This window comes from Pantherophis guttatus, chromosome 2 (assembly GCF_059756535.1).
Source record: "Pantherophis guttatus breed Tessera chromosome 2, ASM5975653v1, whole genome shotgun sequence".
NCBI classification, from domain to species: Eukaryota; Metazoa; Chordata; class Lepidosauria; order Squamata; family Colubridae; genus Pantherophis; species Pantherophis guttatus.
The window spans coordinates 212,662,712-212,900,041 of record NC_142064.1 but is presented as its reverse complement, the minus strand read 5'-3'; the positions used below and the strand labels follow the sequence as shown (position 1 = coordinate 212,900,041).

The 237,330-nt window shown below is 38.2% G+C and overlaps 5 protein-coding genes across 9 annotated transcripts; 2 read left to right on the top strand and 3 right to left on the bottom strand.

Moving 5' to 3' along the window:
• Nucleotides 1-3,033: 3,033 nt before the first annotated feature.
• Nucleotides 3,034-6,782, bottom strand: UQCC5 (ubiquinol-cytochrome c reductase complex assembly factor 5). 3 transcript variants are annotated; one of them, XM_034439277.3, is made up of 3 exons: nt 6,648-6,782; nt 4,370-4,558; nt 3,034-3,172 (listed from the first exon to the last, which is right to left on the bottom strand). In XM_034439277.3, exons 2-3 carry the CDS (start codon nt 4,518-4,520, stop codon nt 3,114-3,116), a joined length of 210 nt encoding a protein of 69 aa, XP_034295168.1. In that variant the 5' UTR covers nt 4,521-4,558; nt 6,648-6,782; the 3' UTR covers nt 3,034-3,113. The 3 variants fall into 3 exon arrangements, with proteins under 3 accessions (XP_034295168.1, XP_034295160.1, XP_060544386.1); XM_034439269.3 differs by lacking the exon at nt 6,648-6,782 and adding an exon at nt 5,668-5,808; XM_060688403.2 differs by lacking the exon at nt 6,648-6,782 and adding an exon at nt 5,619-5,755.
• NT5DC2 (5'-nucleotidase domain containing 2) lies at nt 6,159-46,512 on the top strand. The gene is made up of 14 exons (XM_034439312.3): nt 6,159-7,626; nt 18,757-18,941; nt 20,955-21,029; nt 22,482-22,537; nt 24,872-24,965; nt 31,218-31,346; nt 32,025-32,085; nt 33,116-33,218; nt 34,300-34,401; nt 36,693-36,774; nt 39,361-39,447; nt 42,168-42,308; nt 42,743-42,807; nt 43,448-46,512. The coding sequence occupies exons 1-14, from the start codon at nt 7,269-7,271 to the stop codon at nt 43,707-43,709; spliced, it is 1,800 nt and encodes a 599-aa protein (XP_034295203.1). The 5' UTR covers nt 6,159-7,268; the 3' UTR covers nt 43,710-46,512.
• Nucleotides 46,513-46,617: 105 nt separating this feature from the next.
• On the bottom strand, nt 46,618-160,332 carry STAB1 (stabilin 1). Of its 3 annotated transcripts, none has more exons than XM_034439287.3 (69): nt 159,974-160,332; nt 155,622-155,755; nt 147,506-147,621; nt 146,297-146,382; nt 145,077-145,146; nt 141,892-141,987; nt 140,953-141,069; nt 139,594-139,790; nt 138,758-138,891; nt 135,443-135,570; nt 134,456-134,544; nt 132,727-132,846; nt 129,871-130,017; nt 128,731-128,793; nt 127,852-127,965; nt 125,618-125,671; nt 124,577-124,657; nt 123,916-124,068; nt 120,800-120,862; nt 119,137-119,238; nt 117,487-117,573; nt 116,615-116,726; nt 116,040-116,223; nt 114,693-114,786; nt 112,924-113,082; nt 110,941-111,036; nt 109,885-109,980; nt 104,860-104,907; nt 104,046-104,176; nt 102,310-102,421; nt 101,024-101,101; nt 100,666-100,758; nt 99,265-99,372; nt 98,150-98,281; nt 97,621-97,749; nt 96,537-96,593; nt 94,694-94,789; nt 93,349-93,544; nt 91,759-91,854; nt 89,701-89,746; nt 88,800-88,879; nt 87,875-88,000; nt 86,785-86,858; nt 84,367-84,441; nt 82,827-82,943; nt 81,968-82,015; nt 80,663-80,746; nt 78,918-79,064; nt 77,987-78,124; nt 77,243-77,302; nt 75,029-75,205; nt 73,822-73,908; nt 71,024-71,170; nt 68,996-69,055; nt 67,932-68,127; nt 65,772-65,921; nt 63,918-64,022; nt 61,744-61,851; nt 59,181-59,374; nt 57,876-58,020; nt 57,103-57,236; nt 56,382-56,547; nt 54,625-54,731; nt 53,304-53,423; nt 51,684-51,830; nt 51,394-51,504; nt 48,960-49,106; nt 47,862-47,969; nt 46,618-47,387 (listed from the first exon to the last, which is right to left on the bottom strand). In XM_034439287.3, exons 1-69 carry the CDS (start codon nt 160,052-160,054, stop codon nt 47,334-47,336), a joined length of 7,707 nt encoding a protein of 2,568 aa, XP_034295178.1. In that variant the 5' UTR covers nt 160,055-160,332; the 3' UTR covers nt 46,618-47,333. The 3 variants fall into 3 exon arrangements, with proteins under 3 accessions (XP_034295178.1, XP_034295185.1, XP_034295193.1); XM_034439294.3 differs by having other exon boundaries at nt 94,694-94,786; XM_034439302.3 differs by lacking the exon at nt 63,918-64,022.
• A 5,506-nt stretch (nt 160,333-165,838) lies between these two features.
• NISCH (nischarin) lies at nt 165,839-202,975 on the bottom strand. Its single transcript, XM_034439325.2, has 21 exons — nt 202,665-202,975; nt 194,890-194,973; nt 193,989-194,171; nt 192,337-192,385; nt 191,445-191,608; nt 189,668-189,763; nt 187,335-187,430; nt 186,761-186,910; nt 186,353-186,421; nt 183,850-184,035; nt 183,201-183,329; nt 180,626-180,739; nt 178,958-179,066; nt 176,178-176,296; nt 175,652-175,701; nt 173,975-175,288; nt 172,972-173,146; nt 172,209-172,362; nt 171,473-171,601; nt 170,058-170,219; nt 165,839-167,246 (listed from the first exon to the last, which is right to left on the bottom strand). Exons 1-21 carry the CDS (start codon nt 202,749-202,751, stop codon nt 166,618-166,620), a joined length of 4,248 nt encoding a protein of 1,415 aa, XP_034295216.1. The 5' UTR covers nt 202,752-202,975; the 3' UTR covers nt 165,839-166,617.
• A 5,109-nt stretch (nt 202,976-208,084) lies between these two features.
• TNNC1 (troponin C1, slow skeletal and cardiac type) lies at nt 208,085-223,796 on the top strand. The gene is made up of 6 exons (XM_034439357.3): nt 208,085-208,274; nt 215,239-215,269; nt 218,099-218,245; nt 218,386-218,500; nt 221,719-221,855; nt 223,287-223,796. The coding sequence occupies exons 1-6, from the start codon at nt 208,251-208,253 to the stop codon at nt 223,316-223,318; spliced, it is 486 nt and encodes a 161-aa protein (XP_034295248.1). The 5' UTR covers nt 208,085-208,250; the 3' UTR covers nt 223,319-223,796.
• Nucleotides 223,797-237,330: the final 13,534 nt, after the last annotated feature.

Genomic DNA, 237,330 nt, shown 5'->3' with positions numbered 1-237,330 from the left:
CATTACATTTTTACATTTTCTTCTTTGAAATTTAAGTGTAGCCTTTTCTCTTTTGCTATATATTGTGTATATACAGTGACCATATTTTCTTAGAAAAAATAAAGGGCAAAACTGGAAGAGGTGCATAATCAAAACATGTTTAAAACTCTGCTTTACAAAAGAAAATTCAAGGTCAAAACCAATAAAATAAAGGACAGCTGTCTGAAATAAAGATGGTTCTTTATAATAAAGGACAGTCACTGTATGTATATATGATGACAGGTGTGATTAGTATCAACTTTCTATATGTTTAATTTCGAACTAGGAGTTTTTAATAGCTAAAAGAGAATAATTCGTCCATCAATAATAAAATGAATAGTTAAGTTGCTTGCTTCCAACTTTTGGAATAGATTGGACCTGATGGATAGAGTTTCAGCAGGATTATCTGTTACTGTTTTTGTTAAATTCTAGTAAGCTCATGCTTGTTAGTTATCTAGACACTTGTTTTCTATTAACCTTTTCCAACTGCTTTCAGTTTTTTAAGCACCAGGTTCCTCTCACATAACTCTTTGCCTTTGCTTTAAGCATCTAAAACACTGAAGTGTTAGCTTCATTATTAGTACTGGGCCATTTATTCGCAACTATTTTCTCCAAGATCACAATTCAAAGGATTTTTTTTAACTAGCTTTCTGATCAGGCAAGTTCCATCTGAGAAAAACTATAGCTTTTACAATAAATACATTTTATATTATTTATATAATCGGCCATCTAACTTAAATGACTCAGCTAAGATGAAAAAAACCAAGCAAATTCTCATGTCAGATATCTATTTCATAATTATAGTCGCTGTCCCTGTGAATTTTTAACCCTTGGAAATGAAGTTTACTATTACTGTTGCATTTGTTTCATTAGATGGGCATTGTGTGTTGACATCTCAGTGGTTTTTTTTTTTTTAAGAAACAGATTGGCTTTTGCACTCTCATCTCATTTATCAAAAAAATCCTTAAGGTTTCTTTGCTTCAGCCATCTAAGCAATGTCAGTTTATCTAAGGTTTTTGGTGTTTCTCCCAGAAATTTCAATTCTAAATTCTATTTATTTTAATCCAACATTTATCCTGACATTCTGAATACAAATTAAAATAAATACAGTATTGAGGCATAGTAAAGAGGCTTGGCACATTCCTTTCCATTATTTGAGATATTTACTTCTTCCATGTTTCATTCTAACTGTTGTATCCAGGTTGTCATGCAAATTCTTCAGTGGCAAATGAGATGATCTGGTACACCAGTCTTTTCATGAGCTCTTTACAATTTCTTATGACCCGTCTTTGGATATTTTCTCTATTATCCATTTGATGATGTGACCTCAGGTTTCTATTTTCTGAATTCGGCTTGTATATCTTGGCAGTTCTTATACCATGTATTATTGAAGCCTGGATTGCAGAATTTTGGGCATTTTCTTTCTACGATGTAAAATTATTGAGATATCTAAAAGGCCAGGTTGAAGGCATATCATGCTGGAAAAAATGAAGTTGCAAAGAGTTGACTCAAACTCGATAGTAGTTAATAAATCATTTTATGTTAAGTGCAATTGGCAATTTTGAGCATTTGTTTATAGGGTCTTTTGGTATTGCAATATAAAAAGATAGTTTCTTGTCCCCTGGTTACTACTCTTTTCCATGTCTGCAAGAACCTCTTTAATTGCATCAATTTAAATGTTTTTGACCAGTCCTGCAACTCTGTTAACTCCTGCAGCTTTGTTATTTCCTAGGGCCAAATTCACTTTCCAGAATGTTTGGCTATACTTCAATATCAAACTCTTATTCAATCTGTCTGATGACAAAACATAGAAATCTGCCATACAATTTAAGGCCACTGATCAATCTGATTATATAAATGGAAAAGCAGATCTTTAAAGTTTCTGCTATCTGATAGAATTTGGGTCTTTCTCCGTTCAGCAAGCTATAGTATAATTTTTACTAATAAAAACAAGAATGTTACACAAAAAGCAGCATGGAAAATTTGTTACCCTGAATTACAGGAGGACACTGCTGATTCCCTCGTGTATATTTTCTCCAGAGGGTGAAAAGTTCCTCTAACTATTGTGTATTGTAAATTTTTCTGCTATTTACCATGTCAAGTTCCTTTTATTCATACATACTAAGTTCACATATGGTAAGTCATGATTTGCTTGGCCATAGTTTAGGTAATAGCATGTTAAGCCAAAATCAAATCATATTACAGCTTTGAGAAATACATAAATCCTGATGAGACCTACATTATCTGGTGTATTCACATGTCTTCTGTGTGACAACTCTACACATATATCTTCCATAAACAACCAGAACTTGTCAATTGAAGCATGAATCTATATTGTATACATATTATCATAATGATCACTGTGTGAAAGAGAATGAGAATTCTTGTTATAATCTTCTCCCCTAAAACTATGACTTGGATTATGAGAGTGAACTATTGCAAACATTGGGATCAAATGTTCCCCTTTTCGCCTTCCCTTTTTGCACATCCTCAGATCAGCCCAGCAACAGTAAAATAATTCCTTTTACTTTAATAATACATAAACATGTGATTGTGTATATTTACAAAAAATGATAAATCAATAATGAAATGTCACAAAGCAACAGTTCTAAAACAACATTTTCTAAAATGCAACAAGTAACCAATCTTACTGTTATTTAATATATGAGTAGATCTGAGTTATAGTCATGCTGACCATATGACCACAGAAATGTCTTCGCACAATGCTGGCTCCTTCGGCTAAGAAATGGAGATGAGTCCCACCCCTTAGAAACAACTAGACGGGGGAAACTTTTACCTTAAGATCTGAGCACTTCAATTACAGCAGCAGAGTACACCACTGAAAGTCCTGAAGGATCAGGATGGGGACAGATACACTTGGAGATGATTTATGTGGTCACTGAAGTCAATACCAACCTGATGGCACTTGAGTTCACCAAAATACATAATTATTTTTTTTACTCAAAATAAGAAAGATTACAAAAATACATTTCACTGAACAAAATACAGCCGGTATTCATATTTTAGCAAACTTTGAAACTTAGTTTCATTTATTAGTTTAGAATCCATTATGTACAGATGATTCAGTGTGGAATTCACTTTTCTTTCAATTTCTGGTAATATTTCTCGGCCTCTTTTCTACGATAAACATCATCTGCAAAATATTTGTGATAATTTCTATGAACTTTTTGAAAATACTTCATTTAACATTACATAATTCACTTGCAATGTTTCAAGCTTAAAATGATGGGTAATTCATGCAAGATCAAAAGTATAACAAGGAAATTACCACGGGCAACCTTATTTTATCATGAATTCCACAGTGTGGTGGAACAATATTGTCATTCTGACATACTTTTTAGCTAATATCCACTTCTCTTATTTAAGTAAAGTGGGATAGGTTTAATCTCAAACTTAAAAAACTTAAAATTAGGACTAATTTTGTTCTAAAAAATGCAAGATTTTAGAAATTTGTTTTCTGGTTTTTAGAATGGTCAGAACACCTCTATCTGCAACCATTTTGGTAGTTTTACATCTGTCTTCAAAATACAATTGGAAGATTACACAAATATTTTATTAACACTTAAGCTAAAAGTAAAACCATGTTTCTCCAGTGTGATTTGTAGTTTTCTCAGGAACAGTATGCCTGCCAATAGGTTTTAAGATGACACTGAATTTTTACTTTGAAATTTTAAATTAATTCCATTCTACTAATCTTATTAGAGCACTTGAGGCCTTTAATGCCAAGCAGAGTAACAGAATAACAGAGTGGGAAGTGACCTTGGAAGTCTTCTAGTCCAACCCCCTGCTCAGGCAGGAAACCGTGTATCATTTCAGACAAATTTCAGATAAATGGTTTGTCCAATCTCTTCTTAAAATCTTCCAGTGTTGGAGCACCCACAACTTCTGGAGGTAAGTCATTCCACCAATTAATTGTTCTAACTATCAAGAAATTTCTCCTTTGCTCTAGGTTGCATCTCTTGATTAGTTTTCATCCATTGATTTTTGTTCTGCCTGCAAGTGCCCCCTCCTCTTTGTGGCAGCCCCTTAGATATTGAAAGACTGCTATCATGTCACCCTAGTCCTTCTTTTGTTTAAACTAAACACAACCCATTCAAGCAACCATTCTTTATATGTTTTAGCCTCCAGGCCCCCAATCATCTTTGTTGCTCTTCTCTGTATATTTACCCATTGAAAGGTTACATTCTTCTTTTTTTAATAAAAGCTGAATATCAAATAAATTTGAATTTTTCAGTGTAATTATTAGGAAAGATATAGACATTAATATAGCATAATTAAGTCATGCATGCTTAAATATATAGAATTTATTTTAGAGTTTAATGATACTTACAAAAGGTCTGATTGCCGACTGGAACATTAATCATAAACCATTCCATAGCACCACCGAGAATGAAGTAGAAAGGAAGAAATCTGTAGATACCAAATCGTTTCTTTCCAGGTACTTTATTCATTAGATAAATTATTTTACTACTGACAGACATTTTAAGAAGAATTTAAGACTTGTCGTAAGAAGGTGATTCTGAAACACATTGAACAAAATTAATATTTCATGTATAAGGCTCTCCAAAATATGGTTAACCAAATGTATAAAAATATGAAAAGGAATAAAATTCAGTTTTATCTTTATGTATTTCACATCTGATTAAACCTGGACTCAAAGATACAAAACTAAAAAATGCAACATTATTACCTATAATATTAATAATAAATCTATTTAATTTATTGTGAATTAATCCAAAAACACAGATAGCAATAGCACTAAGACTTATATACTGCTTTACAGCCTCTAAGTGGTTTACATTGACAATTTATGAATTCTATCATTTTCACCTCCACTACTAAAATCTGTCCTCAGCATTCTTGGGGAATTAAGAATATGGGGTCCTTTGGTGCTCTGAGCTTAGTTGCTTTTTTGCAGGTATTTCATTACCCAACTTAGCAACATCGTCCTATCAGTATGTGATGGATATAATATAAAGACCTGACTTAAGATCATCCTATCTTGTTCAATGCCAGCTATTGAGGATCAACAACTTGCTAGAACCTAGAACTCTTCTGTAATGTTTGTTTTCGATGACCATTGATTTCAGCATACTGCAATATACAATTTGAAATGCAAAGAACTCTTAACATCAACTAATCTTGCAAGCATCCTAAATACCCAGTTTGCATTAGCAGTCCATCTCTAGATAAACCATGATTGCAGGACCAAGTATCTATTGATAACATTGATACTGCACTCATACATGTTTTGCTTCGTTTACGTTAATCTTTCACATCTTTCAGATACAGTTGTGAATAAGTTAAAACGATGCCATTCAGTTACCAATACCAAGGAAGCACCCAAAGTCAGTTAATGGCTAGTTTTAGGTAAAGGTTTTCCATCAGAGAACGCATTCCCAGGGTCTGAAAACCTTGCAAATTTGGTTTAGTGGTTAAGGCATCATAGAACAGAATAGAATTCTTTATTGGCCAAGTGTGATTGGACACACAAGGAATTTGTCTTGGTGCATACCTCTCGGTGTACATAGAAGATACCAGGCTAGAAAGCAAGAGACCATGAGTTCAAATCCCCTTACCCGTATTTGGGTGACCTTGGGCCAGTCACTCACTCTCAGCCCAACTCACCTCACAGGGTTGTTGTGGTGGGGGAAATAGGAGGAGGAAGATGTGTTGCATATGTTCGCCGCCTTGAGTTATTTGTAAAAATAATAAATGGGATATAAATAAATTCTGATTACTATAATCAAGGACCCGTACTCATACAGCAACGCGCTTTGCAAGGCAATGCTGCTTTCCACTCCCACCACTCTGTGGGATAGTGTCAATCAAAGAGGCTGGCCTCGATTCTAGCGCAGACCCAACACTCCCATTCCCAGCCGTCACCTTTAGGACTGAATAAGGGGTTGGGGGGGCGGAGGACGCGCAGGACAAGAGAGCAGAACGGGAAGAGCGGCCGCCCTCCCACGTGACCGCTACACATCAGCGTCTTCCGAAAGAGACTAGATGCTATTGGTTACGTCTTGTGCGTAGGGGGCGTGGCCCGCCCGTCTTTGAACGGAATGAGCGGAAGGGGTTTCCGCGCTGTGTTGCTGCTACGCCAGCTGCGATTCTCAAACTTTGGGCGCTAACGGCGTTCCTAAAGCCCCAGCAGGGGAAAGGAGGACCTGTAAATTGCTGCTCAGTTCAGTTGCAAAACCGGCCAGGCGAAACAGAATAACAGAGTTGGAAGGGACCTTGGAGGTCTTCTAGTCCAATCGGCTAGAAGCCTCTGACCGCCCCCCCCCCCCACTGTCGGAGCAGAAGTCAAGCAACCCAGCATCTTATTGTCTGCCAACATGTTTTGTAAACTATTGGGCAACTCAGTTCTATGCAGGATCAACTCAGCGAAGTAAGATCAGGTGTCTGTAAGATCACAGGAGCAGGCAGTCTGAATTGGCACAATTTTTAAATAAACCATTTGAAACATTAAAGAGAAAATAGAGCTTTCTATACGTGTTCTTTTTAATTCCTCCCGTTTGTCATTTTGCACCGAGCATTCTTATAAACGAAAACAGGTCCTTTTTTTCCAAAAAAAAAAAGGGGGGGGGGTTGTCTTGAAAACTTACTTTTTTTATACCTCTTATCCGAATAGGCACGGTTCAAAGGAATCGGAATCACGAAAGGAAAACACGCCCGCCCCCAAACATTTTAAATACCCTCGAGCCAAAGAGGACTAAAAGGATCTTGGGAGTCGTAGTTCTTGTCTGTGTCCCAACAATTCTGGGTAGGGGGGGAACCTCACAGGGGTTGGTTGGGGGAGTGGACAACATAAAACAGAGGTCTTCAAACTTGGCAGCTTTAAGACTTGTGGACTTCAACTCCCAGAATTCTCCAGCCAGCTTATGCTGGCTGGAGAATTCTGGGAGTTGAAGTCCACAAGTCTTAAAGCTGCCAAGTTTGAAGACCTCTGACATAAAACGTTGAACAAACTACAAATCCCAAGTGGTCCAGAAGCGGCGGCAGCGGCACTGGTGCTTAGAAGTGCCTCCTCCTCCTTGGCAAGTCTTGGGCTGGAGCCCTGCAACCTTCTCTCATTGACTGCTTGCTGTCAGGCGGGTCGGATGGCCGAAGGAGCCAGTTGTTGTCCAGTCTGGCGGACGGTGCAGTTGAGGAAGGCATGTTGGAGGCTCTGAGATGACGGTCTGGTGAACTCATCTCAAAGGAAGAGCCTCTCCTCCCGTGGGGCCATGGCGGCGGCTGGACTCAAGGCTGCGAGCAGCGGCATATGGAAGAGCGTCGGCATCCTTCAACTGATGGTCCCTGTTTCCAGCCACAGCAGCTGCTGCTGCTATTATACAGGCTCCGACGCTGGGTCGGGGCGGGTGGGATGCAGGCACCAGTGGACCCATCAGCCCCAGTCTGAGGAGCATTGTCTCCCGCCGCGGGGCTCCTCTTCCATCGGCGGCAAAGCAAAGAGGACCGCCGACGTCGGTCCTGCTGTGACAGCTGCTTCCTTAGGCGGCCACCAGCCCAGCTCCATCGAAGGGATCGATACGAAGTCTTATCTCTGGGCCAGATACCACGAGATGAAAAAGCTGGTTTACGGTAAGAAGGGAGGGGAGCAGGGGGTTGGACTAGAACAGTGGTCACCAACTGGTGGTCCGTGGACCACTGGTGGTCCATGAGAAAATTGTGGTGGTCCACAGAAAAATTATTTGCATTTTTTTATATTGCACTAAATACTATTTATCTTTTTTTTTAAATTATATTAGTGGTCTGCGGAACTTAACATTATGAATTTAGTGGCCCTTGAGGTCCGAAAGGTTGGTGACCCCATGACTAGAAGACCTCAAGGTCCCTTCCAACTCTGTTATTCTATTCTAAGGGGGGAGCCTGGCTGTGCGAGTCTGATGCATTTCGTTGAAGACAACGAAATGCTGATGGATTAAAATTCCTCGGTGTACCTCTGGGAACTATTCAAACTCTTGTCCGGTTTGATCCCAAAAAGAAGGGTGAATGTATATCAAGCTGCATTATTTGCACAGCTTCAATTGTATAATTGGGTGGTTGCATCGTTCTGTGGTGGTCCTAAAGTGAAATGTTCAGTGTTTTATATAAGGCTAGTGAGGAAATACTCACATTACAAACCTGTTACCTGTGCATTGCGATGTGCATTGTTAATAGCATCTGCTGCTGCCAAACTAACGTATGCTAACTTATTCTCTTCTATTGGTAACTTATGCTAATTGTTAAGAGTAACTAAGCATGCCAAATTATAAAAGATGCTGCAAATTGGATTCTTCAGATTTTCTCCAAAAACAAGTTTGTGTTTGCTAATGACATACATGGGTACACTGATGGTTACGACTTTGAAATGGGAAACATTTTTAATCAACTCTTCCAATGTAATGTACACATTGCTTATCAGCTTACTAAAATTAGTAAGGTTGTGATCCCTTACATGTTTTGCTTCTGTTTTTTGTTAAAATTTAACTTCCTAAACTCCATGGACTTTTGTGTGTGTGTGTATCTGTTTTAAAATCTCTGTTGTGCATACTTTGTGAATTCTAGGTTGAGGGTTTGAAGTTGGCTATTCAGTTGCTTCCACATTTCAGTTGAGCTGAGTAATGAATATGCCAACATCAGTTGTTGAAAGCATTTAACACACATTTTCAACCATCTTAATTGGTTTAGTTTCTGGATGTAGTTCAAACTAATGTACTGGCATTGTACTTTCAAGGTTGAAAGTGGTTTGAGCTTGCTAACTTATAAGGCTTTCTCTCAGAACTACTTGTATGCTCATATCTCTAGAAAAAGGTGTGTTTCAAGCTGCCTTTCAAACTAAAGCAGGTTATTGTAAGTTGTTGGTTGCAGTGTTATCCTTATGAAACCCTTATATTCCTCTATTGGCTGACTAGCATCTTTCCAAGTCTGAACAAGTGAAATGTTGCTGCTGTATCAAAGGATCACTATCTCAACAATCTCAAAAGGCTCCTTAGCTTTAAAAAAATGGTCAAAAATTGTTTTAAAACTATAATAGATATTGGATGAACTGCTACTATGTTTCTCTCTAATGATAATAGGTCATTTTTATAATTAAAAAAATACATTGCAATTCTAATGTTTTTCTTTCTTTTTTTAATTTTAAAAAACAAACTTTATTCAATATAAAAAGATAAAAGATTATACAAAATGTTCTTGAACTCTAAAAAAGAAAGTACAATTCTAAATTACATATATACTAAAACTAACAAACAGGATTATCTATATTTGAACATATAAATATATATATACATTAACCTTGATTTCTTAATGACCGTGTTAATTTGTTACAATTACAATTCTAATGTTTTTCAAACGTTTGCCAGAATTCACTTGAAGGATTCCATTAATGTGAAATGGAATTTAGTAGATGACTTGAATATTTTTGTATGTTTGTTCCTGAAATGTAAACAAGATAACTTATTGGCAAGATTTTAAGTGGACAGTAGAACCAAATCTTGCCAAGATCTCAATATGAAGGAAATATTCCAATAAAATACATGATTATATGTATTTGCTACATAATTTGATAGGAAAAAACCAATTACTGTTTGATATTTTAACAAAGTCTCTATACCACTACTAGCATAGATAACCAACGGCAAAGAAATTATTTCATTGATACCTTTGCTAGATGGATGCAAGGAGGAAGGGAGAAAATGATTTTATTCTGTTTGTTCTCCTCCTGCTCCCCGATATTAACAGTAGGAAGTAATTATGCAATGTCTATTCCAGATCTGCTATGTCCTTCCTCTCCTGATACATATTTGCTATAAGATACTTGTAATTTAACTGTAACATAAGATGTAGCAATAGGTTGGAAGATTTCATTACCTAATACAGTTTTCCATTTGTGCTCTATTGATAGAAATGTTTTCTGAAGATGAGTAATTCTACTTCGTGGAATTTGTTTTTCATGAGACCACTTCAACTCTGAAACAGAATTACTTTTTAAAAAGTGTATCTTCCTAGTAAAGCCTTTTTGAGTATTCTGAGAAGCATTGTATTAACTCAAAAATTTGACATGTTGTGAAGTATATTTTTTTTCCACTCATCAATGTAGCTTGAAGCTAATTGCATTCACAGTATTTTTCTTTCTGCCCTTGAAAAATCAAGTTGTTCAATAATAATGGGATTTTGAGGTTATATAATAATTGTAGACAGAAACTAATAACATTCTTTGGTGCAATGAAATTTGCAATATAAATACCATCTTCCCAACTCTGACCTCTTAGCTAAGAAATGCAATACTTCTCATCCTCCCATTAGATATGTACTTGTAATAGAAAATGGATGAATGTATAAAGCTTGTAGAAAGCATTTACAAAGTAAGAATGGATGAAGGGATCATATTTTTACTGTACAGTAAACAACTATTACTAACATGTGTTCTTGAATAGTGAATATAACACTAGTCATATACATGGGTGACCTTGGACCAGTTCCCTCTCAGCCCTAGAAAGCAGGCAATGGAAACTGCAGGGATTAGTACAAGCAGTCACCAGGAGTCAACAAGAGAGAGGGAGTGGGGAGAGGGAAAGAGTTTTTTTTCTTTCATAGTGAACTAATCACCCAGTTGCAAAACTCTTGATCTTCACAGTGCAAAAGTGCAAAAATAACCGTTACATAATTCCAGAGTAACCCTGTAGCAAGGAAAATGCTTCCCATTTATTATAAAGCAATTCTAGAATCCTATATGTCAGTATTCAAGTGGCAACAATGAAGAATTCAGTTTACCTGATATTCCTATTCTCTCAAATAGGAAAGGCTAGGCTGTGTCTACATCATAACACACATACCCTTCGTTTAGCTTTGCAGGGTTTTATTTTATTTATTTATTTATTTATTGGTTCGATTTATATGCCGCCCTTTTCTGTAGACTCAGGGCGGCTTACAATGCGTTAAGCAATAGCCTTCATACTTTTGTATATACCTGCTTAGTAGGGCTTTCAGGGGCCCCCAAGCGGTGTTCTTTTTTATACAAAGTCAACTTATTGCCCCCACAATCTGGGTCCTCATTTTACCTACCTCGGAAGGATGGAAGGCTGAGTCAACCTTGAGCCTGGTGAGATTTGAACTTGCAGTAATTGCAGGCAGCTGGTGCTACTTAACAGTGCTTTAGTCTGCTGCGCCAGACTGTAAGTTAACCTGCAAGTTAACCAAACAAACATAAGATTCTAATTCATATAAACAATTTATATGGCTGCCCATCTCAAAACAGTGACTGGTAATTAGAATCTATATATACCTACAGGGGCACAAATATAGTTCACTACATGTAGAACATGCAGTTAGTGATCATAGATTCATAAGGCTGGAAGGGATCTCAGCAGTCTTCTAAACCAAATCCCTGCTCAAGGCAGGAGCCTTATATCATCCCAGTCAAGTGATTGTCCAGTCTATTTTTGAAAATCTTCAGTGATGCAGCACCCACAACCCCAGGAGTCAAGCTATTCCACTGATTAATTGCTTTTACTGTCAGAAAAAAAATTCTACTTACTTCTAGGTTGTATCTCTTTTTGACAAGCTTCCATCCATTACTTCGTGTTCTGCCGTTTGGTACTCTAAGGATAAGGGTAAGGTTCAGGGGTGAAATCCAATTTTTTTCCCTACCAGTTCTGTAGGCGTGGCTTGGTAGGCATGGCAGAGGAAGTGTCAGATGTAAATGCCTTATTCCCTAATGTGTAAATAATGTATATATGGGATATCAGGGGTTAACTTATTCTTTGACTCTTAATGTATTCATAATTCACCACTCCCACTCTTGGCTCCACCCTTTGTATATATAAGGAGCCACCTTCACCATTTTCTTCGCTTCTATCTGTGAATATTCAGTGAATATAGAATGCCTATTATAATTAAAGAGAAATATATTTAAACCTCTAACTCTCATTATTATTATTGAGTCTGATCCTAGAAATATTGCAACAAACTGGTAGCAGAGGATGGTTAATTGACTCAATAAATACCTAAAAATGTCTAAGAAAGATAGGCCCAACACCAGGGCCTACAGCAAAGAAATAGAAACTGAACAAGAAATAATCAACGAATCCACAAACGCGATTTCGAGAGAATCCGAAGAATACACCACTGAAGAAGAAGAATTAATAAATGAAAATGATGGCCAGGAGGAAATCGAAATAGAAAATAACGAACTCAGGTCAGAGATACTGAAGTTATTAAAAAGCCAGAAGAATGATGAAAGCCTCATCGCGAACCTCCAAGAAATGCTGAAGAACAGCGGAGCAGCGAGAGAGAAAAACATCGCTAAAGAGAAACCCAAAGACCAAAAAACTGTGAGTGATATGACTACAGAGAAAGTCGTTATGAAAAAGAAAAAATGTGATCCCGCGCGAAATTTTGAATGGCAGCCATCTTGGTTTCAACAAGCCTCCAAAGTGAGCGAAGCAGAGCCAATCAAAATGCTCAGTTCAAAATTTCTGGCGCGAAAAACGTTATCAGACAATGAAAGTGAAAAGGAGGATTCAAACTCTTCGGAAGAGCCAGAATCAGAAAATGAAGACGACTTAACGAAATCCCAAGTAAAGTCAGCAATGAAGACGCTTTTTGCTGCATTTGGGCCAAAATTAAAAATTTCCAAAGCGCCAACGAAGAAGCAAGCGAACAAGCCGATACTTCAAGACCTGCACGCTCCCATCCTGACTTCGAGAACGACGACGCCCGAGCCCAGAGAGCCATGTCGATTCCGCCCTACACCGCAGACCGAAGCAAGTGCCAACGCACCCAAAAGAAAGAGAAGAAAAGTCGCCGCCATCAGAACTCGTAAGACCGAGCCAGAGACCGACTCGTCTGAAGAGGAGCGGAGCGAGCGAGCTACAATGGAGAGAACCTTCCACGACGACGTCAAAGAAGAAATGAACAACGCGCATGTGCGAAACTACGTAGACGGTCCGAAAAGACTTGAAATGGCCAGAGAACCGCGCAGACTCGTTGCGAGCATCCCCATGCCGTTTTGCAATTTCCTACACTTGCGAGACCACGGACTACCTCAGGTTGTAAGTAATGGACAAAATAATGTGGGTAACTTACCCAGTGACTTCCCAAAACTTAGGGTTGATGGCATTAATTTACAAGAATGGTATCAACAGCTCCAGGTTGTCTTTATGAAAGAAAATTTACTATTTTTTATCACTAGTCCCCCAAGAAGACCTTGGACTTTAAAAATAGATTGTTTACACCATAAGGCATTTTTCTTAATAATATCTAGCGTGTCTCCTGCAATGTATCATAGCATCAAACCAAATCTAACTGTTTCAGAAATAATTCAATGCATGTTTAATTTGTTTCACAGCGATAGTGTAGCTACCACCACAAGAATGTCTAAGGACTTCTTTTCTTCCAGAGTAAAACCAGGGGTTTCCATAAGTGAGCATTTAATATCTTTAAACAAAATAAGAGCTGAGCTGCATTTGAGGGGGGAAGTGATTTCAGATCAAACAATGAAAAGTGTTATTATCAACTCACTTGATTCATCATGGGATAGTTTTATGTCACACTTAGACACCATCAATCTAGGATATTTATCAATAGAAAGTCTGTCTAACAAATTGATAGCAGAAGACAATTCAAGAAAAAATCGTTATAGCAATCACACAGAACACAAATCTTTTAGGAAGGTAGCTTTCCAAGAAAAATATAATGAAACTTTTAAATGCCACAATTGTGGGTCCAGGGAACACAATAGAAGAGATTGTCCCAAAATTTCAAAGGAAAGACATAGGTCAGAATATAGGAATAAATATAATTATAGACAGTCTTCCACAGATAGACATAAATATAGAAGCCCACCAAATTACAGAGAAAGTAGAGGGGGCAGAGAAAATTCAAAAGAGAGAAAATCTGGTTCACTGAATGGACTAAATAAACAAGACAGCACTAAAACGCAACAAAATGAGAACAATAATTGGCTTATTGATTCTGGGGCAACTAATCACACCACTAATAACAAAAATATATTGTCTTCATTTACAGAAGATAAGTTTGTAATAAAGGTAGCTAATCAAGAAAAAGTTCGAGTATTAGGCAGAGGGAATGTGACCTTGCCTGGTCTAGGAAAAATAGAGGGGGTATTGTTAATACCAGAAATACCTCATAACATACTAAGTGCCATAAAACTAAGCAGAGATTCTGACATCAATATAGTTTTCTCAAAGGGAAAAGCAACTTTAGAGAAGAATAAAACAAATGTAGGCACTGTGATGATTAAAGGAGGCCTACCCTATCTGATAACAAAAGAAAGATGGTTACATAACATTGATTCAAATATGGAAGATTGTATTGAGGCAGATGATGAAAATATTAGTAACAGTGACAATGATGAATGTAAAATATCTCATGATCACACAGATACACACAATGAGAAGAAACCAAAAATAGGTAAACCAATTCATGACGAGTGTGCTCATATCTTACATAGGAAGTTAGGACATGCAAGTTTTCCTGTAGTACAAAAAATGACTGAACACGCAGAAGGTGTCAAAATAAAAAATTGTGAAAATTATTTGGAATGCTCAGTATGTAAATCTACTAAATTAAAAACTAGTCCCAGGCCAAAAAAATCCACCAGATCAACTAACAAAATTTTTGACTTAGTACACATGGACTTAGTTGGCCCATTAACTCCATCAATCACTTATAGAAAACGTTACTTCCTAACAATAGTAGACGATTACAGTCGCTATGGTTTTGTTTACACATTGAAACACAAGGATGAAACCTTTCAAAAATTTAAGGAATTTTACAAACGCATAGAAACACAACATAATATCAGAATAAAACAAATTATGACAGATAGGGGATGTGAATTCATGTCTAAAGAATTCTCCCAATGGTTAAAGGATAGAGGAATGCTACATTACACGTCTAGTCCATTTTCTGCGTTCCAGAACGGGATTGCAGAGAGAAAGAATTCCACATTACAAACCATGATTAGGTGCACATTAGAGGATGCTGGTTTAGGCAAACAATTTTGGTCAGAAGCCCTACATTATTCAAATTACACTCAAAATAGAACCTGGTCCAGTATTGTGAATAAGACACCATATGAGGTGATGTATAATAGGAAACCAAAATTAGCACACATGCACATATTTGGGGTCACTGCAGACGTACACATACCCAAACAGTTGAGAAGAAAGGGAGAAAATGTATCCAGAAGACTAAGATTTATGGGATATGAAACTGGCACCAAAGGGTACAGATTCATTGATAATAATAATAAATTTATAGTTTCCAGAACAGCTGTGTTCCATGAACAGGCCAACTGGTCTAAATTACATCTTAATGAAATATTTCCAAATAAATGCAAAGATACCAAATCTCGTGAGGAAGGGACAATAGAAAATCAAAATGTCAACAAAAATAAAAACAAAACCAAAACATGGACAAATAGTCAACACAAAATAAAGACAGACACATTAACAAAAAAGGAAGCAAGATATTTGCATGACTACCATAGCAAACCAGAAAGAGCTATTAGGAACAACAGAAATCAAATACCAAATAAATACAGAGATTACATAATGCATATGGATGGTGAACAAATAACACCTAATACATATGAGGAAGTATTAAAACTACCACGTGAAGAAAAGGAAAAATGGGAACTAGCTATGAAAAAAGAGATGGAAAGTTTGCAAGGATTAAATGTATTCACACCTGCGATTGCACCTAAAGATAAAACAATTATTGGTACCAGGTGGATTTATAAAATTAAGAACCTAGAAGGAGGCAATACCTTATACAAAGCTAGATTGGTTGCACAAGGTTATGCACAAAAATATCCGGAGGACTATACTGACACATACTCCCCCACAGTAAGAACAGAGAGTGTTAAAACAGCTCTAGTAGTAGCATCCGCACTCAATCTTGATGTATTCCAATATGACATACAGACTGCGTACCTACACGCAAAACTAGATAAGGAAATATATGTAAGAGCACCTCACAGTCAATACACTAATAAAAATGAAATTTGGCTATTGAACAAGAGTTTATACGGATTAAAGCAATCTGGCAAAAGATGGTACGATTGCTTGGTAAAAGTACTTAAGACCATGGATTTCAACGCTACCACTGCTGATAACTGTTTCTTTGTCAAAAAGAGTGATGATCACATTGAATTTGTATTGATTTATGTAGATGATATTTTATATATAGGAAAACACAAAGAGAGAAGAGAAATCTTTGTAAACAAGTTAAATGAACATTTCTCGTTGAAATCTCTAGGTAAAGTAAACAAATACCTTGGTGTACAAATTAACAAAACTAGAAGGGGATTCAAACTTACTCAGAAAGATAAGATTATTGAACTTCTAAACAAATGCAATTTAAACAATGCCAAACCCTGTGACACTCCTATGCAAACTGATTTCCTTAGAAATACTGATGAATCTTCCCCTGAATTCAAGGATAATACATTTTATAGATCAGTCATAGGTTCACTTCTTTATATATCTAATTGGACCAGGCCAGATATTGCATTACCACTCAATTTATTATCAAGGCACGTTAGCAAACCAACAATGTATCACTGGGAAGCTGTCAAAAGAATTTTAAGATATCTGAAAAGTACATTAGACTTTTGCCTAGTATTAGAACCTAGTGATAATAAAGAACCAAGACTTACATGTTACGCAGATGCGGATTGGGCTGGAGATATATCATGCAGAAAAAGTACTTCTGGTTATATTTTTCTGTTAAATGACTGTCCAGTTTACTGGTACACTGGTAAACAAGAACTGGTAGCCACTTCAACCACAGAAGCGGAATATGTTTGTTTATCCAAAGCTGCAAATAACCTTGTATGGTTTAATGATTTAATTTCAGATGTTTGGAAAAAACCTGCTTTGCCTTTTGTTATGCATGAAGACAATAAAGCGGCCATTGAAATATCTAGATCCGATGCCATTGGACAAAGATCCAGGCATATAGATATAAAATTTAAGCATGTGAGACAATTGTCTCAAGATGGATTTATCAAAGCAGTGCATTGTGATACCTCTGAACAATTAGCTGACATATTGACGAAGCCTTTACCTTCTAAACAGCACAAATACTTAACCTCCAAATTGTATGTCTTATATTGTCCTGAATCTGAATGTAATTGGTGTTGTATAGCGAACCGGCATTTAGAGGGGGATTTGTCAGATGTAAATGCCTTATTCCCTAATGTGTAAATAATGTATATATGGGATATCAGGGGTTAACTTATTCTTTGACTCTTAATGTATTCATAATTCACCACTCCCACTCTTGGCTCCACCCTTTGTATATATAAGGAGCCACCTTCACCATTTTCTTCGCTTCTATCTGTGAATATTCAGTGAATATAGAATGCCTATTATAATTAAAGAGAAATATATTTAAACCTCTAACTCTCATTATTATTATTGAGTCTGATCCTAAAAATATTGCAACAGGAAGGATATTGCAAAATCTCCATTCCCACCCCACTCCAGGGGAAGGATACTGCAAAATCTCCATTCCCTCCCCCAGGATATTGCAAAATCGCCATTCCCACCACACTCTGGGTCCAGCCAGAGGTGGTATTTGCCGGTTCTCCGAACTACTCAAAATTTCCGCTACCGGTTCTCCAGAACCTGTTAGAACCTGCTGGATTTCACCCCTGGTAAGGATTAAGGAGAATAAAGATTAGATTAACTGGGAATCAGAAGTTTAATGTGAGTGATGTATAAAACAGGCAATATTTTTAAATTATTGTGTCTATAAAGTCTATTTCAAGCTTCAAGTATACCCAGACATGATTTTTCCCCATGCTGAATCTGCTTTCATAATTTTGGAACAAACAAACATTGTGAAAGAGCAAATACATTTGTCTGAATCAGACAGGTTGAGGCATTTAGGCAAATCTTTGGTGAGATTTGGTTTCTTATTGGACAACTAATCCCTATATAGTTATAAGAGTTATCAACTGGCCAGTATAACTCTAACTCGATTTCAAATTCAAAATGCTGTTATTCTTTGTTACTTATATCTCCAATCTATGAGGAGATCCAACTAGAATAGAAAAGTTTCAGTAAATAGAATAGAATAGAAGGAAATGCAATTATTCTTCCCCCACCCCCTATGTAATAATGATAACTGTAAATCCTGTTCCATTCTCAGATGAAATTAAGTACAATGCCTAGATGGTGATTCTGTTCCCCCACAAATCTTCCGCAAAACGTTCTGCCCCCCCCCAATGTTCCCCCAAATGAAGGGTCCCTAGTTCCTCTGAAATACTTCTGAGGAGGCACAGAAGGAAGGAAGGAAGGAAGGAAGGAAGGAAGGAAGGAAGGAAGGAAGGAAGGAAGGAAGGAAGTCTGGTGATAGCAGCAGCAGCCTCTATCACTGAATAAAATTCTGCTCCTGACAGGGGGAAAACAGAATTTGAGCTGGTCCTTTTCGGTTTACAGCAACAATCTTTTGTTTTAGTTATTCTTTTTGATAATGAAATGCTTGAATTAGTTGAAATATTTATTTTTGGACCATCTGTTTTGAAAGAAAATGTCAATAGTCTTGAATACTCAGTTATAATGAAAAAAAAAAGGAAGGAATATTTCACTCCACCCCATGCCCATTCCCCACCCCCTTTTTTACACATGAACAGTATTCCTGTTGTGCATCATCTTGGATCAAAAAAGTTCCTGTATTTTTATTGTCTTGTTCCAGATCTGCTTCCACCAGGAGTTTGCAATCTTCTTAACCCTGCAGCTATCTATGCAAATAATGAGATTAGCTTGGGAGATGTTGAGATCTATGGCTTTGATTATGATTATACGTTGGCACAATATTCAAACTTACTACATTCAATGATATTCAACGCTGCCAGAGATATCCTAATTGAACAGTATAAGGTAAATTTGCATTTTTCATAATCTCTTCTTGTGTGAGGTTTGATCTGTAATAGATTGGGGCAGTATGGTGTGGAAGTGGTTTTAAGATAAGTACTTTTTCTTCCTCTACATTCCATGACTTGTTTGTGTTTCTAGATTCTGACTTTATTTTTTGTTAGCTTCCACATTCTACTGAGATATGGTATTACCATTTATATTGGTGGAAAAGGCTTAAAGCAACAATTTTTTCCCTAATTCTTTTTTTCACCTGTTAATGGAACTACTAGACCCACTTTTCTCTATTCCTTGCTCAGCCTCTACGTGACTTTTTAAATTATTTATTTTAGAGCTTATATGCCTTTCCTTTTTTATTATAATTTTATTGATGTTTAAAATTACAAAGTTAAAAAATAATACAAACCAAGGAAAATATAAACAAAAAAAGTAAACAAAGAGGAAAAGAAGGGATGGGAAAAGGGGAAAAAATATAAAAAAGAAAAGAAAGAAATATGGAAAGAAATAATTTTCCCTTTCATCAAGCACAAACATTTTCAGTAGCTTGATATCTTCTCTAATTTTTAACCAAAAACTATCTTCATCCCATATCACATCTTTTATCTATCGGCAAATAATAAACTCTCATCTTTCAATTTTAATCAGCAAAAGTCCCTTAAGTGATACCAGAAATAAATAAACACACAAACACACGTACATATTGTGTGTGTACATATACACACTTTAAACAAGTAAATCATAATTCTTTCCTTTCATTTACACAATACCTTGTCAGTTTCTCTAAAACTCTTCTTCCCATGGTCTTATACAGTATCTATAAACGGATGTATAAAAACTCATAATTCAAACTTAATCAAGAAAAATTCTATTAAGTGCTACTAGAAAATTGAAAATATTAATATTTAATCCCTTCAAACGATATTTCACAATTAATTTGTTACCTTCTCTTCATTTCTTATTGGGCCAATCCAGCATCCTTATGAAAGGCTCTGATTACGGCTTCAGGAAAGAGGCCTCTCCCAATACCCAGAGTTCTAAAACCTGACAGAAACTGCTACTTTATGGCCCAATCATGGGAAAGGTCTGTAAGGAGCACTCTGGGCAATCCCAAATCCTCTGTTTCTCTGAAAGGAATCCTTCACCAGCTCTATTTTCCACCACAATCCTTGGCTCTGCTAAAACCAAAGCTAAAAGTAGTCTGCCATTACTTCCTGGAAATAGGAGTTTATATGCCATTTCAATGTTCCAATTATGAATGGCTTAAATACCCCATTTTCATAAATAAGATCATGATGTACAATATGTCTGAATATAACATATATATGTTTGTGTCAAACTTAAATAAAATCACCCCTCAGAGGAAAGCTCACATTTCTACCCTTAAACGGGCTGCTGGGGGTTCACAGGGATTTGGGAGAACCTCTAGCTAAGTTTCTGTGCAGTTTGGAGATCCCCCAAATCCCACTCCTGGCTGGCCCTGCCATGCCCACCCCGCCATGCCCCTATGTACCTACGTGGCCTCTTTTGGATGCTGGTAAGTGCAGGGCGTGCGCGGAGGCTTGGGTAGGGCAAAAAATGGGCCTACCGGAAGTTCAGGAAGGGGGCCTCCAGAGCCTGGGGAAGCCGTTTTCACCCTCCCTGAGGTTCAAGGAAAGCCTCTGGAGCCTGGGGAGGACAAAAACACACACACACCTGCCATGGTGCAGGAGGCCGACTAGGCCACACCCACCCAGCCACCAGGCAGAGAGCTCCTTGCTAAAAAATTTTAAGCCCACTCCTGCTCTTAAGGCATGTTAAAAAAAAAAGGACCAGGTTTCTCCATCTTCTCTATACTTTTCCTCACTTCTCCCTCTGCAGTTGTCCAATGATTTTAATGGTTCATTATAAATCTGTTCTAAAACTATATTCTATACAATTTGCTTGTTGTCTAGATTTCTACCAGTTTTTAAATAAGCAAAATATAGCATGTATCCCAGTTTGGAAGAATATATTCATTCTTTCTAATGAAATGTTTTGTAGTACCCAGAAGGACTCAGGAAATACGAATACATTCCTGGTTTTGCCATAAGAGGGCTTCATTATGATGTGCACAAGGTGAGTGAACATGTGAACATGTTTTCAATTGGTCTTTCACAGTATTTCACAGTAACATCATTTGGGTCCATGTGGAAACTGGAAACATTGAAGTATCTGGTTAGTTTGTTAAATTACAGCTATTCTTGGAAAAATGAATTAATAATGGTGTATGTATGCATATGGCTTTACATATTACACATATACACAGAGAAACAGTCATCCTTGAATTATAACAGCAATTTAGGACCAGAATTTCTATCACAATCATGTGACCAGAAGTCACTGCAACGTTATAATTGTGAGTCAGTTACCAACAACCCAAAGCCCAATTATGTGACTACAGGGTCACTGCAGTGGCCACAATTTTGCAGATCGGTCATAAGTTTCCTTTGTTCAGTGCCAACACATAATTGAACAAGTGATCATAATCCTTGGGCTACCTATAAAGGACTTCTTTCTCTGTAGTTACATAGTATGACAATCTAAAAATCAGTTAATAAAGACTGCAGTGGAATATTCTTGCTTATAGTTTAAGATTTTCTAAATTTCACAGCTACATTTAGCATGTAGGGTTTTTTTCCAAAAAGAAAGAGGAACTTGATGCTAATAAGGCCCAAAGTGGCTTGGAGAATATGGGAAGGATGTTAGGAAAGCCTTTTTTCAGCATTTTGCAGGCACAATTGCAATCTCTGTAAAAAATGTTAAGGTACTTTATCATCTTATTTTGTCCTTCCGCCAGCATTATTTTTGTCTCCAGTAGGGAATAATTACAACACTAACAAATCCTTAATCTTTGCTAACTGTACAGCATTAAAAAAAAAAACATTTTCCTGAAAGTTAGAAGCAGGATAGGATGTGGTGTGCTAAAAATTTAAGCACTGCAACTGATCTTAGAAAAAGACATTGTCACAACAGTTGATGGTAAATGAATAAAATGCTCTCATCTGGCAACTCTTCAGACGATAAATAGAGATCAGATAAAATAGTAGGAGTTACCAAAAATAACATCAGAGCATTACCATGAAAAAAAAAGGATCTTTCCTTCTTAGATAATTTAAAATAGAAGATGTCAGTATGACAGCTGCGAGAATCCCAATTTGTCTTACTGAAGAAATAAAACTGATCCCTGAAATTATGCAACGTTGCCTATTGATGGGCTAGAGAGGTACATCTCTCTGCAAAAATAATAAGAGTGTGGTGCTTCTATTTGAACAAAAATCCTTCTGTCCTTTTCTTTCTTCAGTGGAAGTAGAAATAGTGTATACAATAACACTCTGCACAGACATAAACAACAAAAACAACAACAACCAAGGGGTTTCCAACATCATATACATCATATTTATATCTGCCAATATAGCTTTAAATACATTACCTTGTGAAGAATAGTTTTGTTCGTTCTTCTTGTAACATTAAATTCTTCCAGGTAAAAGTATGAAATATTTACCCAATAAATATCTACCTTTCTTTTAGAGCCTTCTGATGAAGATTGATGCTTTCCACTATGTTCAATTGGGCACTGCCTATCAGTGAGTTTAGCAAAATTGCATGCACTTTCTGGAGCTGTTGACCTTCATAGAAGCAGCTGTTCTTTATGCAACATTTAGCATAGAAATCAGAAGCAAATATGGGTCATGGGTGATGACACAGGACTGTTTACTTGCTCCAGGGAAATGTCTTGAGTTGCTAAAGTCTGAGTGTCCTGGCAAGTCTTTCTGAAATCAGCTTCAGAGGAAACCATACTGTGCCAAATTAAAGGATCAATGACTACAATGTTGGACATATCAGAACAAATTTCGCTACAAATATTAGGAGATTAATTGCTATCATATTACAACTCAGTTTGCATGGGAAAAAAACATTGTTTTTGTTATGATTCTTTGAGTCAAACATGACTCCTGGTGATGACAAGTATAAGCTGTGCAATTTTCTTGGCAACGTTTTTTCAGAAGTAGTTTCTCACTACCTTCTTTAAGATTCAGTTTGATTTGCTAGTCTAGGGCTAAGACTGGCCTGGAATTATGCAGCAATTTCCATGGTTAAGGAAGGGCTAGAACTTGGGTCTCCCTGTTCCTATTCCGGTGCCTCTACTTAAAGCACTGCAACAACTTGGCTCTCTTAAAAAATCAAGAGTTCTATCAAAAGTATAGATGTTTTCGTGATGGCGAACCTATGGCATGTGTGCCACAGGTGGCACATGGAGCCATATCTGTGGGCATCCGAGCATTGCCCTAGCTCAGCTCCAGTGTGCATGTGAGCGCCGGCCAGCTGATTTTCAGGCCTTCTGGGCCCATCGGAAGTCGGGAAACTGGTTGTTTCCAGCCTCTGGAGGGCCTCTGAGGGGGTGGGGAAGGCTGTTTTCGCCCTCCCCAGGCTCCTAGAAAGCCTCTGGAGCCTGGGGAGGGTGGAAAAATGGGCCTTCCAGTCCCACCGGAAGTTGGGAAAAGGGCTGTTTCTGGCCTCCGGAGGGCCTCTGGAGGGCCTCTGGGGTGGGGTGGGGAAGGCTGTTTTCTCCCTCCCCGGGCTCCTATAAAACCTCTGGAGCCTGGGGTGGGTGAAAAACGGATCAACCGGGCCCACCGGGCCATTGCGTGCCAAAAGCAGGGAGAGCGCAGGGGGGAAGTCATGCGTGCATGCGTGGGAGGCAGGGCACATTAAATTATGGTTGTGGGCACGCGCATGCGTGACCCACCCCGCGTGACCCTCGCTTTTGGCACGTGACGGCAAAAAGGTTAGCCATCATTGGTATAGACCATTGAGCTTCAAAGTAAATGTTACTTTGTTTTTAAAATGTTGCTGCGGGATGCGGAAGAATTTGCAAAATTAAATCAGCTTACAGCATTGCAATCCATGTTAGTTTTTATTTTGGAAATGCAATGAAAAGCGGAAAATTGATAAAGTCTAGATCAGAGTTTCTTAAAATGTGGTCGTAGGACCCTTGGGGCTGTGTCAATACTCTCCAAGAAGTCCGTGAAATCAAAATTATTTTCCAGCCTATATTAAAAAATAATACAATATTGAAATCCCTTCAAACAATCATGAGAAGCAGCATGGCAGGAAAATGAGTCCATCTTAATTTTTAATCTTTAAATATTGATTATATAAATAAAACCTCTTTTGGGATCCACTATGTTGTTTAAAAAATGGGAAGAGAAAAAAGTTTAAGAAACACTAATTAGACTAACTTTGAACAAAGAAGAAATAAAAATTCATGTTTTAAGGAAGCAGTATTTGCTAATGAAGCTGCATTTGAGTAATACTCTTCTACTTCTTCAACTAAATGTTGCCCTATTAATCTGCTTTTCTGCTTTGGTTAAAAATTAACTCAGTGTAGAAAAATTAAATCCCCTTTTCTTTTACAACCTTATCTTATGTAGTTCTTTGCATATTCTGGAGACATTTTCTCTATAGGCAACTTTTCTTATAATCATGGAATATTTAAATTTCTGGCTCTCTTATATTGGCTGTTTCATTTTCTTCAGAAACTTGAGTTCAAGTAACATTAATAATATTCAAAAGTCACTTAGGTCAGTAGAACAGCAATGAATGTTAAACAAAATGTTTGCCACTAGTCTTCATTAATATCTTGATAAGAGCCAAATTATGTCAATTCACTTGCACAACTTCTCTTCAGATTCATTGCCCATAAAGATAAATTTTTCTCGGAATCAATTCTTCTCAGCATTTTGAGATTTTGTGAACCTGCATGTTTTCTTGGCAATGCCTTCTTTTGAGATGCTTTTGAGTAGGATAATACAACTCTCTTAAAAAGCAACCCCCTTAAAGATTTTAGGATAATATGAGCTTAGGTGTCTACTAAATTTTAATATTTTCTTGACTGAATTATTGTAATTTGTTTTTAGGGGGCTAAACCCAGTGCCTGATGAAGAAGTTATTGAAATGTATGGTGGAACCCAACATATCCCATTATATCAGATGAGTGATTTTTATGGCAAGGTAAAGTAAATTCACTTTACTAAAAATGTATTGGATTTAAATGAATTAAATGCTGAAAATCCAATCAGATCATCTTACCAGACCAGAAATTCAATAGGAAAAATGTTAATGATATCTTCGTCATATTGCGAAAGGCAGTACCAACAGTAGTAGTTACAAACACATTTAACTAATTTTTTTAAAAAAATCCACCAAGTCAATGTTTTGAAGTTCTATCTGTTGATTTCTTTCTAGAGTAAACAATGGTTATTAGTTCCCCACAGTTTGTACAAAGGTACACCAATAACGGTCATGTATTGTTTACAGTGAGTATTTTGTATTTTGTAACAGAGACCTCAGTAAAGTGTTTTTTTTTCCCTTAAATAATCCAGGCTCACAAAAGATAATTTAATTGTTGCTTCATTGTAAATATGAAAAATCTGACCTAAAAGCCCATGTTTTTGTGTTTTATTTATTCCTTTTGAAAATGATCGTGATCATAAAACAGCCACATAAATGCTGTGTTGCCATCAAGCATTTAATCTTTAATCTAATTGTTTAGTTTCATTAGCATAATGAGTGGTAGCACTACTCGATAATGGAAATAAAGTAATAGTAACGGTTTTATTTATCTGCCTCATTCTATTGTAGGTCGAAAAAGTAGTTGGGAAGCCAACAAACTATGTAGAATTTATTGTCAATGGCAAAGTAACATGGTTATCTCCTCTATCTGGACTATCTTTTTTTCCTTTTCATATAATGTCAGTTTTAATTTAATATAATATAGGAAATTTTTATTTTTATAACAAATACATCCAAAATAAATCAGTTAACTCTTTCACTGGCTCATTGTTTTTTTGTTTTTAGTTCAAATGTGTAAAGTTGGACTAACGAGTTACTTTTTAGTTTCTTGCTGTTAATAAAATAACACATACTCCTGTTGTCCTTGGACTATCTTTAGGCATATGTGATCATTTGGTCTATGAACCTGAACTTGGTAATCACTCAGTATCATCAGAATTTCTCTGTATTTTAACTGGATCCACCCTTTATAAATAGCATTCTGTCTTGCCAAGTTTTGGGTTGCACTGTGTATGTGATATTCTGTATACACAAAGAGAAGTCCATAGTTTAAAGAGCCATGGCTTTTCTTGTTTAATGCAAAATAAATGGTTCTGGACAGAGAGCTTATGAAGTTATAAAATATATTGTACAGCCTTCCTTCTCCCCCCTCCCTTCCTCCTTCCTGGGCTAGATAAAATAGACGTAATCCTCCTTCTATAATCACAATCGAGTCAAAATTTCTGTTGCTAAGTAAGACAATTGTTAAGTGAATTTTACCCCATTTTCAATTAATCAGAATAGAGCTGGAAGGGTCCTTGGAGGTCTTCTAGTCCAACCCTCTGCTCAAGCAGAGACCCTATACCATTTCAGACAGGTGGCTGTCCATTCTTTTCTTAAAAACCTCCAGTGATGAAGCACCTACAACTTCTGAAGGCCAGCGGTTTCGCTGATTAAATGTCCTCACTGTTAGGAAGTTTCTCCTTAATTCCAGGTTGCTTGTCTCCTTCATTAGTTTCCATCCATTATTTCTTCTCTTGCCTTCTGGTGCTTTGGAAAATAAGTTGACTCCCTCTTCTTTGTGGCAGCCCCTCAAATACTGGAATACTGCTGTCATGTCAACCCTAGCCCTTCTTTTCTCTAGACTGGTCATACCCAATTCCTGCAACTGTTATTCATATGTTTTTGTCTCCACGCTCTTAATCATCTTAGTTGTTCTTCTCTGCATTTTTTCCAAAGTCTAAACATCTTTTTTAATGTGACTAAAACTGGATGCAGTATTCCACGTGTGGTCTTGCTAAAGATTTATAAAGCGATACTAATACTTCATGTGATTTTGATTCTATGCCTCTGTTTATACAAGGATTGTATTAGCTTTTTCGGCTGCTGCCACACACTGCTGGCTCATGTTTAAGTGATTGACCACTAGGATTCCAAGGTCCCTCACAATTACTGTTTTTGAGCCAGGTTATACCTAATCTGTACTTGTACCTTTGTTTTTTTTTCCTGCATAGGTGTAAAACCTTGCTTTTATCCACATTAAATTTCATGTTGTTGGATAGGACCCATTGTTCAAGTCTGTCAAGATCTTTTTGGATACTGAGCTTGTCTTCTGGGGTGTTAGCTCTTATGGTCCACTCAGTGTCATCTGCAAATTTGATGAGTTCCCCCTCTATTTCCCCATCTAGGTCATTTATTGAAGAATACTAGGCCTAAGACAGAACCTTGTCGTACCCCACTGTTTACTTCCCTCTATGGAGATGTAGTACCATTAAGGACTACTCGTTGAGTACAGTTTGTCAGCCAGTTACAAATCCATCTGGTGGTGATGCTGCCTATCCCCCATTTTTTTAGTTTATCAAGTATTTCATGACAATTTTAGCCATAGTTGTTAAGGGAATCACTGCAGTTAAGTTAGTAACACAGTTCTTAAATAAATCTCACTTCTCCATTGGACTTTGATTATGAGAAGGTTGCAAAAGTGATCACATAATTCCAAGACACTGCAACCATCATACATAAATGCCAGTTGCCAAGCATCCAAATTTTGATCATATCACTATAGGATGCTGCGACGGTCGTTAAGTGTGAAAAAAGGCCATAAGTCACTTTTCAGTGGTGGTATAACTTCAGACAGTCATTAAATGAATGGTTGTATGTTGAGGACTATGTATAGTAAAAAAAATATGGAAATGTCCAAATGCAAGACAATAATCTGAAGTGCTCTTGTAAAACCCCATGAAAAAGGCAAGCTGATTACATGACAAAAGCTTTGTCAAAAAATATTTTTAATGTTTGCTTGCTCAAATATTTTATCATTACAGAATGTTAAATTGTGTGTTATAAAAGTATATAAATCATAGGACAGTATGATATTTTATACTGATGCACTTTGTGAAAAGAATAATGGCTGGGATGTAACATTTTGTTGATTAATTTGTTTTTGCATTAAGCTGCATGAAGCACACAGATTTCTTATCTCCCTGTTTTTCTTTGGCCAGCCTCTTTGATAAGTTCAGGGATTTGCAGACAATCATAATATTTGAACAGAAAAAGCCAAGCCAGGCTTTGATAGCTATCAGCAAAATGGATATACGGCTGCCAATGTAACTAACATTTGGCTTTCAATACAAGTGGGAAAACATGGATTTTATTTATTTATTAAATTTATATGCTGAATCTCACTGTCAAGTGACTCTGGGTGGCTCCCAGCATCGCATAAACAATAGTTAGAAACATTAAAACATTTAATATTAAAATTAAATGTTTCATGAATTCATTTATTCATTTTTATTCAATTATTAAATGAATTAAATGAATCAGGTAGACATCGGCCACCTAAATAAAAGGCAAAAAGCAGTCATGCACAAAGCTCAGGAACAAAGTCACAAACCTTTCAAAATCCAGCAAACCAAGTGACTGGTGATTGTAAAAATGTCCATATACCTCCTTCCCCCCAAAGTTCAACTAACTAAGCAAATCACTGTATTAGTAATTTGAGCATTTATGCACTTTCAATATGAGTGATCCTATAGCTGGACTGATGAGGCTAGAAAAAGTATGGGGGAGGGGGGAGAGAAAAACAACCTAGTAAAAAGTCATAAAACAAGAAACTGACATTTTTGAAAATGCCAAGTTTATTCTGAGTTCAGAAAGTTTACTGTCTCAAGATTAAAATTATAGGAATGTGGCTGGATGACTGGTATGTTTATTTCTCAATTAGCAGCGCCTTTTGGCTTGGGAAAAAATATAACAGTGATGGCATTAGTTCTTTTGTCTTGTTAATGTGCTGACTGAATGTGGGAATGAAGTAGAGAATTAGAGTTTCCCAAAGCAAGCATATTGGTTATATCAGCAGCTCAGCCTGAGAAACATAAAGCAGGATATGTGTTAAGCAGGGGAAAGGCAGGGAAAAGAAGCATGGGATTTAAATCACAGAGGACATAAGAAGAAACTTGCTCTCAGTTGACTGAACAATCATCTAGTTTCATTCTAGTACAGTGATGGCTAACTTTTTTGCCATCGCATGCCAAAAGTAGGGGTCACGCGGGGGGCTCGCATGCGCATGTGCCCACACCCATAATTCAATGCCCCCCACACCCTCACGCATGCGGCATGACCTCCCTGCGCTTCCTCCGCTTTTGGCACACAACAGCAAAAAGGTTACCAGTGGGCCCGCAAGGCCCATTTTTTGCCCTCTCCAGGCTCCAGAGGTTTTCTTGGAGCCTGGGGAGGGTGAAAACGGCCTTCCCCACCCCCCACAGAGGCTCTCCGGAGGCCGGAAATGGCCCGTTTCCCAACTTCCAGTGGGCCCAGAAGGCCCAAAAATCAGTTAGCCGGTGCATGTGTGCGCGCTAGAGTTGAGCTAGGGCAATGCTCGCATGCCCACAGATATGACTCCCACAGGTGGCACGCGTGCCATAGGTTTGCCATCACGGTCCTAGTATATACCAAAAATTCTTATCTAGCTGTGTTCTGGCATTTGTCTGGTAGTTTCTCTCAGTCAGCTAAAGAGCAACTCAGGTTTATTTAAACAATTGAACAGACTCTCTTGAAAATCCAGATAATTCTGGATTCTTATATCATTTCTAACTTTCTAACTAGTTGCTGTTTCAAATGCTTTATATTCTAATTTATATTTTACCATTTGGATTTTAAAATGCTTTATATTTTAATGTTTAAAAATATATTTTTTTTAAATCCATTGGTCAATTTTTCTGTTAGTTGAACGGCTGATAGAAATCAGAAGGAACTGATTACCTCACCTATTCTTGTCCTTGGAAGGTGAAAAGTAAAATGCAAGGTGTTGTTTTGTTTTGCTTTTTCAAATTCTCACTCTTTTCTCTGGCCAGAACTCAAAATGTTTTAAGTTTTGTTCCACTAAAACATGGAAAAGTTGAGCTATTTTTTGGTCCATTGGAAAATAGCCAGCAGGAAAAGTTGGTGGAATATTTTGAAGGAGCTGATTTTTTCTTGCATTCCAATCTAAACGTGTTTTTCATTTCTTGCACAATGCTAGTTCTAAGATCATTTAAAATTATTTTCAATAGCAAAAGGAAAAAATCCTGGGAAGATGCTTTTTTGTAGTATAATTATTTTAAGCTTTCAACCCTGAATAAGGAGGTTAGGAACTAACATTGTAGGCATTTCAACGTTTTCTACAATTTAGTAAATAATTCCCTCAACACTGTCAAACTAGTTATTAAGTCTGCATTACTATTAATCTTCTCATCATTCCTATCACCCATCTCCCACTTATGACTGTATGACTGTAACCTTGTTGCTGGTATCCTTATGATTTATATTGACTGTTTCCCTATGACTATCATTAAGTGTTGTACCTTATAAATTCTTGACGAATGTATCTTTTCTTTTATGTACACCGAGAGCATATGCACCAAGACAAATTCCTTGTGTGTCCAATCACACTTGGCCAATAAAGAATTCTATTCTATTCTAAAGAGTTTTCTGGATATGTATAATATTATAATGTTTCATAGTTATTGGTTAATTTACTTCAGAAAGGGCTATAATGCATTAGACATGCATATTATGGCATTAAAATTATTTATTGCTGGAACATATGCAAAAAGCAGTGCAAATAACCCTAATAGCCAAAATTTGCTGGATCCAAAATTAGCTTTGGAGTTTGGAGTTAAATGACAGGGAACATAGTTTAATCTTCTAGACCTTTAATGAATGAGCTTTCTGGGCAATTAATTTATGGAATTTGTAATAGTTTCTTCTTTATGCTATTCATGTATGCAGTTGGCTATTTCTAATTATTCCCAAATATAAAAAGATGAACTAACAGTTTAAAGCAGACAGAAATCACATATTCTTTAGATCAGCCCTTAGTTTTGCTGGAAGAAAAAATAGCTTTGAAAGTATTTTATATTTCTAATAGAAAAATGTGTGTCAAGTTTCCAGTATAGTATAATCAAAAACATCTCATTCTTGTGTTATCTAACTGGATGAGTCTTTCATAAGCATGGCTTATTTAAATTCTTATTTATGAATGGAATGCTGCAGGGGCTGATTCTACATGAATAACAAAGCCAAGAATATCTTTTGCTCTGCTGTAAAAAAACAATGTGGTATTTATACATTAATTTTACAAGGGAGAGCATTTATCTTTAATACCATCACATTTTGTTGTCTACAATTCAACATCTTTTTTAAATAATAATAATATTTTGTTTTTCTGAGTAGGGTCCATCGATTAAACAATTTATGGACATTTTCTCTCTTCCTGAAATGACCCTACTTTCATCAGTGACTGACTATTTCATGACTCATAATATTGAGTATGACCAAGTTCATCTTTTCAAGGACATAAGTGTAAGTATAATTCTTCTAGAACAGGGGTGTCAAACTCAAGGCATTTTTGGCATTTTTGCTGGCTGAGGGTTTCAGGAGGCCATTGCAGCTGAAAACGGAGCTCGGGAGCCCGTTTCGCTGACAGAGTGCTTGGTCTGCCACAGGTGCCCCCCGACACAAGTGCCATTGAGCTGGCCACACCCACCCCAGCTCCCCAAGGTCAAACTCAATCCTGATGCGGCCCTCAATGAGATTGAGTTTGACACCCCTGTTCTAATACATAACAGATGAAAAAATAATGAATTAATATTGTTTGTTCAAATACATGTCAGAAGCATCAAGGTGCTTCTGGACTGAAAGGATTAGCTGGTGACTTCACCGTTGCCTGGGGGATGCCCTATTGGGGACCCCTTTCATGTCCCCATTAAGGTGCCCACTTAAGTGGTGCCTACCTTTGTGGTTCAATGTTTTCAAACTGCTGGTCAGCAGGAGCTGGAGTGAATGACGAGATCTAACCCCATCACACAGTAGAACTCGGGTGTCAAACATGGACTTGCTGATCATGAACCCAGCATCCTAACTACATGAGCCCCCGCGGTCGCTAATAAATATTGTTTAGACTGGTCTTTTTGGTAGCTTTATAACAACGCATAACAGCAGGTTTTACAACTAGCACCTAATTTCTCTTTCCAATTTTAGGATGCCATAAAAGATGTCCATGTGAAAGGAATGATGTACAAATGGATTGAAAAGGATATGGGTCAGTGAAGGCCAATCGTTTAATTGTGAATAATAATGAGTACCACATGTAATGGTTTTAGATCAGGGTAGTGAAACTTTATGCAGATTATCTTGCAGCTAATAAGCCAAATCTGTTTTCCACCAAGAGGTAGAACCAAAACAACAAACTTTTTTTCTGCACCTTGTGTATATTTATTAGCATTCATAGTTGTGATCACAAAGATGTTTCTATGTAACTGTTTGATTTGTTAATGTCTTTACAGAAAGAGTTAGGTAAGCGAGAGAAGGAAGAGGTTTCTTTTCTCCCTAACCGAACTACTGTAACACTGCAATCTATGTATAAAAAATCTTCATCCAATAACTATGTGGGTAATATTTTTAACCATAGTTGGTTTAGACATTGAAGATTAGAAAGGCCCTGCACCAGTGGTGGGTTTCAACCGGTGTTACCACCAGTTCGCTTCGTGCATGCACTTTCCATGTGCAAACTTGCACTCTGCGCAAGCACATTGCATTTCAGAACAGCTGAGGTGCAGCAATCCACTCTGCAGCACCTATTAGCTGGGCGGGAGGGCCCATCTGACAGTCAGAACACCTCACCATCGTGGCAACCGGCTCACCCAAACCGGGGCTAACCGGTAGCAACCCACCACTGCCCTGCACCCAATGGGTCCCTTCCTGTGCTTCAGTACAGATGTGAGCAATCAAATCTAGTTCAAGAGATGGATTGCCTGATCCCACATGCAATAATTTAGCATCTGAGTTATGTCCGTTACTGAAATTTCATTCTTACACTGCCCACAATTATTTTACATCACCTAATTGTCACTTTCTGCTTGGCAAAAGAAATGTGAGTTGAGAACAGAGATTTAGAGAAAGGAAGAACTCTTGGGCCTGTCATTCTTTCCTTCTTTGGAGAACTCCCATACTTTCTGTAGATGGATTACCAGTATTTCATTATCACCAGGTGAAATGTAACTAAATTGTATCTTTTACCATTATAATATTCAAATGCTTATAGTATGCTTAGCTTCACCTGTTTCTTGCAGAGAAATATATTCTTCATGGAGATGAAATATACGCTGTCTTAAATAGACTGGTTAACAACAACAAAAAACTCTTTCTCATCACAAACAGTCCTTTTAGTTTTGTGTAAGTATTAACCTGCATGATTCATCTTGATGAAATGATCAGTCATGCACAGACATAAAGAGAGAAATATGAGGACTGAAAATGTTCAGTGAAGATAGCTTATCTTAATAGCATCATACGATTCAGTGACCATTAATACTTTTATACTTTCTCATACAAGCCTGTCTTAAAATCTAATTCCCACAATTGTAAAGATGTACTTTTAAAAATGGTAAAGTTGAATCCTTTACTTTTCAAACATTCAACATTATAGCACACTAAGGCCAGTGTGCTATAATGTTAGAAGGTCTCTATATGTTTTTCATATCTCAGCCTTCCCTCTCTCTAATTAAAGTTTCATATTAAAAAAAAAAAAAATCTGGGGAGAGCTAGTAGTGTTCTAGGAAATTTTTAGGTCTCTAATATTCTGTAATACCTAAAATCCTACTTCTCATAAAATGATATGGTCTCACATTCTTAGAGGTTTTGGAACAATTGTAAAAAAATGAGAAATATAAAACATTAATGTTGTTCTTAGTAAATGTTATCGGAGTGTTTAGAGACATAAAAACCATTCTTTACAACTCCAAACAACTCCAAACATGCCTCAAATCAAAGGCGGTATTTGTTCAGTGCCTGCACTCCTTAGTTGTCTATAATCCTACAAATTGGTTCCTTAAGTAATCCCTATAAGAGTCTCAGTGTTGTTGATGGCCATTATATACATAATGTTTCTAACAGTGGGATTGATAGCAAATCCTGGCTGCATTGGCCAAATCCACTCATTTTCTAATCCTAGAAAAAGAAGAAGGCTTTGAACTTTGCCTAAGAAACTTCTGGGAACAAGGCTTGCTTTTTCCAAATGCTTATAAAGTTAAGCATTACCCGGGAGCCAAGATGCCATTCTCTGCTAATCCCCAAATTGATGAAAAGCCACATATTCTTACCAGCTAACAAAGCTAGTTAGGAACTGTGCTGCTTGCTTTGTGTACTAAATGACACATAATCAGAAATACTGCATGAAGGAACTCTGAGAGTAGCTGTTTTGCTTAAGAAAGTGAACAGTGAAGTTACTTACATTTCCCCCCTGTTTTGCCTATAGCGATAAAGGGATGAAGTACATGGTTGGCAAAAATTGGCAGGACCTTTTTGACATGGTCATTGTGCAAGCAGATAAGCCCAGTTTCTTTACCGATAAGCGAAAGTAAGTATATTGGTTGTATTACTTTTTCTGCCATTAATAATTAGCTGCCTCTAAAGCAGAACTGGTCCCAAAATGTACCATATCATGATGCCATACCGTGGATATTATCCTAGCATCTTGTGGCAGGGAGGAATTAATTTTGCAAGTGATAGGATTTTAAGGAATAGATGCCAAGTTATTCTGTACAATTAAAGTCTTGCCAGGTCAGCTCACACTTTTAAAACTATCTTCCAGATTATGTGTAAACATATTAAATTGTTTCCCAGTCTCATGAGAAGAATGTTGAGGCCTTTTTTTTTCTTTTTGTGATGCTTTAATCCTTAGTTTTGGGGTGAAGTCAGGGCGACTGAGTGGAGCTGAACATTTACTGACCATATGTCTTTCCTGATGCCTACTCAGAGTTCACAGCAGATATTTTCTCTTTGCACCCTGATAGAGAAACATCTACTGCTGCCTAGGATTGAACTCTCAACCTTCTGAGTGGGAGGCACATATCTTCAACTCTAGGCCACTGTGCAACTGATGTTGAGGCTTTATTACCCTGTATAATGATAGACACTGAACAGAAAAATTTATCTACAGAAAATTCAAGCTATTCTGGTTTTCATTTGTGTGTCTGCTTATTCTTTCTTTTGGGCTGGATGGGTGTGTGTGAATGTGAGTGTGCATGCATGCGTGTAGTGTAGTGTCAAGTACAGTATGTAGTGTCTGAAGTGTGAAATTTTACAAAATATTGCTTTGAGTGTGGAACTGCTATTTTGAGCACAAGTAAGCCGTTTGCTCCAGAGGGAAAGTGTTTCAAGCCTCAAAGAAAACAGTTCTGAGGTCAAGATTATATTGTTTGGAGCTTGATCTATTTCCAAAATGTTTAAAGCACCTTGTTTTATACTTGGTTCTCAAAATTCCATTTTGTGAAATTTCATGTTTGAAACAAAGTATTATGACATTAATTAAACTAGGAGAAGACTGTCTTTTGGTGTCCCAGGACCATATATAATCACTTGCAAAACTGGAAGGTTGCAGCAATGGGATGAAAACATACATTGGATACAACTCTTTATTATATCATCAGAGCTGGTATTCTTAGGTTTCTTTGGGGTTATTTATGTTTGTTTGTTTTTTCTGAGTTCTGGGTGGTAAAGTTGTTTCTTCTTCTGGGTAACAATTTAGGTTTAGGCTTACCCTGTTTGTGGGTTTCCTGTTTCAAAATAGTTGGAAATCAACCTTCACAGTGCAAGTTAGGGCAGTGTTTCTCAATCTCATCAGCTGTAAAATGAAATCTGAAAGTTGAAGGCCACACATCCTAAAGTCTCTGTGAAATATTGGTTTGGGACAAGCTCCAGAAGTTAGAATATGGGGGAATAAGATAAGTATAACAATATATGCAAGAGCCTCAGCTTTTGCTTTAATTAACACATTTTTCAGTAAATTTGGTTTACGTGATAATAATCTCAGTGCGGGTAGTCCTCAAATTACGACCAAAATTGAGCCCAAAATTTGTTAAGTGGGTTTGCCCCACTTGATGACTTTTCTTGCCAGAGTTGTTAAGTGAATCACTGCAGTTGTTAAGTTAGTAACATGGTTGTTAAGTGAATCTGGATTCCCCATTGACTTTGCTTGTCAGAAGGTCGCAAAAGCTGATCACATGACTGTGGGACACTGCAACACTCATAAATATGAACCACTTGCCAAGCATCTGAATTTTGATTATGTGACCATGGGGATGCTACAGCGGTCGTAAGTGTGAAAAACGGTCATACGTCACATTTTTCAGTGCTGTTGTAACTTTAAAAGGTCACTAAATGAACTGTTGTAAATTGAGAACTGCCTGTACAAGCTTTTCCATTTTATTTCATCTATGTATTACTTTTTTTTTTTTACTTTAATTTATATGCCGCCCTTCTCTAGAGACTCAGGGCGGCTTACAATGTGTTAAGCAATAGCCTTCATACTTTTGTATATTTATACAAAGTCAGTTTATTGCCCCCACAATCTGGGTCCTCATTTCACCTACCTTTGAAAGGATGGAAGGCTGAGTCAACCTTGAGCCTGGTGAGATTTGAACTTGCAGTAATTGCAAGCAGCAGATGTTAATAACAGTGTGCTTTAGTTCACTGTACTACAGGCTCTTTTTTTATGTATTAATTTTTTATGTAATACATTTTTATTTATGTATTAATTTTAGTAGCTAAAGTAATGCACTTGAAATTCTTTTCATTTGCAGTTTAAAAGGTTTTCTTGTAGCATTTTTGTAATGAAGCCTATAACTTCAATGTTTTGACTTTTTGAAGACCTTTCAGAAAAATAGATGAAGAAGGTTCTCTTCACTGGGACAAAATAAACAAACTGGAAAAGGGGAAAATCTATAAACAGGTAAATTACTTAGTTATTTGTCTTTACTTCATGGGGTATTTAATAAATGTTAACTTTCTGGAGTTCACTTCAAATATGAGGATAACATGAAAAATAATCTTTGTTACTTTCCTTTCTAATAGCTTAATTTTCTATTCTATTCATGTATTCTTTCTTTTAAATTGCTAGCATCTCCCGATGTTGAAATTGAACATCTGAGATAATTATATGACAAAAGTTAAATAATGTGTAGTCTGTGCTGGACAATTAACTGTTCTTCTAATTCATGTCCACACTCTTTATTTTAAGATTATTCAGTCTCCATTGTTTTCCCTCAAAAACAATGTTTTTTAATGTTTTCTTTGTAGGCTTAATAGTCAGTTTCCTATTTTCTTTCCTCCAGGAATTAGTATAATCCTCAGAAGGGGGTGAGAAGATTGTTATTACTTGGAAGATGATAATGAAAATTTGCTAGTAATAGACTTTCAGAACTTCAGGACTTATTTTGAACTAGAACCAGGGGTGCTATTCAGCAGGTTCTGACAGGTTCTGGAGAACTGGTAGCGGAAATCTTGAGTAATTCGGAGAACCGGCAAATACTACCTCTGGCTGGCCCCAGAGTGGGTGGGAATGGGGATTTTGCAGTATCCTTCCCCTGCCACGCTCACCAAGCCACGCCCACAGAACCAGTAGTAAAAAAAAATTGAATTCCACCACTGACTAGAACACTAATTTAAACCAAACCCTGGGAACATTTTATTGCTGAAGCAATATAATTTGGGGCATTGTGATTTCATGCTAATTGAACAAGGGTTTGAATCTTGATTTTATTCAGCCAGCAAGAGTCACTCGCATTAATAGAGACATGCTCAGAATTTTCCATCAACAGGAGCTCTGTCCAAACTTCCATTATAGACCTCTATTTGATTGTTGTAGAGAGTCATCAGTCCTGAAGTCGGTTTGCACAGCATGGGATTCAAGGAGGGTTAATTAAAAAGTTGCCTTCTTTGCCTTCTGTTAGTGGAATCTCATTGAATCAGAAGCCTTCCATGGCTGGAAGAAGACCTCCTTTCCATGGGAATCTTGTATGGGATCCAGGCCAATGACTGAAGCATTATCCAGATATATAATGAAGGCAAAATATGACAAAATGACGTATTTGCAAATGGGAACCCTCTGGGAATGAGGCTGGGAAACTAGAAACTACTTTATGAATTCATACCATATGTGATCTTATACATGAGTAGAAGATTTTCAGTTTGGAAATTATTTTGGCCTGCAGCTTTATAAGAGACTGTGATGTGGAAGTCAACAAATTAGCATTTTCAGATCACTGGGACAGTGGGTAAATGATAGTTACGTCTGGTTAACATTTCCACTGAAATTGGCATAATTGGTTCTCTGTTTTGTATCAAGCATTAAAATGTCTTTTGATTAGTGTTAAACAGAGACAGAGAGCTTCAAAGCATGACCATGATAGTTTCAGGCCTATGTTGAATGTGATGAATGTGTTATGTCAATAATAATAAAAGAGACAGCTTGACTTGGTCTCCCATTTTTAATACCTAGTAGAGGGAGATTCTAAAGAGGGATGCGGTGGCTCAGTGGCTAAGATGCTGAACTTGTCGATCGAAAGGTCGGCAGTTCAGCTGTTCGAATCCCTAGTGCCGCGTAACAGGGTGAGCTCCCATTACTTGTCCCAGCTTCTGCCAACCTAGCAGTTTGAAAGCACATTAAAAATGCAAGTAGAAAAATAGGGACCACCTTTGGTGGGAAGGTAACAGTGTTCTGTGCACCTTTGGCGTTTAGTCATGCCGGCCACATGACCAGAGAGACGTCTTCTGGCAGGGCTGGCTCTTCAGCTTTGAAACTGAGATGAGCACCACCTACTAGAGTCGGGAACAACTAGCACATATGTGCAAGGGGAACCTTTACCTTTACTTTTACTAGAAGGAGACTATATTGTTCACAGAAAGGTTGAACTATGAAATAATGGATCTGCAGCAATCCTTATAAAAAAAAATGTGTATCTTGCTTTGAAAATCCTTGCTTTGAGGTATGAAATATTACAACAGGACCTAGATTTGGTATATCAAGTTTAAAATAATATTTCAGCACAAATTCGGTAGGTAACAAACTATCACAGTTGTTCAGTTTACTTAGTGAAGCAGTGGCTTAATTTACTGCCACTAGATGTCTAAAACAATTTATTGCGGCTATAATGGGAAAAGTTTTCCCATTATAGCCGCAATAAATTGTTTTAGACATCTAGTAGTGTGCGTTTGCGTGTATGTGTAAGAAAAAAAAAATACAGCAAGCTAATCATTAAAAGAAATGATAGGATTATAAACTTGGTTTTAAGGAATTCCCATTTTCTTTAATTTGATTCAAGTTCCCGTGAGAACTCCTTAAGCCTCTGTCTCTAGCCGTTTTTAAATAAGCAGCTCATGATGAAGAAATATTTTTCCTTTGCTCTGTAGAAAAATCAAAGTGCTAAGAGATGTATTTTCTTGACCTTTTCAAGCCGAGCATGCAATGTTTTCCTTTGCTATAAAGGAACGGGATATTTGGTTTATTCTCACTTTCTTTCTTTTTTCTACATTTCAGGGCAATCTGTTTGATTTTCTGCGGCTAACAGGCTGGCGTGGCTCCAAGGTCCTTTATTTTGGTGACCATTTGTACAGTGACCTTGCAGTAAGTGCCGCAAAACTTTTTTTTTTTGCATCAGCCGACGTCAGTGTCACTTAATGTTCTGTGTCTGCTATGGAGACACAAAGGGTTTGTTTTGTGCTCATTGAATTAATCAGTGTTGTTTATCAAGATATAGAATGGAAAATATCCAGATCTTAGAGCTTGTGATTTTGAAGTATTCATAACCCGTTAAATTATATTACACGGTTCCTTTTTTAACCAAGTTTAAAAAAGCAATATAGAGTTTAAAAGATTCATTTCTCTCGGTTGTATTCTTTTGAATACCTTTTCCATCCTAAACACATATGTACAGGAACATCTTTTTTAAAAATAATAATTCCTTTTTTTCCTTAACTTGTATGTAACAACTTTCTTATTTTAAAATCAAAATTGTGTTGTCTGTCTATCATCTATCTACATCTATATATTTCTCTCTCTCTCTCTCTCTCTCTCTCTCTCTCTCTCTCTCTATCTATCTATCTATCTATCTCATCTATCTCATCTATCCATTTATCTATCTATCATCTCTATCTATCTATCTATCTATCTATCTCATCTATCTCATCTATCCATTTATCTATCTATCATCTCTATCTATCTATCTATCTATCTATCTATCTATCTATCTATCTATCTATCTATCTATCTATCTATCTATCATCTAATCTATCCTCCATTTTATCTGAGAAGACAAACATTTCTGCCCCAATTTTTTTTTTAAATTTGATTTATATGCCGCCCTTCTCCGAAGACTCAGGGCGGCTTACAATGTGCTCAGCAATAGCCTTCATCCTTTTGTATATTTATACAAAGTCAGCTTATTGCCCCCACAAACTGGGTCCTCATTTCACCTACCTTAGAAAGGATGGAAGGCTGAGTCAACCTTGAGCCTTGGCGAGATTCGAACCCTGCAATAATTGCAGGCAGCTGGTCTTAATAACCAGCTTAATAACAGGGTGCCTTAAACCCCTGTACTACCAAGGCTCTTAATCCTCTACCAGGATTCATCCTCATATGTAAATGGAATGTTGATTTATAGACATTTCAGCACACAATGTAGAAATGAAATATTTTGTTGTGATGTCCAACTCTCGTCTCTTATGACAGCAATGCTACATCATTCCTTATTGTCATATTTAGTTTGGGGAGGTAGGGTGGGGGCATGAAAATGAAGGATGCTGCAGCTAAAAAAGAAAAATGGAAGAAGCCATATGCATCAGCAGTTCACCATGAATTTTGAAACTAAAGGTTCACAGTTTTGAAGATACAGTATCTTTTCAAACTGAGGGGAGTGTGGATCTGTGCTGCAGGGATTGCTTGTTATGTGATGCCTGTAGCTGGGCTTGTTCAATCAGAAATGAGTTCCACTGGATTCAGTGAGTCTTGATCTTTTGTAAACTTGCACCTCGCTGAACCATACAGAACCACGATTACTGGACCATACACACAGATCTGAAGGGTTCCAGCCTCTGCTTGACATTTCAGGTTGCTGTGTTTATGTCCTGTGGGTGGCTTCCATAGCTATCTGCACACCCTTCTTGGGACTTATGCCACTATTATGAAATCTCTTCAGAGTCCTGCTTTATTTAATTTTTATTCAATGATAACATTGGCTTCTTTGTTAGAGTATCTGGTGTCATAATTTTAGACGTGTATTGTGTTTTATGGAAACCACCTTGATATTTCATTTGGATATTTTTTCTAATCACATAAGAAAGAAAACAGGCCTTGGGATGTCACCCACTTGAAATATTGGGCTAGACAAGATCTGTTTGAGTGCAGGCAACTTTTCTGCAAATGTGTGTCATAATTGTGCCTGGTTAATTAATTTTCTTTTGATGCTGTTTTATAAATAGTATACCAATATCAGGCATTTTTACAGAACATTCTGTTAATACTATTAAGCTAAAACCACCCTTCAGCCATTTTTTTTTTTTACTGTTAAGTATCCCAAAGGTGCTTTTTTCTTCAGGAGGCAATTGGACTTTCTGGTTTTTCTTTGAAGACATTTCACTTCTCATCCAAGAAGCTTCTTCAGCTTCTCATCCAAGAAGCGAAATGTCCTCAAAGAAAAACCAGAAAGTCCAGTTGAAGTCTTGAAGAAAAAAGCACCTTTAGGACAACCCTGACCTGGATGACTGAGAATCTCCATAGACATTTGCTGTTAAGTATTCAAATTCTCAAAGGAGTTCTCAAGAAATAGTGGTTTTTAAACATTCTGCATTATTAGGGGTTTTTCTCTTTATGAAAATGTAAGGGAAAGAAAAGATTAAATGAAAAATGGGGAGGCATCTCATTTTTGCAATTCTTGAGGAACAGATTAATTGTTTTGGGGATTATTTTTTAGTATCAGGGCCAATGCATTCCTATCCTGGAGGGTCATTCCAAGTTCAAAATCCAAAACTGCCATATGATTATCATACTTAATGAGGCTAGTAACTTAGACAAAAACCCATAGATTTATAAGATGTATAGATTTATAAATAGTTATCTTTCTGATTGCGTTGGACAAAGAAAGAAATGCCCCAAATAAGCAGGCAGGGCTATTTTTGTAAACTGGATGAAAAATGTGTCTTTTCCCCCCCTCCCTTTATGATCTTGATGTGCCTCATTCTGCAAGAAAAGTGATGTAAGTGAACTATTGAAGGCTTTTTCTGTAAGGCTGAATCACAGGATCCTAAGTCAGTAAGTCACTCCACTGCCTTTCTCACCTTCTGTTTAAGGACCTCATGCTACGTCACGGTTGGAGGACAGGTGCCATAGTTCCAGAATTAGAAACAGAAATACGAATCATCAATACAGAACAATATATGCACTCTTTGACCTGGCAGCAAGCTCTTACAGGACTTCTGGAGAGAATGCAGGTAAAATAGACTGGGCTAGAGTAAGTAGTACTTGGGCACAGGGGTGGGTTCTACTTACCTTTACTACCGGTTTGTAATGGGGCCAGCCGCACGCACACGCTTTGCTCGCTCGCTCTTCTGCGCATGCCCAGAAGCATTTTGATGACATCAGGTTCTGTGGGCGGAGCCTCCTGCCGGTTTTACTACTGGTTCTATAGAACCGGTGCGAACCGGGGGCAACTCACCACTGCTTGGGCATCACTCTGTAGTTGTCATTTCCTTCAACTAGATTAAGCACAGTTCTTGGATAGGCGTTCTTGATTGTGTTGTATTCTGAAATGTTTTCTGCAAATATTGGAATATGTGGGGTTTTTTTCCTTGTAGAAAGCTCATCTTTAGAAACAGCATTGTTCAGTCATTGGTCTTTTGCTTTAATTTCCTCCTTTTAATTTTAGATGTATCAAGATGCAGAATCGAAGCAAGTGCTTTTAGAGTGGATGAAAGAGCGACAGGAGATTAGGTGAGCTATCTTGTTTATGATGTGTTCTTTTATTCTAGGAATGATTTAAAATGTACACTTTACAAATTGCAAACACAATGTTCTGTTTTAAGTAACATACTACTACAGCTTCTTAATTGGTGCCCTGTAAAATATTTTTATGTTGTGAAAATTTTTATGTTGTAGAAAGATAAAGAATTGGCCAGGTTTGGAACTTCTGGATTTCTCATTTTTGGCCTTGATGAAAATTTATTTTTTTATTTCTTTGATTTTACTTTCCCTCATGGTTGACTTTAGTTTGTTTTCTTTTTCTGGAATCATGTTTTCTCTCAAATTGTTTTGAATTTCTTTAGGCTTCACTTTTTAAAAGCTCATATCTCCTGACTATTGTCCTGTCTTTTTCGTTCCTTGTGCTCTAAATAAGAAACAAACCATTTTCTAAGATAGTCGGAAAGGGGAAAAAAATGAAATTGGGATGGAATTAGCAGATTGTCCAACCAAAACTAGAAACCAACATTTATGATACACATTCCTTGTCTTCTGGGGATAGCAGCAGGATAAGGTGGATCATTGTGTAATATTAGTACATTTTCTATATTCTTTTCTCTTCCTCTCCCAGGTTCTCTATCTAATTTGATTATACCAACTTCTTTCCTTTCAGGTCACTTGCAAAGAATCTGTTTAACCCCCAGTTCGGTAGCATTTTTCGAACCTTCCACAACCCAACCTACTTTTCTCGAAGACTGATTCGTTTTTCTGATATTTACATGGCGTCCATCAGTTGCCTACTAAACTATGATGTGAATTTTACATTTTATCCTCGCCGAACGCCTCTACAGCATGAAGCTCCTCTTTGGATGGATCAACTCTGCACAGGTTGCATGAAGACTCCATTCTTAGAAGAAATGGTGCACATTCGATAAAAGGGATTATGACATGTGTAGTAGAATCTTAGGTTCCTTTTAGGGGACTGCTGCTACCATATGATCACTGTTGTACTTCTGTTCTGAGCACTTCCTAATAGAAAATGAATGGAAAGGTGGCACAAATTTTACATCTGAAATCCTGGTGGTAAAATATATTAACCATGCTTGATTAAGCTCTAAGAATACGTTTTAAATTTGGCATCTGTAATTTAGTCACAGCTGTCTTTGTGTGCTCAGAAAGGTTCTACATGTTGGTCGGGTTATAGTGATTCTGGCAGAGAGATTATAAATCTATTTCTTCTTTAGAACAACATATTCAAAATGTAACTTCCGCACGAATCCTTGCTACATCACCTATACAATATATGAAATAATAGAAATTGAAATAGTTCCTATTCAGCTCACCAATCAGTTCACATTCAGTTACAAATTTGAAGATACTAACTGGTGTATTTCTAAAGAATGGCGTATAGTACATGTCTATATAAACCAGATATGCCATTAGAGACCACACTCATTCATTCATGTGTGACGTGACATCACTCAGATTCACAATTTGATAACATCAGTTAATGTGATATTAAGTATGTAATGGCTCATTTACAAATTCAAGCCATCACTTGATCCTGAATTTATCAGATGATGTATATTTATATATTAAAGCCACCCCTATTTAACATACAAAAAAACAGTTTTTCATAACAGTAGGTGAATAAATTATCTTTAGTTGAATAGCCTATTTCATAAAATGCTAATTTATGTACTGAATTTATAAGAATTTTTAGACATCAAAGCACAAATATACAGATTAAGCTGACCTCTAGACATTGTATGCATGGCTAGAATAATAAAAGATTAAAATAGTGGTTGCTAGAGCCATTACCCAACTATAATGGAAAGGATTTTTCTTCTATCACTAACAGCTAAAAAAAATCATCAGAAAACAAATCATAAGTTTATCTAGTATAAAAATAATGGTCTTTTAGGAATGGTGAATCATCAAAACTAAATTGTTTTGTGTTTCAGAATTTGTGCGGACTTACCATGAACTTTTAAACTTAGTTCAGAGATGCTGGTTTTTTTTAATCCACAAAAGGCTTATGTCTTAGATTAGATATAAGTGTTGTGGGACTCTATTTTTTCTGCACTTGATCATGAACTATTGCCAGTCAGGACCATCGCTGTATCAGAGTCAGATATAAGAAATACATATTAAGAATGGAATGTTCTTGAATTGGAAGCTCTTATTTAAGGCTGGACTTAGGAAGCTGTTTATATTAAGGTTACACTGTTGTGTGTTGGGTTTTACCCGTTAGATTCTCTAATGCTGCTATAATTCAAGTTATATCTATAAATGAAATAATGATTGACTGAGGCTACTTAGATTGTTAGAACTATTCAGATTCTCACTAGAGATGGTTTTCAAGGCATTGGCTTTCAAGGAACGGAAGAATGCTTGAATATCCCAAGATGAACCAAAGAAATCTTTGAGTAGTTACTAAGTTGGTAGTTTGTGATTTCATGTTAGCGATGCGATTTCAACCCATCACATTGGGTTGTCTCCTAGATGCTAGATGCAAGATGATTACAAATTGGAAATTGGATGTTGTATACTATACTCCTTCACAGATTTTAAGCTTTTCAAAAAGTGCCTACTTTTCAAAGTTTTGAAGCATTATCAAATAAGTTATCTCTTACCCAATTTTTTAAAAAAAACACTGTGATAATTAAGATTGTAGTATGTTACAGCATCTTCTGCCAACCTAGCAGTTCGAAAGCACGTAAAAAATGCAAGTAGAAAAATAGGGACCACCTTTGGTGGGAAGGTAACAGCATTCCGTGCGCCTTTGGCGTTTAGTCATGGCGGCCACATGACCACAGAGATGCCTTTGGACAGCGCTGGCTCTTCGGCTTTGAAATGGAAATGAACACCGCCCCCTAGAGTCAGGAACGACTAGGACATTTGTGCGAGGGGAACCTTTACCTATGTTATAGCATACGGATCATGTTAAGACTGACAGATTGCTAAGAATGCTGTTGGTTATTTGATATCTCTTTTCTATCCATCCCTCAAACCAACTTGAAGATTTGGGGAAAATTAACCCCCGACCCAAGTGAGGACTTCTGCACTTTGAACTGCCACTTCAGGGGAAAGACGCACTGTGTGCACAAGCTAACTTGCCATAGTTATGTATGGAAAATAGGAATGTATATGATGATTCTCTACAAGTGTCTGTTCTATAGAAAATTGTTATATTAGGAAAGATCATGGATGTTGCCATCTCTAGGGTTGCATTTCTGGAGCTTTTCTCTGGAGATTCATGTCTCTTCTTTCTTTTGCTGAGACAGTGCCTTTGCTTTGCCAATCCATGGGAACTGTTTCATTGATGAACCACTTTTCACCCATATTTTGCCCCTAAAAGGGCATTGAGAGCAAAAGGTAAAGCTGCATCATGAAAGAGGCATCAGGATAGATGAAAGAAGTAGGAATACCACAATGGTGCAGTATTGGAGGTAGGCATTTCTCTGAAAAATAGCTGCCATTTAAAATACCAATGAGGCCTAGTTAGTTTATCTTCTTAAATGTGAAATTAACTTCCTAAACTCTGCTCGGTAAAGACGATGAGACAGTGTCTGCTACTTTTAAAGGTAGGCTGATCAGCAAAAGCTAGATCGTTTAGAAATAGGAGATTAAAAACTTGGATAATAATTTGATATTTTTCCAAAATTGGGTACAATGGTTAATTCTGATTCCTGAGTCTGTCCACAAAATAAAATATTGTGTTTATCTTTTCCAGAATTGTGTGTGTAAGAATAATTTCCAATACTTGGTCTAAATGGAATGTTCAAATACATGATATTGGAATGACAATATTTGTTGTTGCAAGGGTGAGATATCGATACGTTTGGTTATTAGGCATAACACCATTTATTTTTTACAAAAATAATACATTGTTTCATTATGGAATAGTCCTACAATTAATATATTTCAGTTTTCTTCATGGGAAGAGAGAAAGAAACAATACTAATTATAAGGCAAAGAGAGATAATTGGCATCTTTACTGGTAGCATGTTGATGTACTCATGCTTACCTAGTATTAAAAAATGTTAAGAATTGCATTACAGTGCATTAAAATTCAGAATGCTTACAAATATGTGCTGTCTGCAGTTTACCAGTAAGCTCAGTAGTGCAGTTTCAAAGTAAATTTATCCATTCATTAAATCTGAACTGAAATTTCATTGGTCCATTCAGGGTTCTCACAGTATCCATTTGCCAGACACATTCATGAGTCATTCATAAGTAGATGATTGAAGGTTTATGGACAGGATCCAAAGGATTCTGTGCATGCTACATATGTCTTCAAGTTCTTTCCATTCATATTAGAGTTACACTCAGAACTTATTCCTGAAGATCTCTAAAAAGAGGCAATACAACATGAGGGAATGAATTCTAAACAAAAAATTGGAAATTGTTTATGGGATTGTAAATACCGATAGCTCTTTCGATCATAATTCCTTCCCATAAACTTTAAAAGGAATAGAATTGAGGTATATGGAATGTTTCTTCAAAATATCAAAATTTCTGGAATTTTTGTATCCTGGTTGTATTACAGTATATTATTATTGTCCAAGAATGTCTTCAGCATCGACAAAATCTTCTCTGTGGAGAGACTCCTGAAACAAAGATACAAAAATGGTCAGTTAATCTGTAACATTTAGATAGGTGGCATATAAATTTAATAAATAAATAATCTAACTTCATATTGGTATTCCCGACAGCTAAAACCAATAACAGAATCTGACCAGTTCCTCCAGTTGTATTGGACTTCATAGGTGCATTCAAAAAATAACACATTTTATATGTTCTGTTTACATTCAGAGAAACTAAAGTGGAATGGCATGTTCAAATACATTTTTTCCCATCTGCAGCAACCATCTAAAATAGGCGACTCCCACTCAGTATGCTGAAAGTGGAGCCCATGGATTTGGCTCCTCAAAGGGATCATTCAAAAGCAGCCATTTTATGCACAAAGTATGCCATGTATAGAAACAATTTGGCTATCCCTAGCTTTGGTTGCAATGTAGATAACAATTGCATTATGGGTTGGTATCTGAAAATATTCAGCACTAATGTTTCAGTTGTCTTACCTCAAATGGCTCATAGATTGAGATATCTGCTCCATAAATAGGATTTGGAATGGATACTAAGTGTGGGCTCCTTTCCTGCCACGAAGGTTCATCATCATCTAGTTCAGCCTATAAGTAAACATATTAAGCATGACTTTGTTCTGCAAACTATTCAGTAAAAATGAATCAGCATGCTTCAGCAAACCTGAATAGACAGCTGAGACAAAGTGATTTAGCCAAGGAAATTTAAAGCTAATCTGAGATTTTGTATGTATGTATATGTATGTAAAGTATGTACCGTGTTTCCCCAAAAATAAGACTCCCCCCCAAAATATGCCCTCCCCTGAAAATAAGCCCTCCCCCGAAAATATTTAAACGCATGCACAGCCAGTCCCTGCCATTTCCTCTGGTTAGGGTTAGGAAAACAGAGCTGGAAATCAGGTAAAGTGGCAAGAGAGCCCCATCTTGCACCATGCGCCCCAAAATAATAAGACCGCCCAGAAAATAAGGCGCTTATTTCAAGGTTCAAAAAAATATAAGACAGTCTTATTTTCGGGGGAACATGGTATGTATGTATGTATGTATGGATGGATGGATGGATGGAAGAAACAAAACACAATTTATATAGCTTCCCAAGTCACCCAACCTAGTGATTTCAGGCAATTTACAACATTATTTTTTTTAGCTGGAAAAGTCCAAAAAAAAATGATCACTACATTATTAAATAAAATCTCCTGCAAGCCAAGTTTGACTCCTAGGAATGGCATAGACACAAAAATATAATTTCTTTGGCAACAATATGGAGACGGTTTGTTCTTGCTTTCCTTTTTCTCAACTTTTCTGGCCAGCTTACATTTGGTGACTCCCATCCAAGTTCTAACTAGGTTTGAACCTGGTTAACTTTCTGAGAATAGCTCCATTAAGATTATTTATACTGTGTTAATTATTAATTAAAAATTAAATTGAGATGTTTGATTTGGATGTGGTTCTACAACCACTAATGAAATTATAACAAAAATTACAGAATTCTTTCTACCCAAGTTCTATTGAAAGAATACAAAAAAAAAAATTTTTTTTTTTTTTTGGTTACAAGCAAAGCTGAGGCTTGGATTTACCTACCCTAAAATAGCGAAAGTTGATCAGTTGATTTCTCCTTTTGAGGCAGAAATAGGACAATCCAGCAATAGTTGCACAGAGCAGAACTACAGCAAAAACGGTGCTTATGCCAATGGTCATAGCAGTAGATGGTTTTACAGTACTCGAAACCTGTAAAAAAGTAATGCTATTTTCAAGTCGTATCTTAATGATAAATTATTACTCTTACATGACATTTTTGGACCCCCCAAATTAAATTCCAATGTAGTTCAGAATAGCAAAACATCTGCAAGGAAAAACCTGATATTAAAAAGAGGACTCTGCTTCTTTTGTTAGGAAGCTAGGCTTCTTGTGACATTTGCATACTTTGCGCTTTGCTTTTATGTATAACTGTATTTTAAAAGATATACATAAATTAAAGTAGTCTGAATGACTGATAACAATCTTCACTCTTTATTGTTTTGTTTACTCTGCTAATGTTTCACACTGGCTAGAATGAAAAAGCAACCTGAAAGATTCATCTGGCTTTGGAGAAAATTGTATGCAATTTCATTTGTAGATCTTCCTTAAATTAGTCTGATAATAGCGTTTCTGAAGGATTGTGTCATTATGTCTAGTTGTGTGCTAATGCTGTAAGGAAACATGTGCTTTGAGAACGTAATTCAGTTCCAGGACGCTAAATTATAGAGGCACTGCACTATTTTCTAAAGTGCGACATTGTATTTTTATACAGACCATATCCTAGGGATGATGAATGCTTCGATGCTTAGTGACAGGCTGCCTCTTTGTCCTTGGAAAAGGGCAAAAAATGAAATAGTGGGGACTTTTAAGAAAAACAATAAAATCAGCAGAACAAATTGAGTGGGAACAGCAGCAATGAAGAGCAAATAGGGCTATTTCATCCTCTTACAAAGATCAGCTTAGCACCCACTGCCCTAAAGTACAGTAATAACCAGAGGCTATAGAAATTAACAACAAAACTATTTTAAAATGGTAGATCTCACAAGATCTGACCATTTTAATTCTATTTTTTTGTCAAACCCCATGTAATCTTGGGAAAGTTCACAAGATTTGGTAACATCATGCAATTTAACCATGTCTCTGATGCCCAAAGAAATGGACTCTCTTCTACCACTGCCTCCATTTCTGCAACCTCTCTCACTTTTCACTGATCACTGCCGACATTCATAATTATGTTGCATCTCGAAGAGTCTTATGAACTAATAAGGAACTCGGGAAAACGAATTCTTTCTCCTATCCTGTTACCTTTGCTCAAAAAATGTATTTCATTAGTTAGTATTTAGAAGTAGAAAATTATTTCTACTTGAGAAATAATGTAATGTAATGTAATGGTGCATAAGCGCATCAGCGTGCCTACCATCCGTGTCCTACTGTTTCCATTTATTCGTACTCGTTTCTTATGTTTATACTTATACCTGTTTATACTTATATGTTTATATGTTATGTTTATACTTATGCTTATTTTCTCATACATGCTTGACAAATAAAGAAAAAAGGAAAAAGGAAAAAAAAGTACCATCATCATGCATGCCATTTTAGATAATCTATGATCACTACCATCCCGGGGAATTTTGAAGTGGGAAGGAAGAATTGGAAAGCTCTGTGTCTAAACGATTTGTGTTCAATGATACAGACTGAGAACACTAATTTTGTATTTTTAAAAAAGTAATCTGGACCAGTGGTGAAATCCAATTTTTTTTACTACCGGTTCTGTGGGCGTGGCTTGGTGGGCGTGGCAGGGGAAGGAGATTACAAAATCTCCATTCCCACCCCACTCCAGGGGAAGGATACTGCAAAATCTCCATTCTCACCCTACTCTGGGGCCAACCAGAAGTGGCATTTGCCGGTTCTCCGAACTGCTCAAAATTTCCGCTACCGGTTCTCTAGAACCTGTCAGAACCTGTTGGATTTCACCCCGATCTGGACTCACATTTGCAATGCTCAGTGCAATTTATATTGATGCCCAAAGAGTCCATTGTTAGAGACATGGTTAAATTGCAGGATATTACCAAATCTTGTGAAGTTTCCCAAGACTGCATGGAGTTTGATGAAAAGGAGGATGGAAATGCTCAAATCTTGTGAGAGCTACCATTTTAAAATAGTTTTGTTTGTTCTAGTGGTTAAGACAAGAGACTTAACCACTAGAGTTCAAGCCCTGCCTTAGCCATGTAAAGCCAGCTGGGTGATTTTGGGCCGGTCATTCGCTCTCAGCCCATCCCACTTCACAGCGTGGTTGTTGTGGGGAAAACAGGAGAAGGAAAATGTGTCAGATATGTTCACCGCTTTGGGTTGTTTCTAAAAAAATTAAAATAAAGGTGGGATATAAATAAATACATAAACTTGTGGAATACTACTCAGATCTTAATTTATAAAACAGGGAAGGAAGGAATGCAAAACTGATCATTTCTCAAGAAAAGATACTTGAGAAATAACTAACCTGTTTATTCTGCAGAGGTACCTTCAAAGGACTCTGAATAGCATGGATGATCCCATTGGAGGCCAGAATATCCCAGTCAACAATCACTGTATTGTTAATCGGTTCAGAAACCTGGTGCAATAAAAGTGAACCAAAGAGCTTTAGTTTATCATTCATGGCAAATGAGCTGTAATTCAAAAAGTTCAAGACTTAAAGAATGCTACAAATCCACTACTGTTTCAACATCATCCAAAAAGATAAGGCATAGAAGTTCATGGCTAAGAGGCTGCGTAAAGAGAATTGATACTTACAATGAGAAAAGTATGACTCAATGACACTGCAATGGAAAGATTGTATCCTGCTTGGGATGGTATTATCGTACCAGCTGTGAGATTGAAGCTTAAGAGGATAACGTCACGCAGTGATGCATGAAGTTTTACATCCTTCAGTGATAAAGACTAAGAAAACAAACAAAAGATATAGCTCAAACTAAAGTTATTTTACTGTTGAGAAGAAAGCCAATTGCATGTATATACAATATTGTACAGCACTGTATTATTTGTATGTCACCTACCTGAATGTGACAAAGGTCCTTTTTCAAGAGTCAACTGGACTTTCTTGTTTTTGAATGCATGTAGCCTTTATTCAGTCCTCTATATCTTAACAGTGATTTCATCGTACTTTTGTATGTTGTAACATACAAAACGTTTAATGTTGTAACATCCTGAGTTCTGTATTGTCTTGAGCAGATGAACAACTCAGGATGTTACAACACTAAAGCCTAGGATGTCACAACACAGCCAACTATGCAGGATGTTGCAACGCAGGACTCAGGATGTCACAACACTAGAGCTCATGATGCTACCACACAACCCATTATCCAGGTCGTTAAAACACAAAAGAACAATGGGCACACAGCTAGGACCTCGACTACACAGGATGTTACAAAACAGCTGACTAATTTGCAAACATCAACTCCATCAACTAATCAAGATGTAACAACACAGCCAACCAACCAGCCTACAGCAACAGAGCCAGCACTCCACACCTCCCCACCAGTATTTGTAGAGAGACGGCATCTCCAATCACCCTTTGCTCGCACAGGCACGAAGTCGAAGACACCAGCCTGAAGATGACGAGTGGGACCTCATCGAAATGTCGCCAAGATACTCTCAATCTTACATGGGAAAAGACCCGATTACACCAAGACTTGCATACCTGTACCCGTGAAAATCTACAAATATATATATATATATATATATATATATATATATATATATATATATATATATGTATGTATGTATGTATGTATGTATGTATGTATGTATGTATGTATGTATATGTATATGTATATATATATATGTGGAGCTGAGAAAAACCTTGGTTATGTAGGGAAAACCTGGCTAGAAGAAAAACATGTGTGTGTGTGTGTGTGTGTGTGTGTGTGTGTGTGTGTGTGTGTGTTTTTCCTCTAGCCAGGTTTTTCCTACGTAACCAAGGTTTTTCTGCAGCCCTAGCTCAGTGGAATCACATCCACTCGATTCTGGGCTTTTTTCCTTTCTGGCAGCCAGCAATATATATACATATATATATATATGCATTATTGTTCTAGCCAGGGTTTTTCTTACATGAATCAAGATGTTTATATAGCCATAGTATAATATATATACACACATTAACTTCTTCTGCAGTTGCTTTAAAAGAATCTGAATTTCCTGCCATGCTACAACTAATAGCTTTACTAGAAATTAAGGGCCAATCAAAGGCAGATAATTTATCTGTATGTAATTCATATAGGTTATACATCAAAGATATTAGTTTGACTCAATTTATTTTTGATGCTTTGTTTTGTTGTTGTTTTTGAGATGGCACAAAATTATTCCCCCTTCCAACTAAGACTGCACCACCAAGGTCCATTTTGTGATCCTTACTGTATTATCTCCAAAGCCAGAGTTCAAGGGCACAAAAAGAGTTTTATAAGCGAGGTCCTCAGAGAGGAAATTTAAAAAATCTACTCCTTCCTGAGTGGTATTAGCAAAATCCAGAATTATCTGAAAAAGAGGAAGGAAAACATGATTAACCAGGAGTATTATTACTATTACTATGTTCAACTCAAATGTATCAAAGGGACCATTTCTAAGCAGCACCTACAGGGAATAGCAAATTTGAATTTCCCTCCCCTCCTAAACTGAGGAGCATTTGCAAAACAATACCCTGTCCCTGGGTAAAAAGTAGGTGGATAACAGCAGTTTGACAGATCAAAATTTAAATCTCCCATTTGCTTTTCAATGTACCTTATTTTTTCACTTCAAAGAAATAAAAGACAGATGCTGGATCCTTTAAGGAATAGTTGAATATAGTTTCATTAATTCTGCTATTTGATCTGAATAATGAGACTGTTGTGGAGCATTCAGAAAGTGCATAAATTAGCTTTATTAAAAACAAGTTATGTTTATCCCACCCTTAAAAAAACACCATACATTACAAGTTTTCTCTACAAAAAATGCAAGTGTGGTATAGATCAGTCTAAAGCAAATTGGAGGAAGTAGGAATAGCAATAGCACTTTACTTATATACCACTTTACAGTGCTTTACAGCCCTCTCTAAATGGTTTACAGAGTGAGCATATTGCCCCCAACAATCTGGCTCCTCATTTTATGGATCCCAAAAGAATGGAAGGCTGAATCAACCTTGAGCCTGGTGAGAATCGAACTGCCAAACTGCTGGCAGACAGCAGTCAGCAGAAGTAGGCTGCAGTACTGCATTCTAACCACTGCATCACCAGGGCAACAAAGCAACACAGAAACTTTAAGCTGCAGTTAACATACATTTTAAAATCAATATGTAGCAAGAACATCTAAGTCTAGAAATAACATATTGAATGTTATAAGAAGAATCCAAAGCCGAACCCAGATTTTAGGCTGTGAAAACTACATTTGAATTTTTTAATTCAAATTCAAAAAGTTTTGAAAAGCAGTCAACACTGAGCGAACATTAACTTACATGTTGGTAATTTTTGATAATCTTTGGTATGAATAAATATTTTTCTAAATTTAGAGCATTTATTTGGCATAATAGTATGTGACATATAGATGTATCTGGACCAGGTTTGAAGGAAGGAATAATTATCACTAGTGATTTTTTTTTTTTTAGATACCATCATCTTCATAATTACCGCTTGTGTTTCACTGGTCATTCACAAATATATCCATAGCAACAAGGCTACAGTATGAAGGTACTACTAAAACTTACTGAATAGAAGACTGAAAAGTTTGCCTGTTGAGCCAGCACATCCAAAAGGCTGCCTGTGCAAGAATAGCCATTTCCTATGTACCCATCCTTACAGTTACACTGTACATCTGAAAAAGAAACAACATTTGGTGGTATTTGCATTGGAGACAAAATTTAAGATTTTGTAAAAGTCTGCCCTAGACGAGTTCAAATCACCACAACTGGATGGATTGCACCCCAAGGTTATGAAGGAACTAGCAGAAAAGATCCCAGAACCACTGAACTATATCTTTCAAAGATCCTGGAGCACCAGGAAACTGCCAGAGGCCTGGAAAAGAGCTGATATAGTTCCCATCTTCAAAAAAGGAAAAAAATAGATCCAGGAAACTACAGCCCTATCAGCCTGACCTCAATACCAGGAAAGATTCTGGAAAAGATAATTAAACAATGAATCACCGAACACCTAGAAGCAAACCAAGTCATAACCAAAAGCCAACATGGGTTTGTCAAAAACAGATCATGCCAGACTAATCTTATTGCATTCTTTGACAAAGTGACAATATTAGTGGACCAGAGGAATACTGTTGATATAATTTACTTGGACTTCAATAAAGCATTTGATAAAATAGACCATAACCTACTACTAGATAAAGTAGAAAAATGTGGGTTAGACAGCATCACCACCAGATGGATTCGTAACTGGCTGACCAACCACACTCAATGTGTAGTCCTCAATGGAACTACATCTACATGGAGGGAAGTATGCAATCGAGTACCCCAAGGCTCTGTTTTAGGCCCAGTACTCTTCAGCATCTTCATCAATGACTTGGACGAGGAGATAGATGGGGAACTCATCAAATTTGCAGATGACAACACTCCAGAAGATAGGCTTAAGATACAGAAGAATCTTGACAGACTTGAACATTGGGTGCTATCTAACAAAACAAAATTCAATGGTGAAAAAGTAAGGTTCTACATTTAGGGAAGAAAAACAAAATGCACAGGTACAGTATATGTGGTACCTCACTCAATAGTAGTAACTGTGAGAGGGATCTTGGAGTCCTAGTGGACAGCCATTTAAATATGAGCCAGCAGTGTGCAGCAGCTGCCAAAAAAGCCAGCACAGTTTTAGGCTGCGTAAACAGAAGGATAGAATCAAGATCACGTGAAGTGTTAATATCACTTTATAATGCCTTGGTAAGGCCACACTTGGAATATTGCATTCAGTTTTGGTCACCACAATGTAAAAAAGATGTGGAGACTCTAGAAAGAGTGCAGAGAAGAGCAACAAAGATGATTAGGGGACTGGAGGCTAAAACATATGAAGAACGGTTGCAGGAACTGGGTATGTCTAGTTTAATGAAAAAAAGGACCAGGGGAGACATGATAACAGTGTTCCAATATCTCAGGGGCTGCCACAAAGAAGGGGGAGTCAAGCTATTCTCCAAAGCACCTGAGGGTAGGACAAGAAGCAATGGGAGAAAACTAATCAAGGAGAGAAGCAACTTAGAACTAAGGAGAAATTTCCTGACAGTTGGAACAATTAATCAGTGGAATAAGTTGCCTCCAGAAGTTGCAAATGCTCCAACACTGGAAGTTTTTAAGAAGATGTTGGATAACCATTTGTCTGAAGTAGTGTAGGGTTTCCTGCCTAGGTAAGGGGTTGGACTAGAAGACCTCCAAGGTCCCTTCCAACTCTGTTATTCTATTTTATTCTATTCTTATGCAGGGGAAAGGCATAAACGGGATGACACTTATGACCTCATTTATTTTCTCACCTTGAATTCGATAGCAGTAGGCATCCCACTTTTCACTGATGTTGTTTCGATAGCCATAGTTTACAATGCCCACATGATGAGTACCACAGTTCTGACTTGGGTATACCGTTGGGTAACCGGCTGTATGGTTAAAAAGCCAACCTACTATACAGAGGTGGAGCCCCATCTAGAAAAACAGAAAGTCAGGCTTTTCAAAACATTTGAAACATTATTTCAATACTCATATATATTTCAACAAATATTTCTGACTATTCATACCTTGACAAGATTGCCTTGTACAATAATAAGCTTAAACTTCGTAAAACAATAAGATGAAGCTTTCTTAATGTGGCACTCAATGGGCTATGCGCTGTCTAACTTGAAAGAGGCAGCTTTTCATTTCCTCTGCATGCCATTTTTCTAGTGCCCATGGGCCAAATGTGGCTGCCAGCATCTCATGGTATGAAAACAAATACACTCACATTGAGACATTCACTTTTTTGTTTAAAGAAAGAATTGGATGATATCCCTTGAAGGATTACTTTTTGAATTTGTTTTAATTTGGAATCTCAATGTGAAGTTGATGAAAAAGTGAGGATTCAGTGGGATCCAGCAGGAGTTGTAGAGCTTCTTCAGACAAAGGAGACAAATTTCAACCAGGAAAGCACATTTAGTGTGACTCTCAGCACAGACCAAAACCTGAGACACTAAATGAATTGATATCAGTGTGTTGCTTTGTTACCTGCTGAGCAGCAGACAGCTGTTGAAGAGTGGCCAAGGTAGCTCCCTCAGCTGCACACGAGGCTTCAGCCTCTTCATAGGTAAAATTATACTTTCCTGTAGGAGACTGCAGGTGGAACACACCAACTGTCTTGTCTAGAGAACAATCACAGAATATTACGTCTACTAAGCTTTGTTGAGATACGGGTCAGGTTTAGAAAAAGGCACTTTGAAATGTTAGAAGAGATGTTCAATATTTTTATTCTAAATGCCTGGATTTTAACAGATAGCTAAACAAAGTATAAGCAAGGATTATGGCAAAAATAGGAGTGATATTAGAAAAGGAAGTTAATTAAATGCATGTTCAAAAAAATGAGGATATTCCAAGACTAAACCCAAGACTATTGGATAAAAGTGCATCCCAAGAATAAGAAAAATCACATTGGATCAGACATTGGTTTCCCTAGTCTATATGGGCACAGCAGCATCCCATCCATTCCTTTTCCTCCAGAGAAAAGAGAGGTAAACCACAAGGAGAAAAAAAAATGGGGAGGAATTGAGAAGCAAATTAATAAATTTAGATTATTCTAAAGTTAGAGACAAAAAAAAAATCTGATTTGGACTTGACCAATTATGTGCCTTTACAGATCACAAAGGGCATCTTTAACTATGCCAGTGTAAGAGGTTAGAGTCTCATCTCCAAAAGTGAGACACCCCCCCACCCAAGTAATAATAGAAAGTAGAAAAAATGACAAGATCATCCAAGGGACCACAGAACAGGGGGAAAAAATCTACCCTCGAAATGCAGGTCAGTACAAATAGCCTCCACGTGGCATTGCCCGTTCTCTTCCAAGCAACGGTCTGTGGGGGGAATGACTTCCTCGAAGCACTGCATTCCATTTCCAACGTAACCTGCCTTGCATTCGCACCTCCGGGTATTCTGCAAGGCAAGGAAGCCAGGCGTTACTGCACTCTTAACAGCCAGAGAGGACAATCAAGCCAAAAGTAGACAGCAAAGAGCATGGAATACAAAAAGAACTCAGCAGCAAGTCAAATGAAACAGTAAAAATCAGTTAAGTCTCCTTTCCACAGTTAGTAAAGGGTTTACTTCCTAGATTGTAGCATTAGTTTTTACTGCACTTCCAATAAAAGGAAAAATATTGCTATGTAACTAGGGATCTGGGCTTTGAGGTGTCACTCCCTAAAGTGGCGCTTCCTTGAGCCCTGGTGGCACAGTGGTTAGAATGTTTTCTAGAATGTAGGCAAATTTTGCCCACAACCTGGAGTTTGATCCTGATGGGGCTCGAGGTTGACTCAGCTTTCCATCCTTCCAAGATCAGTAAAATGAGAATCCAGATTTTTGGGGGCCTTATGTTAACTTTGTAAATTATCCAGAGAGTGCTGTGAAACACTATGAGGTGGTATATAGGTCTAAGTGCTATTGCTATTGCTATTCCTTGTGGTGCAGCTGTGGTGGCGCAGTGGCTAGAATGCAGTACTGCAGGCTAACTCACTACTCACTCTGTTGAGAAGTTCGATTCTCAACAGGCTCAAGGTTGACTCAGCCTTCCATCCTTCCAAGGTTGGTAAAATGATCTGAACTGTTGGGGGCAATATTATGCTGAGTCTATAAATCACTTAGAGAGGGCTATGAAGCGGTATATAAGTCTAAGTGCTACTGCTATTTTTTTCCCTCAAAAGTAAAGTCTATTGTTGATCTGAAAGTTACTTTTGCTTTTCAAAAATGGACTGCCAACTAGTGAAATACAGTAGTTTCTAATTCTCTAGAGTGTGAAATTTTACAATAAGAAAGGAAGAAACCTCCTATGTGATAGGAATGTATGAAGCTACTATAAGTTACACAAACAATAGTGTTTAATATGTGGAGTGAATATTTGATACTTGGAGAAGAAAAGGAAATCCACTGTGCACCATTGTCCTTCTTTTCCAGCCAATTGGGTGAAATCTCTCTGAAAGGAAGTAACCACACAGACATTTGCCATGAGGCTGTTAAGAAGTCCCAAATGTCTATAAACAATTTCTCAAAAATCTTCATGATCTCATTTCAGAAAGACTGTTAGAAATATATCTGATACTTACTGGACCTGTGCTAATACAAGTTGCATGCTCACTACATTGTCCATTTCTCCCATCTGCACATCTGTCAATAGGATTGCAGATGTAGCCATCACCCTGGTAGTCCATTAAGCAGGTACAGGAGACATCTGTTCCATTCTGTGTGCACTTAGCATGGTTGCTGCAGCCACCGTTGTTGTTTCCACACTGGTCAATCACTACATCAGAAAGTGCCATTCAGTAATGCATAACTTTTGCCTATTGCTTACGGAGTAAAGTTAGGCTGAGCAGATTCCCTCAATTCCATTCTATAATTGTTCTAAAATTCCATTTTGGTACTGCTTGGGTTGACTTCCAGTCAATTTCGTAACATTAGAATAAAGCTTGTATATGCAGTCAAAATAGGATTTTTTTAAAACAACAACAACCCAACGTTTAAAATGTTCTAGGTTCCGGTTCCTCCTAACCCTGACCCTAACTCTAACCCAGTTTCTCAATCATTTAAATGTTATATTGCTTTATATTTTTATTTTATTTATTTTATTTATTTATTATTAGATTTATATCCCGCCCTACTCCCAAGGGACTCAGGGCAGTGAACAGCCAAAAAGATAACACACACAGAATTACAAAATTTAAAAACAGTATAAAAACCTAATTAAATAAATTTGGCCAAGAACAGATTAAAAACCCCTAAAATTTTAGACAAATGTAAAATTTACAATTAAAAAGGGAGGTTAGGCCAGGCCAGCCTGTTGGAATAAAAAGGTCTTGAGGGTGCGGCGGAAGGTGCATAAATCCGGGATCCTCCGTATCTCCGGGGGGAGCTCATTCCAGATAGCAGGTGCCCCCACAGAGAAGGCTCTTCCCCTGGGGGCTGCCAGTCGACACTGTTTGGCTGATGGCACCCTGAGGAGCCCCTCTCTATGAGAGCGTACTGGCCGGTGAGAGGCTACTGGTGGCAGTTATAAACAAAACTCATGCTGTGGTTGTGCAGTGGTTAGAATGCAGTACTGCAGGCTACTTCTGCTGACTGCTGGCTGCCTGCAATTTGGCAGTTCAAATCTCACCACGCTCAAGGTTGACTCAGCCTTCCATCCTTCCCAGGTGGGTAAAACAAGGACCCAGATTGTTGGGGGCAATATGCTGATTTGATAAACCGCTTAGAGAGGGCTGTAAAGCACTATGAAGCGGTATATAAGTCTAAGTGCTATTGCTATTTTTAGCAAGTTTTTAATGCAAGTGAGCATCACTTAGTTTGAGTAAATTCAAAAATGTATCTCACCAACAAGGAGGGATGCTAGCATTCTAATGCTATTCTTGAGAATTTATTGCTATAATAGGTACTTTTCTGCACACTTCAGAAGGTATTTGGAGGGATGAAACAATCTTAAAATACTTCTGAAACTATTTAAGTTGTACAGTAAAATAAGTTACTTATTTTGACATTCTTCTTTATCTCCAACAGTAACATTTTTGAATTGTAAACCACCCAGATTTATTGATTGAGATGGGCAGCTATAGAAATTGAATGAATAAATGAATAAATTAAATTGATAAGCCAGATTTTGTACATAAAAATAATCACCGCTACAACACCACATAAGTTTTTATTTTCAGAAAAATGATGCTTGAAATTGAAAATTCTGATCGATGCCCAACTTAATTTTTAAAAAGGAGACAAAAAAGGAAATGGGAAATTCAGGCAAGATGATATCTTCAGGAATCATTCCAGGAGGTTTTCTACAGTGGTTTGGTATCTATAAATCTAGAATCATGATTCTTCTCTATTTTGGAATTATCAATTAATTCTTTACATTGTAAACTGACTTTCTCAGAGGAAGATTTTTTAGGATTCTAATAACTGTAAAGGAGGTGTATCAAACTCAATTTCATTGAGGGCCACATCAGCATTGTGTTTGACCTTGGGGAGCTGGGGTGAGTGTGGCTAGTGTGGACGTGACCAGTTCAATGTCACTCATGTCGGGGTGCCTATGGTGGCCTGACCACTCTGCCTGTGAAAATGAGCTCCTGAGCTCCGTTTTCAGCTGCAACAGACTCTTGCAACCCTCTGCCAGCAAAAATGGAGGGCCCTCCCAAGCTCTGTTTTCACTGGCAGAGGCACCCTAGGCCGGTCCTTCACTGTTTCCAGGGTGGCCCCGCAGGCCAGAGCTAAGCACCCTGTGGACCGGGTCCAGCCCGCAGGCCTTGAGTTTGACACCCCTGCTCTAAACAGATGATGATGATGATGATGATGATGATGATGATGATGATGATGACGACGACAATTGTCAGCATTGAAACTCCATACAGGCCTTGGAAGGGACAGTATGAAAGATATGATTCTGGTTGTAATAATAGGCCTTGCAAGATCTTGCATGATGCCACATACATGAAAAACCAGACATACTTTTACTGGAGGGTTTGTGTGAAAATGAAAGCAATTAAAGCAATGCAACAGAAAAGCATCCAATGTGATTGTGAAGGATATAGTCTTATGTCCTGAAATTATGCTAACATTTTCAAAATAGGATGGAGCAAGCACTACTTGCAAATGTTTAGATTTACCGTTTGCTTGCAACCATACCTGTGCATCTGTTTCCATCTCCCTCGTAATAGAGGTTACATTCACAGATATTATTAGCTCGGCAGACAGCATTTGGATGGCAGGCTGGGGAGCACTGAGGCACTGCAGCTAAATATATATGTAAACAAAGCAGACAAATCAATAAATTCACTTCAGAATTAGACACATAGCTTGATTAATGTTATGCATTACTGCATCTACCAATTCTGCTAATGTTAACCCTGAAGCTGACCTGGCCGAAGCCATCTTGGAGCTTCAGTGTTGCCACATTGGAGTGATGGATAGGGAAAGGGGATTAGAGATAGCTAGGGTTGTGTAGTCAAAATAAAAATGCTTTTCCCTGGGAACCAAGAACATTCTTACACCTGGCCGGAAGGAGGTGGAATGATGTCACCAGACCTGCAGATAGTGCCTTGATTGGGCCATGCGGCTGATTGTTTGGGTTGAGGGGGAAAACTTTTACTTTTAATTAGGTGAAAACCAAGGGGCCTCCCAGAGTTGGTTTTCACCAGATATGTGCCAATTTGAGATTTCCAATAAAGCTATTCTTTGAGGAATCTACCTGCTTCTAAGTTCTTGTTTGCAATGGATCTATTATTTGGAACCCTGACAGCTAGATTTTACTAGCTACTACTAATGGGAAGTCCTCATTACAGAAAAATCTTTTACCCACTTTGGAAAAGACAGCCTCTCTAGGAGTCTCTGGAGGCTGGGGACAGCAAAAAACATCAGTTCATGTCCCACCGGGAGTTGGGAAATGGGCCCTTTCAGGCCTTCGGAGGGCCTCCGAGGGAGTGGAAAAGGCTGTTTTTGCCCTCCCCAGATGCATAGAGAGGATCTAGAGCCAGGTGAGGGAAAAAAACAGGCCTCCCCCCCCCAGGCCCTCTGGAAGCAGGAAACAGCCTGTTTCCCTACTTCTGGTGGGCCCAGAAGGCCCGAAAATCAGCTGGCCAACGCATGCATGCGTGCCTGAGCTGAGGTGGCGTGCCCACTGATATAGCTACATGTGCCACCTGTGGCACGCATGCCATAGGTTCGCCATCACGGCCTTATATAATAGTTCATAAAATAGGTGAGCCTCAGTCTGGTGCCAAAACCTTAAGAAGACTGGCAGCAAGTAACCTCTGTGTTCAGGATTGTGGGGAGGGGAGCCATCATTGCTATTTTTATTATTTTAAAAAACCAAGTACAGTGGTGGCCAAGGGCTGTTGGGACACAAAGAAAAAACCTCATGCAATGACAGTAATGGGCAAGACTCATGGTTGGGTTTTTTTGCTGGTAAATTCCTTTGCTCTTTAAAACTATGTTAAACTAATTTTACAGTGAATGGCTATTTGCCTGGGACAAGAGGGAAAAGGTTACTTAGGGACATTTTCATCAGTGCTGCCAAATTTCATGATGTTTACAGCTTATCATTCAGGTCTCACATTCCCCTTATTATAACTATTTGCCAGTCTGACTTTGTTTATTGTTTAAATCTTTTGATCATTAAAAAAAAGTCACGTTACCAATGTAGTGCTGGGGAATCAAGGTCGGGTTTCTTGCTTGACTTTAGAGAAAAACTAGATGAGCATTTGAGCAGGATAAAACTCCCTGAATTGATATCAATTCTGAGTCAATGTGATTAAGGGAGAGAACAGGATTCTTCCAATACATATAGGAACTCCCAAAATCCTGCAATTTCAAAATTATATTAGCCTGCATGCTGATGGTGGCATTTTGAAATTCAACATTACATTTTGTACAAAAAAGAAAAAAGCAATTCCTTCAATCAAACACTAAAGCACTAAGGATGATGTGTTGAATTGTTTTTTTTCCCTCTGCTTCTCTAGTGCTTCCCAAGATGTTATACATGCTTGAAATACCATATAAGCTTATAAAATCCAGAAACAAAGAAATCAGAGGAATGATGGCAAAAAAAGAAAAAAAGAAAAAGCATTACTACTTTTTTGAGAAATGAAGGCATTTCATAAAGGCCTTCCTCTAGGGCAGTGTTTTCCAACTATGGCCAGTTCCAGATGTGTGGACTTTAAATCCCAGAATTCCACAGCCAACAGGGCCATTGAAACGAATTCTGGGAGTTGAAGTCTGCATACTTTGAAAGTCACCAAGGTTGGGAAATGCTGCTTTACAAATGGCATTGTACTTTGTGCCAACCCTGAAATTTGCTTTACCTAGTTTGGTTTCGCAGTGCTCGCCTGTCCATCCCACAGAGCAGAAGCAGAAGCCATCTCCGAGCAGCCCTTCATTGCATATCCCATTTCCTGAACAATTGCACTCTGCAATGAAAAGGAAATCACAATCGTAGTCTTTGACTAAGAAAAGGAGTACACAGTGGTGTGGTGTGGTGTGGTGTGGTGTGGTGTATGGTGCTGTTCCAAGCTCCTTTTTTACCTGATCATTCCTCCTCATTTTTATTTTTTTTTACCAAGGGATAAAACATCTAAGTGATGTCCTGATATGTAGTAATTTACTAGGTCATCCAATGGATGTTTGAGTGTTTTATCTTTTGTTGTAAATCCTCCTCTTTGGCAATCTGTAACCTCCCTGTCTTCCTACACTTGAATAAATGCAATGACAGGGAAATCACAGAGTGATGGAAAGAAGATTATTAGCAGGAGGGTGGGAGGACACACCACTCCTCTACCCTGCAAGGAGAACATGGAAAAAACTGTTAAAGCATTCAGAGTATGAGGCAGAAAATGAGAAACACAAAATGTTGAGTATATCCGAAGAACAATTTTGGTATTAACATTAAAGGCAGAGCCAGCTCTAGGCTAAGGCCAAGCAGGTACCAGCCTACGGGTGCCAAATTTTAGAGGATGCCAAAATTGAAAAGATTTCCAGAAAACAAAATAAAAAAGCAAAAAGCAGTAATGGCTTACTCTGTGAGCCAGTGCACCTGCTTGGGGGTTAAATATAACTTTCTGGTGTAAATAGAATGAAAAACTCCAAGAATTTTTTTAAAAAATTCTGGGCTTGAAAATCCTAAACGTAAAGTTCAAAAACTCAAAGAAAAAAAAAAGAAACAAAAGGCACCTAATTGAAATTGCTAACAAAATCAGAAGAGGAGCCAAAATATAACTGTCTAAAGCAGGGCTGTCAAACTGCCAGATGCATCACATGCTGGCCACGCCCATGCCCCATTTCGTGAAGGGGGAAAAAGTCCTGATACATCACGTGATACCACCATGAAGATGTGAGTTGGTCTAGAGCACCAACACGCGTGCCCTTATTTTAAAAATATTAATTTTCATCACCCTATTGTCCTATAGGCACAACTGTACAATTCAATCACAACTGCAGGAATCTTACAAGGTGTGGCTCATTAAAAAATGAAAATGATGTTTAGAATTGAGGGTAACACATGAAGAAGGCAACAGTCCATAAGGACAGTGTTGCCAAACCCTACCTATATCAGTCAATCACTCAAAACATTCAAGACAGTATCATGCAGATATCTCATAACAACCATCCTTTTCTCCACTAAACATAGAGTGTGTGGAAGAGAGAAAAATCGCTACTATAATCTTCAAATATTCCTGGACATCTGATGCAGAAGCAGGGGTGAAATCCAGCAGGTTCTGATAGGTTCTGGAGAAAGTAGCGGAAATTTTGAGCAGTTCAAGAACCGGTAGCAGAAATTTTGAGTAGTTCGGAGAACCGGCAAATACCATCTCTGGCTGGCCCCAGAGTGGGGTGGGAATGGAGATTTTGCAGTATCCTTCCCCTGGAGTGGGGTGGGAATGGAGATTTTGCAGCATCCTTTCCTTGCCACACCCACCAAGCCACACCATGCACACCAAGCCACGCCCACAGAACTGATAGTAAAATAATTTGGATCAATTACAAAGACAATGCAAAGGATACCATCAAGGAAAATTAGAATAGAATAGAATAGAATAGAATAGAATAGAATAGAATAGAATAGAATAGAATAGAATAGAATAGAATAGAATAGAATTCTTTATTGGCCAAGTGTGATTGGACACACAAGGATAGTGAAGAAGCACTAATTACAAGCTTACCTTTGCAGTCTGGCCCATAATACCCTGGAGAACAGAGTTCACAAGCCACTCCAACAAAAGCTGCACTACAATTGCACTGTCCTGAGCCTTTGTGCCCATCATCACATGTACCACGGTTTTGGCAGGGTGCTTCGTGCCCTCCGGGACACACTGAAAAAGGCAGAACCGACACATGTTTTTCAACCAAATACATCACTTGAGAAATAAAGAATAAATGAAGTCATAGTGGCTTTCCAAGAAGACCCCAGTCTATTCGGTCATATAGTTTTATCCATTTCCCAGAAAACAACTGTGTTATAAGCTACAGATAATATCTTCCTCCATCTTAGAAACTTTATGTGTTGGGTGTAACCATAACCCTTCATTTTTCTTCAGTGCTTTGCAGTTAAGTTTAGGTTATTGCACACATCTAAAATTATCTTTAGAGATAACTTCCTTCAAGATTGTAGTGTATACACAAACTGTTAAAAAATAAACCTAGGAAGATGAAGAATAACATTCTGTTTAATATTTCAGTTTTTAAAAATCACCCAGGGTAATTTCTCCTGGTTACCTTTCTATAATTCTAAAAGAAAGGATCCATATGATGCTATAAGGGTGTTCTGCTTCTTACTACCATTGTCTGCCTGCCGGTTACTCACACCTTTTAATGTACCCTGCCTTGCATACATTTGCCCATGTATAGTAATGGTTTTTATTTATGCTGAATGGCAATCATTGGTCAGGGAGATCTACTCTTTACAAAGTAATCCTGACAGCCTATTTGCTAGTTCATTTGGTTTCGAATCTGCACGCTTACCTACGGTACCTACCATGGGCGGGGAAGTGGGGGCAAACTAGCTTGCACTATTATAGTAATAGTTATGATCATTCATTTCATGGACATTTAGGTTTCATGTGTTCTGGTGTTTAGCCGGGCTTTAGAGCGATCTGACTTTAGAACAACCAAGAATGCCCTTTATATAGTAACCACCTTATTTTGGCCAATAAGCAAACCATGGAATTAATGACTGCCCGAATAGTGAGATTTCAGATCTATAATCCTAAACCCACCACTATAATCCAGTGGTGGGTTTCAAAATTTTTTACCACTGGCTCTGTGGGTGTGGCTTGGTGGGCATGACATGGCTTGGTGGGCGTGGCAGGGGAAGGAAACTGTAAAATCTCCATTCCCACCTCACTCCAGGGGAAGGTTACTGCAAAATCCCAATTTCCTCTCGATCAGCTGGGACTTGGGAGGCAGAGAGTAGATGGGGGTGGGGCCAGTCAGAATTTTTACTACCAGTTCAAAATTTCCACTACTGGTTCACCAGAACTGGTCAGAACCTGCTGAAACCCACCTCAGAATAAGGGAACCTGACTAATCTGAAGCTCTAATTCTAAGCAAAGTTTGTAGGGAGTGAGTCACATTGTATTCACTGGAATTTAGGTCCAAGATTGAAGATAAATGGCAAATTCATCCTTAAATAAAGGTCATTTTCATGAAGTCGTTTTCCTTTGTTTTCTTTAGGAGTTTTTTTTTTTTTTTAAGTCTATATGTCTGGCATTTTAGGGATTTTGCATTTACATCCCAACCATGTTTTCAAGTTTAGTTAGTTGCAGGATCTGCTGCAGTGCACTTAGAATTGTGTGGCATAGAAAATGCACAGGTATTCCAGTACATACAACGACTTCTATGGAAATCAGGAAAAGTGATTTGCTTATCGATTGGGTCCAGCATTGGTTGCAATTCAGTATTTAAGCACTGCTATGAGACAACAGGAAAATCCATGAAGTGTTATTTTATTTCTTACCATTCAATGGAATATTTATTACACGTAAGAAGATAAATGATATTTTTGGCAAGGAGGAGGAAAAGTGAAAGTCATTCTCGATACAAAAGAAATTATTAAGTGTATGAATATTAAGATATGTTCTGATATTGATGAACAGCAGTGCATGGAAAAATAAGCATCTATATCAAATTCAAAGGAACATTAGAAATAATTATATATTTCAGTTAGAGGATCTAGAACCTTAGACGTGAGACCTAACAAGGACATTTCACCCCCATAGCTTCGTTGCATTATATTTAGCAACTGCTGTTCCCATTATTATAATTATCAAGTACAGAACGAAAAACATATTATTTTGTCTGGAATTTTAATAAATATTCCTTACCATGGCAGTTCTTTCCATAGTGGTTTGCACAACACCGGGGTACCCACTTGGCGGTAAGGCATGTTCTCTTGCATCCCTTAGTGAAACGTTTTCTCAGCGGGCTTTGAGGTAATGTCACTCGAAAATATCTCCGCCAATAGTGCCTCCTTGGAAGGTCAAAGGAGTCATGTGCATAATTGCAAGTTTGGATTTCCCCCTATTGGAAAAAGACAACTGTTTTTGCCTTTTGTTGGAAATTTGACTCTTAGGATGAATCTATACATTCAACTTGCAAGGTATGTGGGAACTTACTCCTATTAATCCTACGTGTTAAGTAATTAAAAATATAAATCTTTTTGAGGCCTGGAGAGTGATGGCAGCAGTGCCTTAGATAGAAAGTCCATACAGAGAGTGGTAAGGGCAGCTGAGAAGAATATAGGAAGCTCGCTTCCCGTTATTCAGGATACTACTTATAAGCGCTATATGCTTAGAGCTCAAAGCATTGTTAGAGACCCCACATGCCAACTTTATGGTCTGTTTCTGTCGCTCCCTTCTGGGAGGAGGTTTCGAAGTATTTCTAGCAGGACTATTGGATTCTGTAACAGCATTTTTCCCTATGCCATCCGTCTGGTAAACTTGCAAAATTCGTTTTTCTCACCATATACATATATACATATGGAATAGACTGTGTTGTTTCTTGGGTCATATAATATATGTGGATATATGCATAATTTTGTATTTATTTATTCTGTCATGTTTATGTAGTGTATATTGGAGGTGGTGATCCTTTGAGAGCTGTATGCAATGAAATTTCATTTTAATGTATGCCGATTAGTGTATATTCAAAGTGACAATAAAGTTATTTTATCTATCTTATCTTGGTCTTATCAAATACAGTACCAGGCATTTTAACAAGGGTGTGAAGACTTTCTATATCCACTATATGTATCCTTTAACTTGGGATTAGGGACATGTGTTGTGCCTGTCAAACACTTGATTATAAAATGTCTTGTAATTCACCATGGAATTGCTTATTATTCACATCATGTCAACTGTGAATCCATCATTTCTCTGGAGATGCTTACCCTTTCTATTGATCCAAAAGGACAGGGTCTCTCATAGCCGCAAGCACTACATAGAGCATTCTGGGAAGACATTATAGGGAAGCAGGAAAAATAGACAAGTATGTAAGAAGCCATTTTAACTTTCATATGACAACCTGTTAGATTTTCTTTTCTCACAAAGGCTGTTGTGACTCCCCTTATTTTAGGGAAAACAGACTACCCTGTTTCCCCTAAAATAAGACATCCCCTGATAATAAGCCCAATCGAGCTTTTAAGTGCATGCACTAAAATAAGCCCCCCCTGAAAATAAGCCCTCCCCGAAAATATTTAAATGTATGCGCAGCCGATCCCCGCCATTTCCTCTGGTTTCCTTCATGCGCCCCAAAATAATAAGACCTCCCTGAAAATAAGGCCAACCGCTTATTTCGGGGTTCAAAAAAATATAAGACAGGGTCTTATTTTCGGGAAAACACGGTAGCAGACAGAGCTGGGCAACATTTTTGGCCACAGAACTTCTCTTTGAGTACTAAAATCAGGATGACAGTGTCCTGGTTAACAGAGCTGGCATTTTGGGCCCTGTCCCCAATGCTGAGATGCTTTGGAGTGTTTTTATTATGTATTCATTTGCGTTTTAGAATTTAAAACTTGAAAAACAAGTAGAATACATATAGATTATACCATCTCACCTAAAATTAAATTGCCATGATGGTAAGAGGGATTTTTTTTTAAAAAAAGTAGTTTAATAGAAACAGAAGTGTTTTTGAAGACTTTTTAAAGAACAACTCTCATATTGTTATTATTAAATTTACATGCTGCTCATATCCCTGAGAAGGCGATTTATAATTGGAAAGTAATTTCCACAAACATGAAAATAGCATGGAGAAACTGCTGGTTGCCACTGTCAACATTAGTATAAGAAAGTTAACTAAAAGTCTTCTTTTTATCCAGAGCAGCAGACCCAACCTTTTGGGTACCAAGGACCAATTCTGTGGAGAAAGGTTTTTCCATGGACTGAAGGGGGCGTGGTTTTGCATGCTGGTTGCATCCCATGGATGGGGCTTCACTTGTTGGTGTGGACCAGTTGCTGGCATGTCGCAGAATGGTACCGGGCCACAGATCAAGGGTTGGGGACTCCTGGTCTAGAGAATGCTTTAATGTTATTAAATCAACCAAATGAAGATACCTAATATAATGTACCCAATATAAACCCTACCCCAAAAATAAGCCCTAGAGAAGGGGGTGACCGTGGCCAGCATAAGAGGTGGCGACTGAGTGTGGGCTGATGGTGTCTAGCAGCAACTGGAGCCCACACAGCACAGGTGAGTTGATTACCTGTGCAAGCAGCAGGCAGAAGCAGTGTCATGTAATCCAGATGTGCCATGCGGGCCATGGGAAAGCTGAGTGTTGCTAGGCTAGAGTTGTGGGTGGCTGTGGGAGGCTCATCTTCGTGTGGTGACACTGGCAGCAGATAGAGGCAGAGGTGCCGGGGGGGGAGGCAGGCAATCCACATGTGCCGCATGGGCCGTGAGAAAGGCACGCATCGGTGGGCTAGAGCAGCAGGCGACTGCGGGAGGCTCATCTGTGCATCTCTCGGCATGTCTGCAGCCTGTGTGGCACATTGGGATTACCTGGCTTCCACTCCATGCCTTCCATTCTGGGCAGCCCCAGAATGCGCTGACCCAGGGCCCAGTACACTTAACTGCTGCTAGATACCGTCAGTGCCCACATGCTTGCCAGGGGTGGGTTCTACTTACCTTTACTACCGATTTGCAATGGGAGGGCGCGGGTGCACTTCTGCGCATGCACAGAAGCTTCTGCGCATGCGCAGATCATCATTTATGATGTTCAGGTGGGTGGGCGGACCCTCCCACTGCTTTTACTACTGGTTCTAAAGAACTGGACAGAACCGGGAGCAATGGTTGATGGTTGTTGCCTTTTGTGCGAAAGCCTGGGGGTGGTCATTACCCTGAAAGTTCCAGGTCTTATTTTCTGGGAAACTGGTAATTATCTAAATCAGTAAACATTGATAATTAAAATTCAAGTACTCACTGAAATCTCAACAGTTTGAAACTCATCACAACGGGATCCCAAATCTGGAGGTTCAAGAAGGTGATCAATTCCATAAGCAATGCCCACATCGAATTCCATATACCGCTGGACAATCCTTGCATTGCCATTGTCTATCACAATATCCCCCTGCAAACCAAAAAAACAGTAAAAGGGAATCAGAAGACAGAAGACAAATATTGGCGGCTTTTGGTTTCGACTAATATGCAAAATTCAACCCTATCACCTGTTGCTTCCTAAACATGTTTAACTCTTTTTTTGCCCCAGATCAGAAGCATTCAAGGTTATGAAGAAAAAAAAATCCTTTAACAACAAGGTATAAAATCTATACGCCATAAATCTAAGAAGACAGGATCTTTTAAAAAAGCAATCATGTAAGATTCTGTCGGTTCCTACACTCTATCTACTGATTGCATTGTATTTTCCATGTATTTTACTAGGATAGAGAGATCAGGCTGCCTCAAACAGTTATCCCCCTCCTAAGAATAACCAAGCTATCCAAATCCATTGGCAATGTCCATTTTGCTCTCCGAATTTATGGTGACCTAACCCTACCCCTAAATGAAATTTCCCGCAATTGGATTTTCCCCTGTATTTTACCAGGAAATGTAGATAAGGCAGGCTCAAACAATCTGCACCCTCCTAAATATGCCCAGGCACTCCGAGTGCATTGGCAATGTCAAATTTGATCTTTGAATTTATAGTGACCTAACCCTAAGTTTTAGTTCCCACAAATCAGGGGTGAAATCCAGCAGGTTCTGGAGAACCGGTAGTGGAAATTTTGAGCAGTTCTGAGAATCAGCAAATATCACCTCTGGCTGGCCCCAGAAAGAGGTGGGAATGCAGATTTTGCAATATCCTTCCCCTGGAGTGGGGTGGGAATGGAGATTTTGCAATATCCTTCCCCTGCCATGCCCACCAAGCCACGCCCACAGAACCAGTAGTAAAAAAAATTTGGATTTCACCACTGCCACAAATGGATTTCCTCATGTATTTTACCAGGAAACGTAGATAAGGCAGGGTCAAACAGTGAGGAGCCTTCTAACCATAACCAAGTATTCCGAATCTCTTGGCAATGCCCATTTTTCTCTCCGAATTAATGGTGACTTAATCCTAACCCTAAATGGAATTTTCTGCAATTGGATTTCCCCATGTATTTTACCAGGAAACGTAGATAAGGCTGGCTCATAGAGTCAGTACCTTCCTAAGCATAACTGAGCACTCTGAATTCAATGGCAATGTCCATTTTGCTCCCTGAATTTATAGTGACCTAACCCTAAGTGGAATTTCCAGCAATGGGATTTTCCCATGTATTTTACCATGAAACATAGATAAGGCAGGCTCAAACAGTCTTCACCATCCTAAGTATGCCCAGGCACTCTGAGTCCATTGGCAATATCGAATTTTATCTTTGAATTTATAATGATCTAACCCTAACCCTAAATTTAATTTCCCACAATCGGATTTTCCCATGCATTTTACCAGGAAACGTATATAAGGCAGGCTCAAAGAATTAGTACCCTCCTAAACATAACCAAAGTCTCCAAATCCTTTGGAAATGTCCATTTGGCTATTCAAATTCATGGTGGCCACCTAACCCTAACCCTAAGTGGAATTTCCCACAATGGGATTTTTCCATTTATTTTACCAGGAAATGTAGATGAGGGTTAAATGGCCAGCACACTCCTAAATATACCCTGGCACTCCAAGCGATCTACATTTTGCTCTCTGAATTTATGGTGACCAAACTCTAACCCTTTGTGAAATTCCCCGCAATGGGATTTTCTCTTGTATTTTTCGAGGAAATGTAGATAAGGCAGACTCAAACAGTCAGGACCTTCCCAGAAATCCTACACAATCCTATATATTCACTTCAATGAATGCACTTCAAGTTGCATTCAAAAAGTTGCTGTGATGTTTATTCACATTCTACTTTTTTTGTTCTCTGTCTCACAGATACTGTTTCTTGTTCAATTTCCCTAGCTTGTTCCATCGTCTCCTAAAATAATGGAGTCCTCAGTCTCCTTTTGTTCCTAACTCCATTTTTTCATTTGCTACCACCCATGACCTTTAATATTGGCAGCTGCTGTATTCTGTACCTACTCCTTAGCCTAACTTACAAACCTACTTAGGACATTATTATCAAAACTGATGCCGTGGTGGCACAGTGGTTAGAATGCAGTATTGCACACAAACTTTGCCCATTGCTAGGAGTTCGATCCTGAAATCATGTGACAACTGTGCTTATGATTTTCCTTTGCTTTACAGCACCAGAAGGATATGGCTCCAAACAATTGTGTGAGCCAAAACGTAGGAGGAAAATTTCTGGAATTAGACTCATCTTATAGTCCTATTTCCCCATTCTTTCATTGCTTGGAATGTTCACCCAGGGTTGGGATAATTAGCAAGAAGTGAATTAATGTTTGTATATGCATTAAATGGAGAGGAAGGGATTATAAGAGAGTAAACAGATACCCAATAGGGTATATACATTGAAAATAATGCACCAGCACCAGCTGTTTGCATAACAAGTTTGCATAAGAGGCAGAGAAAAGCCTTATTGAAGCCATTTCTTTTCTCTGTTAGAGGAGGGGGGAAAAACAAGTCAGGTATAAGAGAACACATACTAACTGACTGTTACTTTTTCATCACCTTCGTAATTGCAAACAGTGCTGCCCAAGCAAGTCACTAAGTGAAGACTACCTGTACATTTTGAAAGGGATAGTGCTGTACATGGGTTTATTCTCTTGTGGCTTCAGTTTAAAGGAGTGCTTACTTACAGTATTTGTTTTGCTGCAACTAAATGAAATCGTTGAGCCGTGCAAAGTCCTCAAAGACGACAATTCTGTCAGTTTGGAAGCCAAGACCTAGAACCACAGAAGAGTAAATCATGATTGATTTGCCACAGATTCAAGCTGGCCAAAATAGACAGGAATTGGGGAAGGCTTCATTTTTATCAAAAGAAAGAAAACTCATTTCCTCATATGCCTTTCTTCTCTGTGTTCTCTTATTATAAACTATGTTTCTGACAATAAATGTTTCTGGCAGCGAATCAGTTAGGTAGTTAAATGTTCAAGAAGGTTAAATAGGAATGGGACTCACTTAAGGCTGCCAAAGGCTGCCACTGATCTTGCAGTAAATTTCCTTCTGGATCCATGGTATGATAAATGCATGATTGTATGAAACACCAGGAGAGAATCAGCATTTGGATAAAGAATCTCATACCACTTTGAGTACTACCTCATCTATCTTGCACTGGTTAAAAAAAAAGGGGGGGGGAATCCCAATCCTTGCTTAGCATCCTGACTACTCTTCTAAGTTCTTTTTAAAGTTAAACATCAGAGAAAAAAAAAAGTTGAGATAGACATTTTGCTCCTTAACAAATTTACCATGGCCTTTATCCATATTTTTTAAAATACGTGAAGTCACGCTTAACAGATATGCATGTGTCCTCTTGAAATACATCTTCTGTTTTACAGAACTAAAATGCATCTTAAATTACCCAAGTTATTTAAAAGAAGGAATGAGCTGCCACTTGTAGATTTCCGAGCAATGATGATGACCGATCATTTTCATTTTAACATTGTAAAACACCCAGAGTTGTCTATTTGAGATGGGCAGCCATCTAAATCTAAAAATCTATAAAATAACGTTATAATTTAGTAATTCATTCTTTTTTTTTTTTTTTTAAAAAGGCATTTTCAATGTAATTGTATACCATTTGCTCTAAGATTTCCTCTTTTTTAATTTTCCTCATTGCAATTCCTCAGCTTTGGCACTTCTCCAATGACTAAGGAAGCTAAGGCCAGTAGCAACTTCCCTCTCACAGATTTTATCAAATAAAATGTTGGTTAAGCAGTTTATTTATTAAATCAAAACCAATTTCTGGTCAGGTTTAAATGACATGAAAAGAGGGTGTCTTTTCTGTCAAGCTGAGTCCAGCAGGGCTTCTTTAAAAAGCATCTGTTGTTTCAATCTTGGGTTTACCTTTATGTCCCGGATCATGTGCCCTTTGAGATAAGCAGACAGTTTGCTCCTGTGGTCTTTATGATATAGCCATTTCTGCATTTCAGCAGGAAGAGAATTAAAGGCTGCATCAGTTGGCCACAGCATGGTAAATGGCTGATGAAGGGTATCATTGACCATATTAAGAAGTCCTGCTTCCTGCAGAGAGACACAGAACAGTAAAAATAGCATGATATCCCTAATCTAAGAGAATTCACAATTTACTGTCAGCTGGTCAACCCTCCCCCCACCCTTCCCAAGCACCAGTCTTGAAGAAATAGGGGAGCTGCATCAAAAGCTACCAAGTTTGTATGGAAAGAACCTCCATGCTGTCAACCGGAATGTAATCCACAAGTCTGGGAGTTGGGTTAATTATTTTTGGAGGGTTTTAGGGAAGGGTGGGATGAGCGATAAGTGGCTAAACAGATGCCTGATGACTCAAGCATTTTAGGCTTTACAAAATTACCTACTTTCCTCAAAGCAGGCTCCCTTTGTGTCCTAACCCTGTCTAGTTTTGAAATGTGGATTTTGATATGCTATGCAATGCTCAGCCTAGGGGGAGGGAGATGGAAGTGATACAGGGCACCTATGGTGGCTGAAATAAAAAAAAATATGGTAGCATTTTTTCAGGCTAGCAAAGTTTTTGTGCATCTGATGAAATGAACTGCAACTCACAGTATCTGCCATTTAATAAATAACAACGTTAATGTGTAAAAAAAAAAAAGCTACCATGCTCCACCTCTATGTTGATTGCATCAATTCCTGTTATGATTATTTTATGACTGTTTCTACCTTATGGGATGTTAATTGTCAGCAACTTTGAAGGCTGACTATAGAATGAATGAGTGAGAATAAATGCATAAATAGTCTACGATCCTGTAAATACTTATAGGTGAAAGGAGCGTTTGAAGAAAATTACACACATCTATACCCATTTGATTCAGAAATTTCAAAAAAATGGTTGTTTCTCATGAGAACATTTTTTTTTTGCTTTTGCTATGGTTAAAACATTGGGATTTGGGAGCCTTTCTAATCTACTGCAAATCATCTAAATATCTACCCATAGATTCCAGCCTACTGAGTCTTGAAAGATTTCTGGAGGAACATTATCAGCTATGAAGCCTTCAGAGTTCCATGTTTCAATAATGGATCTAAAAAAAGTTCTGCAAGGAACAAATACTTGTTGGGAGATTTGAATTAATCAAGGAGACCTTGTGAGAGGTTGTACTCCTGAATAAGAGCAGAGTGTTGAAAGAATTCTAAGGAAATAATAGAATGTCACATTAATATAAAATGCTCATGATATAGTTGTCTGGGATGTAGAGCATGGAACTAGCCCAGCTGTTAATGAATGCTAATATACATTGCCAATAATTACTAAGAAATACATGAAGGTAGAAAAATCTCCCTTCTGTCTAAGTTACATTTTGAGAAGAAAAAAGTACAAGAGAAAAGGGACAACTTTTTTTCTGTTAAATTTACAGACTCTCTTAACTAACAATAGGCCAAATGAGAAACAGATCCAGGACACCATGTGAAAAGTCTTCCTTATATCTATTTATTTGCCTAAGTTTGCCTAAGTAGTCAAATAGGCTGAGATTATACTATCTCCAATAGTCCATATGTCTGTAGTCAGTGAGGGAAGTAGATAATATTTTCTTTCTTCAGAGCTGAATTCTATTAAAAGTTAAACCATTATCCAATTAATCAGTATTCAAATCCCACTTCTGAAATGTATATTGAACCAAACTTTAAAATGATATTATTTTGTATTTTTGATATATGGGTTTTAATATGAACCTGACTCGATGGCAGAACATAGCCAACATTGACTAATCTTAAAAAAGCTAAGTGAGTGATGGTTAAGATTTGGATGTGTGAGACTATTTGGAAACTGCATGGCTCTGAGGTAGATTTGAGAAATAATAATAATAATAATAATAATAATAATAATAATAATAATAATAATAATAATAATAATAATAATAAGAAGAAGAAGAAGAAGAAGAAGAAGAAGAAGAAGAAGAAGAAGAAGAAGAAGAAGAAGAAGAAGAAGAAGAAGAAGAAGAAGAAGAAGAAGAAAAACAGCAAGCCACTTCCATATCCATGAAATTATCAGTAGTCAAGTTCAACTCAAGAACTACTTACTTATGTTTCATTTTATGGATTGAAACTGAAAGAGAACAGATCAATTACCTTTAGAAGCCAGCTGTATGTTTTGTATCCATGAGCCTCTGAAACCTCTATAATAGTTTTCTGGAAAGCAATCAAACAGCAAAGTTGCCAATAAAATCCCAGTTCCAGAGACTGATCAGAAAAGGTGTGTGGAAGAGATGTGGCCTAATTTTTACATCTAGCATTGGAACAATCTGCCTCTTTCCCTATTTCTGGCAATCTAGAATGTGCATGTGCAGTTGTAATACACAGAGGTGACAAGTACATCTTATATCATGTGTATCCTATTTAAAACACAAGGATAAGATGCCTTGCAATAGCCCTGAACCCAGGCTAATGACATGATCCTTCACATAGCAATTCTGAAATAAATTCAGCGGCAGATAACAGTGTGCGACGCTGTAGTCCTAACAGATTTTGCTTCAGTTACGCAGCTTGTAGAGAAAAGTCACAAAATATAGATCAGAGGCGGATCATTCTACCTCTGAAAATAATCCAAACTGTATGTGCAGCCAGGCATGGACACTCAAACAAAACAGAAATACGTTACAATCAAGTAAGATGGATCTACGGCTCACAGTGCCCTAATAAGGGGATAGTTGGGTTTAAAACATCTAACTCAGAACCGAGTGTAGTATAAGAAACAATGAGCCATGAAAAGCCATGATTATTTTCAATAACATCTAGTTTTACAGTAGCTTCAAGACTAGCAAACTGATTAGGACTTCTTTCACCTCTTCTGGCGTATCTTAATGTTAGACATACCTGGGATAGGTTGCATGAAATGTTGTGGTGCTGCAGATCATATGGGACTAAGATCCCATCAATAAAATGTATGACTCCATTCTCTCGAGTAATGTCACTTTCAATTATCTTTACTTCATCATTTAAATACAGACTGTCCTGGGAAGGTAAAAAGAGGGAATACATTTCCAGCACCTTTAAAAACAGTCTTGTTATACATCAAACAAAAATGTAAGAAATATTATTCTATAATAATAACTGAAACCGGGCCATGGCCTGTTCGAAATCGAGCTGTGGGAGAAATGGGTAAGGATGCACGCATGGAGCTTTGCATGTGAGCACAAGTGCCCTCCTCTCAAGCACCCCTCCACGTGCACGAGTGGAGTTTCATGCTTGAGCGCAAGTGGTGAGTCGAGCTTTGTGCACAAACACAAGCACTCTCTGCTCATGCATGAAGTTTCATTCACGTAAGAGGAGGGCACATGCACACACCACTCACACAAATGGAGCTGTGCATGCGCATGTGCGCCAGAGTGGTATTCACTTACCTTCACTACCAGTTCGCAAATGTGAGCGTGCGTGCCTCCTCTACGCATGCACAGAGCTTTCTGCGCATGTGCAGAGGGTCAAAAACGGGACGTGATGACGTCCAGGTGGGTGGGCGGAGCCTCCCGCCGCTGGCGCTACCGGATCGTGCGATCCAGATAGAGCCGGCTGAATTTCACCACTGGTATGCACCTGCCACTCAGATACCCCCTCCGCCAGGTCGCCAAGCTGGAAAGGTTGGGGACCGCTGTTCTAGAGGGATCATCATTGGCCCTAAAAAATAACCCAGTTCCATGAAAAATAAAGAATTGATAGGATACAATGACATTAGGTTTCTGTTAGCAGTGCAGCAAAGTGAATTATGACTAAGATGGAAATGGAACAAGACTGCAACAATGACACACACCTCTTTCATGGAAACTCTGATTTTGTGACCAGATAAAGCTGTTACAGAATCCTGTGATTCCAAGTCATCTGATAGGAGCGTCTGACAGATGACTGTGTGATAGCGAAGCAGATCTTTGATGCAGCCAGCTTTTTCCCATTCTGAAAACTAAAGAAAATATAGTTCTACAAGGCAAGCACAGGTTAAGCCCTTCTTGTTCGGGGATTTGAAATGAAGCTGCTCTCAGTGATATAATAGTAATACATCATGAAAGCTATCTATCGCATCTATTTCTATGATCTAACACAATAGAAAATAGCTAAAACTTGGTTCTCATTTGTCTTCTAAAGATGTAGAACTGTTGGGCATTGGCATAAACATATCAACCAATTACATCATACCCATCAGTACAGATGGGGAAAACTGAGCTACAACCAAAATTCAGTTCAATTGAAAACAATTATTTATTTATTAACTTAAAAGATATCTTTGGCCACCCATCTTAGAGCACATTCTTGGAGGATGGCGACAATAATGCAATTATAAGGCAGAAAGCCAAATACTAAATCAAAAAACCTGCAGCCTTTATTGTCTTCTTAGGATGCCCCAACAACCTATAAAGTAAATTCCTCTCTCTCTCTCTACTTCTTTATCATTAAGTATTGTACCTTATGATTCTTGATGAACTTATCTTTTCTTTTATGTACACCGAGAGTGTATGCACCAAGACAAATTCCTTGTGTGTCCAATCACACTTGGCCAATAAAGAATTCTATTCTATTCTATTCTATTCTATTCTATTCTATTCTATTCTATTCTATTCTATTCTATTCTATTCTATTCTATTCTATTCTATTCTCAGTGCCAGTCACAATGGCCTTTTTCAAAGATAGACCTGCTGGATTGCTGTGTGTGTGTGTGTGTGTGTGTGTGTGTGTGTGTGTGTGTGTGTGTGTTCCATGAGGTAGGGGCAGCTATGGAAAAGGCACACTTTCCAAGTCTGTTTAGATGGCAGCAGGGAAGGATGCTGGAGTGTGTCTACCCTCTTTGATCTTGTGGGATGGGCAGATATTCTCAGGGAGAGGTGGTCCCTCAAATAAACTGATCCTGTGCCATTTAGGGCTTTAAAGGTGATAACCAGCATCTTGAGTTGCCCCCAGTAGTAAACTGGAAACGAGTGCAGTTCACATTATAAGGGTGTAATGTGAGTAAACCTAGAGACTCCAAACATTGTATGTGCTGCTGGATTCTGAACTAGTTGTAACTTTCATTCCAGATGGTCTTCAAGGACAGCCTCATGTAAAGCACATTGCAATCGTCCAAAGAGAAAGTGGCTAAGTGGCTTCCTGGTTCAGGAGAGGGTGCAATTGGATCTGAATCTGTGCAAAGCCCTCCCCGCCAGCCATGACTGCCACTTGCTCCCCAAGCAGGAGCCATACGTCCAGGAGGACCCTCCAAATTGTGTGCCAGCTCAATAGATATGGCATATTGATGGCACTGTTCCCCAATCTGTCCAATGGACCTCACCCAAGTGTTTGAATGAAAGTGTTAAAGAAGGAAGATCAAATTTAGTTGAAGATGTTTATGTTTGGAAGCAAAATCAGAAAAACATACTGTATATGTTTAACTGAAACAAGAATTTGCCTAGAATTGATACTTCTCTTAAGATTCTCTTAATGAATTCCTGATTTACATTAAACAAATTTCAGTGCAATGAATAAAGCCACCGCTTGGTTTTCAAATGCCACCTTTCACAGGCTGCTTACTGTGGTCCTTTTCTGTAGATAATCAGCATGTGGGACAAAAACGGTGTATGGTCCTTTCCCCACCATCTCCGTAACTCTATGAACCTATAGCACAGGGAGAAGTCCAGGGATTAGTATAAATACCAAACAAAAGTTACAATCTACAAAAAAAGTATTGACATTTGGATTCAGAGAAATCCCAGTTTTCTTGGCAGCGCTCTGCAGGTTCTGTAAGATTTATTTATTATTTATTTATTTATTAAATTTATATGCCGCCCCTCTCCGGAGATTCAGAGCGGCTAAGATGTAATGTAATCTTGGGCTTTTCAACAGAATTGCAATATCAGGTTCATAGGAAATGATAGCTCTATGCTGCACCAGTACCACTGTCCTTGGGATAGGATGCTGGCTTTCATTGCAAGCTGAGGAATTGAAAAATTACAAAGAACAGCAAGAGAGGAAAAATCTTGGGAGATAAATCTGATTAAGAATGGTTTAAGAAACTGGGTCTATTTAGGCTAAGAGAAGACTAAGGAAAGACAGTCTTCTAAATATTAGAAAATCTTCTAATATTCCCTGGACTATCACAGGGAAGAGGGTGTAGGTTTATTTTCCACAACTTCCAAGAACCATAAATGAAAACTTTATAGAAAGGATTTAAATTTGACATAAGAGGCGATTTCCTCACTGAGACCTATGAAATATTGGAACAACTTGGTTTTTGAAATTATAGGTGCTCCATTTTTTGTGATTTTTTTAAATAAAATAATGGCTGACATTTGTCTGGGTTTATATTCCTGCTCTGGGAAGTGGGTTAGACATGAAAACCTTCAGGATTCCTTTCAAACTGATGATTATATGAACTCGGCACCCATCATAGAAAATTTCCTCATTCTTTTTTTGTTGCAACACCATTCTCTTCATTGGGTATTTTCTTTTACTGATTACATTAAATTCCACCCCTTTTTTCCACTGAGTCTTCAAGACAATTAACAATATTAAGCAAGAAATAAAAAATATAAAATAAGATACAAAAGCCAAAGATATATGTTCACACATAAAAGTCCTGGCTAAAAACATGGATCTAAATTCCACTGTATGCAGAAATAAAAACCAAGCTCAAAAAACAAACACACACCAGAAAAAAAAACATTTCATCAATTGAGGGACTCTCTAGAATGGCATAGGTCAGCCTTCCCATTCTGATGCCTTCCAGATGTTCTGGTTTATAGCTCTAATTTGATTGCACAGTTGCAGGAATGGTGCAAGGAACTTTCTGGATCTCACTCTAGTGTTTTACCACATAGAAATCCTTCTCATACCTACCCGGCTGTAACGAAGAAATTCAGAGGCATCTTGTCTTCTAATAAGTTCCTGAGGAAGAAAGGGAGGGAGGGGGAGAGTGTGTGAGAAAGAGAGAGAGAAAGAGAGAAGGGGGGATTAAACATGTTCATAATAACAAGTTTCTTCAAAATCTTAGGAAATATGTAAATAAAAACATTTACAGTAATAGGCTTCTAATACTGCAATTGCAAATATGGAAATTCCTTATGAAAATTCTCCCACTGAAAAATTATAATAGTGAAAAGCAGATTTGATGCATGTCAGGCTGTTTGAGCCCTACATTCTGGCTGGAATCTTCATTTGTACTTGAACTGGTTGGCCAGAGGATTAATGGAGGCATGGAAACAGTGACCTCTGGCAACCAAATGCAGAGGCTAGATTGATCTTCCTTTGATTTTGACTCAAGTCTTCCATGAGCCCCATGCGGCTTGGAAGCCATCACTCTTCATATATGTGAAAGTTAATTATTAATTTTGAATTATTAATTATAACCATAATCATATTTGAACCATTCAATATAGGAATTATGCCCTTACCAATGAATCCCCAGATAGCATACACACACACACAAAAGCTTTGTTTTGTTTACATTTTCTTTCAAATGACAGTTCAACTGATTTAAGATCTAATCTTTTACAATTTTTTAATTCATGGGATCATTTGCAACTATTTTTTTTTTTTGGCAACATTTTCCAACCATGTTACTGACTATGTCACATGTTGCTTTTTCAGTACTACTCTCAGCACAAATTTTGGGGATGTTAAGAAGGAAGACTGCTCTTCCAGCATTTGGGAAGGGATGCTCACAAATTTAGCAAGTTTTAAGTAAAATATGTCTTACCTGCCATACAGTTCTACGGCATGTGAAGCCATCACCAATCCCCAATATACAAAGGCATGTTCGATTCCCATTTTCTGTTCTAAGGCACAGTGCCTGTGGATCGCAGCCACCGTTATTCTGATCAAGAAAAGAAAAGCTAATAAGCTGGAGCCATGGTCAGGGGTTATCAATCCTTCCTTTAGGCATGACTTGTCTAGATGACTCTTCTTCTTAGCTGCCAAGGGAGCAAGTCCCTCTACTTTTCACACAAGTGAGCGAGCTATCAACAGCTTTGAAGACGGGGAAAGTAGCCATCTCAGTGAAGACAACTGTGTTCAGAAAATTCAATGCCATGCCCTAAAGTTTTCCATGAACCTCTCAGTCATTCAAAGTCTTTAAAAGAGAAAGGTACCCTAATATACCTTTCACCTTCTCTTTTAAGGAATTTGAAGCACATGAAATTTAAATTACTTATTTAATGGATATAACTTTCTTGTTTGTGAAAAACATTTTTATTATTTCTTATTACTAGTGATTTATATGAAGAATTTCCTTATGTTATTCTGTTCCCACCTAAGGTTACTGGGCTTAATAACAAGCCCCATAATCTCCATCATGAAATTAATTGTCTCTAAATTGAAAGCCATAGGATTGCTAGATTACCTTAATTCAGTAAGTGTTTACATCAATCAGTGATAATGGTTTATTGACTAACACACAATTAGTTCAGTCCACTAAATACACTAAGTTATAAGCTATGGTTTATAAACTATGATGGTTGAATTAAAACAATAAACCAAATCCAAACAAAGCATGGTGTGATTTAGTGAAATGGTTGCTTTTTCTTCCCTTGTGAAATTTATTACTGGAAACTTTTAAGGATTACCAAATAAAACCGGGCTGGGAAATGTGATACCTATGGTACCATACAGTGGTGAAATCCAATTTTTTTTTACTACCGGTTCTGTGGGCATGGCTTGGTGGGTGTGGCAGGGGAAGGACACTGCAAAATCCCCATTTCCTCCCCACTCCTGGGGGGGAAGGATATTGCAAAATCTCCATTCCCACCCCACTCCAGGCAAAGGATACTGCAAAATCCCCATTGCCTCCCCATTCTGGGATCAGCCAGAGGTGGTATTTGCCGGTTCTCCAAACTACCCAATTTTTCTGCTACCGGTTCTCCAGAACCTGTCAGAACCTGCTGGATTTCACCCCTGGTACCATGGCATACATAAACCTTTTAAACAGGTAGATGCATGACCTTAAAATTAAATAAAAAATAAAAAAAAATACACATGGCAGAAATATCACAAGAGTGCCACTCAAAATCTTGTGAGATTTGGGTAACAATGCCAGATGACTTCAGCAAACTCCTGATATTTTGGTTGTTTTTTAAAAAAAGAGTTAATTTTTTATGTTTATGTTATGCTGCACCTGGATTACCTTTGTAATGAGTGGAATTACATCATTATCAACTCTCTGTGGGGTTAGTATTGTTTGCTTTTTTAAAATGTAAAAACTAGCATTCAGGAGACCTTACAAAGAAAGGGCATCGACAAACCTCTGAGCAAGGATCAGTATATTCACACTTATTAATCCCATCACCAGTGAACCTGGGAAGACAGGCACAGGCAACCTGAGAGAAATAAAAACGCCATCACATATTTCATATTCAGAACTACAAACAGAGGGACACAAACTGCCAGACATCTTTTGCAGCAACAATAAAGATGCATGTAGCTGTCACTTTCCTGCTCAGTCTCTTTCTGCTATTGTAAAATAGAAGAAGTGTGTCCTACATATGCAGGCTTTGCAGCTGCTGTGAGTGCCAAAAGTTGCGAGAGCATAATCAGTTAATAGTCACATTGCAAATGAGCAAGCCCTGTGTGTTTTAAGCCATTGAATGTTCCCACTGGGGAAGCAGAACAGTGAGTACACACTTGCCACACTTCAGAGTGAGTATGTAAAGGACAGACTACAGGAAGTCTACCTCCAGACTGCCTCTCCCTTGGTAGCACCAGCCATAGAACCTATAGCTACGTTGGGTTCTTTCAATCCTGGACACATGAATGGTACCTTTTCCTCTCATTCATGGGGTGGAAATCCCAGCCATTGTTGCAGATGTTAGACCTTAAATTACTTTGATCCACCTCTCCATGCATGATAAGGAAGGAGATGAAGCAGATGGCAAGGAAGATATGCAGCTTACAGCAGTGGTGAAATTCAATTTTTTTTTTACTACCGGTTCTGTGGGCGTGGCTTAGTGGGCGTGGTGTGGTGAGTATGGCTTGGTGGGCGTGACAGGAGAAGGATACTGCAAAATCCCCATTTCCTCCCCACTCTTGGATCAACCAGAGGTGGTATTTGCCGGTTCTCTGAACTACTCAAAATTTCCACTACTGGTTCTCCAGAACCTGTCAGAACCTGCTGGATTTCACCCCTGGCTTACAGGATATAATAGAAATGCTACTGCTTCCTTATCAGTGACCATTTATGCTGATAATTCAGCTGCCTCCCCAGATTAAAAAAAGCAAGGCACAAATAACCAAACCATACTTTGAATTTACTTTGAGAGGCCAACTCTATAACAGAAACCCTAGTACCACATGGAGCTTTACAACTATGTGCAGGGATGTAATGAGATTATCTGTTGGGGGGCAGGGGGCTGTGATACACTTTTTTAAAAAGGCCAGGGCTTTAATCACATACTTGAAACTACCATCTTGACTTTTTTGTCTCTCTCTGCAGACACCCTAACTGTGTGATTAAGAACAAGCAATAGAATCTTTCCCCTACTTCATTATAAATAAGCCCCACTTAATTCATTGCCAAACATAATAGAGTGTTCCGAGACTTATCCCTGCAATCTTGGGACTGTCAAAAAATACAAAAGCAATAGACAGAGGAAGAAGCATAGGAAAATGAATTGTTTGTGCATGCCTTAATATATACGTCTGGACAATTTTAGAGATTTTACAGTGTCGAAATCCTAGCACAATTTAATAAAAGTTGAAGTACTGTATTTCCTGCAGCTTTTTATACAGATGGAGAATGAAAGAGAAATTCAGATTATGTTGTTCGTATTGTTGCTTTTTTCATATGAAGGTTTAGAATTTATTACAAGTCTCTTAAGTATGCATTCACAGTTTTTACCTACCATAGCATCCAACAGTAAGAGTAATATATACAATATATGCTAAGTATGTTATAGTAAGCTTACATTATGTAGTAAATATAAAAATGATTGAAATCGGGACTTAATAAAGAAACCATCATTTTATTTGGCTGATCACAGAGGAATCAAGGAAAGGCTTGAGCAAACAGGAAGATTTACCTGTGCCACAGAAACAGGAAACAGAAAAACTCGTCCCAAGTAGAAGAAACGAAGTGCACTGCTCAACAACTTTATTTACCTAAGGCTCTAAAGGAAACAAGGGTGTCCAACATTGGATATTATGAAAATAAAGCTACAATGATATGGGGTAAGATAGGAAACAAACGTGAATATTTCAGTATTAAGTGATATGGTCTCAGCTGTTTTTCACTTATAAGCAGTGGTGGGATTCAAATAATTTAACAACCGGTTCCCTGCCCTAATGACCAGCTGGATAGGCATGGCTCAGTGGTCATGTGACTGTGTGGGCATGGCCAACACAACATCACTCATGTTGATGGGCGCTTCGCCTTAGCTGTTACAATGTAATAAGGGTTAACCAGAGAGGCAGTTTCTGTAAGCAGAGCAATAAAGTTTAGGCTAGAAACAGCACCAGAATGTTTCCTTCCTGCCTTCCTTACAGGATTAGCCCTGTAAAGTGGAAAAAAACAAAAATAAGATTTCTTCCAACAACCAGTTCTCCGAACTGCTTAGAAAATTAACAACTGGTTCTCCCGAATAGGTGCGAACTGGCTGAATTACACCACTAATTATAAGTATATTATTAGTAAACTTCAAAATAGGATAAGATAAAAATTTGCTTACCAAACCTGGCCCTGTTTTAATACATGTTGCATTTTGGTGGCATCCTCCATTGTTTTCTAAGCACCGATCCAGTTCTACACATAGAAGAAATACACATTATATCAGATTGCTTCCACTGTAAAATATGACTATGTCACAAATCAAGGTCTCAGAAGATACGAATCAAAGAATAGCCTGTTAACTGTGCAATAATAAGTGCAAGGATGAGCAAGGATAAGCCAGGACACATTTTTTATTTTTCTAAATACCCCAAATGTTCCTCGTAAAAATTCATCATTGATTAGGGAAAAACAATATCATATGAAAGGACAGTATGGAAGAAAACGTTCAAGCAGTTTTTACCTTCCCAAGTGGAACATTCATATAGTCTCTGTTACAAAGTCTATCCCACCTACATATGAAGCAAACAATGGCATTCATTCTAACGGTAAACCTTGTAAGCTGTCCCCATCGCTGGTGAAGAATCTTCTTCTCCATTCCTCAGCGATCATGTCCACATTATTTTGCCATCTGCCTCGCTTAAAGTGAAGTAGCCAGCTATATGTCCATGTATATTTTAAGAAAGCACTGACTGCCTGGGTTGATGTAAAAGGCTGCCAGAGTCGCCTTATCAGGGAGATGAGTGGCATATAAATTTAATAAATAAATAAAAGGCAACTTCTCTGCAAGAGAAATAATACCATCCTCTTTATCATGCTTTAAATATTTCATCTTTTAAACTCATTTATCTGAGTAATGGTCTATCCCAATATTTAGTTATTAATCCCACTTATATGGTTGCCAATTTCATGAAAGTGACTCTGGGCAGAAAAAAAAAATTTTTTTTTTAAAGCCAAATCAGCCATCCTTTCATCTGCTTTGAACTGTATGATGCTTATCCCAAAAGTGCTTTTTCAAAAGGCAACTGGATTTTCTGGTTTTTCTTTGAAGACGTTTCGCTTCTCATCTAAGAAGCTTCTTCAGCTCTTGAATGAGAAGCGAAACATCTTCAAAGAAAAACCAGAAAGTCCAGTTGCCTCTTGAAAAAGCACCTCTGGGACAACCATGACCTGGATGACTGAAAATCTCTATAGACATGTATGATGCTTACCTCTGCATAAAGTTCCATCTCCTGAATAACCTTCTTTGCAACTGCAGATGTTTTTTCCTGGTGCTATTTTGGTACAGTTGGCATATATGGAACAGCCACCATTATCTTCAGCACAGGGGTTTATTTCTGAATTCCAAAGAAAAAGAGGTTGGGCCAAAATAGAAAACAGTCTCGCACCGGTATGACAAGTACATTTGCAAACACCCTGGGGACCTTGTCCAAACTGTGATTTTAATCTTTGCTTTCCTCTAGTGCACCCCTGTTTATGAAGCAGGATGTTTGTGCTGTCCTTCTACAACCCTGCAAATCTGCTCCTGGGTTTACAGGAACGGTATGGTGAAACTACAGTGAAATATGGTAGGGAGGGCTCATGTGGGATATAGAAAATTATATTTCAGAAGAATGGTTTGGATAATTTTTTCTGCTCCTTGACCTGAATGGAAGAGCAGGCAAGGATTTCAAGCCTTTGTTTTGCCCAGTTGTGGTTTACCTCAAGCCAGTTGCCAGAGAATACGCATAAGGGTTTCAGGCCCATTTTCTTTGACATGGACCTATGTCTTGCCATGGATGCAGACAAAAAGGAGTTTCGTAAGATTACATAAGTTTATTCTTCAGTGTAAATGTTTCTCTTCAAAAATGCTCATTTCTCTTCACCCAGCAACTAGCTATTGAAAGTCTGAGCACAGCACATAGAAAGGCATTGAATGCTACATTTTAAATGATATGAACTTTATTTTGGTAATGTTTTACTTGTTGTAATGTTGAAATGGTGGACATGTGTATGTCAGCAATGCTTGTGCATGTGATTAGTGAAACATATGGTCATTTTTAGTTATTATAGATCTATCTCTATGTACTTCAGGTCTTACCCCGGTGTTATTTTATCAAGCATGAACTATGAATTGAAAGCATTTGCCAGCAATACCTGTACAAGAGGTTCCATTTCCAGAATAACCAGCAGAACAGGAGCAAGTCGGTTGAGAAGTAGTAGAGTCATTCATGCAACTGAAACAGAATAAAAAGGGATTGAGAATTATATATACAGATATGTTTATGATAGTGTGTGTTAATTGTATTGTGCTTGTTTGCCTGGGTCACATTGCTCCCCTTCTCTCATTTCTCTAAAGGTGTAGTTACAAAACAGAGATACACTGCAGGAAGCTCAAGTTTCTGATATATGTTACTTTCACATGCTCAAAGTGGAATTTGAGCAAAATTGAGTGAAAACAATTACAAAGTAAATCCTTCTGAGGCAGGAATTAGTGATTATGGTTATTAATAGGCCCAATTAATAGCTATATGAAAATCACTTAGTGGCGATAATTCATCTTACTTATTTGGATAAGAAAATTATTAAATCATGGGAAATGATTTACTACTTGTAAATGATTGCCTACTTTTGTTCAGAATGGGAAGAGTAGTTTGAGAGATATTTATATTTAAATTAAGCAAGATCTTGATGAACAGAATCTATACTTTCACAGGTTTTATTTGTAAATAATCTCCTCTAATGTATTAATTGCACATTAGAGAATGTAATAATCACCAGATCACTTTTAAAAAATTAAAGAATGTATAATAGAGAGGTTTAATTAAAAATTCAGCTTCTTAGAAATACTGCTTAATTTATTGATTAGATTTTTATCCCATCTATATTAATATACAAGTAACCCAAGGTGATAAACATAGATGATACTCCTCCCTCCTTCTCTTATCACGACAACCCTGTGGAGAAAAAGAGGGAAAATATCCCTATGGGAGTTGTTACTGAAAACAATCACATAGTTTCAATTATGTTTTAAATTGCGCCCTATAATTGTACTTACTTTGCATTCACATCACATGTACCATTGCAGAAATCAGTTTCAATCTCTGCAAGAGAACATTTTGTTAGAATATTTTCCAATCTCCAAGCAAAAATAATTCTCTCAAATAGTCATGTACTTTGTAATATGGGAATGATCTTGGGAGGCATAAGAAAGAGCTGCAGGCTGGACAACTAGCTTATAAAAGATATCCTGAGCTTCAAAAGCAGAGGTGATCTGGGAAGCATTTCAGAAAGGACCCTGCCTAGTTTCCTGGAGAATAAAGGGAAGGGAGGGGAAAAATTCTCACAAGATTCTGTTAATGTAACCTTACAATACAAAAGCATTATTGGAGTCAGCTGGTGTCAGCTGGAGAGTTGACAGCTGAGTTTGAGACTTGAGCTCCGCACAATGGGGTGAGTTCCCGTTATTTACTTCAGCTCGTGCCCACCTAGAAGTTCAAAAGCATGCAAATGCAAATAGATAGCACTTTAATGGGAAGATAACAGCATACCATGTGCCTTTGGCATATAGCCATGCTGACCACATGACTATGGAAATTGTCTTCTGACAATGCTGGCTACCTTGGCCAAGAAACGGAGATGAGTAGCGTGGCCTAGAGTCAGACACAACTGACAGGAAAACCTTTACATTTACCTTACTCATGGTACACTTTTTGTTTGGATTACCTCAAAGGACTAACATCAGCCTTGGAAGGCTTCTACTCTCTTTCTAAGAGAGGCAGAAAAATCCCACTTGGAGTTTTACAACTGGCCTTCAATCCACTGGGACACCTCTATCTGCCAAGCATCTAGCTACAGCATTGCTGCAAATGAGCAGCAAGGGGATGTACAAGTAGCCAATTTACAGAATGCCATGATACAACTAACACAACAGCTGCAACAGAATGTGCCTTAAACTGCGGCAGCACAGCAACATGAAGCTCAGCCAATGCTCCTGCATTCTTACTTTGGTGTATCAGAAAAATTCAGAGGGGGCCAGGATCAGTTCTGGACCTTCACAGCTCAATGTGAAATGTTTATGGCGGGCAGACCAGTGGAGTTTCCCAAATGTTATTACAGTACATTGGCCTAGATTCTAAGCTCTTACTTTTTTAAAAAAAATATTTATTTAATGTTAAGGAAATGAATAAAATTTTAGAACCTTGTGAATGCAATGGTATTCTCAAATCAATCTCTACTTTCAGCAAGGACTCTGGGTCTAAAATAGGGCTTAGAAAATAAAAGGCAGGTGCTTGCTATCCAATTGTTTGTTTGCTTTTTTGCCTTCTGATATATGGGTGTTTTAGGATTGGTTACACTACAGCATGGCCACTTTTTGGTGAGAAAGCCCACTGCATGTTCTCACATTTCAAATGTGCCCACTAACCCCAAAAGACTGGGCTCTGGAGTATGTCACACTACTGATTCATAATATTACTATTTTTTTCATTCTACTTGATGAACGTAATTAAAGCAGGAATAGCTTATAAACTACCTCATTAATTGATTAAATGTCCAAAATATTTCACAACTTTTATTTTTTATGGTGTCCCTTTTTCAATATAGAGCCGAGGTTGCGCAGTGGTTAGGGTGCAGTACTGCAGCTACTTTAGCTGACTGCTAGTTCAGCAGATCAGCGGATCAAATCTCACCGGCTCAAGGTTGACTCAGCCTTCCATTCTTCCGAGGTGGGTAAAATGAGGACCCAGATTGTTAGGTGGCAACATGCTATTTAGTATACTGTCTTTGGTGTAAGAAACCCAGAGTCCTCGGAGAGTGGGTGGCATAGAAATATGAATAATAAAAAATAAAAAAAAAATAAAATAGCAATAGTAGTTCTGGTACATTTGATTATCCCTTATGTATGCAATATATTTGTATTCATCCCATAGATTTGTCCTGAGAACCAGGCATCTTCTGCAGATTTGACCACAGGAAAAGAAAAGGGATACATTAATAGTACAACAAAACCACAGTTCTGAGATTTTGAAAGTAGCCCTTTCTCATTTCTTTTAAATTTGATTTTTTAAATCAATAGGTTCATAGCTAGAATGATACACCTTGTTTCCCAACTTACCTTGGTCACAATTAACTCCTTTAAATCCCGAGTTGCATGTGCACTTTCCATCACCTAACAACCCATCGTTGCACTGCCCTTTATTACAATTGCACTCTAAGAAAAAACATAAGTCTTTGTCAGGTACAAATTAATACATCCAAAGTTACCTATGCTGGGTTTTTTTGCACCATCATGGCCAATGGAAAATTAATTGTAAGTATATGCAGCCTTTGCCACTATCAGTAACTGTACAGGGTCCTAGAAATGAAATGTGAGTGGAAGTATTTGAAAAATTCATACAATATTTGTAGAATAACGTTCTAAAAGTTTACAACTTATCTAGCATTAGAATATCACAAGAGGTTTGAGTATCTTGCAGGTGGTCCTAGTCTAAAGCACTGGATGAATCCAGAACATCTCCATTTAAGCAAAGTTAAATAGGATAATTCTTTGGCCATCTGTTTGATGACTTGTTGTTTGGGCTACATTAAAAATCGGAGGATGGCATCAAGTTTCAGAAAACCCTGGAGACTGCATGCAAGTCTTTTTGTGAGCATCACTGTTTTAGGCCAAAAACTTATCCTATGCAGCAGCATAGATGCTATTCTGATATTCCAGATGCTATTCTGATGGCATAGGTGGCATAGAAGTTTGATCATAAAAGTGTAAAAAATCCAAACACTGTTTTCCTAATTATTTATACAGGTGGCCTTCATCTTACAACCATTGTTTGCAGACTGTTTGAAGTTACAAAAGCACTAAAAAAAAAAAGTGACTTAAAACTGGTCCTTGCACTTACAAATGTTGTAGCCTCCTCACAGTCATGTGATTAAAATTCAAGCATTTGGCAACTGGCATGTATTTACTGTGGTTGCAGTATCCTCTGTGTGTGTGTGTGTGTGTGTGTGTGTGTGTGTGTGTGTGTGTGTGAGATGACTGCCTTCTGTGAACTTCCCAGCCAGCTTGCAACAAGCAAAGTCAATGGGGGAAGCTGGATTCGCTTAACAACTGTCTGACTCATTGAACAATTGCAGTGATTTCCTTAACAACCATGGCAAAAAAGTTGTAAAGATTTGGCATGACTCACTTAACAACCACCTTGCTTAGCGATGGAAATTTTGATCCCAGTTGTGGTCTCAAGTCAAGGACTCCCTGAACAGGTAGTCCTTGACTTACAACCATTCTTTTAGTGACTGTTTGAAGTTACAGCGGCACTGAAAAAAAGTGATTTATGACCATTTTCACACTTACGACCGTTGCAGCATCCCCATGGTCAAAATTTGGATGCTGGGCAATTGGTATGTATTTATGATGGTCATGTGATCCCCTTTGGTGACCCTCTGAGAAGCAAAGTCAATGGGGAAGCCAGATTCACTTAACAACCGTGTTACTAATTTAACTACTGTAACTGCAATGATTCATTTAACAACTGTGGCAAGAAAGGTCATAAAAACTCAACAAATGCCTTGCTTAGCAATGTCAATTTTGGGTTCAGTTGTGGTCATAAGCTGAGGACCACCTGTACAGTATTTTGAAAGAAATAAGTAGCCCCAATTAAGAAAATTAGGTGCAGATGTCACAATAAGGATGAATAACAGTCATAATCACCTGATTGACACTTGGGTCCATATCTTCCTGCCTGACACATTTCACAGGCTGTGCCATGGAAACCTTCTTGGCACTGGCAATCTCCATTGCCTTCAATGCCATCTTGACATACCCCATTGCCGGAGCACCAGTTGCCTGCTTTCCCAGGACACATCTCACACATCGCACCATAGTAGCCTGGACAGCAGACAGAGACCTCAGAAAACAGACAGATTGATAGTCAGAGCAGGAAAAAATAGACATTTTGTACACATGTAAGGATTACTGCTGAGTGTCTCTTTATTTTGATTCTTCCTTGTAAGCCATCCAGTGTCATAACATTTGAGTTGAACAGAGACATAGACTCAAAATCACATGAAGTATTAGTATTGCTTTATAAATCCTTAGGGAGATTGAATACTGTATCCGGTTTTTGGTCACCACATTACAAAAAAGATGTTGAGACTTTGGAAAAGAAAAAAGAAGAGCAACTGACTGAGGACCTGGAGACAACAATATATGAAGAACGGTTACAGGATCGGGTATGGCCAGTCTAGTGAAAAGAAGGGCTTTGATAGCAGCATTCCAATTTTTGAGGGGCTGCACAAAGAAGAGGGGTCAACTTATTTTCTAAAGCACCAGAAGACTAGAGAAGAAACAATGGATGGAAACTACTTAAGGAGAAGCAACCGGAAATTAAGGAGAAACTTCCTAACAGGTAACTAGTGGAACCACTTGCCTTCAGAAGTTGTGGGTGCTTTATCACTGGAGGTCTTTAAGGAAAGACTGGACAGCCACCTGTCTGAAATTATATAGGGTCTCCTGCTTGAGCAAGGGGTTGGACTAGAAGACCTCCAGGATTCCTTCCAGCTCTATTCTGACTGATTGATTAGATGGCCACATAAAATCTTCAAAGAAATTGATGTCATGTTCAAAAGTTTATATTGCTTAGGGCTTGAAATATCATAATAGCATCTTCTTCAGGGGTAGGTTCTATGTACCTTTACTACTGGTTTGCAGCGGGGCCGCGTGCAAGCACTGAAGCATTTTGATGATGTTGGGGTCGATGGGTGGAGTCTCCCACCAGTTTTACTACCGGTTCTATAGAACCGGTGTGAACCGGGGGGCAACGCACCACTGATCTTCTTGCTTATCATTTCTGATATGGTACCAGTAATATTAATATACTTCTATGCATCAGCAGGGTAGTCAGTTATGTATTCGCTCAGATTATGAGTGAGAAACTGATCTCGGTCTCTTAATAAAGAAATAAACACTTCTGGGCCAGCCGGAAGAAAATAATTACATGGGGAATAGCTGCATATTTGACATATGTAGAGATACCTAATCAATAGAGATGACTTACTAGGGAAACTTTGACACAGGTAAAGTAGCAGCCAACTAATTTCATGTCTCCAGATTTAAATACACAGTGAGGAAGGTTCCCTTTGCCTGGATTCTGCTGTCAGTTAAAAAGGGGGAAAAAATGTAAAAAAGTTAAGATATGCAGTATATTCCAAACATACAGCATCTTAGGTATGATGAAGAAAGAACTCTCATTTTAACTTTTACTTTTTTTTAATTCAATACGATTTTATTAGTTTATAATATAGCATGCAAAGCAAATAAAAAATAAATAGTACAGAAATTAGGAGAAGGAAATGGGAAATGAATAGTGGGGGAAAGAAAAAAAAGCATTGACTTCCGACTCCCTTTGTTGCAGCAGAATAAGGCATTAACAAAAAGGTGGTATTCAGTCAGTTCATACTGGTTCGTGCAAACTGGTAGTGGAGATCGTGAGTGGGCCTGCCCCCCTGCCCCCCCTCCCCGGCGCTATGCCATCCTATTTAATCACATTTTTGAGGCCAGGTGCATACGCAGAAGGCCGGGCGCATGCACGGAAGGAGTGTGTGTGAGCGAAGCGTGTGTATGCGCACAGGGCGAACCAATGGTAGAAATAAGTGAAATCCACCGCTGATTAACATCTAACCTCAACTTTTTACTTTTACATAATAAGTATAAACAAGCCATTTCTATAACAACAGATCTATCTAATTGGTAAAACCCAAAATTAAAGTTTTATTTTTTTCCACCTCAAGCACAAAGCCCAGAAGTGGTTTCCAAGTAGAAAGAAAGGTATTTGTATTTTTTTCTTTAATCAAAACAGTCAAGTTAGCCATCTCTGCTAATTCCATCAGTTTTAGCAGCCATTCATCCATCATGAGGATCGAGGTGACCTTCCATTTCTGTCCATAAATTAATCTTGCTGCCGTCAACATATATAACATCAGAGTTCCAAATTTTTTCCCGAGTCTTTTTCCATTAAAACCAAAAGAAAAATCTCTGGGTTTTTTTCTATATTCACTTTAAGAGTTTTCTGTATTAAGATATGAATCCTACTCCAATATTTCTTTGCTTTATCACATATCCACCATAAATGATTAAAAGTCCCTTCTTCATATTCACATTTCCAACATTCATTTGAGATGCCTTTATACATTCTTGACAACTTGTACGGAGTTAAATACCAGCAATTTACATAATAGTTTAAGGTAAATTTTAAACCTTTATTCCACATATTCCTCCACTGCTCAAGCATTACATTATATCCAAAATTCCTTGTCCACTGAATCATACAATGTTTTACTTGTTCATTTTCCAGATTTAAAATCAATATACTTTATAGAGTTTAGCAAAATATGTTCATCACTACGACACAGTAAAGTGTCCAATTCATTTTTAACAAAATTTAAACCCAGGATTCTTTTTATCTAATTTAAATCTTTCTTTCAATTGAAGAAAGGTAAACCAATGGCAGACATGATCTTTTGATTCTAGCTCCTTCTTAGATTTGAGAGTAGAGTCACCCAAGTTAAAAGATATTATTTTACCATAAGTCCACCAGTTTGGCCTTGCCACCATTTCTTTTCTAAAAAAAAGCTTCCTGTAGGGAAGCCCAAAAAGGCACCTTCATGGAAAACCTTGTTTTATATTTATTCCAGACTCTCAAAATAGCACGTGTGACAAAATGATTGTTGAAGTCAACATTTACTTTAATTTATCCTACTTTATTTTAACTCTTTCTACCTTCTCACAATAAACATTATTAGCTCCAAAATTCTGCATAAGGGCTGCTCTTTCTACAAAGCTTTCGGGTGACACGCTTGATAGAAAAAAAAAATTATCAAATGAAACAAAGCAATACTTACTGCAAGCACTGATCCTGCTGGGCACTTGATCCTTTTGTTGCATTTAGCACATCTTGACTGGCATACAGGAGAAGAAGGATAATTAATAGATATTTCAGAGCATGGAAAAATATTAGCATCAGCTGCAGAAGGGTAACAAATCACAACACAACGAAAGCCCACATTAATCATTACCTGGTTTTATTTTTCATATTTTGTGATAGTAGAAATATTAGCATTGTTAATATATTTATTTATTAGCTTTTTATCCTGCCATTATTACTTTATAAGGAACTCAAGACAGCATAATATTCTTTCCTCCTTCTATTTTCCCCACAACAGCCCTGTGAGGTGGATTGGGCTGAGAGAGAAAGTGCTTGGCTCAAAGTCATTCAGCTGGCTTCGAAGCCCAAGTTTGGCATTAGAACACACACACTTCTGGTTTCATTTTAACCACTACACTTGGTTGGCTCTCTATCTATCCTTATCTGAACCTGTTGTTATTCCCACATCAAGATTTATTCATCTTTTTTTTTATGTTAATAAACCAATCACGCTTTACTGAGGTTTTAAAATCTATGTTTGGGGTCTGAACCTGCCAGGATGCATTAGGTCCATAAAATCATGACCATATTCGATTGTTTTTGTTAGGATAACAGCTGCTGTAAATGCTAACAAAATGCTAACATTGAATTGCGTCATTTTTACTATATTGATAAAACCCTCACCAGAGTCATGTATACATTTTTATTTTTTTAATTTTAAATTATTCAGGTTTTAATGTTTTATTATATTGAGTACATTGTACATGACTCAGAGTCCTTTTGTGAGGGAGATGGCTGGTTAAGAAGTTTGTTTGTTTGTTTAATAAACAAATAAACAAATAAGCAAATAAACAAACAATGACATCAAATGCTGTTGAGGAAACCTACTGATGCCAGTTTAGTTGTTCCTGAAAGTTGCAAGATTTCAAATTTTAAGAAGAAAAAGAGCGCGCATATACTGGGTGGAAGGCTCAGGCAATCAGTTTATCCACAAGTGTCAAATAAGATAGTAGAAAACAACTAGTACTCATAATGAAGAAAGACAGTCTCTAATACTTTACCTTTTGTACAGTGGTGGTATTGGTAGTGCAACGGTTTTTGTGAATCTGTAGAACTTGAGAAACCCCAATCAACATTCCATTTCTTGTTTCAACAAATGGACCATCCAAAAGAACTCTGTTTACATATGTCTGCAATTTTAAAAAAGGGATGCGAAATAAAGTATGGTTCAAAGCACAATTATCCAGACAGTATTATAAAACCTCCTTCAGCCAATACAGCATCCTCAGTGGAGACTAACCAAAACCAATGAATTTAACTGTTGGTTTTTAATCTGTGTATGTCAATTTTGGCAACATTTGGGATCTTTCAATTTATGTTACAGAGGTCACTGAATAAATTTCAAATATACAATAAATAAAATATTTAAAACAAATACATAAAACATTTTAGGATTGCAGCCATAATATGCACCCAAATTTATTATTTGAAAAGTATAGTATTTGATATTTTAGATGTTCCTTGTTAAACCACACACTGTAGAAGTAAAGTAGCTCAAGTTACAAGTAGTAACTTGTACCTCATTCTCACCTTATTGAGTCTATTAGAAAACATGAGCCAATTGGAGAATCCTAACATTGTGCTTCTGTGCACTCCATTCTTCAGGTCTTTCAGAAACAGCTTATCACCAATTACAACATGATACTGCATGGTGTCATTATCCTGGAATCCACACAAAACCAAATACTCAAAGACAAGTATTAGAATCAACAAGGTAACAGCAAGTGGAATAGAAACTTAAAGAGAAGATGCATAGTAATAAGCAATTCCTCTTCAATTTATCCCTCCAAATATCTTGGTCACAATTTTCAGAAGACTCATTTTCTTTACATCTCTAATGACTGAACTGCAGGTTGGCTTTTAACAAGGCTGTTGCTTTGCCATACTCAACCACATCAAGTTCATCTTGATTAGCAGAAGAAAAATATTGCCATTGCAACCCTCAGAGATAATAACATTCTTATGTGAAGAGTTGTAGAACCTAGAAAAAAGTTCAGCATGTTGCCAAAGCCACTTGATAAACTCATGAAGTAGAAATGCTACTTTAGTTTCATTATTATACCTGGTACATACTGATACCCAAAGGACACCAACCTAAAACCAAGTCGTTAAACGATATATAAGAACTATATTTTATTAAATGATGGTGAATAATGTATTCATTTATAGTTATATCATTATTAAATTAACACAGATTTTCAATTATGTTTACATTATATGGTTATAACCATTTTTCAGTGGAAAGCAACTGGAGATATATCAGAGTTGCCAGCATTTCTGTGCATATGACAATTCAGAGTTAACCTGTGAATTGACTGTCAGTCTCTTATATGAGTCTTCTTGGGAACATGGCAGTTGTTGGCTATCATCTGTGATGAGGTAGAAACCCCTCTTTTAAAATTAATTAAATGCCCTCCTCTAGGAGCTTTGTGGTTCATGAAGCAGCCAACAATAGTTAATTCCAAATGTGTTATCTCAAGATAGAATCCAAATTCTTATTTATTGATATGTTGTTTCCCACAAATAAACAAAGAACTGTGCAATCATGTACATGTTGGATGAAAAATTAAGTCTCATTGAGTTAGGGAAGCTTACCTCTACATGAGTGCAATTAGGATTATTTCTTTAAAGAAGTAAACTCTTACCAGTTGTGTAATATTTGATGCTTGGCAATAGTTCTCAATTGAATTATTCCCTGGAACAAAAATAGTATATTTTTCCGATGACTCAATTTCGTTCAGCAACTGATATCTCTGAAAGTTTAAAAAACACAATCAGCAAGCCAATCAACTTAATGAGAATTGCAGTTGATAGCTAAAAGAAAAAAAAACATGTTAAGATTGTTTTTAAATATAAAAATTTGCCAATTCCATACCTAGAAAACAGCAACAACGAAAAATTATTATTAGGAATTCAGACTGAAAAAAATCCATTGCGTGTTTGTATCAGCAACAAACCTTTTGTTGCTTTGGGATAGCAAGCTATTTTGGATAGTAAGATAGTTTGGATAGCAAGAGGGGCAGCATATAAATTTAATAATAAATGATTTAATTTCTCCAATTGTTTGATTCAGGGCTGAATCCTTTGCACCCAGCTATTACAGTGTGTGAATCAATGTATAAACTTAGTTTCTGTCTTCTGTTATATCACCTATTAAGATGATCTTCCTCTAGCCCAGAGCTGTCAAACTCCCGGCTGGTGGGCTGGATGCGTCATGCACTGGCCATGCCCATGACCGGTTTAGTAAAGGGGGGAAAAAGTCCTGATATGTCACGTGGTGCCACTGTGACAACGTGAGTTTGACACCCCTGCTCTAGCCCATTGTAAAAGAATTATTTAAGAGATATGGAGCAGTGGTGGGTTTCAAAATTTTTTACTACCGGTTCTGGCTTGGTGAGCATGGCATGGCTTGGTGGGCGTGGCAGGGGAAGGATACTGTAAAATCTCCATTCCCTCTACAATCCAGGGGAAGGTTACTGCAAAATCCCCATTTCCTCCCAATCAGCTGGGGCTTGGAAGGCAGAGAATAGATGGGCGTGGGGTCAGTCAGAATTTTTTCTACTGGTTCTTCAAATTACTCAAAATTTCCACTACCGGTTCTCCAGAACTGATCAGAACCTGCTGAAACCCACCTCTGATATGGGGCAATATCTTTCTGCTGTAAGGTAAAGAGCCATGGAATGATACATGCTTGACATTACAAGAAAAGAAAAAAGACCTGCACAAACAAAAGTATACAATATAATCAAGAGAGTAAAAAAAATTGCAGTGGAAATAAGTTTGTCACATAACAAGAAGAACTGATGGCAGGTGGACCAATGCAGTCACAGAATGGATCCCACTTGACCAAAAGCAGAAAAGGTCCACAAAAGAGAACTAAAACAAGTTGAATCATGAACATCAGCAAGTATTGCGGGCCCAACTGGCAAAAGAAAGCTCAGAACTGTATTGGTTGGAAACATACAGAAGAGGACCTTCATCCTACAATGGATAGACAATGGCTAAAATGATGATGAAGATGATGGTCTTTCCGCTGAGGACTTTACCTCCAATAGCTCTTTGAACCTCCAGAAGGAGGGCACAGTGTTCAGTTGCTCCTGCAGACCAGGTGGGATCTTGACAGATGTTGGTAACAGAACCTGATCAAAAGAAAAGTGAAAAGAGGAAGACCAATTACCTGACTTTTTTCATCTCATAGTTATAAATAATAGTGTAAATAGAGTGCCATAGGGAGGAGAAAAATTAAATTTTAGAAGCTTCATCTCAATACCTTGGTGATATTGTTGCTTCTGTTTAATGAAAGACCAATAAATGAGATATGCTTAACTCATATCTCATAAATCCCACTTCCCCCACTCAAACAATAAAAAAAGACGAAGATCCAGGCCAATCTAATCAACCTACCTTACTGATGATATAAATAGTGCTATTAATAGCAGGAATATCACCCAACACAATGCTGGCATTCTGAATAGTTATTCCCTGAAAATGAAATATATGCAGATATTAATTCTGAATTATTGCTATTTTTTATTTAAGAAAATTTATATGGCCATCCAACTCACTCACAGTGACTGGGCAGCTTACAACATTGTAAAATCAATAGAAAAATAATAAAACAATACCATCACCACCCCAGTGACAACAATCAAACAAGCCATTTGATGGGCTCCACCCACTCTGGAGTCGCCAGGCTCATTGGTAAAACCAGGTCTTCAGGGCCTTGCAAAAGAGTGTCAAAGTTGGGGCCAAACCTACCTCTAGGGGATGATGTTCCACAGGGAGAGAACTACCATGAAGAAGGCTCTTCTTCTTAGTCCCCCTAGATCAGGGGTGTCAAACTCGCAGTGTCATGTTGTCGTCACATGATGTATTGTGACTTTTTCCCCCTTCGCTAAACTGGGGGTGGGGGTGGCTGGCACATGACACATCTGGCACACAGCCCACGAATTTGACACCTCTGCCCTAGATGGACCTCCTTAGGAAAGGAGATTCTAGCATTCCCTGCCCCACCACTCTGGTGGGTCAAGTAGATGTGTTCAGGACAAGATGATCCTTCAAATTCATCCCATTAGAATTAAAATATAACCATTCCTATTACATTTACATCAAAACACTTTTGTGGTCTAATTGGGGTATAGGGCTGATTGGAAAACCTTAATTTAGGATCACTTCTTAGGATTGAATATATCTTTTCTAATTTGTCAAGCTGCAGTGGCTCTAATTATGGGCTATGCATTCCAGCACACCTGGAGAAAAACAGGATGGGAAAGGCTTATCAAAATGTTCCATTGTAATCTTGAGAGTCGCAACATGCCTTTGTACACACACTATGATCAACATTTCTCAAATAAAAAATGTGAGCCTACAGATTCACATTAGTTCTACATTCCTTGGGGCACAATTTCTTTAGTTTAAAAGTGGCATCAGCACATTTCAATAATATCTCTCTAATTTTGCTATTGGAAATAATGTGTTTTTTTTTGAAAATTTTAGTTTATAAACAAACAAACATACAATACATAATCAATCATTCGTTCAGTGCTTCATCTGAGTATATCTTTTGTGTCGTCTTCTTGTTTTCCAATGTTAATCATTTCATAATATCATCATTTCATTTATTTAATATTTCTCCCACATTTCTTACTTTGCTATTAATAGGAAATAATGTTTTTAACCTACAAGCTTACCCCATTATCGCTCTTTATTTCCCACTTGGCCTCTGGATTGAGAGTGGGAAGTTCTTGGCCAACATACTTCTTGAGTTGCTGAGTTGTGAAGGAACCCTGGAGGATATGAGACCTACGGTAGGATAAAAATATTAACAAAACTACAATTGGCTGGTTAACAGCCAAGAGAACACCTTCAGTTAGGAAAAAAAAAGCATTGTATTTTTTAAATGTGTCAGGAGAGTCTTCATCAGCCATCTTATCTATGGAAATTCTCAGTCATCCAGGTCAGCAGTTCAACCTTCTAATAGCAGGAGCAGAAGTGAATGAACTTCCTGCCTTCTTTTATGTCTGCTTAGCACAGCCAGTCATCTTTGTAGCAGTTAAAGTTACAGAACATAATTTTCTATATATTACCTACCCAACCGTAGGATAAGCATCCAATAGTTGTCTCAAAGACAACCAAAAGCAATCAAATATGCTTTTCAAAAGGCAACTGGACTTCCTTTGTTTTTCCTTGAAAACATTTTGCTCTGATAGTGTGATCAAAATTGTTTTAAAGGGCTTTTTTTCCTCACAAAAATAGGCAAAGCTTTGATCAACCTTGCCTTTTTTAACCACACTTTGCAGGCAGCCTTGTTGGTGTGAGATTAGTCCAAAATTTAGAATTTATATATTAGCACATGGTATCAATGCCTGCTAATAGCTGTGCTGTGTATAATTTATTTTTTGGAATAGTTTTCATTTTTTTTAAAAAAAAAATTACGTTCTCACTAAAGGAGAAATAAAATTTCTTTCTGCCTTCAAATCAACTTGCTCTCACAATTTTTCTTCAGTATGGACATTTAGTAATGTCCAATCAGAAAATCAGAACATTCTAAAGATAAGGAAGTTAAACTGATATTCTTATGCCTTGAGATGTATGTTTGCATTCCTATGCATTGGTAAGTATGTTTGCACATTGGTAACTATCTTTCTTTTTTAAAAAAGATATAGATGGCATGCATATGGGTATACACATCTGGGTCAAGAAAAATGATATGCAGAATCATGATTAAGGAAGATATCTGAAAAGAGAGGCACATAATCTGTATTTCATGTACGTGCTATAAGCACAAGACAAATAAATGAAATCACATTTTTCTAGGTGAAGTGCAGAGTTGCCCTAAGAGTTTTGTGTTCATGTGAAAGGAAACTATTTCATATTGGAAGAGTCCATCTTCTTGCATTGTCTCCTCTGGAAAGACAAGTGTTTCAAATTGCAGAAATGTCTAATTCTACTAAGTTTACCTACCTCTTTAATAGGGGTTTAATTCTACTTACCTTTACTACTGGTTCGCAACGGGGCTGCTTGAGCTCTTCTGCGCATGCGCAGAAGCGTTCTGATGACGTCGGGGTCAGTGGGCAGAGCCTCCATCTGGTTTTACTCTCGGTTCTATAGAACCGGGCCAAACCGGAGGCAACCCACCACTGCTCTTTAGATTATCACAGGTACCCCACTAAACAATGTCTTTTAGCCATCATTGAACACTCATTCTTGGAAGCTGAAAAACTGGTATTCTATAAACCTAAGTGAATGTACTGAAAACTGTGCTGCACAGCCCATGGTAAAACCTTTGAAGTAACCCCATCATACGCCAAACCTGTCACCTGGCCTCTGGCACAGATCAAACCTGAACAGATTTCACTAATCAAGAGAAAAAGCAGGTTTACTTATTTATACCAATTTTGATTCTGACATACATGGACAACAGTACCTGATAAGAGATGGTAGCATGTTGGACTCCAGCCAGAACTCTTTTTCATCCTTGCTCAAATTGTGGACAGCTTCTTTCAGTGGCACCAGAACAGTCACATTAGCTCCTCTGGGCATGCTGAAGAGGGATTTCTTTTGAGCAAAACAAGACAACATGCATAGGCATTAATGCTAATTACTTCTGTGTTTAGTTTAAAAGGCATAGAATTCAATATGCAGATCCACCACCAGCCTCTTCAATGAAATCTCTCAAACCAGTGGAATCTGATACCTCCGAGTCCCAGCGTTTTGTATTATGAAACTATTTTACTTTACAAATCATAGTATGTAGAGACAATAAAGCGGTTTTAGCATCTTTTCTGATCCAAAGGCTCATCTGCATGATCATCAAAAGACAGTTAACCTTTCTAGAGCAAGCTCATTTTTCTCAAGCAAAGGCCTCATTAAAATATGTGTATCTTCTGATCACCAACAAACTCAAAATAAAAAAAATGCAAAAGTAGTTTTAAAATTACCCAACAGATTGAATCATTAATGTTTTGATTCTCTAAGCAACTGCCCTAATTACATAGGCTGAAATTCTTTATTTATAAATCAGTTGCAATGAGCTCCAGCTTTTGAACAGATTTATATGAAGTTCTGCTTAGAAAGCCTTTTTGTCAAAAACCTTAAAAGGCCATTTTTAACATAAAATTCTTATTTTAAAATGTAAATATATTTATTATTTCTACTGATGGAACAATATGCTTAAACCGTTTCAATTTTGTCTTGTTTCAGAAATATTAAAATAGCACTCAACAACAGAAAATCCTTACCTTAATCCACCCATAAAAAGTTGAAAAGTGGTAATTCCTTACCAGCTCCTTCAAAAAGAAAAACAACAACAAATTTGTAAAGCATTATTCTAGGGATCTTAAAGAAAAAAGAAGGATTTATGCAGTATGCTAAACAAGTTTAATTTAACCATGGTTTGCTTATAAACTAAGGCAATGTGCTAATACAAGGCTAAACAGACCACATTACAATTTTAATCATACATGTAATCTAGGTAGAAGTTGGCTAGATGCTTGGGAACTTGCCTATCAATCAATCCAAAAGAGAATTCTGATATTTTCCTAGCATAACAGCAGAAGCTACTGTTATTCATATAAGCCAACCAGAGGCAATTGATAATAATATGATTGGCATATAGACTTAATAAACAAATACATTTAATTGTCTTTATTTTAAATATTTATGCTGTATTTACATTTTATATCAGGGTGTCAAATTTTATCCATTTTAACACTTTCAACTCCCCATGGCTGACTGGGGAATTCTAGCTGGGGAATTCTGGGAGTTGAAGTCCACAAGTCTTAAAGTTGCCAAGTTGGACACCCCTTCTTTATATTTTTCTTATTGGCATACAGTATCTCTAAAAACACTGTTTATAAAAGAACAAAATAAACAGAGGGGGATCCATCCATCCATCCATCCATCCATCCATCCATCCATCCATCCATCCAAAGAGCTGGATAACATTCCACTTCCAATAGTGCCAAGTCAGAAGAAAATCCTTTCCACAGAAAGGCAGCCATAGGCTTTACTGGACTTTTTAAGGCTGCTGGAAATATGACAAATTGGTCAATTCACTCCTTCATTCACGTTTGCTTACATGACTTCATTTTATTTCTGGTTTTGTATTTTTATCATTATTAAGGACAGAGAAAATATCTCTATAGGGTTGCTAAGAGTTGACATCAATTTAATGGCACATAATTGATCAAACGTTTTACCATTACTTATAGAATGTTTTTATCAAGGAAAAAACAACAATATAAAACAATAGCTGTCTTTTCCCTTCTGGTGCAAGCATAAACTCCTCTGAACATAGAAAGAACATTAAGCTCTCAGGGCAGGGGGGAGGAGGCACCTAGATAAAGGAACTGGGGACATTGTCTTATGGCAAAGCAACTATAGAAAACAATAGTTTGGTTCCACTTTGTGGTCCAAACCAGCACTGTTTGCCTGGATCTCTGCTTAGAACTAGCATCTCTCTCAATGGTTTAATGTCTGGCCTAATTTTCTCCCTCTTTTATAGAAGATTTGTAATTTTTAAATATCTTTTAGTATTTTATATATTCAATTTTAAAATTGGTTTTAAATAGTTTGGGGTTTTAAATTTGTCGGGGCCAAAATTATTTAATTTGATTTTATTCTACTTTTAAATTTTGTATGTATGTGTTTTATTGTTTGGCTGTGCACCGCCCTGAGTCCTTTGGGAGTAGGGCGGTATAGAAATCAAATCAAATCAAATCAAATAAATAAATAAATGAATGAATGAATGAATAAATAAATAAATGTCTAATTTAAGAAAAGAAGGACTGAGGGACATGATAGGAGTTTTCCAATATTTAAGTGGCTGCCACAAAGAAGAGGGGGTCAACCTTTGGAGAAAAGCACTTGAAGGCAAAACAAGACACAATGGATGGAAATCGAGGAGAGAACGAACCTAGAAATAAGGAGAAATTTCCTGTCAGAGAGAACAATTAGTCAGTGGAATGACTTGCTTCCAGAAGATGTGGGTGCTCCAACCAACACTGGAGGTTTTTAAGACAAGATTAGACAATCATTTGTCTGTAATGTTATAGGGTCTCCTGCTTCAGCAGGGGGGTGGACTAGTAGGTCCCTTCTAACTCTATTATTCTGCTTGCACTTAATCTGATTTTATTCTGCAGATATGGTTTGGATACATTTTTAAAGCATTATATTGACACAAAATAAGAAATCATTCTTGCAGAGTGAGTGGACAGGGATGACCTCCCTTTCTTTGCTGGTCTTGTGGAGGCCCTCTCCCTTTTTCTTCCAAGATTTGTCTTACTTCTAGTCTGGTATAATCAGAGGTGGGTTTCAGCAGGTTCTGACCAGTTCTGGAGAACTGGTAGCGGAAATTTTGAGTAGTTTGGAGAACCAGTAAATACCACCTCTGACTGGCCTGCCCCCATCTATTCTCTACCTCCCGAGTCCCAACTGATCTGGAGGAAATGGGATTTTTGCAGTATCCTTCCCCTGGAGTGGGGAGGGAATGGAGATTTTACAGTATCCTCCCCCTGTCACACCCACCATCTCACGCCCACCAAGCCACACCCACAAACCGGAAGTTAAAAATTTTGAAACCCGCCACTGGGTATAATGGACAAGAGGTTGGACTAGAAGGAGGAAATTCAGATTCCAATCCCCTCTTCAGCCATCATATTTCAATTTCATAATATTTGCGTCAATAATAATTTTAATTAGCAATTTTATGATGTTTGTGTGTCTATATTTTTCTTGACTGTACACCGCCTTGAGTCCTACGGGAGAAAGGCGGTATAGAAATATAATAAATAAATAAATAAATAAATAAAATAATGGCGAATAGATTGAAGACGTTGTTAAATGAATTTGTACATGCAGACCAAAATGATTTTTTACCAAAGAGGCAAATTAGAGATAATATGAGAATGATCTTGAATGTTTTAGAATATTATGAGGCACATCCAGAAAAACAAATGGCATTGATGTTTCTAGATGCACAAAAAGCTTTTGATAATGTGAATTGGAAATTTATGATGAAACAACTACAGATTATGGAGTTTGGGGGAAGATTCATAAAGATGATTGAGACAATTTATAGTAACTAATTTGGAAAGGTAATAATAAATGGAGATATGACAGAGAAAGTTAATATTATGAAAGGAACAAGACAAGGATGTCCTCTATCCCCATTGTTATTTGTGTTGACCCTAGAGGTGTTAACTAGAAATATAAGACAAAATAGAGAGATAAGGGGGACACAAATTAAAAAAAGAAGAGTATAAATTACAAGCATTTGCGGACGATTTAGTGTTTATATTAGAGGAACCATTAGAAGTAGGTCCTAAATTAATAGAACAAATAGAGAGATATGGAGAAGTGGAAGGATTGAAAATTAATAAAGATAAAACAAAGATATTGGTGAAAAATATTACAGAGAAACAGAAAAGAGAATTAATGGAGAAACTAGATATCCAGATTACTAAAAAAGTAAGGTATTTGAGAATACAATTAACTGCAAAGTGTGCAACGATTAAGGAAGATAATTATTATAAATTGAAAAATCAGATAGAAACAGACTTGGGGATAACTGAAATTATCACTAATGGGAAGAATAACAGTAATTAAGATGAATATATTACCTAGGCTGCTGTTCTTATTTCAGACAATACCAATGAAAGTGGAAAAGAAATACTTTGAAAATTTGAATAAAATGATATTGAAATTTATATGGCAGGGGGGAAAAGCGAGGATTAGCATGAAAATGTTACAGGATGCAAGATTAAGAGGGGTTTTTGGATTACCAAATTGGGAATTATATTATCAAGCAGCAGCATTAACTTGGATAAAGAAATGGATTGTGTTGAGAAATATAAGATTATTAACTTTAGAGGAACATGATTTACAACTGGGTTGGCACGCTTTTTTATTGTATGGGAAGAACAAAATGCATAGTTATTTCCAAAGACATTATGTGAGGAATGCATTATTATTAGTGTGGGAAAGAATTAGAGAGAAACATTATTTGAAAATACCAATATGGCTTTCAACAATGGAAGCATTTGTATACCCAAACCTTATGAATATGAGAAATATTATAAGATATAAAGATATCTTATCAGCAACAGGGGAACTGAAAACAAAACAAGAATTAGAGGAACTAGGGATTGAAATGGAGTGGTATACTCAGTTGCAAATACAAGCGAGATATGGGAAAGATGCAAAATTATATGGTTTTTATTTGGAAATGACAACATTGGATGAGATACTCACAGGAACTGAGGAAAAAATGATCAGAAGACTGTATAGTTACTTATTGGAAGTGAAGTTGGAAGAAGAACAAGTGAAAGGAACAATGATAGCATGGGAAAAAAATTTGGGCTATATGATTGAGCTAGATAAATGGCAACAACTATGGGAAAGAAATTATAAATTAACAATGGCCACAGCATACAAATAGAATTTGTATAAAATGTTTTATAGACACATGTCACCAGAGAGATTGGCAAAAATGTTCAAAGATAAATCAGCTAAATGTTGGAAATGTCATCAGATACCGGGATCATATTATCATATGTGGTGCACATGTCCAGAAGTGAGAAAATATTGGGCAAGACTTAGAATATGGCTAGAGAAGATGACACAGCAACAGATTGATTTAAAACCAGAATTGTTTCTGTTGGGTATTTTTTCAGAAAAGTATAGTAAAGAACATATATATTTAATAAGATATATCATAACGGCGGCAAGAATGATATTTGCACAAAAAAAATATTTCAATTTCATAAAATAATATATTCAAACTATGAATTAATTTTAGGCTCCTGTCACTGCACTGCAGTGAGAAAAATCATTGTCTCTCACAAAGCTAGTCATTGTGGTTTCCGGATTAGAATGGGAAATCTAGAAAGTGCTGATTTTTTTCTTTTAAATAAGGAAGCTAAAACAGAACAGTGCTTTTTTTTTTATTTTTATCTTAAGAGAAATATTCCTTGGCATATTTTATGCCTATACTTGCTCTTTTGTTAATGGGAATGATAAGCAAAAAGCTGAGTTTGAGAAGCGAGATGCTGTTCTGTGCATAATCAGAAAAGTCACTTGAGGTTTATGTTGGTCCAGAATATTTGCATTGTCTGAAAGATACTCCCTCAAAGTGATCTTTCCTAGACATATCAAATATGGCAGACAGAGCAAAGCCACTGTCATTGAGTTTTGATCCTTGCCTGATATAAATGCTATCACTTTACTGCCCCCACTTGAAAGAGAATGGAAATGCATCTTTTTACCTTCATCACATCACCGTAACATTGAATTCCATCTCCCATATATCCATCAGGGCAACGGCAAACTTTTTCCCCAGTATTGAGAATCTGGCATTCAGCCTGATGAGTTAAAAAAAAAAAAAGATAATTCTCAGCAATAAGAAAGTAAAGTAAAGAAAATAGGCGGAACTCAATATCACCTAGATAGGATTCTAAAGACCTAATGCTGTATATCTGGTTCAGAGTGGTATGAGCTCTGCATTGGGGATGGCATGACGTGGCCCCTAGAGAATATCCAAAATTTGCTACTACATTGCAAATTTTAATGGGACTGATGACAATTATTCAGGACATGACTAGAGAATAATCACATAACTGCATTTCATTTTAATGAATGTAAATGAATGTAAAATGTAAATGAAACAAAATCAAAGTGCATTTTTTGCCCTAGCTTCAAGACTCTGCTTTGAGAAACACAATTCCTCACAGCATCCAAAGCCAGTTGTGGCCCTCAGTCCACGTCATGGGCTAGGCCTTTAAAATAAAACACACATTTTTTTTCTTCTGGGTTTCTGTGCTAAAGCAACCCATTTTTTTTCTTCTTGGAGGCTAAACTGCTTCATATTGCTTTGTAAGAGCAGAAAATTCAAACAGTTATGAATGAATGCATCCATAGTTGCTTTTGATCTCCCCCCCCCATCTTAACTCTATTCTTCAAACTGTTTTTTTTTTAAAAGCACATTTTGTGTTTCTTCTAATATAAGAATTTTTGCATGCAACTGTGCCAAATATGTACTATTTTGTAGTTGCTTTTCCTATAGTGTGTATATTTTATTATTAATATAGGGAGCTTATGCTTACTTTACTAAATGCATTGTCTTTTGGAGAACTTTCCACCATTCTGGAAAGATTACTCTACAGGTTTAAGTTTCAAACTAGGTTCAAATTCTGTGCCTTTTGTATTGTTGAATGATTTGTGTCACCCCACTTATTGTGGCTGTTATCCGGGGGAGCTAGAGGACAACTCATCTGAAAGGTATTAAACCGGGAAGGCTGCCCTAGATTATTTCCATGTCTTACCAGTTCATGACAGCCCCCACTGTCCATCATACAAGGGTCAAATTTATCACAGACGTAACCATCACCCTCATAGCCTTTCTTGCACATACAGCTGCTCTGAAAATTGAAACAGCAGGGACATTAGTTCCTATCCAATAGTATAAGTTTTCTAAGAAAAAGATTTTTTTTTCTTTTTAACCTTTGGTTAACAACTTCTGGAAATGAAGGAAAAAAATTAAAGTCTATAACTAATATATTTGTAACTTGAGATTTGAAATTTTATTTATTTTATTTTTATTTTATTTTTGGATTTATATACTACCCTACTCCCGAAGGACTCAGGGTGGTGAACAGCCAAAAAGATAAAACACACAAACTACAAAATTTAAAAGACAATATAAAACCCATTAAATAATTTGGCCCAAAACAAATTAAAACACCCCTAATGTTTTAAAACAAAATTTAAAAATTTACAATTAAAAGGAAAGTTAGGCCAGGCCAGCCTGTTGAAATAAAAAGGTCTTGAAGGCACGGTGGAAGGTGCGTAAATCTGGGATCCTCCGTATCTCCGGGGAGGAGCTCATTCCAGATGGCAGGTGCCCCCACAGAGAAGGCTCTCCCCCTGGGGGCCACCTGGGGGCCGCCAGTCGACACTGTTTGGCTGACAGCACCCTGAGGAGCCCCTCTCTATGTGAGCATACTGGCCGGTGAGAGGCTACTGGTGGCAGAAGGCGGTCCCGTAATCAGCTTAAAGAAATCAGCCTAAATAGAAGTATTCTGGATTTTTCATGTGCAAAATTAGATAATGGTTGGAAGCCAGCAGTCCTCCATCTCTTCTGAATTACAACTTCCAACATCCTTTCCTATGGATGTCAATATTAACAATAATTCTATCTGAGGACAATCCTCCTCAAGACAGAAGTGAACTTTACGATCACAGAGTCATCTGCATTCATTGAGACCAGCACAACTTTTGTTCAGAATCAGTCCCTGAAGCCTTGGACCCTCTCCCAGGACTCCGATTTAGATTCTCCAGTGCAATCATCTACCCAGGCAAACTCTGGTGACAGCAGTAGCATCAGATGGAATATTGGAAAGCTATGAGAACTAACATGCTTCCCTTGTAATCAAGTTTACTTTAGAATCTACACAAATATGGCCCTACATGCCAGGATAACTTTCCAGCTGAGTCAGGCATAATAAGCACCACATGAGTTAAAACAACATAGTATTCCTTGATTGTCTTGCAGTTGCATCAGATTTAACCAGAACCAGTATGTGTCATACTCTGGTATTAAACTCTCTAATTGAAACTAGCCCCTTGGCAGAAACAGTGTTTGCTTCTCATGAGCTTATGCAGTTGATCATTCCCATAACTTCAATCCAGACAGACTTGAGTACTGTATTGTCTCTGGGCTGCCTACTTGTAGGGTGTGTCAAATTTTTCAACTTTCAATTTCCAAACATTAGAGGTGCTCAGAAGTTGTGAGTGACATGCCTTGTGAATTGTAAAGATATTTTGGTTACTTTAATATACCATAATTTAGATGTGCTTGCTAAGTAACTACATAAATATCATAACTGTTTAACATTTTGTTTGTTTCACTAGGCTTTGCCCTCTTCTGTTTGCTTTTTTGGAATCTTAACTTAGATTTTCATGATTGTAGTTTTTAATTTCTAGAGTGACTTGTACTTCTACATTTGTTGTGGCCATGAGTAATCCTTTGGGGGAATTAGACCAAAAAAATATTTTCCTGGAATTGTCCAATAGAGGACAATCATGTGATCCTGGGAAAAGGCAAGGCTTCTTAAAGGAGTTACAAATTCTCACTTTTATTGTTCCATTCAATGCAATTCAATAGAGGTTGAAAATGTTAAACTCTGTGGCCTGCAGCCACTTTAAATATCTGATGCTATCATATAAAAAGCACAAGTCATTATTTAACAAACCCAAGAGCCACAGATCCTTTTTAGCAAGACAGCAATGGAATAACAATACTGTACCTGTCCAGGGCCAATGTAATTACAATCAGCATTGATGTGACAGCCTCCTCTGGTCTCTGTTACACAATTGTCTATGACAACACAAGCTTTTCCATCCCCAGTCCAACCCTGGATACACTGACAGCTGACTGTGCCAGGGCCGGTACTGGTACATGTAGCCTGGCAAAAAAAAAATTGGAAAAACAAGGTAAGAATGAGAGAAGGGCATTTCTGCACTTTCTTTTTAAGCTATTCTTGTTCGTGCCATCTTGATTCTAAGCCATTTTAAGAAAACCCTGTGCAGGCTGAGACATGTTGGCAATAACTAGTAAGTTATTTGTTTTGCTATCACATCCTCTCATTGGATAATTCTCTGTTGTTTCAGGAAAGCACTTTCATAACTATGGGCAGGTGTTTGGGGATAATTCTATGTGTATGAGTGTGTATGTGTGTGTGCACAGACACTCTAATTCATATCTCACTTGCACAAAGTTAAATTTTATATATGTATGGACTTGCAGATACAAGGTAAAAATATCAACATACAGATACAAAACTAGCTCAAACACATTTCTCTTGTGCCACAATACACTCTACTAGGTTGTAAACCTCCATTTACCAACAGCGCTGAACTGGCAGAATGGTTAAGATTTTTGCTTAGCACAATAAAAGGTTGCAGTCTGATTCTTGGTAGAAATGGGAGGGTTTTTTTTTTTTAGCACATATCTTTTCTTGATTAGATTGTTTTTCTATTTCAGCTTTTTAAAACAATAAGTCTGGGGCTTCCTGTTTTAGCAATTTTCCAGTCACTTGGCATAGAGGAGTTTCACTTCCAGCTCTCAGATAACCCAAACTCCTCCTCCTCCTTCTTTTTTAGCACAAAAGAATTGGATTGCAGCCTCCAGTTTGGGTGAAAATTAGAATTATTCTGATATGCAGTTCTAATTACTGGGGGTTTATACTAAAGTTTATACTAAAGACACCTAAAGGATCTCACAAAAAAGGTACCAGGCTTTTAAGTACCATGCCACTAATCATGAATAGAATTTGCACCTCAGAACTCTGTTACAGTTACGTCGAGAGGCATCTGCCAGGACTCTCTATATAAATGGGGCCTAGTATCCTCCCCTCAGTGTGATTGTCCCAATTCCACGCCAAACTGTAGATCACATTGTGACTGGCTATAAACTGAGGGCATATATCAGTCCAGTATCCATTTTTAAAAAATATAAGTGATGCTGTGCTTCAGTGGTTAGATGCCCTAGATATTGATATTACAACATAGATCTTTTTAATATTTACCGTGTTTCCCCGAAAATAAGACATCCTGTGATAATAAGCTCAATCGGGCTTTTGAGCGCATATGCTAAAATAAACCCCCTGAAAATAAGCCCTCCCTGAAAAAAAGCCGTCCCTGAAAATATTTACCCGCATGTGCAGCTGGTCCCTGCCATTTCCTCTGGTTAGTGTTAGGGAGACAGAGCTAGAAATCAGGTAAGATGGCAAGAGGAGCCCCATCTTGCTCCACGCGCCCCAAAATAATAAGATCTCCCCGAAAATAAGGTCAAGCGCTTATTTTGGGGTTCAGAAAAATATAAGACAGGGTCTTATTTTTGGGGAAACATGGCATATTTTATTGTGTTTTAGATGAAATGTTAATATATATTACTAGTCCATGTAGGCTATGTCATACGCTAAACAAACAAACAAATAATACTAAGGTAACTTTTATCTGGATTAATCCAAAAGAAGATCTAGGTTAGTAAACAAGAAAATATTGACCCACTTACATTTTCTGAACATCCTCCCCTTCCTGGCTTACTACAGGTATCAATGGGCTTGCAGGAAAATCCATCCCCTTCATATCCATCAAGACAGACACAGCTAGAAGACAGGCAGAGAGCAGCTAATGAAATCTGAGGTGCCTATGAATCGCATACTCATTCAGGTTAAAGTAATGCTAATTTATGACACTTAAGCCATGACATCCATCATACAAATAGTGTCATTTGCAACATATTGTATCATTTGCATATTACATTACATTTCCATAATGATATTGTTGTGCAAATGCCACATATTGTAGCAGAATTTGGTCAATTGCATGCAGATATTCAGTGAATTGAAGTTTCACCATAGTTTCTATCCTGTCTGGAATCATTCAGACTACAGGTAGTCCTCAACGTACAACCACAATTGAGCCCAACATTTCTATTGCTATGTGAGACAGTTGTTAAGTGAGTTTTGCCCCATGTTATGACTTTCTTGCCACAGTTGCTAAGTGAATCACTGCCGTTGTTAAATTAGTAACACAGTTGTTAAGTGAATCTGACTTCCGCATTAACTTTGCTTGTCAGAAAGTCACAAAAGGTGATTATGTAACCCCGGGACATTGCAACCGTCATAAATATGAGTGAGTTGCCAAGTGTGAATTTTGATCCCATGACTATGGGTATGCTGCAACAGTTGTAAGTGTGAAAAACAGTCATAAGTCCCTTTTTTTCATTGCCATTGTAACTTTGAATGGACATTAAGTGAACTGTTGCAAGTCAAGGACTACCTGTATCTGTATCTTTCAAATATTATGACTGATTCACGCATTGCACTATGCACTAAACTATGTTTTGCTTGATCACTGTTTATTAAATCACAACTAGCTGGGTTCACATGATATTCTAAAATAAAAGCAATAAAGGATACTAAGATGGGGGTATCAAGACAATAGCTATATTTCTTTTGATCCAAGCAACAGTGTCTTCTCTTTCTCTTATCTAAAAGCCATTCACAAAATCGTTTTTATGTCAAGGGAGAAATGTAATAAAGTTGGACAATCCTAAGCATTTCTACTATAGAGGAAATCCTATTGAATTCACAGTATCGTGCTCCAAAGTAGGATGTTTAGCAACATCCAAATAGAATTAATACCCTGTTCTGTTGTATTCCCCATTTTTACTGAGGTTGCTTCTCAAAAGAGAGGATGGATAATGTTACATTTTCATGCCTTTCAGTTTTCATAAACTTCTCTTAGTCAATCAGAAGTAAGATATGAATGTAAGGTATTTCAGGGGTGATTTATGCCTTTCCCCAATCGAACTGAGTAAGGAATCTGATCCCAGATGCCCCCTTCAAGGACTTACTGCGCAGTGTCATTCACAGTACAGGTTGCATGGACATGGCAATTCAGAGTGGCACCAGTAGATTCACAACTGTGAGAGCGTATGTCACAGAATTCCCCGGTGTAGCCATCCGCACACGTCCCTGTCTGGCACACACCCTTGCTTCCTGGTCTGTTGTCACAAATTCCATGGATGCAGCCGCAATCTTCCATTGTGAATAGAGAAGAAAGATCAAACTTAATTGTTTAAATTATCATTGCGGGATTTTTTGAATACCTTTAATGACATTTAATGCATATGATGGCTTGGAGTTCCCTTCCCGTTTTGTTGTGCTGGCCGTAAAAGACAGAGGATTAGTGCAGGCTAAGATATTGTATAAAAATAGATCACTTCTCATCATTAGGGGTGGGGGCTACTTCCAGGCAAGGGAAGCTTGTGGCATCTTTTCCTTTTCTCTCAAGCACCGGGATAAATTCACCAGGCTTGGGTATTATGCACCTGGAGGTAGAAAGGAGGATGCTATTTCTAGGTCTGGTTCAGGCAGCCAGATATCTCCACTTGTCTCAGTGCCTTCCTGCCTGATTTGTGTCTCAGACCTTCAGTGCAGTTGTCTCCGTGCTTGTTTGGGTTTGAGCAGATGTGGCAGGCAATTCCTTTGAAGCCATCGTAGCAGTTGCAATGACCGTTTCCGTGAATCCCATCGTTACACTGAGGAAAAAACAAATTCTAATGTGATGTTACAGGAGATAATTTGCTGTTTCTCTCAGCTTACTACAAGACCATACTCCTGACCTAGTGAAGTCTCACTTATAAATGACTATGTACCCTTAATGTAGCCCTATACTGTATATACGTATTAAATTCTTTTGGGGTTGCAGTAATGACATTTGTTTTCAGTCAATTCTTTTCTTCCCTGATCTTAGTCCAACAGCATGTATCCACAAGTTTCTTGCAGCCATTTCCGTAACATTGTTACTTAAGTGGCTAAGAATTCTGTGCCACTTTACTGAGTTTTAGGCTGCTGGGCAAGATCAAGGAAGCAAAATAGCAATAGCACTTAGACTTATATACCACTTCACAGTGCTTTACAGCTCTCTCTAAGCAGAATCACCCTATTGATCCCAACAATCTGGGTCCTCATTTTACCAACCTCGGAAGGATGGAAGGCTGAGTCAAGAAGCTACACGGTTTTCGGAAAAGCATCTTTAAGGCTTGTCTGCGATAAATATAGTCTCTTGGAATAAGAAACCAATATGAATGTAATAAGAATTTCTTAGCCCTGTTTATAGTGAATTCATTAGGATGGAATCTCCTGGAACGCTTTACAATGCTTCTTTCAGATTTTTTGTCAGCTGGTAAAGTGCTATGAGATAAACTATTAACTGACTCATCCATTACTCTCTCTTGATTGTTTATATCTATGCTGTCATTTATTCTTTTCCCCGCCTCCCATCTCTCATACACTTACACTTCCTTTGTCATAGCATGGATTGCTATATCCACCAGGACATGGGGCGCAGGAAGGACCGAAAAACCCTTTGCAGCATCCAGGTTTCTTTTAAATAAATACACAACAGCAAAAAAAAAAAAAAAAAAAAAAGCGTTCAATGTACCATTCTTCTTTCATTATCAAAGTATAGCTACACCCTCTCCCCACCCCCTCACCCAAGAAACCAACTCAAGGGAAGTCCCAAAGTTGCCTTTTCAACAGGCAACTGGGCTTTCTCTGTTTTTCCTTGAAGATGTTTCACTTCTCATCCAAGAAGCTTCATCAGTTGTGGCAGGATGGTTTTGCGGATGGAAGGATTAGATCCTAGGAATCCTAGGAAGGATTAGATGGGTGGGTGGAATGGAAGAGTTAAATTTCTTTGCAGTTATCTCGTCATTAGCACTCTCTCTGAGAGTCATTGAGGCCACTTGGTTTATCTGTTCCCTCAGAGTCACCTGAATCCGAGTGTGGAACCTTCTTGGGGACTGTTGAAAGGACTGCGTTGTAGACAGGAGATAGGTGGTGCCTTATCCCATGAATAAGAAATATGATCCTTCCATCCCCCACCATCCTGTCAGAACCAATCCTTCCATCCCCCCTCCCAACCTCCTGCCAAAATGGTTGAAGATTTTTGGATGAGTAGTGATACATCTTCAAGGAAAAACAAAGAAAGTCAGTTGCCTTTTGAAAAAGCACCTTTGAGATAACCACGACCTGAATGACTGAGAATCTTCATAGACATTCAACTCAAGGGAAGACAAATATTGGTTTTGCCTTTTTAAAATTTTTCATTAATAAAATCAAGGTTGTTTATGTAACAAAGGGATCTTTTTTTCTGGGCAGAGAGGAAAGTATGTGAGTATTGACCCCAGTATCAGCCTCTGGTACTCTTTAAATCTTTGAACTAACCTCTGGAAAAATGTAAGGCAGCTATCCCAAATTCTTTGACAATACCTCATACCAGGGGTGGGTTCTACTTACCTTTACTACCGGATCACAACGGGGCTGCGTGCATGCGCAGAAGCTTCTGCACATGTGCAAAAACATTTTGATGATGTTGGGGTCGGTGGGCGGAGCCTCCCGCTGGTTTTACTACTGGTTCTATAGAACCGGTGTAAACCGGGGGCAGCCCACCACTGCCTCATATGCACCATATGGTACCATCACCAGGTTGTGATGGTACAACTGAAACTCTGCCCTTTTTCACCATGCAATGCATACCCTCGGACACCCCTGATCTCTGGAGGTAAGGAGGGAGGAACTTCCTTTTGCTATTTCTTGTATGAATATATGTGATGTGTGTGAGAGAGAGGAAGTGTGAGTGCATGTGCATTTATGTGGACACTTGAATCTCTTTATATATCCAAAGTAGCTTTAGTCACACAAAATAGGAAGAGGTGAACAGACCTGGGGGAGTCTTAACCTTTGTATAAGTATTTAAAAATACTTAATACTTATAATGCACCATACATTATATAATACATATAATTACCATTTATTTACCATTATTTACAAATGGTAAATAAGAAAGCATCCGAGTTTAAACAAGGAATCTACTGAATAAATTTTGGAATGAGGGAAACATGGTGTTTCATAATAAATGTTCCCTTCTGAATACCTTACACTTACCGCTTCATTCAGAATGCAATATCTCTGGCAGCCCTTCTTCAGAACATTCAAACCAAGCGGATCATGTGTATAAACGCACTCTATTGGAAAAGCCTTGTCTTCCTTTGGAAGCAAAATAAATTACAATTAAAAAAAGCATGGTTCATATATGTTCCACGTTTTTACATATGTTCCATGACCTTTTGCCAGCCAATGAATGTTCAAAGAGAGGCAAAATTATAAGGAGAGCTATAAACAGGAAAAGCAGTTTCCTCTTTGACGGAAATCATGCTTTTCAAGATAGCACTCTAGTTCACCTCACAAAGAGACAGAACAAGGAAGACATAACAGAAATCCTGCTGCAAGCAAGTTTTTTTTTTGTTTTGTTTTTTTTGATTAGGAGCCAACACATCACAAGGCAGTCATCTATTCAGGATAGAGATGGGGAAGAAGGCAATTTTAGAGAACTTCAGAGAATTCCATTGTAAATTCACTTATTTCAGCAGAACAATATTATAGAACAACAAGAGGTTTCAACATAATTTTGTATTCTGCTTTTTAAATACACAATTTCAGAAAACCATATGAAAACTCTGTCTTTTTTTCTTTTTAAGTAAGGAACACTTCAAGGAATAACCAGGGCTTGTTCTAAAGAATTAAAATATCTAGAATGCAAGCAGCAATCAATTCACTGTTAACAGTGTTCCACAAAACAGTATTTTGCAGATGCAATGGCTCTAAGAAATATGCATTTGCAGTTTCCACAGCCTACAAGCTTGCTCAGTTGTTCTAATGTAAATCATCTTTGATACTGTTTTTTTTAAAAATTTGATTTATATGCCGCCCTTCTCCAGAGACTCAGAGTGGCTTACAATGCATTAAGCAATAGCCTTCATACTTTTGTATATTTATACAAAGTCAGCTTATTGCCCCCACAAACTGGGTCCTCAATTTACCTACCTTAGAAAGGATGGAAGGCTGAGTCAACCTTGAGCCTGGTGAGATTCGAACTTACACTAATTGCAGACAGCTGGTGTTAATCACAATACTATCAGTCTGCTGAGCCACCAGGCCCTTCCTGTTGTTGAAGTACAATCAGCATTATAACATGGTTGTACATTTTGAAGTCCTTGGAAATCACTATTGTCTCAACTGCTGTAACCAACCCGCTGTTCCAGAACCAACAGAAAAGCTAGAACAGCAGTTGCAAGAGGACTGAAATGTAACAGCTAAGCATGAAGAAACAAAAGGCAGTTCAAATAATTGGAGTCCTTCCAGCTGACGTCAGCCGAAGCGGACCATTTCAAGCCTGTATTAATTTGACCTCAAAGATGCCAATGCAGGTCGAGGCACTGATTCTGTCCTGTACTGATTTTGATCAACTTTTTATTTCCTTCCTGGTTTATTTATACAATGCTGGGTATTCGCTGAGCATATGTCTGCTATCTAAAATTACATTTGAAAGGTAGAGGGTTGACTTCATCAAAGGTATCAGAATCTGGAAGGTTTGAAAGGTTGTAAATAGGAACCATGACAGCTAATATTCATGCTATTCATTAACATTGCATATTCATGCTTTTTATTAGCATTATTATTATTAGCATTGTTTCCCGTGAATGGGTCACAAAACACAGCTGCCCATGCACAGCACAATCTCCATAGAGAAAAAATCAGGGCCAGTTACCATAATTTGGCTCCCAGGAGGACAAATGCTGCTATTAAGGAGCTCACAATCCACACAAGAACCCTGTAATAAAAGCCAAAGATAAGAAGTAATTAATTGATTAACAGACTTTTTAAAAATGTTGCGTTGCTAAACTTATAGCTGCCCTCAATGCTGCCAGATTGAAGAAAGATAGTCTGCAGATTATACATGGGAAAAATTGATTTAAAACAGAATTACATGACCATCTATTCTCTTCCCATGCTGAACATAAAGATAATGTAGACTGATATGTTATTTCATGGACACCTTCATTGTTCTGCTCAGTGATAAATCCATGAAAAATCCTCCATGATCACACAGAAAACATGCATCTAAGAAGAAGTATGGTGCACTCAGGAATTTTATTGAGTTCTTGTGGTCTATGATCTGTACATCAGTGGTTGGTTGCCCACGGTTCAGTCTGCTTCTTGCAAACCGGTAGTAAAACCGGGGGGAGGCTCCGCCCACCCAATCAGAAGTTGTCATAGACGATCTGCGCATGTGCAGAAGCTTTTGCACATGTGTAGAAGCTCGGCGCGCGTGCACGATCCCGTTGCAAACCAGTAGTAAAGATAAGTAGAACCCACCCCTGCTGTAAATGCTTTCTTACAAGGCTATGTTACACCATCAGTGTTAGTCTGGTAATAAAACATCTGCAGGAAAACAACCTACAAAATACACCAAGAACTCAACAGGTTAACCTCAGGTCAACAGGTTAACCTCAGCTACATAGATTCTCTAGTATTGGAAGGAATTTTATTTCTGATATTTATCAGCTGTTTTAATTGACTTTTTAATTAAATTAAATTAAATTAATTAATTTAATTTAAATTTAATTTAGTTTAATTTTAAACTAATACTGATTGCTGAGGGATGAGAAATATGAATATCAATTCATTACCTACTTTGCTGGATAAATTGAATGCATTGTAGCCTTAGAAGATATAAGAGGGCAACTCAGTAGATCAGCAACTCAGTAACACCTAGCACTTAATTCTGGCTCCTAAGGAGCTTGCAACAAGAAAACTTGAACATTTTATTCCTCAGATCAGCCTGTTCTCTTTGACAATTTAGGGGAAAACTGATCAACCCTCTTTCCTCAGGGCTACGATTATGAGGAAAAGTATATCTGCCAAATGTTTCCTTGCTCTGAGCTAAAGATTGCTCATGAATTCTTTGAGGGTAACATACATTCTCTCTGTTTATCCCCATTTTGCTATCTTCTATTTTCTCTCTGGGCAGAATACAATCAAGATCAAGTGAGGTACTAATACCACTCTATAAAGCCTTAGTAAGACAACATTTAGAATAGTGCATCCAGTTTTAGTCACCACATTATAAAAAGGAGGTTAAGACTCTAGAAAGAGTGCAGAGAACAACCGTGATGATTAGGGGACTGAAGGCTAAAACATATGAAGAACGGTTGCAGGAACTGAGCATGGCTAATCTAGTGAAGAGAAGAACCAGGGGAGACATGATAGCAGTGTTCCAATATTTGAGGGGCTGCCACAGAGAGGAAGGGATCAAGCTATTTTCCAAAGCACCTGAAGGCTAGACAAGGAACAATGGATGGAAACTGATCAAGGAGAGATTCTACCTAGAAATTAAGAGAAATTTTCTGATAGTGAGAGCAATCAACCAATGGAACAGCTTGCCTTCAGAAGTTGTGGAAGCTTCATCACTGGAAGCTTTCAAGAAGAGACTGGACTGCCATCTGTCAGAAATGGTGTGGGGACTCCTGCTTGGGGTGGGGTTGAACTAGATGACCTACAAGGTCCTTTCTAACTCTGTTAATCTGTTAAATCCTGCAATGCTTAATGAGTGGCTTAGTAGTAAGTTGTACTGTGCAAAAATTTATCTTCTGGGTTGCTGAAAGATTTCTCCCTGTACAATTTTTTTTCTTCTAATACCTCATTCCCCAGGAATTTTAAAATTTATTTTGAGATATTGGGTTCAAAAGGGCAGATGGTGGTGCCACTGTGGTGTTTTTTAATACCCTCCTCTCCATTGCTCTGCAGTTATCACTGCTTCCAGATTTAGGGGTGGGTGGGGAGCTCTTCCTTTTGAGCTCTTCCTCTGTGATTTTATTTGAAACTTGGGAAGCCTGGGAGTCTCCATATCACTGGAGAAATGATATTTTGGTTTCAATTGCATTGATTTTTCTTTTTCTCACTCTCACTTTTTGTTATTTTAAAACATTTTTCTTTTTTTCTCTCTGTACTATTAAAGAAAGAAAGAAAGCAAAAATCCAGTTCAAAACAGCCCTAAAACCAGTGGAAAGCCCTTGCTCTATCCCACTTCATCCATCAGAATTTCACTAAATGTTTTCCTTCATGGAAAAGGGAAATTAGACTCTTCAAACAGGATGAATGTCTGACAAATGCAGAGGAAATATTCAGCACGACATTACAGAAGCCGCTTATTTTCTACTATGCTTACAGTATCCTAATGCAATTTTGCTATATTTCTTTCTGCTGCTTAAAATTGTACTAACCATCTTTTAAAGATTGTACTCTCCTTTTATAGCTTGTAGGTAACACAGATGAAAAGTGGTTCAATATTTTTTTAAAAAAATTAATACATCTGTCCTGTAATATCCACAGGAGCAACAGCAACAGGCACTACATAAGGTCAGTGCCTAGAAGCCTGACTGCTTCTCTGTATCAGCAACAGGAAGCAGATGTTTTCAGAAAGGTGCTGAATGTTCATCAGGCTAACTTGCAGAGGCTGAGTCAACAGGAAAGGCTAATTCTCACAGGAAATGCAATATGGTGGCCTCTGAAGAGACAAATTGCTATTGAGGTTAAAAATAGTCTAGGAATATTGTGTATATAGACAAACATTCATTATCTTTTAGACTTGGAGTAAAGGGAGGAAATTCATGGAAAAAGAGCTGAATTTGCAGAAAACATACATGGGGAAAATGGCTCCTGGAATTGGACTGGTGGGTCTACAAGTCAGTATCTCACACCCAATGAACAAACTGGGTTTGTCTTTAGAGAATGTAGCCTTTTCCCATCACCCCAGATCTTTCCATCTAATGCATAGGGAAAACTTATACAAGAGAAAGAGGAGATTGGGCATCCTTGGTTTACCTCCACAACTTTAGAATGTACTTCATTACACTTCTTCGGCAGAATTGGGAGTATTGATGAAGGAATCAAGATACCATCTAAAGTATGAATAATACCATTTGAGGCCACAATATCCCTTTTGTTTATCACAGAATTATCCAACAGGATCCTTCCCTGGAATAAAAAAAATAAAAAGGATTTGCTCACTGCATTGCTAGAAGCCTTTGAAATACATGTGTGCAAGATAGACCCTGTCAAACAGTGGTAGAATTTAAATTTTTTACTACCGGTTCTGAGGGCATGGCATGGTGGGTGTGGTGTAGCTTGGTGGGCATGGCAGGGGAAGGATACTGCAAAATCTCTATTCCCACCTGACTCTGGGGCCAGTCAGAGGTGGTATTTGCCAGTTCTACAAACTACTCAAAATTTCCACTACTAGTTCTCCAGAACTTGTCAGAACCTGCTGAATAGCACCTCTGCTGTCAAGGTGTTGGGATAACTGCTTTTGCAGTGGAAAAGTGGAAAATATTTCAATAGTGGAGAGAGCTCTACATAAAAAGGATTGGAACATAAACCTACTAGCTACTGCCCATGGAATGTAGTCAGAATCATGGGAAACTTCTCCAGTCTCCCATCAGGCAGGATATTAATATTCTAGGAATTTCAGTGTAATTGTACTTACATCCTTACTGATCTCAACTGTCAGCAATTGGTTTGCCATGGTCAGAATATGTGGCATCATTATTAGTCTTTCTATAGAGACCTGGAAAAGATTTAATTCATTCAGATATTTATTTGATTTATATAGCCGCCCATCTCACATACAATTAACATTCTTAGGAGTTCAGGCCTTGGACCAATATGTTCAGCTCATGAGCCACTTTCATTAGAACCAGGGAAATGCTTGGGTTGCTGGCTGCTTTCTCACTGGAGGTTCATCTGGATGAAGTTTTTCTGGTGGAGTCACAACCCTTTTCTTAACTCCATTGGTCTTGATCCAAACAGGTCACCCATGGTCACTTAGACGTTGACTGAAATTACGTCCCATTGGCAACAATGCAATTATTTGAGAATACATATGGAGAAGGTCCAATTATAATTTTGAACTGAAAATTACAAGATACAGGAGACAATTTCAGGAGACAATCCAGTAAAGATTTTGTCCATCTAAGGCCCATTAAATGGTCTGAGAACATCTAATGTCATAACCTAGTTTACAAATGGACATGAGAAGTTTCTGCCTGGGAGAACGTTTTAAGATTAAGATCATCATCATCATCCTAGCCATTGTCTAGCCATTGCAGGATGAAGGCCTCTTCTGCATGTTTCCAACTTCTTCTGCGTGAAGAGGCCATGCAGAAGATTAAGATGCATATTTAAAACTAAACAATGGAGTCACAAACAAGGGTTTCTTACAGGGCAAAATGAAGACTGTGCCTGTTTGTTTTAATTAGTTTTAAAGAAATAGGTTTAGTTTAACAATGACAAATTACTACCTCTTTTGAAAAGACTTGTAATAACATGGCAGAAACTGCATGCTTGTTCCTACTGTTCTATTTTTATTGTGCTAGTTCCCTAAAGAAAGGGAACTAGTCTCAAATGATACATAGGCCTTTAGGAAATGTCCATCTGCATTTCCTCTTCACCAGTTCAAGAGCCTTGGCAAGGAGCAAATTATATGTGAAAGTGATGAAATGAACTTGGAAAGCAAAAACAACCTTACCGCTGCTGTGGGATAGATATGATGTTTCACCAGTTCCTGAAGCTTATTTATGCCCTAGTACAGGGGGAAAAAAACAATCACAGACTGTCCTTAGATTTAATGACTGATGATTGCACAAGAGATCGTGAATAATACCCTCTTGTCCATGTAAATTATATTTCAAAATCAGTTTCTTCCTGAAGGACAGCATGATTTGTATGAATATACCAAATTAATTTTCACTCTAAAAAGTTTGAATTTAACAAGAAGAGATTTTTGCATTGGCCTATGCAAAAGGACCAGAGTAAAAAAACGAAAATTAAAAGCTGCAGAAGGTTAATTCTTCCCTCCATACTTACTATCAATCATTCTTTTTCTACTCTGCAGTTAGATTCTGACTTTCCCATTCCAATTTAAACAAAACCCCACACCTCTAAATTGCTGTGTTCTAAATCAAATCTTACATTAGCAGGTGTCTGAGGTAAAAACAGTTTTACTATTTACTAAGCTGGGAAAAGCATGTTTATTGTATTTAAAATTATGCTTGCCATTCTGCTCAATGTTACTGAAGAATGCATACAGACTGACTTTCAATTTACCTAATTAAGAACCTATCTCTTTTAATAAAATGTGCTTGTTGTAAACACTGTGGCCAAATACCAGATGTTTTGCTGTAATAGACAGCTGACATACAACATCATCTTTGCAATTTATTCTGCTGATATCAGCCAAATAGTTAATCTTGTTGCAGAAAAAGCAGCAGAGACAGAGACTTCAAAGACTGCTGAAAGCAAGATTACCCTGAAGGATGTCAAAATTGTTTTGCCTTTCCTCCAAATTAGAGAGATCCATGGGTTTCCTCCTTTCATTAGATCAGTGTTTCTCAGTCTCAGCACCTTGAAGATGGCTGGACTTCAACTCCAAGAATTTCCCAGCCAAGAGGAAGTCTACCCATCTTCAAAGAGCTTTGCATTAGATTAAAAGAAATCGATCTAATCCTAACTCTAAACATCTACCTGACTATTGGGTTAATACCCCAGAGTTTTGAAGATGAGTATATTCAAATTGTGAAACATTCCTACCTCCAGATAATTTGGTTGAATTTCTCTCTCTCCCTCCCTCTCCTCTCCTCTCTACTTTTCCCCCTCTCTCTTCTATCAATTATCAACAGAGAAGGTAATTTACCTCCCTCTCCAAACTCGTGTTTATTTTAGTTTTTGTAATTTTAATCCATTTTATATTTATAACTGTTATCATATGTTGTTTTATTTTGATGTAAGCCTCTCAGAGTTGCCTGAACTATGAGATAGGTGGTAAATGAACTTGATAAATAAAATAAATAAATATGGTTTATATGGCTGTCCATCACAAATTCCTGACACTGGATGGCTAAAAGCGTTAAAAAATATAAACACATAAAAAAGAGAAAAACAAAAACCATACAATAAAACAGCAGCCAAGGTAAAAACAAGCCTATCAGCCCCAAAATAACATAACAAATGCACAGGTTCAGCCCCTTCCAGACCCTCAGCCCCAGTGACACAAACAAATATCAACTTCCAGTCACTATCTGAGCTGTTGAGTCTAACTCCCAAAATACTAAATTGCTTAGGGCTGAGTCATTTGATGGACTACATATGAATCTATCCATGTATTATGATTGGCACAAGAAGCCCTCTTAAAGATAGCCATACTTTTCTTCAGCATATGGGAGATGCTGATACTTCCTGTGATACCCTCAAACTAGAGAAGTCTCCTTTGGAAGTTGCAATTAGCTTTAGCAAAACTTTGGATTAAAATGATCAATAGGCATAATTATTCTCCAATGTAGCAATTCCCACATCTCTATGTATGTGCATTTATGTTGTTCAGATATGTATATAATAAGCATATACTATATGCATATAGAAGATTTAGTAACATTAAAATCTATCTCTCTATATAAAACTTCCATTAGATACTTCCTATTAGAATATTTAAATTCTGTAACAAACAGCAACATTCTGCAGAAGAACAGATATAGGACAAAATAAAAACCCATATTTACAATTTTGGACAAGCTATAAGTTAGACATTTTATAGAATGTTGCCCTTAAGAAGGCATACTGAACCAATTCTTATGGTTGTCCTAATTTACCCATGTTTCCCATATTGGGAAGATAAAACAATTGGCTAAATGAAATATCTAAGAGCGTGATTGGAATGAAAACTCATATCTTTTTAATCCTCAGACTAATTAGCAAAAATAGTCTCACCTCTGTGAAGAGATAAATTAGCCTTCCATCTCTTAATTTATCTATCGCTTCATTACTTGGGACAAACACAGTAAAAGGTCCAGGACCACCCAAAATTGATGGAAGACCACAATTCTGCAAAATATTAAGCACCATGGCCATTGTAAAATGATTAATTAACAAAATCAACATTTCTGGGGCTGAATTATGCTAAGCAGTTAAATCATTCGAATCAATTATTCTCAGCATTCTTGATAAAGTTCCAGTTCAAAGTTCTAAACTACAGTCCTACTGAAATAGTCAAATGCTTTCTGTAGCTCACTAAGGATTACTGAACAAGATTTGGTACAAAGAACTTTAGTTGAAAATGATCCAATGACAGATCAATTCAGAAGTTTCTGAGTAAAGTTTTGCACATAGACCAGTGTTTCTCAACCTTAGCAGATTTAAGATGTACAGACTTCAAATCCCAGGATTCCCCAGCCAGCCATGTTGGATGGGGAATTCTGGGAATTATAGTCTACACATCTTAAAGTTGCCAAGATTGAGAAACACTGATATAGACAATGGATAGGAGGAACATTTGAAGGAAAGAATTCCTGATCCTGTTTCTTGTGTAGAAGTAAGGACGAATTTCTTACTGCCCCAAAGCAACATTATGGAAATGAATAAATTCTTCATATGTTTTACTAACATTTTAATGATCTTTATCATCTATTATTGTTAATCCTCTGTTTGATCTCTTAAAAGGGAACCCTGGTTCTGTATTCTATTGTGGGTCATGAAAATAAATGTTCAAAAAGCAAAACCTGCATTTTTTTTCTGACAAAAAAAAAAAAAGAAGAAGCTGCATTATCAGCTTTCATTTTATTCCCTCCTGAATATAGGAGAGATACTCACTTCTAATATAGTTTCAAACCGGCTGGCAATATCCATAGAAGCAAGAATTTCTGCAATTGTTTTCTGCAAAAACAGAAGGATTAGAATGAGAAGTGGTGGCATACACAGAAACTCATTTCAGTTTTAAACAGTGTAGTTATGAAATATATAAGCGCACACAAATAATGACACATTTATCTCCTCTATCTACTCTGTGCCATAACTAATGTGCAGAAAACCTCCGAGTTGTACTCCAATGTTTTCCCTCCCATTGAGTTCAGTACAACTTGCTCCTTAGCAACTATGATGATAGCACAATCTAAGTTACTAAATATACATGTCTACCTATCTATCTATATATATCTATGAGCCAGTGGTTAGAGTGCAGTACTGCAGGCTACTTCTGCTGACTGCCGGCTGACTACAATTTGGCAGTTCAAATCTCACCAGGCTCAAGGTTGACTTAGCCTTCCATCCTTCTGAGATGAGTAAAATGAGGACCCAAATTTGGGGGGCAATATGCTGACTCTGTAAACTGCTTAGAGAGGGCTGTAAAGCACTGTAAAGCAGTATTATTACTATTGCTAGGTATGTGAAGCATTTGCCTTTTGCATTCCGAATATCCTAAATTTGGATGGCTTTCAAGATATGAACCAACACAGACAATCTGAATCATAGTGCATCACAGGAGAAAAATCCACAATAAATCATGGAGGTAAAATAAATGTGCTTTAATAGCCTGTTGTATGTATTCAGTTTCCTGTTTTGCCAATGTCTTGTAGAAAGATAAATAATAATAATTGAAAAAACCGGATACAAAACTGATTGTTATTTGCAAATATTGTACATTTAGGCTTCATGACAATTTTCTGGAAATCTTTAGAGGAATTGATCCAGCAAAAAGTAACATAATATTGCTCTATCTCTGCATGCCCAAGGGTTTTGTTTTGTTTTTTAAAGGTGAGTTAAAACAGATGTAAAGACATATTGAATAAAACTTGGTTCTTGGTAATTATAGAGACATGTCCATGAGGTATTCTTAGCAACAACGCAAAATGATTTTCTATCATTTTTTCTATCATTTTTAAAAACTTCCCAGTAGAGTTATCCCCATACACTGCCTATGACTGTTTTTATAAGGAAAAAGAATATTCATCATACCTGAGCATTATCAGAGTTGTCCGTGACATTTATTTTCTTTATAGAGCCAACAATATGTATAATACCATTAGACGCTGGACTATCGGAGTCTTTCATGTAATAGATGGATTTTGGAGAATCTGAGTAACTGTACCTCATTGAGGGGGTCTGGAGAGCAACACAAGGTTTTCCTATGGTAAATATTTCTTTACCATTAAGTTTTATTATTGCTTTGATATTTTATTGCAATTGTTAATACTTGTAAATACAATTATTGTTCTTGAATTGTAGAGTGTAATTGGGCTTTAGACCAGGGTTTAGGTTGGAGAGGGCATTCATCATTTGTACTGATGTTGGGTCAAGCATGGTGCATCCAATCTTGTATTGCTTGAGCTCTCAGTACCTTTGCATACTGTCAACCATGTTATCCTTTTGGACTAGCTTCATTGAAGATGGGAGACACTATTTTACGCAGGTTCTCCTCCTTTCTCTGTGCCTGGTTTCAATCAGTTATAGAATAGAATAGAATAGAATAGAATAGAATAGAATAGAATAGAATAGAATAGAATAGAATAACAGAATTGAAAGGGACCTTGGAGGTCTTCTAGTCCAACCCCCTGCTTAGTCAGGAAACCCTATACCATTTCAGTCAAATGGTTATTCAATCTCTTCTTAAAAACTTCCAGTGTTGGAGCATTTACAACTTCTGGAGGCAAGTTGTTCCACTGAGTAATTGTTCTAACTGTCAGGAAATTTATTCTTCTCTCTTTGATTAGTTTCCATTGCTTCTTGTCCTGCCTTCAGGTGCTTTGGAGAATACCATGTTTCCCTGAAAATAAGACCCTGTCTTATGTTTTTTTGAACCACCAAATAAGCACTTGGTCTTATTTTCGGGGAGGTCTTATTATTTTGGGGCGCGTAGAGCAAGATGGCCGTTTTACTTGATTTCCAGCTCTGCATTTAAATATTTTCATGGAGGGCTTATTTTCAGGGGAAGGCTTATTTTAATGCATGTGCTCAAAAGCCCGACTGGGCTTAGTATCAGGGGATGTCTTACTTTCGGGGAAACAGGGTAGCTCTTCTTTGTGGCAACCCCTGAGATATTGGAACACTGTTATCATGTCACCCCTAATCCTTCTTTTCATCAAAAACAACATACTCAATTCCAGCAACCATTCTTTATATGTTTTAGCCTCCTGTCACCTAATCACCTTTGTTGCTCTTCTCTGGACTCTTTCCAGAGTCTCAACATCTTTTTTACCTCGTGGCGACCAAAACTGGATGCAGTATTCCAAGTGTGGCCTTACCAAGGCAAACCTATGACGGGTAGGAAGAGATTGTACCCAGGGCCCCTCACTTGGGGTTGCTGCAGAGTTGAGTTCTCTCTACCCTTTTGTTTAACACTTACGTGAGACTGCTGGGATTGTGGTCAGAATCATCAATATATAGATGATACCCAGTTGTACATTTCAGTTCCTGGCTAGCCAGGCTATGTCCTAACCTAGGCTTGGAATGGGTACGGGTTGGAATGGGAAGAAACAGGCTTTGTCTGTTTGCCCATCCTTCTCCCAAATCTGGAGGTATTCTATTATTGACTCTTACGTGAGACTTCTGTACAATCTAGGGGGCCATCTTGGACTCTCAGCTCCTGCTCACAAAGCAGATAGAAGCAGTGGGCTTTCCAGAGGCATGTCTTGTATATCACTGGACCAGGGGGCCATTCATACAGTATTTCATGTCCTAATCACTACACTTTTGGGCTCTGGATATTCTGGGATAGGTCCATCCAAGCCCGCTCAGACCCTAATCATAGAGAAGACAGATTGAACTAAGCAATGGAGTCAAGTTGCTCAAAGAGGCTAGTAGAACAACAACAATCCAAACTGATCCCTAGAACCCAATATAATGAACGGAATCTGGTGACCTATGGAACAATGCTCTTGAAAACCACAAGAGATTTCCAGATGATGATCATTAGATCCTCCACCTCTGTCCTGGGATTTTAGCTGATGCCACATCTGAAACCCACCTGGAATATCTCTTAAAGGGGTACGCCTGAATGGGCTCCCAGGAATAACATAATGTTTGAATTAACAATGAATTTAATTCATTGAATTAAATCAATGAAATATAATTGTGCTACTGAGTATAATAATTGTAAAGGAAAACATTCCTGAGCGTTCAGGAATGAAGGCAGGCAGGCAGGCAGGCAGGCAGTGTTGTGACCCAGGCCCAAGTAGTTAGTATTAAATGCAAACAGTTCTAAAACAAACAGACTTTATTAGAACAGCTGAGAATTAACTCATTCATTCTCAGCGTACTCCAAACTAAATTAAAGCAAATTCTTCAAAACACCATTCCACAATTTATCACCTGACCTTGGGATAATTAGGCAAACTGCCAAAGGCTTTTCTTGGCAAAAGTTCAGAAGCAGAGGATGCTGAGCAAGATAAGAACCAAGTTTATCAACATTGTTTTCCAGCAAACAGGCCAAGAGCCGTTGCTGGTCTTTTAAGCCTTATGGGAGAGGCCAATCATCTCTTGGCCCTACTCCCAAGTCATCCTCTCTGCTTTATCTGCTCTTGCCTTCTGGCAGCTCTTCTCATACGTGCACTACGAACAGGCTCCTCCTGTTCCTCTGCCTCTCTACTGTCAGCCTCTGGAGACCCCAGAGTCCGCACATCACTCCCCAATGTCCCTGGCCCCATCTCTGCCTCCGACACAGAGCCCTCATCTGGGCCTTCCCCAGCCTCCAGTCCAACTCGGCTGCCAGCTCCACAGGCTGCTGGCAGACCACATCAGGCAGGAAGGAAGGAAGGAAGGAAGGAAAGGGCAAACTTGTATTTTTAGAATCTCAGGTCTGTAAAAAATATTTACCTTTTCAACTACCACTTTATGTCCAGATAATGTCCAAAAACCCTGAGTGTCAAGTATATCTTTTAGCAAGTGCTGCCCAGCTACTATATGCTTCCTGCAGAATTCCTGTGCATATGAGACCTTCATAGAGAGGAGATATCAAAATCAAAAAGAATTACTCTGTATGCAGCATGTCTAGTATAACATTTTTAATTTCACTGTACCCAAAAGTACTAATATGTTCCATATCAGTTTTTATAAAGTTTTTATCAAGCACTATAACTAAAATTAGACCAAATAATTTATGATGACACATAATGGATTATTTCTCTATTTTTTATTCTCCTTTAATTCATTATTTTATTTCTTTTTCAAAACTTTTTCAAAACACTTAGATGATACATTATCTGACAACAGCACTTCCGTTTTTTTATGGTACTATCCTTCTTTTCTTTAGACAGGTTTTGCGGTCACTTTTTAAAATAATAAAATATAATCACCATGAATCTGTGGCATGTACAAAATGCTATTGAAAGAGTGATCCTATACATTTCTGAAAGTGTTATGGTCCCTGGCAGGGCAGTGTCACAAGACATTGTATGGAGATTCACCTTACAAATGAAGGGAAATATACGTGTGCCAGGATAATAATGCAAGATTGAATCTGGGTCAGTCACTAGGACTAGAGATTTACTTTTCTGAGCTTTCAGAATCATGCTGAAATCCATCCTCAGGGAACTTCACTTTATTGGAATACATGCTTTGGGCTATTTTGTGAGTTATGTTTATGTGGTGCCTTCCTATTGGCTGATTGGTGTGTTGATGGCTGGTGATTGGCTGTTGTTTCCTTGTTCTGCCAAGCACTTCAGTACTAACTAGTAAGTCCTAAGCTGGTGGTAAATTATCACTCCTGTTAACTGACAAGGGGCCCATTTCCTAGCTTTAATCATTTCCCAGGCTATTTTTGTAATAGCATGACCAATGATCTTAGTTGCTGCGAAATTAAATGTGTGTCCTTGTTCATTGCAATATGAGTTCGGGTCTCCTCGTCTGACCGCTTGCTTGTGGTCTTGAAATCTGATGGTTAGCTTCCTCCCCACTTGTCCTACATAGCCACAGGGGCAATCCATGCAGAGGATCTGGTAGATTACGTTGAAAGTATCTCCCACTTTCAAGTGATCTTTAGAATGCATAATTTGTCCTCATATGGTAGCCTCTGGGCAGTGTGTGATGCCCACTTGCAGATTTTGGAAGCTGCATTCTACTGCTTCCGAAATGTTTTTGAGGTATGGCAGAGTGTGCCACATAGAGTTAGGGTTAGGGTTCATTACCTTCTTTCTTTTCTCTCCTTTGCATTTTGTGCAGGCATCTTGTAATAACTGTTTGTGGGTACCCATTATGCTTGAATTGTTGTTGTTTAGCTTGCTGGGTGCTACAGTGGGTTCTCACTCTGCCAGATAGAGCTCTGTCATAGCTCTTTTTGCGTGACAGGGGGTGGTTATTGTTAAAACTAAGAATGTGTGGAGTGTTGGTGGCCTTACGATAAACCGTGGTTTCTAGACTTCACCTTCTTTGCTAGTCCTGCAAATAATTATCCCTCTACTCTCCCTTCCCCTTGTAATTTTCTCTGAAAAACAAATGCAGTGAGTAAAAATACCAAATGATAATCTTGCTCAAGAAGGACAGTGGTAGCCTTACTTCAAACACAAATACTAGGAGTAACAAATTAATAAGAGAGAAGAGTACTTACACTGAAGTTAAATGGAGGAGAGATATGTCCAGTAGGCACAAAAACTGTGAAAGGCCCATAGTTCTCCAGGGTTAATGAACAACCCATAGCTGTTAAAAGATTCCATACCACATATTCATTAAAAAAAACCTGAATATCATAAATAATCATACATATGACTCGAAGCATTTTCCTTAACAGAATATATACGTGAGCCAAGGCGGCATAGTGCTTAGAATGCAGTATTGCAGCCTACTTCAGCTGACTGCTAACTGCCAGCAGTTTGGCAGTTCAGCTCTCACTGGCTCAAGGTTGACTCAGCCTTCCATCCTTCCGAGATGGGTAAAATGAGGACCCAGATTGTTTGGGGCAATATGCTGATTCGGTAAACCGCTTAGAGAGGGCTGTAAAGCACTGTGAAGAGGCATATAAATCTTTTGCTCTATATCTTAAATGCACAGATTGAAGGTTTTATGAAGACATCTTCATTATATTTCTGTTTCTACCCCCTACTTGGGCAACCCTGAATTGGACTGAGAGGTTGAGGGAGACATTTAACTCTTCCTCAACACCCTGCAGCATTTCTCCAATCAACACTGTCCATCTAGCTGCTACTTGCCAGACCAGGAAACATATGCAAGTATTTATCTATTTTCTACCAAAAGGGAAGCAAATATAACATATACTTAATTTCCCAGGTTAATATGTATGTTTACTTTGTTTAGTGATTAATGGTTAGAAAACTATTTTAGGTATATTTGGGATAGTTTTGAATTTAGTTTATTAATATAATATTAAATTATCTTTAGCATTTACATCCATCCCAAAAGGAAAGAAAAACCCACTAAAAGTTTTCAGCATCCTTGAATATCAAGGCCTCTTTTTAAAGACTTTTTATAGCAACAATATGTATTCAAAGAAATCAACATGAAACAATTAGAATATTTTAATGATTTTCTACACAATTGCAGATATGTATAGTTAAATTCATTCAGAAAACAAAGTTACCGAACAATTTCAGTGAATCAGTCAATTTATTGAAAAATTTTCCTCCTCTATTTTGCTTAAAGATTTCAGACAGGATAGTTTTGTAACAGGAACGTCCAATTTCAATTTCTCCCTCTGGGCAGATGCAGCTGAACAAAAGAGGGTAATATAAGATGAGGTTTGGGCAACTGTCTAATTATTAAGTGTTTTGCAACCAATTCACATTAATTAAGCAGCTTTTAGCAGTTGCAGTTTTTTAAAAATATGTTTTATTTATATATTTTTCTTATACAAACATACGTGCTTTGTGAACAATGTGTTGTCTGAGTTTATCTGCTTATACATAATATTTTTCCAATTTCTAATTTCTACCTCTATTTTCTAGTCATAGATAAAACAAACCCCATATTAAAAATATTCTGTATCTTTCTCTTTTATTTTTAATGTCAACCTATTCCTTTCTGCACAATCTAGTATTTTTTTATTATTATTATACTTTCCTCTGTGGGTATTTCCTCATTTTTCCAATGCTGTGCAAATACAATTCTTGCTACTATCAGGATATGCAATATTAAGTATATAGTCCCTTTATCATATTTTTCTGGTATTATGCCTAGCAAAAATATTTCTGTTTTATAATCTAGGTGCTGTTTTACCATCTTTTCTATCCATGTATGTATTTTTGTCCATTTTTTTTTTTTTTGCTTTTGCGCATGTCCACCACATATGATAATATATGCCTAATGTCTGATTGCATTTCCAACATTTGGTGGACATGTTTTCAAACATCTTTGCCAGCCTTGCAGGTGGCTAGCAGCTGCAGTTTTACTCGTTAGTAAGGGGGAACATCAGAAAATATAGGCTTATTCAAATATTTATATCCAGGTATCCAGATCTGTCACTTCAATTAATATAGGGGTGATTTAAAAAGAAATAGAAGGAAGCAAAATTCTCAGTCGCAAATGACATCAATAATATCAAGATCATTCTGGGCATGTACAGGTAGTCCTCAATTTACAACCATTCACTTAGTGACAGTTCAAAGTTACAACAGCACTGAAAAAATTGTCTTATAGTTATTTTTCATACTTATGACTATTACTGCAGCATTCCCATGGTCGTGTGATCAAAATTCATATGTTTGGCAACTGGTTCCTATTTATGATGGCTACAGGGTCCCAGGGTCATGTGATCACCTTCTGTAACCTTCTGAGAAGCCCAGTCAATGGGAAAGCCTGACTGACTTAACAATGTGTTACTAACTTAACAACTGCAGTGATTCATTTAATAACTGTGGCAAGAAAGATCGTAAAATAGGGAAAATCTCATTTAACAACTGCTTCGCTTAGCAATATAAATGTGGGGCTCAATTGTGGTCATAAGAGTTGTGGTCTGCCAACAGCCTGCGGAGTTGGCAGCGGAGTCGGACAGTGATGAGGCTGAGGAAGAACATGGGCCAGTCCTGGAGGCTGGGGAAGGCACGGATGAGGGCTCTGCGTCGAAAGCAGAGATGGGGCCAGGGACATTGGGGAGTGATGTACGGACTTCGGAGCCTCCAGAGGCTTATAGTAGAGAGCAGAGTAACAGGAGGAGCCTGTTCCTAGGGCACATATGAGAAGAGCTGCCAGAAGGCAGGAGCAGTTAAAGCAGAGAGGATGACTCAGGAGTAGGGCCAAGAGATGATTGATCCTTCCCACAGGGCTTAAAAGACCAGCAACAGCTCTTGGCCTCTTTGCCAGAAAACAACGTTGAGAGAATTGCTTCTTGTTTCACTATATTTATTTCTTCTTATTTCTTCTGCTTCTGAACTTTTGCCAAGAAAATCTGTTGGCAGTTTGCCTAATAATATCAAGTTGGTGATAAACTGAGAAATGGTGTTTTGAAGAATTTGATTTAATTTACTTTGGAGTACGCTGAGAATGAGTTAATTCTCAGCTGTTCTAATAAAGTCTGTTTGTTTTCAAACTGTTTGCATTTAATACTTGGGCCTGGGTCACAACAATAAGTCAAGGACCATCTGTAGTGACAAAAGGCATAGAAAATGCCGGTGTCAACCTTCCTCAGTGGTGCCATCCTGATCATGTTAAGCTTCAAACCCAGTGTCGTCTGATTATTGCAGGTATAGAAGTCCGACATATCTAAGGAGTATCATATTGGGGAAGGCTGCCCTAGTTCATATCTGAATTTGTCAAAGTGAACCAGTCTTCCTTGTCTTTTTCACATCTACATTTGTAATATGGGATGTTAATAATATTGGCATTCCGTGCTTGGAAAGATGTCATCACTAAACATTTGAAAAAGTCTATTTTATGCCAAATGTAATTTTTGTAAAACCTGGAAGAACAGAGTGGAGCTTCATTGGTATCTAAAAACTCAGGTTAGAAGGAGGCTGATACAATGACCAAGATGGCTGACTGTCACAAGATTTGCATATAATTCCAAGGAAAGCATATGATTTTTAAAACATTTCCAAGACAATGATTATTGGATGCTAGTGAGACTCACAACTAGAGAAAGACATAATTGAGCTAGGAATTCAAAAGAAAAGTATCATTCTTCTCTTGCAGCCTAGTGGATCTCAACGAAGCTAGAACAAAGTAACCACTCCTATGCAGGTGAACAATTTTGCTCTGCATGATGATCATAGAAAGGCCAAACCAGAAAAACACCTTCTCAAGGAAAAAGATTACAGGCTGCCTTGCAGGTATTGGCCTCTAATATTGGAAATTAAGACTTGTTTTATTTCATATTTTCATTGATAGAGCATAACAACTTTCCAATAAGAAGATACCATACTCTTGCTGCTTTCAATAAATAATATATAAATTTTAGGGATGTTGATGTATTTGTAGCTTTTGTCATAATGTATCAAGCAGATAATTTGAGTAACTTTATAGTGGGGATTCTCAAGTCTAAAATACCTGCCATCAATATTCAGGAAAGAGGTTTTCGGAATGACGAATATATGACTGGGTCTACAAATATCTGGGTTCAAAAAATACCCCCTGCTATTTTTGGATATTATTCTACCTACCTACTTGTTTGATCTGAGCTTTTTAGGAGACAAATGGGATAAAATACTTAACAAAAAATCAATGCATGTATCAACAAGTACATTTCACTGGGAACTAGTTCTTCATCTCTCTCTCTCTCCTCTCTGTCTGTCTGTCTGTCTGTCTGTCTGTCTGTCTCTCTCTCTCTCTCTCTCTCTCTCTTCCCATCCTAAGATACATAGAAAACATGTAAACCAGACTTCTGAATTTAGTATTACAGCAAACGATAGAAATTCAGAATAGCTTCTATATTGAATTCATGCTGGGCTTCTGAAGTACTTACTTGACAAACCCATCAGGGGTCATTTCACACCTTTCTACATTGTTGTCACAAGCAAATGGTAAGCATTCACTGCTGGGTATGCAATCGTTTGTCCCTTCTCTTCTTTTCATTCCTGGTTTACATAGGCAATGTGGCTATGGAAATAGAAAGAAGACTAGTCACAATGCCTTAGGCTCCTTGCAAGGCTTTAAAGCAGAGGTCTGCAAACTTGGCAGCTTTAAGACTTGTGGATGTCAACTCCCAGAATTCTCCAGCCAGCTATGCTGGCTGAAGAATTCTGGGAGTTGACGTCCACAGCAGGGGTGGGTTCTACTTACCTTTACTACCGGTTCACAATGGGGCCACGCGCATGCTCTTCTGTGCATGCGCAGAAGCATTCCGATGATGTCAGTGTCGGTGGGCGGAGCCTCCCACTGGTTTTACTACCAGTTCTATAGAACCAGTGCGAACTGGGGCAACCTACCACTGGTCCACAGGTCTTAAAGCTGCCAAATTTGAAGACCTCTGCTTTAAAGGTAATAACTAACACTTCAAATAATGACATTAAAATCACTACCAACCAAAATCAAGATGGGACCTAGACCCAATATGCAAACTTAAACAAAAATATCATGAAATAATACGAAATGTTTTTACCATTCATTAAATGAATGAACAAGCAGCAGGTATCATGATTCTGATACATAACATTATTAAACAAAGGGATCTAGAGTGCATCACCTCTGTTGGCATGAGCCTTTTAGACAAAAACCATAGGAGTTAGGAGAGCCCTCAAGTAACTGTCTGCTTTCATATATGGCTGCTACAATCAAAGTACATTGCAAGGCACCATTTACCATTCCCAGAACGTGGATAATACACTTGGTAGTATTTATAGGGCAGCCTCCATTATTGACAACACAGGGTTGGATGACTTGGCACACTCTCCCATTTCCTTGGTATCCTTCAGCACAAGTGCACTGATATTTGGTTTCCTCAACAGTCTTGCAAACAGCATATTGGGAACATGGAGAGGACTTACAGGGATCCTGGGCTGAAAAGAAAGTAAATAAAAATATTCAGAGCTATAATAATGCAAAATCAATTTTCAATGGCAATAGGTTCTGTATCTGAAGAATCAAGCCCTTGCCAACTAGAGTAATTAATTATATTTTAAGCTGTAAGCAATTCCCCAACTCTGACTACGTGATTCTCCAAAACACACAAACAGTATAGTGCTCAAACATGGAAGCAAAGCCTGTAATATCCAATAAATTTTCTCCATCATGTAGGATTTACTTTACTTTTTTTTTTAAACACTGGGAGCTTGGATTAGGTCTGCAATATGTCCACTCGCCCCAGAGAAGATACAGAAGGTAAAACAGAAGATTAAAATAAAATTATAAAATAAAATAAAATGTAAAGCATTTTTCTGGTCCTCTTAATTGCTGTGGTTGCAGTCTGCAGGCTGAAGCAGGCTGTGTGGCAGAGAGCCAGTTTCCCCAGTGACAAAATAAATATGAAAAACAAAGCCCCATCTCTGATGGTTTTATGAGGAGGTGGTGTCAAGTGGTAGAGAGAGAGTGTGTGATCCATTTGTGATAGTCTTTATAAACTGCATTAATGATTTACTGTTGCAGCAATGGCAGGGAAATTCTATAAATCACTGCTCTAGAAGACTAGCCTCCCATATGAAATACCCCTTTTCTATTTTCAAAAATTAGAGGTGTTTGAAGTGTTATTTAATCCAGAACAATACCACCTGAACAAGGAGGAGCATCAACAGGCTGAGGCAAAGCCCAAGTTTCATAGAAACACACACACACACAAAAAACTTTTCAGAAGGAACCACTTAGTGGCTGTGGAATGCTGAATGTTGTTGGCAGGAGAAATGAACAATCAGTTGGCAATGAGAATGATATAGAACAATTTATCCAGCCTGGTTTCTTCCAGGTGTCTTGAGCTGCACGTTCCATCATGCCTTAGCATGTTGATTGACAATGAGTGAAATGTAGCTCAACACTGTTAGGAAAGACTGGAATAGAATGCTCTGGAAGGAGCATTGGTTGATGGCTGGACCCATTGAAGAATGTTTTCTATTACTTCTTGTAGATCTCATTGTATGAATTCTGCTTACAAGAGTTATAAAGAAGACACGTGTGGAGTACTTTGAAATGCTTTAACGTGCTACATAAAGGTTCAAGGTTTCATCTCACCTAGACAATGAGTCCCAATTTTCTGGTAGCCTGGAATACATTCACACTCAGCCTTCCCATTCCTTACCACACAAAGGGAGTTGTCTTCACAGATTACACCACCACAATTGGGAACTTCTGGAATCACAAAAGAGGATTATTTGAAATTAGAGCCTCTAAAGAACATGAAACTATCTTTTACCTCCATAGCTACAGGTATCTGAAAGTTGCATCTCGATTATGCAGAGGGATTTATGAGGAATTACTCACAGGATTCCAATCACTTAGATGTGCCTTCATCAGAAAACGAACTATATTTTGTGTTCCATTTTGATTGTCTCTTTATAGTTTGTCTATTTTAAAACAGACTCCCCAGGGTTAGAAATTTAATTAAAAGCACTACATATTTACACACAATCAGAATAGCATGTAATAAATCTTCCACTCTACTGCTTTAATTTGCTCTTCCACTGTAGAACTAATCCGTCTACCCATAGGCAGCAAGCAGAAATCTCTCTCTCTCTCTCTCCCTCTCTCCCTCTCTGCGTGTTCTATGAGAGTGTACAGGGTAAACAACAAGGGTCAGTATTTTTTTTTTATCTCTTTTCCTCTCCTATTTATTATCAACCCAGAAACTAAATACTGTATGGGGCTCAGACTGTCCTGAATACCTGTTAAAGGTTTATTCCTAAATGAGCTAAAGAAGCTTCTTGGATGAGAAGAAAAACATCTGCAAAGAAAAACAAAGAAAGTCTAGTTGCCTCTTGAAAAAGCACCTTTGAGACAACCATGACCTGGATGATCGAGAATCTCCATAGATGTTTATTCCTAAACTTTAACATGTTATTTATTATCTAGGAAAAAAAATATTGTCCAAGCTAAGCTAGTTATTTCTAAAATAACCTGATGGTGAGATCTGAAGACAAAAGGAATGTAAAAGGTAAACTCTTCTGCACTCACCTTGGTCACACTTGGGGCCACTGTAGCCAGCATAGCAGGTACACTTTCCATCTCCAGAGGGACCATGGTTACAAATTCCATGTTGACACTCACATACTAAGCAAGAAAAGAGGATTAAATAATTCATACTTAAGAGTCTTATCAAAAATGTTCCAATCATTAATGTGGCCCTTAAAATGTGCTGAGAGCAGGGAAGCTTTACCATGAAGCTCATTGGCTACCTTTGAGCCAATCACTGTTGTTTGGAAGATTTGCCAATCTTCTTCAAGGAGTTACGCTTGAAGAGATAAAATTAGCATTGTGATCCTATAGGATAGAATAGAATAGAATAGAATAGAATAGAATAGAATAGAATAGAATAGAATAGAATAGAATAGAATAGAATAGAATAGAATAGAATTCTTTATTGGCTAAGTGTGATTGGACACACAAGGAATTTGTCTTGGTGCATACGCTCTCGGAGTACATAAAAGAAAAGATACATTTGTCAAGAATCATGAGGTAAAACACTTAATGATAATCATAGGGAAACAGTCAATATAAATCTTAAGGATACCAGCAACAAGGTTACAGTCATACAGTCATAAGTGGGAGGAGATGGGTGATAGAGCTCCCAAAGTAAAGTAAAGGCAAGCTGCTAAAGTAAAGGTATATGAAAAGCAAAACAACAAAACTAATAGAATTAAAGTTAAAGTAAGTCATTAATATAGTTAAAGTGAAAATCTTTGTAAATACAGGAAGAATGAGAGCTAAACATACCTATGAGTGCAGTTCATAGCCTTTTGTCAGCCTTTTGCCAGTATTTTTAAAAGGGTCTTTGCTGATCATCTATATAACTGTGCAACTTAATAGCAGAAAAGATGGCCTGGCTAATATTTAGGCCTTGTAGCATTTAGATCTTCAAAGGTCAAAATTATCTTGTAAACTATACCTAATAGGCAACCCAGCGTGGATCTTTCACTACAAGCATCATGTTAACTCAGTGGTGGGATTCAGCCAGTTCCCACCAGTTCAGGCAAACCGGTTGTTAAATTACACCCACACCCACACACCCACTATCAAAGTGGATCCTGGGCACTGCAGTGGAGAAATGGGCAATGGAGCAGTCAGCACGAGGGAAAGAGAAAGCTGCTTTCCCTCTTTCTTTTCCCTGCTCTTCCTCCTTCCCTTGTGACGGTTGCTTTGTTTCCCATTTCTCCATTACAGCGCGGTGCCCAGGATCCACTTGGATAGCCAGGGGTGGTGGTGGAGTTAATTTAACAACTGATTTGCCCAAGGTCAGGTTGGCCATTGTGGGAGGCTCATCCCACATGTGTGGTGGAGTTGGAGAACAGGGATGGGCCATGCCTCCCACGACAGCCAACCTGACTCTGGTTGAACTGGTTATTAAGTTATTTGAATCCCAGCACTGTGTTAACTGGATATTTTGTCCCAATCAGCAGCCACCTGACCTCACATCACTTACAATTTCCATGCTGTTTGCAAGTTTAAGAGTTTTGAACTGAACCATGGACAATTGCCACTATATGACTGTTTTAGAAAGGATTGAAAATTGATATATTGGTCTTAAAAGAACAAACATCCTTGTTATCCAGCCAGCCTCTGAAAGCCAGTGATGATTGGAGATGCAGGAGCACTTTAATCTTCATGGAGAAGGACAAGCAGAAAAAAACTTGATCTTATTTGAGAGTTACTGTAATAGTCAAAAATGCAAAGGATCTGCAAGCTCGTTTGGTATAGACTAGCATTTGATAAAGCTAACACAAAGGCCTTGTAAAAGATATTTAACTGCTATGTCTATATCTACAAAGACCAGAATCATGCAAACCAAGATATGCCCTGGAATGGAAGCAAAAGTTAGACTTTAAAGAAGCAGGATAGCAACAGTATTGACACTTTTGAACTATGGTGTGGGGGAAAACTCCTAGGAATACTGTGGACAGCCAAGAAGACAAACAAATGAAACATCAAACAAACAACCCAAAGTTCTCACTCAAGGCACAAATGACAAGGCTGAAATTATTGTATTCTGCACACGTTCTGTGATGACGTAGCTTTCTTTAAAAATCTACAATGCTGGGAAAAGCAGAAGAAAACAGAAAAAGAGGAATAGCAAGACAGGGAGCAAGATGAATGGACTCAATTACATTGGTGATGGGGGCATCACTAAAAGACCTGAAAGATCAGATTAGGGACGGATTGTAATGGAAAACGTCTATCTATGTCAGGGCTGTCAAACTCTGCCCGCAAGTTAGATGAATCAGGTGCTGGCCACACCCATGCCCAGTTTAGCGAAGGGGGGGGAAAGTCTTGACAGTCACGTGATGCCACAGTGACGACATGACTTTGACACCCCTGATCTATGTGATTGCTAAGAGTCAACAACAATTTTCTGGTACATAATCAAGAGTTCAACCTTTTCTTTACTAATAGCACCTCTGCCTTGCTTGGAATTAATTTAAGCCTGTTCTATCCAATATTGATACTAGGTAGTGTTTGAGAATATTCATAGCTTCCTTGAAGATTGAGGTCTAGAGTGGTGCAGCTGGGTGCCCGAATCTTCTACCAATCTACTTCATTATAGCAATAGCACTAGTAATAGCACTTAGACTTATATACTGCTTCATAGTGCTTTTGCAGCCCTCTCTAAGCGGTTTACAGAATCAGCATATTGCCCCCAACAACCTGGGTCCTCATTTTACCCACCTTGGAAGGATGGAAGGCTGAGTCAACCTTGAGTCTGGTGAGATTTGAACTGCTGATCTGCAGCTAGCAGTCAGCTGAAGTAGCCTGCAGTACTGCACTCTAACCACTGTGCCACCTCGGCCACCTATCCTCAATTGCTTCATAAACCAGGGTTCTGATAAGGCTCTGCTGGTGAGAAGGCACTTAGGAGCTATAGTGTCAGCTATTCTGAGTCATCACTGTATTCTGCAGATCAGGGATATCAGAAATAATGTAGACAATACAAGAAATTTCCAAATGTACTAAAAAATCCATCCATCCATCAAAATACCTGGCCGAGAACATTTTAACTGATTGTACATTCTACAATGATTTATAATGCCCATTACTATTATCATGTGCCTATGATTTGCCCATCAGCTCATTCAAATTCTTCTCTAGTTGCCCACCAGCCATTAGCTTGATTCTTTTCAGTGAGATCCTGGGCTTGAGATGCTTACCAGATTGACAATCAGGGCCAAAATGATTCTCATCCTTGCAATGTTGACATGCAATGCCACCATAATTTGCCTAAAGAAATTAAAGAGATCAACATTTTACAATGGCATTTTTATGTCCCATAAAAGGAAGGAAGAAAAGGAAGGAAGGAGGGAGGGAGGGAGGAGGGAGGGAGGGAGGGAGGGAGGGAGGGAGGGAGAAAGAAAGAAAGAAAGAAAGAAAGAAAGAAAGAAAGAAAGAAAGAAAGAAAGGAAGGAAGGAAGGAAGGAAGGAAGGAAGATTGATCTTGGGCTTCCTAACAATAAGCCTGATGAAATTGTAGTCCTCCAAGGTCTGCAGAACTACAACTCCCTGCAGATCTTTCACTGATGTTAACAAACGTTGCTGGAAGGTGTGTTTCAGTAACACCTGGGAGACCACTAATGGTTTATTTCTGTGGGATAATGCACAGTATACAAAGAATTTATCTACACATATTATTATCAATTTGCAGCCTTGGTAATGTTAAAATTAAATCTCCTTCTTTGTTCTTTCAAGAAGTCACTACTGTATAAACAATAGGTTTTTTTAAAAAAAGGAACAGACTGTATTTAGAAGGAAGGCGGATCAATTACTTAAGGCAACGCAGTTCATAAAATGAACAGTCAATGTAATATAAATGTTTCATTTAATCATTATTCCAGAATAGGGTGCACACGTAAAGAGAGATGGAACTGAATCAACTTTCTTCTAAGCCCTCGCATGCTCCATCCACAATTCCTCTTTCCATTTGTAATCAAGAGTATCCAGGAGAGAAGCTGGCTGAATTAGAATCCTCTCTGTTCAATAAAGGAAACTTAGCAATGTAATAGATTATCCTATTTGGAATAGGATAATAAGCAGTAGTTGCCCCTTGCATCCAGTTGCCAAATAATGCAAATGTTTTGGTGAAAAGAACAAAATATTACAAAAATAATTATTTAAAAAATGGGGGGAACTAAAAGCAGTCAGCTCTAGTCAGAGATGAAGAAGCTTTTTGGAGGAGAAGCAAAACGTTTACAAAAAAGAAAAAAACAAGAAAGCCCAGTTGCCTCTTGAAAAAAAAGCACCTTTGGGAAAACAACCATGGCCTGGATGACTGACAATCTCCATAGACATGATGCACCAGAAGAATGCTCTTGGCTATAAACTGTCTAGTCTACTGCTAATAATACATTCTTGGAGAAAGTAAACCCAGTCTTACATTACAAATGCAAGTTCCATTATTCGCAATGCCATCCAAGCAGGTTCCATGTTGGTTGCATATGTTTTCAGGTCCACCAGGACATTCTATAAAAGGAAGAGAGTTACCCATGCTTAGATTGTTTTAAAAACTGTGTCTTAAAAACTGTGTTTTAAAAACTCATACTATTTTGATTCAATGAGCCACAGTGGCACAGTGGTTAGAGTGCAGTACTGCAGGCTACTTCTGCTGCCTGCCGGCTGCCTGCAATTTGACAGTTCAAATCTCACTGGGCTCAAGGTTGACTCAGCCTTCCAGCCTTTTGAGTAAAATGGGTAAAATGAGGACCCAGATTGTTGGGGGCAATGTGCTGACTATATGTAAACTGCTTAGAGAGTACTGTAAAAGCACTGTAAAGTAGTATATAAGTCTAAGTGTTATTGCTATTGCTAAATCAGGTGCATCCTTATTGCAAGGCATTATAAACAATGTATGCCCATTTATTCTTTGTTCAATGGTCTTGTGGAGAAAGCTCTATTCATATAAACCCCAGAGTCTAATTTTGTTTCTTTGGGCCATCTAAGATAATAGGGAGCCTTCCTGAAATCTGGTTCCTTCAGAATAACAGAAACTTGAAAATCTAAAAGTACATCTCTTCCCCTCATCTTCACAGCTCAAGAAAATAAGGAATCCCTTTTGACATTTGCCATGCCCCCTGCCTTCCTTCTGCAGGCTCAGCTGCCTCTTATCTGTTGTCTACTCTGTGGCTCTTCTTCCTGTCTCCCAAGGTCAGTCCTAGATGCCATTACAATTGGGGACCCTTCTTTGCATATTGACTTGACTGGAATTGACTGTTGCATGTCAAATATGCAATTGTTGTGTTAGGTCTGCACCATGGTTTTTTAAATTTTTGTTCTCCTTTTGCTATTGTATTTCAAAGTTGTACATTGCATGTACAATATGTGGCAACTGGGGGTGTTTGTAAATGGATTAAATCAATTATTGCAAAAGAAGAAAAGGTAATTTTTTTTCACGTATACAGCATGCTGATGCTGCCTGTTTCTGTATGGCCCAGTGTTTAAATCCTTACTCCTTACTGGATTTCAAGAGCTCAATGGCTTCAGGACATACAAACTCCAAAAGTTTGTCAAGCAAAACATGCTTCCCAAACCATCCTATAAACTTCTATTCCCTGTCTATGTGATATGTGTTCTACAATCAAAAACTTACCATAGCATTCAGCACCCCAGTGTCCAGGGCAGCACTGTTTGTCTTCCTCATGATTCATGCATGTATACGTGCACCCCAAGTTAGATATGGTGTTCTCACCCAGTTTTACTGTATATCTGAAATAGGAAAACACACATATGCCCAGACACAAAGACTAGTAGGGAACTACTGGTGGCACAGTGGTTAGAATGCAGTACTGCAGGCTACTTCTGCTGACTGCCGGCTGCCAGCAGTTCAGCAGTTCAATTCTCACTGGCTCAAGGTTGATTCAGCCTTCCATCTTTCTGAGATCAATAAAATAAAATAAGGACCCAGATTGTTGCTGGGCAAGTTGGGGCAAGTTGTTGACTTGGTAAACTGCTAAGGGCTGTAAAGCACTATGAAGCTGTATATAAGTCTAAGTGCTATTGCTATTGCTACTGCATAAGGTAATATAGTCAAACAATACCTATAGCACAGAAAAGCCTAAATCTGATCTGGAAATACTTTCTATCACTATCATCAGCCTTGAAGGTAAAACTAGAAATGGCAGTGCCATTTTTCTAACCCAAATTTGGCTGCCCAGAATCAATGATCCAGCCGCCGTGAGAGGGGGGCTGGGTCACCCTCTGCCAGATCGAAACAGCATTTTACTCCCGCCATTGCCGTGAGAGGGCAATGAGGTCCTACGTGTTCCATTGGAATTCTATCGAAGTCTGGCATTTCACTCCTTCTGACTGTGATAACATCAAATTGTCCCCTGGCTATTGGCCATGGGTTATTACCTCCCCTTGATGTCCAGATGTACTCAGTGAATGAACTTTGTGCCCTGCGAGACTCCCCCCTCTCGCAGGTTTGGCCCTCTTCGTTATCGAGGGCCTATCTTGATGACAGGCGTTGGAGCCCCGAGAGATGGCATGCGGCAAAGAAGAGTTTGAAGGGTTTTTTAAGTGGGTTTCTTAGTGGGTTTTTAACAAAAATTTTAAGGGGTTCGGGGGGGATCAGGGTGGGTTCTGGGGGAAATCCACCGGGTTCAAGACCAGCCTTAGCAAAGGGCTGCGACACTAGGGACGTAGAACCAGAGGTCGGGGAGGGGGTTGGAGTTCAATTTAAAGAGGGCTGTTCCATCAGTATAGTGAGTGGGAGGGGCAGATATGGCGGAAGCTGGGGACCACATCATGTTCGGGGAATGCGCACTCGTTATCTTAGAGTGATTGCGCACTCCGGTCCCCAATGCTTTTCTCGTTCCCCAGGCTGTCCAGATTCTCAGGGCCAGAGCCTTCGACTGATGTTATGCAATGCCAGGTCCGTTGTTAATAAAGCCCCCCTCATTCACGATCTTATTCAGGAGGGGGAGGCGAACCTGGTGGGCATTACGGAGACCTGGTTGGGCCAGGAGGGGGGAGTTCCCCTTGTGGATATATGCCCACCAGGCTTCCGTGTATTTCATCAGCCGAGGGCTCAGGGCAGGGGCGGGGGGGTGGCGGTTATTATAAAGGAAGGTCTGGATCCAAGGGAGACCACTGTTCCACAGATAGCTGGATGTGAGTCCTTCTTTGTGAAGTGGGGTTGTGGAGTACAGATGGGCTTGTTGGTCACGTACCTGGCTCCCTGCCACGTGGCAACGGCCCTGCCCGAGCTGCTTAATGTTATAGCCGAGGTGGCAGTGGACACTCCCAGACTTGTTATCATGGGGGATTTTAACCTGCCATCTATTGGTGAAACGTCTGAGGTGGCTCGAGAGTTCATGGCTTCCATGATGGCCATGGACCTTACTCAGTTAATTCATGACTCCACTCACACAGGGGGACTCTGGACTTAGTTTTTGTCTCTGGTCAGTGGTTGAGTGGCCTTGATATAGGGGATATAGCCATCGAACCCTTGTCATGGTCTGACCACTCGCTCCTTCGACTGGATTTTCTAACCGCTGCACCCCACCGCAGGGAGGCGGGACCGACCAGGTGGTTCCGCCCCAGGCGCCTGATGGACCCTGATAGGTTCCAGATGGAGCTTGGGCCATTTCCTGAGACTCTGGCTCATGACTCGGCTGAAGACCTGGTGGCCGCCTGGGATAGTGCAGCTGCCAGGGCCTTGGACCGTGTCGTGCCTTTGCGGCCTCTGACCCAGCACCGAACTCACCTAGCTCCTTGGTTCTCTGAGGAGCTCAGGGAGATGAAGCGCCGGAAAAGACACCTGGAGAGTAGTTGGAGGACCAGCCGCTCCGAATCCGACCGAACACTGTTGAGGTCTCATATTAAGACCTACCTAGTGGCGATAAAAGCAGTGAAATCTAGCTATTTTGCCGCTCTTATCACGTCATCAGATAATCGCTCGGCCACCCTGTTTAGGGTGACCCGCTCCCTCCTCCACCTGGAAGCGCGGGATGACCCCATGCAGGGCCGAGCTGAGGATTTTGTGCAGTATCTGTATGACAAAATCGCTCAGATTCGGGAAGGGCTGGCCTCTGACTGGGTATGTCTGGACGGGATGACTGAGGCAGGTCTTGAGAGTGTTATCTGGGGGGAGTTCGATCCTGTGGCTCCCGAGGACATGGACAGGGTCCTGGGATGGCTGAACGCGACCACATGTTTATTGGACCCGTGTCCCTCCTGGTTGGTACTGGCTTCCCAGGAGGTGACACGAGGCTGGCTCCAGAAGATTGTTAATGCTTCTTTGAGTGAGGGGGTCCTGCCGGCCGCTTTGAAAGAAGCGGTTGTGAGGCCCCTCCTCAAGAAGCCCTCTCTGGATCCGGCTGTTTTGGCTAACTATTGTCCAGTCTCCAACCTTCGCTTCGTTGTGAAGGTTGTTGAGAGTGTGGTAGCGCAACAGCTTCCCCGGTACCTGGATGAAGCTGTCTATCTAGACCCGCTCCAGTCCGGCTTCCGGCCTGGGCACAGCATGGAAACGGCATTGGTCGCGTTGATGGATGATCTCTGGAGGGCTCGGGATAGGGGCTGCTCCTCTATCCTGGTCCTGTTAGACCTCTCAGCGGCTTTTGATACCATCGACCATGGTATCATGTTGCACCGGTTGGCGGGGGGGCACCGTTCTGCGGTGGTTCTCCTCCTACCTCTCTGACCGGTCGCAATCTGTGTTGACAGGGAGGCAGTGGTCGATCCCGAGGCACCTTGCTTGTGGGGTGCCACAAGGGTCAGTCCTCTCGCCCCTTCTGTTCAACATTTATGTAAAGCCGCTGGGTGAGATCATCCGTGGCTTCGGGGTGGAGTTCCATCAGTACGCTGATGACACCCAGCTGTACATCTCCACCCCAGGCCACCCCAACGATGCCCTTGAAGTGATGTCCCGGTGCCTGGAGGCCGTGCGGGCCTGGATGGGGAGAAACAGGCTCTGACTCAACCCCTCCAAGACCGAGTGGCTGTGGCTTCCGGCGTCCTGATATAGCCAGCTGATGCCATTGCTGGCTATTGGGGGAGAATCACTCGCCCCCATGGAGAGGGCTCGTAACTTGGGCATCCTACTGGATGCACGGCTGTCTTTAGAAGATCATTTGACAGCCGTGGCCAGGGGGGCTTTTTATCAGGTTCGCCTGATACGCCAGTTGCGCCCCTTTCTAGATCGGGACTCCCTACGCACAGTCACTCAGGCACTCGTCACTTCCTGCCTGGACTACTGCAATGCTCTCTACATGGGGCTCCCCCTGGGGTGCACCCGGAGGCTCTAGCTGGTCCAGAACGCAGCCGTGTGGGGGATTATGGGGGCGACGAGGCGCTCCCATGTGACACCTCTCCTGAGCGAGCTGCACTGGCTCCCGGTGGTCTTCCGGGTGCACTTCAAGGTGTTGGTGACCACCTTTAAAGCGCTCCATGGCTTAGGGCCGGGGTACCTACGAGACCGCCTTCTGCCACCAATAGCCTCCCACCGGCCAGTACGCTCGCACAGAGTGGGCCTCCTCAGGGTGCCGTCCGCCAGACAATGTCGGCTGGCGACCCCCAGGGGGAAAGCCTTCTCTGTGGCGGCGCCCACCCTCTGGAACAACCTCCCCCCAGAGATACGTACAATAACAGACCTCCAGATTTTTCGTCGGGCCCTGAAAACCTATTTATTTCAACTAGCTGGGCTGGCTTGAGTTAAATTTTAAATTGATTTTAAATTGGGTTGTTTTAATTTACGGCCAAAATATTTAATTATTTTAAACTGTTTTTAAATTTTGTATGTCCTGTTTTTTACTTTGGCTGTTCACCGCCCTGAGTCCTATATTGGAGAAGGGCGGTATAGAAATTGAAACAAACAAACAAACAAATAAATAAATTGTTCACCTTACTTCCATTACTCTTGGTTCTCAATTGTGTGTATAGATATGTGTATGTGTGTGTATAGGTATGTACCAGGGGTGAAATCCAGCAGATTCTGACAGGTTCTGGAGAACCGGTAGCAGAAATTTTCAGTAGTTCAGAGAACCTGCAAATACCACCTCTGGCTGGTCCCAGAGTGGGGTGGGAGATTTTGCAGTATTCTTCCCCTGCTACGCCCACCAAGCCATACCACACCACACCCACCAAGCCATGCCCACAGAACCAGTAGTAAAAAAAATTGAATTTCACCACTGGTATGTACTCATAAACATATGTACATAAACACATAAGTAGGTATAAGAAGAACTTATAAGAAGTACTTTCAAAAACCTAAAAGGATATCACTTTAAAGAAAAGCAAAAACATTTTTACTCCAGAACACAGGAACAGAGTAAGAAGAATAGTAGATTTAAAAAGGCAAATTCTAATTAAATAAAAAAAATAAAATTAAAATAAAATTAATTTAATTTCTAATTAAATAAAAAAACAAGTAGTTAATGAATAAATCAGTACAATAGTGGAATAAATTGCTCATGAAAAGTGTGGCTAAAGAATTGGAGGTGTTCAAGCAGGAGGTGAACACGGAGCAGCCATCTATCTAAGATGCTTTAATTTGTAGTCCTGTACTGAATTGTTAGTTAGGCCCAATGTCCAAAATGACTCCTTCCAATTCTGTAATTTTATCTATACACCTCAGTTTGGTTTAACAATAGATGAGGTGCCTTGTTGTGTCAATATTATTTACATTCAACATTAAGCCTTTGTATAGGTTAGCATAGCAAACGCAACTGCTTGCTGCTACTGGTTCACTCCTATGGCTGCACCATTCAGGGCTTAAAAAAGAAGCCAGCAGACATGAACACACCATAGTAGGGCATATTCGCCATTCAGTCATATTAAGCAGTGTGAAACATACCCAATAGAAGATGCCTACATTGGCAACTAAGCTGCATGCATAGGATGATCTTTCTGTTCTGCCAAGAAAGCCTTCCTCTATTCATAGAGTAAACCTTTAAGATCCCTCAGTTTTTCGACTACATATTACTAATGGCTATCAATTTACCAATTTCTTAGCAGTATGACAGTGTTCTCCAACCTGAGTTCCTTCTAGATGTGTGAATTTCAGCTTCAGGATTCTCAAAAATTGCCCTGCTGGCTGGGAAATTCTGAATGCCTCTCCAGATTAGGAAAAGCTAACTTAGAAAGTTAACATGTCACCATCCAAGTTACAACTGAAAAGATTTAATCCGCATACCAGAAGCTCAATTTAAAAAGACTTTGAGAATTATTGAAAATCATAAAGGAAATTAAATTAATTCCACCACATATACTAAAAGTACAAAAATAATTTAAGCCCTGGAACTTCAGCCCTGTTTCTGTAAATCAAGCTATAGCAACTTCAATATCAATGAAAAGCTGTGCAGCTGTGGTTTTCAAAAGCTAAATAAGTTAGGTACGTTTGACTGCAAATGGGTTGGCATCAAAATATTAAGAATTTAAAATATTCTGGAATTTAATTTCAAAATGTAGAATGAGGATTAGGACATAATAGAACATAACTATTATTTTAGGAAATCATCATCCAATAAAAAAACATAGGTTAATTTGCAATTTGAGTAATACTAGACTAAAAATTAAAAAGTTATGAGAAAATGATCTACTCTAAATTCAAAAATAAGAGGAAACATATTTGCTAGTAGATAGATAAATAATAAATGAACAGATGGGTTGAATTTTATTATGGTCACAGATTAAAATAAAAACATTATTATTTTTTTGTACTATACAATGACAAGCAGTACCAAATATATTATTGATATAAGGAAAGGAAAAGATATGTAAAGGCTGCTTTGGTATCTATTGAAAAAAAACTGTGTATATCATAGTTTCCAAGAATTTTTGGCATCTTTTATAGTGATTATTGGCATTCAGATGCTTATTAGATTTTTGAATTAACATTAAATTGTCTTATGTCTGCAGTTATTTTAATATACTTGTAGAACCTACCATTGCAGTACTTGCGCTGTGAGCAGTGGTGGGTTGCCCCTGGTTCGCACCAGTTCTATAGAACTGGTAGTAAAACCGGCGGGAGGCTCCGTCCACCGACCCTGAAGTCATCGAAATGCTTCTGCGCAGAACAACGCATGCGCAGCCCCATTGCGAACCGGTAGTAAAGGTAAGTAGAACCCACCCCTGGCTGTGAGCAAGGGCTACCCAAAAGCAAAGATTGGTACAGTAAATAAATAAAGATTGCCTGAATTAAAGGAGCCTGGATAGCTCAACAGACAGAGCACTGTAATTTAACGCCAGTTGTCTGAAATTAAAGTAAGATCGAATCTCGCCAGGCTCAAGGTTGACTCAGCCTTCCATCCTTTCTAAGGTAGGTAAATTGAGGACCCAGTTTGTGGGGGCAATAAGCTGGCTTTGTATAAATATACAAAAGTATGAAGGCTATTGCTTAACGCACTGTAAGCCGCCCTGAGTCTCCGGAGAAGGGCGGCATATAAATCAATTTTTTTAAAAAAATGATTTGTACCTCATAGCCATAGGAAATCCTGATTACCATTCTAAACCAGAGAGGTATCTTAAACAGCTCAGTCTCACTCTCCCTAAATACCACAAAATATTTTGCACACACCTGAATTAACATTTTTTTCTTCAGTGGCACTGAAAGTCTAGGTTCCACTCTACAGCTATGTAAATTAAGATTCATTTTACTGCAGATATTAAGATGTGTTGCTCATAGTGACTTCTATTATAAATATTATTGTTAAAAATGGGTGCCACTTAAAAAAATGGGTGATTTATCTGTCTACAAAATGTGTGATTTATCTGTCTACCTCTCCATTATCAGCTACCTCCCTGCCTGCCTACTTATTGGTTGGTTACCACCTTTAAAGCGCTCCATGGCATAGGACCCGGGTACCTTCGAGACCGTCTTCTGCCACCAATAGCCTCCCACCGACCAGTCCGCTCCCACAGAGAGGGTCTCCTCAGGGTGCCATCAGCTAAGTTATGTCGGCTGGCGACACCCAGGGGGAGGGCCTTTTCTGTGGGAGCCCCAGCCCTGTGGAATGAACTGCCCCCGGAAATACGCAAGATCTCCGACCTCCGAGTGTTTCGTTGCGCACTGAAGACCCTGTTGTTCCGCCAGGCAGGGCTATCAACTTAATAATTTTAATTGGGGTATTTTAAATGTTTGGGGTTTTAAATCGGCCAAATCTATGTAATTATTTTAATTTTTAATTATTGTTGTGTGTTGTGTTTTTAAATTGGCTGTACACCACCCTGAGTCCTTCGGGAGAAGGGCGGTATAGAAATAAAATTATTTATTTATTTATTTATTTATTTATGAAAACAAATATGTTTATTCTTGTTTCAATTACAAAATAATATGATTAAAGTTTGCTGCAGGCCGTAATCTGACATTCTTTCTTTACTCCACTCTAATTATCTCAAAATGAAAAGTAGTAACATCATTCAGATGTGGTTACACATCAGATGTGGTTACATAAATCAGCTCTGTCACAGAATGAAATATATTATTTACATAGAAACCTCCAAGCCTTTGTTATCAGGATTGTTACGTATCTGATGTGGCATCACAAACCAGGCTCAAATTCTGCATGCACAGAAAGTAAAATCTTGACAGATGTTGTGTCCTATTAACTAGGACTGGCCATGGGGTTTTTCTTCTTTATTTTTCCTCATAGGTGTAAACCATCCCTATGGCTTTACTATTAAGCAAAGTGCCCTTTGATTCATTGGTAATCCCTGTTCTAAAATACATTATACACACTGAGATAGAAAAGAGCACCTTTTACCTGCATTGCTCTGGCTTGTTATTTTTCGTCCATCCCCATGGGCATCTGATCATCCTCCAAAGATCAGGAACACAAATAGTGCAAGGAGTATTCTTCCTATATGTGAACTTCCGGTCACATCGCATTGATTTTAACTGGAGAAAGGGAAGATGATAATTCTTGTACGAAATGCACAATTCCATAACTCATTTAAAAGATAATAAGCAGCATCAACAGGTTTTCAAACCTGTTGCATTTCTTATCTCCAGCAATAAAGCCAAGTGGCAGGCATTTGGAAATAGTTCTGATCAATCCATATCTAATGCATGCCAGCCTTCCTTGATCAAACATTGTCTGATGGTTTGGACTGCCCAGCCCCATCATCACAGCATGGCAGCTGAGAAATATGGGAGATATAGTGCAACACATCCCAGAGACTCTGAAACAAATTGACCCACATTAATGAATTATTGATTTTGGCTTTTCTGCATCATGCACAGAAAATATGCCCCCATGCCAACACTTTAACCTTGGTCAGCAGCACGTCCCCAACAATGTTGTAACGAAACCCAGGCAACCTTTCATTTCCCCATTCTTCAGCCCAGATGGTTCTGCTTTATGAGCCCCATGACAGTAAGGCCATAACTAACGTATTTTGGGACCCTGATACGTTCAACTGCAAAAACAGGGTGCACCCACTGTCCACAGAGATCTGCTTTCACTCAGATAACTACACCAACATTGGGGAAATTTTGGTTTAGTTCAAAAGTAGATAAGAGAGCCCTGAAACACATTAGAAGAAAAGTTGGGGGGGGATCATGCCTGGGGAATTTGGAGGAAGGAAGCAGTGAGCGAGCAGATAAGAGGCTGGAGCAAGGTATTTATCTTTTCTGGTTCTCTGCTGTTTCTTTGATGAAAAATAGATTGGATCTCCCTTCTACATATCTTACTTCTACATATTTGACCATAGTAGTAAGGTCTCTATTCTTAATCTAGAGACAAATGTAACTCTGTGAAGGAGTGACTCCTCTGAATGTGACCAGCATAAACCGATGAGCCAACAGTATGCAACGGCAGCCAAAAAAGCCAATGCACTTTTAAGTTGCATTAACAGAGGGATTCAATCAAGATCAGGTGAGGTACTAATACATCTCTATAAAGCCTTAATAAGATCACACCTTGAATACTGCATCCAGTTTCAGTCACCACATTATTAAAAAGTTGTTGAGGCTCTAGAAAGAGTGCAGAGAAGAGCAACAAAGATGATTAGGGGACTGGAGGCTAAAACATATAAAGAACGGTTGCAGGAACTGGGCAAGGCTAGTCTAGTGAAGAGATGGACCGGAGAGACATGATAGCAGTGTTCCAATATTTGAGGGGCTGTCTCAGAGAGGAGGGGGGTCAAGCTATTTTCCAAAGCTCCTAAAGGCCAGACAAGGAATAATGGATGGAAACTGATCAAGGGGAGATTCAACCTGGAAATAAAGATAAATTTTCTGACAATGAGAACAATCAACTAATGGAACAGCTTGTCTTCAGAAGTTGTGGGAGCTTCATCACTGCAAGCTTTCAGGAAGAGATTGGACTGCCATCTGTCAGAAATGGTGTAGAGTCTCTTGCTTGGGTGGGGGGTTGGACTAGATGACCTACAAGGTACCTTCCAACTCTGTTATTCAGTTCTGTTAAGTCTCTCCATTTCAGCAGTTGATGTAACTGAGCTTTCTCTGGGAAATGGATGCCCACTCCATTCCTATTGCTATACTGCACTTTTCAATAAGTGCAAGGTTTTATTCCACTTGTTATGAAAACACTCTAAATAAACACAAACACTTGAACCCATTAAAATGGGTTAAACAAAAGTTAGTTTTAAAAAGTTAAAACCAAATTATACACACAAATCATTACTGGATTAGATTAAGTTTTGGCTCAATGTTCTAATTCAGAAGGTAATCCCATTCAGTGAATGGTAACATTTAAGTAATCTGCTCCCTGTTGTTTATTCATCACTGCAGGCAATAAATGACAACACCAGAGTTTTGGATGTAATTCTTCAGACTCTTAGCCCAGTGTCAGTACACCCAGCCCTCTTTGAACCCACTACACCATTATTGTTGACACATTCCTAACATTTTGAGTATATTGTGTGGTAAAATAATTTATTTGTTTAAGCACTAGAAAGTAATGTGACTCCCTTTCTCTTTTTGTGGTTTTTGTACTTAGCAACAGAACATTTGTAAAAAAAAAAAGTCTTTAGCCACATAATACTATTATTTGTATTATTATAAAGCCATGTTTAGGAACATATAATGAATGAAGTTTCCATTTTATCTTCCTGTTCTGTATATTTATATGAGTACAGTATCATTCTACAGATTTTTTTGGGGGGGTGGAATTCATCCTATTCGAAGTTCTTTAAATTTGTATAAGCTCAGTTTCAACATAGCTCTTTAAATGCTCTCAAAACTCCAGATTCACCAGGGAAAAGATGATTCGGATTATACACATGCTCACAGAGCACCCAAAGGTATATACTTTGCAGCTGTGTGATCCCAAGAAAAGATAAAGATCCCTGTTTTAAGACAAAGGATAACAAATGTTTTGTACATATCCAGATTTCTCCAAATCATCTTTTCCTGTTGAAACTGGATTGCTGCATAGCCCTAGTTTCTTTCTCAGAAGGGACAAATACATTTTCCTACATAATTCTCTCCCACCTCTGATGTCTTCTACAGATTTATTTATTTATTTTTAAATAAATAACTCAAGGTGGCAAACATATTTAATACTCCTTCCTCCTCCTATTTTCTCCACAACAGAGTGAGGTGGGTTGGAATGGGAACAATTGACTGGCCTGAAGACATACATTCATAACTGTTTTATATCTAAAAATACTTATGCTATTAGGATCTTTATCAATAATTAAATTACTTTTTGATCCATTCTATGTTCATAAATTGTTTGTTCAAGATGTGATTTTTTAAAAAAAAAAAACAGATCTTGAGTATACAGCAATAGATTGGCAAGAAGATCTGATTCTGAGTTGTTTACAACCAGAAATACAATTATTTTTCTTTCCTAAAATTATGTAGCTGAAATTATAATTCTTGGTTCATTATGGAAAATTATATGTGGAAGGACTGAGAGTTCAAAATAATTTCTTGGAATGTGATGATGATGAAGAGAAGGAGGAAGAGAAAGATGAAGAATCTGGCAGACCGTGTAACCAACCATAATAAAAATAATACATCATCTGCCTATCCCAGATTCTTGGGAGGATTAATAAATGAATAAAATTGCAAAATCCAGTCTAAACATCTAGCTTTATTGTTTAAACAACTTATTGTTTAAAATTTATTAAAATTTTATTCAAAATGTATATGCCATCCAACTTCCAGTGATCTTTTATACCAGGCTCTGGCGGATCATCAGAATTTCCAAAATATTGGGGGAAGGGGGAGAAATCTTGCAAAGTTGAATGAAATAAAAACATGGGTGGAATAAGAAAGAGAAAATGTATAAATATGGATTACTGATGCGAAGATGTTGAAAACAAGAAGATGTAAATATCTGTTTTTGTTTTTCAAAAAAATGTTTAATAAAAATATTTTAAAAATAAAATAAAATAAAAACATGGGTGGAAAGGTTCACCAGGATCAAAGACTTGTGCAGAATTTTCACAACCTGCCAAGTTCCCACAACAAAGGTGGGTAGGGCCAGGGTCCATTTGGTGGGTCAAGGAATGGTGAAATGGTGTCTTAAGTATGTGCAAGCCATAAGGCATGCATTTTTCCTCCTTAGCTTCCCTAAAACCCACAAATGGGGAAAAAAAATAGGGAGACCAAATTTTTACTCTTTTTACTCTGGGAGGCTCCAAGGAATGTTAGGGGGGTTGCCCTAATCCTGAATTAGACCATACATTTATCAATGTTTAAATAAGAATAATTGAAAAGAGGGAATTATTCAGCTTTTACAAATATTTACACTAAAAATTAAAAATAGTTAGGTTATGCTAAAGGAATTGCCAAATCACTTGACCTAACTTTCTAATTCTAATGGAAAGTTCTCAATTGTTTAATTCATTAAAATGCATCAACTTTGCAATCTTATACATGTATTTTCCTAAACCATACATTTAGTGCAAGGACAGACACAGGTCTAAGGTCTAGTTAAGTGGGAAGCTGAATGTTTTCTCCACTTGAAGTAATATTTATTCTTTCAACTCATCGTCCTTTCAAACATCCTGCTGCCCCTTTAAGTGCTGAAGGATTCTACAACTTTGCAAGCTAATTTTCCCAAATTCACCAGAGTTTATTTCCAAGTTAAAATGTCAGAGTAAACTGCAGCTTTCACCCCTCAGAGAACAGAAAACTCACCTCATTTTTCTGCCCTTTGGCTGGAAAAGTTGCACATGTTGCTAGGATGAACAAGACTAATCCAAGAATTTTCCTTGGCATGTTTTTGCAGAAGAAATCTCTTTGCTCAAAGCGGGAAGAGAAGTGTTCAGTTTGATAAAATAACACCGCCTACTAAAAATGGGACCCAAAAAACTGTGAAGTTAAATGAGAACAGAGCGAAAGCCTTTGCATGATGTAAATCTCTTAGTCCTAACTCTTCAGAAGGAGCAGCATTTTGACTAAGCCTCAACTGTCAGCAGATTTAAAAGGAAAAAGCAGGGAGGCATACTAAGTATGAAAATGATCCCGAGAAAGGAAAACAATGGATTACTCAAAACAGGAACATTAACAAGTTTCCTCTCTTCTATCAGTTACGACAGACAGAAGGAAATCCTTTCTTTTTTTTTCATTGGAATGGAAGTTTGATTGTGTATTTAACAATGAGGTAAAGCTGCCCAGTGATTTTATTAACAACCCAAATGGTAAATTTATACGATATCAGGGTAACTTTAATTCATCGGCAATATTTCAACAAATCAATAAAAAGATGAAATGTAAGATAGCAATGTAGAGAAAATGCTTCTTATAAGCATAGTGGTTTTTTCTTGCTATGAAGAACAATTCCTATGAAATTCTCATTAAGCCTACTTTCTTTGAAGTGTTTGATTTTCAAAGCATACTTCTGATGATTGATTAGATTTTTCCTCTAATATTTCTTCCTTTCTTCTTCCTTCATTCACTTTCTCCTTCTCTACCTTCAATTATCTGGACCAATAGCAGTTGTAGTTTCAGTCCTTCAAGTCATCCTCAAGTTCTCTCTAAACTTTTGATATCTGATATTAACACAGAATATTTGCTCTATCATCTGTCACAATATTGCTACTCTGAATAAAGGATTGCTTGATTGTGAAGTTAGAAATGAACAATTGCTGTATCAAATGGAGAATGTACTGCAATCTAAACCGTGTAGTCAGGAATATGGTGAATCTCACAAAGATCCAAATATCCAAAATATTTCTATTCAGTAAATTATCATCTCAGGACAGTTTATATTCTGATAACAGCTGTAGAGCTCTGCCATTAGATACTAACTTTTTAAGCAGTTAACAGTATGTCTTTTTATGAGCAATAAAAAATATCCAATTAGTTATTAGATAAAGCCCATGTGTATTTGTATTGTAATAAATATTCTGATGTGAGCTTTGTATTCATATAAATTAAAGAATGTGGATGACTAAAGAAGAATCTAAAAAGTTAAGATGGCTTTTTAAACAAAAATAATAATAAATTAAGCTAAAACTGTGTGATTGAAGCCACTTTTAAGATATATAGCAATACATGTGCAACATACATAAAAATAGGGTGGGGCTTTGTACAGTTGTGGCTAGCATTTTAACTTTTAGACATGCAGGGGGCTACATGCGCATGTGGGGGTGCATGTGGGGGGCTGCATGCACATGCATGGCAGTGGGGCGCATGCATGGGGGTGGGCACACATTGCATTTTTGGGGTTCAGACATGCACACGCATTCGCACATGCACACATTTGCGCTTTGAGCAGTCGGTCCAGAAAAGCCCTGGTAGCGCAGAAGACTAAAGCACTGTTATTAACATCAGCTGCCTGCAATTACTGCAAGTTCAAATCTCACCAGGCTCAAGGTTGACTCAGCCTTCCATCCTTTCTAAGATAGGTAAAATGAGGACCCAGATTGTGGGGGCAATAAGCTGACTTTGTATAAAATATACAAAAGTATGAAGGCTATTACTTAATGCATTGTAAGCCGCCCTGAGTCTCCGGAGAAGAGCGGCATATAAATCAATTTTTTTTAAAAAAAAGTTAGCCATCACTGCTCTAGCAGAACATATGAGCCTGTTTGCCAAGTCTGTTGCATTAGAAGTGGAAGGAGGGGGGAAAAAAGGATAAAAAAACACCAAACTTCTTCATACAGCAGACTATGGAATGATTCCATGTGACTTTCTCAGCTAGTGATTCATTCAGGGGTCAGCACATCTCTAATTTGTTTATGATCGCAAGATAACTGGTTGGTTTTTTTTAACCTGAGAACATGTTATTTCATAGTAATCTTTTCCAGATCAGCTGCTCTTCTATATTTTTATGTGATAGGAAGGCACTGATCTTTTCAATTAACTGTTGAGGTACTGTAAGTGTAACAACACTTAGAAAATGGGTATTATAAAATGCCCTCACTCGTAATGTTCTCCTACATTCACTGTATTTTTTTAAAAATTCATCTTATTTCAGCCTTATCTCAAAGCTTAGTATCTGCGAGGCTGAGGTAAATAAAGATTTTCTTAAGATTATCTTCTACCAAGTATCTTAAAAGTAGAGACATCTTTGAACTGAATTTGACTTCTGATGACAATGTTCTCAGCTTGCTTAGCAGCATTAATGGGGGGCCCACCAATGACTGTTCCACCTTGAATCTACATCTTCTTCTCCTCTGAAATCTGAGTTTGGAATACTTGCTTGGTTTTCAAGCAGTTAGCAAAAAAAAAAAAAATGAAGGCTCAACTTTACTGTGCAAGCAATTTCAAAGTTGAGGGCCCTGGGGCAGCTAAATCTGATAAATTTAAGTTGCCAAAGTTCATGATTTTTGTTTTATTTAAAACAGCAACTGGTTACTTCATAAAAATATTGAATTAGGATGCCCAGTGTCTCCTTTGATTTCTGGTGTATTAGGATGTGCTTGTCTCATAAGATCCTAATATCTGTGAAGGGGTCTTTGGCATATTTCGTTGGACTGTATGGTACATTGGTATTATATGCTAATTATTACTGTTTATTTCTCAATATCGTACTCCAGTTTCAGCTCAGATGTATTTGATTAACAAGTTTGGCTGAACAGCAGGATACTTTTAATTAGTGTTGAAGCCAATAGGCAAATATCTATAAGCACCCAAATTACATTTTTATATAAATAATGAATTTATTCATTATTTATGTATCCTCATTCTGTGGGATATTTTTCAAATAAATACATTAAATATGATTAATATATACAAAGAAGGATGACAATAGACGAGAGAGCCTTTAGGCCATATCCTTGCATAGGTAAAAAAATCTCAGAATGGGTATAATATCCCATATACCTATTGGGAATTTTTTTAAAAAAAAAATCAGTACAGATAGTCCTCAACTTATGACAACAATTGAGCCCAAAATTTCTCTTGCTCACTGAGACATTTGATAAATGAATTTTGCCCAATTGTTCAACCTTTTTTGCCACATTTGTCAAGTCAGATTTATGAATCACTGCAGTTGTTAAGTTAGTAACAGGTTGCTAAATTAATCTGGCATCCCCATTGCCTTCGCTTGTCAGAAGGTTGCAAAAGGTGGGACACTGCAACCATTATAAAAATGAGTCAGTTGGCAAGCGTCTGAATCAGGGGTGGGTTCTACTTACCTTTACTACTGGTTTGCAATGGGGCTGCACGAGCGAGCAAAGCGAGCGCGCATGTGCGCTCTTCTGCACATGCGCAGAAGCATTCTGATGACATCAGGGTTGATGGGCAGAGCTTCCCACCAGTTTTACTACCAGTTCTATAGAACCGGTGCGAACCGGGGGCAACCCACCACTGGTCTGAATTTTGATCACGTGACAGCAATGGCACGTGACAGGTTATAAATTACTTTTTTCAGTGCTGTTATAACTTTGATCACTATGACAACTGTTGTCATTCGAGGACTACCTGTGCAAGGTAAATTTACATGTAGTTTTTCGATTTCAAGCTATTGTTGTAAAAAATATGTTAGTCATTTGAAGAAGAGATGTTTGGCTTCCCTAATCTTCAGTTATACCACTATGCATACAATTTGACAGCTATCAAACTCTGGGGAGCTTCATTTAAGGAATACTTTAGGAATACTCACACATAGCACCTTTAATTAATCAGACTGTTTGGGGTTCAAAATATAATAAGTCTATCTTCTTTCACTGTTCCACCAATTTGAAAATTGTAGCATAGTGTTTCTGGAATTGTCATTTGGATCCTTTTTCTCATGCCAGATTGATATTATGGGATATTCGAAACCTTGGAATTGATAAAAGCCAGCCAACTCCACAAGGAAGTTTTCAATGGATGTTGAGACTTTTACTTTGGATGCAATATTTACCATTTTCTATGTAAATAATAATTATCCACTGCCACCTACTGGCAATATTTACAACTACAATTATTGATACTTCAATTCTGACCACTATATTCAGCCTCAAAGACAGCTAAATTATACAAATAACAAAACAGCAAAGTTTAAGAATTATTTTCCTGTTTCATTTGTTAAAAGCAACTATTTAAGATAAGGATATGGAGGTGGAGGCATTACTTTTTCATTCTGTTGTCAGTCCCCAATTATATGTGGATGATTATAATGAAATCTGGTAATCTTTTACTAAAACTTCAGGTAAAACCTTTACATATATCAACATGTATGAGAAGCCCTTGTGCATTTCTTTGTTCTAGTTTGCTTTTTCTGTTGGTTAATTAAGGGAAAAATCTAAAATGAAAAATACAATAAAGCAGCAACTATTTTTGACTCTTCTGCTGGAATTTATAAACCCTCTGAATTGGAAATTATTCTTTTTTCTAACTTGATGAATAGTTTTCCCCATGTGCCAGACTACTGGATGAAAATGCTTATTTGGGTCTTAGAGAAAAAGGAAGTTCTGAATCAGAAGCCAGTCCCTCCCCTCTAGAGATGGAACATTTATTTAAATTTCAATTCCCAAATATTCAGAATGAGGCTTTTTTGCACAAATCAATTGAGCTGCAGCAGCATATTTACTCCTGACAAATGTATTGGCCTGTTAGATACATATGCCCCCATTTAACTTATTGAAAGTAAGTTCCACTATACTCTTAAGTACAGGTAGTCCTCGACCTATGACAATTGAGCCTAAAATTTCTGTTGTTAAGTGAGACATTTGTTAAGTGAATTTTGCCCCATTTTACGACCTTTCTTGCCTCAGTTGTTAAGTAAGTCACTGCAGTTGGTAAATTAGTAACCTGGTTGTTAAATGAATCTTGCTTCCCTGTTGACTTTGCTTGTCAGGTGGCGGCAAAAGGTGATCACATGACCTTGGGTCGCAACAATGGTCATAAATATGACCCAATTGCCAAACATCTGAATTTTGATCACATGATCACGGGGATGGCTGGAAAGTTCGTAATTTGTGAAAAACGGTCATAAGACATTTTTTTCAGTGCCGTTATAACTCTGAACAGTCACTAAACGAACTGTTGTAAGTCGAGGACTACCTGTATCTAGCTGCAGCCTAACAAAGTTTAAAATAGTTCTTTTGCAGTTGTTCCTAATGATGTTTTCAACTTATATTCTGAATTTCGATCCAGAGGGCACGGAACTATTTAAATCAACTACAACTCTAACCCATTTACGTCCTTCTCTTACCTTTCCGCTTCTTATTTTGAAATCTCCCAATTTCAGTTCAGAACAGAGGCTTTACCTGGTCCACGGGAGACAACAGCCACCTAGAAATAGCCCCATCTTCTCCAACAAGTACTACTTACGAGAAAGCTTTTTTCTTGAAAAATGAGATGTAGTTCACTAAGATTTTAAGTTTGAATGAAAGCAAATGGACGAAAACCAAGCTATTTGCAGGTTAATGGGATAGAAGGAAGAGAAGATGGTAAGTGTTCTTTTATACACCTTTTATCCAAATGTATTCTGGAATATTTTGCACAGGATTTGGATCAATTCTTTCACAGTCTCTTTTGTCTTTTCATTTATTTCATCACCTTCTGACCTGTACTGTAATCAAATTAATAAGAATCTGATTATATCCTAAAAATTTGAGTAAACAACAGTTGTGTCAAAATTCAATTTATTATTTTTGAGAAATTTGGCAACAGAAACAAGGTGCTCCTAACAACAAATATTTGTTGGCATCAAATAATTATTACCATTCCTGACAATCATTCTGTCTGCGGTATTGAAATCAAGCCAGTAACTTTGTTCGATCTTGTCAAAATTTAAATCACATGTAAAATCAACATTCAATTAGGTGAATTCTATCATGTTCACAATTAGCTGACAAAATTAAAAAATTGATACATCATAAAAAGACAAAATGTAAAAATTATAAGAAATATCATTAAATAATTATTAGCAGTATAAGCAATGTACATCTTGTACAAAGAACATTGCACCTTAACGTAGCACAAGCAACTTGATACATATACATATACGTGTGTGTGTGTGTGTGTGTGTGTGTGTGTGTGTAGAATAGCATTGTACAAAAAACACAGTGGAAACATTAACAGCCCTAAATGGAAGTATGAAAGCTGACTCCTTTTATTCCATACAGTTGCCTAGAATGCTTAATTAGGAATCTGGAACATGTTACTTGCTACATAAAAATAGAGTTTAGAAAATCCCAGGACAATCATTTAGCAGCTTAAGTTGTATAGTAAACCCCACCCCCACTGCACAAGAAATACCAATGGCAAAGCGTAGGGAAAAAACCCCCCAATATAATGTGACATTGCTGTGAAGACAATGCTGATCCAGGGTTAATTCAGTCAGTACTGTGCTTTAATTCATAATTGGTAGACCTGATGAGCTGAAATATTTAAATCCAACAAGATTATCCGGTGAGCTCCAAAGGCAACTCCCTACCACATAGTATCTCCCACTGCCTAGCAAGTAGTGAGATCAATTTTTCACGGCTATCGGGACTTGGGATAAAGACACACCAGAGCACCTCTTGGCTTACATTATCCTCTTGGGCAGATTGTCCTTTAGGAAAACTGAAGACATTGCCAAAGTGATCCAAGGTCAGGTTCTGCATGAGATCATGATTCTGAATGTCATCAAAAACAAATGTGAGTGCCTGAGGATAGGCCTGGTAGCCCATGAGCACCCGATCTAGGTCACGGATTCTTCTTCCATCTGCAAGCTGATACTTGTCTCTCTTTGGGGGTTCCTTTGCAAACTCAGGCCGTGGGTAGCTGATGTAGTCCTCGTTGAAAAGAAACAAATCTGAGCTAGTTAGGATCAGTGTTTTAGGCTGGAGGGAACTGTAGGCCTGAGCAATCCCCTCTGTAATATTGACCTGAAATGCCAACACATAAAGGAGTAGATTCAGGGACGGGGATTTCATGACACTGTCCATCTTCTCAGCAACCAAAAAAGCAAGGTCCCCAATTTCTTCTTCATTGGGATATATGAATCTCACTCTGCTAGAGTGAATCAGTTCATAGTTTTCCATTTTTCCTGAAATAATAAAGAATGTTATATATTTTGAATAATTAAATTTAGAACTAATTCAGAGCACTTTTTCCTGAAAAAAAAAGTTCTCAAATTAAACTGTGAAATGATTAAAAACACACTATAAAGAACGAAAAAGACAAATACCAGATCACACCCAAAGAAACTGAGTTATGAATCAGAAAATTCACCTGTGCTACATGTACTCATGAGGTAAATTATTTCCATTTAATTTTAGACTTCCATATACTGTAAGACATCAATAACAGATGTACATTATTTTGATATTTGCTAAAATAATTTGTATGAAGCAACCTGAGCAATCCAATATAAACAGATTTTTCAGTGTACTTTTAATTAATGTCCTTTCTTCAAACTGCTTAGGATGGTATGTTCTTCCTATTTATTTTTATGAAGATCCCAGACAGCCAGACAAGCAGAGGTTTATGCCCTGACAAGATAGGTTAGGGTAGTGGGAATACATGGCAGGCTTTTCTGAGGCCATATGTGCTTATGATAAGACTGATCATATCTTTGTTCTATTTTTGGGCAGAGGCAATTATACTATTTGTTCAGATTTTTAACACTCTTGAACAGTTAAGAGTGGTGTAGTGGCTGTGACAGGCACCATCAAGTTCACTTGAAGCTCAGTGATGCGACCTTAAGCTGCTCACTCTCTTTGAGCCAATCTATTTCATAGGATCGTTGTTACAGAAAAAGGCAAGCAGGGAGTCCCGTGTATGCTGCTGCTGAACAAAAAGACAAGCTATAAATCTAATAAGCAAAACCACACCTACATATTCATCATGAAATACTTACATGAAAGAAACTTAAGCTTGCGAAGTAAGTTTTATTGAAACTTTGTGGGGAGATTTCTCTTATTGTTTGAAGTGGTTTTGTTTGAAGTGGTTTGTATGTGCTTTTACAAAACAACTATTGTAAGATACATTATGGCTGAGAGATAGCAATTGGTGCAAAGCTATGCAGCTGAATAGACACGTGAAGCAAAGACATACAATATCAGACATAGAAATACCCATACCACGCTGATTCATGCTAAGCTTTAATGCATTGAAACTGCTCTATTTTCTGATTACTATCACTGTTTTAGTTGGCCACACTAAAACATGCCTTTGTCCACACCATTTCATCTGTGACTGGTGCTTCAACATGGTATACTTTCTATTTACAATTTTACCTTTTTCTTAGGGCTAGTCTACTTTTCTTAAGAATTATATAATACAGAATACATTGTATTATGGGAATACAATCATTCAGATGCAGTTTAGGACTAAAAAGAATGGCACAAATACTGAAGAAATGACAAAACGCAATAAAATTGTGTTAAAGAGCTAGGCCAGATGTTGCAATCTTATTACTTTTGCATGTGAAGGAAGTATCCTTTCAAAATATGGGGCGAGAAGTAGAGTAGCGTCTGCATCCAGTAACTAAATGATTCTATCCTCCTTTCCTATTTTAACTCTTTAGACCAGACCCAAGAAGATCAGCACATTTTCTTCTGATTCTTTTAAAGAAAAGATTAACTAGAAATGTTGCTTAAAACCAATTTAAATCTCAGGTGTGGCTCAATCACCAAATGCATGGTGTGCACAGGTCACAGGGAATGCCCTCTAATGGTGTAATGTAACATTCTGACTGCTGTTTTCAATTATTAGTAATTTAAAACCATGCAAAAGAAAAGTGTCCAAGGAACATGTGCACTTCCACATTGAGAGCCATGAGTGGTTCACTGACTCTACAATGTATGTGAATCACAGCTGATTTTTTATCATTGGTTATTTATGAAGACATGTGGGCAGATTATCCAATGAGAATATGTAGCTGAGTTTGCTGTTGATAACAATGAATATATTTTCAAGGCCTGAATGTGTTCATTAGTGAAATTGGATTTCCAAAGTCAGAATATATATTCAGTTTAATTTTAAGTTCTCAAAGCTTGCATGAGTAAGAACAAATTGAAAATGAATTACATGGAAGTGGAAAACTCTTTGTCACAATGCTGGTATGTGGGTGTGACAAAAATTTCCTGACTTTGCTAACCAGGTTATGTCAATTCTAAAAATTTCATTTTTACTGAGGAGTATCCAGTAATTTTTTTTCGCCATCAGACTCAGTGCCTGGGAAAAAGCAATAGACAAGCATGAGAAAGTATGTGGAATAATAAATGTCTTCTCCAGGGAAGAGAGACTCCAATTTACATTAACTTTTTTTCCTGCATTAGCAGGCACCAAGTACCTACCAATCCAGTAACAAATTGAACAATTCGTATGTCCTCAATTTCCTTCCTTCTTTCCCTCTCTTCCTTTTTTTCCTCTTTTCTCTTGTTATTTCGTTCTGTTCACTCAGGCAACCCAATTGTCATTCTCTAAGCTGCACATTCAAGATGCTGTGTCTTTACTTCAACTGGAGTTGCCTACTTTAGTTTTAGCAAAAGATATGCAAATGACAGTCAGTTTTCTCTAGTGGTTAAAGCAACATGTTAGAAACCAGGAGAGTTCTGGTTCCACCTTAGGCATGAAAGCTGACTGGGTAACTTTGGCCCAGTCACTCCATCTCAGCCCACAACGTCAGCTCAAGTGAGAAGCTGCTTGCTCAATTCCTATCGAGATTTTAAAAAAGCAAACTTGCAGGAAAATGTTAGGAAGAAAAAATAAGTATCATTCCAAATGCAAAATGCCATTCTTGATGATTTGCTATCAAAAGGTAAAATCTTAGCAAATCAAATGAACATTATCCTAGAGAGGTGTGATGAAATATATAAATTTAGCCTACTAAAATATTTCTAAATCACTTTACCTGTATTTTTCTTCCCAAATTCAGAGTAGAAGTCCTTATCCACTGGTTCTGGTGATGGCGTCCTTGCAAGGAGTGAGAGCACTGCCATGAGGTGCTGGATAAAAGCGTGAGTACTATAACTGTCTCTGGTTAGGCAGGTTAATATATGTTCCGCTGAATGTCCTGAAAAGGACACAAAACTAAGATTCTTTCTAATACTATTACAAAATTAGGGTAGCTTTTAAACACATGCATACTGTGGAACTTTTATATAAATTTCACATACTACTTAATTAAAAATATCAAGTGAAACAATTATAACGATTTCCAAATATTATCATTTCTTCATTCAATACCAAGAGCCTTGGTACTACAGTGGTCTAAAGCACCCTGTTATTAAGACCAGCTGCCTGCAATTACTGCAAGTTCGAATCTTGCCAGGCTCAAAGTTGACTCAGCCTTCCATCCTTTCTAAGGTAGGTAAATTGAGGACCCAGTTGTGGGGGCAATAAGCTGACTTTATATAAATATACAAAAGGATGAAGGCTATTGCTTAGCACATTGTAAGCCGCCCTGAGTCTCCGGAGAAGGGCGGCATATAAATCAAATTAAAAAAAAAAAATTGGCACACACTGTTCTATAAAACACTGCCATTTTTTTGCCAAGCTCCATTTTTGCTGGCAGAGGGTTGCAGGAGGCCGTTGCAGCTGAAAACGGAGTTTGGGAGCCCATTTTCCCTGGCAGAGCACTTGGGCCACCACAGGCGCCCCCGACATGAGTAATATCAAGCTGGCCATGCCCACCATGCCCACGGCCCCCCTGGCCCCCCGTGGTCAAACACAACTCTGATGTGGCCCTCAATGAAATTGAGTTTGACATCTCTGCTTTAAATCATTGACAGTTTAACAACTGTATCTTTTAAACTCTTTTTCCAGTGAATATTTGCTTATTACTATTTAAAAATTTACTATTTAATGAATAAGTGCCATAGCCTTAGCCACAGCCACAGCCACAATCATAGCCAAGGCTGGATTTATTTACCACTTCTGAGATTGGTTTATTTAATAAAGGAAGAACTGATTCTGCTGTCACATATTTCAGTTTCAATGTTATACATTCAGGAAGTGGTGCTATAGAATTTATTTCATTTCCCCCCGTCATTTATTCCTTTTAGTCTTCTAGAAAATAACATGTGGTGTGGGAATACCATCTCTCCTACACACTAGTGCTAGGGAGAACGACATCAGTTGAACCATTCCTTATACAACCCATAGAAAGGAATTTTGCTAATGACATATTATTTCAAATGCTCACAAAGAACCACGATAAAGTGTGTCCTGTACTAGGAATAATGAATGGATTCACCTCTAATCAACAGTTTGCTGATAAAAAAAAATGCAGGAATGAAGAAGGAAAGATATCTCAATGCAACTTACCAGTAAGTCGAAAATACTGATCAAAAAGTCCAATGTTCACTGAATACAGATCGTTTAATTTTAGAACTAAGCAAGGAGTGAGATGGAAAGAGCTGAATTCATAATCCAAGACATCAGTGCCCCAAAAACCTAGTGGATGATAAATGTACAGTAGTCAATACCTAATTGCCTTAAAAATAATTAGTTTCAGGTATCAGGAGAATTAATATTCATAATTGCATCTGGCATCTTTATCTGAAATAAGCCATTATCGAAGGTGCAGCTATGTATTACTCTGACAAATAGGTTTTTAAATCTGAATCATGTACATAACACGAACCAGTACCAGATGGGTGCACTGACACCGATAATAATATAGTTTGCTCCTTACCCATATAATTCTGCCTTGAAACAACACTTGTACCACCCCCTACTTTCTGAGTTACCAAATAAAAATATTGTGGAAAGTGTTAACAGAAAATTTAATGGATAATCAGAATTAAAAAACCCTGTTCCTTTCTGAAAAGTTTTCCTTGAAAACACCTCCTCATAATTCTGTTAAAGCTATATAAGGGAAGCCTGTCACTCCCAAACATGCCACCAACTATGAGGCTTCCTCAAACTTTTGCTTTACAAATTTTGGGATAACATAGGTTCAAAGCAAGAGTTTTAAATTATGGCACCTTTGTATAGATCTTAGTGTGATTAAAAATCTGCAAATGTTTTGAAAGCCAGGAACCAGCCTGTTCTACCATACCTAAATGGTGATCATTAGAATGTGTCACAGAATCATCCAACAAGAAGTAAATAGCTTTAGTTGAAAGTAGTACACACGCTGTCACTTCCATATCCGGAGCTTTATAAAACAGAACAGATGACCACATGAGGTGTCTTAGTTCTTCATTTTCAACCTATAATATTGACAATGCAGTTAATCTTTTAGTTCAAGTATAATTTTGGATGTATTTTCTTTGACTTGACTAAGAAAGACTCACATTTTATTATTACTTTGCATATCAAATGTAAATTCCACTATGAAAATAAATTATCTCGTCTTCCTTCCCCTTTATCTCGCTTAAAGTTATCAATATAACATCTGAGTTTTGTTAAATGTTTGTAGTGATTCTTCAGCATCGTCATCATTTGTGTGTCAACTCTTTCAATTCAAGGATGCACCTTGATATTTGTGGTACCTCATCAATGACCCAATTATATCCCCATTATTTTACGCATTTAAGTACAAAGTGCATCGTTTTAAAAAATTCAGATTGTAATATATACTTATTGAACACTGATTTTTAGGGATTGCAGCTTAGTTTGCCCTTTTCATTATAGGTCAATTAAAGAAATCTACATTACTGCAGTTATAAAGTGGCAATTTTAGCAATATGAACTCTATATTCCCATCTGTACCATCCCAACAAACGCTATGACTGGATGAAAAAATTGATGTTCAAATGCCATTAAAACAGACTAGCACAGCTTCTCTCCTGGAATCTCTTATCTTTGTGTACTAATACCTCAGCAATGCTGTTATGGAAAAATTCCATAATGTATTTTTCTTTTAGCTCAGCTACATATTGAAGAGATGGAGAGACGGAAAGGTGCAGAGGTATCTGATTCTCATCAGTAATTCTTTGCATCAGAAATTCAGATGGGTACAAAGATGAGAATGGCAAACGAGGCTTGCAAAAGCTGGAAAACAAATTAGTGATACTATCAGAGAGAAATACAAATAAAACTCTAGGTGCTTTATATAAATAAACATCTTATTACTCTTTCATAGAATAGTATGGCTTTCAAAATATCAGTTTATTTTGCATAGAGCAGTTTTCATAAACTTTATAGATATTAGAACTCTTTACCAAAGCTATTTTTAAAATATCTAACAACCTTTTTTTTTTTTTAGTTTGATTTATATGCCGCCCTTCTCCGAAGACTCAGGGCGGCTTACAATGTGCTCAGCAATAGCCTTCATCCTTTTGTATATTTATACAAAGTCAGCTTATTGCCCCCACAAACTGGGTCCTCATTTCACCTACCTTAGAAAGGATGGAAGGCTGAGTCAACCTTGAGCCTTGGCGAGATTCGAACCCTGCAGTAATTGCAGGCAGCTGGTCTTAATAAGCTTAATAACAAGGTGCCTTAAACCCCTGTACACTTAATGTAAGTGACAAGAATCATATTCAAAATATATATCCTACCTACTGTTTTGACTCAAATAACTGAAAACTCTCATTGTTCCTCTATGTTTTGAATATTTATACCTTCAAGTCAGGCTTGACTCCTGGCAGCAGCCTGGAGAAGTTCCTGCAGTTTTCTTGACATTTTTTGCAAGCATTTTGCCACTGCCCTATTCCTAGGGCTGAAAGAAAACAAATGACCCAAAGACACTCAATTGGCTTTGAACGTAAGGCAGGACTAAAATTCAGAGTTTTGTGGTTTCCAATCTAATACCTTTAACCGCTACATCTGACTCACTCTCAGGTTTTGAATAGTTAATTTAAAAATACATATACTTACCTTGTAGTTGGACCATGCCTTAAACAGTCCGTCAAAGAATTTCTGACTGATTCTACATGATTAGCATCTTTAAAAATAATTATGGTTTTGATGTCTTGCAAGAGAGTCCTCAGAAAACTATAGATTCTCAGGAAATGGAATTTCTCATGAGGTAGGACAAATATTGCTGTGACAAATCTGTAGCCAATTATCAATTCCAGGATGTATCCGTCTGAAAATGAACCTTCTTGCTGAACTGAATAACACACGGGATGCAAAAGAACAGAAGCCAGTGGAATTCTGTTGAGTTTGAAAATGTTCCTGGCATTCTCTGAGTCCATGAATTTACCTGGCAGTATATTAAAATCAACTTTAACTATGTGAAGGTGATGAGGTGTAAGAAATATCCAACAAGGATGCAGCATACAATGGCTCTCTCCGGCTGATTTATGAATTGCAGAGTAAAATGCAGAGCAACCACAATGCTTAGAACAGGTTTTACCATCATTGCCCTGTTCTGGCAGACATAGTTCCTTTTGACCATCAGCTTTATGATGACAGAAGAGATAAACTGGGAAACAACCTTTTATCTCCGTGTTTTCAGATGAAATATGATAAAACCCCATCAGCTGGTAGACAAACTCTTGCAAACTAGCTTTGCCACAATACAGTACAGAACCCGTTAAAGCAGGCTTATAGTGCCGAGCGCGAAACTGGTGTAAACAGGAATAGAAATCTTGCAGATTCTGAGTGTCTGACACAACAAACAAGCAGGTATCTCCATTGTTTATGTTGAGCATCAAACATATTTCTGGTATTAAAAAACCAAATTCACTGAGGTCAGAGTATGGAAAGCAAAGTACAACTTTCAAGGCAGAAAGTATATGCTGGCAATTTCCTTTCGAATCTTGAACAATTTCAAATACAGCTATCACATTACTGGCCAAAACAAAACAGGAAGCAAACTGCCTGTGTCCTTTGTGAACCTGAATGCAAAAACTCCAGAGGATTTTGATTATATTATCCTGTTTTGCTTGGGTCGTCTGCACACCACTTGAGGTGGGAGCCACTTTAGAGATCTGATATCCTTCATGAAGTCCCATTTCAAAGTAGCCATCTTCAGTTTCTGTAACTCCAGAATCACTCAAAAGATCTCCCATGTTCTCATTTTCCACTGAAAAGAGGGGCACATGTCCCACGGCCTCTGCAATCAAGGTAGAGAGATGTTGCACAAAGTCCTGATTTGTGGTAGCGTATGACATACAAGTGAAAGGCAGAGTAATAGTATTAAGGGAGTCAGGCAAGGAATCGGGTCCTTCTTCTGGATATCCCAAGCTTTAAAAAGAAAGAAAGACAGAAAGAAAGGAGGAAACTATAGTAACCTAATTTAAAATATTGACTTCAAAAAGTTTCAAAATCTAGTTTTGTTTCTCAACAACTGAATCATATGGCAAAGATCTAATGTAACTGAAAGCATAAAGCTCATTCACCCAGAAGCCTTATGGAGTTGCCCGGGCTTCTTTAGTAATGCAAAAAAGGGGAAAGCAAGGAGGACAGCTATGCCTCGGTAAGATATTTCATGAACTTTTGCTATTGTTTTTTTTTTATTCTTCAAAGAATCAGGCTGCAAAAGGCATTTTATATTATGTCAGAGTTCATCAGATAGAAGAGAATATCAAACTGAAACTGCACTCTCACCACATGCGATGTGTGCTTTTATCAGAAAAGTCCAAATCTGGAGCAGATACCTTCAAAGAAAAGGGGAAAAAAAGAGAAGATAACTGATCTTTCTGTTCCCTTCTGGGTTTATTTTCTTAAACATCGTTATTCTTCTGTCTTGTGCTATACATATATATTTTCTTACTGTTCTTTGTTTTAAATGCTTTAATGATTGTAAGCCATCCAGAATTGTTGGCAGTCAGGCAGCACATACATTTTATGAATAATTATTATGAGCACAGTTGCTTCACAACTGAGTTGCCATCCCAATTGTGGTCTCAATCAAAACTATCTGTATTTTTAACCAAGATACAAAATGGTCATAAATTCGGTGTATAGAAAGTCTATGCTATGTAAAGAAAATTATCTCCTCTACTCAGAAGTTACTTTACAGAATCCTTTCATTGATCTTTTGTTTGACAAGACCAAGGAAAATCAGTTCAAGAAACTTAAACCCATCTTAAAAGGTATGAAGTATTTTTCAACTGAACATGCCATTCATTACCTGACTTGCACTATGTGAATCTGGTGTTTCAGGGCATCTTTGGGTAACTGTATGGCTTTTAGGAGTCAAACTACTTGATGAGAAGCTGCTGGCTAGGGCTGTTTTCTTGTGTGTTATTTCTACAAAACAGAAACAGTTAATGTTAAACAAATATACAAACATTCATACACAGAAAATATACCAAACTATATTCTATTTCACAGAAGTGTGTTTACTTATTAACAATAGAATATTTTATTTATAAATGTACTTTTTGATTCATCCTATATGTTAAATTACCCCAATGGTAAAGACTACAGAGAATTCTGTCTAACAGATAATATGCACTTTGTCTGGTGGCAGAGTTAACATTCCAACTTAATTTACCCTGTAACCAATCTATTTAAACACATGAAATTTTTGGCATCTTTTCTCCACCCAAACTGCTTTATTTATTTGTACAACAATAAATATGATCAATCTGTGTATATAGATTTACACCTTCCTCAGAAACAATTTAAGCAACTTAAATTTGAAAGTAACTTTATATTTGAAAGTCTTTCATATAACTTGGATTATGTTAACTGTGGAAGCATGTATTATTCCATACTCAAGTCATTTGGAGAATATCCTGTAATATGTTATCAAATGAGGGAGGCATCTAATTTTTTGCTGATGACTTCCCATTCCCATCACTGAGTGGACTGGAGAAAAAGCAATGTGGAAACTGTTCATGGCAGAAGTGTGTATACTTTGCAGCATGCGTAAAAGGCTGTCAAAATACTCCTACAAGAGCATGCATAAGTGATGAGAAAGGAAGGAAGACTGTGCTAGAGAAAGTGTAACTTTTTAAACCATAACTATTGACCAAGATGGTGGGGCAGTATCTCACCTTTTTAACACATGCTTATTTCATTTAATGAGAAGTAATTATTATGCCAGCTCTGAGATTGGGACAGAGTTTTTTTTACATTTTTTCTAGGTAAATTTTGTAAGAAAAAAGAGACTTTAAGATCCTGTGAATCACAGGCTGATCCCCACTATTTTAGGCTTCATCCAGAGAGAATGCTGCCATCCAGAGAAGATTCAGCTTATATGCAGAATATGTATTTAATTAAAAAACCTATATGGCCACCCATTTATCTAGAATAACTCGTGCGGGACTCACAACACAGAATATAAATGTACACAATAAATTAATGTATCTTCTAGCACTAGAGAGATCCTCCCAGATCCTGTAAAAATGCAACATAATAAAAATGCAGCAGTTCTATTTTTAGTGTATTTCTTTGCAATATTCTTGCCATCCATGACCTGAGATCTGCTCAGAATAGCAGCATAATTCTGTGGCTATTAATTAGGAAGTTAGTATTTTTGTTTAGGAGAGAGTATTCCTAGTATGACAAAAATATAAATATATTAATACAAATAGATTATATTTGTTATCTCTTATTATTCATATATATATATATATATATATATATATATATATATATATATATATATATATATATATATATATATATAACCAAATATATATATAATTTGGTTATATATAATATAACCAAAGACCCCCCCACACACACACACGAATTTATGTATGAATATATTAGCATTTTAGTTATTAATAGGAAGTTTGTGTGATTTGTATATCTGCCTCTTTATTAATATACAATATATACATACAATATCTTAAGAAGTTGAAAATGTATTGGTTTATTATCGTATTACATACTATGTTATTTATGTATTATAATTTATTCCACAGGAAACATTTGAAGCTCTGAGATATTCGTTAAAAAGAAAAATAATCTATTATAGTTTTGCAAAAACTGAAGATAACAGGAAGTTAAAGTATTATTTGTACTATTTTCTGTTTCCTGTAAAAATATTTAAATCTTGGATCATCATTTTTTTTTAAAAAAAAACCCTCAATGACCACTAATATGATTAGTGGAAACAGATGGTGTCATAAAAATTCTTGTATTCAATTATGAAATAAAACTGAACTGAATGACCCCTATTCAGTGCTCTTTTTACAATTTATCCCAACAAATCAGCAGGTTTCGAAGCTTCTAATCCAGATTAGAGAGTCAGAAATCAGGAACCCAAACATACACTGCATGGGTTCTTAGTACCATAGCTCATTGTCTCCAAGAATATATAGTCTTAGAAATGTATATTCATGTGTTCATTAACATACTACTGAATTCTGCTCATTCTGACACTTGGAAAACCATCTGAGCTTTGGGAGAAATGATATCTTATTGGTATTTTACAGAAAATAAAGACTGAAACTATAAAAATGGCAAGGAACAGTAGTCAGCCTTATATTCTGGGATCAATAGAGTACTATCATAACAATACTGCCCTGAAAGAAGTTACTATTGAAAAAACTTGGCAGATTTGGCAGCTGAAATGCAATCTTATGTACTTTCCCAATAAAGATTCTGGATATTTCCAATTTGAAAATATTTTATCTACTAGTAGTACCCATTGTACAAATAGAGTAATACATAATAATGTTGCGGTTAGCTCGACTTAAAGTATTTTGTGGGGTGGGAAAGCAGAGAATGCTTTAGAGATGGTCATATATGTTACTTGGAAGTACACGCCCTACAGATGTTTCCTAATTATAAAACTATTTTTCAAATAAGAATAATAATGAAGAATGCTTCAGAGCAAGCAAAATTTTCTACTGTGGCTGCCATTTCTATATAGATAAATTCATGTATATCAATGCAGCCTACAAAGGCAGAACCAAGAGGCCCAGCCTAGCAGCATGATACATACATGATTACCTTGACTGGAGCTGACAGGACGTGGCAGAGAAGGAGAGGCAGGATGAGCAGAAAGAAAAGAACAGTTTGATTTTGAACTGGTGGCAGAAAGCTTGGAATCTTCAGGGATCTAAGAAAAAACAACAACAGAAGGGCTAGGAACAAAGGTTACAAAGCTGCCCTACCAAGTAAAAACAAGGGCTGACATACAAGCAAATAATATTATTATTATTGTGGGCAATATCCTGACATTGTAAACCACCCAGACAATGCTGTAAAGCACTATGGGGCAGTTTATAAGTCTAAGTGCTATTGCTATTGCCATGGATAGAGTATTTTGGAGTGATTTAACACATGCAGTTTTCATTTAACGACTGTCCTGTTTAGTAACTATTCAAAGTTACCATGGTGCTAACTTTATGACTGGTCCTCACACTCAGAAGCATGACAGCATCCTCACACTCTTGTGATTAAGATTTGGGTGTGTGGGGTGTTTATGATTGTTGCAGCATCCCACTGTCATCTAATTGTCATTTGCACGTTTCACAGCCAGCTTCCAATAGTGTGATGACCCGGGGCATGGCACAGAGGGAACATAGTCAGCTAACAGTTCAAACCGCCCCTTTATTACTCCAAATGTTTCCCAAATGCTCCCATGTTTCTGGCAAGTCCCAGAGCAAAGTGATCACGCCCACCCACCCACCCACCCACCCACCCACTCTTCGAGCAGCCTCTGGCTGCAAGTAGTCCAGCCCAAACTGTGAGCACAACAGCTGCAAAACAAGAAATCCAGCAGGGCAAGTGAATAAGTCAATTAGTCCAGCAAGGCAATTAATTGAGGGAGCAAGAAATAAAGCAAGAAGTCCAGGAAACGTCCAACGTCCGCAACGGCACACAAACCTCCATGAATTCAGCATTTGTTCCCGACAAATGCCCCTCCCCACAGCATCTCCTTAAGTCTCAGTCCCCAGGTGTGCCTTGTGGAGAGGAGCGGGGCACTCTCCTCTCGAGTGGTCAGGTCAGCCTGCGCTGTCAATAACAAACAGCGCAGGCTGTTTTATTGACAAACAGTCAATAAAAAAGCTGGCAGTGAAATTGCAAGTCACAGTCATGTGATTCCTTATTTAAGGCCACAATGAATCATTTAACAACATCATAGGAAGTGATATTGTAAGTCTTTCACAGTCATATGATATCTTGCTTAATGACTGCATCGTCCAACAATGGACTTGCTGCTCCCAACTGTGGCCATTAAACAAGGACTACTTCTATTATATTATATATTTTTTAAATTGATGAGATGGGTGGTACATAAATTTAATAAACAAACATTATTAATACTATTACCTAAAGTTAAATTACTATATGATATAATGAGACTAAAACTTGGTTGCCTCATATCTCATCTGCCTATTTTACTTTACCTGGGAGGAACTCAGAAATTTTTATTTCATTTCTGTATTATAGTTTAGCGACCTAATCCGGCATGGCCAAACTATGAATAATCTTAATTACAGTTTAGAGTTTATTCAAATGACATATTAAAGTATAGTTAATTTCTTCCTTGGGAGTGCAGTAGGCTAATAAAATCTCAGTTTGGGGGAAAGATGCTAGCCTCAAAAATTGTAAATATGTTTTAGTGTTATATTTTAGAGATGACAGTTAAAATGGTCTATTCATATGTCTTACCTTCTTATCAGAATTACTCATTTTGTATTTCACATCTTTTGCTTTTTGTATAGCCTTCAACACTTCAACAGTGTCAAGTTCTTTTTCAGTGGTTATGGTATTATCCAAACAAACCTGAAGGATATCAAGAAGCCAAATTAATCCTCAACTAAAGAAATAAATTGAATTAGATCAACCAGAAAAAATGGTATTTGTCCAGCATGAAAATTGTAATAGAAATTAATGAGATCTTCCATTTTTAAAAATAGGTTTAATGATAGAAAAAAAGATACAAGATTCATAAAATACAAAAAGGAAAAGGAAATAAATAACCCAAACTGTTTTTGTCACAACCCAGGTTTAACAGATTGAAAGATCTTCATAAATAACATAAATTTCAAACTTTAGGCGTGAATGAAATTGAATTAGTGGCTTAAGTTTTAAACTAACTTTATTTAATGTACTTAAAATTAATTTAATTTTAATTTAATCACTGAGACCATCAATATCTCTGAGCCAAATCTAGAATATAGCAAATGTTTTAATTGATTATACAGTATATTGTCATTTATCATTTTTTGGTAGGCTATATTCCTTTTGGAGCTTATAAAATGTCTTGAAGATACATTTAACAATAAGTTGGCCTGTTATTATCCCCATGTTCAGCCCATATTTCATTAAAAAAATTCTTTACCTAACTTTTTAAAATAAGTATTATTCAAGAGAGTTAATTTTTCATGTGAGAAAAACTCAAGTTTGAATTTCTTATTTAAGAATATCCAAACTTAGCTATATTTTCTTATTCAGAGCGTGATCCCTAAAACAGTAAAAACCAAATGCAGGTAATCCTCGACTTATGCCCACAATTGAGCCCAAAATTAATGTTGTTAAATGAGACATTTGTAAAGTGAGTTTTGCCACAGTTGTTAAGTGAATCTGGTTTTTCCATTGATTTTGCTTGTCAGGTCTCAAAAGGTGATCATATGACCCCGGGATATTATAACCTTCATTAATATATGCCAGTTGCCAAGCATCTTAATTTTCATCATGAGACCATGGAGATGTTGCAATGTTTGTAAGTGTGAAAAAAGGTCATAAGTAATTTTTTTCAGTGTCATTCTATCTTTGAACGGTCACTAAATGAACTGTTGTAAGTCAAGGACTACCTGTACTTGCTAAAATGTTATGGTTGCAAACAGTTTTTTCACAGTGGTATATTTTTAATCTCATTTCATTCCAACAGCGAAAAGAAATACACACAGATATTCAACTGAATGTCTACAAAAATTAGCCTTCAGTTAAAATGCAAATGGGAATCACAGTTTAGAAAGTAGACCTAGGAATGTGATCAGGGCACAGAAATTTAATCATTAAATTATCAATTTGTCTAAAGCATCTAAGTGGAATAAGCATAGGCATCTTTCCCAAAGGATATACCAATCATGAAGAATATTGATTTTGACAATTCATTCTTCATTGATGATGCAACGGGGATCTTGCCAAGTATTTTCTTTTACATTTAATTGGAATAGAAATCTCTGGCTTGTTTTATCAGATAAAATAGAGACATTCGAAGTATAAAAGTATCTGCGATTCAACACAAGTTGTCATTTTATGCAGATGGTACTTTAGGATTCATTAGGAATTATAAAAGCTTTTTACTTAAGTTCATAATATGCGCAACAACATAGCAGGTTTATTGGATACAAAGTAATTTGGGTAGATCTAATATACTGCCTATTGATTAGGTTTCTGTGATTTTTGAAAATAGAAATATGTAAAAGGGATTTATTGTCCAGATCCTTTTAAATATTTGGGAATAATGATTTAAAATAAAACACGGTTAGTAGATACAAATACTGTTTAGCATAGATCGGTGATGGCTAACCTTTTTGCCGTCGTGTGCCAAAAGCGGGGGAGTGCGGGGGGGGGGGTCACGCGTGTACGTGCCCACACCCATAATTCAATGCATCCCACTACCCCTGGCGCATGACCCCCCCCTCCGCTCTCTCCCCGCTTTTGGCACTTGATGGCACGATGGGCCCAGTAGGCCCGTTTTTCACCCTCTCCAGGCTCCAGAGGCTTTCTTGGAGCCTGGGGAGGCCGAAAACAGCCTGTTTTCCAACTTCCAGTGGGCCCAGAAGGCCTGAAAACCATGTGTGCCGGAGCTGAGCTAGGGCAATGCTCACGTGCCCACTGATATGGCTCTGCATGCCACCTGTGGCACGCGTGCCATAGGTTCGCCATCACGGGCATAGATGAACAGCTGTATTATTTATTAGATGGATGAAAATATGCACTGGTGTAAGAGGAAAAAAATAACAGTCTTTCCAAATGGATTCTAAATTCAGCTTTGACTACATTAATCTAATTTAAACTGTCAAAGCATCAGTTTTGATGTTTTTAATGAAGATAAGCTTCATTACACAAATTCAGAAGAAAAGTATGTGTGCTGCCAAAAACCTAAGGCATTTCTCAACACTGTAAACCCTCCCATTTTATAAATTACATTGCTGCTCCTAGGCAATGCTGTTTACACGTCACACATCATATTCAAGTCAAAAGTTAGAAGATGAAAAACTCTTTGAAGATTTACCTCTGAGGCTCTGTCACCAAACTGAGCTAGAACTTTGGTCCTATAATCAGGAATAATACTCAAGGGATTGTTGGATAACACAAGCTTTTCCAAGCATGGAAGGCCTCCTATATTCCTTATTTCATCAATCTGAAAAAATAGAGGCATCTATTTCAAGCATCCATAAACATGGTCAAATATTTTGATATTACAACTGAAATCTACATTATTTAATCTGATTTCTTTCTGCTATATTTCTTTCATATTTTTCTTTTCTTAATGTGATGGCTCTAAGAATTAACTTCTCTTCTGAAGTTAATAAATGATTGAAAAGGAGACCAAACACACTGTTGAGATTTTAAGCAAAGATTTAATGAAAAAAATTATTTCTGCTACTTAGAAAGAGTTAAAACATTTCCTTTTAAAAAAGAGAAGTCAAAATGGTCTTCTAAAATATCGGAAACCAGATAAAATGATGCAATAGAAGTCAATTCTAACATGTACATTTCAAACAGACTTCTAAGTATATTAATTGAAAGTATAATTAACTAAGAATATTACCGTAGCTGAAGTGTAATTATTCCCTTAGCAGATTGAAGCTTGGAATCTTAGGCACACTGAGTATAGCATGACTAGTTCTGAGTAAACAAATACATGATTCCCACAGTACCTGGTCCACTTTATTGTTACTAAGATCCAGGTTAACTAAAGAATAGAGTTTGTTGAGTCCAGAAAGTCTTTCCAGATGATTCCCTGCTAAATTCAGTGTTTTGATATTTCCAATTTTTGTATGAATTCCTTCTAACGTTGAAAGTTTATTGTAGGACAGGTCCAGGTGAATAAGATTGTAGAGATGCTACAAGTGAATACATAAACAGATTATGCTACATATTACACAGATTTGAAGTATTAATTCAACAACAGTTGCGCCTATTCAGAAGAAATAGATAAACTCAGCTAATCACTTAAACATGTGGTATGCAAAATGCATCAGAGGTTCACATAATTCTGTTTTACAACATCTCCCTTCTAGCTTCTGTGCTTTTCAGTTCCATGACATTGGTTTATGTCAATACTGAAAATGTATATTGTGAACTTTCATGATTGCAAACACCTGGTACTATGAAGTTTGAAGGATACTTATTTTCCCATCAATTAGAGATTAACCTGAAGAACTCCCCATTTCTATGTTTAAACAAACATTTTACCAATAGGAACTCCAGGTGAATGTCTTTTGAGATATCTGGGCTGCTGACACTAGACTGCATGTTTAATTTTCTTTTAGTTTCCCACTATGACCTAAAGTGACTTAAATGTTAACAATTTATTTATATAACAAAACATGAATACAGTATTTACATAAGACTTGTTTGTTTAGAATGGGTTTTCCATTTTCATCTTTCCACATCTAATAAAAATATTTAAACTCAACAAATCACATATTAATATCTATTCCATGTACTTTACTAACTAGCTAAGGCTTTGCAAGATTGGGCTTTTTACATAGTAGTTAAGCCTTGAGCATTTCTAATATAAAACATGTCATCCTACTACTGTAGAGCAGTGTTCTCAACCTTGGCAACTTTAAAATGTGTGGACTTCAACTCCCAATGATCTTAAAGCCACCAAGTTTGAGAAACACTGTATTAGATCCTTAAGTTGAGCTCAGATGAAATTTTGGTCCCAAATTCCAAAAATTACTTTTAGGTTGAGAGTGATACACTGTAAACCTGTATGCTTCAAATGACCCACCAGCGTCCCCAGATCACCCTGACATAATTTGGCAGGTGTCATAATTGTAAACTATTTTAGGAGAGTTGTGAAAGCAAATTCAGGGTGGGGAAAAGGCTTCTCACTTTTTTTCTACCCAAAATCAGCCTAAAAATAGCACTACCTTTTGGTAACATAACAGCATCACATGATCCAAATTGTGGCCTCAACCTCTCCTAAACACTAATTTCCCTACTTTGGGTCATATCCAATTATCACTGGGAAATGTAATTCTAGTTCTAGTTCCAAAGTGTCATTTTTATATGCTTTAAAGGTATAAAAAATTCTCCAGAACAGATTAATGGAACAGAGAGAGTAAAAATACAAGAATGGAGGGGAAAAATTGGCTGGAGTCATTACATGTCTTATATGAAGAATACATATTTCTACAAAAAATAACTACCAAATAGAAACTCCAAGGAATGTTGATTGTAACATTTTTAATGTAGTTTTATATATTTATATAATATTATATATATATATATTTCTTTTATATAGTTCCCTGAATTAAACACACTATAGTCAAAAGTTCTGCTGAATCATCAGCAATACTTCCCATTTACTCAAAAATGATGCTGAGGACTTCAAATGCTAAACTAAAACATGGATTACGCTGAAAATCTCCACGAGCTAACAGACATGAGACAGGCTGCACTTCATAGTCAAATAGATTTTTCAGTTATTGTTGGTGGCAATATGCTGACATTACAAACTGTGCAGAGAGTATGTAAGTCTAAGTGCTATTGCTATCTGAGGTGTAGCAGTTAGTGATATCTTGGTACTCAACAGCTTTGAAACTCATCAAATTTGGTACTCAATGCATTTTGACATGAATTTTTGTCCAGGTACTCATTATTTGTTTTGTACCCAATGCACAAGCTAGAACCTGTTAATGTCAGCTGACTTGTGACTAATTATACTATTCTTTATAAGAATAAATCATTTGGTGCTCATTGTTTTTGGTACTCATCACACCTCCCAGAACCAATTAATGACGAATACTGAGGTATCACTGTATTACTAAAGAAAAGGCAGGCAATCTGGTTCAAATTACCCTCCAATATTGTTTAATAGATTGCATGCAATAAAAACAGTAGTCTCAAAGAGCTGAAATGGAAAAAAATTAAGATAATGCAAGCCATTGGCAAAGGTATACATTATACTGCAAAGGTATATACTATATACAAGTACCGGTATACAAAATACAAAGGTACATACTATATTATACTATGCTATAATCAATTAATTAGTTCAACTAATACTAATGACAACAATCTGGAAATCCTAGCAAATAGGCATTGTTATGAGAAATAAAAGCAAGGAGTATCCAGCTAGATTCAGAATAGAATTTTAAAAAAACCACATACAAACACATCATCATTAAGACACATTTTTAAGCAAACCTGTAAATTCTCCACTAGTGGTACATCGTTGTGACTTAAATCCAGAAATTCAATCTTCGGCATTAATTTCTAAAATAAAGGAATAGTAAGGCTTCAGTTCAATTAGAAGATATCAATCATGATCCCAAACAATTAATCCCTGATGTCAGCCCTTAAGAATTTTAGAACTATTTTTTTCAAGCAATGGCCCAAAAGTTACAAGCAGAAGAAATTTCAAGGGATTTTGTACAAGAGCGGACTTTTTACGGTTAAAAACGGTCACCATTCTGTAACATTCAGTGTAATCATCCAATCTTCTGTAAGCCACAACAAGTATTAAAAGTACTGATTATATCATTATGAGTGGAAGAGATATCTTCTGGGCCCCTTTTGAAATTGTTCTGAAGTATTTTTGCTATGAACTCTTACCACTGAATTGTCAATTTGAGCTATGCTATTATGACTCATATCTAAAGTTGTTAATGTTCTCCAAGTTGGAATAACTGCTGTCACAGGATTTGAAGATGCACCTTCTGGCTCCCACTGATCAAATTCATAGGCCTCAGGTACTAGGACCTCCTGTTCAAACCACATTAAAAATGAATATTTAATATAAGGGCAAGAGAATAGAGATTTCTGATTAGTAAGTCATTATTTGATAAAAACTGTTAGCTTCTAAACAAGTTTAAAACATGGATAATCCTTTCCACACATACTCTTATTAAACTAAATGAATTTAGGCACGTGTATCTGTGTATGTGTGTATATTCTTAGAATTTAGCATTATTCTAAATAAGACATATCCATAAAATAACTTTACTAAAAATTTTAAATATTAATATCAGTAGATAAAAGAATATTATTTAAATGTATACAGTAAAACATCAATTATACAAAAACTGAGCTGAATAAGCAAAGAATATTTTTTATGATTTAAATACAACTTTTAACAAATTATAATCATAATACAGCATACTACAAATGGTACACATTTGACTCTTACCATCATGGATGTTGCTGAGAATTGTACACTTAGTGTTGCTAGAGTGTGCTTTGAAGATGTCAGCCCATTAATAAGTTTTGCACCACAGTGATTTATCTATTTTGAAAAAGCAATAGTAAGGAAAATGAAACAGCAATATAAGAAAACATGAAACTGTTTCATATGAAATTTTACTTATTGTACTCTTATCTCCCAATTTTTATTAAAAAATTAATAAAGTTTTTGTAATATTTTATTAAAAAGTCTCCTTCAGGGGAATACTGTAAATGCAATAAAAGTCAAGAAAGCCAATTATAGTTCCCAAAATTGATTCAAATAAAAGAAAATCAAATATTACTACTACTGAAATCAGCTTCTGGAGGAGTGATAAATACAGCAATCTGAATGCAGCTATGCACAACCACAAACAGAACAACTATTTCTCCTTACAAAAACATAAAACAACCTTTATGAAAAACATTTTAGTGCTTGGGGGGATCCTCAAAGAATTGCTTTATGCAGGGATTCAAGAATTAAGAAAAACAGGCAAAATGGCCTCCACAGAGTCTTTGCTGTAAACATACTCGGAGTTAGCATGCGTTATGCTATGCTACCTTAAAAACCATGTGATGGGTTCTAAAGTACAATCACGGAATATGCACACAATACTCCACCTCTGACATCCCTAATTACAAGAATCCCTGGAAATTGAGATGAGAAACACCAAAGGGTCTAAGAAGCAACTCTCAGTCACAATAAGCAATGGTGGGTTAAAAACAGCAAATCTATGACAAGATTAAACAGTTTTTTTTAAAATTAATTTATACATTATCTTTCCATTCAAAATGAACTCTCAAAACAAGTTTAAGTCAATCTAAAAATGCAAAAAAAAAAAAAAAAATCCCAAGTAGCTGAAAACATAATAATCAAACCATTGGGGTTTAAAGGCCTGACTAGAGAAGAATGTTTTTACAAAGATAATGGGTGCCAAATGCTAAATAAATCATGCAAAGGGATGATACATGCTTAGGCTCCCCCTCATGCTGAATATACATGCCTCTGAAAGCAGGGCCTCCCTACAGATTTTAATGACCAGTTTTATCAAGAGAAAAGCAGTCCTGCACAAGGCCAGTTTGCTTTGATGGTAACCCTGTGGAAATGACTTCTATGGAGGCATGAACATGCTCAGATAACAGGGAACGGAGCTTGGAGTTGTGCTGGCCTTTGAAAGGGCAGAAACCTCAATGCTTCTAGCTGCAGGTTTCACAATGTTCCCCTCCAAATGGTTGCATAACTCTATGAAGCTGTTTAGGGCTTTAAATGTTTAACACCAGCTCTTTAAATTCTGATAAGAAAACATTTAACTGACAATTCACATTCTGGTATTATTTGGCAGTTAAGCTGTTGCATTTTGTCCCAACTGGAATTTCTGGATTCTTCTCAAACATAGCCATGCTAGTGTATTGTAATATTCGAAACATAAAATGAAATGTGAACTGCTATTGTCAAACCTGACAGTCACAGTTAGCAGTAATGCAACAAATGTCTTCCCTGCCACAACTATTAGCTAAAGATCAGGGTACATTCCAAGGATGTATACCTTCTCTTTCAAGGAAAGTGCTGAGCACATTGTAAGCCGCCCTGAGTCTTCGGAGAAGGGTGGCATATAAATCAAATTAAAAAAAAAAAAAAGTGCAACTCCATCCAGAATAGGCTAAATTTCAATCCCTGTGACTAATCTCTTACTGATGAAGAACATGCACATCTGCCTAGATTTAACTTCAATTTCTTCCTCATTACTCTGCTTGTCATTAAATTTAGACTGCTTACTAGTATTCAGGAGCAAAGAGCAGCAGAGCTGGCTGTCATCTATTGATAATCTACTCCAAAAACAGAAGCGGTTTCCTCAGCTGTTTCATGTAATTATTTACCATCCCAGAGGCAAGGCAGAATATTTTCCAACGTTAAAGGTCAGTGGCCTTTTAAGCTTTCAAGAACTGGCTTATTTCCCTGGGCCTTCGGGCTCTGAACTATTGAATCCCCAGTTGCATGATGGTGTCATTTCTATTTGGATTGCCATTTTATTATTGCTTATTGATTTATGTACCTCTGTTCCGTATTCTTTTTGTCAAGTTCTGTTAAATTTTGTATAAGTTGCTTATAGTAACTTTGGTTGATTTCGGAAGCCCTACAATTTCCTTGTCCTTCAGTATCACTTTCTGAACAGAAGCATCAGTACTACTATAAGACTCAAGGTGCCAATCAATCTAGAGGAATGCAAAATCTTTAAGAGTATACATGAGAGCAAGTTCTAGTAAGTACTCCACAAGCAAAACTCTTTTTTCAGAATTTACCTGAATCTGATGAAGAGATTTAAATATTGATAGGTCAAAAGGCAAAAGATGTTCCTGAATATTACTGCTTCCGACAGGTCCACCTGTGCCAGTTATCTGGGGAAAAATACATATGTACATATACATGTATTAATATGATTTACAGAATAATAAACAGTGCAGAGCAATAATAAACATGCAGAGACATGTTTTCGTGTAGGAAACTGAGTATCTTGTTAAATTATATTCCAGAGTTTTATAAATATATACTGCAAAATTTTAATATTTATGTAATTAAATTTAGTGAAATATTAAGCATGGCACATCGCTCAGTGTCAAGACACTGCACACATTAGGAGGTAAGTTCACCATCTTGTTCCTTCTTACAAAATAGTAACAAAATATAAAGATTTAAACTTCTTTTTGGGAATCTGATTTTGATATACTTTCTATTGTATTAATCTATTTTATTTCTATTTTTCATTTCATTAAAAATCTTTTAAAATCTTTAAAAATGTTCTGAAAATGCTGAGGCTCATAGCTAAGAAAAAATAGTATAAAATTAAGAAGTTCTTATTGAACAATTTATCACTTTAGCAATTAAACAAAGATTCAAATATTGCGAACACTCTGAGGGACAACTTCACATCAAATTACCTCTGGGATAGTGAGAGATTTCAAGCATACACCCATTTACTCACTTAAGTATTAACACTTAAATGGGAAATATCTGAATTAATTTTTAATTTCAATGAAGCACTAAGTAAATTTATAAATATCAACCCAAAGTACATTCTATAATACTATTGTATTTCTTATCATTCAAATATAAGAGCAAAAATATTATGGGCTTATTCAAAGAAAGTAAGTGTAACTTTGGAAAAACAGGATATGAAAAAATATTATAGTGAGATACAATTCTATATAAAAGCAGAAATGATACTTATTCAGATGCAAGTAGAACTGAAGCAAAAAAGGAACTTAGGGAAATAATTAGCTAGAACAATATATAAAGAAGATCTTACTAAAAACATATTAAAGTATTTCAATCTTACCGTTCTAATTTAAACAAAACGTCTTAATGCAGCTTTTAAAGCTCAATATATTTTTCCAAGAGTCTATGTTAGAGGCAATTATTTCTTTCTTCATGGAATTATCTCCATCTTTATATGGTGGTCCAGACAAATATCTGGACCATCATATATTTCTTTGGCATTCTTGTTCTTTCTTCAATGCCAATACTATTGGGAGCATGTGACCTTTAGCTTACAATAAGATATATACTAGTTTTTAAAATAAGAAAGATCTGAATTGCTAATTTAAATATGCAGGTCATGGAAGGTATTTGTTTTTGTTTGAAACTCACCATTTTTTTTTTTAATTTGATTTATATGCTGCCCTTCTCCGGAGACTCAGGGCGGCTTACAATGTGCTCAGCAATAGCCTTCATCCTTTTGTATATTTATACAAAGTCAGCTTATTGCCCCCCCAACTGGGTCCTCAATTTACCTACCTTAGAAAGGATGGAAGGCTGAGTCAACCTTGAGCCTTGGCGAGATTCGAACCTGCAGTAATTGCAGGCAGCTGGTCTTAATAACCAGCTTAATAACAGGGTGCCTTAGACCACTGTACTACCAAGGCTCTTGGTCTTTCAGGAAGAACAGAAGGTCTTAACAGAAGACCTCAACAGTGCTACCGTATTTTCTTCCAATTTCTTCTACCAAGGCAGAAAACACTTCCTATAAAGCATAGTCTCTATAGACAACCCAAATGAGCAACTGAAATTAGAATCTGTTACCTTTAAATATTTGAGTCTGCATGTGAAATCCAGAATGTGACCAAGATCAGTTCTGGCATCACCATTTGCACATGTTGGTTTCCCCTGACGCAGCTGTTGAGTAACAGCATAAAGCTGCAAAGGTTTAATATTAAAAACTTCACCAGCTATAAGTAATTGCTCTCCTAGAAAACAAGATGTAAATATTTATGAATAATACCTAGAGAACAATATTGTAAAAAAGAAATGATATGATAGTGGCGGAAATCTGAAACAAGGATACACAGTCTTTTCTGTTTCAAAGGACATTTTATCTTGTGTGGTATCCAGAAAGTACAGGTACACAAGTACACTCAATCCACAAGCATTCATTCAATGACTGTTCAAAGTTACAATGGCACTGAACAAATAATGGCTATGATTGGTTCTTGGAGTTCCAGCTGTCCCAGCACTTCACAGTCATATGATCTGATCTGGGTACTCAGTAATTAGTTTGCTCTTAACAACCTTTTGTGGTGAACCACAATCAAATGATCAACATTTGCAATCTTCTCTGTTGGCTTTCCCAGAAAGTCAATGTAAGTCTTAAGTCTTCCTCACCCATGCACCTCTGCATTTGTGCTGCACTGGCCATTCACATATCCCCTTCCCCTCAGGCAGTCTCTCACACACACCCATGTCTTTCAGGGCAGAGGTGACTGCAAAAAGTTAGGTCGTAGTAATAGATCCTGTATGCATTTTACAATCTATCCAAAGGTAAACATCACATAGTTTGGTGGGATTCATTATCCTCTTTTCTTTCTGTATACTGTAGAAAACAAGATTTTTAAACAAAATATAGATGTAATGTGTATGATTCTATTTCAGGGATAACATACTATAAATAAATGTTAAGAATTCTGATGTTTTATACCTTTATGAAAAAGTTCTTCAGCCAATGCAGCTGTGATTCCAATGATTTCCTGAAAAAAATAAGAAATAAAAAGATAAAATCAAAATATTATTTAAATCTATTAGTTCATAAAACATTTGTGCACATGATTTTATATCTTAAGCAATAATGCTTTACTTTTTTTGAAAATTATGCAGGAAGTAGAATGCTTAGATGCTAAATTCTACGTTTAATTTCTATATGGAAACATCTAGTGCTCTTGTGCCGGTTTGGTCATTCTTCCTAGCTATTCCAAATAATTCTTGAGAGATGTTTTCAGAAGACCCCATTCATATCATGCAGTCTGATCTAAAGTATATAAACCCAACTCAGTCTATGACACTTACATTGCCTCTCCCTGAAAGTAATATGAATGATTTATAAAATAGTGTAAGCACAATTCATGATGTAGTAATAATAGTTTTACTGGCCAAAATTCTGGGATCAGTTATAGTCATAATTTGAGGACCACCTGTACAAGAAACTATTGTTGTCAAAAAAAAAAACCCCAAAAAAGCACATTTATTATTTATTATATTTCTATGCCACCATCTTCCCTACAAGGTAATTCTTGGCTGTTTTTATCATTTCAATTTTGACTATGTAACAACTACCTCTCCTTTTTACTGATATTACCATTAATAGTGTTGTCATGGCCAAATGACAAATAAATTGCTAGTAAATACATCAGGAATAAATACAATGTATAAAAGATGCTCCAACATTCAATTTCTGTATGGAAAAAGAGGAAAAAATTGACAAAATTATATGTTTATTTCTTCATGGAACATTTTCATCTGAGTCACTATTTTCAACTCAATGCAGTAAAATCATTAAACAACAAGGCAATTTAAATAAGAAAAGGCTTAGTCTTGTAGCATTTTGAATAAAAGTATCCTTCCTTCATTTCTCTGCCTAAGTTCCATGGTAGCCATATTTTATGCTCAATACACAGCATGGAAGTACACTGAACAAATGAAGAAAGGAAGACAGTAATAGGGCGTCCTGGAATTGCCATTGCTAAGTATGAGGTCACATGACATCACGCCTTATGACCACATTGCTTGGTGATGGAAATTCCAGTGCCAATTGTGACCAAGAACTACCTATACTTTTGTTGCTTATTTATTTATATCTACCCTTCCTGTAGGATATATTGATAACATTTACTCATGCATTTGTCACCTCCTAAATGGGCTACTTTAATATGGTTTCGTAGGACTGCCCCAGGTAATGACTTGGAAACTGCATCTGATACAAAATGCAATTATCCATGTAAGGGAAACACCTTGATACTATCACATAACATCAGTACTTCAAGAACTGCAACGGTTACTAGTTTGTTCAATTCCAAGTGCTAGGAATATCCATTTATCCTTCTATGTATCTATCTATCCATCCATCTGTTTTGTCTATCAAGCTTTGTTTCTTATGGGAACCTGCTTAGAATAGTATTGACTAAAGTGACTTAAAAGCATTTTTAAATAAATAAAGCCAATATAATGACAGGCCATTTGACTGCTCAACTAACAGAAACTGTTCAGTAAATAACAATGCTCTTATGTTTAAAACAAATGCAATGAACTGAAAAGATAAGTGCAAAATTTATTAAAATGTGGTAGGAAAGAACTTACGTATAAATGAAAATGTAAGAATTGTGATAGTACTTTGGGTGCTGCCAATGGAAATATAGCAAGAAGGGTTTGTAAGTATACTTCCAACTCTTTTTGTCTTTTTTCCACCAAGCTCTTGGAATTTTTACCAATAATCTTTTTGGGAGGCAATATATTCTTGTCTATCTTCTTCTCTAAAACAAGCTATAAAAGACACAAATTAGGTTGGTCTCTAAATGAATCAGTGATTTAAGAATTATAACATTAAATAATACTAATAAGACATAGTTCTCATAAAATACATATAATAATTGATAATAAATCTGATTTATATACATTTTTTTAAAAAAATGACTAATTTCTAACCACAGCTGCTTGAGATATAACCTCAATTTGTCTGTCAATTTTGAAGGCTATTTCCTAATTACCACTCTATAACTTAATTGGGTAAGCAGATAACATAATTATCTTTCTCTTAAAACAGGGGTTCCCAACCCCCAGTCCCTGGACCGGCACCAGTGCACAGTATGCCAGAAACCAGGCCATGTAAAGAAGCAAAGCCCCATCCCCAGGATCCCAGCAGCATGTGAAGCCATGCCCCTCTGGTTCATGGAAAAATCTCTCTCCATGGAACTGGTTTCTGGTGCTCAAAAGATTGGGGGACTCTGTCTTAAACAACAGCTGTTTTTAAGTGAATTTTAACCTCTGAAGGGCATCTTTAGAAAAAGAACTTACCTTCCATTCTTCAGTCCTTTTTTCCATTAAGTGAAGCTAAAACAAGATCCTGGGACAGTACCCCACTACAACTTAATAAGCCAGTATTCCTTTTCAAAAAGCATACAAGCATGTCAGAACATTTTCTAAGTGACTGATGTCAAAGATTAAGCCAACTATTTTAGGGATGCAATTTCAGAATAATTACCTTTTCATGAAGATCATGGAAGTCACTATATCGATGTTTTACTATCCACTCATGGGTTCCAACAATCACTTGAATGATATATACCTAAAAGAAAAACAGCCTTTAATCAACAAAAAATAGTCATACACATTCACATAAAAATATACAATATACAATAAATGCAATGCTGCATTTATTTTAAATCCTATAAAGATTTTTGAGCTACCATTCATGTACAACTCTTCACTTCAAATGGTGATATGAACACAGTGTAACCAAAAAATTACAACAAAGTTGAAGTCACTTTCTATTTATACTAGATTATTATTTTGTTACTGTTTGAGGTAAACGGAATACCATTTGAAAATGCTGAAACTACTTTCTGGAAAAGAAAATATTACTCAGTGTGTACAAATCTAAAGATTATTTATTTATCAAATTTATATAGCTGCCTATCATTACTCTGGGCGCTATACAACAATAAAATAAAATCACAATATATAAACAATTATTTTAAAAATCATTATGAAATACAGAAAATCAATATTAAAAAATACTGTAACATGCTAACATTAAAAAGGTACAGAAGTTCTTATGAAATGTATTAATACTTAGTGGTCTCGAAAATGTTGTATGTATAAAATCCCTATATCCTTCCCAAATGTACACTAGAATTAATAGCTCACAACCAGCTATTTATTGTTATTTGAGCATGAAATTAACAGATGTCAGCACAGACATATCCAGAAATGTTATTACACTGTACAAATAATGACTATTGAAAAACTAACAATGGCTACCTTTCCTTTTGATCATAAAGCTTCCTTAAAATGCCCCAAATTTTAGACTGCAAGAACAAAAACAAGTTTTCAGAGAGAACATGGCTTAAAGATTTGATCTCCCCTATGTCACTTGGAGGATATTGAATAGGCTGAGGGTGGGAGTACCTAAGTGTAAAACTAATATGCTCAAATGGGAATTGCTGATGGATAACAACACACTATCTGTTGGTCTGTCAATTACTACCAGTAGAATGCATTGAAAGTGATTTGTTTCTGGCTAATAATAAAGCCAAAAATCAGCAGCCTCATTTTGGCAGTTTAAGGTTTGATCCTGACACAAAATAAATAAAATCAAAAGATAAACAGCAGCTAATCTGAAGCAACATCACAAAAATTCATAGGATTTGGTTGGAGATGCAATTATTTTATAGATGGCTCAATTCAGAGATGGTGAAAATTTCATTTAAGCTGTGTGAATCCCACTGGTTAAAGTAGAGAGACGAGAAGATTTCAGTGACTTATGCTCTATTTTCAGTGTCTAAATAAATAGGCAGCTATTTTTTTCAATGGAGACATTCATGGGCTTATTCTGCTATCAAAGCTCCTCTCACATATACATTTTTGTCCATCTCATACAATAAGAGTTAGCTACAGTTTTTTCTTCAGCAATATTTGCAATTAATTAACAAAGCTTAGCTAAAAATGAATAAATCAATGGTAAGCATTGGTATAGAACTGGAAGGCTTTTCATAATGCAACAACAAGAGTAGATATACCCACAAAGCATTAGCATGACTTTTATTCATTTACAGAATGAAAACACAAGAATAAGAAGAGGGAAATACAATGTATTAAAATGTACAAAAATTTAAAAATTAGAGTGCCTGTTCTTTAGAACAATGGAAATCAACTTCAGTGAAGTAGCAAGCAAACAAGCAAATTGAATTTGTCCCTATTCAACCAAAATGAAAGTATCACAACAGCTCATTTTCTTTTTCAATAGTATTGATTTGTAAATTATATTCTTAAATTATACTTTTCAACGCTAATTCTACAGAACTATGTGATGTCATATAGTAATCACATTATTAATGTAAATCTCAATTGGCTAAGAATGCTGACAGGATACATTTTACCTTAAGACATTTTCTTGTAAATATAACTAGATGCCATGATTTGGTCCTAATGTCTTATGAATATATGGACAACTTCTTGCCATCTCAATTGTCACTCTTTCAAGGATATTCCAGCATTCTCCTGAACACTGACCATCTATCATATCTGTTTTCTTCTTCAATGTTTCTGAATCTTAGTAAACACTTTTTTCTAGACCATCACAGATTCACATCACATGCCAAAAATATAGAAGTATTGTTGTTCATTGTTATAAGGAAGTGGCTCATCTTTATTCAATCTAGAATCTAATTGGTTCTTCTTAAATGTCAGTGCTCCAATTAGCCATTAGTAATACATCCTTTCTATATTCTGCATGTAGTGCTTCTTACAATGTTATAAATTTTTTTTCTTCCGTCACTGATTTTGAAATAGATGCTCATATTTGTGTAACACTGATGTTCACTAGATATTGAGTAATTCTAATAGATAGGAATTTATAATTTATTGAATTACAGCTGAGATTATTTTCAGTGTTAATGATACTTCATTCCTTTGTATGGTCTTTATCATATATTCATCTGATTTGAAAAGGCTCATTTTGGTAACTAAATTAACTTAGAACTAAAATATCCAATTTGCATGGTTCATTTCCACTTTGATAATTCCAAGTCCTCCTTGGTTTAAAGTTCTCTCATTCCACATTCCAACTGTCCTTTTAATCAAGAAACTCTTCTTCCAAATTTGAAATTAGTCACTGAATTTTCTCAACAACCAGATTTCTTTATGGTTTTGTCCAAGTATATGACTTTCAGATTATCTTCCCAGTAATTAGCAATTTTATTTTAATCCTAACCAGTGAGCATTATCTGGCATGAAAACATGTGTCAGGTCTATCTACATGATTTTCTTGACAATAATACAGAAATGATTTGCCTTTACTTTTTAACATATTTGATTTTTGGAAAATTTCTGTTTAACTAAGATGGATTTCCTCATACATGAAGATACCACCCACCCTCTCCACCTGATTATAGATTACAGGTAGTCCTCATTTATTGACTTCAATTGATTCTCTTGATTCAATAGTTAAGCAAAACTGCTGTTAACTGAACATCACATGAGAATGATTATGTTTATGATTTAACTTCACTTTTCCTGTTTTACAGCATCAGAAGGATATGAATCCAAATCGCAGGGAAGTTTTCCAGAACTTGACTCTCGAGAAAATCAGGTTAAAAAAGCACATCTTATAACCCCTTTTCTTTACTCGCCAATCTTTGGAACATTCACCATGGCTAGAATGGAACTGAATTGTATTTACATTCATTGGAGAGTAAGGGATTACAAGAGAATAAGCAGAAACATATTGGGAATACATATTCAAAGGAATGCTGTTTGCAGAGGATAAGAGCTGCTTAGGAGGCAAACAAAAGCCTTTCAGTAAAACTGATTAAGGTCTGGTCAGTGTCATGCAGCAGGAGTAGCCTGTAGAAAGGTTCAACTAATTAAGGTTATAGAGCAAAACTTATTAACATGTGGTTAAGCACCTTTTGGGAAAGGCTGTACTGCAAAGAAAAACAGCTCAGGAAGACACCTGTTTAAGCAATCTCTCCATTCTGTAAAGAGGGGGGAAAAAGAGGGGGGGCAAAATGGATCAGGCACACACAACTGTGATGGAATGTGCAGCTGAAGGAATGGAGGGGGAGAATGTCAGAAGTAGGACTGTGGCTTCCCAGGCAGATGGCAGCAAATTCCAGAGAGGAGTCAAAGGCAAGAGACTGTGCAATCCTGTACTGGATGAGAGAGGGATAAAAGATCCAGGGTAGCCACATCCTAGAATCTCCCAGGGTGTATCTATTAGGCTATAGGTTTAGTCTGTCTATTAAGCATAAGAAAATAAAGAACTAGATTCAATTGGATCTTGCTATATCATGGGCTTAGGCCTGACACTGGCTATAATGGTAAATACATAACAGAGAAAAACTGCAAGGATCATAAATGCATGGATTGGTTGCAAAGTCACTTTTTCTTTATTGTCGTTAAGTGCCAATGGTCACTGTCTAAGGCAGTTGTTAAATGAGAACTACTTGTATATTCGTAGCTTCATCTCTTCCCTTCCATTCCAATTTTCCTGTACGATAGCTCATGCTCTGCTGGCTTCAATTTCAGGATCAGTGAAGCTACCAAGCCTTTCTATTATACCAAGATGATAATCCCTTGGGAAGATTACAAATTCAATACAAAAAGTGTGTGTGTGTCCGTGTCCATGTGTGTCCTATTTAGAAAGCTAAGTTATGAGCACCGTCATACACAATCTGGTTCTGACTATCTTTTTAACTGACTGGGTTAATGGGGAGAGGGTTAGCCAAGCCAAACATTCACAGAGAGGAAGACGAATCAGCGTATTCTCCAAAGCACCTTTGGGCAAGACAAGAAATAACAGATGGAAGCTTAACAAAGAGAGATCCAACCTAGAATTAAGGAGAAAATTCCTGTTAATGAGAAAAAATTAATCAATATAATGGCTTTTCCCCAGAAGTTGTGAGTGCTCCATCACTGGAGCACTTTTTAAGAAGAGATTGGAAATCCATTTGTTCAGAATGGTAAAGGGTTTCCTGTTTGAGCAGGGAGTTGGACTACAAGACCTCCAAAGTTCCTTCAAACTCTGTTGTTCTAAGTACCTCCATTTCAATCACTCATTAAAACATTAGAATATACAATGTGCTAGTTCTAATAAATAATGTAGTTGAAATACCACCAGCAACCTTGTTATACGCCGTTATGCAACCTACTGAAGCTACATATGCATGAATTTAAAGGAGGATCTTGCACACCACTGGAGTTTTCTTTGAAGTTTTCACTGCAGCAGCTCTGACTATTGAGGGAACTAGCTGCTTTGCAAACTGAACAGTAGAAATACAAGATGCTGCAGCAAAAAATTCAAAGAAAATTCAGTTTGCATCTTCAGCTTTTCCAGCATATACTCTCCTCCAAATTATGCATCTAGAATAAACACAACAATCTGTACATCAATGAACACGCATAGGAAATACAAGGATTTTGTTTTACAGTTAAAGTGATAAACTATATATACTCGGTAATTGCCATTTTTTTAGCTCTAGATTTAAATATTTAATGTTACAAAGAATCACAATTATCCAGATAGGGAAGCCCTGCATTTAGTGCTTGCAGATTTCATCACAGAAATAATCTAAAAGGGTAGTGAATACATAAAGACAGATTAATAAGTACAAAATCCCCTTTATCCATAGGCATACATGAAATTTCATATTGGACCTTATGAAAGAGGATAAGGTTATTAGCAGCATAGTATTCTTCTAGAACAGGCCTGTCAAACTGGCGGCCCACAGGCCGGATACGTCATGCGCAGGTCATCCCCACCCCCGGCTCTGCAAAGGCAAAAAATGTCATGATACGTCATGATCCGGCCCCTGATGCAATCGAGTTTGACACCCGTGTTCCAGAAGATGTGAGCCATAATTGTGTTCAATGCTAAGTCAGAATTCCAGAAAATCGTGAACTGCTATTAGTTTAAGGGTGCTGCTGAATCCAGCCCATTCTTTTTATTCTTCTAATCAACAGCAGATAAAGCTACAGATTTGAAAGTGTATTTTTTTATTGTAACAGGTTCTGCCTTGTAGCTCACTTTTTCCAAATGTTGAACACTTGTTGGTGAAGAGAAAACAAACAAGTGGGAAGAAGGATAACATCCTTTCTACAATACTTACAAGGATGTATAGGATTCTGACTGAGACTAATGCAGCCAGTCACTAAACAGCCCTTCTTCAATCCGGTGCCCTTGGGGTGCATTGTGTCTTTTTCTTTCACAATTCTCACCAAAATGGGAAAGAGCAAATCATACTAACTGGGAATTCTTGAGGTGGCAGATCCAACCCTTTAATCTAGTATTAGGTCAGAACAGGCTAAACTTCATAGCACAGTTAATGGAAGGTTTTTAACCTGTCACCCTACAAAAATGGGAGATTACTATTCCAACTTCTTGCTATGTCCTAAATAGCAAGATTTTATATATCAGATTTTTATCACATATCAAGTTGCACAACTATACCTTTATTTTATTCTTGACACTCTAATGACACTGTGCAATAAGTTCTCTACCCATTTCTTTCTACTACAGTGCCTGGAATTGAAAATATTGCTGCTCAATAACAAACCAAACAGATCCAGAACATTACTTTCAACATGAAAAACTTAACCACATACTTTTACTCACTTCTGCTGAAAACATATTTTTATCAATTTTAGCTAGCCCATGGATTATGTCTTAGAAATTGTGCAAATAAGCAAACATTAAATTTGGAACTACGGCATTAAACTTTATCTTGTTTTTAATAAAACCTGAATGATCTTCACTGATCTCAATTTTTTTAGAAAGGTTGAACTCATTAGTACTTGCATGGGAAATAACCAAGAAATCCCAGGTCTACAAATCAGATTGAGAAATCATAAACCATCTCAAAAGACACTGGCAAACACTTATGTATTTTAATGGAAGAAAGCTACAGTATATAAATGTATCAGTATAGTCCCTGGGAACTGAACTCATCTCAAAGATCTCAACTGTTCATTTTCTTCTGATTACCCCGTTTTCCCCAAAATAAGACTTCCCCTGATAATAAGCCCAATCGGGGGTTTTGAGTGCATGGCAATAAGGCCAAGCGCTTATTACAGGGTTCAAAAAATATAAGACAGGGTCTTATTTTCAGGGAAACACGGTAAATAAAAATGTCCCCCAATATAAACTTGAATATTTTTGCAAAGCATGTCAATAAAAACTCTGATTCTTGATATTTTGGATGCAAGCTCCAATGAAATAAGGCCTATTCATAGCATATTATCAGTTCATTAAAAAGATTACTAAAACAGTATGCTCCATAAAGAAAATCCATAGATAAAAATTATTTAACTACCATAGATGAAAAATTAGCAGATGAGCCCATTTTGGTTATATAACAAAACAACTAAAGTATATTATATATTAAATATATTAAAGCTGTTTGCAATGTTAGCTCTTAAAACAGTGAGTCACAAAACAATATATATTTATTACAGAGACATAACCGTGTATAAAAGGACAACTGTAATAATAATGTGATTGGAAAAACATTACACAAATAATTTTCCTTTCCTCCACAGCAGAATTCAAAAATGTTAACTAATAAGATTTCTATCAACAGTTTCATAAATTGGATTCAGATGCAAGAATCTCTGAAGCTGAGTGACTTAGATTCTTTCCACATTTTACATTAAAGCCACCTATTATAGTCTTAGCTCCTTCTCCAAGGGATGCTGCATGCCTATTCAGAAGAAAGAGAGCAAATTTTCCTTTCTCAACCAAACCCCTTCAAGGTAAGTTAGACACAGCTCATTCCTTGTTGCCAGCGCTTTGGTGATACCGGCAGGGAATGATGGGAACTAGAGTCCCACCTATCTGGAAGGCGCCAACTTCGGAAAACGGACGATGTGCCATCTCAACCCGGAATAAGACAACACCTTAAGCTACCAGAGCTGTTGCTGAGACATCAATTTCCTTCCTCCTCTAGGGATGCTGTTTTCTTTTGTTTTTCCACTCAGGAACTGAAGAACTCCGTGAAAGTCTAAAACGCGGAAAGCAGCGGCCAAGACAGTTTGGCCCCGAGCATCCATGCCAATGAATCCGTGCGCTTGTCCTTCTTCCCCCGTCAGAAAAAAGCGTGCAAGTTCCCCGTGGCGCCCAGGGATGCCCGAAAACGCTCCGGGACAAGGAGCCTCTCTCTCGCCTGTACCGACGGCGTTTTTCATGGGACCCCGGGGAAGCCGACGCCTCTGACACGCCAAACCCACCCGCCTCCACAACCCCTTCGCACCCCGCCTCACCGTGTAGGTCTCCACCAGCTCCGATCCAAGAATGCGGATGCTTTTGGGAGGCTCCTCGCCCTCTTCGCCGGTCCTCAGCGCCTCCATGTCCCGAGTCGGGAGCGCAGAGGTTCGGGACTCGACGGGCTACTGCGCTCGTTCCGCCGCTCGTAGAGGAAGGCGAGCTCCGGGGGCGGCGAGTGTCGTGGCAGCTACTGCGCCGCTTCCCTCCGCGCTGGCCGTGACCAGCTCGACTACAGTCGTCACGGGCGCCATGTTTGCTCTCGTGCCGCCTCCCGCCCCTATCCCCGTGACGGAGGCCAGGCCCGGATAACGTCACTCAAGGCTTCGGGAAAACAAAGGGGGCGTGCCCTTGGACTAGGGGGCGGAGCCTACGCGGTCTCGGCTTTAAGAGCTGGGTTGCGAGGCTTCGGTCGGCCGCGAGGCGGCAAGCAGAGCGGGTGGGGTTTGTTTACCACCAAGCGATGCCCCGATGTCTGCGCCCTACAGGGTGCTTTTATTTGCACTGAAAGATGTAAGGGTTTTCGACCTCCTTTTCCCACCTTGTTTGCGTCGTAAAAGCGACAATGTGAGAGAGGTGGTAGAGAAACCCCCGAAAGTGTCGAACCCATCATGAGGCAGACAAAAATATAATAGAAGTGGTGGACTACCGTTCCCATCGCTGCTTTTAAGCTAGCATGGCCAGTGAAATAAAGCTGGATTGGGGAGCAGCCTCTCGGCGGCGTAAGGCAGGACCCTAACGTATTTTTCTAAAATAGAATAGAATTTTTTATTGGCCAAGTGTGATTGGACACACAAGGAATTTGTCTTGGTGGCAGTGTACATAAAAGAAAAGATACGTTCATCAAGAATCATAAGGTACAACCCTTAATGATAGTCATAGGGGTACAAATAAGCAATCAGGAAACAATATCAATATAAATCATAAGGATACAAGCAACAAAGTTACAGTCATACAGTCATAAGTGGGAGGAGATGGGTGGTGGGAACGATGAGATTAATAGTGCAGATTTAGTAACTAGTTTGACAGTGTTGAGGGAATTATTTGTTTAGCAGAGTGATGGCGTTTGGGAAAAAACTTCTTGTGTCTAGTTGTTCTGATATGCAGTGCTCTATAGCGTCGTTCTGAGGGTAGGAGCTGAAACAGTTTATGTTCAGGATGCGAGGGGTCTGTAAATATTTTTACAGCCCTCTTTTTGACTCGTGCAGTGTACAGGTCCTCAATGGAAGGCAGGTTGGTAGCAATTGTTTTTTCTGCAGTTCTAATTTTCCTCTGAAGTCTGTGTCTGTCTTGTTGAGTTGCAGAGCCAAACCAGACAGTTATAGAGGTGCAGATGACAGACTCAATAATTCCTCTGTAGAACTGGATCAGCAGCTCCTTGGGCAGTTTGAGCCTTCTGAGTTGGCGCAGAAAGAACATTCTTTTCACTTATTTAGCATGAATAATGCTTGTGTTGATCACTCCTGCTTAATGATAACTAAAAGTTGTGCTATTCCAATATTGCCTTATAGTCCAGTCACTGTTCTCTTAAGAATAAGGCTTACTAAAGTGAAATAGAATTTCTCAAGACATTCCCATGCCATGAATTTAGGAAATGTAAGGTTTCCATATAAATTGAGATATGAAAGAAAAACACGTATGTTATGAGAATATTTATTTATTTATTTAGCATTTAGAGTTGTTAACCTAATCTTGCATACTTCTTCTCTGGTAATATTGTTCTACTAACTAGAGCATACAAAACATTTGCTAGACCAATTCTTGAATACAGCTCGTCTATCTGGAACCCGCACTGCATATCAGACATTAATACAATTGAGAGAGTCCAGAGATATTTCACGATAAGAGTCCTACCGTCCCTGTCCTAATGTCCCTTTTTACTTGTATCCTTTTCATGTATTCAAATCATGTTTATACTTTTATCTGTTATCTTATTGACAGATAAATAAATAAATAAACAAACAAACAAATAAATAAATAAATACTTTTCATACTGCATGTAACACAAGTTATAGCACCAAGGCAAATCTTTTACAACATGATTCTATATTTACTGAGAAAGATGAGAAACATTGACTCTGAAAGCAGATGGAAAAACAGCTGTTTATATTCCTGATGTTAATTATTTGCAAAGAGTTGAGCATTAAATCCTGGTGCCTCAGATTGAACCTCAAACTTTGCTGGTGGGAGATTGTTTTAGTGTACATAATCCGCTATTTTGTTCCTAAGCCTTTGCCTAGGAGCAGAAAAAAAATTAAAAATTGGTGCTTATAAAAATTCAAAAGAAAGGGTGAATACAAATGTCACATTTGGAGCACTTTTTAATTCAAATTAAATTTTTACTACAGGAATTGTGCCCCAAAATATTTAAAATGAATTAGAAAAAATGTTTGGGAAAAATAAGAGGAAAAACTAAGTAATATCTTGATGACAGAAGAGCAGCCCTGTTAACTTGGCTTCATTCACTTTTTGCATTGTTTATTCTGCACTATCCAGTACAAGTCTGTATTCATCCATGGCTATGACCAGTTAGTAGTTGATATGGATATGATAGTTAGCTAAAAGCAGTTGTGTTGGTAAGTGGCAGACTTACCAACAAATTGGTAAATTGGAGTGCTGGAGTGACTCCAAACTCAGGTGGTCCTTCTGAGCATAGTTGGGCATATATGAAGGAAAGGGAGAATGGCAAAGCATGATGGATGGGGTTTAGTGCACCCTGTAATTAACACAGCTGCCTGCAATTTCTGCTGGTTCGAATCTCTCCAAGGCTCAAGGTTGACTCAGCCTTCCATCCTTTCTAAGGTAGGTGAAATGAGGACCCAGTTTGTGGGGGCAATAAGCTGACTTTGTATAAAACATACAAAAGAATGAAGGCTATTGCTTAACGCATTGTAAGCCGCCCTGAGTCTCCGGAGAAGGGCGGCATATAAATCAAATTTAAAAATTTTTTAAATTTTTTTAAAAAAAAATGGATAGAGAAGCCTCTACTGATAGGTCTCAGAGAATGTCTTGTTTGCTATGGGTAACAATACCTGCTTGCCCACATTCTGTTTTTCTCTTTTCCTATTTCTTTTCTTTTCTTGTGGTATTAAGCATTTTGCTGCCACTTAGAGAACAAGCATATAACAATATTTCAAAGCTGTATAAAGCTCTAGGGTTCACTGTGTAATCTCCAAGCCACTTCTTTGAAGATCACACTGTCGTCTTCAATTAGCACCAATTTGATTTCATTTTATAGAGAGAATAGACAAGCATGAATCATCACTCCTAATATATATATATATATATATATATATATATATATATATATATATATATATATATATATATATATATATATATATAGTTATAGTTATAGTTATAGTTATAGTTATAGTTATAGTTATAGTTATAGTTATAGTTAGTTATAGTTATAGTTATAGTTATAGTTATAGTTATAAAAACAAAGGAAAGCAATAACAATGGTCTGGGTAGGGAAGCAGAGAACCTTGGTTCTCCAACATTGTATGTAATATGATTTCTACCTACTGTAGCCATTGTTTTCCAAAAGTAGGCTTGCTGGCCACTGACCAAAAGATTGTCAAATCCTGCATTATTCCTTTTGATTATTCCAAGCTGTGGTCCCACTGCCACTCTCACTTAATGTTTTTTTTTCCTTTTGTTTTTTTCAAGAATTTGGCAAGTAATATGCAGCATGCTAATTTTCTCCATTAACAATATTTGGACTGGTGTTCCTATGATCAGGAAGGTTGAGAAGCTTAGGTCAAGTTTAGGAACAGATTCATAAAGTACTGTACCTTCATTAATGGACAATGATGTTATTAACAACACAAACAGATCGAGTTTCCTTACCAGGTTTAGTTAACATCAACTATATGTTGCAATATAAAGTAACAGTTGCTTTGCCATCTATCCCTGTTAATACATAGAATCACCCAAAGCATAAAATACACTGTGTTGTACAAGTACTGCTTGCTTGCAAAAGTCTTGTAGGTAAAGCTCCAACATTACAAGGAAAATATTAATGATGTTTTATAGGGCAGGATTGGACCTAATGGTGCTTCCCTTGTGGACTCTTCCTCCCACATCTTTTCTTTGAGCTGAATATGTTTCAAAACATATTGGATCACAGGTGGGTGTATCAGATCAATTTTTATACTTTCTGCTGAGTGATGTTTCACCTGTGAAACTACATTGTGATGTAGTTCTGTCTGACATGGAGCTTTTTTGCCAGAGGGAAAGAATGGGTAGTTGGAATTTTTAAAAAAATCTTGATGCTTTTTGAAATGGGATTGGAGTAGAAAGACAAGAAAAAGTAAAAAAGATACTAAAGAAAATGACCGAGGATTTATAGCAGCTCTCCACCCTTGGATGCCTTTCAGATCTATTGTGCCTGCATTTCTTACAGGGTTCTTAAACTGTATGATCACATGTATGAAGAATATATGTACATGATGGGATTAAAATAAATTGAAGTTTTGTAATTGTGAAGAAACATGTAACATCTCCAAATTACAATGAAGAAATAAAAAAAACTTCTACAACTAGAAAAATGGTGTGTCTTAATGATAATGTTACATTTAAGTAATCTTGATTATTGATCATGTATATTCACTAATAATGGGTGGCCTTATTAATTTTTGTCAGCTTTACCTAGATGCGTGCAATATAGTTAGACAGAGGGGGGAGCTCTCAATCAGTGGACAGAGAGATTTTTTTATAGCACATAAATTCTCTTCATACCAGTGCCTCACTGAACAATCTATATGAATGGCTGAGTAAGTTGTTTTGCTTAAAGGGAGGAATTTGCCCAGCTTGCACAGATGTTTGCAGCAAACAAAATAAAAGAGTCAGTACAAACAGTCAGATCATCAGGTGATACAATAATGCTGCTGAGGAAGCCTTGTGGGAAAGGGCCACCAGGCTCTTAAACATTCTGTCTGAGGAATCAGGGATGTTGATGGAGTGCATTTTAAAAAAAGCAATCCCCTCAAAACAATCTGAGGTGGTTTCATTCCACATACATAAACATGTATGTGGAAAGAAGCACTTGATATTTGTTGCCTTTGCCTAGAATGCATGTCTATGAAGCCCATCCTTTGTTCTGTAATACACATACAACATTTGGGAAAGAGGTCTTTTAAAAGGATAATTATTTTAGAGGGTCACTATTGTTCTGCCAGGGGGATGGGGACTTCACAAGCATTTTGATTTTTGCCATAATCCCTATTAACCACATGGAATCAGAATGCCTAACATGAGAGCCGTAAGGCCCAATATGTGGTATAGGAGCCATCTGATTCCTAACAGGAAAAAAAGCATCAACAGAATTGGATTAGAATTTAGAAATGTCAGCTGTAACAAACTTTGCATACCTCCCTGAAGACAGGGTGAAGAGTCAGACTTGGAATGAATAGCAAGGCCATTCACAGATGTCTGTATACTGGGCTGTGTAGTTCTTGACTGACACGTTTAGGACTGACAGCCTACTATAAAAGGAGTGCTTCAAAGGACAGAAAGCTGGCAGAGGGTTGATATTTGTCTCTGTACCATTTTACATCTCCATCTACCCACAATAACTAACCATGGATGATATTTACAAGGCAGCAGTAAGTAAAACTTTCAGACTTGTATTAAATCTCAGGCAGATTCTGAATTACATTTAGGATTGTAAGGAAAATGTTTTAATAAAGTACAAGTCCTAATATTCAATCAGATCCTATAAATGTTTTACATATTATGATATTCATTAATGCTAAAACTAATAAATTAGAATGTACTTTTTAAATTTGGTGCAGGGCATTATTATATATCCTAAGTTCCTTAGGTATCGCAAGATGGTTTCGATGAAGTCCTAACTCCTCATATTTTCTGTGGAAATTCAAAAATCTGTTGAAGCCCAATTCTAACTAGAGCTAAAAATAATGTAAAGCTCATGGCTTTTACTGATTTTAACATAATTGTTTGCTGCATAGGTTTGGACTGTTAATATAACTCCAAAACTTTTTATTTTTACACCCAAAGTGTTTTGCAGAAAATGGCATAGCTTCCTGTCATTTTGTCTTTTCTATGAAAGTACATTTTTCCAGATTTCTATCTGACAAACTCAAAAATTAGTTACATGTGAAGATATATTTTACAAATTCTAGCGGTGTATATGCATGTATAAATGTGCTTAATGAAAAATGGGTCACCAGAATCCATGGCTGCTTAAAACTCTTCAGGAGATTTAGACCACTTAAGAGTTTAAGTAACATTTATACTTGTAAGTAAAAGAAATCATTGGATAATGTAATGACCATAATAGAAATATCCTCAGTAATTCCACTTTAAGTGCAGATAGAAGAACAGTTCTTGCTATATCTGTGGAGTAACTGGATAGACACACTTCTTAAGAAACACTAATAAGACAGATGGGAGAAGGGCAGTTCCTGCCTTGAGCTCATCCTGATGAGTACTCAGCTCCCCAGAGTAGCTTTAAACAGCTGCCGGTGCTGTAAATAATTCTCCACAGCAAAAGAATAGTTCAGGATTGGACACATTTCAGTTTAAAATAAAGATTCCTTTTTATTATTTATTTTTTAAATATACAAAACCCTATCTTATAGCTTGTCACTATCTTCTTGATTCTGAATGCTTTACCTATACTGAAAAAAGAGCTGGAATTTACAAATCACTAAGAGTCAGCTTGAAGTTATTAAATTATTGTGTCCATCTTTCAAGAACATGTCAGCTCAAAAATTTGAGGAAATGTATTATTAGTAATACCCATTGCAATTTTTAAATGTTTTCTATAATGAAGTACTTTGTTATTTCTTACTTCTAAAATTTTTGGCATTCTTATATAATAAAATAAGAATATTTTCCTGTTTTTTAGCAGTGTTTTCAGAAGCTAACTTCTTTATTTCCCAATTTTGGACTCCTGAGGAGCAAAAACTTTCCTTAGCTTGGCTCTAGAGTGAAGTTGCCTTGAATTATTTATTATGTATCAGTGGTATCCCACTTACTTATACTCATTTGATTTTCACAATTATGAAGATTAATCAAAGTTGAGAGATGTGATTTGTCAAAAATCCACCTGGCATGCCTTACAACTATGTACAAATGTGAACCCAGTATCTTTTGACTGAGTCTCTTGTCATGATGCCACATGAAGTGTGTCGTATCTGAAAGGGTGACCCAGAAATGAAAAAACAAGATGTTCTTCCTGCATTTATTGCAAATTTGGTGATAACTTTAAATGTGTTTTTAATGATCATTTGAAAAAACTACCACTGATATGGATCTCTGAAATTCAATGGATTTATCACTTTCTCACTCATCTCTTATGCAGAGATAAGTTTAGAATGGCTTCCAGATGCTTCTAAACCATACAACTTTGCCAGAGACATGTTACGTCTCCTGTGATAAATGCCAATGTCAGTCACTTCTGGGAACAATCAGAAGTGTTATCTGTCTTCTTAGCACCTAAGCCACTAAAGCATAAAAATAGCCAGCTTGCCAAAATAGTCCAACTATGTGGGCTGCACAACAGAGAGGCATTTGCTGTCTTTAGACTTTTCAGCTATCCTGGGCTGTTGAGGGGAGGGAGGGGTTTGGCCATTACAATGAAGGAACAATCACAGCTGCTCCAGTTCCATCACAGTGGCTTAAATAAATGGGTTCAGTTTTCACTATGAAATTTTGAAGAGGGATCGTTTTGCTTTTGTTATCTCAGCAGAGTAGGCTATACTCTGCCTGCTGGTGCTGCCACTCCTCTTCCATCATTCATTTTGTCAGATTTCCCCTTTAAACCAATTAGGTGTTTCAGGTAAAAGCAGGTGGCAATGGATTGGTGCATAAATGAAAACAATCTTAGAGAACTTATTCTTCATGAGAGCCTTAAAGAAGACGGAACTACATAAAAGGAAGGAACCAGTTTCATGCCCAGAATGCTCTATCAGTATTTGAAACAAAGACCTCTCTGGAACGTTTCTGTAATCATTTACGAGGAAAATGGTTGACTACTCCATTTTTCATATATCTAGGTCTGTGTAGGTTAAAATTAGCATACTGACTTATATTGAGGAATGAGTATCTAGTACAGGTGATATCAAAAGCTCTGAACTCTATTCCCATAAAACCTGTAGTGTAGTATCATGAATTAATGGACATTTCTAAGTAAGCTTCTCAGACCTCCATTAGGACAGTAGTGGCCAAAATTGTGGAAACCTTTAGGGAAAAGTGTATTTTTGAGGTTTAATGGCTAATAACAAAACTTCCTTTTGGAGTAGTACCATAAAATTACATATCAATGGAAAGATAATTTAATCAAGAATGTAATGCAACAAAGTTTGTTCAATTATCTATATTCTATGAAAAGTTATAGCCAAATAACCAGAAAAAGGTTGCTTAGGTTGATAGCTTTCCTTCATCTGATTGTAGCCAATGACCATGAGTGTCATCTTGTTTTGGCAATGAGCCAATCAGATCACTGTAGGATTCAGTTATTGATGTCATGTATTGAAGCTGAGAGGAGGACATTTGTCAGTGTGTTATGTGATCACTATCAAGTTGGTTGGGGTTTTTTGTGTTCTTTCATTTAGTGAGCTTGTAAAACATAATAAAACTAAAGTAATGGTGCAAAGAGTTGACTGGTCGCCCAGAAAGCGATGTAAAATAGTATTATTAAGTGACCAAGGCTACAGTTATAAAGAAATGAGAAGAAAAATTGGTGGAAACTTAACCAAAGGTAGCATTTCTAAGTTTTTGAAGAGTTATAAGGAGACTAGGTCAATACAAAACCACACTGGTAAAGGCAGGAAAAGATGCACAACAGCAAGTGATGATAGAAGAATTAAAAGACTGTGCCTATGTGACAGAAGAAAATCATCTGGGTGTATACAAGATGAAATGGTGCAATGCAATGTGAAGTTGAGTTCACAGCCTGCACCAAAGGATGTTTGGTGCAGGCTGCAGGAATTTGGCTTAAAATCTAGAATTCTACAAAAAAGCCACTTTTATCTCTCAAACAAAGGTTGAAAAGAATTACATTCTTGATTGAATTATCTTTCCATTGATATATAATTTTATAGTAGTACTCCAAAAAAAAGTGGTGTTATTAGCCATCAAACCTCAAAAATACACTTTTCCAAAAAGGTTTCCACAATTTTGGCCACTACTGTACAGTAATCAAAAGAAGTGAACAAGGCACAGCTATGATCTGTCAACTAGGGCTGGGTTTGTATCAGGTTGAAGCTTTGGAGGAAATCAGCTCCTTCACACACCAGCCAAAATGCTATTAATCATATAATCTTTTGTCTTGTACAGTTTGTTTCTAACATCAAGTGGTCTATCTCTCACTTTGTCCAGGTTTTTATAGAGAGAACAAAATAATTAGGTATCTGAATTCAAAATTTGGACAACTTCTACAACTCATTTGAAGTAGATGGTAAAAACAAAGGCTGCCCACGCACACTTTGAAAATTATTTGGAAGTTCTTCAGTTCTTGTGCCAGCATGACCAGGGCAACTGCCAGCTATTCATTAAATCATACATACTTTTTATTTTTATAGGCTTATATAGAGACCTAGCAAAAGAAATACCCTCTGTAAGAGTCAAATTAAAGACACATTTTAATGATTTAACTCAGTGAAACAGGAGCAGAATCTTTTTTCATGGTTTGGCAAGATCTGAAGCACTTCTTCCAAATCATCTTCAAAGCATGAAGAGCCTGGTTTAAAATATTGGGAACAGGATAATAACTAGACAAGTCCCAGATACCAAAACTAATGGATTAAATAAAAGCCTCAGCATCTTCTTTTTTTAAAAAAAATGTATTTCCAGGAAGACTGCAGGCCTCACAAAATAGTGTTTCTAATGCTCAACTCAAAAAGATCTTGTAACTTATAGTTGTTACCATGTTTCCCCGAAAATAAGAACCTGTCTTATATTTTTTGAACCCTGAAATAAGCGCTTGGCCTTATTGCTATGTGCGCAAAAGCCCGATTGGGCTTGTTATCAGGGGATGTCTTATTTTGCGGGAAACAGGGTAGTAAGAATCTCTTTGAAGGCAACAGTATCAACAATAATACTTTCCAAATAGGAATTGATAATCATATCCGTTCTAGCCCAGTGGTCAAATGAGACCAAAATGGGTTTAGAAAATCGATAATATCTTGGCAAACTTGGCATAACCATCCATGTCAACAATATCTTGCCCCAGTTTGGTTAGTAAGAAGGTGGGAGATCTTTCACTCTGTATAACAATGGTTTTCATCACATGATGAAACATATGGACTCTCAGAATTATACTCTAGTACAGGGATGTCAAACTTGCAGCGTCACATTGTCACGTGATGTATCATAACTTTTTTCCCCTTCCCTAAACCAAGGTGGGCATGGTCCATGGGCTGCGAGTTTGACACCTCTACTCTAGTATAATAAGAATTCTAATTTAATTTAAGAATTAGAAGAGTAATAGGAATTCTGCATATACATGCAGAAAATGTGTATACATTTCTAGACTTGACCTTTTACTATTCCTTCCTTCCACCTTCCAGGATTTGATTCACCCTGCCAGATAATATGCTGAATATCTGATTTGTAGCTCTGTCAATTTTACAGACAAGATTTTCAGAACCGAGTGCTTCAGCATTTTTGCTCAAGAGATAAAATAGTTATCCATCTATTAATACCTAATTTTGAGCTGGAGATAACTAGCCAGGTTGGATGGAATCTTTCTAAGTTGTTACCCTTTCAGTCAACTTTTGCTTCCTTGGACAGATCTCCTATACTGTGATTAAAAGGAAATTCCTGCCTATTTTAGCTGGCTGATTTAGTAGTTGAAAACAGCCATTTTGTATTTGTTCATGTAATTTCATGTAATATTATTTCTTAGGAACACACTTCTCCTATCTCCTGGTATTGTTAACTAATTGTTTAGTTAAAAATAAACTTGTATGATCAGACCTGGGTAGATTCTGAACTAATCTCCTTTGGTGTTGTTGCCCTTGAGCACCAACAATTTGAAGACTAATTTATCTGTTAAAATGTTTGTGTGTGTATATGTTATTGGTTCAAGGCAACTGAGTAGACATAAAGCACACATTTGCAAAGTAGTGAGTTGGTATGCCAGACAGAGCTTTTCTCTCCATCATTGGGCTGCAGTCCTATATACCTTCCTACCTGGATTAAATTCCACTAAACTCAATGGCACATAGCAAGCGCTGCACTGGAAGCATCTCATCTACTGTGTTGATTCAGAAGTTATGTCTCTATTATGTGAATGCCATCCCATAATAAAGCTGGACAACTAAACTTGATTGCGGAGAGAAGGGATGTGCACAACAGTTTTATATTTGCAGTATAATTTGTTGTTTTAGAATAATTGAATGATGGTACCGGTATCTGTATATTTTCACACCCTTTTAATTTTGTATATGTGTTTAAGGATAAATGAATGTTTAATCCATTATAAACAGCTGGACAAATTGCAGCTATCCATTTGTTGACTGGTTCGGTCTCTAAGTTGTTCTAGATGGGACCTCATTTACAAAATTTTATGGAGTGTCCATGTGACATTGTTTGCCATTTGGAACCCTTGAACACTATCCCACCTTTTCCTCCCTCCCACTTTGTTTCCTCACCAAAGACATTTCACTTGGAGAAGGAAGAGATAAAAGCCTTTCCATGTCTTTTAATAGGCAGTGTTAGGAGCGATGTCTCTGGAAGCAGCTGGGGAAACTAATAAGGGATATTGCCTAAATTAGGCCAGAGATTCCAACTAAGATTTGTCAAGGTAGCTGCAACTTTGCTCTGTCAGACATATTCTGACACTGTTCAGGATTTGCTTGAGATAACATCACAGGACATATACCCCAGTATGGCAATTATGTATTTCTGAGATGAAGTTAATTGGTGTCTTACAACAATGAAACTCAAGGACTTTAAAATAGCAAATAACAGCTAGGATTATATACTAATATTATAAGGACAGGAAAATGAGTTGACATGAAATTTTTACTTTGCTCTAAAGACAAAACAAATTATTAATTTGAAATAATATAAATGAGTTACAAAAAATTAAAATAATAAAATGCAGCCTTCTAAAGCCCAGATTTACTTCAATTTTTTAAATGAGCACAGCTACTTCTGATAGAGTTTATAGATAGAAACTACCATTTGAAATTCAATTTTAGCTGTATTTCACTCTAAAAGTAAGCCTTTCAGCCATCTGGAAGATGGTTGTCTGCAATTTTTTATTACATAATCACTTCATCAAAAGTCAATGATTTGGGTACATTCAATTGGATTTACAATTTGATGAGCACTAGCTTTCCTACTTTCAATACTAACTGAATCAAGACGTTGTGGTAATTTAACACACTTAAGAAGATTGGTTCAGAGTTCCAAATTCTACCAAAAAACATCCACCCTACTGAATTTAATGTTTAATAAATATATTATGATTCATAATTTAATTTCATGAAAGATGTTCATCAAATCCATATTTAGAATTTGATATAGTTCATCAGTATGAAAATTGCTAAATATGTAAACAAACATTCATCAATGGAATCTTCATTTTAATAGGTTGAGCAGTTGACAGATGAACAAAAAAATGGTAAGTATATAAACTTCATTATTCCAATTACCTCACAAAGGGTCTATCTTTAATTGGAATGCAAATCTTGGGAATCATTAAAAGAAAGCCATCACCAATGAAAATCAGCTTTAAGAATGATTGTGCTTATTTTAAGAAATAGATTCTGATTTTTTTTAAAAAAAAATACAGAGTAATACAAGATAGCTTCCACAAAAGTTCATAAAATATATAAAACCCAATAGAAACAATTCATTTTACTGTTATTTATCAGGTCAAATCACTTAAATCTATTTCAATATATTATTCAATACCATGAATAAACTATGAAAAGGGAAGAAAATGCTTTATGTGATATTAAATGTCAGCTTGGCAACTGAACTGAAGCTTAAAACAAAGCTGATATAGTAGTTTTAAAAGACTGAGAGACCTAAGAACAGCACTCAGCTGTCCCCTTGCCTCCAAGTCATTTATTCCTATTGCATCATAATCTAAAGTTCTCTCCTTTTTTCCATGTAAAAATGAATGGCCTAATAAATATAAAAGGGTAGGGACAAGTGGTGGGTTGTTCCCGGTTCGGTCTGGTTCCTGCGAACCAGTAGTAATGGCGATGGGAGGCTCCGCCCACCCACCCCGACATCATCACTGATGATCTGCGCATGTGCAGAAGCTTCTGTGCATGCTCCCATTGCGAACCTTAGAATAAAAATGATCAATTAATTTTCAACATATCCATACAGTATGTTTTGTTACTAAGTTTAATAGATCTTGTTGATTAGTAAATTCCATTAGACCTCCATGACTATGAAAATTCTCAGCCATCCAGGTCATGGTTTCCCAAAGGTGCTTTTTCAAGAGGCAACTGGACTTTCTGGTTTTTCTTTGAAGACATTTCAGACCTGAAGAAGCTTCTTGGATGAGAAACATCTTCAAAGAAAAACCAGAAAGTCCAGTTGCCTCTTGAAAAAGCACCTTTGGAGACATTAGACCTCCAGTTTAGCTGATCCCATTTATGCCTGAGAGAGAACTGGTATTATATGAGACAAAGATTAGAATCCTACTGAGTTGGGCCCTTCCCCATTTGTATATCATTTGTACCAGGGGTGAAATCTAAAATTTGTTACTACCGGTTCTGTGGGCGTGGCTTGGGGGGGATAATGTGACTGGGTGGGCGTGGCCAACTTTTTTTTTTTTACTTTTAAAAGCATTTTTTCTACAACCTTAAGAAGCTGCAGAAAAAAATGCTTTTAGAAGCCTCTGACGATCAAGCAACTCAGCTGGGATTGCCAAAGGCTTTTAAAGGCATTTTTTTTCTACAACCTCTTTGGCTGAAGAGGTTGTAGAAAAAATGCTTTTAAAAGCTTCACGATCATCAGAGGCTTTTTTTTTTTTACTTTTGAAAGCATTTTTTCGGCCGAAGAGGTTGTAGAAAAAATGCTTTTAAAAGTAAAAAAAAACAGCCTCTGATGATCACGCGGCTCAGCTGGGCATGGGGGGGGGAGTGCAGGGATTTTTGCTACTGGTTCTCCGAACCACCTACCGCCATCGCTACCGGATCGGGCGATCCGGTCCGAACTGGGAGCATTTCACCCCTGATTTGTACCCATCATAGCACAAACATGTAGACTACATCCTTTTCTGCTGTTCCTCAACTCATCCCTAGCCTGTGGGTGAAATAGCCTTAAATCAGCTGTACTTGGGATAATCTAATGATTTACCCCTTAAACCAGGGCATCTAACAATGGCTGCAAAGAACGTACAATCTGACATGCTTTCCCACTTATTCAACTGGTGGTGAAGTCAGATGCTCAAGCGCTTGTTGGCCATTTCAGGCTGATGCAAGCATATTCCCCTTTCCCAAGAAAACAAGCAAGCTCAGAGAGCACCAAGGACCCCTTTCTCTGGTTCCCAAGCCATAGCCTCTGCCTCCACTGTTTTTCTTTCCAAAAATCTAGGCACAATTTGACCTGTAAAACATCTACAAGCAACTGGGTGGAAGGGCTGCTTTTCCATTTTGGCATGCTATTATTATACTGGTGTGTGTGTGTGTCGGGGTGGGTTTCACTTACCTTTGCTACTGGTTTGCTTATTCACGCTCGCTTCGCTTGCCCATGTGCCACTTCTGCGCATGCGCAGATCGTATTTGATGATGTCTGGGCGGAGCTTCCCGCCGCCACTACCAGTTCACCCGAACTGGGACGAACCGGTAGTAACCCACCGTGTGTGTGTGTGTGTGTGTGTGTGTGTGTGTGTGTGCGCAAAGGATTATACTTCAATAGGAACCTCTGCTGCTTGTGAAATGCTGGCATGGGACCACCATTGTGGACAACAGATTTGCTTTGTTTCTGGTACACCAGTACCAGAGAAGCACTTTCTGGCTTTGCTGCATTTATTTATCTGATTTCTAAGACTGCCCAGTTGCAAAATGTTTCCAGACTCCAACCTGAAGGAAATTAGTCTTTACAAAAAAAAATTATATGTCAATGTAACTGTGGGTTTGTGGGTGTGGGTGAGAGTGAGAGTGATTTCACTTCTTCTTCCCATTCATTTCCCAGCTTTAAATCGGGAAAGAGCACTGAAGCTCACGATTACCAGTCCTCTCTCCTTTTTTGCATCTCTGTCATGATGTCTGGATGTTTTCCCATTGGCTGGTGACATTTGAAAGTTAAACAAGGCTGGAGAAATCAATCAGTTGCTTTGCTTAGCAAGCCTTGCAGGTGCATAGTCATCGTGCCCCAATTTAGTAAAGGGTCAGAATAGATACATTCAAGGCACAATAGGAATCAACAATGCTCACGATTTGGTCTTGAGGTATCACACTCTTAATTAGTTTTGCTTCTGTTTCTCCAGAATTTAAAGCTGCGTTTGATATATTTGTCCTGGGTGCAGAGGATGGATGTATCAGCACAAAGGAGCTGGGGAAGGTAATGCGCATGCTGGGACAGAATCCTACCCCTGAGGAGTTACAGGAGATGATTGATGAAGTAGATGAAGATGGTGAGCAATTTCTGCTTGGTGTTTATACAGTATAAGGCTGTAAATTTAGATTTGCTGTATTGTGTTTTGAAATCTAACCTAATATGAGAAATAGTTCAAACAGAGAGGAAGTTAACTTGGTGCTCTTTTTTCCTTGACAGGCAGTGGTACAGTAGATTTTGATGAATTCTTAGTTATGATGGTCCGGTGTATGAAAGATGACAGCAAAGGAAAATCAGAAGAGGAACTTTCAGATCTCTTCAGAATGTTTGATAAGTAAGTGGCTCTATTAGCATAAGCCAGAGTCCAAGAGAATACAATAAACAAGTTGAGTCTCCATGAGTTTCATACTGATAACACAAATAAGATTGAAAACCTTACTGTCATGGCTGAATTCCATATGTAGATACTTCTTGTTTAGCAATCACAGTTGGGACTGGAAATTTAGTCATTAAGTGAAGCTGTCACTACATGAAACCTTGATTGTGCTTATGATATAACTTCAGCTTTCCTTGCTTTACAGGCCTACTAAAGTTTTAAATAAAAGGATTGGTCATAAAATCACTCTTTCATCACCATCATAACTAAACAGTTGCTAAGTTAAGACTATTGTGTTGAATTTCTGATATAAAATTAAAGCTATTTAACAGAGATGTTTATTAGTAATCATAAAATCAGCATGAACTTTACATAGAAAAGAATTCTTTTGTAATATAATGCTTCTTGACTTCATTGTTCCATTTTTTTCCATTTATAATTATTCAAGGATGGATAACGATTTTAATAATGTTAACAATAAAAAATAAAATTTATTCCTGAAGGCTAAATGCCGATGGTGGAAATCAGGATGGAAATGCACTATGGACAGGATTTGTTTCAGAAGCGGGTAAACCATTCATTCTGTCTCCTCCCCCTTTTTTCCCTGCACCCTTTCTTTCTAGAATAGTTCTTCCAGATGTACGTTATGACAAACAGCCTTTCACACAACAACCAGGCAGGAGGCCTGATACCAGAAAACCTACCTGACTGGAGGACAATACAATCTGCAATTTTCTTTGCCTTCTTGAAATCTATTTCAATGAAGCATGGATGAACAATTCATGTGCAGAAGTGGCTAATTCCTACCAAGCCATGAAAAAGAAAGACATGTTATTAGATTGTGATTCTTTTCATAGATGAATGAATATAAACTTCTTCAGTCTGGGTTCAGACCAGTTCTTGAAATAGAATAATCCTTTGGCTTACTAAATGTTCACCAGTGACAGAAAGGCAGACGGGCATGTTTGTGTTGATTTTGCTTGATCTCCCAACAATCTTCAATACTTTCAACCCTGATATTCTCCTGTAGTTACATTAATTTCAGGGACACGGTGGCTCAGTGGCTAAGATGCTGAACTTGTCGATCGAAAGGTCAGCAGTTCAGCTGTTCGAATCCCTAGTGCCGCGTAACGGGGTGAGCTCCCATTACTTGTCCCAGCTTCTGCCAACCTAGCAGTTCGAAACCACATAAAAAATGCAAGTAGGAAAATAGGGACCACCTTTGGTGGGAAGGGAACTGCCTTTAATCATGCCGACCACATGACTATGGAGACATCTTCGGACAGTGCTGGCTCTTTGGCTTTGAAACGGAGATGAGCACCACCCCCTAGAGTCGGGAACGACCAGCACATATGTGCGAGGGGAACCTTTACCTTTACCTTACATTAATTTCACTGCTGTTTTCAAGGACAGTCTCAGAGAGCAAATTGGGTGACTCTGCCTCTGACAGCTGTTCTGTGAGACCGCTGTGCTGTGGAGTGTCATAAAGCCCCTTTTTGCCTCTGGAGCCATTTAATATTTATAAGATCTGCTTTGGAACGGGCATTAGCAGATTGGAAATAAAGTACCATCACCAAACGAATCAGATCAATTTTTCCATATCTGATTCAGAGGAGAAAAGGCATGTTCTGAAACCAGCGATGGAGTGTTTAGGCCAATAAGCTGTGACTGGATTTTGAGAAGAGGCAGAAGGAGATCTAACAGACAAGTTTGTTCCTGGAAACAGAAATCAGAGAATCTTCCCAAGCTAAATGGGACTATATTCCCTTAGAAAGACTGTGTTTGTGGGTTCTCCTAAAATCACAACTGCTTTTGAAGACTCAAGTAACCTCTATGGCCAGGATTGGCAGTTCAGTTGATATACCAACTTTGTTCTTTCCTAATTGTTTATGTATATAGCTATTTATGTGCTGGTAACCACATACTATAATCTCCCCTGTGGTCAGTCTGGAAAATCCAACTAGTTCAGAATTATAGTAGCCAAGTTGCTGAGTCAAGCATATATTTCACATCTGTTCAAGTAGCTGCAGAGGCTGCCAGGCATCACTCAATCTTGTTGTAGTTTCATTTTTTAACATCTAAGGCACTGAATAATTTGGGGCAGGTTAACTGACAGATTGTTTTTATCTTTATAGAACTGGTTGACACTAGAAGTTCCTGCGACATATGCAGTATTTTTTTTTCTTCCTCATGGAGTAGGCCTGCTCCATATGAACAACTACATTCTAGAACTCTCTGTGTCCCTGTCAGTCTTCAGAGGAAGTCCTGACAGGAACCACATCCAAATAAACTCATTCTATTTTGTTGTAAGGTTACATTAACAGAATCTTACCATTCTGAAAATACATTTCTCCCCGCTCACCTTTACAATCCAAAAAACTAGGGAAGGTTCTTTCTAAAACATTTGCCACACCCACATGCCTTCTGCAGGTTAAACTGCCTCTTATCTGATCATTACTCTGACTGCATTTCTTTCCCCTGTCTCCCAAGGTCATTCCCACATAACCTTACACTCCCTTGAAATTTGTGAGGCATCTACTACAAGATTTTTGTAAACATTATTCTTTCACTGTTCTATTCTGACTTCCGTGGTGCAAATTTTAATGATGAGAAGTCTGTTTGTTTGCCATCTCAGTATCTCTGGGAAGAGCTTTTGACAATTTGGATGTCATTACCAAGAAGATTGTATTCCCCAAAATATAATTCCATAGATTATCAAACAAAAAGAAACGAAGACTGTTACAGTGATCTCACAGTATTTGAATGGGAAGAATTCGCACAAATATTAAATGTGGTGGAACTTGAATTCCATTAGGCATGACATCTGGGATGGACATTCTGCAGGTTGCAGCTCCATTATATCAGGAAAGCTGGAAAAGCTGTTTTAGGAATGTAGTGATATGTCTATGAAATACACATTTTAATAGTTCCAGTTAATTGGTCACTTGGAGTTTTTTGCCATTCCTTTCTTTGTAAAGCTCAGAAGTCACACAAATCCCCAGGTGAATCTCTTACAAATCTCACAAATCTCTTGAAATGAAAAGACAAATGGTGACTGGGTCTTTGTTAAGTATGCAAGATGTGTAAAGGAACTGCAGACACCTTTGTAAAAAAATGTGAAAAGTAACATTTGTAAAAGAGCTTCTTCTTTTTTTAGCTTATACTTTTTTTCACAGAAACTTAGATGGATACATAGATCTGGATGAACTAAAGCTCATGTTACAGGCTACAGGAGAAACCATCACTGAAGATGACATTGAGGAGCTAATGAAGGATGGCGATAAAAATAATGATGGCAAGATTGACTATGATGGTTAGTTATGCTTATACACTGTATAATAGTACAGCCAGAAATGCAGTACTATAAAAACGAACTGAGGACAGGAATCATTTCAAAATTTGAGCCACATCTTAATCAGTAAAAGAATACCTGCTGGTTAAATGAACAGTAAAATTCTCAAAAGTGCTGCCACCTGCCCAAAATAAAAACACATGTTTATGTCCTCCTTTCTCCTGCTTGTCACTCCCCAATGGTCTACGGTTAGTTTATGGGTAAGCTTTTCAATATATGGAATTTGTTTTTTGATGATTATTCCAAAAAGAACCCAACTTGGATATGTCAACAGACTTGAGGATCTCATGGAAATGGGAATTTAATCGTGTAACATCTAGTGCTCTAGTCCTTTGATATTTTATAATGTAATATTAATGTTTGAATTGTAGAGTGGTTTTCATAATTACTGTTTTTATTATTTATTGTATTCCTCTTAGACTCACATTTTGTGAGATGGGTGGCATATAAATAAATACATTCACACATACATAAAGAGTTTACCTTTTGCCAGTTCATTGGAATCCATGGCCATACATCTTAAATATTTTTTTCTTTGAAAATTTGGCTTGAGAAATAATAAACACAATTTTTGCCTAAAAAAAATTATGTAAGTCAGAACAAAAGCACCATCCCTACTGTATGAATGGGATGAGCTTTGGCATAAACAAACCCACCAATCATTGTTGAAAGAGACCCAGGTCCACATTCAGGCATAGAAGGTCTCTGAATGACTTGGATCAAGACCAGTCTTTGAGCCCAAGGGTTATGGAGAAAAATTGGAGACCAAAAACTGCAATAAAAAACCTTAATGCCACCAGACTCCAAATTTTGGGCTTAGACAACTTAGAACTATGCCGACTTCAGTCTGATCTAAGCATAGTACATAAAATTATCTGCCACAATGTCCTTCCTGTCAATGACTACTTCAGCTTCAATCACAACAATACATGAGCAAATAATAGATACAAACTCAAGGTAAACCGTTCCAAACTCGATTGCAGAAAATATGACTTCAGTAACAGAGTGGTCAATGCCTGGAATGCACTACCTGACTCTGTAGTTTCTTCCCCAAACCCCCAAAACTTTAACCTTAACCTGTCTACTGTTAACCTCACCCCATTTCCTAAGAGGTCTGTAAGGGGCGTGCATAAGTGCACCAGGGTGCCTACTGTCCCTGTCCTAATATTTCTTGTTACTTACTCTTTTCATGTATTCAAATTATGTTTATACTTTTACCTGTTATCTTATATATGCTTGACAAATAAACTTATGAAACTTATGAAAGTACTGTATTTCTCACTGTGCAGGAAATAGCACAACGAAAGAAAGGGCTGAAAGGAACAATGTGGCAAAGGTTAGGAACGTTGCCTCATTTTATGAATACAATCTTTGTTTTTTCTCCTTTTGCAGAATTCCTGGAGTTTATGAAAGGCGTTGAGTAAACATGAGAATTTTGAAGGCAGTGTCTTTATTTGAACATCTTTGCTGTTGTCTTTTGACATTTCATCAGATCTGCTTCTCTTATTACTTTCATGAAGTTATGTTGAACATAGTGAAAATCAGGAAAACATGACCCAACTCTTTTTAAGTGCCTCAAATGGTCAATGGACATTGACTGAGCCAGATTATTATGCAGTGTAATAATGCCATATACCATGGCTTCATCAAACCTAAAAATGTTCCTTAATTGATGACAATGTTCTGCTGGTTACAGTGAAAAATCACACTTTAGTAACTATTGAGACATTTAAGTTATTATCAAACATTTTCATTTAACATTAGGATGTGCTTTTTCCTTTCTGTACCTCTTTGCTTGCCAAGTTAAAGTATGTAAAAAAACATTGTATGTACAAAAAAGTTTTATTTCCAAAATGCTAATAAAAACAATTACAAATCAGAGTGCTTGATTTGCAGAACTTCCCGAGTGTGGAATGCTGTCTTGCATGCCTATGAGGAAAAAAAAGAAGCACTTGTTGTTAAGATTTAGGTTTATATCGGAAACTGTCATATTCAATATACCAGACATTCCAAAGTCTCCATTTAAAGTGTGATACTTTCTGCAACTTTCTCTTAACCTGGTGCCTTGAAATGTATTGATATTAGCTCCATAATTCTCAGGTAAACATCCTTTAATGTCATCTCACCTGAAGAGCATCAAGGTTGAAGGAAGTTGAACTAGCAAATGCAATAATTCTCAAAATGTCCAATAGCCTCTGACTGATAGGGAACTATTTTTAGGAAATCAGTATTTATTTGTTTATATCAGTAAATATATTCACCCATTTTGTAAGCATGATTCTGGATGATTAACAGAATTAATCAGCAAATCAATCATCAGCAAAACAAAATGATGAAATAAAAACAGCTGTAATCAAAACAAAAGCAATTAATCGACTGAATACATTGAGGGCTCACCTAGTGTCCTGATCCTATGCCCCAGGGGTTAATAATTTTTGGAAAAACTCAATTTGGTCAACTTAATTTTGGGTGGTTTCATGTTCCAAAGGGCAAGTGCTGTGATGATGATGATGATGATGATGATGATGATGATGATGATGATGATAATAATAATAATAATAATAATAATAATAATAATAATAATAATAATAATAATAATAATTTTATTTCTATACCGCCCTTCTCCCGAAGGACTCAGGGCGGTGTACAGCCTATTAAAAGCACAGACAAACATCAATTAAAATTATTTAAAATTATTAAATAATTCGGCTCAATTTAAAACCCCAGAAATTTAAAACACCCAATTTAAAATTATTATGTTGATAGCCCGGCCTGGTGGAACAACGGTCTTGAGTGCACAGCGAAATACCCGGAGGTCGGAGATCTTACGCATTTCCGGGGGCAGTTCATTCCACAGGGCTGGGGCTCCCACAGAGAAGGCCCTCCCCCTGGGTGTCGCCAGCCGACATAACTTGGCCGATGGCCCCCTGAGGAGACCCTCTCTGTGAGAGCAAACTGGCCGGTGGGAGGCTATTGGTGGCAGAAGTTGGTCTCGAAGGTACCCGGGTCCTATGCCATGGAGCGCTTTAAAGGTGGTGACCAACACCTTGAAAGGTGGTGACCAACCACACTCGGAAGACCACTGGGAGCCAGTGCAGTTTGCGCAGGAGGGGTGTCACGTGGGCACAATGAGTTGCGCCCATAACCACCCGCGCGGCCGCATTCTGGACCAGTTGGAGCCTCCGAGTGCTCTTCAAGGGGAGCCCCATGTAGAGAGCATTACAATAGTCCAGCCGGGAGGTGACAAGGGCATGAGTGACCGTGTGCAAGGCGTCCTGGTCCAGAAAGGGCTGCAACTGGCGAATCAGGCGAACCTGATAAAAGGCCCCCCTGGCCACGGCCGTCATATGCTCTTCTAAAGACAGCCGTGCGTCCAGGAGGACACACAGATTGCGAGCCCTCTCTGTGGGGGGCAAAGATTCACCCCAACTAGTCAGCGATGGCACCTGCTGACTATATCGGGATGCTGGAAGCCACAGCCACTCGGTCTTGGAAGGGTTGAGTTTGAGCCTGTTCCTCCCTATCCAGACCCACACGGCCTCCAGGCAGCGAGACATCACATCAAGGGCATCGTTGGGGTGGTCTGGCATGGAGATGTATAGCTAAGTATCATCAGCGTACAGATGACACCTCACCCCAAAACCATGGATGATCTCACCCAGCGGCTTCACATAAATGTTGAACAGAAGGGGCGAGAGGACCGACCCTTGTGGCATTCCCCATGCGAGGCGCCTCGAGGTCGACCTCTGCCCCCCTGCCAACACAAACTGCGAGCGGTCGGAGAGGAAGGAGGAGAACCACCGCAGAATGGTGCCCCATATTCCTAACCCCCTCAACCGCTGCAGCATGATACCATGGTCGATGGTATCAAAAGTCGCTGAGAGATCTAATAGGACTAGGACAGAGGAGCAATCCCCGTCCCGAGCCCTCCAAAGATCATCCACCAACACAACCAATGCCGTTTCTGTGCTGTACCCCTGTCTGAAGCCCGACTGGTACAGGTCCAGATAGATAGCTTCATCCAGGTGCTGGGGAAGCTGTCGTGCCACCACACTCTCAACAACTTTCGCTACAAAACGAAGGTTGGAGACCGGATGGTAGTTGGCTAATTCAGCTGGGTCCAGGGAGGGCTTCTTGAGGAGGGGCCTCACTACCGCCTCTTTCAAAGCATAGAAAAGGCATACTTCTTGAGTCCCTCAAAATGACATTGTCTAAATGATGGAACTTGGAACATGTCTTTTCTGCTGTTCCTGATGGGACAGGAGAGACCATTGCAGAGACAGGCAATCCTTCAAATAATATAACTCTATGACATGAAGGGCTTTATTAGTGAGCACATATTGGATGCCAATGCAGCTCACAAAGCAGAAGTGTAATATAGATATCATAATGCTTACATAGGCCGCTGCTGTCAAGCACAGGAAATCGGGAATTTAGGCAGTTCAAATGAGTATAGGTTTATTGTATGCTAATGCTCTCTACAAGAATCTGAACTACTAATGGTGAAAGCAAATTGGTGGTAGATAAGAGTCAACTGGATTCAAGCTGAGCTGGATTTAGATCTCTTGTGGGTTCGAAAGGACTTGAGTTTGATGACGCATTTGACCCCCCTCTCCTTCAAGCTCAGACTGGTCATCTACAATAGCTTTACGGACAAATGCAGCTTCCAGATATACTTCAAAGACACCACCTTGTAAAACACATTGCAGTGCTGTACTGTAATCCATTCAGGAGGTGACCAAAACATGAGTGACCATACATAATGCCTCCTGGTCTAGGAAGAGACACGTCAACCCAGCTAGGCAGACCAGACCAGGGAATCGATTCCACAGGAAGACCAGAACTATTTTTTATTGAGAGCAGCTATAATAATAGAATCTTACAAGGGATGCTGCCGGCAATATTATCATGTTTCCCAGGACTTAAAGAATGTTTCAGCCCTCTTCGCCTACTCTCTTCAGTTAAGGACATAGGTTTAGAAGATAAGTTGCTTTGATTGAGGACACTTAAGTGTCCTTACTGATTATAAAAATCAGCTTCCACAGAATCTAATCATCTCCCTCTCCCTCCCTCTCTCTCTCTCCACATCTAATGTGCACCTGCTCATTACAAAGTTTAATTCTTCAGCTTCTTTCTCTCATCCTTTCATCAAAACAGATTGCTTGCAGCTCGTTCCTCAGACTGAGCTGCTGATGGCGTCTGCACTGTTTTTATATATAATAGACTTGCCTGGTCCAAGGCTACTTGTTCCCTGTCTTACCAGCTCCTGTTTCCAAATCCTTTCTGTTATGTCCTTATAAGGACATCCGCCCTGATTGGCTGCCAGCCATCGGGCGGGAGATTTGAATCCCTGTCAAGGGGCGGTGCGTCTGCCGGGAGCGAATATAAGGAGAGCTCCGGCAGCGCGCCAGCAGTCTTGACTCGTTACTTGTAATGAATAAAAGTTGCTTAATGTATCGAGCTGGTCCAGTCTTCTTTCCCTGCGCCGGATCTAACACTGGCGACGAAGGACTAGAGAGAAGAACCTTCACAAGACTCTTGGCACGATCGCCCACCGAACAAAATCACCACACCACAGCGACCTTCCAGAATGGCTACCCCGCAAGCCCCGATGACCGCGCTGAACCCATTCGACCCATCCCGGGAGAAGTGGAGGTCATACATGGTCCGATTCCGGCAGTTCCTGCGAGGCAATGGATACCAGAACCTCGATGAGGAGAGAAAAAGAGCCCTTTTCCTGGCTCATTGCGGATCGGACGTTCTGGAGATGGCGATTGACCTCGTGGCACCCAGGGACATCGAGGAGATGTCCTGGAACGACCTGCAGGAAGTCCTACAGGAGCACTATGCACCTACAGGCACCCCCATCGCAAACAGGTTCACCTTCCAGCAAAGAAACCAGCGGGAAGGTGAATCCATCAAGGAATTCGTGGCAGCGCTTCGCCAAATCGCTGCCAACTGCGAGTTCGACAATGTGGACAATGCCATCCGGGACCGCATTGTGTTTGGAATGCGAGATGTGGGGCTGCAGAAGAAGTTCCTCAGCCGGAAGAAGATTCCGCTCAAAGATGTCCTCGACGAGGCAACGGCGGCTGAAACGTCTGAGCAAGCAGCCGCCGCGATGGTAAAAGCAAGGGGGATCCATAAGATCCACAAGTCGGGCCCGACCTCATCAGACGAGGCAACCACTCAATCCGAGTCTGATGAGGAAATGGCCGTCCACAAGGTGTCCCGCCCCCCCAGGCGGGAAAACCCGCAGCATGGCGACCGGGGAGAGCGATGCGGCAGCTGCAGAGGCGACCACCCCAGGGCAAACTGCAGATGGAGGGACGCGACCTGCCGCCGATGCCTGAAGAGGGGCCACATCGCAGAGGCCTGCAGAGCCACAGATCCAGCCCCGGAACCACCCAGACCGCGATTCAGGGAAAATCGCAAAGATAACCAGAGGACATCCAAACGGTCCTCAAACCAGTCCCGGCGCGGGGAGGAGGAATATCCCCGCAACAGAACGGTGCACCAGACCACCACCATTGCTCACACAAGCGACGAGGGAACCACCAAGTTCCACGTGACGCTGCTAGCAGAGGGGTCTCCGTGCAAGATGGAGGTAGACTCCGGATCCGCCTACTCCATCATGGACTGGCAGCACCTACAGCAGCTGAACCCGGCATACAAAAGGACCCAGCTGAAAACCCCGAAGGCGAGACTTGTGGACTTCAACGGGAACCCCATTGAAATCCTAGGCAGAGCCACAATCCGAGTGAAATACAACGACTTCAACGGAAAGCTACCCATCACCATTGTGCAGCACAGCCGACCGAACCTGTTGGGCGTGGAGTGGTTCAAGCCGCTGGGACTTTCACTTCAGGGCATCCACGAGATCCGCAGGGACGAACTCGACTCCATCATCGAAGAGTTCAAAGAAGTCTTCGATGGTAAGCTGGGGAAATTTGTGGGGAGGCCAATCTCCTTTAATCTGGACAAGGGAATCACCCCAATCAGGCTCAAGCCCCGCCGAGTTCCATTTGCCCTGCGGCCTAAAGTAGATGAGCAGCTGGATAAGCTGATCGCCCAGGGCGTCCTGGAACCGATCGATCATGCCTCATGGGAGACCCCCATTGTGACCCCACTGAAGCATGATGGGTCTGTGCGCATCTGTGCTGACTACCGTTGTACCATCAACAAGGCGTTGGCACAGAGCGCATACCCAGTCCCAGTGGTGCAACATCTGCTGCATTCCCTGGGATCTGGATCAATTTTCGCGAAACTGGACCTGGCCCAGGCTTACCAGCAACTGCCAGTGGATGACAAAACGGCGGAGGCTCAAACAATTGTCACGCACAGAGGGGCATTTAAATGCAACCGCCTCCAATTTGGAGTCAGCGCTGCCCCTGGCATCTTCCAATCCATGATGGAACGCCTTCTCCAAGGCGTTCCAGGGGTGGTGCCTTACTTCGATGATGTGCTCATCTCCGGTGACTCAAGAACCCAACTCCTTGAAAGGCTCAGGCTTGTCCTGCAGCGGTTCAAGGCCAAGGGTTTGAGGGTCAGGCGGGACAAGTGCATCATAGGGGTACAGGAAGTCGAGTTCCTGGGCTTCCTCATTGATAGCACAGGCATCCACCCCACCAAATCAAAAGTGGAAGCAATCCATGAAGCTCCAAGCCCAAAAAACAAAACGGAGCTTCAGGCTTTCCTTGGGTTGCTCAACTTTTACGCCATTTTCTTAAAACAGAAAGCCACAGTTGCTGAGCCACTCCACCGCCTGCTGGGAAAATCGGCTTCCTGGAAGTGGGGCCAGGAAGAGGAAGCGGCATTCCGGGCCATCAAAGGACTATTGACGTCCAAAAGCGTCCTCATTCAGTACAGCGAGACGCTCCCCATCAGACTGACCTGCGACGCGTCGCCTTACGGGGTGGGGGCAGTCCTCAGCCACGAACTGCCCAATGGCTCGGAAGCCCCAATCGCGTACTTCTCAAAGACTATGTCCGGCGCAGAACGGAACTATAGCCAGCTGGACAAAGAAGCCCTGGCCATCGTGGCTGGAGTGAAGCGCTTCCACGAATACCTCTACGGAAGAAGCTTCACCATAGTCACAGACCACAAGCCTCTCCTGGGACTCCTCGCAGGCGACCAACCAACCCCGACCTTCATGTCCCCAAGAATGACGAGATGGGCAATCTTCCTAGCGGGCTACTCCTATAGGCTCGTGCACCAGCCAGGCACAGCCATAGGAAACGCCGACGCCCTCAGCAGATGCCCGTCGAAGAAGCCGGTCGAAGACCCAGCCCCCACACTCCACCTACTGCACATTGATGACGACGCCAGCTGCCCGGTGTCATCCGCAGATGTGGCCGTCCACACCCAAAAGGACCCCACACTCCGCAAAGTGAAATCCTGGATCCTCAGAGGGTGGCCGTCGGGAAAGCCAGAGGAAAGATTCAGCCCGTTCGCCAGGAAACAGGAGGAGCTGTCCACCATGAAGGGCTGTCTGCTATGGGGAGACAGGGTGCTGATTCCAAGCACTCTGCAACGGCGAACGTTGGAGACCTTGCACAAGGGGCACCCGGGCATCGTCCGCATGAAGGCACTGGCACGGAGTTATGTCTGGTGGCCCTCCATGGACAAAGACATTGAACAATGGGTCTCCAGATGTGACCCGTGCCAAGAAGTTCGCCCAGCACCGCCGCAATCCGAGGTCGCGAAGTGGGAGACCCCCGGCAACCCCTGGTCGAGGGTCCACATTGACTTCGCGGGTCCGATGCAGGGGCGACACCTCCTCATCGTGGTAGATGCCTTCTCCAAATGGCTCGAGGTGGTGCCCATGGCATCTACCACAACGGACGCGACGATCCGAGCCCTGCGCCGTCTCTTCGCCACTCATGGTCTACCGGATGTGCTGGTCTCAGACAACGGCCCCCAGCTCACATCCTTGGCCATGGAATCCTTCCTGGCGGGACTGGGCATCCGCCACGCCCTGTCCGCCCCTTACAGGCCGGCCGGAAACGGACAAGCGGAACGCATGGTCCGACTGACCAAAGAGGCCCTCACCAAGATGGGCCCGGGGGACTGGCAAGAGCGCATAGACAATTTCCTCCTCACCCAGCACATCACGCCACACGCCACCACCCACAAGAGCCCGGCCGAACTGTTGATGGGCAGAAGGTTGAGGTCACCCTTGGACCGGCTGCACCCCCAATACAGCCCGGAAGTGACCGCAACCGCCAGCCGCCCGCTTCGCGCCTTCAGCAACGGAGATTCAATTTTCGCGCTGAAGTTCAGCGGCTCTCCTAAGTGGCTGAAGGGGAAGATTGCCAGCACAACCGGCCCCAAATCATACATCGTCGAGTTGGAAGATGGACAGTTCGCGAGACGTCACATCGACCAACTCCGAAAAAGGTGGGGGGGAGCGCAGGAAAACCAGCCTGACGAGGGAGGCCTACAACACCCCGATGAGGTAGGCCTCCAACACCCCAGCGAGGTAGGCCTACCACACCCAGACCCGGTAGGCCTACAACAACCCGGCGAGGTAGGCCTACGACACCCCGACGAGGTAGGCCTACCACACCCCTGCGAGGCAGAGCAGCACCACCCCGTCAAGGTCGGCCCAGCCCACTACCAGATGCTGTCACGCCGGCAGCCCAGCGAGGTAGACCGGGGCCAACCGCACGGAGGATGGCAACAACAACCCAGCCAGGTGGGCACCGGGCACAGCAAGGCCAGGGACCACCAACCCAGCCCGCAGGTAGACCGGGACCTGCCCAGAGGAGGAGCAACGCACCCCACCAGTGACAGCAGCCCATGCCAGCCCAGCCAGGGAGACTGCAGTTCAAGGCGAGTAGACCGGGACCCAGCCAAGACGGGCAACCCACGACCCACGGGCGAGGGTGGCACACTACTCACCGACGTGGGGGACCCCCGCCCATCACAAGAGACAGCCAAGAAACGACACCCCGACCAGGATGGCCCCAGGCACCAACCAACGGTAGACCAGGGACTAGGGGGAAGGGGAAGTCGACAACAACCCGGCCAGGGAGACCTGCACCACCCCGGCAGGGGAGACCTCCGCCGCCCCGCGGGGGTAGCACCGCAACAACACCCCGACCAGGTCGACCACCGCCAGCCAGACAAGGTAGACCGACGCCAGCCCAACCGAGGGGACCAACGCCACCCCTGCGAGGTCGGACGGCACAACAACAACAGCGAGAGCCAGCACCACCCGAACCGAGCGGAACCGCCACCCGAGCGGCAGCAAGCCGGACCGAGACCGAACTACAGCGCCCGGGAGACCAGGGAAGAGCAAGGAATGGACTTACCGAGACTCAGACGCTCTTCCCGGGTCGGAACCGAGCAGCCGAGGCGAGGCGAGAGATCCACAGGACAGGAGGAAGACCACCAGGACCAGCGATCCAAGGTCTGCGGTCCGGCCGGAGGCGCTGGGGGTGGCCCCGCTCACTCGACAGCCGAACCGAGCCCGGTTCCGGAGAGGGAACCAGGAGACGAAAGAGCCCCGTCCTTCCAGGCCGGAGACGGAGGAGAAGTGGGGCTGCGCAGGTCAGCTAGGGTGCCGAGGCGTCCGGCGTACCTGCGCGACTACGTAACGTTTGTGAATGAGATTGACATTTCGGACTAAGGGGGGAGGAGTGTTATGTCCTTATAAGGACATCCGCCCTGATTGGCTGCCAGCCATCGGGCGGGAGATTTGAATCCCTGTCAAGGGGCGGTGCGTCTGCCGGGAGCGAATATAAGGAGAGCTCCGGCAGCGCGCCAGCAGTCTTGACTCGTTACTTGTAATGAATAAAAGTTGCTTAATGTATCGAGCTGGTCCAGTCTTCTTTCCCTGCGCCGGATCTAACACTTTCGTTGTCTGCACAGCCTCATTTTACGAATACTAAGCCTTCACCAAGAAGCACATTTATTCAACTGTACCAGAAAAGAAAATTAGTCTCCATTGCTGCTACTCTGTAAAAAAGGATGAGTAACAAGGAACCCATTTCTATATTAAGAGCAAGTTTGTCTTTCTAATCATTACCTGAAGGGCTTTCAAAGTGCTACATTCCTCTGCACCAAAAATAAAAAAGGATATCCATGAAAGTGAGATCTCTTTGTAGTATTCATTGAGGCAAGCAGTCCCTTCTCTGAGATACCATAAAATTATGAGATATATTTTCCTCTCTCAACAGATCTTGGGGAAAAACGGAAATGATCTATTACTCTAATTTTTATTTCCAAACAAAATTCTTTGGACCCAATGTAACATTTGATTTTATTACATGTTGCATCAGGCCTTTGAAAAGAAATACAAGTTTAGATTAAACTTTAGTTATAATAACTTTTATTTGCGGTCACAGACCAAAATACAAATATAATTGCAAAAGAACGTGGGGAAAGTAACATCATAAACAGTTGGCTACCAAAAGCCTTGGCTGAGAGGAATTACAGCGTTCTCCTCTAATAGTTACAGCTCTTAAAAAAAATTTAGAAACCTGAAAAGTAATATGTGAGGAGCCATCCCCTAAACAATATAAGGTCAAATTACTAGCATTGGATCCAGAGAGATCTGTTTCTAGGAGAGACAGTAATTTAGTCCTGCCTGCATTATACATAGGGCAGTATAAAAGAACATGCTGCACAGTTTCAACCTTAGCTCTATCACAAGGGCATAACTGCTCACTTATCGGGAGCCTCTTAAATCGTCCGTCCAGCAATGCTGAGGCAAGATGTTGAAACGAGCAAGGGAGAAGACTCTTCTATACTTAGGGATGGTTAAAGTATAAAAATATGAGGCCATCCTCAGTCCATAATTGTTAAATTGGCTGAAGATCAAAGGGGAGCAGGTTTTATTAGCTCTAGCTCTTAGATATTGCAAGTCTACGTCCACAAGCAGTTGGACTACCCTAGATTGGGCGTCCTTAAGGCCATAGTCTCCCAAGGCATCCCCCGAAAAACCTAGCAGGTGGAGTTTCTTCGTCAGCTCCCTCTCCCATTGAGAAGTATAGGAGTCAGCTAACACCAGGGAGAGGTAGCTACCAGGGACTCCCCAAAAGAGCGGCCAAAACCACCATTTAAAGGTGTTAATCCATGCCATGCATTTGACTGATAGAATGCCTAATTCCAGGTACATCGAAGTAAAGCCAACACAGGGAGGAAGACCCAAAAGTTTCCTTAAAAAAACAGTCTGAGTTCTTTCAATACACTCCTTGAAGCCCTGTATCCATATAGGAATTCCGTAAAGAGTTAGGGCCAGGGTTTTGGCTTTGTAAATACGCAGAGCAGAAGGAATAAACTGGCCTCCTTGGGCATAGAAAAATCTTAGAATCTGCTGATGGCTGCAGGAGGCTGAATTCAGCACCTGAGTTCGATGTCTAGTCCAAGCACCGGTGTTCTGAAAATGGATACCTAAATACTTAAAATGGAAAACCTGCTTAACAGCATTACCCTTAATGGCCCAGTTGCATAGCTTCCGGGCTCTAGAGAACACCAATACTTTTGATTTGTCATAGTTAATGGACAAGTGGTTGTCAGTGCAGTAGGACCCAAATGCAGAAAGTAGCCTTTTCAGACCAAGCCTTGACAGTGAAAGGAAGACGCATCGTCAGCATAAAGGAGAAGCGGAATCTTCGTAGTTGACAACTTTGGGGCGTGGATTCAGTACGTCCAATGTAAGAGGCCAAGTCAGATAAGAATAAGTTAAACAGAAGAGGAGCCAGGGCACAGCCCTGCCTTACTCCGCTCTTTATCAGGATAGGATTTGAGACTTCTCCCTGCAAACCGCACCTGACCTGACTAAAAGTCTGATTATGTAGGGATCTAACTAAGAACAGAAGACGTCTATCAATGGAACTTTTGAGCAGTTTTGACCACAACAATTCCCTTGGGATTGAATCAAACTCTGCCTTTAGATCAATAAAAGCAGTAAAAAGTTTACCACCTGGTATGGTGGCGTATTTATCAACCAAGTGCGCTAGGACAAAGCAGTGGTCCAATGTGGCACAACCCGCTTTAAACCCAATCTGTTCAGCACCAATGATGTTAGATTCCTCGACCCAGGAGAGGAGTCTGCATTGGAGATATTTAGCATACAGTTTTCCAATGGTGGAGAGCAGACTTATAGGACGATAATCGGCTGGGTTGTTCCTATTTCCTAGTTTAAAAATAGGAACAATGATTGCTAGACTCCAGGAGGTAGGGATCCTGCCAGAAGTATTAATATGGGAGAAGAGTGTTGCTAAAAGATGAATCTACAACTCAGGATTAGATTTTAGCAAGTCAGGGGGTGGATTAAACTTAAATTCAAGAGATTGAGTGATGATTCTTGGTATCCACCAAAGTATTTATCATTGTTAATGGAAGTTCCATTTCATGCACGATTATGCCATCAATAGCTCAATTCACATAATATATTAATCATTGTGGCTGAATCAAGCTATTCTAATTTATAATGAAGCATGCTGTGTGAACTCAACTATTTGGAAGTTATTCTATAAATCATGGTTGAGACATGTTTATGTGCACTTTATACTACATATGCAACACTTTTGTATTGTATGTATGAACAAAAATTTATTTAACCACTGACTGCCCCCAGTTATAGTGAAAAAAATCAAGGCATTCAACCAGACTAAAATAATTTCTCAATTTTCTATTTAAAAATATTTTTTTAAATATCTTGAGTGTTCACATTTCAGTTGTATCATTGAGGAATTCACATAATTTTTGAAAATATATGGATTTAATGCAAATGGAAAAGTACTACATTTGCCTGCTAGGAAGACGACCCTGAATGTGAGAAAATTACCCCAAAGAAGTTAAGAAAAAGCATCATCTATATCGATTACCATATTCTCAGTGAATCTAAATTCTTTCCACATTTTAAGAATAAATTATTTGGGAAATAAACTCGCCTTCCTTTCAAATAAATGTAGAAACACAGTACTTTAGCAACATTACTAAAGCAATTACTCAACATCATTAGATATTAAACAAGGTGTCATGTCTGGAAATTGATATCTGAATCCCATGTTCACATATTTCCAGGAAATTTTGTATCAAAGCATCAGCTATTTTGGAATGAGTAGCCACGCTTGTGTTAAAAAATAATCACAAAGATAAGAGCAGCTGGAAGCTGAAATCTATAGCCAACATTCTTGTTTATTTATAAGCTATATGACTTGCTTTTCATTATTACAAATCATTCTAAGCTAGGGCTATGAAATGACATTGAAAAGGGAAATTATATAATATTACAAAACCAACTATCTCCAAGATAGTTTTGTTGGGTCTGAGACTAGTTTAAACCTATAGTATTATCTTGTTATGGCATGAGAAGGAAAAGAGGAGTGAGTTTACTCCTGAGTAAAGTATCTAAAAAGTAAGATTCATCTCAGCCTAAATTAGTTAGCTCTTTAGTTAGTAAGTAAATAAATGAATACTCCTGCCCAGAAACTGACACTCACCTCTTACCAGAGGTGGGTTTCAGCAGGTTCTGACCAGTTCTGGAGAACCGGTAGTGGAAATTTTGAGTAGTTCGGAGAACCGGTAGTAAAAATTCTGACTGGCCCCACTCCCATCTATTCTCTGCCTCTCAAGTCCCAGCTGATTGGGAGGAAATGGGGATTTTGCAGTAACCTTCCCCTGGATTGGGGACGGAATGGAGATTTTACAGTATCCTTCCCCTGCCATGCCCACCAAGCCACACCCACCAAGCCATGCCACACCCATCAAGCCACACCCACAGAACCAGTTGTAAAATTTTTTGAAACCCACCACTTCTTCTTACCCCAGGCTAGCTGGTTTCATTCATGAAATGGCTTCAAGACATTTTTTTCACCTTTCACCTTTCACTTAGATAAAATTGTACCAGTTCACATTGCTCCTTCATTTGATCCCTTTTAGCAGGTGGCTTCACACAAATCATACTTCTCAGCCATAGTTGGGCGGGCGATTATGGGAGTGACGGGGCGCTCCAATGTGACACCTCTCCTACGCGAGCTGCCTGGCTTCCTGTGGTCTTCAGGGTGCGCTTCAAGGTGTTGGTGACCACCTTTAAAGCGCTCCATGGCTTAGGGCCGGGGTATTTACAAGACCGCCTTCTGCCGCCAATAGCCTCCCACCGGCCAGTACGCTCCCACAGAGAGGGACTCCTCAGGGTGCCGTAGGCCAGACAATGTCGGCTGGTGACCCCCAGGGGGAGAGCCTTCTCTGTGGTGGCACCTGCCCTCTGGAACAACCTACCCCCAGAGATACGTACGATATCAGACCTCTGGACTTTTCGTCGGGCCCTGAAAACACATCTTTTTCATCTAGCTGGGCTGGCTTGATCCCATCCCTTCGATTTTAATTTGTAATTGGTTTTAACCCGGGTTGTTTTAAATGGATAGCCAAAATTATTTAATGTTTTTTAAATTGCTTTTAAATTTTGTATGTTATGTTTTAC

Bases quoted from the DNA above. Each gene is read 5' to 3' on its own strand.
- UQCC5 (XM_034439277.3), bottom strand. From the start codon at position 4,520: ATGTCTGTCAGTAGTAAAATAATTTATCTAATGAATAAAGTACCTGGA. The intron at 3,173-4,369 runs GTAAGTATCATT...AATATTTTGCAG, and splicing joins AGTCGGCAATCAGACCTTTT to ATGATGTTTATCGTAGAAAA.
- NT5DC2 (XM_034439312.3), top strand. From the start codon at position 7,269: ATGGCGGCGGCTGGACTCAAGGCTGCGAGCAGCGGCATATGGAAGAGC. The intron at 24,966-31,217 runs GTAAAGTAAATT...TTTTCTGAGTAG, and splicing joins TGAGTGATTTTTATGGCAAG to GGTCCATCGATTAAACAATT. The intron at 32,086-33,115 runs GTCAGTGAAGGC...TGTTTCTTGCAG, and splicing joins ATGGATTGAAAAGGATATGG to AGAAATATATTCTTCATGGA.
- STAB1 (XM_034439287.3), bottom strand. From the start codon at position 160,054: ATGCCAAGGAAAATTCTTGGATTAGTCTTGTTCATCCTAGCAACATGT. The intron at 88,001-88,799 runs GTATTGCTGGCA...TTTGGAATTCAG, and splicing joins AAATGGAACCTCTTGTACAG to AAATAAACCCCTGTGCTGAA. The intron at 51,831-53,303 runs GTAAGGATCACA...TTGTTTTCTTAG, and splicing joins CTGGCTTTGGAGATAATACA to TCTTTATCACTGAAGGATGT.
- NISCH (XM_034439325.2), bottom strand. From the start codon at position 202,751: ATGGAGGCGCTGAGGACCGGCGAAGAGGGCGAGGAGCCTCCCAAAAGC. The intron at 180,740-183,200 runs GTAAATCTTCAA...GATATCCTTCAG, and splicing joins TTGGTGACAGAGCCTCAGAG to GTTTGTTTGGATAATACCAT. The intron at 179,067-180,625 runs GTAAGACATATG...GTTTTTTCTTAG, and splicing joins TGAGTAATTCTGATAAGAAG to ATCCCTGAAGATTCCAAGCT.
- TNNC1 (XM_034439357.3), top strand. From the start codon at position 208,251: ATGGATGATATTTACAAGGCAGCA. The intron at 218,246-218,385 runs GTGAGCAATTTC...TTTCCTTGACAG, and splicing joins TGATGAAGTAGATGAAGATG to GCAGTGGTACAGTAGATTTT. The intron at 221,856-223,286 runs GTTAGTTATGCT...CTCCTTTTGCAG, and splicing joins TGGCAAGATTGACTATGATG to AATTCCTGGAGTTTATGAAA.